The sequence below is a fragment of the Talpa occidentalis genome, unplaced genomic scaffold (assembly GCF_014898055.3).
Source record: "Talpa occidentalis isolate TD23 unplaced genomic scaffold, MPIMG_talOcc4v2.1 talOcc4.16, whole genome shotgun sequence".
Taxonomy (NCBI): domain Eukaryota; kingdom Metazoa; phylum Chordata; class Mammalia; order Eulipotyphla; family Talpidae; genus Talpa; species Talpa occidentalis.
In genome coordinates, this window is record NW_023601653.1 from 71,939,326 (window position 1) to 72,183,118 (window position 243,793).

The following is a 243,793-nucleotide window of genomic DNA, read 5'->3' on the forward strand; positions in this document are numbered from 1 at the left end:
TGACTCAGCAGAGACTTTACAAAGCACTTATTATGTGATTTATCTGATTTACATCTCACAGCAACCTTATCAGGTAGGTCCTGTCCTTAACTATATTTTACAGTTATCAAAACTAAAGATTGAGAAACTTCCTGGCTTGCCCATAACTGAATAGCTAGTGCCTACCTCTCCATCCCCTTCCACTCCACAATGCAAACACCATGACTATATTGGACACAGATTTGTGATCCTGTTCCTAAGAGCAGCGGTGAGAGGTGGAGGGGCAGGAAGCCCCTCGAGTGTGGGGTGCCATAAGGGGAGGTCTTCCTGCAGCAGCAGTGGGGGAGCGAGGTCTGGCCCTGACATTGGAAAGAGATGGCAGGGCGCACCCTTCAGGCAGAGAAAACAAAGCTAGAAGATGTCATTGCTGGAAAGATAACATGGGTTCTTTACAGCCTACTTGTGGGTAAGTAGCAAGAAGCAAGCTTGGAGGTTGTCGAGGGCTTTGGAAGCCAGACTAGAGTTTGCATTTTATTCAGAGGCAGAGGAGGGTGTTTGTGGAAGGGTGTTTATGCAGGAGACGAACATTTCAGGAGGTTTGCTTTACATATACTCTCATCGCTGGGCACGAGGTGTAGGCTGCATTGGGTGGAGGAGAGACTAAGGGTAGAAGGTCAAGGTAATAATCCAGAGAGAGGTGAAAACAACGTGGCTGAGATGATGAATGAGGAAAGGAGCTTAGGGGAGGCAGAAGGCATTACAGAGGAAAAGCCACAGAGCAGGAGGATTTATAATCTCTTGTACCCGTAGAAGCATTCTACTGTGATGGTGATATTTTATTTCTCTAGTTAGCTATTTTAGAGCCTCTGGATGATTTGTTCTAGAAATAATATTTAGTGGCTTTATTTTTTAATTTTGTTTCTTAATAGGTCAAGAGAGGGCTATCTATGTTTTAAATAGGTTGTTTAATTTTCTTATCTGCTCAAATCCCAAATTGTAAGCTGACATCGTTTTTGCAATCCAAAACCAGTTTAGAAAAACCAATGCTTCTTTCCTCTACCAAAACGAAGCACCTTCCAGAAGTGGCGATGTCCCTGAGAAACTTTTGAGGGTGGAAGGAGAAGTCGACTTGGAGCCTCCCCATGGCGAGGCTGGCAGCCCCCAGCTTTTCTCTTCACTTCTCTTTGAAGCCAGTTGGCTCTACTCAGCCCTGGGCCGGCGAGCCTAGGGCTCAGTTTACTTTCTACTTTTCTTCCTTTGTATTTATCCCATCAGTCTGGGGGCCAGGGACTAGGGTGGGGCCTTGTGTTGGGGTATATGAGTATGTGTGTGTGTGTGCACGCGTGCACATGCGAACACACATGTGTGTGCACATACATCCATGAGATCAAATTATGAGACAATAAGAACTGTCCCTTCTTACTCAAACCTCATGGATATAGTAAAATAGTAGATATAAAACATTAATTTCATCATGCCCAAAGGAGGTCATTCTACCTTTGCTTTCCTGCACTTTCTGGGTAACTCTTCTCTCATTGTAGATCTACTTTTTTTTTTTTTTTTTAAAGCAGTAATGATAAGGCTTCCACCATCCTTGAGGGAGAAACCTTGATGACAGGGTGCTTTTTCTTTCTCTGCTTAATAAACATGGGGATGGAACGAAATCCTGCCTCCAAGGTCTGGAGCGGTCACGTCACCATTCCCATAGGTTAAGTCACAATCACCTCGCCTGGGCACAGTCACCTCACCCGTGATTCGTGGGATTATTCTGACCGAGCTGGCTCTTCCAGCTCTAAAGCTCCGTCACGCCTCTGATCACAGGTCCATCCTGCTGCTGGAGCGAGCAGAGCATCACTGCTCACGTCCCAGTTGCCCTGCTTCTGAAGGACTCCAGGCTTGTGAGTCCCATAGAGGAAGGTCCTGGTTTTCACAAATATCAACAAGGAGGGCTTCCCCAGTGTAGGGTCAGGAATGGGCACAGTGCAGGTTTTCTAATATCCAGCAGACCGGGTAAGGGAGGAGTCAGGGTCCTCAGTGGTTTTTTGCAAGTCTTTTATTGGGGTTCACCAGGCATATGGTAGGCAGGAGTGCTGGGGGGCCGGGAGGCTGGTAGACCTCCCAGCCCCCAGCAGGTCTTCACTCTGGGCTCTCTGGCCTTCTCTCAGCTTCTGCTTCTCTTGCTTCTCTCTCAGCTTCTGCTGCTTCTTTCTTGGCTTCTCTTTCATCTTCTGCTGGCATCCCCGTGACGCCACCCTTAAAAGTCCAGTGTCAGCCCAGGTGAATCCCATCTACCTATGCCCACACCCTATTGCAGGTGCCGCCATCAGGCATGCATTCAGGACCGTAAGGATCTATCATCTCTCCTGATGGCAGGAAGGAAGAAAAGCCTGGTACCTTTTACCTTATCCTACACCCAGGAACCCCCCCCCCACCTCCTAGTCTTATCTTCTCATTTCTCCATAACAGGAGGTGCATGCAGTCTGGCTTGGCCTCTGCCATCTTGCAGAAAACACCTCCTTCCTCCCCAAGTCCAACATGTTCAAGGAGGAGAGCGAGGGAAGACACAGCTGCAGGGCAAGCTCCCTCTGGAGTTTGCTCCTGTAGAACTCACCAGCCCTCCCTCTGTGGCCTGGCGGCTGCTGGATTCAACCTTTGCTGGGAGGCTCTGGGAGGTGGGGCAGATGCTGGCACTCTGCGTGGGGCCTCGAGTCAATATTGACACGTCTGTTTGTTTGTTTTGGCCTCCACCTGTTGGAAACTGTGTAATCACAGGCACTCACAATGAGGAAGAGGGGACAGTGGGGGAATTCCTGTGCTGGAACCGTGAGTGTTCCATGCTCCCCTGGGGAGGGGGGCCAGCCAGAGGAACTGGCCTTCGGTGATAGAGCAGCACATGAGCAAGAAAACAGTCATGGATGCCAGGAAGGATGTCATGAAGATTAAAGCTGAATCCTCAGCTTTAAACAGTGGAAGAGGGAGCACATTCAAACAAGCATCAGGCCCTTCTACGTCTGCAGCTGCATGAACTTGGCCCTGCTTAATCATCACCATTAGGTGCTCAACACATTCTCTTTAAACAGGTTTGAGTTTCTCCAGCAACAGTGGATTCCCCAGGGAACCCCTGGGGGAAGAGGAAGTAGAGACGTTATCCTTCCTGCACTGTAGCCTGCCTCCACAGTCTGGGCCAATCTGTGGGGCCTGCCATGCCTCAGTTTCCCATATCCATCCATGAGAACACTCCCCCCTGCCTGCCTCTTGGGTGCTGCGGGCTGAGAGCACCACTCTTGCCTGTGATTCTGAAGGAGCCTCCAGGTATGTTCTGTGAAGGGACATTCCAGGCAAACAGAGACATCCTCAGGTAGCACCCCAAAGCTTCGGCTAGTGTTTGTGTCACGAGATGACTTGGTTCTGAGATGGGCTACAGGACAGTTGTTTCACTGCCCTGCGAACCAGGGACCCAGAGAACAGGGGGTAGGGCAGCTTCCAGCTTCATGCTGGGGTTTGACAGGAAACTGAATGGTGCCCGAGATAAAGAGCGGATGGAATTTGGTGAGAAAAGCCACACCTAACAGCGGCAATTTCTTGAATGAGTCTTGGTCTTTGCAGCCCTGACTTACTTCACTTGTGAGTAACAATAACGAAAATAGCAATAAGAGCCAACGCATCTGCCACTTTCTTCTGCACCAGCTGCTGTTCTAGACCCTGCTCATATAGACCCACGGGGCGGCCCGACAATGCAGGGATTGTCACCATCCAATTTCGGGATGGAGGCAAGTCCAGGGACGTGGCAAGGCGAGCTCTGGTAGGTCGGAGCACCGAGGTTCAGACCGAAGTCTTGGGGCTCCTGACATGTGCTTACGACTAAAATCCTGGGACTGAGAGAGGCAAACGAGGCCAACATGTGGAACTGCTTTAAATGTGAAAACCAATCTAAATGAGCAAGGCACAGTGGTAGGAAGAGGTAACAATACCCACGGCAATGGAAGCTCCGTCTGAGGCCTTGTGTTCTTGCTGGCCTCAGTTCTGGAGAGGGGTGGGTAGATTTTGCATTGGGTAATCTCTTAAGATCCTTCTGGCTTCTCACATTCTAATGATGATAGGTCCTCACGACTCACATGGGGCAGGGAGAAGGGCAGGCTCTGCTGTGTCGCCTGCCTTGCTGCCTGGAGGGCCAGCCCTCAACCTCGGGAGTATAAGCAGCACCAAGCATCAGAGGCGGTGGGGTGGGGTAGGGTGGGGGACACTGACCTCAGGGCTGCCACAAGCAAGCATCCTTCAGAACAGAAATGGGAAAGACCAGTGCACAGGGCTGGGCACACCACAAGGAGGACTGGAGAGGGGGTCTGGCATAGACCTTCTGCTCAGGTGGTTGGAGGGAGGTCATAGGCTGGTGGGTGGCTACCTGGGCTCACCAAGAAGGTGCTGGGGTGTTCCCGTGGGAGTGTGTGGGGGGAAGGAGTCGCTGGGAAGGGGCCATCTCACTGCGACCCAGATGACGAGCAGCAGACACCAAAGGAGGTGCCAGCAGCCGCGAGAACAGATGGTGTTGAGCAGCAGGGGTGCATGTTTGTGTTTGGGGGGAATGACGTGGCCCTTGCAGGCCAGGCTGGGCGGCAGGCTTTAGCCTGACCTTGGGAAGCTATTGAAGATTTATTCAACCCCTATTAATAGCTATACATTCAATGCTTTTAATTATACAAACACTTGTGCCTGCAGAGAACATATAGAAATGACAGAAAAATATGCAGAACAAAATTCCCTAGTTTTGGTCCCCGGAGATAACAGCTGGAATGACCCTGGATATTGCAGTTAGGAGTCCCGCCTTTGGAGAAATGCCATCAGGTGCTGGAAGCCAGAAGCATTCTGGAACCAGGGCGAGGGGCCCAGGGGGACTAAGGAGCACAGGCACCCAGGAAGCCCGACCAGTCAGGCAGGCTGTCAACAACAGCCCCGCCCTCGCCAGCCAGGCTCCCTGAGTTTGAGGTCGCCTCCCACCGGCTGGTACCCCGCCGGCGCGCGCAGATCTGGGAGGGCGCCCAGGGGGTGGCGGCGCCGGCAGCGCGGGCTCCGAGGGCGCTGCTGCGCTGCTTTCATTTCTGTCACTTCTGTCCCAGCCCCGCGGGTTGGGACTGAGAGGGTCCCGCGGAGAAGTTGGCGGGGCAGGCAGCTGCCTGACAGCTGTTTGCCCAGCGCTGGCGTGGGCTGGTAGTCAGGAAGCCGGAGCCGCTCCAGGTAAGTGCCTTGTGTGCGTGAGGGCAATAGATTGTGGGTGCGCGCTCCCCTTGCAGGCTCTGCCCGCTGCGGCCCTGGGGCCCAGCTTCCTGTCTGCGTTCCCGGCAGCAGAAAAGGGTGAGCAGGAGCGTGCCCACACGCCTGGAGTACCAGTTGGGGGCTGTGCGCCCCCCGAGGGGAACAGCCAGGTGCTCCCCTGGCGGCCAGGAGCCTGGCCTGGCCCACGCTCCCTTGCCCCAGTTAACCTTGGCGCTCTGGGAATACGGAGGGGACCTGGAGGAGCTGGAGAGGCACTGAGGTTTGGATCAGAAAGAGCCAGACCGATCCTGTGGGACTCTTCAGGCACATCCTGCCTCTTAGTTTTACACACAAAAGACGGCTTCTGGCTGGCAGGCACTTATCCAGGGTCACAGATCTGACACCCAAACTCCTCACTTGCCAGTTATTGCTGCTAGGAGCCCTTGCCACATGGACCAGGCCAGCGGGAAGGGTGGTCACCTTGTGTAGAAGCAGAGGAATGAGAGGAACGGAGAGTCAGAAAGACAGAGACAGAATGAGAACCTCGCAGAACAAAAGAAGAAAGTCAGGAAATGGGCTGATGCTGGGGCTACACTTCCTCCCTGGCCACGCTCGTGTGTGGTCTGGCGGTGACTCAGCCTGCCTTGTTGACTGCTCCAGGTGTGTGTGTGTGTGTGTGCATGTATATGTGTGTATGGATGTGTGTGTGTGCGCATATGCATGCCCTGGGATTGGTGAATCTGCCCTGGCACGAGGAAAGCCCACTGAATCCATGCCTTTGTTCACCGCTGAGCAGCATGCCTGCTGGAACCTTCCTGGATGTGGCTGAGTTGGGTGCTCAGAGTTCAGGAATTAGAACCTAACTCACGAGGAGTGAGTTCCCTGTCTCTGGAGGAAACCAACATGTGCCATGTGGGCCCCAACATAGGAAACTCAGGCCTGCATTTAGAATCTGAATTTTAGTTTGAGGGTCCAGGGTTCATGACCCCTTTTCTGGGCAAATTGACATCCATAATCTCATGGGGTCATGTTTACCCATAAGAGCCTCTCTATGTGTACTTTTGAATGGCACACCAGAGGCTTCGTGGGTGACCTCTGAGGTCCCTTCGTGACTACCACGAGACTGGGGGAGTCTGGATTCTGAAAGAAATCCAGCCTGGATGCTGGAGGTGGCACGGTGGTTGGGCCTTTGGAAGAGGTTGGCCTGGATATTTCAGGGAGAGGGAAGCCTGAGGGACCCTGGAGGTGGGATGTGTCTGGGAATGAGGAGCCTGCACAGGGTGATGTGCAAGGAGAGCTGGGTGGGATTGGGTGGTGGAGGGCCTGGAGAGTTAGGCCAGAGAGCTGCACTTTATTATTAGGCCAGGACATTTGGTGGTTTCTGAGAAGGGGGATGGTGGCTTGGGCCTTGTCACCTGGCAGCACTATTTGGGCTGTGTTACCATCTAGGAAGCTATGGAAGGAGCCTTGGGAAGGAGATTATGGTGGTGATCACCTGGAGCACAAGGGGGCTGTGGGGAATGGAGAGGCAGGGGCACTACCTGAGACGGTGCTTGGAGGGAGGGGGTGGTGGGAAAGTCTGCTATAGGCCAGGCCTGTGGAAAGCATTATGTTACACTATCTCATTTAATCCTCCCCATAACCATAGAATGGGGTTATTACCACCTCCATTTTGTAGAAGAGGAAACTGAGAATCAGAGATGTTAAACAATTTGCCCAAGGTCACACAGCAAATTAGTGGTAGGGTGGGGATACTGGCCCCAGAGAAAGAGGGAGTACATCCAGTCTGATGGCTGAATAAATATCAGAGGCTGGGGCAGACCAGAGCAGGCAACCATGTGGGTAAAGATTGGGGTTCCTGTGCTGGGCAGGTTTGGTGGGGACTGGACATGTATGAGCCTGCAATGGCCCTAGCACAGGGACAGAGGCTGTGGTGGCCCTTGGTTTTACATCTCTGCCTGGAAAGTCCATGTGGTTTGATTGTGGAGGCTGTGGTGGGGCAGGAGCGCTGAGCGCAGGCTGCTGGGATGCTAAAAGACAGCAGGGAGACGTTGAGTTGAGGTGGGTGGTGGGTGGGACTTAGCAAGTCCATCACACGTTCTCAGCTCTCTCTTGCTTTCCCTCCACCCACAATGATCGTGTGTCCTGTCTGAATGCACAGGGGACGTGGGCATTTGCCATGAACCCTTGGGCCTTGAGCAAGAATTAGCTGAGGCTCTCCTACTCTTGCTTCCCTCCTATGGCTTCCCTCTGAAAGGGCCAGGCAGATCCTGAAGACATGGTTACAGAATATTGTGAAAGCACCTGTTCCTAAGAATAGGGCCGGGCCTCTGACTGTGTCATAGTATCACAGTTTGCCAGCGGTTTTAGAGGGGCGGACCCTGGGCTCCCAACGCAGGTATTGAGTGTCTCCTCCACTGTGATGGAGAGCAGCCTCCAGGTTTTCTTAGACAGCTTTTGGCATGTGCGAACCATTTCAATCAGTAAGTCTCTTTCTCTTTTTTTCTTCCTTAAGCAACACACACACACACACACACACACACACACACACACACACACACACACACAGACATTCTTTCTACTCACCCAGCTAGTGGCCAATTAATTTCTTTGACATCTTCAATTCTTTCCTTTCTTCCAAGAGAGCTTTGGTAAGGCACAGTTCAGACAACCAGAAAGTGATTTTAAGGGAGCCCCCCTTAAAACCAAAAGTTACCTGCCTGGCCCCCCAAGGCACAGGGAAGAAGCAGAAAAGAGGAGAGGTTGTCTGGAGTTCAGACAACCAGAAAGTGATTTTAAGGGAGCCCCCCTTAAAACCAAAAGTTACCTGCCTGGCCCCCCAAGGCACAGGGAAGAAGCAGAAAAGAGGAGATGGCTTTGAGAGCAGAGGAAGGAAAGGGAGAGATAAAGTGAAGGGAAAAAGAAGGCAAGTGAGAACTGAGCCTGGACAGAGTTGTCTTTGGGGATAACACCTTGGGAGCCTGGCTCCCCAAACTCAGAGAGGCCACACATAACCCAGTGGACATTAAAGAAGAAAGATAAGAGCCAGTCAGTCTTATAACTGGTTGTCCAACCCCTTCACTTCTTTTGTTTTTTTAAAGATTTATTTATTCATGCATACAAGAACTGGGGTACAGGCCAGAGGTGTGGGGGTGAGAGGAGTCACCAGAGACAGAGTGGGAAACAGAACAGGCAGATCGACCGAAACACACTGCTGAGGGGAGCAGCGGGCAAGTCAGGAGAGGTCTGCTGTACCATGTGGGTAGCTCCCTGGCCGGCCAGGGATTGAACTCGTGCTGCGGTGACTGCGGACAGCTTCATAGGTTGCGTCTTAACTCCTTGAGCCACCAGGGAGGCCCCCAATCCCTTCACTTCTGAGTGTGAAAGGGGAGGATTAGCAATGCTGCAGGGTATCCTGGGAATTGGCCCATCCTCATGGTGAGTGAGACATGGATTTGCTCTTTTAAACTTCACCACAACCCAGTCAAGCAGGCCATGCTGCCATTCCCACTTTATAGAAAAAAAGGAACTGAGGAACAGAGAGGCCAAGTCTCAGGCCCAAGGCCACACAGCTAGTGGATGGCGGAGGCAGGATTGGAACCCAGCAGTTTTGTCTTCCCTGGCCCTCCACTCAACTAGAACTCAACGTGGGGAGACGCCGCCGTCTTCCAGGACTGGTCTTTGGGTCTGTGCTTCCCCTTCAAGGCTGTCCTCTGTCCAGCTCAGCAGAACTTCATCGGGATGAAGACAGGAGTTTGTGGTGGAGGCTGAGGCAATGGGGAAGAAATTCTCAGGTTTTCTCCTCTGCAGACTCTGCCTTTGTCCAGCAAAATCTTGGCCCCGGTCTCGAGGTTCTGGTTCATTCTTGCCTTGGAACTGCTCTGCTCTTTCTGACCAGGTCACTGAGGACCTGTGCACTGGGGTAGACCTGGAAGGCCCCCCACGAAGGTCACTGTCAGATTTCTGAAGGACCTCAGCTACCCGGGGCAACTCCAGGGAATGGCTGTCTGGGCAGGACCACCTGCAGGGCCTCTCCCAGCTTGAGGAATACAGCATTCTCTTTTGTGACAGAATCTCTGGAGACTGCCTTCCCTCCATGGGCTTGCCTTGGCTCCTGGCCCTGGCTCTCTCACAATGTCAGCAGACTCTTTCTTCCTGGTCTATTTGTTGACACATCCTGGTCAGTCTGGCCTGGCTGAGGGAGGCATGAACAGGGGCTGCAGCTTGGTGGTGGGCAGAGCCTGACCCTGAGGGGTGCTCCAAACTTTTCCAGAAGATGTGGGGAGATGGAAACAGAAAGGCTTCCCTTATGGTTCCAATTCCAAGGGCCTCTGTCATGACCACACTTGTGCTAAGACCCCTGATCCACATAATGGAGATGTCCCTCCTGCTTGGGAAAGTGGCTGGGCCTGAGAAACTGGGAGGGTGGAAACTGCCTGATTCAAGGGCACTCCAGTGCGGGGAGGGGGCTGGTAGCTCAGCTACAGGCTGAGAAATGCACAGGCTCCTAAGTCTCCCCCGGCCTGCGCAGTTCCTTACCCTGCTGGGAGAAAGGAAAAAGGATGAGACTGGCACCCAATCTGTGGGGGTGCCTTCCACCCCCCCGGCCCTCCCAGAGGCTGCAGGTATGCTGCTGCTGGCCAGCCAGCCAGCTTAGCTCCCTTTCTAACTCACAGCAGCATCAGGAGAAGTGGGAGGCTGGCTACAAGGGCTCAATTACCAGTGCAGACAAGAGGAAAATCTCCTATTACCTGGGCGATTGGTTTATTTTCACTTTATTTACTTTCAAGATTGCCAGCATTGAACTGTGGGGCTTGCGGCTGGCCCGGGTTCTCCTGGTGACTGGATGGAGCTCTGCCACGTTGAATCCATGTAAGAACACACCCTCCCCCGCTGGGGTGGGCATTTGGATTGGTTCTAAAGTGGGAGGGAGATCAACTCCCTGTAGCCCCACCCTGATCAAACACAGGACTCCAGGGATCCTCTTCCCACTGCACGTCAAGCATGGGTGCACAGAAATGCACCAGGCATGGCTGAGAGCCAACACAAACGAACCCCTGCTGTGTCTCTCGGTTCTCACCATGTGGGGATCCCGTGCTTGCAGCCTGTGAGAGAGACTGCTAATATCTTCCCATGTGTTTATAAACAAGGAAGCCACGGCTCCTGCATTTTGAGTAACTCGCCTACAGTTGCACAGCTAATAAGGGGCCGATGTGGGATTTGGCCCCAGGGCCATGTCCTCAACTCTTCAGCTGCTCAGAATACAGATTTCAGGGCCCATTAACAGCTCCAGCCCGTCACATGACTTCAGGTTCCACCCTCTCAGTGTTTCTTCTCTCTTCAGTGATGTGGGAACAGTCACCTGCCATCCATCTGGGTGAGCTCATGGGCGTGAAAATGACCATAGCTAAGCCAGGGGGCATCCGTGTCTATGACTTTCCTTATTTGGACAGCTTGCTGTTGAGGTCCATTCTCTGGGGGGTCCTTCGGTCCTTGGTCCTTGGTGGCCCTTGGCAGGGTGCCAGTCTTGGCTGAAATTCCTTGGAGGGTAGACATAGATTCTCTTCCCTAATTAGCACCTATCCTTACTGGATGCTACTGTGGCCCTGGTGATACCCAGGGAATCCAGTTTCAGAGAAGGCATGGTTCCTCCAGCCAGCATTCATGGTGCCCTTGGAGGGGTGAGCCAGCAGGCAGGTACATTGTGCCCCCTTCTTGTGGTTTTGAAGAAGACCCAGAAGAATGGGCAGACTTCAGTGAGGCAGAGAGGAAAATGGGGGTGTCCAAGGTGGGCCTGGGCCAGCATACCAAGCACAGTGGCAAAGGCACATCACCAGTGGCAGGTGGGCCACCTGCTTAGAGGGTCACAGCCTCTGGTAGAACTTTCCATCAGAGAGGGAGGGGCTTTCCGTGTCTGCAAAGTGGGGAAATGAGCAGCCGGGAAATGCTGTTGTGCCCTGGGGCCAGGAGGCTTCCTCAGTCTGGTCAGGCCCAGGCTTTGGGGCATTTGCTATGGCTGTTCCCTGGGGCACAGAGCAGCCCATTCCACCCTTGGCACCGGCTCACCACTCTGGCATGCAGAGAGGTCGAAGGGAAGGGTTTTCAGTCCAGGCTCGCATTTCCGTGGGGAAGCAGCAGGTGGTTTGTCAAAGTCGCCCTTACCATAGCCAGAAGAGGACTGTGCCTAAGAGGTTTTCTTCCCAAGGGCAAGAGTTTCTGGAGCAAGATGGTGGCAACATCATCCTCAGAGGACAGCGCAGAAGGGAAGGGGATGAGGGGCTTGGAAGTTTCACTGTTTTATCTGAATTATAGTCAGAACTTTCTGGAGGATGATACTGTCAGGAAAGATGAATTGCCTGCATTAGAATCTCTAGATCTTTCTCTGGTGCTGTGACCTGTGGTGGCTTTTGGCCTTCAAGTTTCCCAGAGCTTAGGTTAGATAGATGTCCTCGATGTGCATCAGCAGCTCCTCGTGAGGCTGCAATGTCAGGCTGTGTAGACGCGGCTTCCCTGCAGGATCCTCCAGGAGGAGGCCTGGAAGTCTCAACTTCTGTTTTAGGGTCTTCATTGGGCTGAGAGGGGGATTGGAGGATTTTTTTTGGTTTTGAATTTTATTTTATTTATATCTTGGACCCTTTGGGATTGGATTATTATTGCATTACGATAACCATACCATGAAAGCATCCTGTGTTAACCATGATGACCTCTTCAAGCACCGGGGCAGTAGCATTAAGAACACTCAGTGTTATGTAAGCACCGTCCTCCTGAGCTGTTTGCATCTCTCTAACTGACAGGGTTTGCCATTAACCCCGACTCCAGACAGTCCCACTGTCTGGCTCTGTCTCAGCTTCCTTTTCCACTTGGGCAATCTTTCTGCTGCTGTTCCTTATTACTTTCTGGTGTTTTAATTCTCTGCTCAGCCTAACGAGCTTCCGTGAGTCTGCTCTACTTTGGGCTGGGTTCTGTGCTAAGCGCTTTATGCAGCATCTTGTATATTTCTCCCCAAGGTCCTATAAGGTGGTTATTCTCACCCACCCTTTCCAGATGAGGAAAAAGAGTCAGAAATGTAAGTAACAACCCAAGGCCATAGCGATTTCACAGACAAGATAGGTTTGTGAGCGCTCTGATCCTTCCTCCTTCATCTAGGTGGGGGTATCATAGGGAATCAAGGAGGCACCCCTCCTTGGCACACTGGAGTCTATTGTACAGGATTCTAGAATCTGCATGGATTTCATATGCACCATCATATGCACCCTCCTCCATTAGAACTCTTAACTGGAATCTTTAGCCAAAAAGTATTTGCTTGATAATAGCTTAATTACATACCATAGATAGACTGCTAATGGAATTTAGCAAGCTGCTAAATTAAGTTTTTCAACTAATTGCACACATACTAGAAAAGCAAGAGTTTGGCTTTGACCACGAGTCCTTCCCCAAGCAAGAGAAGGCTGGTCTCTGACCTCCAGGGGGCCTTACAGGTAGTGTTTGCACTTACTCTGAGCCAGCCAGTTAAATCCTAGGGTGTGGTTGTCCCGACTGCAAATATGGCTGAGTGTATTTCCTATTTCTGCAGCAGGCATTCTTGCTAGAACTTTCATCATGAGCATAGGTCTCTTGACTTGTTTCTTGCTTGTCGTTGTCTTCCTGCGACTAGCTAGACCTGCTGCATCTCTCAGTATTCATGATTTTGGAATTTTTCTTTGCTAGAGGCTTAAGGTTCTGGCTTTGGAGATGTGGTTTACTCTGGGAGTGAAATCTGCTAGAAAAGCAGCAAGGCTCCTGACAGACTTTGCTGTGAGTCCTGTGCAGAATAATAGGTAACGTGTTGAGTACTTGCTACCTGCCAAGTATTGTATCTGATCTGGGCTTTAGCGCCCCCATTATAGAGATGTGAAAACTGGGATGTAGGTACATTAAATAACTTGCCTGAGTTCATACATCTGCTTTGCACAGACACGTACATCTTGGGCTTGTCGCACTTACTGTCAGATCTGTCTACACCAGACCAGGTCCCTACGCAGGGCTGGCCCCTCAGGTTGTGGCGTTAGCTTGATGACAAGGCTCTGTTAACACACTCGAAATGGGGCAGAATCCCTTGACTCCACACCAGGTGGGCCGCCTAAGGCTCAGGCCCATGGGGAATGCAGGGGTGAGAAAGGCCAGTTAAAAAGCCTGCGGCAGAACTTCTTTGTAAGCAATGCAGTTTTAATACATTGAAGCACAGCTTGAATCAGAGACAGACACAAAAAGAACTGCTAAGTGAAATGAGTGTTAATGAAAATAAATTACAAGGACTCCATTATGTAGTCCCAATTTGCAAACTAGAAATATTTTTTTGAACACACAAGTCCTATTTATTGGAGTTAGAGATAGAATAAAAAGCTCTAATTTGTACTGAATAGCAATCTCATTATGCCATATCTGAATTTTCTGACATGTTAGGGGCCAGATCAATGTGGTTTTATTGAATGTTAATACCAACATCCAAAAAGACAAAAAACCTCCTGCAACCGCCCAAACAGAAATAAAGCAAATTAACAGATACTTATTAAGCACCTACTGTGTGCAGTGCTTATACTGAGAGAAGGAGCAAAGCCCCCAATAGTTCTTTTGACAGCATATGTGACTGTTGCTAAGGGAGAAGTTGTAACCATGTTGCTGAGAAATGAGCTGGGCCCTCAAGGATGGTAGAGTTCAGCAGACAGGTGGCAGCTGGAGTCTGGGGACATGATGGAGCCTAAGCTGTCTTACTCAACAGTGTCCTAGGACCAGTCTACTTGGAAATAAAACCAGTGAAGCTTTGTCCAGGCCACAGAGGTGCTTAACTCTACCATCTCTCTCTATTAGAATCTCTCTTTCTAAGGCCTTCACTGACTCTCAAACATGTGAGATTTCCCCCAGTGAAGAGTCAGGATGAGATTCTGGACTCTCTGCTCCTCCCTGCTCTAGAATCAAGCACAGCTGGCCCTGCCTGGCCACAGGAGGCTCTACTCTGGAAAGTTTCCAGAACCTACATGGACATGGGTGTGCTATATGGCACTCCATCAGGATGGAGGTGTTCTGAACCTGCAGAAGGTGCTGTGGGAAGGTGGTACAGAGGTAGGCGGGGCCACCCTCAGGCACTCACCCTCTTCGAGCTGGTTATCCATCAGGAGGGGCACGCTGGCAGCAGGAGCCCAGGGAATAACTCTTAACAACAGGCCCCCTATTGAATTCTTTCATACCTGCTGTCTCTTTTTTTTTTTTTTTTTTTTTTTTTTAGCCCTGGTTGTAGGGCCCAAGGCAGCTTTCAGTTTGCTAGGTCTGAGCCTGGTTGGAGTAGTTGGTCCAGTCTTCTCTGCCCCCCACCCCCAGCCTGGGTTCTACCCTGTTCACTCACCCTGCAGCCCGTGGCAGCTCCCAGCCTGGCCAGCTCGGAGGTACTGTAGGAGAAGCATTGTCAGCACTGAGGCTGACTGTCCTGCCTTTGTCCACAGGACACGTGTGTCCTCTCACTGCCATAAACCTGAGAACTCCAGCCTGGTTAGGCTCAGTTAGCGCTCGTGGGTGTGTGTTTTCTTTATCTAGACTAAGATGCAAGCTCGGTGACAGTCTCCCGTCCTTCTGCCCCATTCAGAATGCTAATGCCTGGTGGAAGTTCTGATCTAGTCTTTGCAGGACCCGGTCAGTACCCGGTAGCTGGAGCAGGCTCATGGATCAGCCAGAAAGCTCTGGTTGTCAGTTGTACTTGGCAGGGGTTCGTGGCAGGAAGAGCTTCACCGCTTGAGCTGCCTGCTTCTCTCTTGTGGATGTCCTCCTGGTGGCCTGAGACAATGCAGAACAAAGATAGAGCCTTTTAGACAGAGGCTGTGTATATGTTTTTTTGCCAGGTATTATCCATTATCAGGATACTATTATCAGGTTGAGTTAAATTAGCCATTAGCTTTGCAGCTCACTTCACTGGTAGACTTATGTATGGTCAGCTCAGTCCTCAGCGCCCTTTCCTACAAGGTGAGAATCACAAGCCAGTTCCAAGACTGAGATTCTGCCATTGTCCTGTGGCCAAGCACCCCCCAGCCTCCTGAAACAAGAATTGCAGGAACTGGGCCTCCCCGGTGGTGCAGCAGTTGAGTGCTGGGTTGCAAAGCTGCCCGTCAGCCTCTGCAGCACTGGTTCGATCCCAGGCTGCTCCCTGGCCACCGGAGGAGGGTCCCACATGGCCCGCAGACCTCCCCTGCTGCCGCTGCTCCCCTCAGCAGTGTACTTCGGTCCTTCTGCCTGCTCTGCTCCCCACTCTGGCTCTGGTGAATTCTCTCACCCTCCTGCGCTTCTGACTGTACCTAGTGCTTGTATAAATAAATAAATAAATCTTAAAAAAGAAAAAAAAAAAAAGAATCTCAGGAGGAAGTGAGATGGACCTTAGGGAACCCAGGCTCTGCTTCCACCCAGAACTGCATGGGGTGCAGCGTTGGTGGTCGCCGTGTGCAAAGCTGCCTTCCAAAGCAGCAGAGTGGACTCCAAAGCTTTGTTGTCTTCAAGAAACCCCACTCTCTTTGCTGTCTTCTATAACCCTTGGGATGTCCAGATATCCAGAACATCCGCCCTCCCTTTGTAAATATTTGCACAGAAGTGTGGATCATGGCGGTCACCACAGGGAAGAAGGGGCAGGGAGCACGGATGTGGGGAGGGTGGATGTCAGCATGGCTTGGCCTAGGTTCAGGCCAACTCCCATACCCCCCTCGCGCACCCTGTAATGTACACGGGGACTAGAATGACCTTAACTGAGAGGAGAAACTAGAAAGTAAATGACTTGCTCAAGGCCACGCCGCTTCTAAGTGTAGAATCCTAAGTGTAGGATTTAAATGCAGCCCTTGGACGACAGAGCTCCAGCCTTCACGGGATGAGTCACTCACCCCAGCAATGCCCATCCGTACTGAGAAGGCTGGTTGCACGTCACACAGCAGCCCCAGGCTCTGCTTTTCAATCCTTACAGCCGCGCCATGAGGTGAGCATGATGCTGGTGTCCCTGCTTGTGGAAAGTTCACATTACGCTACTTCATTTTGATGAAAGGCCTGCATTAGCACCCATTTTCACTGCAGGGGATAAAAAGAGGATTTTTTTCCTTCGATGACAGATCTCAAAAGAGAAGATAACATTCAGGGTTGGTTTTGCAGCAGGACCTTCTACAGGCAGCAGCAGCCCAGCAGTAAGAGCATCCCCGCCAAGCTCCTTCCCCCACCGACGTCAGACAGGCTGTAACTTATCAAATCCTTCCTGCTCGCCGTGTTCCTTTAGGTTTTTTCTGTTGTTTGGTATCACTTGGTAGGTTATTTCTGGGTCTGGGAATGCTCAAATTTCTTTCCATATAAATGAATGGTAATTGCTTTTTCATTTTATGCCATATCAGCTCACACAAGCTTGCATAGGGATACTGTTTTTTTTATATAGTGGGGGAAACCTGTATTCTGTATGTAATTTTATATATATAGTAAATGAATAAATGAAATAAAAATATATATAGTAAATGAAATTAAGGCTGTGCAAAGACAGTTAATTGTAAAATGCTCTACAAATATGATGTTATTGCCTCTTATGTACAGGCAAGGAAAATATAATCACAGAGATTCAGCAACTTGCCAAAGGGTAGGTAGGTAACAAATGATAGAGTAAGGGTGCGAACCCAGATCTTAGAAGTCAGGACCAATGCCTTTTGTTTCCTTGACACCGTCAAGGAGAGATTAGTTCTGGGTTTTTCCCTCTCCACCCAAGTCCTCCTCGGAGGCCACCCATTCTGCTCCTGTATTCCTCACTTCCCATTTAGTTTACTCCCAAGCCAGCCCTACTCCAAAACAAAACTCCCCCCAATTCCTCTATCACCAAATTATTGCCAAATGAAAGTTAGACAGAGAACTTAAAGACATTAAACTAATTTGCTTAGCTGCCTTTCCTCTTCTTCTTTTTTTTTTTTTTGGTCGTTAATGAGACAAAGTCAAGGATGAAGTTGGGGGGCAGTCTCTCAGCACAGAGATTGGGGTGGCAAAAGGTGCTGGGAACACGTGTGTGTTGCTGTCTCCTGGGTAGGGTGAGGTGCTGGTAGGTGTGCTGTTTTGCACTATGATGAACCAACATTTATTTTTATGACTTTGTAGAACTGAAGACAAATTACTTTAAAACTGAGAGCTAAACTGGAATCCCCGGGGTTGTGTGTACACATGCAGTGTCTTTTAAGTAAAGAAATCATAAATAGTTTGCTTGAAAGATCTTAGACTTGATACTAAAAAGGAAAACCATTACTAAGCATCAGATCTGCAAGTGCAGATTCACACGGCATGAAAAAGTGCCAGAATTTTATCTCACACCTGAAGCAGAGGAAGTAATTCTTTGTTGCTAACATCTGATTTACTTGCTTATTGATTCATTTTTGCAAAGGTAGGAAACTAACATTTAATTCACACCTTCTAGATGCAGAAGCTATGTTGGAAATAGGTCTGTATGTTCGCTCACAAGTATTTTGCACAAGTGACACTATTACATGAACTTTTAGGATGAGGTGGTGAAGATTCTGAGAGATCAACTAAGTTGATTCAAGTGTCCCATGTGGTAGGAGCAAGAAATGAATATAAATGTCTGACCCCAAACCTGTGTTATTTTCTCAACAACAGGCTGAAAAAGTCCATGTTCATTTTCGTTCCTCATTCCTTGTTTATCCTCAGATCTGCCATCTAGAATCTATTCACCAGTCTAAAAGATACTTTTAGAGAGGTGTCCTTCAATGCAGATCTTCTTGTGACAGAAAGTTACAGTTTAGTTTGTGGGATAATGTCTTCATTGCTTATCCTTGTAAAGTTTTTAAGTATAGAACACTGAAATGATCATTTCTCTTAGCATATTGCAGGAATTCTACCACTGTGTTCTGGCTTGTAATCATTGAAAGGAATTTCGCTTTTCTCTTTGACAACTTTTAAGACGGTCGCTTTGTCTTTGGTGTCCTACACTTCACTGAGATCTGGCTGGTCGTAGATTTATTTTTAGTTATTATTCTTGGGATTCATTGGCATTTTTGAATGAGTGTTGATATCTTTCCTCAATTTTGGGAAACTTTAGCCATTCTCTGCTCAAATATTCTCTCTCTTCTCATTCTAAAACTCTAAATAGACATATGTTGGCCTCTATTTTTCCTGTCTCTTCATCTTTTTTAAATATTTTTTCTGCGCTTACCTTTCCATGCTGCATTTTGGTTAATTTTTTTTGATTGAGTCTCCAGTTCACCACTTTCTTCTCTGACTGTATCTTATATGCTATTAAGTCTATGATGGTATGTACTTTCAGTCATTTCTTTTTTTTTTGTATAGAAGAATGGGGTGTAGGCCTGAGGTATGGGGGGTGAGAGAATTCACCAGAGACAGAGTGGGGAGCGGAACAGGCAAATCTACTGAAATACACTGCTGAGGGGAGCAGCAGGCAGGAGATGTCTGCTGCACCATGTGCGTTGCTCCCTGGCCCGGATCAAACTCAGGCTAAAGTGGTGATGGGCTGAGACTTAACTCTAGGCTACCCGGGAGGCCCTCTGTCATTTCCAAACCTTCTTGATTATCCCTCATGGTATTTTTTATACCCTACATATATTTGCAAGTTTGTCTTTGATTTGTTTAATTTCATTATTTCAGTACCTGATAGTCCATCATCTGAAGCAATTTAGTTTGTGGGATAATGGCCAGTGAATTCCTCTTATTCTTGCCAGCTCATCAATATTTTTAGATATGTTGTTTTTCATATCTTATATGTGATTTTCAGTTGCTTTCAGTGGGAGGGTCAATTACTTAACCTGGCATAATGTCAGAAATAGAAGTCTAGTACATTTATTTGAAATTGACAAATTATAAGGGAAAAATAATCAAATAGAAGTTGGCCTTCATGACCTAGACTTGTCCACACTGTACTGAATGCATTTCCTAAACACCCTAAGGAGAAGCTACTCACAGCATGGCTTGCCTGGCCGAGTAGCAGAGCAACGAGATTTGTTCTGCCTGGCACCCTATCCCAAAGGACGTGGCACCAGGAGTAGCACAGCCAAAAAGGCATTAGAGGCCCCTCAACAGAGGAGGACTTGGTGAGGCTCGTCTTACACTTGCTGGAGTGAGCCTGCCAGAGCTGCCAGCCCTTGGCCTTGTCTCTGCTTGGAATTCAGGGGTACACATTCTTCATTCCCAGTGGTCTTCTGGGAGGGTCTGAAATGACTATAGAGGGAATCTTCTCCCCATTCACACATCTAAATAATTGATCCAGTCCCTTGGTCCCACTTTCTAAATAGCTCTAGAGTCCGTCCACCCATCATCACCCTGGCCCAGGACAACACCGGCTCTTGCCTGGACTGGTTTCAGTGTATCCACTCCCCCTCCTCCTGCCCAAATTTATTCACCATGAGTAGCCACGGTCATCTTTGAAAAAGACTGAAGCAGAACCACCGTTGTAGACTGGGGTAGAAACACCAGTGCATAAGCTGTAGAATTTATTACTATATTGAACAAATGGTAACATGTATTCAGTCAGGAGAAAGGAATGAATACCAGGAAAAGCTGGGGAGAAAATAATGATGTGAACACTTGGGGATGGTGTGTCCGCACAGAGGGGTTGCAACCAGGAGGATGTCCTATGGTCTTCGGGACATCTGAATGCATAGCACTTAGAGACTGTTTGCTGAGAGTCACAAAAAAACAAATAATAATAAAAACACTCAACTCAATGGACAGAAACAATAAAGAAATTTATTATTATTTGTATAAGTAGAAGCCTAGGAGAAGGATGGTACCAGGGCTGTTTAAGCCAGTGACCCTATGATGTCAAGGACCCTGGTGCTTTCTGCTTTCTCTGCTCTTCCCTTGTACTTCTCATGGACAAAGTGGCTGCAGAAAGTCATGGTAGAGCTGGACAAGACAGCATTCATCCGAGGAAACAGTTCCTATGATTCCTTCTTTAAGAGCCAGGAAAACATTTCCAGGATCACCCTCCAAGAGGCCTCTGTCATGTGTCTTTGACAGAAGTGGGTCAGAAGCCCACCCTAAACCTCCCTCTGGACAGAGGTATGACTGGATGAGGCCTTCCTGGGCATAAGGTTGCTCACTCTCAGTGGGGACAAAATTGGAGTTCTGTTAGAAAGGTGGAAGGGAGAAACGGATATTGCTGAACATGTCTGCTTAAGATTCTGGACCAGACCTCAGCTGGAAGTATATTTGAAAAGTCACAGGATGAAAATTAAGTAACTCCAAAGGTCTTTTCTGCCCTGAGAATCTACAATGAATGGCTTAAAGCTGAAGTGAGGAGACTTTCCTGTCTTCAACCCGCGGCTTATGCCTGACCACAACTGCCCTCAAGGGACTGGCCCCCAACGCGAGATCAGGCTGCTTGTTAAGGGGAGCAGCAGTGACTTCCCACTCCTCTTAGTGAGCTCTACCTAGCTGTCTACGCAGCCACGTTACCTCCTAAGGAAAGAAGTGCAGGCGAATCCCTGGGGCAGCCAGACCCTAAAGATCTGGCATTCCAGGGAAGACAGGAGAGTTCCATCAAGGTGTGCTTCTTCCCACCCCCAGGTGTGAACTGGACATGAGGTTTGCTTATGGTAAGAACAGGGGGTTCCAGGTGTGGTGGGGAGAGCTGGCTGGGACAAGGCTGGGCCCCTCGACAAATGTTCTAAATGATGATACAGAAAATAACATCTCTGCTAGGGACTTCTGGTTTTCTGGATCCCCTCCTAAAAACTGGTAGTCCGCTTTCCAAAGCAGACTCCCTCACCACCTTATTTTCTGCATGACAGGTTTGTGGGGAGCTCAGAATAGGTTTATTAGGCTATGGTGATATGTATGATATTTTATGTGTATCTTCAGCCTTCAATCAGATTGCCAACTCCTTATAAGGACAGTAGAGCGCACTTCATTTCTCCTATATTCTTCACAACATCAGCATGCAGTAATTATTTCTTGGTAGATTTTTCACTATGTCCCTGAAACCTGATCACTCAAGCTCCTGCAATTTTCTTCCATTTAGGAAGAGATAGAACAGCATCCTGTAACTTTGCCATTCAAGTCTGAGGTTGGCAAGTGTGTTCTTTTCCTAGGGCTGTGGTGCTAATGTGTACCACACACTGGGTGATTGAGAAACACAAAATGTATCCATTCACAGTTCTGGAGGATAGAAGTGTGAAGGCCCAGTGTCAGCAGGGCCATATTCCCTCGATGAGCTGTTAGGGACGCCTTCCCTGCCTCTTCCCAGCTCCTCTGGCTTTGCTGGCATGCCTCAGCATCTCTTGGCTTACAGCCTCTTAATCCAAACTCTGCTTTCATTCTCACAGTCTCCTCGTGTGTCTCTATCTTCACATGACTCCCGTCTTATCAGAGTAGGGGCCGACCCTCCTCCAGTATGATGTCATCTTAACTAATGATATTTGTGATGTCATATTTCTAAATAAGGTCACATTTTGGACTGCTGGGGTCTAGAATTACTGTCTTTATTTGGAGATCACAATTCCACCCAGAACAAGAGTGAGCCCACCTGCAGCGACAAGGCGAGGGTCAGCAAAGGGCCAGTGAATGCGAGCAGTCCCCTGGCAGGGCAGAGAGGGGTGCGCAGGAGCATGTGGCCTCCGTGCCCTCTGCACTCTCCAGGGAAGTTTGCTTGAGCTGGGTCCAGCTGGACACATCAGGACCGTGTGCTCCAGTGGACTCCACACTCTTACCCCGCCCCGTCTTTGTAGGATAGTGGGGGAGAGCCCTGACTAGGGGGGAGCAAACAGACCACTTGGGTCCCAGCCAGTTTTAACTTTGCAGGAGTCCAGGCTCATCCTGTTGGAAGGTGCACCCACTCCCCCCAGGGCGGGAGGAGCTCCAAGCCCAACCAAATTGCCAGGCAATTTAGAGAGTTCCAGACCCCAGGTACTGAACAGCCTCCTTGTCTTCTCCAAACCCGTGGAACTGTGGACCTGATGCTGCCTCCGTTTCTGCTTCCCCAGTTCAGGATGCAAAGATTAGAAGCCAGATCCCTGCAGGCCACTTGTAGCTTGTGGATGTGTTTTGCTCCTAGTGGCTGGTGTTCGCCATGGGGTGGTATTATGTTTTGAGTAAGCAATATATTCAAATAGTTCAAAAACCAAATCATCATAGGAAGGATCACAGCTTCCATTTGCCTGTCTGCCTCTCCCCGGTAACCACTTTTATTAATTTCTTATACTTCCTTCTAGAGTTTCTCTTTGTAGACACAAGTCAGAACAAATACACATGCTGCCTTTATCACATTCCTTCTTAAATAATTATAGTATGTCATACACTCATTTTTAACCTTGCTTTTCTAATTTAATGCATCTTGGCAACCTTTCTCTATCAGTATATTGAGTGAGTTCTCGTTTTTTAATTTATTTTTATTTTTTAAAGGTTTATTTATTTATGCATAAAAGAACTGGGGTGTAAGCCAGAGGCACGGGGTGGGGGCAGGGAGAGGATTCACCAGACAGTGGCGAGCAGAACAGGCAGATCCACTGAAATGCACTGCTGAGAGGAGCAGCAGGTGAGACAGAGAGGTCTGCTGAGCCATGTGGGTAGATCCCTGGCCAGGGATCGAACTCGTGCTGCAGTGGCTGGCGATAGCTTGATAGCACTGTCTTTAACCCCTGCACCACCAGGGAGGCTCTTTTCTCGCTTTTTTAATAGGACCATAGAGCTCCCTTGTGTGGACACTCTGTGATTTACGTAGCCAGTCCCCTGCGGGTGGACGCAGGCTGTTTTGAGTCATTTGGTGTTTGCTACAGTCTATGCTGCGATCGCGAAGCCTGCATTTCACTCTGTGCCCGAGAATCCCTAACATTGAAAATTTCTGAAATATCAAAAAGACTGGAGTCTCTGGAGTCTAGTCACTGCCTGTTGACAATGGGCTGGGTTGAGCAGCATCTGGCCATTAAGGTCCCTAAAATTCGGGTGTTCCCCCCACACTGCTGCCTGTGTCTCTCTGTTGAGACCGAGCCGTGACTGCCTCTGAGCATGACAATGGGTGTTTTTTCTCATCGTAGATTAAGAAGGAGGGAAAATTGCTCTTGTGCTCATTTTCCAAGGGAAAAATGAAAGCCAAGGAGACTGTCTTTTTCGAGAAAAAAGGGAGAGGCAGCTTTCGATGTGCAGGTGATTCTGCTTTATTTGTTTGTTTGCACTCGAGGAGCTGGCTGGTCTGTGTTACTTGTGGGCACATGGTTGCAGCCTGCCTGGCCCCATCAGTGCCTTTCTGGAAGGGAAGGCACCAGGCTCGCAGGTTGGCTGGCACTGCCTGGGTGGCTGCTTTAGAGACTGAAGTCGTTTCAATAGAACTGAAACTGCAGAAGACAGTCAGAGGTCTCCTGCCACTACACACACTGTCTCACCAGAGGTGCCTCTCTCCTGGGATGAGGCAGCCTGTTGCCATTTTCAAGACAAGGTGAGAGCGACAGAGTGGAGTCTCTTGACTGAGACCCATAACTCAGACTTGGTAGAGTGTGTCTCTAAACCCAGGACCCATATGTCCTAGCCAGTATATTGTGCTGCCTCCAGAGTCTTTTTTCCCTCCTATTTTCAATTTATTTATTTTCTTACATCATTGTTTATTTTTGTACAGTATTTGATTTCTCCCCTCAGGTGTGGTCTCCTTAGTTCTCCCACCACCATAGCCCTCGTGACCCATCACCACAGTGCCTGGAGCTCTTCCCTTCCCTGTTTCCACCCTTCTCCCTCCGCTGCTGTAGGCCTCAGATCTATGCTCAGCTTGCAAGTTTTGTCGTTTTCTGGCCCTTTGTTGGGTTTCCTTATATTCCTCCTGTAAGGGAAACCATTCCATATTTTTCTTTTTCCTTCTGACTTATTTCACGGAGCAGAATTCTTTCCACCTGCATCCATGTTGCAGCAAATGGCACGAGTTTATCTGTTGGATAAATAAGTATGGTAAAGAAGTAAACTGAGTAATGTACCACTGTGTATATGTACCACCTCTTCTTGATCCACTGCTCTGTTTGGGGGCACTTAGGTTGTTTCCATATGTTGGCTATTGTAAACAGTGCTGTAATAACCATGGCGATGTCAGTGCTTTTTATTTTTAGAGTTACCCCTCTCAGCAGTCCATTCTCTTGGCAGCAGTGATGTGATGCTGGTGGCCACCAACATGGAGAGATGGGGGAAGGCCCCGAGAGAGCAGGTGATGCGAGAGCACTTTTGTCCTCCTAACAACTCCCCAAACATTCATTGAGCAACTTCTGAATGCAGGGCCCTGTGCCAGGTGCGAGAGATAAGCTGAGGGAGCCACATCTGGTCCTGCTTAGGCCGTGGCAACAGACCCCTGCAGTGCCACCTGTAATGAGGCACTGGAGTGACACTGGTGTGTCAGGCTGGGTCCAGAACATGACAGATAACCGAAGCCACTACAAAGGACTGACGCAGGAGTCTTCCAGTGGTCCCGGGTCTTCACCATTGCTCGGTGAAGGAAGGAAGTGAGGCCCGGAAGTGGAGACTGCATGTGACGGTGTTGCTCCATCCTCTGCCCACAGCCCCGGGTGAAGGCCTGGAGGCTGAGGGCTGGTTGGACATGTGCTCAGTCAGGGTTGAAAGGGGCGCTGAAGGGAGCCTCCTTTCTCCTTTGAGGCCCCTCATTTCAGCTTTTCTCTTTCCTGGCCATTTGTTTAGCAGCTTAGCTGGGCTGTCTCCCCACGGGGCACTTGCCCAAGACTTTACCCACTAGGGGGGCAAACCCCTCTTCCCCAGACTGCTAAGACTCTGGGAGGGTGGGGCCTGGAGTTGGGGGAGATGAGGCCGGGAGGGCAAAATTCACAGTTACCCTATTGCACCTTGAAATCACACTCCAGTTAGAGTCTGCAGGCTGGGCCTGCTTGTCCCAGGGAGTCTCCTTTTCAGCTTTTGTAACTGCTGTTCACCTTGCTGCTCCCTCAGCTTTGCATGCAGCAGCATCTATCATGTCTGTGGTTATCTCAGAACTGGGGTTTTGCTTTTTATTTATTCTTTCTCTGAATGTGATGCTAACCACAGCAGCATGCAGACTGAGGGGGTGGGGAGGGAGCAAGCTGCTCTTTGTTCAGATACCGTGGTTTTGGCTGCAGCTGGTGGTATGGGGAAATTCATAAAAAAACAAAAACAAAAAAAACTGTTGGCAGGGGAGTTGTTAAAACTCAATCCTAAGGACAGCTGGGACTCTGCTGCTGGTGCGTCTATGGAAGTAATGGAAACTGGTTGTTCTCTGGTTACAAAGGAGGTCTCAGAGAACTGATGGATTGTGCACAAGCATTTCCTGGGTCCCAGCTCCTTGTGCCTCTCTGTGCTGGCAGCTGTGAGGCTACAAAAGACTCCCACACCCTTCTTGTCCTTAGTGACATGAGAGGAGGAAAATAGTCAAACCAGTCTCTTGGGGCCAGTTCTTCAAATGGAGAAATGAAGAGGTTGGATTTGGTCAACATTCCTAATGGACTCGGTACTGCCCCCTAGAGGAGCGCTTCACAAAGCACAGGTTTCAGTGTCATGCCTCACCCTGGGGGCTTGAAATGCACATTCTAGTAGGTTAGTCCAAGGCTTAAGATGCTACATTTCCTTTTTTTTTTTTTTAAATAATAAATTTTATTTTTATATTCCCCCATACAATTGCAAACGCCCCATTCTGACCCCAATCCTTCCCCTCCCGCCCCCCACCCCCCAAAACGTGTCTCTGGTTCATAGTTTTTTGTTGATTTTGATTTTCACTTTCTTATATTCATTTTCCTGGTCCCTTATTTAAGTTTTCTAGATTCCTGCTATGAGTGAGACCATCCGGTATTTTTCTTTTTCTTTTTGGCTTATTTCGCTGAGCATGATCCCTTCCAGCGCCATCCATGTTGCTGCAAATTGCATGTGTTTATCTTTTTTGAAAAAAAAAAAAAAAAGATGCTACATTTCCTACAGACTTCCAGCTGGTGCTGCTGGCCCTCCAGGGCATGTTGGAATCTGCTGGGTGACTTTGGGTTGCCACAATGACTGAGCGATGCCCATGGCATTTACTGAGTAGGGGCTGGAAATGCTTCTTGATTCCATGTGCGAGTCAGCCCTATCAGTGGGGAGAACCCACTACAAATATAAATTGGCGATACTTTGTCTTTTTTTATTTAAATTTTATTTTTACATTCCCCATACAATTACAACCCCCTTATTTTGACCCCAAACCCTCCTTTCCCTGCCCCCCAACCCCTATAGAGTGTTTCTGGTTTACAGTTGTTTGTTGATTTTGATATTTTCTTTCTTATAGTTATTCTTTTTCCTGGTCCCTTATTTAAGTTTTCTAGATTCCTGCTATGAGTGAGACCATCCGGTATTTCTCTTTTTCTTTCTGGCTTATTTCGCTGAGCATGATCCCTTCCAGCGCCATCTATGTTGCTGCAAATTGCATGTGTTTATCTTTTTTGAATGCTGAGTAATATTCCATGGTGTATATGTACCACATCTTCTTGATCCAGTCATCTATTTTTGGGCATTTGGGTTGTTTCCAAAGCTTAGCTATTGTAAATAGTGCTGCTATAAACATAGGGGTGCAGGTGCTCTTTGGAATTGATGTTTCTGTGTCCTTTGGGTAAATACCTAGGAGTGGAATTGCTGGATCATATGGAAGCTCTATGTTTAGTAGGTCAAGAGATCTCCACACATCTCTCCATAGTGATTGGACCAGTTTGCACTCCCACCAACAGTGCAGGAGAGTTCCTTTTTCTCCACAACCTAATTGGCAATACTTTCTTACATGGTGATACTGAAAAGTTTTCAAAGTAGTAATGCCAAAAGCCCTGTAATTTAGGAGATAGATGCTGGGGAAGAGAAACCTAAGTAGAAAAAAAGATTGGATCGTTTCCCCACGACATGCTTTCTGTCTAGATTAGAGAATTTCCAAACACACATTTAACTGAGAAACATTTCAGTGCCATATGCAGTTACCGAAAAAGCAAGAAAAGCACTTGCAAATTTATAACAGGAAATTTGAGACTTCATTTAACAGACATAGGACCAAATATTATTAAATTAGCAGAGGCATATGAAATGTTAACAGCTCAATGAACTTATTTATAGAAGCTGTTTTTAAGATAGCTTATATTCTAACATCATACACACCCACACACATGCACGCGTGCACACACATACACACATTTGTAGTACAATGATAAGAACTTGCGCAAAAATTAGCTCTTATAATAATTTACTTTGGGCTTGCCTTCATCTTTCACTCTGACTCTGATATTCTCCTCTGCCAACAACTTTTTCCAATACGTCTGCCTTTTCTTATTGCTTAAGCAAAAAGAAAATCACTTCCAAAGCTTTTTTCAATGTTTTAAGATGAATGTGCACCTCCACTCTGTGCTGGAGATTTCCAGATTAGAGATATGCTTGCCATGATACTTTGTCACCACCCTGCTCCATGTCACTGCATAGAAAATTATGACTTTACGTATATATGGGACTTAGCTTCTTTGCAGGAATAATATACTTTTTGTTTTCCCTGCTTCCACATTAGTCATTTGATCTGCCATGTTTCCCTCCATTAAGGTCTTTTTCCTCCTTCCTATTACGAGATACAGGAAGTCGGTTTGCAATTTCTCATCCAAACCTTTTTTGTTCTGTTGTCTTCTGCTTGTTATATTTCCTTGTGCTCCTTATTTGAGGGTGTAAGGCTAAACTTCTCCACGAAGTAGGTGCAAGCACTGACGACTTTGCTCAGTGTTCTGCTGTGGCCATGCGTGGGCTCACACATTGACATATTTATTATTTATTACACAATGCTTTTCTTTCTTCTCCGTTATATTACAATTGCAGTTCAATTATGCATACGGGTGAACTAACTTATCTAGGAACTTCATTTTAGCTGGTCATGAGGACACTTGCAAATATTTGCTATAAAAATGAGGCATTGATTGGAGACAGTGGCACACCACTAGATTAAGTAATCTCTCTGGTCTCGGACACTCTTTGTGTGATATTTTAAAAAGCGGTAGATGACAGTCTGGGTTGTGACTATATTGAAAATGATCCCGGAGGGGAAAGTGATCAGTGAAAGCTGATTTCACCCTTCATGGCTGCATGCTTGAGATACCCTGAGTCTGAGACTTGAAATGGGGATTCTCCTTGGGCTGTCATTTAGAAGCTAGAAAATTTAAAATGGCAACATAATAGCACACACACCTCACACCTCAGTTCCACCCAGGATCGTTTGAAACTGAATCTCTGGGGTAAGACCTGGACATCTGGAGTCTTTTTTATTTTTTTAAAGATTTATTATTTATTTATATAAGCACTGGGTACAGTCAGAAGCGCGGGAGGGTGAGAGAATTCACCAGAGCCAGAGCAGGGAACAGAGCAGGCAGAAGACCAAAGTACACTGCTGAGGGGAGCAGCGGGCGGCAGAAGAGGTCTGTCGCGCCATGAGGGACCCTCGCTGGCCGGGGATCGAACCGGTGCTGCAGAGGCTGCGGGCAGCTTTGCAGCCCAGCACTCAACTGCTGCGCCACCAGGGGAGGCCTGACATCTGGGGTCTTAATAGCTGTAAGGGAGCAGGTGAAAAGACAGGACCATGGACTGACTGCCAGAGCCTATGTCCAGGGCCCTGTTACCAAAAGGTCTTTGCAGGTGTAATTCAGTTATAGATTTTGACATGAGATCATCCTGGAATACCCAGGTCGCAACTAATTTCAGTGACAAGTGTCCTTAGAAGGGCACACGGAGGTGACACAGACAGGGGAAGGCAGATGAGGAAAGGTCAGAGACTGGCACCATGAAGCTGAAGCCAGGGAATGCCTGAGACACCACAAGTCGGAAGAAGTAAGGAATGATGTCTCGCCTCAACCCCGTGGACACCTTGATTTAAGACTGCTGCCATATAGAAATGCAAGAGAATAAATTTCTGTTTGAAGAAACCTAGTTTTTAATAATTTGCTAAGGTAGTCCCAGAAGATGAATGCACCACCTAAAGGGTAGATAAAATATGGTGAGATGGGAGGCATATAGGAGAATTTTTCAGATATGGACGCAAAATGAATAAAGGCAGGAAAGATGGCTGGAGAGGGAGGGAGGCAGGATAGCTGGGATAGAGAGCAGCTGTCTAAGAAGAGTGCGAGCCAGTTCTGTAGAGTCCTTTTGAGAACCCCAGTGTGGACAATTCCTTCCTCTGTTCTGTCCGGCTCTATTTCAGGAACCAGCATTTGCCCCCACCTCCTCAGGCCACACAAGACCCCAGAGGCCTGGGAAGTGGGTTTGCATTTCAATCTACTAACGCAGGAGCCTCTGAAAGGTGCTGAGAGAGGGCCACGTGGTGATGTGTAGGGGGCCTGCCTGGGGTTGCTCATCTGAACAGCTGGCATCTGTTGCTGAATTATACGATTGGTCACTCTATCCATTCTGCTTCCCACCTCTCCCCCCGCACCAGAGGTCCCCCAACAGTGGTAGCTTCGTCAGTGCCAGCAAAGCCACTTGTTTCCTAGCCCCTGAAGTCAGGTGGCATTGCTGCTGTCCCTGGCTGGGTCTGCCCACGTCTCAGAAGCCATCCCTTCTGCAAAGTCACATCACTTCCGATGAACTCGAGGGACTGTCCTCTGCTCCACATTGGAGTGGGAGCAGCCAGCTCTATGCATGCATGGTGCCGAGTGCACCTCCTTACTGACAGCTCGCTGTTCTCACAGGCACTGCACAGTGAAGCTCAGAGCGACCCACGCTCTACTTTTTGCAGACTAAGCAGTGATGCCCGTGAAATCAGAGTCCTCCCTGACTTTTCTGCTGGCACAGCAGGAGCTGCGAGGGGGTGAGAGTGCTGTACCTGGATGCAGGATTCTGCTCCCACATAACTGGGACCCATGTGTACATTTCTCAGGCGTTGTTTGGAACTCTAGCTCAGAAAGGACTGGTGGTGTGGGGGCAGAGGTCACCCTGAGTGTGATTGCCTTCAGGGCGGAGGAGCAGTGCATGCCACCTGGCGTGGGCTGGCAATGCACCCAGCTGGGCGTGGAGTGGGGCCCAAGTTGGCTGCCCCCAGGAGAGGAGACACAGGGAGCAATTGAGCCACGACTATTCTTTTTTTTTTAATAATAAATTTTATTTTTATATTCCCCCATACAACTGCACATGCCCCATTCTGACCCCAATCCCTCCCCTCCCGGCCCCCACCCCCCAAAAAGTGTCTCTGGTTCATAGTTTTTTGTTGATTTTGATTTTCACTTTCTTATAGTTATTCATTTTCCTGATCCCTTATTTAAGTTTTCTAGATTCCTGCTATGAGTGAGACCATCCGAGCCACAACTCTTCTTAATTTTCAATTGTCAGCTGCGGTGGGGATTTAACATTACTCCTTGTCCTTGAAACCAACAGAGGCCATAGGAACGCCTAAGAAGACCGAACGTCCTTTCAGCTTCTGGAAATAAACATCTTTAAAGGAAGGAGGTCGCTTCCTTCCATAGACATTATCCGGTGACCCTGTTAGGTCAGTAGCTAATGTTTGACGACAGACACACTGGGTACAGGTCAGAAGGGAGCTGTTGGCTCCAAGGAGAAATTTTGGGATTCCCTGGATAGGAATCCTGGCATCCTCGTGCCTCTAAGAATCCCGGTACCCATCCCTGTCCTTTATGGATTATGAGGGGGACAGGCATCTTCAAATAAGAGGTGGGGGCGAGGTTAGGGTGCAGGGCTGGAGAAGCACTTAAGCCTCCCACCCAGACTTCACCTCAGTATGACTCAGGGAGCTAACTGTCCAGCAGGAGAAAGAGATGTGAGCTGATGACACAGATCGTTGTTCTCTAATGGAGAAATGTTAGGGAGGCCTTCACGTCCTGGAGAGCACTCAGCAGTACGCCTAGTTGAGAGGGTTTTAAAGGTCTTCTTGCTTGCCCGCTCAATTTTCACATGAGGAAACTGAGGCCCACAGAGGGGAAGGAAGTCGACAAAGATGACCTGGCCAGTCAGTGGTCAGGAGGGGACGGGACACGCTTCTGACTTGCGAAAGCGTTTTCATCTAGGCTGGGGAAACTGATTTATGTGGTTGGAGCCAGTTTCATGAATATTTTCGTCAAAACGTCCAGGTCTGCACACCTTTAGAGAGATGTCGTAGAGAGGAGGGTGGGGACTCTAATAGGAGGGCACTTTCCACACAGCAGGCGGTTTTCTGATGTGTTGCCAGCAGATGATAAGCAGGCCTGGGAAGCTCCTAAGACATGACCCAGGGAACTGGGCAGGTCTCACTTCCCAGAACTGCCCCCCACGGTCTCCCTCACTGCCACCCTCTGGGTGCTGGCTCCTCCACCCTGCACAGCTTCTCACTACTTAATCCTATTATCTGTTTGTTCCATCCTCCATGTCTTCCGATTGTCCTGGCTGCTCTGACCTTGGGCTGGTTGCTTAACCTTTCTGAGTCTCCTCTGCATACGAGGAAGGGCAGCATCACCAGGGAGCACAGGCTGGATCAGGAAGCAGGGCAGTTTCACAGCGAGCCAGTGCCGGGCACTTACTAACTGCCTAGAACACCTTAGGTTCTGGAACCCATGATGACTCCTATTACCCACAACATAAAGAATAAGCCCCCTAGAATTCAGTTCATCCAGGAAGCACTCGCGCTCTCTGTTGGGTGTGAGTGGTTGTGCTCAGGGCTGCGACTACAGAATGACAGCACCCTGGCCCCGACCTGCTCCTGGAGGAGGGGGAGCCATGCATGCAGCCAAGCACAGTGCAGCAGCGGGTGAGATGTCAGCAACAAACACAAACCCACAGGGTCACAGCACACTCCCTGAGTGGGCTGGCCTGGTGTTCAAGGCCTCAGGAGTGAGTGCCCAGGCTTCCCTCTTACCTGTTCAGTCCTGGAGGCCATTTCATGCTCCTTTCTCCTGGAATTGCCTTCCCTCATCTCCTCACTGCCCAACTCCACCTGTCCTGCAGGCCAGTGTACATAATAGCCAGCCTCCACCAAGTCTTGATTTATCACTCATATCATTGTCCTTTATACAATTATAGAAATCTTGAAAAATCTATTTCATTATATAAGTGATATTTGTATACTGTAAAAAAAAAATCAGAGAACATGGCCCTAAAGAAATTAAAAATCACCCATAAGAGAGAACCATTATCAATATTGAGATATATCTCCACACATTTTTTTTCCAGGACACTCACGTGCACACCTGCACACACATGCGCACACATAGGCACACACACAGTCATGCACCCCCTTCTTATTGCCTTCCTCACTCTGCCCTACATTTCAGTTTGGCATCTGCTCTGTCCCCGTTAGCTGTCATCTATTTGAGGGCACAGATTGTGCGCCGCCCACTCTGTCCCTGTTCCCTCACAGGCGTCTTGCCCGAGGAGAGCTCTGTCTTAGCCAGTGGAACCACTAGGTGAACTTGTGTGGCTTTCGAGAGCAGCACGTAACTATTCTCTGGAGCAGACTTGCCGGCTGTGGTGGGCAATGCATGTACACGCGCTGAGTGGTCTCTGCACACGGGTGGCGCCTCTGCAGGGAGGTTGGGCGGGGGACGTGGCTCCATCACGTTCCACAGGTGGCCGAGACACTGGCTATTCATCTGGATCGTGCTATTTATCCTGCCTCAGGTGGTGTTAAAAAGCACTTCTGCCCCCGTTATCTTGGTGTTAGCACAACACAGTTGATACTTGTAGATTTTTTTAATCCTTGCTGATCAAAAATAGTGTTGGCGTTTTCCCCCGAGGGGAAGAGGGTGAGATTTTCTTTGCTGGGAAGTCAGTTTGAACTCCAGGATACTCCTTGCATGGACTAATGTGCAAGAGGCTCTTGAATTGGGCTTGGAAGTGGAAATGACACAAATTCTTTTCCAAAAAGCTGTGTGTAGGGAAGGTGGGGCCAGGATGGGGGGTTCACTGAGCACATGGCAGGAGGAGGGAGAGCAGCGCCCCAGGGGAACATTTATCAGGCGAGTAAAAGTAGCAGAGTGTTCACAGACCATCCGGATCCCTCCAAGGCATGTGTGGGAACATCAGAGGCTGTTGGTAGAGTAAGTACGTTCCTTTTTTTTTGGAACAAAGTGTAGGAAATTCACTGGTGTAAATGGCAGCAGAACACTAAAAGCAGGTGTAAGGGAGGTGAGCCCATTTCGCCTTCTGAGATTTTTTTTTTTTTAAAAAAATATGGAGGATGTTTGTTATTGCGATGTCTTTTTTCTTTAAAGGGTATGTGGCAGAGCAGAATCTATTTCTAGAATTAAATATCTCTGAGGGAATTTCATTACAAGATCAAGGAAAAAAGTCTGCAAGGTTTTGGTTTCTGATGAAAAAGCACAAAACCAAATAAAATCAAAGAGAAGCCTTAAACAAATTATTGATTGGGTGATATGAAGAAATCTCAGTTGGAAAGCTTTTTTGGGAAACAAGAGTGGAGAGAAGAGTGAGGAAATATTATTTAGGGCTCAGTTTTCAGACTGCCTTCTGGGGTGGGATTTCTTCTCTTTATGCACCGTGAAAAGTGAAATGGATGGAATCCGGTGGTGGATGCACTGCAGAGGAGATGAGGGGCTGGAGGCCCAAAGGGCCCAGGTGACCTGTCCGAGGCTAGGGCCTCAGTAGTAATGCGCAGGAATGTGCTTTTTGAAAAATCTCAAGTCTAGTGTTCTTTCTCTTATTCTATATTGTCATGGGCGATTAAGGGATTTAGTCAAAGGAACAGGTTTGGGTGTGCTTGGTTTGAACCCTAGCTATTTGGGGACAAGTTTTGGTATTTTTTCCAGCCTCAGTTTTACAGAACCCAAATCCCCCAGGACTCTGTGCACTTCCGGGGGCGTGCTAGCCAGCTGTGGGAAACTCCTCTAGCCCTCACTGGCTCACTCCTTCACTCAGGGGCTGTTACAGGTGCCAGGAATACAGAGTGAAGCAGAACCTGGGTCTTTGCAGATCCACGGTCCAGATCAGTGCTGTGCAGTAAAACTGATGTGAGCCACGCAGGTAATTTTCAGTTTTCTAATAGTCACATCAATAAGTAAAGGGTGGAATTCATTTTATTAATGTTTTATTTAGCCTGATATATCCCAAATATGATTATCTCAAAATGTAGTCAATAAAAAAAATTTGATTAAGATACCTTACCTCTCTTTTTTGAAATTTGTTATTCTTACAACACATCTTGATTTGGATGAGCCACATTGCAGGTGTCAAGAGTCTCATGTGACTCATAGGTGCTGCTTTGGATGGATAAGGCCCTCATGAGGAAAGTGGAAGGCAGCCTGTCTCCGCAGCCTGAGTAGCTGGCCACCTCCCCAGTCCAAGGTCCCTCCCTCAGTTCCACCCCAGAGACATAGCATCCACTCAGCAAGAGGGAGAACATCCACACCAGGGAGTTCTGGCCTAGCATGTGGATTTAGGCAAGAGAGTGACACTTTGGGGGCCTCCCTGATGACACAAGGTTTAAGTCTCAGCACAATGAAGCTAATGGCAGCCACTGCGGCATGAGTTCAATCCCTGGCCAGGGAGCTACCCACATGGCACAGCAGACCTCTCCTGTCTCGCCCGCTGCTCCCCTCAGCAGTGTATTTCAGTCAATCTGCCTGTTTTGCTCCCCACTCTGTCTCTGGTGAATCCTCTCATCCTCGCCCCAGGCACACCTCTGGCGTACACCCCAGTTCTTGGAAGCAGGCAGTCCTCTCTGTGGTGATGATGATGATGATGATAAAGAGAAGGAGACTTAATGAGCACTAAGTCTGGGCCAGGCCCTGTGCTGAGTCCTTCCTGTGCTTTTTCTTGTTACCTTTACTCTAGCTGTACAAGAAAGGGCCTAACACTATCCATGTTTAACAGAGGAGGAAGGAGCTTCACAAAAGTTGGTGACTTGCTGAAGGTCACAGCAAGTGACAGTCCTGAATGTGAACCCAGGGCTGTCTAAAGCTGAAGGGTGTGTTCTGAAAACAGATATCTGGGGTGATCACGTGCCCCCGGGCTCCATCAAAGGCTCACTTCCTCTCATCTCCGTCCACACAGCTGAGTGGGATGACTCAGTTTCACCTGGCGGGATGCAGCCCTTCACCAGCTGTTGTTCTGGGTTCATTACATCCTGGGCCCGCGTGTTCTTATCATGAACAAGATAGCACAATCTTTGAAAGCCGCATAGTCACCTGCGGGTGTGACTAAGAACATAGTAGCTTACAGGCATCAAGCACAGCACCTTTGTTGATTGAGAGCATCATGTGAAAGTTTGCTCACGTGACTGCAGTGATGACTGCAGCTACTGCTCAGCTGACGGTGTGTCCGGGTGCCCTCCTCGGCCCAGATGGCTGCAGTGGAGGCTGGAATAGCAAATGGCCACAGGGGCGTAACCTGACTTGAATTTCCTGTCACCAGTTCCCCCTGCACCGGGAAGCTTTCCAGCTTTGTGTATGGGTATATTCCGTGAAACCCAACATGCAGACGGGGTCATTAGCCAGATATTTTCATCCCTTGCCAGCTTGCCTGGTGGTGAAATCAGTCCTTTCTGTGCCGCCTGGGTGGCCACAGAACCCTGGGTCTTCAGAGCATAGTTTAAAAGGTGCTTAGAAGCCCTCAGGCATAGTAGAGATCCCGGGTGTCCCCTCACAGGGACCCGGGCAGGTGTGAGGCCACGAAGCAGCCGCCAGCGTCCAGAAGAAGGGTCCACGCACTGTGCTGCAGCTCTTCTGGGCACCCCTGTGCTCTGCTAAATGGGGTCACCTTGCAGAGCATCCTAATCCACTTGAGGTCCACCCTCTACACAAAGGCTTTTCTGACCTGTCGGCCACTCCAGTCTCCCCACCTCTGCATGCCTGGTGCTCCCTGGACTCTGAAGTCTCTGTCTTGAGTTGTTCGTACACACTCTGTCTGGCTGCGCCCCTTTGTTGCCATTCTCAGACCTCCATGAGTCTCCTGGTGACAGTCGTGCATTGACTTGTGTGTCTGATATTCTGGGTGGTAAATGCCACCTGCTCCAGAGAGGGGATTGAAGGGCTTTGTCAGTTTTGTAAGTGCCATGGTGTCCTTGCTGAGCCTTTCCTTTGCTTGGCTTCTTGCCTCTCCGTGCAGAATATACCTCCCCTTGGGAATTGAGATCTTGTGACCTTGGCCTTCAACTGAAGGATCTGCCTGACTCATCGTGGGGGCTCAGTGGCAATGTACTGCTCACCTTTGAGTCAAGGGTGAGTCCCCCAATCCAAATCAGCCTCCTCTGATGCTATTGCATTAATACCCTTTTTTTGTTTGTTTTAGATACCACACGTTATATCATATACCCGTTCATTTGTTAAAACCTCTCCCCTGCACTCAGGAGTTCTTGGACATCCAGGCTATGCTTGCAAAATGGCAGTAAAAACTAGTTCCCTAAGGGTGTGTACCTACAAATCAGCTGAAGGAAAGGGCAAAGGTAGAGAGGGACAGAGGTAGGACCTGGGGTGCTCAGTCACTCTGCATAGGCCTCAGCTGTGAAGAGAAGTAAAGTCTGCCTATGAAATAATGGAGAACCCTTTGGCTTAGAAGTCAGGGTCTGGGCCTCCCCTGGTGGCGCAGGCGGTTGAGCGCCACCCTGTGAAGCTGTCCGCAGCCTCTGCAGTGCTGGTTCAATCCTGGCCGGCCGGCGAGGGTCCCATATGGCGCGGCAGACCTCTCCTGTCTCGCCCACTGCTCCCCTCAGCAGTGTATTTCGTCAGTCTGCCTGTTCTGTTCCCCGCTCTGTCTCTGGTGAATCCTCTCACCCTCCATGCATCTGGCCTGTACCCTGGTTCTTGTATAAATAAATAAATCTTTAAAAAAAAAAAAAAGAAGTCAGGGGCTGAGAGTCAGGCCTTTCCTATGTAACCATGAGAGGCTCTTGTGAGGGCTGAGGAGATATTTTTGTGAAAGTGCCTTGTTAACCATATAGAGGCATGGTTAGGTGTTACTCATACCCTGAGACCTAGCCCCTGCCTCCCTGCCCAAATGGATTTCTTATTCATTTGATTTAGCCAGGCCAATTTTTTCATTAAAAAAGTGATTTTCCCTTATTGCAAAAATAATGCTTTGTTGGTGATGCTGATCTAGCTGTGCTTGAAGCTGTGACATTAACAGACACCTCCAAACCCCTTTGTTTGCAATCACCGCTGCTTCCAGCAGTTCAGGCATGCTCTCAGGCCTGCACTTAGCATGTGGCCACAGCATTCTGCAAAGGCTTCTCTAGGCCAGTCTTCCCATCCCCAAACTGCCCCAGGCAGAGGGGCCCATCCCCTCTCAGCCTCCAAAGCCTGTTCCTCCTCCAGCCCCCTTCAGTGCACTCTCCTTTGAGTGCGCATGTGCTGTCTTATAAATCCAGCTGCATTCCTTTCTCAGGAAGGGCAGCGATTCTGACCACAACTCAGCATCTCTGTCTTCAAGGCTGAGCTTCAGGGGTGCAGATGGCATTTGTGGACTGGAAGCAAGAACTTCAAGAACACTGGTGAGCTGGGACTTCTGGGTGGGGGGGAACCCAGTTAGCTCTGAGACCACTTCTCATGCACAAGGGTCTACACCCACTCAGCAGGCCACAGACTCCAGATTTGGGCCACCAAGCACTTGCCAGTGCTGTCACTTTGCCTCTTCTCTTAAAAACCTGGAAGAGGATGGAGGTCTGTTTTCTCCTGGGACATTGCAGTGCCACTAGAAGGGACATTTCCCCCCAATTTTCCCCATTTTGCCATAAAACCCCTTCCAAGGTCAGGCCTCCCTGGTGGCACAAAGGGTTAAGTCTCAGCACTATGAAGCTATCCACAGCTTCTTCAGCACGAATTCCATCTCCAGCCAGGGAGCTACCCACATGGCACAGCAGACCTCTCTTGACTCACCCGCTGCTTCCCTCAGCAGTGTACTTCAGTCAGTCTACCTGTTATGTTCTCCACTCTGTCTCTGGTGAATTCTCACCCCCTGCACCTCTAGCCTATGCCCCAGCTCTGGTAAGCATATATAAATAAAATAAATCTTAAAAAACCAAAACCCTTTCAAGGTGACCCTCAGTGGCAAACAAGGATTTTTCCTCTCATGTGTTGCAGGTTGGAATCAAATCACCGGAGCCAAAGTACCCTCCAGGCCAGTAGGTGAGGAGCCAGAACCTGCAAGCTAAGCGAGAGGGTGGAAGGTGAGCAGGCTGGCGCACGACACAGGGTCCGTCTCACGTGCATGTCACAGAGCAACCCCATCCCTCATCTAGTGGGATCTGTCACCTTGCACAGTGACAAGTATTTTTCCTTTGCAGAGAACTTTTAAGATCTACTCTCTTAGCAACTACCATGGTTGGGACTTACTGATCAGATAGCCGGATAGCTACAGCTGTTGACACCTTCAACTCACCTCCCCCCTCCACTGTCTCATGCAGCTTCACTGTCCACTTCTTCATTGGTCTCCTCTGATCCTCCTCCAAGGGGACGGGTAGGGGACAGTTATTCCTCCTTTGCCGAGAAATGGACCGGCTTCCAAGGTCACGTGGAAGTTAGCCTTTGAGCCTGACTTTTTGATGCCTGGTCAAAACCTTTCCAGAGTCACTTTGATTAGCATAATCCCTTCCAGTCCCATCCATGTTGCCACAAATGGCACGAGTTTATCTTTTTTGATCGCTGAATAGTATTCCATGGTGTGTATGTATCATATCTTCTTGATCCACTCATCTGTCCTGGGACATTTAGGCTGTTTCCATATCTTGGCTATTGTAAATCATGCTGCTATAAACACAGGTGTTTTCCTTTTGAATTAGTGTTTTTGTGCTCTTTGGATAGATACCTAGGAGTAGAATTGCTGGGTCATATGGCAAACCTATTTTGAGTCTTGAGAAAACCATGGTGCAAAGGAATCCTATAATGTAAATAAATAAATACATAAATGACATGAAAACAACCTCTTATTTGGAACAGAAATAAAAATAAAAGCCTTTCCAGGGTTCTGCTGGTTTTTCTGGGAAAGCAGTTTGGTCATATTTATTAAGAACCTTGGAAATGTACGTGTCACATCCCCTTTGGGTCAATAACATTACCTCTGGGAACAATACTGCTAGTCCCCTGCACCGCAGTGCTGACTGTCATAGATATTTTGACACATCGTATGTATTATATTAATTTTTCATCCTTAGAAAAATTCTGCAGAGTGGGAATCATAAGTCCCATTTTGTAGGTAGAAGAGGTATGTACACAAGAATAAACCTCAGAAACTGAGGCTTTTTTCAAGAGTCAGGTGTGACTCTTGAAACAATGAATTCATATTGTTACTAATTAGCTTATTTCCTAAGACAAATTACTTAACCTCTCTGAAGCTCTTTCTGGAGGTACTGCTATTAAAAGTGGTAATAATGCAAAGCAAAATTAAATACAAGCTGCTCTGTATTGGATTATCCTCTTGTTTATATTGCCACTGCCAGAACTGATCTCCATTTTCTCAAACATTTCAGATGAAGTAAATGAGCTGGAATCAAATGGCACAGAGCGTGCAGACAGGCGCTCTGTTTGGGGTGTAATCTGGAGAGTTGTTTGCTCCTGCAGTTTTTCTTGTGCACATGCCTCTTCTACCTGCACTCTTTGTATTTTGTCTCCTTGCCAGGTTGTAAGTTCCCAAGGAGAGGGGAGTCCTTGTGTCCCCCACAGCCCCTGCTTGCTTCAGAGTCTTCCGTGTGCTAGGAGAGCACAAAGATTAGTTTTTCCAGAAGTTGTTGGAACATCATGATTCGAGGGGAAAAAAGGACTTTGAAAGTAAAGAGCCAAGAGTTGGGGCATGGAGTGGACCCAGCAAAGATAGATATTTAGGATGCAAGACTTGCAGGGGCGGGTTTGAAACTGAGGACTCCTGGGAGAGCACATTTAACAGAAAATGTAAGACATGCACTTAGTATTGTATTGACATCACGATCTAATGCTCCCTGGAAGCAGGTGCTGAGAGAACATCCACAGGCAAGTGATTTAGGAGGAAATGTCCTCAGGGCACCAAGTGAAGGTGTGGGAGCAGGATAGGAGGGGCGGGAGACAAAGCGTGAGGGCAGAACCCGGGCAGAGTTCCAGCCTCAGTCCTTTCCCACCAAAGTGTAAACCACAACAGAGTGTGTCCCCTGGAGGTAAGGGACCGGGTTTTCACACTTCTGCACCAGTCGGTTATTGGCTCAGGGCCATTTTAGGTGACCCAGAAGCTTCCAGACACTCCTAACTCTGCACATATGGACAAAGGGCTCCAGAAGTCCAAGAACTGGCCTTACAAGAGGCACGGGTGCAGGAGTGGAAGCAAAGGCGTGAGAAGCCTGGTGGGGGGTGGTGTGCAAATATCCACGGGGGTATACAAGTGGGGTGCCTGCCCTGCCCCCTTGACAGCTGCAGCTTCCACTGTGTCCTGCTGCACCATACTAGTTCATGTCTTTGCCTCTCAACCCACTTTCAGCTTCATCATCTGCAAAGCAGGGAGCATGCTACTCACACATATCAGGGGATGAGAGTGAGAACAAAAGAAAACGAGGCAGGTACAAAGGATTGTGGAGACAACAATAAGATGTTGCACAAAGCAGCTGCTCTGACTGCATCTCTCTCCTCCAGGCCCAGAGGGCATATTCATTGGGTGGGGGGGCCCTCTCTCAGGTACTTGTCTGTGGTATCAGCACCGACAGCCTTTCAGAAAAGCTTCCTCTGGTTGGGAAGAAAGAGGCCACTTTTCTAATGTTGATAAATTTTGCAGCAGTTTCTTTAATATATACCAACCGCCTGGAACTGTATCTAATTAACACCAGATACCACGCTGGGGCTGTTTGGCTTTGATGTGTTCATCAGTATCAGCAAGGAAATATTGGAAAGCTAATCATAATAGGCCTCGGTGCTTATCAAATACTTTTTATCTTCAAAGTGCTTTACAACCTCTAATTATTAGAGGAATTAGGGTGAAGAACAACATTCTCGAGGAGACCTCAAACCATTATCAAGGACCTTTAATGTATCTTATAATAGAGCAAGAGAAGTGTGAAGGGGGGTGTTAAACAGGTGTCCAAACCTGGGAGAGTTATGTTACAGAGGTAGGAGACAGCTGTTCCCTGTCTCCCTTGCGGCAGAAACAAGGAAATTGGGCCTCGTTTGAGGAAGAAGGAGGAAGGATGATGTGGCGGTGAAGCGACAGCAGGCCTCAGAGGAGGTTGTGCTGTCAGGTGCCCCCTATGCCAGCTCTGTGTGGTCAGGGGGTTTCTGGCCTCTGGGGTCTGGGGTGGGTGATGTAACACCGGAAGACCCATCAGTGGTAGATTTCCAGGCCTCTTGATTGTATCTCTTCATGTAGTTTTTTTGCTTGTTTGTTTTTATTGTCTTTTGGTTGATTATTGCCTTTAGGTTTGGTTCAGTTTGTTTTGTTTGAATTGTATCTGGGGTGGAGGAAGCCAGTTTGAATTCTGCAATAATACTAACAATAGCTAACACTCATAACCAGCCTTTCATTTCACAGATGAGGAAAGTGGGGCTCAGAGAGCTAAAGAATTCTGTCTGTGCCTAAGCCAGTGCTTTGGACAACCTTGGGATTGTGTTCTTCTCTGTCATTGTCAGGGGCCTGTCAGAGTAGGGGTGGGGTTTGTCCCCCACCCTGTACTGTGTGTCAAAGACAGAAACGGTGGCAGCTGGAACAAGGAGAGTCTCATGTCCAAGCTGGTGATGTTCTGTGCTGAATACATTAATCTGGAGCAGTGGGGTGGACAAACTAGGCAGCCCAACACCCGCCTCTCTGTCCACGTCCCATCAATTGTTCTGCTCAGGGTGTGAGACAATTAGGGTGGACCCTTAATCCAATAAGATTGGTGTTCTTACAAGAGGGAAGGTGATGTGCACAAAGACACAGGAGTGGAGAAGCCATGGTACTGGAGGCGGAGATCAGCAGAGCTGTGCTGCAGATCAGAGCTGCCAGGACTGTCAGCCCCCGGGAGAGGCTATGATGAGGCAAGGGAAGATTCTACCCAGAGTGTCAGAGGGGAAAGACCCTGCTGACCTGGATTTTGGACTTCCAGCCTCCAGAACCTTGAGAGAATAAATTTCTGTTCTGTTGTTTTAAACTACCCAGCCCTTGGCTCTTTGTTAGGGCACCCCTGGGAAATGAATACAACCTCTCATCTGGGGCCCCAATTGCTCCTTCCCAGGGGGTACACCCCATACCACTCCCTGAGAGCATCTCAGACCTACTCCTGTGCAGCTGCCTTTGAGACCCTGAGTCCAGCAACCCTCTTACATCCTCTGCACTGTGGCAAGACTGGCTGATCTCAGTCTTCTTTCGACACTGTCAAGTCAGAGCTCTTGGTTGAGACTTCAGGGGGGCCCCCAAGAGCCCTGGGTAATTAAAGAGATTTAAACATTTCCTGAAGATGCTTTCTAACTTTTGATTTCCTAACTGTCTGCTGCAGGAGAGATTCAGGGAAGATCAGGGTGACTTAGTGGCTGCTTTCAAGTTGGCAACAGGTGCGGTGAGGGTGTTGGGAAGGCCCAGGCGTCCTCCATCTCCACTGCACCCAAAGGAAGGGGGATATTAGCAGGTACCCTTTGGGAGGACTTTAGGTTAATCTATCAACTCTCTGACTGCAGCAGCTACTAAGCTTCTAGAATTACTTTGGAGGCCTGGGCCATGACCCTGGAAATGTTTGAGGACTAGATAATTTCACCTGTCCATGAGGCAGGTACAAGACCATTCTGGAGGATGAAGAGAGGCCTGTAAGTTCCAGCAGATAAACAGGGGCTTCTCTTTCCCCTTTCTGAGGGTGCCAGCCACAGTGAAGCCTGCGACAGGTTTCCTTTTTACTTTGAAATGAAAGTAGAAACACTTCTGTTGTTTTGTCTTCAAACCCACCTCCCTACCAACCCCCACCGGTGCTGTGCAGATTGCCCCTCAGCCACGTTCAGCCAAAGGAGGCGGAACTCACAATAGGCCTTCAGGATATCTGTCCTGCCTCTTGTCCTCCAGAGTTCCTTTAACTCCCTGAACTAAGGGACAGGGATGTTCCTTAATTTTCAGCCTTTTCCTGTTTGCCAGAGTTGAATGTCAAAGAAAAAATCATCCTCTGGGGATAAATACAGTCAGGACCAGATTTGCATGTTCTGGGGGTATGAGAAGGCCTGGTCTAGACCTAGTCTCTGTTTTGTTTTCTTTTAAATACGTCTGTTGAGCTATTGGCATATATAAGCAGGCATAGATGAAGTAAGTGAACAATTTGAAATGTTTTGATATATATTTGTACATACATGTCTGTGTATGTGTGAATGCTATGTATGCTTATATGCCCATGGAACTATCACCACAATTAAGACTGTGAACATAACCACCAAAGTTTCCTCTTGCCCATTTGTAAATCCCTCTATTTCCACCCTTTCTTCTCTCTTTTCTGTCACTGTAGATTGGTCCTCATTTTTTAAAATAATTTTTTAAAGATTTATTTATGCATACAAGAACTGGGGTATAGGCCAGATGTGCGGGGGTGGGGGGGCAGGGTGAGAAGATTCACCAGAGACAGAGTGGGGAGCAGAACAGGCAGATCGACTGAAATACACTGCTGAGGGGAGCAACGTGAGACAGGAGAGGTCTGCTGCACCATGTGGGTAGCTCCTTGGCCAGGGATCAACTTGTGCTGCAGAGGCTGTGGATAGCTTTGCAGTGCTGTGCTTAACCCCGTGTGCCACCAGGGGTGCCCCTTAAAATATTTTAAACAATTTTATACAAATGGAATCAAATACTAAATGCTCTTTTGGAGGTGGGGGTCTGGCTCCTTTTATTCTCATGACAACTTTGAGATCCATCCATCTTTTGGCTTGGAGCCATAGTTCATTCCTTTTAATGTAGAGTCACCTTCCACTGGGTGCATAGGCCACTTGCCTGCTCGTGGGAAGCTCTGTGAACATCCATGTGCATGTCTTTATGTGAACATGTGCTTTGATTCTCTTGGCGAAATGTGTACGAGTGGGATGGCTGTATATATGGTGGAAGTTTGTTAACATTTTTTAAAAGAAACCTCCAAATATTGTCCAAAGGGTCTTACTGTTTTACTTCCTCACCAGCCCACATGAGAATGCCATCCAGTCACTCCACATCTTTGGCAAGATTTGGTATGGCAAGCCTTTGAGTTGTAGCCATGCTGCTAAGTGGGAAGGGGTATTTCATTATGGTTTTGATTGTGTTTCTCTTCTGACTACTGATGTTGAACATTTTCAAGTAGTTATTTGATATCTATTTTTATTTGATGAGGTGCCTGCTCAGATGTTTTGCCCATTTAAAAAGTTGAGTTGTCCTCTAATTAATGAGTTTTAAGAGTTCATATAATTCTGGATCTAAATCATCTAGCAGATATGTACTTTGCAAATATTTTTCCTGGTCTGTGACTTAAATGGTGTTTTCAAAGAGTAGAAATTTTCAATTTGGATGATTTTTAAATGGATTGTGTCATTGCTATTTTGCCCAAGACATCTTTGTCTCAATAAAAGTCACAAAGGTGTTTTCTTCTTGAAGTTTTATATTTTCAGATTTCACATTTAGGTCTATGCTATATTTTTTAGTTACTCTTTGTGTGTGGTATATGCACAGATTGAAATTTCTTCTGCAAATACACATCCAATTATTTCAGTACTATTTACTGAAAAGATTATCCCTCCTCTGCTAGGTTGTTTTTGCATCTATAAAAATATCATTTCTGAATATGAGTCTATTTCTGGATCCTATATTCTGTCCCATGTGTGTATTTTTTTCTGTCTTTATGTGAATACCATGCTCTCTTGATTGTAGATTTATAACTCTTGAAATTAGAGTGTTTTTTCCCAGTGCTGTTCTTTTTCAAAGTTGGTTTGCTTTTCTTGGTCCTTTGTGAACTTTATGAAGTTCTCATATGAACTTTAGATCATGTCAGTTTCTACAAGAAGCATGCTGGGACTTTGGTTGGGATTGAGATGAACCTATAGATGAGTTTAGGGAGAAATGACATAATAATATTGAGCCTTCCCCTCATCAATTTCTGTAGACTTTTGTGTATAGTTATAATACAGTTTTTTGTCAGCTATATCCTAAGTATTTCATCATAATTTTCATACTACTGTAAATGGTATTTTTAATTCAACTTCAAATTTTTATTGTGGTACACAGAAATACAGCTGATTTTTATAGAGAGAGTTTGTGTCCTTGTCAAAGTCACTTACTACTTTTGACAAATACATCCATGTTGTCTGGGAATAAAAACAATTCTACTTCTTCCTTTCCTTCTGGATGACCTTTGTTTCTTTTCCTTACCTGTTGAATTGACCGGGGTCGACAGCACAGTGATGGACAGAAGTGATAAGAGCAGATTGTCTTTCTCTTGATTATAGCAGGAAAGTATTTGGCATTTTACCATTAGGGATGATGTTAACTGTTGATTTTTTGTGGATATCCTTTTCCAAGTGGTGCAAATATCTGCCTAGGATGGTGCGTTTTGTTAAGTGTGGCTTTTTTGGGGGGTCATCTTTTGAGATAAAGCCCTGATTAGTGAGGTTGTATTGTTCTTTTCATATATGGTGTTGGATTCAATGTGCTAAAATTTCCTAAAGAATTTTTGCATCTATGTTCATGAGAAATATTGGCCTATATCTTTCTTTTTTGTAGTGTCTTCATTTACTTTTGGTATCAGGGTAATCCTAGCCTCATAGAATACATTAGCAAGCATTTCATAGTTTTCAATTTCTGGAAGAGTTTATGTAGAATTGATATTAGTTTTCTCTAAATATTCGGTAGACTTTATCAATGGAGTCAGCTAGACCTAGGGTTCTCTAGGGAAGGTTTTAAACTGTCACTTCAATGTATTTATTTATTTATTTATTTATTTAAAGATTTATTTATTTATTTATTTATTTATTTATTTATTTATTTATGCAAGAACCAGGGTACAGGTCAGATTCACAGGAGGGTGAGAGGATTCACCAGAGACAGAGTGGGGGAACAGAACAGGCAGACTGATGAAATACACTGCTGAGGGGAGCAGCAGGGGAGACATGAGAGGTCTGCCACACCATGTAGGATCCTGGCCGGCTGGCCGGCATCAAACCAGCACTGCAGAGGCTGCGGACAGCTTCACAGTGCTGCGCTCAACCGCCTGCACCACCAGGGGAGGCCCTATTTATTTATTTTAAGATTTATTTATGCATATAAGAGCTGGGGAGTAGGCCAGAGATGCTGAGGGTGAGAGGATTCACCAGAGACAGAGTGGGGAACAGAACAGGCAGACTGACCGAAGTACACTGCTGAGGGGAGCAGCGGGTGAGACAAGAGAGGTCTGCTGCTGCGCCATGTGGGTCAGCTCCCTTGCTGGGGATCAAACTCTTGCAGTGGCTGTGGATAGCTTCGTGGTGCTGCATCTCAACCCCTTGCGCCACCAGGGAGACCCCACTTCAATGTATTTAATAGTTTATTGTTTGTGTTTTCTACTTTTTGAGTGAGCTGTTCAGTGTTTTTCAAGGAGTTGTCTGTCTCTAAATTATCAGATTTCTTGGCATAATGTTGCTCATAACATTCCTTTACTAAAATACCTTTTAAAGTTTTTGAATTTGTGAGTGTGTCACCTCTCACACTGATGCAATTTGTGTCTTCTCTATTGCTCTTCAAAGACCATCTTTTAGTTTTGTTAATTATCCCTATTGTTTTCCTCTATCACTGTGTATCTCATTGATTTCTGCTCTGATCTTTATTATTTCATCTTCTTACGTATATTTAAAATTTGCTCTTATTTTTCTAGTTTCTTAAGGTAGGAACTGAAGTCGTTGATTTCTAACATGTATTTAATGCTATAAAAAATTTTCCCTGAGCTCCACATTAGCAATATGCTACACAATTTGATAGACTTTGCTTTTGTTTTCATTCAGTTCAAAACACTTTTTAATTTCCCTTTTCACGTCTTCCTTAATCATGGGTGATTCAGAAGTTTGTTGCATAGATTCCACAGATTTGGGGCTTTTCCAGAGATCTTTCAGGTATTGGTTCTAACATAACTTCAGTGTGATCAGAGTTCATATTTTGCAAGGTTTGAATCCTTTTACATTTATTGGAACTTGTTTTATGGACCAGGATGTGGAGTGTCTTGGTAAATATTCCACGTGCACTTGAAAAGAAGGGGTGTTCATCTTTTGTTGGGTGGAGTGGCCTATAAATGTTAGCTAAGTCAATCAAGACAGCTGGCAGTGTGTTCCAGTCTTCTGTAATTCTTACTGATTTCTGTCTGCTGGTTTTATTAATTATTAATAGAAGGATATGGAAATTTTTTAATATCAATGTATATTTCTCCTTGCAGTTTTATTGGCTTGCTTCACACATTGTAAAGCACTGTTCTTAAGCATTTAGAATTATTATATTCTATTGATGACATCTTTATCATTATGAAATGATTTTCTTTATCCCCATTATATTCTTTGTTCTAGAATCTACTCTGACTGACATTAAAGTTCAGTTTTCTCTTGTGTTAATGTGACTCATGTTAATGTGATATATTTATTCCAGTTTTTTACTTTCCATGTATTCATGTCTTTATGTTTAAAGTACATTTCTTGTGGGCTTCCTTAACTTGGGGAGTCTGCCAGGCTCCACTTTGATTTCTCCTGTTTGTGCCATGACTTAAAAATTCTTCAGGCAACAATGGGGCTCATTTTTCTTGTTTCCCATCTCTCAGACTTAGAGTAAGGTGAATGTAGGTGGCCCTGAAGGTGCAAAATTTAAGAAGGTAATCATTCTCAGATGCACAGTTTTGAGAGTGGATTCCTCTCCACATTTTGTACCCTTGCACAGGCTCTTAGGAAGACCCTTGCTCTCACAGCTGTGCAGGTGTGGGGTCAGGCCCTGAGCATGTGTCCCTCAATTTTGCTCGTTAGGGGCTTCGCTCATTTCACCTTAGGCTTAGCCCTGGTGAAGGATCACTGTCCTTCATTGCCCAATGTCCAATGTCTTGGAAACCAGTTTTAAAATATATTTTGTCTGGATTTTGTTATTTCAACTGGGTCGTTAACACAGTCCTGTCATGCCATCTTTTTTAGAAATAGAAATCTGGACTTAATCTTTGTGAGATAAAAAGCCCAAATACAGGATTGCCTGAGTTTCAACTCCCCATAAAGAACACAGCCAAGGATTGTCTTTCTTCATTCAACAACCAGCCAGGTAGATCCTGTACCATATGCCATACTCTGGGCTAGGAGCTGGGGTTAAAACCAAGCACGACTGGCACCTGGCTAGCAGTCGCTCATTGCTGGCTTCTTTAGAACTATCAGATTGGCTCTTGACGCCAAGCATCACCTGTGATGTGGGCCAGAGAAGGCAGAGAGCCAGATCAAGTCAGAGCTGCACTGAGAGTACATCGTTGCTAATTCCTGCTCCCAGGGTAGCTCAGGTACTCACTTAAGCTCACACAACTAGTCAGTAGTAGTTGATTATTATGTAGTCTATTTTAAGGGTAAGGAGGAGGCCACCTCCCCAAAATACTTTCCACTACTGCTAGTCAGCATGACTGAAATGCAGTAAGGGCAAGCATAATCTGCCTTTATTTTTATAAAGATTTATTTATTTATACACACAAGTGCTGGGGTGCAGGCCAGAAATGCAGGGGGTGGGGGAGGATGAGAGGATTCACCAGAGACAGAGTGGGGAGCAGAACATGAGGATTCACTGAAATACACTGCTGAGGGGAGCAGCGGGTGAGACAGGAGAGGTCTGCTATGCCATGTGGATCAGCTCCCTGGCTGGGGATCGAACTCTGGCTGTGGTGGCTGCTGATAGCTTCACAGTGCTGAGGCCTAACCCCTTGTGCCACCAGGGAGGCCCAGGCATTACTCTGGCTTATTCATGCTTCCATTTCTCAGTGTTAGATCAGAAACTGCTACCTGGTAACAGGCGACAACGAATGGATAACAAAATGAAGGGTGTGACTTAAATTATCAGCTAGGGGTGAGTAGACAACTGTTAAGAGCGAGCCCCCAGGTGGTCCCATGATGGGGAGGCCATCTAGGGTAGTACACACCATCCCTAACTCACCACACTTTGATCTGAGTTACTTAACCTCTCCAAGCTCAGTTTCCCTGTATGATGGGGATGCTGGGGTTCAATAAGATGAAGGATGTTAGCAAGACACCTGGCAAGAGAAAACCCTTAAGGAATGGCAGGTATTATCTATCTAGTGTCCTGGAGACACCAAGTAGGAATGAAGGAGGACCTGGCAGGTGGCAGCGACCTTGCAGACATCCTGGCCAGGTAACAGGAAGACCACAGGCGTTTTGCTCATGTGTGCATTTATGGGACCTCAGATATGGCCTCAACTTTATCCTAAACCCTTCACAAGCTCAGCATCACACATGGCTGTGCCTGGCCATGAACATGAACACGTGGAGTCCTCTCTTCTCGGGATTTACGGCCAAGGCCACTCCCTCTGGGGAAGACAGAATAAAAATATTAAATATGACTATGATTTAGGGGAAGCCAGTTTACACCATGTAGGGATGAACAGAAAGTCCATTTCCCATTGAGGGGCTGGTTGAAGGAGTCAGGGTGGAGCTCCTTGTCCAGCCCAAGAGGAATGATAAGGTGCAGCCGCTGAGCCTTGCCCAGGCTGAATTACACAGACTTAGTCCTGAGGGCAGAGGCAGCCTCTAGCTCTGGGCTCACAGCTCTTGACCAATATGTTGGGTGGAGGATGTTAGTTACAGGTATGGATTGCTTTGGAATAATGGTGTAGCTGAGCCAGAGGCCCAAGCTGTGATAATCAGAGAACCCCCCTGTGATACAGTGATTTCTTCCCTTTTTTCTGACTATGCACACAGGCGATTTGATTTAGGACTTTGCTGTCTCCAGTTCCCCATGAAATGCATTGCGGTGCCTATCTGTATTTTAAAATCCAAATATTATCATGTCTTAAAATTTGGATGTGGGATAAGCATTCTAAAAATCTTCAGATGGAAAAAATACCCGAGGCCATCAATAAGTTATTTTATCACAATTAACCTGATTTTTCATTATTACTATTTTACTATGTTGAAATCTTACAGACTTGCAGATTGTCAGAGCTAGAAGGGATTGCAAAGTAGCTAGGTCCCAGTTTTCATTATACAGAGGAGACAGAGGCCCAGTCAGCTGTTGACTTGTTTGTGGTCACTTAAGTGGCAGTGGAGCCTGGCAGGTGTCTGTCTTCTTCCATCACCTTCCATCCTGAGAAAACTCCTCAGGGGGCTTGAAGAATCTGATTGGGGTGTATGATCTGTGATACTGTGTTGGCTGAAGACAGCCTGGGTGCACCCAACCAGGCCTGGCAAGTCTAGCACCCAGTTGTGAGCTGCAGAGCCCACAGTCCCGCAGAGTAGAGCAGGGGGCCAGAGCTCACCCGGAATGTGCTGACTGTGATTGCTGCAGGGGAGAGTGCACCTCCATGAGCAGAGTGCTCTGCCCTTGGCCATGCCGAGCAAGGAGAAAGCAAACATTGTACAAAAATGAACAGCAGTATAAATATATATATATATATATATATATATATAAAACAAATCTCCACTTGATCCTGTACTGTCAAAAATTAACAAGAATGCAAAACAAATAAAATAAAATAAAATTTAGTTATTAAAATAAAATAAAATAAAAAAATCTCAACTTGATCGTGCATTTAAATCTCAACTTTTTTTTTTTTAAATCTCAACTTTTGCATTCACCACTCTGTGGCCTTTGTCAAGTCATTCAACCTCCCTGAGTTTCAATAAAATGGAGATTGAGCATAACTGTTTCAGAGCATATGAAGACCATGACTTGGTGCCTGCCTCCAAGTAAACACTCAGTTAATGGAAGTTGGTCTACCAGGATCTGTCCTGTTGTTGTTTATTTCAGTCAGGAGGGATTGTTTTCAGTCTGGAAATATCTGTTTTCTTTTCCCCTCTCTTCTCTCTTTGACGGGTTGACAGATCTATCAGCGATCGTGGCACATTTCCCCTTGTCCAGAGCTTCTGCTCATTAAGAGGTGGTATATTACTGGATCAAGAAGATGTGGTACATATACACAATGGAATATTGCTCGGCAATCAAAAAAGATAACCTCTTGCCATTTGCAGCAATATGGATGGAGCTGGAAGGGATCATGCTTAGCAAAATAAGCCAGAAAGAAAAAGAAAAATCCGGAATGGTCTCACTCATAGCAGGAATTCAGAAAACCTAAAAAAGGGACCAGGAAAAAGACTAATGAATACAAAGTAAAAATCAAAATCAACAAACAACTATAAACCAGAAACTCACTAGTGGGGAGGGGAGGAGAGATTAGGGTCAAAATAAGGGGGGTGCAATTGTATGGGGACTATAACCAAGATGAAAATGCATACATTGTGCAAAAATGAAAAATGATGTAAAAATGTATAAAAAATAAAATTTTAAAAAAGTAAAAAAAAAAGGGGTGGTTGCTAAGAGATGTGGGTGCACTGGTGGGGCTCTGTGCTTCCCTCTCACCCCTCTCACTCTCTTCCAGCCTCACTCCATCCCCACCACACCCACCTCTCTCTTTTTCCACTTTCAGGTTGTAAGAAGACTTGAAGAAATCGACAAATCTGCATGGCGACTCTTCCCAGGAGAGGGGTCGCCAGACCCCGGGGGCAGAAGGGGAGCGGAAGCTGCAGCATGGAGAGAATGGAGACCCAGGAGCTGGCACCTGAAGAGCTGGCTGTGCTCAGGAAGGCACAGGAGTTCTTCCGCACCTGTGACACCGAGGGCAAAGGCTTCATGGCCAGGAGCGACATGCAGGTAAGAGGAGCCCCCCAGGGGCCTGCCTGCCTGGAGTGCCCAAAGGCATGGGCCCCAACTTGCCTGAGGGCTTGTCCATCTGGAGGTAGAATCTTGAATAGAAAAGATGCCGTCACCAGCCCTGGACAGCGGTATCAGCCCAAACACAGATCTCCTTATTCATTCCTTTTCTGGTCTTTACCCGTGGGCAGACTTGGTGGGGCGGTATTTCCTCTCTCTGACTCAGTCACTCCCCAGGAGTGTGGAAGCTGGTGATAGCAGCATAAGGGACTCAAGGAAGATGTGCAGAACCTTCAATGCCAAAGACAATTCTGCGGGCTATGTGCCTTGGGGACAGGCAGTGTCAGCTGCAGCGACCAGGGAGGATGGCATTTCTGGAACTTGCCTCACCTGTAAGCTCCTCTCTGAATCCAGCCACACTGACGCCCTCCTTGGTGTGTCCAGGACAGATACTGCCAACTCAGTGCCCACCACTTTTTCTGTAAAGGGCCAGAGAATACATTTTAGGCTTTGGGGCCACGCATCCCTATTATGACTATTTAACTCTGTTATTAGACAAAATCAGCCTTACATAATAGGCAAACAGATAAGACTGTTTCACTAAGACTATTTATTGACACTGACATTTGAAGTTTGTATCATTTTCATAGATCATCATATATTTTCTTTTGATTTTTTCCCAATCATTCTTCGCTCACTGGCCATATAGAAACAGGGGATGAGCCTGATTTTTGGTGTGTGTGGGGGGGTCTTACCCTGTTCGTGTCCGGAAGTTCTTCGCAGTGTCTTATTTAAGTCTCACATGTTGTGGTCAGGATTCCCCCAGATGTGAGTAAATAAAATGCTGATCCATGCCAGCATTGTCAAAGCACCTCTTTCCCCAGACCCTTTCACCACTCACTGTCAATAGCTGTGCTATTAGGAGCTCACCTCACCTCCAATGGTGAGGTTTTCTTTTTTAGATCTAGTTTTTCCAAGTATCCTAAAGTTAGACAATGAAATGAAGGCCTCATGTGTCAGCCCCAGCCTTGCTCTCAGCATGTAGCTGGAGAGCTAGGACTTGTACCTGGATGGAAGGTGACGCCTGTTTCTCTCCCCAGCCCTGATCGGGGGACAGTTCAGGCTTTCCCCACAGTAATTCTGTGTCTGGTAGTTGCACAAGTTGAGGAAAAAGGCCTGGGTGAGCTCAGGTCTCCTCTGTTTTCAGTAATTGACCCCCAAGATTTTTCTGTCACTGGAACTCACTCCCAAGTCCCTCTCAGCGTGGAAGCCAGGCTGAGCGTGTCCTGAGGAAAGCTTTGAAGAAGCCCTGTCTGTGAACTCGGTCATTGTCGCTCCTGGGTCGCAGTGGTGGCTTCAAGGGCATGCTGAACTCCTGATTATCCTGTTGAGAAAGAAAGAAAAGGGAATTTGCACTTATGGTGGGTCAACACTGGGCTACACTCCTATGGTCACTCATAGCTTTGCTGCGTGTGTCCCAACCACCCTCATGGCCCCACTCTCCAGTGACGGGGAGAAGGGGCATGTTGAGCTGAAACTGTAAGGTGTACATTGTGCCAACAATCACTTGCATAGGACTTGGCATGAAGCCGAGATATCAAGTCCCGACATGCCAGCTCCACTACATCCCTCCTCAGTCTCCTTGGACCTCACGCCCGGGATGCTGCTAAGTATCCTATAATGCACCAGGCGGCTCTCCCCCATAAAGAACTGACCATTCTAGATGTCAATGCAGCAATTGAGAAACTTGAGTCTACACCAAACAATCAGCCTGAAACAAGCAATCAAGGCCAAGTAAAGGTAGATCCCACCTCCCCGATCTCATGTTCTCATCCTGAAGACACTGGGCATGACTGGGCCTCCCGCAGGGAAGAGAGTTGGTACTGGGACAGAGGTTTGAACGGGACCCCGAGGCAGTTCTAATGGGAGGAGACTTAAATCTGGGCCTCAGGATGGTTCTCTTTCTGATTCCTGTTTAATTAATTTCACGTAGATGTGTTTGAAGCTGTGCACCTTGCTGCAGCTTTAAGCTGCAGGAAACATGTCACCGAGTTGGTGACCAGGAAGGAAGGGGTCTGCCCTCAGAGCAGCAAGCAGCAGAGGTATCGTTTTTCTATGTTTCTGGTGCCCGAGTCCTCAGCACTGCTGCTGCAGGATGTCTTCCTGATCCAGGTTCTGGCAAATGCCCAGCTCATAGGACCTTGCTGAGCATAAGCAGCAGCAAAGCTGGTCTGTATCTGCAGGGTGTGGGGTCCAGACCAGGGCTCCCCTGATGGGGTACAGGCTCCCTGTGATGATTCATGTGCACTCATTTCTTCACTCATTCATTCAGCATTAATCTAAACACTGCATGTGTCTCTACATTGGGCTAGATCCTGGGGACACAATAAGAATGAATAGGGTCCCTGCTCTCAGAGCTCCGGTTCCAGTGAAGAGGCAGACAGTCACCCAGTCACATGTATCAATTGTATGTAAATTGCAAACTGAGATAGGACTTATGACTGAGATAAATGTATTTCAGGGCGCCTGTGTAGCCTGGCCTAACCTGGGGAGATGCAGAGGCTTGCTGAGGAAGGGGTTCTGGAGCAGAAAGTAAAGCTGGGGGAAGAGGCTGGTGTGTAAAGGAAACTCATTGTCCTAAAGAGCTGGCTAGTGGGGAGAAGGAACAGGCGAGCTGACTTCTGCTCAGTTCTCTCTTTCCTTGCCTGCCCTTCCAGATGGGCAAGGAAGTGAAACTGCACCTCTGGAAGCCTAACACTTGGGGGGCTGGCAAGAGAGACCTTGGGGGTTCGGTGGGGGCATCCCAGAATGAACACGTCTGAGAGTCCTCAGATGCCAGCTGAAGCCCTGAATGGAAAAGTGCTTCCTTCTCCGGCTCTGATCTCCACTGTGACCTGAACAAGTTTCAGTGCCATCTGTGGCATGGAATGAATAATCTTGTCCCCTTCCACCTGCTCACCTCAATTAGTTAAAAATGTAGGCATTACCAGGTGCCCAGGGGACAAAAGCAGAATCAGTTGGTTTTGCATGCTCTGCAGGCTGAGAAGAAACATAAAAAAGAGGTCGTTATGGTTCAGAATAAAAGATTTTTCAAGTAGGGTCAGTAGGAAGTTTTTAGAATCTGGCATGGGGCAGTTTGCAGAGAAGGCTTAAGATGCATTTGCCAAGACGTGAAGAATAAAAATTACTTGAAGGATATACTATTGTTTTCCTATCATCACTGACAACAGAAAGTGGGAACTGACTCTAGCTGCAGACAAGAAGGGCTGGGATAACAGATAATAAAAGGATTTAGAGTCGGGGTGTAGATTCAGGGACGTAGCCTAAGTTGGGGTATGCAGTAGCTTTCCTGGATCCCACTGGCAAGGTAAACATCAAATTGAGGGTCCCGCTGCCCTCTGTAGTTTCCTTCTACCTTACTTGTAGCTCTAACGGGAAAGGTGGCTGAGAAGTTACCTTTCAGATGAGATCCAGCAATCCTAGGGTGAGGGTGGGGAGGGAGGAAATATTATCCCAAGGACTGGTAGGATGGGAACTCAGATTTCTCCAACCTCCAATGGAATGTCTTTTGTTTCAGATAGTTACAAAATTGACTCGGTCCCCAACCCACATTGTCATATTGTGATTTTTGAGACAGCTGGTTTATGGATTGTCCCTAAGCCAGAGATTCTGCTGTATGCTAAGCAGATGCACTTCTAGAATCTTTGCACACACTCACTCCCCATCCTTAAAAAAAAGCCCTCATTCATGTTTAATTCAGTTCTTTTAAATGGCTTCCACATCATCCTATCTTCCCACTTTGTAATGCATCACAGTTCCCTTAATGCACGTACCTGCCAAATTAAACTTTATGTCTTATCAGCTAGGAGATTAGCTTTAGGATCCAGCCAAGTATTCCTGCAAGTTATGTTATGGGCTTTCACACCTGCCAGTTCTTCTTTATTGCTCACATGGGTTTATATGTTTTTCCCTTCCGCCCCCTGTTCACTGACTTTAGCTGTCTGTCACTTCCACCCTGGCAAATGTCTGCAGCTGTCCTTTGGGAGACTGGGAGAAGTGGGGAGGGTCAGCTGGGATGTAATGAACTCCCTTGAGGAATCCTCATTTGGAGACTCAGATTATTAGGGTATAAGAGGACACTTGCTTCATCTATGCAAATTGGCTTCGGCCTGGGGCTGCCGCACGTCAGGCACAAGGCAGGAGGGAAGCACTGACAACTCAGCCGCTTGTCCTCATCCCCGCGGTGTGTCCTGCCCCTCCACCCTTATGTGGCCCTGGTCAGCCAGGACTCACATCCACCATTGATTTATGACCTCTTCACGACGTCTTGTCCAGTCCACTCTAAACACAAATACTTTTTTTTTTTTAAGATTTATTTATTTATGCATACAAGAACTGGGATACAGACCAGAGGTGTGTTGGGGGGTGTGTGAGAGGATTCACCAGTCAACAGGCAGATTCACTGAAACCCACTGCTAAGGGGAGCAGTGGGCGAGTCAGGAGAGGTCTGCTGCGCCATGTGGGTATCTCCCTGGACAGGGATCGAACTCGTGCTGCAGTGTCTGCGGACAGCTTCATCGGTTGCATCTTCACTCCTTGCAACACCAGTCTGGCCCTAAACACAAATGCTGTTGAGGAATCAATACCTTAATCCAATGGCCGCTGGCATCCTCTCAGAAATTAGTGGAGAGCCAGCAAGGAGCAAGAGTAGTATGAGACTGGAGTGCCAGGGGGTGGGTCACTCAGAGGGAAAAAGGGGCTTATACAACAGCCTCTCAGATGAAAGGACCAAAATACATGTTCATAGAAATTTGTAAATGTGATGCTGGGGCCCAGAGACCTGACGGTCCTCCATCTGGGTAGGCTTTGAGGGCGCGACCCACGCCGGCAGCTCCTGGCAGGCGGAAAGGGGCTTGGGCAGAGCAGGAGAGACGGGTGGGTCATTGCATGCATGCGTGTGTGTGTGTGTGTGTGTGTGTGTGTGTGTGTGTCCCTCTCTTCCCACTGCTTTCTACTGAATGCTTGCTGTATGCCAGACGCTGTGACACAAGTGCTCATTTAACATTACAACCCCATGACGTGTGGGCACTAGGATTCAGTCCTACAGTTTCCATCTTTTGTAGTTATGATGAGCACCCACAGGGGTGGGACTGCTGGCAATGTCATTCATTGGCTGGTTGACCTTGGGTCAGGCCCTTGAACCTCATGCTTCATCTGTAAAATGGGGATAATAAGGCACACCTCAAAGGAGTGTCTTGAGAATGAAATTCAAATGTTCATGTTTGTCAATAGAAATGATATTAATAAATAGATCCACATTTATATACTTATTTCGAAATCATTTAACAAATTGCCTACCCTAGCAGGCACCCTGCAAGTGTAGACATTCCAGAAAACACAGTAGGAGAAAGATGACAAAGTGATCTTCATAAGTTTGCTTATGGCTTTTGTTCAATGGGACAAACTCTAGACATTTTTTGGTACAAGGCTCTGTGTCCCCAGGGCAGCCCCACCCCCAGTTGTCAAGCCCAGGGTAACCCCCAGTCATCAAAGTGTTAACTGGCACCCTCTTGTTGTTTTCAGAGGCTGCACCAGGAGCTGCCACTCAGCCTGGAGGATCTGGAGGATGTGTTTGATGCCCTGGATGCTGATGGCAATGGTTTTCTGACCCCAGAAGAGTTCACCACCGGGTTTAGTAAGTTCTGACGGGTGCTGGGACCCCAGGTATCGCTCTGCTGACTGCTGCACTGCCTGAGCTGGGGGTTCACAAGCTTTTCTGAGCTCCTGAAGTTCCCAGACTCTGGGTCACTGGGACCTCTTTTTACCTGTCTGCATGCTGCCCTCTGCACCACTGTCTCAGTGCCCACCACACCCTCACTGCCAAGCTCCTCTTGCCTGAGAACGGCCAGGGGGGTGAAGGGAAGGTCTGGTGGAGGCCCTGGTGTGAACGAGGTGCTGTGGTGAGATTTCAGCCTCTCATTTCCTCCTTGACACCGAAGTAGGGTGACTGCACTGCTCCCTCCAGCCTGAGACTGGTGGAGTCTCCAATTGAGGGTATTGGCTATCAGGCGTTTCTAGAAGGGTTTGAATAGACCAGTCTTTCCCAGGTAACCAGAAGGAAGGAGGACTGAAATTCACAAACAAGCTAAAGAAATCAGATGCACCCTCAGATCAGACAGTGGTCGGAGCAGGCACTGGTCAGAAAACTCAGCAGGCACATTTTATCATCTATCTGCCTCATACAAGTGCCATGCAGTTTACTCAGACGTGTCTGATGCCTTATCTGGCCTTCAGGGACCTTTCATTGATTTGAAAGGATAAGACAGGTTACTGTTAAGACAGGCAATATGAGGACAGAGAAGGTGCACTGGAAAGTGGTAAGTAACTTGCCAAGGTGAAGCACAGCGGTGCTGGAGGCAGGATTGCTGCATGAGAGCAGGGGGTCGGGCAGCCAGGCTGGAATGTCTTGTTCGGAGAAGACATCCACAAGGAGATCGTTGGTTCTAAGCCAACTTTAAGCAATTGAGAACCATAGAGGGGCCATGAGTGCTGCAACGCATTCTGCTTCATCCAGGTTTTAGCGTCTAGGGCAGAAGTTCATGGAAGCAGGGAAGACAAAACCCAGAGCATGGTGTCCGAGGATCTTTACTACATGGGGTTTCCTTTCTATTTCACTCAAATGAATCTCAAACAATTCCTGAAACTGAGCAAGTGCTCCTCCTGGGTGGGCATCGCCTAACTCACACCTGTGCTATGCACCCCCAGGTCACTTCTTCTTCAGCCAGAAGCAGCCAAGTCAGGGAGAGGTGGGTGAACAGGAGGCCCAGGTGCAGGAAGAGAAGGTGTACCAGTCCCGAGGGGGAGCGGATGCCATGGACGGCGATGAGGAAGCTCAGTTCCAGATGCTGATGGATAAACTTGGCGCCCAGAAGGTTTTGGAAGAGTAAGTGGTGACAGTGGGGGGGATGAGGGATCTGGGGGATGAGCCCCAGTTAAAGAGTCCCGCCATCCCCTGCCCCATTCACCATGAACACTGGGCAGCCCTCAGTGCAAGGCCCAGGCTCTGTGCTGTCAGCCAGGGACGCGCTCTGTTCAGCCTGTCCTTTGTGGAGACTGTGGGTCGTGGCCTTGGGAGTCTGCATCTGCTTTCCAGCCCTTTTCTCCTGAGAAACATGAAGCGCTCTTCCTTCATTCTCCCCTGTCCTGTCAGTGTGTTAGCACAGTGCAGTGCCCAGCTGGCCCTGGGGGGCTCACTCACCAGAGGGTTTTGCCTGAGGCTTCCTGTTCCATCTGCTAACCAGCATTTCTACCTCTTTAGAGCCAACCCTGGGTCTCTAGGGCTGCCAGGCACACCTGCTGCCCTCTGCCATGGTGTGCCCCAGTTCACCACGTCGTGCTCCCCACAAAGGAGCACGTTGTATCCTTGGTCCAAACCGAGGCTGTTCAGGAAGCTTCTTCCGGTCTGCCATTTGTCTGCTTGGTAACTCAGCTGACGAGTCTATGCAGCTGCAAAGTCAAACAAAGCGTAAAAACTCCATTGCTCTCTCTTTTTTGGAGAAAAGTGCTTGGGAATAAAGAGGTGTGGATATAAGTTCTGACATTTAAAATGATTTGAAATGTTAAAGTAAATCAAACTAGTAAAATAAAATAAAAGTGATACTGGAGCTGGTGGGAAACAGACTGTAACCTAAAAAACATGCAGTACCATCCAGCCCTCCTGCTCCCCATTGCTTTCCCCTTTCATTTTGGGGCCTCCAGATCTTGGGTTTGGTGGGAGTGGCCTAACCATGGGAGCGGATGTGTCCTCAGACCGGGAGAGAGGGACATGGTGGAAAATGCCAAAGAGGAAGCAAGAGGGGGCGGGGCCTGCCCACAGCCTGCAGGCCAGGGGAAGTGTCTGTAGTTTGGGAGGGTTTTTAGCCAACGACTTGGTGGACTGTGCCAGAGTTGAGAAAGCCTGGCAAGAGTCTGTGCCAGGCAAGGAAGGGCAGGCAGAGGCCTAGAGAGGCCCTGGGCAGCTCTGGACAGGAAGTGGGAGGACACCAGCACCTGGGGGCGGCCTCTCTGCAGCAGGCCTTGCTGGGGTTAGGGGGTGTGTGAGCGTGGGTCTGCTGAGCATGGCGTGGGGGTGGGGTGTGTGCAGGTGGAAGATCCTCAGGCAAACATCTGCCTCAGTTTCTCCAAGGACAGAGGCCAGAGCACAGTGACTGCTCAGTGACCAGAGCTGGGGAGGAGAGGCCGTGTGGTGAGCCAGGTGTGGTGATGGAGGATGGCGCCTCTCACCACCGGTGCTTCCAGGATGGCCTCCTTCCTGGCAGCCTAGCAGGTTCACCAGACGTCTCACGGAGAACCAGCATCAATGGCCTATGAAAACTGAGTGTTCTGGGGGAGAGATTACTCTGAGGGAGGGGGTGGAAGGGCTAAGGGTGGTCACTGATGTGCAGAAGATGGTGAACAGCAACTTCTGTCCCCACTGAAGTTAAAAGAGAAGGGAGTGGCCCAAAGTGGGAGATCCCTGCAAGGAAAGAAAGGATGCTGGGAAGTGTTCAGAGGTTTTTTAAAGACTTTACCTACCAAAGGGGTTTGTGGGCTGTTCTGGAAGCAGGATGTGCCTGATTGACCTCCCAGAAACCCTTTTGTCCCTGAACTCCTATATCCTTCCAGAAGGAGTAGCATCCATGGGGCCCAGAAGTTGTGGGCTGACATCTGGCTCTCAGCTCTCTGGGTGGTCTGATTGACCAAGTTATTTGGCAGCGATGGCCCCTTGCTTATTTCCATCCATGGTGGGAAGACTTGTCCCTACTCCAGAAATCTGGGGTGCAGTGATGTGGCCATGACTAAGTGGTTCAAGGAGCTAGGACAAAGGGCAGGTGGGTCTGCAAGTCTCACTGGGGCGCTGGCCCACTGGCTGTCCGCAGGCTCTAAGAGGAACCTGGCAGATGTGAGCAGCAGACTAGTCTGGCAGAGTGGACCTTGATTTTATATGCATTTGTATTCATGGGGGGAATAACCTGCCATGCTGATGGGAGGTCATCGTCTCCCTGAGGCCATTTATTCTCTGTATTCTCTGTGCCCTCCTCGTTGTACCCAGCAGACAGCCACTGCATGTTCTGTGTGGGGGAAATGGAGCTCACTTGGGAGACAGGGAGCTCTTTTTCCCCTTCTTTTGTTTCCCATATTCCCTCACATTATCCAGCTCAGTGCTAGGTTTTCAACAGATATATGTACTTGTTGCCTAGATGGTTGGATGAGTAGATGGATGGATGGATGGATGGATGGATGGATGGATGGATGGATGGATGGATAAGTGGGTGCGTGGGTAGACAGATGGACAGACAGTCAGATGGATGGACAGATGGATGGATGAGTGGGTGAGTGGATGGATGGATGGATGGTCTAGATGAGTTGGTAGATGTTTGGATGGGATGAGGGAGGAAGAGGGAGGGAGGGATAATTAGATAGATGATCAGATAACCAACCAGAGGTAGGTTCATTTCTCAGAGGGCCTCTGCTGAGTGCAGAGAGCAATGTCCCAGGCATAATGTTAACATGGAGTGGGCCTCCCTGGTGGCGCAAGGGGTTAAGATGCAACCTATGAAGCTATCCATAGCCACCGCAGCATGAGTTCGATCCCCAGCCAGGGAGAAACCCACATGGTGCAGCAGACCTCTCCTGTCTCCCCTGCTGCTCCCCTCAGCAGTGTATTTTATCAGTTTGCCTGTTCTATTCCCCACTCTGTCTCTGGTGAATCCTCTCACCCTGCATACCTGTGGCCTGTACCCCAGTTCTTGTATGCATAAATAAATAAATCTTTAAAAAAATAAAGTTGACATGGGGCTATCAAGCATCCCTTCTGAGGAAGGTTTCTCAAATATGGTACTTGTTATACAATCTCAAAGAAATTTTTCTTTATTCTGAGGGTTCCTGGTCATAGCTACCCTCAAATCATAGATTTGTAGCATTTAACGGGGTAAAAATCAGATTGCTCTGTGGTTCAGTTTGCTCATTGGCTGTAATTGCTGAGTTTCTCTGGAAAGGGAGAACAGAGTCCTCGGCATGGGCCTCCCTATTCCTCCCCTTGCTGATCAGCATGCCCCTGTGTGTCTCTGGGCTGTGCCACACACGAGCTCGGTGTGCCTGTTTTAGGGCAGGTGGGTGGGGGGTACTGGGCATGTCACTGTGTCTTTGTCTCTCTGCCGCCTCTGTTCCTCCTGACTATTTGTCTTCCCTTGTGTACACACATCTTTTAGACCGTTCTTTCCTTTCCATTGGCCTGTCAGTGATTCCAGTGCCCCCAGGCCACAGCAGGACGCTGCATATTCTCCTCCATTCCCCGCAGTGATGGGTGCTTTCTGCCATCCATCAGATGGCAAGTCTTTACCTCTCAGCTGTGAGGAGCATCCTTCCTGGGGCGACCAGCCCTCTCCTTTGTCCTCACATGCATCAAGCTCCCATCCTCCCGACTTCTTCCTGGCATCCTCAGCTGCACCCAGCACATGGCTGTGCAAGCTCAGGGCCAGCTCAGCCAGGACTGCCGAGCCGTCCCGTGTGGTGGTGACAGAGGCCAGTGCAGGAGCTAGACAGCCATGAGTCTAACTCACGTCTTCATCATTTTCCAGTTGAGTGACACGAGACAGCTTATTTCACCTTTCTCCCTCTGTTTCCTCATCTGTAACTGGGTCGAAGACCCTGCCTCCTAGGTTACCCCAAGGAGAAAGTGAGCTAACAGGTACGGTGTATCTAGCAAATAGCAGGTGCTCAATAAATGTTATCCCCTGTCTTCATTGTTGCAGTGGTGCCCTCAGTTCCACATCTGGGTATCTCTGCATTCCCCAGAAACCTCATTTCCACACTCACATCAATGTCTTTCTTTCTCTTGCAGTGAAAGTGATGTCAAGCAACTCTGGCTGCAGCTGAAGAAGGACGAGCCTCACTTGCTGTCCAACTTCGAGGATTTCCTGTCCAGAATCTTCTCCCAGCTCCAAGAAGCTCACGAGGAAAAGAACGAACTGGAGTGCGCCCTGAGAAAGTGGGTACCCATCTCCCATGCTCCCTGTACATACATGTGAAAAGCAGATCCAGAGCAAGCTTTCCTGTCTGTCTTATGTCCTGCAATGCCTCCAAGCCAACCAGAGGGGGCTAGGCCCTGTGGTTGTCATCAAAGATAAGTTGTTCATGATTGTGACTCAATGGAAGAAATGCTTCACTTACACACTTAAATGTGTAAGTGAAGAAAGATTCACGAAAAGGTGCTCTCCTCTCTTATAAGTGAACAGCTCTGGCATTTTCTATTAGGGTCTCTTTTATTCTCTTCTATCAAAGAAAAAAAAAAAACATTTGGTCACATCTGTTTCTGAGTAATATGTGGCCAGACCAGATGGCCTGGAAGAGGCCTCGCAGCTCAGAAGTCAAATAAGTAGGTGGAAACCCCGCAGGATGTGGACTGTTTAAATGAGACTCGACACAGATGACTCGGTGGGGTTCGGTGATTCTGGGACGTCTTCTAGGAGATGAGTTTGCTGGCTTGGGTTGTTGGAGGGAGGGGGCTGGAGGTCGTGTGGGGCCTCCTGAAACTACCCGTCCCCCAGGCTCCCCCATAAGCTGAGTTTTCTGTACAAAGTCTACACTTCAGCTCCACCTGGGAAAGCAGACCTGCTCCAGAGTGCCACGAGAGCTTGGTTTGCTGCCACATGTCCCGCCAGGGCTGGCACCGGGCTGCGAGCCGCAGTCACCGGGAGCACATTTAATGAGCACTTCCTCGGCGCCAGGCTCTCAGCTAGGCTAATAGAACACCAAGCACCCGTCTGTGAGGGGTTTATGATCACACTGAGGAGGCAGAGCTTATACCCATAAAAATACCACCAAAAAGTCTTCCGGAAAATTCCCGTGTTGAAACACTTGCCAGCATCGCCGCTGGCAGCAGTGGCCTCTGCTGCTTCCGCCTCCTGTACCAAGCCACACACCTCGATTCCTTCTCTCACAGGGAGAGCCGGGGAGAGGGGTCGTGATCTCAGGGCAGTCCGACCTCGCCTGGTCAGGCAGGAGGGAATGTCCTGCCCCAGCGCCCCAGGTCTGGTGGTGCCCCTCAGGGTTACAGTTTTGCTGAGTGAGCAAGCCCCCCGCCCCCCACCCCCCAGTTTCCTCTTCCATTCACCTCCAGGTTCTGGGAGGGAGGCGGGTACGACAAGGTTGAGTGTTTGAGGGGCCTCTTGGTAGGCTTGAGAAACACTGTCAGGAATAATGGAACTTGCCTTATGTCACTGCTGTAGATTTCCCTTCTTTAATCTCACATTGAGGCTAAGGGCAGGAGGCAAGTCTGGGGCACTCACTGCCCCCCACCCCTTGTCCCTTAGGCAGAGGCTGAGGAAGCCCGAGGTGTGAGCTGGGATCCCGGGTTCAGTGGTTGTTGTATGTCCAGGGATGGTAGCCACAGCTGTGGGGTGAGGGGGAGGACACGGTCAAACATAGGAGTCCCCGTGTCCACTGGACTTCCAGAGTGAGGTCCCCTATGCCGCCGCTCCTCTCCAAGGAAGTGGGGATCAGAGCTCTGGCTGTCAGAATCAGGAATCTCTTTGCTACAGAAAGCATCCTCCCCAAGTACCTTTTCTGGAAAAAAAAGCTTGAGCTCTCCAGGAGCGGCACAAGGGGCTACCTGGAGGCAGCAGAGGTTTTGGTCCTTTAGCCAGCATCACTGGGGGAGGCCAGGGCCCCACCCAAGAGGACCCACTTCACTCTCTCTGGGGCAGAAGCTCGAAGCTGCATTTATAAATCATCCTGAGTTGGAACCTGATCAATCAGTGGACCTGAGTGGGTTCTTTACGGGATCTAACCCGAGGCTGGGGTAAGGAGAGAGTGGGCAGCGTGTGGGGAGCGCTTTGAGCTCTTTGAAGAAACGTGCCTTCTAGAGCAAAGGCCACCAGGGGCTGAGCTCTGCCAGTGCCTGATGGATCCTCCGTAGCTCTGCCCCCCACGGGAGCACCCCAGGCTGCCTGTCCCGTGTCATGGGTGACCCACACGCAGACTGAGCGCTCAGGAACACTCCCGTTGGAATCCACTCCTCATCTGCACAGTTGTCCCTTGTCTAACTGAGTCAGGCCTCGGGCAGTTTCTTGGGAGCTTGGGGGGAGTCTTAAATGGCCGCCCCTGCCCAAGCACTATCCAGACTCCTCTATCTACAGTCATTTTCCTGTGCTCTGGGGTGGTGTCCAGACAGGGAAGGAAAGTGCCCCAGCCTAATGGGCAGCCCCACCTATGCCACCCAGAATCCTGAGCCCAGGAATCGCTGCTCTGGGTTGCAGAGCTACAGCGACATGGGGATCTTTGGGGAGAGGGGTCTCCATTTCCTTGGCGTTCCCTCCAGGTGGGAGCAAATAAAGTGTCATATAAAATATGGTATATATGGCAGGTGGCTCTGTCAAGGCGCCTGTAAAAGAACTAAGCTGTGTTGTTCTCAAATGCCAGCTTACTTCAGAATTACCAAAACATCATGATTAAAAGGGAAAATTCCTAGGTCCCCCCACCAACCATCCACTCAGAGAATCGAAATCTGAATGTCTCAGGGAGGAGGCCCAGGAATGTGCCTCTTAGCAGGTCTGGGGGTGCAGATCCAGGTGGCCACAGACCACACTTTGGAAATATTGTCTGGGGTTTTCTTCCAGAATATCTCAGTCTGCCAAAGGTACACCCCAGGGTGCCCTTCCAGTCTGTAATTTCAGTCCTGTTTCTAGGGTGAAAGTAAGATGTTCTCGGTGAAGGCTCAGATGATGTGGCTTAACCCAACACATGTTTTCTATTGGGGTGTTATTATCTGGGAGGAAACATGCTGTTAACATTGCCCTGAGAGCAGCGCGAAAGGTGAGGACAGTCTGCTCTGAGGTCACGGTGTGCATGATTTGTAAACCTGACTAACGAAAAATGGCTCGCTTTCTAGGATGGGATGAAGCTGCAAGGTTGGTTTATACAAGGGGCAGAATCTTATTAGAGGGAACCCATCCATCTTGAAAATCCAATTGGCAATTTCACAACCTTCGCAGAATTTTCTACAAACTCTTAGGTTTTCCTTTATTTTAGCCATGTGTGAGTGTGCTGCTGTGAGTGATGTACATGCGTGTGTGCAGCTCTGAGAGAGACACAGAGACAATAAAAGAGACAGAGATAGACAGGCAATTAGAGAAACTGCCCTGATTGCAGGGCAACAAGAAAACCCTAAACAGGATTTTTCTAGTCAAAGCATCTCCTTGCTGTTGGGAGATTGCAGTTGCTTGAAGAAGGTGGCAGGGGGCGGTGCTGAGTCTGAGTTCCTCTGTACCTTCTCCCAACCACAAAGCCAGCAGAGACTGAAATTGCTTCCATTTTCTTTTCTGGCAAATAGCAGACTGGCTGAGACTTTTCTGGTCCAGGGTCTGATCATGTGTGTGGGGAGATGTGAGTAAGGGAGCCATGCCCCTCCCATGACCTTGGCCTCTCCAGCCCACGTAGTTCAGGCAGTACAATCCCATTTCTTGCTATGATGGTGTCCCCCCACTAGAACTGGCAGACTGCAGATGGATTTGGATCATTACCGATCCTGAATACAAACGTGTGGACTTGTCTGTTTTAAACCTCAGGGTGCTTGGGCTGTGCAGTGTAGTGGGTGGAATATGGGCTGGGAATTGAGGTGCAGGTTCCCCTCTGTTCTCAGAACCTGAGGGGCCATAGACAGTCACTACACTTTGACCTCTTGCTTTCTTCACATGCAAAACAAAGGGGTTGGGAGCACTTTCTACATGCTCCATCTTCCCCAGGTAGAGGAGAGTCTTCTCTTTGCACTTTGGCCTTTCACCAGGCTTTTCAAACCAGGAGACATGTGGATCAGAGCTCCCCGCCTGCCCAGAAACACCTGGAATTGCAATGATCGCTCTCCAAGGTCACTGACTGATTTTGAAGCAGTACCTTGAGTTTTAGCTCCTGCAATTCATCTAAAGTGTAAAGAAATACCATTCGTCCTGTCCAAGGTCAAGACTGCACCTTTATTTAGGAAAGAAAGAAGCTACTTTTTTCCTGGAATGTGTTTAACACAAAGCTAGAGGGTTGACCAGATGACTTTCTGAGACCCTTTGAAATCCTAACAGATTTTGTTCCTAAAAGGAGGCCAAGGAGAGAGAGAAGAAGAAAAAATATTTTGACCAAGCAATATTTTATAGCAGAAAGGTCTTGGCCTGTGTGTTATTAGCTGGAACCCCAGTGGAATTGAGTATTCAAGTTTTACTCTAGTGTGGTACCTTAATTCTCAGTGTGCAAAACACTTTGTGAAGGTTAATTAATTTTCACAGTCCCTGTGGGAGGATGCCAGAGTAAGTTATTGCTAACTACATCTCACCTCCCAGCTCCCTGCAGATTATCTGTAAAGGTCTCTCAGATCCTAAGCCTTGTATTTACATTAGAATTACTATTTCTTCACCCTCTACCTTCCCACGTATTCAAACCTCAGATCTTCAATAGCTGATACCACGTGCGCACACACATGCAGACACACTTAGCTGCCACAGTCACACACACCACAGGTGACATTCTGTCCTCTAAGTTGGGCCTGCACTTTTCGTCCTGGCTTTCGGAGGACTCATTCATTCAGATCCACCCCTCCTCTTACAGTATCCTCAGGATATATTTGCTGCCTCTTCCCCTAACTTGCTGAGTCCCTTTTTTGGACTCAGTCTTTCATGATTTTCCTCCCAAGGACTCTACATTGTCCCCACCACTGAAGCAGGCAACTTCCTCCACTCTCCTGTGGTCAGGGCTCGGCAGCCACAGAGCTGCTGCCCTCCAGAGCCCAGGAAAGCACTGGAGGGGTCTCCTTCATGGTGCCAGACTTCTGCCTGCCTGCTTTTCTCCATGCCACTCGAGTGCCAGAATTGGTGTTTTTAAATGCTAGAATGGTGCAAAGACCATCCCATAAGCCTCAAGTTATTTTAGCCAGAGTGTTGCATTATGACGCGCTTAATCAATGGTTTTTAGTGGTGGTGGTGATGTTGTGGCTCTCTCTTCCCACGTTTAGTATTCTCTACTAAGCTACCCCGGGCATGTCCTTCCCTAAGTCTCTATTCCCTAGTGCTTCCCCATTCCTGCACTCAGCTGCATACCACATTCACTGAGCCACTGTCTGATTTCCTTTCAGTTTCTACTTGCCTCTTAGCTGAAACCTGAAGGGGGAGCAAAAACCCTCCAAAGAGCGTCTGCAGACCCCTGGACAATCAGAGAACTCACTTAGTTAGAATTGATTAAATGCAGTCTATTGCGACCTATTGTACAAGATACTTCCACAAGCATTTTCTGATTTTATCCTCACAACTTCTTTCTAAAGTTGGTATCACCATCTGATTTTCCTGGTACAGAAAACCTCAGGCTCACTGAGGTAATGTGACTTGTCCAAGGCCAGAAAACTTATAAATGTCAGAGTCGGGACTTGAACTGAGGTCTTCTAACTCTGTGTACTGAACTCTGAATCAAACACTGCTCTCAGCATGGGGGTTATGATATAGATGACCCTGGGATATATGAGAGGAGCTATCTGGCCATCTCATCTCTTCCAGAGAAAGGAGAGGATGGATATTATGACTACTGCTTGCTCTGACCAACTCCTTCACGTATTTGTTCCTCTGTCCCACTAAGAATTTGTGTCTCTTTCTCCCATCTCTTTCATCTACCTCTTCTGCCTCCAGTTCTCCTGTACCTCAAATAATTAGGAAGAGAGCAGAGAATGAAAAACTCGGATAAATCCTGCCCTGGGGTGAGGGTGTTTGAGAACGGCTAATAGAAGACCTGTTGACTATGTATGCCCTCATGTTATTATGGCTTAGAGAGCTCTATTACAGATTATTGTCCTTGTCTTGTTCAAAAATTTACCAATGGCTTGAATAGAGGGAGATAAGGGAGGATATTTTGCAGTAATAAAAAAAAAAAGATCCATCCATTAAGTAGATACAACAGATGTGAAAATTTATGCACTAAACAACGTGGCAGCAAAACAAATAAGGCAGAAAGTTTGAGAAAAACAAGGAAAATTTGATAAAGATAAGACTTTAGAGTATTTTTATAAGCTTTAACAAATTTATCTCAGATTTGACACATTACATTCAAAGTACCCTAAACGCAAAAAAGCATCTGACACCATCAACCAGCAAACTTAAGAGATGAATGTTGAATTGTGTAACCTACAATGGAATACACATTCTTCTTATAGGAGTTATGCAAACAAGACAATGTGATTTGGCTATGAAGGAAAGGTTGATAGAGTCCAAAACAGTGAATACTTTATTGTATAATACAGTAAACTAGAAACTGATAGTTTGCATGTTTTTTTAAAAAAACACTCTTAAATAATCTTCAGATAAATTAAGTAACCAAAACCAACATTGTAGATTATCTAGCTTACAATATGATTAAAAATGTGAAGTTATCGATAAAATTTCGAAGGTCACTGAGTACACCAATGACCAGTTGGGATCCATAGTGACAGGCTGAAAAGATGAACTGGGCCTAATGAACACGAAATCTAACAGAGTTACATTTGAGATCTTACTCTTGTGTTCAGAAAGCCAATGACAGAAGTACAAGATAGAAGAGATATGATTCAGTAGCACCATCATTAAATGAAAATACAGTCACATAGACATATGATTTAGAGGTTTTAGTTGACATATGGGTCCAGCATTCACCAAAGTCAACTATGATGTGACTGCCAAGAAAAATTAATATCATCTAAGGCTGCATGAATAGATATGCAGCTTCTGGAACAAAGGGGCAATCATCCAACTCTAATCTGTACTAATCAGATTTCATACACTGGGCATTCAGTTTGGTGATCCATAACTTAAATAAGCTAAATCAGAGTCCATTCAGAAAGGAGTAAAAGGATGGTGAAGGAATTTACACACACACACACACACACACACACACACAAATCCATGTGCTACCTGGCTGTTTTTGGCAACTCCCAACTCAAAGCAACTTCTTGAAGTCTTAATGATGTTTTCAAATAAATGATGATTTTTTTTTATTCTTTCATTTTATTTTTTTCATGGATATATCTGGGTTTGTATGTGTTTGTGTGTATTTTAAATTTTTAAATATACGACTTTTTCTTACACCATTGTTAATTTTTGGGACAACATATAATTCCTCTCCTCAGGTGTGCCCACAGCATTTCTCCTACCACCCAAGCCCCCAAGGTCCTCCACCATATTCCCTTGTGCTCCCCCACCCTCTCTTTCTATTCCTCCCCCATATGATGAATTTTTATGCAGAGGAGGGGAAACTCATGATAGATGTTTCTCTAGGAGCCAGAATATTCCAAAGATGAAAGAGCTGCTAGAGATCCAGAACATTCTATATCACCAGAGGTATTCTAACCTGGTTGGATAAATATTTGGTGGAGATAGTGTGGATTTTAATAGGCTTTTGACACTGGAAAAAAATAGGTGGCAGTATCAGATACACCTTCCAACCCTGAAATTCTTCAGTTCTCTCAGATTCTGCTATCCCCATATATGGTCCATGGGCTTCTGAATTTGGTGTCCAAAGCCTCAAATTAATTTCTTACAGATTTGCAGCATTAATATTGTGAGCAAGGTCCCATGAGTGTCAGGAATGACTGAGTGTTCATGACCTAGTTGAGACATAAACCCAAATGAAACAGTGTTCAGGATTAAAATGAAATGTGCCGATAAAGACATACTGTGTCCAAAGAGTTCAGAGAAAGGGCTGGAGGAGGTGGGAGGACATGGAGAAATCCTCACAGCAAAGGCTTCTCACTCCATGTTTGTGTATACAAGGGACTCCAGTGGTTTTAGAAATTGTGACAACAAAGATGTATATGGAAGCAAACACAATCAGTTGCTTCTTCCTTTGATGGCAGAATCTGGTGTGGTCGCTGGAGCGCCACACACCATATGCATGAGTCCTTTTAGAGTGTCTCTCCCATTATCGCTCTCACAGCCACTGCAGAGCAACCCGCAGAGGCAGACTTTGGCTCTGCCCCTCTTGCTCACACACAGCCACGTCGGGAATGGATGGATCTGACAGGGGTTTTATTGACTAAGCTTTCTGTTCTTTATCTTCTGGATTGCCTCTGACCATTTCCAAATCCAGCAGCCTTTTATCCATGAAATGAAGACTCTCCTCCCCTTGGCTCTCTGCAGCCTATGATGATAATTATGAGAATAAATTACCCTTCACTTTTATTTAGGGCTTTACACTTCCAGACACTCTCCCCACTGGCTCTTTTGTTTATTCATTGTGACAACACTGGGGAACGTGAGGAAGGCTCTAGGATGGATTCTGAGGAGAGAAGGCTTGTCCCAGGTCACGCTAAAGAAATGAATGGGAACCCAGGTCTACTGACCCCTGAGCTGGTCTGCTGGTGTAGACGGTGTGAACAACACACACATGTTCCCATTCCTGGGGTTTGTGTGTCCTCACCCGGCTAGTCAAGAGCTGGTTAGCCCCTCTGGGGCTTGTCCTCAAAAGCATTCAGGTCTGGGTAGTCTCACAGGAAGCCAGCTTCATTCAGAAAGCGTCTCCAAAGGTTTACTTCCATGCCTGAGTGGCTGGATCCTGGCCCAGGATCATTGGTGTGCCCCAGAACCCCAGAGCTTCTCGGCAGCCGACCCAGGGTTGACGAGTGGGGGTGGAGAGGAAGAACCTCAGAGGCAACATCTGTCTCCCCTGCATTTGTTTTATAACCGTTTGCAAAATTATTGACTTCAGAACTAGCACACTGACACGTGAGCTGGAAAAACATAAGTTTATTAATTTAATCAAATGAAAGTTAGAACAAAGTTAATACAACACATTTAATGATAGTATGGGGTGGATGTTCTGCATGGTTATTAGGCAGAAATGGTAAACAGCGCATATGAATGACTGTAATTAGTACTGCTTTTACCAGAGCCAAATCAACAGTTAAATTTCTCTCATCTCATTTTATTAGTTCTCCAGTGTTTCTAGAGCTGGAATAGCAGTCTCAAATTTTCCATGGTATTGTTATAGGACAGCCCCGATATTGAACCACATCCTTTCCCCCTAACAATATCATTTGCCACCTAGCCTCTGAATTTCTTTGAACACAGGAAGATAATTCCAGGGGTTAAGAGGAGACCATCTTTCTTTCTAAAATTTCTTGCTGACTGTATTCCTTTCCGTCCCTGAGGTGTCCCCTAACCAACAGCATGTGCCTTTGCTCCTTATTTCTCTCCAAGGTTTTCTTGTATTTGTCACGGGCTAGCTGAGAATGAAAGTAACAGCCTAAAACATCTGTCATTTACCAAGAAGTCTTTGCTCTTAGCGAAGAGATGGTTAACAAACCAGGATGCCAAACTCGTAGGAAAACACAGTGCCCAGCAAAGTCTGGGGAGCTGTGGCCTTATTTCCTGCACCTCCTGGGGTCATGGCTGCAAGCAAGTTTCAGGTCCTGAGGGTATAGCCAAGGAAGGGAGCTCAGAAGCTGGTGCTCTGATAAGAATGATGCTAACCAGGGACTCAACCCAGTCCTTCGCCTGCTCAGTTTTGTGGTTTTGCAACAGGGTGGTCCCCAGGAAAGGGGGAGGTTCCCTGCCCCACCCAAGGGAGGGTGGAGCTGAGCAGCAAAAGAGGAAGCTGAAGAAGAGACTGAGGAAGGAAGGAAGCAGGATGGAGCCAGGAGACCTGGAGGAGGCGCATGGAGCCTAGAGACACGTGAAGAAACTGCGCTTGTCTTTTGGTTGTGGACTGGGTGACACAGATGTGGGTGAGACCCGTGGGGAGGTGACCATGGCAGCTTTTATCTTGATGTTGATTTTGCTCTTTTCCTTCCGGGCTTGTCTGGTTGTTTGTGACCCTTTTCTGTGGGTCCCCACTGGAAGATGTTTTAGACTTGTGGTAGACTTTGGGGCCTTGTTCTGGGCCGATCCCATATGGATGGACTTTTACCCACGAGGGGATGGGTAACTTTGGGTGCTTCATTTAGAAACTAGATTCTTTGCCTTACCTGTATTGTTTCCTAGTTTTATTAAAGTTCCTTTTCATTAAAGTCTCATATGTTTTGTGTTGATGCGGCGGATGGCAGAACCCATTTAGAATAGGCAGGTTTGCGGGGTTTGGGCTGCCCCTCTCCCTGTCCTATAACAGATTCTGCAGGTCTGGAGAGTAGCCAACCAAATGGCTCGTTAGTCATTGCATGTGGCAGAGGTCTTGGTGCATGTGATATAAATGGTGCGCAGCAGATAGCAGGTGAGGAAGGGCCAACCGTGGTCTTCAGGGCTGCAGGGTAGGCCTGGCACTGGATTAGGTTAAAATGGTGGAAGGCTCAGGGGAATAAATACATTCCCACCTTTGGTGTTGTTTTCAGCGATCTCCAGAGTACACTTGAGAACTGACAACCAGAACTGTTTCTTCAATTGTTAAAACCTGCTTATCTGACTCAAAGGCAAAGGGGGCTTCTCAGCTTTTGAGTTTAAAATGACAAGAGCCAAAATTTAAGAGTGTTAGATGTTCAAACCAGAGCTTGAGAGTCACAACATCAACTTATTCCCTGGAGTCAGAAGTTCTCTTAACAGCGGAGAAAGCAGACAGCAAGTGAGGAGCAGAGAAAAGATATAAAAATGCAATTCCCTAGCAGTGTTAATGTTTTGGGGTGATAACTTCCAGGCTCAGTTCAAATGCTAATACCTGATCTTTCATGTTTGAATGTGGAGGAGCATTCCAAGGAGGATCTATTCCTGGGAGAGAGGAGAGAAAGCCCCAGGGATGACCTTCAAACATTGTCCCCATCACCATGTTTTTCTGTATGTGATGTAGGAGCAGAGCACTCAGGTGCCTACTTTCTTTTTTTTTTTTTTTAAAGATTTATTTATTTTTGCATACAAGAGCTGGGATACAGGCCAGAGGTGTGGGGGATGAGAGGATTCACTAGAGACAGAGTGGGGAGCAGAACAGGCAGATTCACTGAAATACACTGCTGAGGGGAGCAGCGGGCGAGACAGGAGAGGTCTGCTGCGCCATGTGGGTCGCTCCCTGGCTGGCTGGGGATCAAACTCGTGCTGCAGTGGCTGTGGGTAGCTTTATAGTGCTGTGTTTTAACCCCTTGTGCCACCAGGGAGGCCCTACTTTTTGTCTTCTTTAGAGCAAGGGGAGGATGCTGAGCTTGGGGATGAGGACACCTCATTAGCATCACCAGACTTTAACCAGCTGGCCCTTCTCACACTGTCTGCCTGAGGCCCAGTGTCTACAATGGTGTGGGCACTTGGAAGGAGTGACCCCTTTCTTTTTGGGGGATGTGGTGCTGGTGGGTTGTTATTATCATCATGGAGTCTTTTGAGATCTAATGAGAAATGTATCACACAAACAGCTTCAGGAGACTCTCTGATAATGCAGCATTAGACAGTAGCCAGGTAGCCAGGTAGAGAGAAAGCACCCAGAGTGGGAAGGAGAGAAACAAGAAACTAAGCAGGAAAGAAGTCTACACAGTGTAACTTGATATTGCCTAAGGCATAGGGATCATCCGGCAAAGGGTGGTGAGTATAACAGAGGCCAGGAAAATGGTGTTAAAACCAAACAGAGTAGAGAGAAAGAGATGGAGACAAAATAGCGTTGCCAAGAGGCATGTGACCCTCTGGGATTGATGGGCAAGAGATAAAGCAGAGAGGCCACCCAGCACTTCACAGCAGCCAGAGCAGGTGCTACTGAGTCTCAGTGGCCAGTTAATCCTGAGAAACCCATCCTGTGGCTTTGCTTGAACTGACCCATGCAGACACCCCCGCCACCTGCAGCTTCAGATGAGGTTCTGGTGCCTGAGCTCCAGCATTTTGTCACTGTGAGTGAAAGCATCTCGGTTTAGACCTCATCAATCTTTCCTCTTGCCACCTTGCAGGAAAATTGCCACTTATGATGAAGAAATCCAGCATCTCTATGAAGAGATGGAGCAACAAATCAAGAGTGAGAAGGAGCAGTTTCTCCTGAAAGTAAGAGTCCACTCCGGGGTTTTGAGGGCCAGGTTGAAATACCAGCTACTCTGACTACCTCCCCCCAAAATAAGGGTGCAATGCCTCCACCTATGGTTCAAACCCCTGCCCACAGGTCACCCTGAGCCTGGCCTGTTGCTGCAACCCCCTCCCTCTTCACAAGACATGTTGGTTTGATCCAATTTTTAATGTGACACTGTTTTGGATTATCCACACCACGACTTCATTTATTATCCCAGATGTCATTCAGACTGAGAGGGAGTCTAAATGCTTTCCAGAAAAAGCCTGTCATGTCTTCCAGCTCCAGCCCTCAGGAGACTTGTCAGTGTTTCCAGACCTCCCTAGTTCTTTTTTGGAGCTGTGAAACATTCTGGCTATCCCTGGCCCTTGACCTGGCTGATGTCTACTGTGCACAGAGCTCATCACTCCCTACTTAACAGACCCTACAATTGCTTTCTGAAAACGGTGGCCTTTCCCCGTGCTGCCTTCACCCCAAATGACATTCCATTGCGAGGGCTGGTACCCTGGGTACTTTTGCTTCCTCTGCTAGGACCATGACTCGAGGTCAGAAGTCCTAGCTAGGGAAAGAAGCAAATTCCAGAAGCAATAGGGACACTAAGGCATGGGGATGAGGACTTGGAAGAGATCAGAGGAAAAACGTCAAGGACAAATTCGTATTGTGTAAGATGACCCGGCAGTGCAGCCTCACCCCTCACCCGCTTTTCCCTTCTCAGTACCAAATGCCTTCCAGGCTCGGTGCTTAAATTTATGCCTCTTGCAACAACATGGAAGATAGATAAACACATAAGGTGTGTTTGGTCACGCTATTAAGCCCTTGGATGCACGAGTTTTGCCTGGCCATAGCTTTTATAAGGATAGTGGAGTTAGTGTATGGCAGCCTGGAAAAGGTCAGACCCTCTGGCCAGGGTTTGGAAACTGCCTCTGCATTTGACAACTGGTTTGACCACACGGGAAATAACAGATCATTTGTATGCACTGGCCCCGGGACAGCAGGCCCTGCGGAGCTCTGTGCGGGCAGGGCAGGCAGGCGCTCGCGTCAGCACGGACGTTCTGCAGCTGCGCCCATCCCTGGCACGGTCCGCGGATGCCAGCGACGTGAGCAGCAGCCAAGCCCAGTGAGGCGAGTTCCCTGGTAATAATGTCAGGAGCAGAAACTCCCAGTCAATCCTGCTTCTGCCATCAAATGTGGTTGGGATAAGGGCCATCACAGACTCTTCCACAGCTCAACTTACCTGACCCAAACAGGCAGAGAACCAGGTGAAGTCTGCAGGTGGGGAGGCCAGGTGATGTCCTGAGCCCTTGTCGGGGGTGGCCAAAGCTCTCTGCCCCCAGAGCTGCTGCCCTCCTTCCTCTGAGGCTGCCCTGGCACACCCATCCTAGCACCGGGACACAGCTGCTCCCCTGGCACGGCCCCACAGCTTCCTCTCTGGGAAAGAGAGACCTGGGGAGGCCGTGGCGAGTTGCATGCAGGTTATAATGTCTTTTCTCTTTCTGGGGCTGGTACTCCCCTGTACATCAGCAAGCAGAGTGTTATGGATGGTAAGGGTTTTTTTCTCTACTGTGAACAAAGAAACAATGATCTAGAAGAAGGAAGCGGGTTAGCTGGGCAAGGCCAGGGCGAGAACTTGTGTCTCCTGACACCCACATGGAGCCCTGACACCAGGCCAAGCTCTGTGGAGACATCAGGCATCCTGACACCCCCATACTTAGTCCTACTGCCAGCGCCCTTCACCCCTGTGCTGCCAGAGCCTCAGCAACCCTGAGTAGGGAAGGCCAGTTCTGGGAGGAGCAGGCCCAGGAGACTCAACCACAGTGGGAGCACAGTGCCCCCAAGCCCTGGGCGGAGGGAAAGGTGCCCTTCAGTTTCCAGAATGAGGGAAGTTGAAAGGGTTGAATGACTGTGCCCACAATGGAGACAAACATCCACACATCCACACAGCCCCAGTCCAGTGTGCCCTCAACTCACATTGCCTCCATTTGAGGGACCACACCTGCTCCTCCCTCGACCATGGTCACACTTGGTTGTGGGCTCAGCCTTCAAACAAGTTCCAGGTGGGGAAAAACATGTCCTTCCCAGGTGCACCAGAGCTCATGTGTCCCTCTGTCCGGCTTGGCAGGACACGGAGAGGTTCCAGGCCCGCAGTCAGGAGCTGGAGCAGAAGCTGTCCGCCAAGGAGCAGGAGCTGGAGCAGCTGGTGCAGAAGCAGAAGCGGGTAGGCCTGTGCCGGCCGCAGAGGGCCTGGCTTGCCCCTCCATCCTCTCTGGCTTCTGCCCACTTTCCCTGCCTTTCACTAAAGCACATTTTTTTTTTTTTAAACTCGAGAGGAACCATTTAGCAAGACAGAAAAATAGCAAAAAATAGTGAAGTCACAGGCAATGGCAAGATCAAGCCTTCACTGCTCAGGGCCCGCAGTTTAGGGGTTCTCCCTGGAGGTAATGCGAACACAGCAGAACAATGCCCAGGAGCTTCCAGGACCCTGAGACTTCCTTTGTTTCCTACATCCTGTCTAAAAGAAGAGGGGTGCTGGGCCTCCCTGGTGGCGCAGCGGTTGAGCACTGGGTTGCGAAGCTTCCTGCAACCTCTGCAGCGCCGGTTCGATCCCCGGCCGCCAGGCGAGGGTCCCACATGGCGCGCAGACCTCTCCTGCCGCCCGCTGCTCCCCTCAGCAGTGTACCTCGGTCCTTCTGCCTGTTCTGCTCCCCGCTCTGGCTCTGATGAATTCTCTCACCCTCCCACGCTTCTGACTGTACCCAGTGCTTGCATCAATAAATAAATAAATCTTAAAAAAAGAGAGAGAATAGGGGTGCTGAGGACATTGATAGCTTGGAACGGGACTGCAGACAGTGATGATGTCTTCTGCCAGGGTGGCCATGGACACCTCCAGTTGGAAGGAGGTCTTCAAAAGTCAGTTTTTCCAAACCTGTCTCCCCATGTGCCTGGATGAGATTCCTCAGCCTCACTGGTGGTTGTTCCAGACCCTCATCCCCTACCCCAGAGGGGTGCAAACGCCAGGAGGTGGGCTGGGCAGAGTAGGGCACAGGGCCATGTCCTTCCACGATGGCTGAGGACCCTGGCTAGTTGCCCAGGTGGAATGATTGCCTAGGTGAACCTCAGGTTTGCAGCCACCTCTACAGAGCAAGGGCTCATGGCGGGGAGAGACCAGGATGCCTTGATCACTCGTTTGGTTTGTCTGGGGCTGGAAGGAACCCAGCCCTTGAGAGACTCAGGCACATTGCTTCCATGCCAATAGAGGGGGCTGTTATAGCAACACATTAAACCATGCTTGAGAGCACCCCATTCTAAAGCTGGAGACCTCCACTCCAAGGCTACCCAACCTATGGATTTTAGTGTCTTTCCTTTCTGCAGCAAGATGATTTCAACACCAGCAATGTCCTGCTGTCCTCCCATTCACCCCACAGCCCCACCTTGCTCTCCAAATTTTTCTCCTCATCACTATTATGCATTGGTTTTTACCAATTCGATTTACCCCTCAAATGAATAATTGTCACTCGATTTAATTACTGAATGCTTGCCTGATTACACAGGAGCCTCTTGAGAATCACACAAAATTCCCTGTTGTCACTTCTTCCTCCCCTTACTGGCCACATTCATTAAACTAAATTTATTATGATATATTTGCCTTGGTTTGATTTTTCCTCTGGTGAGAGTTTGGAAGCTCTGCAAAGCATAATCGGCAGCCAAGAAAAGCTAAGTTAGAAAAATGCAGGGTTTTTTGTTGCTTTAGGAATGTAAGAAAAGGTATATGTTTGGTATGACCTATATTAGCTATCTCCTAAGAATTTCCAGGGTTTCCATCTAGCATTCAAACTCCTCTAGATAAAGGGAATTGGACTTATTTAACTGAGAGATGACATAGGGAATAAATAGGTTTACTCTCCATATTCAAAATTGGGAAGGATGGGTTATGAAGAATTCTACTCAGCTGGTCTCCAAATGAATCAAGGGCCAAGGAAAAGAAATGAACTTTAAAGACCACAGAAAGGGACCTCCCTGGTGGCACAAGGGGTTAAGCACCACAGTATGAGGCAGTCCGCAGCCTCTGCAGCACAGGTTCGATCCCCAGCTGCCAGGGAGTGGCCCACATGATACAGCAGACCTCTCCTGTCTCGTCTGCTGCTCCCCTCAGCAGTGTGTTTTGGTCAGTCTGCCTGTTCTGTTCCCTGCTCTGTCTCTGGTAAATCCTCTCACCCCCCGTATCTCTGGCCTGTACCCCAGCTCTTGTGTACATAAATAAATAAATCTTAAAAAAATAAAAAGACCATGGAGAGATTTAGCCTAGAGCTCATGTCCACTGATGAGATGATTGCAAGACCATTGAGAAGATGACAGTCATCATTATTTATTTTGGAATAAGAGACACAAATGCATTGTAGAATTTCCTTTCTTGGATTGTTTAGCACTCTGGACTATTTAGTTGCCATTTGAGAAGGAGAGGCACAATGTGAGCAGGAGGATGAAGCTTATTGAGACTCAGGGGCAAGGAGGGGTGGCAGGGATATTCCTGGCCCACCAAGGGAGGGCTGGGCCAGCAGGCTGAAGGTGGTGTGTGCTCATCACTCCCCACTGTCCTCTTCCCCATTCCTTTGCAGCTGGAAGGCCAGTGCACAGCCCTCCATAATGACAAGGATGAGACCAAGGCTGAGAACACCAAGCTGAAACTCACAAACCAGGAGCTGGCCCGGGAGCTGGAGAGGACCACCCAGGAGCTGCAGGCTGCCCAACAGCAGCTGGAAAACCTCCAACAAGAGGCCTGCAAACTTCACGAGGAGAAGGAGATGTGAGTGTGGCCTCTGTGCACCCCAGCCCTAGCAGCTGCTCTCCTGCCCCACCCCTGTGCGCCTGCAGCCTTCTCCTAGACCCTGGATTTGGGATCCTTGCTGCCTGTCACTTCCCATAGGGTTCTGAGCCTATTAAGCAGGCCAGTGCTGTGGCACATTCCCTAGGATGGACAAGAATATACAGGCCAGTTCTGGAAAATTGATTGTGTGATTAGGAAGACATGCTATTCAACCAACAAACCTTAGGCTGGTTTGTGAGAAAATGCTGAGTGAGCCGCAGACCATGCGTGCCCGGCATAGTTGAGAGACCAGGAGACCAAGGTGGCGGGAATCACGGCAGGGAAACAGGACTAGTGCGCTCCAAGCCTAGGAAGACAAATCTTACTTATTTGGGTGAGAAACTTGTCCATGTTTCCTTTACTTTTTCACTTGGCAAACCATTCTCGAAAATGACTCCATGGTCGGTGCCGTGTTAGGCATCGACATATCTCGCAGATGCCCATGCCTGGTGATCGCTCAGGGTGCCTTTGCAGCAGCTGACCTGCTAGCGCTATTCCTATCAGCTCCAGTGGTTCCGAGGTTTTAAGTAGCTGTCCCAAGATGCTAAGTGCTGGGCACACCTAGTGCTAGAAACCCTCCCCCGCTGCATAAATGAGCAACCGGGAAATATTAACGAGGGAGCAGGACTGGCCATCATGCATTCATTCATTCATGGACTCATTCATTCATGCATCTCCAAAATGTAATTGAGGGCCTGGTCCTGACCTAGGTAGTAGGAACACCTGATTTCAGAGTAAAGGGCAGGCCTACTTACCAATGCCTAATGCTTTACCTGTGATAGCTCCCCTGATTCAAAAATGGAAGCCCATTCTCTGTCTGCTGCCAAATTTAGGTCCTTCTCCCTCAAGCAAGTTGTTCTGCTGTCTGGCTCATTTGTAGTGCCTGTATTATTTAGGATTGATGGGCTGGAGTGAGGGGGAAGAGATGTGTTTGGATTTGGGGTTTTACCTTAGTAAGATATCTCCAGATATTCCCAAGTAGCTGATTTAAAACAATACGCCTCCATCCCAGACCTAGGATGGCCTGTGGAAGGACAGTGTATTTCATTGTAAATGAGCAAAATCAGTTCCTCCTCATTGCGAGCAGGTCAACAAGGCATAAGCGCTTAACTTTACAAACAGAATTAAGGATTCAAGCTCTTTAAATTAAGTCAAGTTCTAAAAGCAACAAACATCTGAAAGCACAAGCATTAGAACAGCAAATGGAAATAAGCAGCCAGGGCTGGAGCATCAGATCACAGCATGAGGATTCAAATCTTTCTGAAGTCTTATCTTAATTAACCAAGCCAGAGACATGGTCTCTGGAGGGTGGGAATTGAAAAAGAGAGAAGGTGAGATATGAATATAAACAATTAGTAAAATTAAAATGAAGAAGAAGGAAGAAAGAAAAAGAGGGAAGGAGGGAGGGGTAGGGGGAATAAAGAAATGATTCCAGAACCTTCTTGAGTTGTTTTCAAGAAGCTTGGAATGTCTTGTACATCTGGAAAGCATGCTGGAGCCCAAGTGAGCATGTCTTATCCAGGGAGGTCAGAGAGAAGGACTAGAGAGGCTTAGCTTGTTCTCTCTAGAATAGAATCCCAGAGGAGGGACTGATAGTACCTCAATGCTCTAATCCACCTCTTCCTTTTATAAATGTAGAAATGAGGTTCAGAGAGGTGCATTGACCAACCCAGAGTCACACAGCTAGTGAGCACCAGAAGACAGAAACAGAACCACCACCTCCTGAGGGCCTGCACCTCCTTCCCCTGCTGATGTGTGGCTGCCTGACACTGCACCGGTGCAGCCCAGAGGAGAGAGAACAGGGTTCAGAGACAAGCACACTCAGTTCTTTATCAGGTAGAATTTTAAATGGGTAAAGCATTCCTGTTCTCTGAAGTTGCTCAAGGAAGAACTAGATTTGGACAGAAGATAAAAGAACAATCAGGCTGGGGTAATGTAAAGATGAAGGGGAGCTGACCCTCGCACCTCTCTATTATGTTAATGAATTTTATCTGGTGTAGGTAGTTCATTCAAAAGATCATACCCTTCAAAAGAGGTTTTCCTCCCTGCCTTAGGTGGCTATGACCCAAGGGGGCCATCCATCATGGCTTCTTCTGGATTCTTCCAGATATTCTATGTGTGTATGCACACACACACACACACACACACATTTTTCCTTTATAAAATAGCAGCCCACCATTTTCTGCATTTGTCTGTACTTTTCACTGCAACAGGATATTTTGGAGAGAATGCCATAGCTCATCCCTCTCCTGGATACAAAGTGCAGGTTTTCTGATCCCATGCATAACCGGGTAAATCAGGAGTCAGAGTCCTCAGTAGTTTTTCCTTTTATTTGGGTTGCCTAGGCATAAACTTTTAGGGGTGCTGGCTGGGGGCTGGGAGGCTGGCAGGCCTCCCAGCCCCAGCAAGTCTTTACTCTATCTGGGCTCTCTGGCGTTCTCTGCTTCTGCTTCGGCTTCTCCTTCAGGTTCTGCTGCTGCTGGCTGGGGCTGCTAGCGTCCCCCCGTGACGCCGCCCTTAAAAGCACAGTCTTAGCTCAGCTGAATCCCATCTACCTATGCCCACACCCTATTCCAGGTGCCCGCCATCAGGCATGCATTCAGGACAAGGATCCATCATCTATCCTGATGGCGGAAGGGCAGAAAAGCCTGACATTTTCTTTACCCTACAGTCCACCCCCTCAGGGTTTTCTGACATATAGTCTATACATATATACACAATTTTCTAAGCAAACAAACAATGCAGCCATGGCCCACAAAAGCAAATACATCAAATAACAAAATACAACATAACAAAATACAACAGAACACAAATAAGTCCAGGCAGGGCACCCAACCAAGTGCAAAAGACAATTATTGGTACCAGCAGATGAGCCACCAAATCTGCTGCCGAAGGCACTGCTCATACGAGGGAGGGGAAATCACACACGGCATCTGCTATAACACACCAGGAGCCGTCAGGCTTCCTGGCCTTCTCTGGCTGTAGTCTCGGCTACAAGGCACACACAGCATCCACCCCCAGGATGCACTAGCTCTGGGATTGGCAATTTTATTCTGTTGGGGTAATCGCCAACCCTCAGGGTTTCTGTCTGCAGTCGCTCCAACACTCGGCCTTCATGGCCACCCATGCGACTCACAGACCCCTGCACTCAAGCCAACCCACTGCACAAGCACATGGGTCGGGGATCCAAACTCTGCATTCGGCTTGGGCTCCACCCAAGCCACATTCCCCACCCATCCCCCAAGGACAGGTTCCTCAGCTCCTCACCCTCGCTCAAGAATGAGCAGGGCATCACCCACAGGTGATTTTACGAGACTCACAGTTCTTCAGCATACCCAGGCTGCTTAACAGCCGCTCAGGGCTTCTCAACTTATCATCAGTACCAGCTTTGCTTTCTCAGTTGGCTTTTCTCCTCCACCTGGCCACTGGGCATACACAGGCTGCTTTTGGCCATCTAGGCCCACTGGCCACCCCCAGATTCTCAAAAAATAAACATAACCTGCTAAGGTCCTCCGCCTTCTGGCAGGATTGTCAGTCCAAAATCATCAGTTCATCAGTCTATCAGTCCATTGGCCTCTCCCTGCTTCAGCAATGGCCTGCTGCCTCAGGGGTCATTGGCTGGTCCTTTCCGGTGTCGTTGGCTGGTCCTATCCGGTGTCGTTGGCTGGTCCTTTCCGGTGTCGTTGGCTGGTCCCTTTCGGGCGTCTCCTTCACGCCAGGTCTCATCCTGTAGCTCGTGGACGTATCCATCTTTTATACCGCCATGGTGCCTCCAGCGTCGTCACAGGCAAAGTCTGTTCTCCTTAGTCCCTCCAGGTCTTCGGAGGGCTCCAATACCCTTCTGCATGGATCTTGCCGACTTACGCCAATTGTAAGGGCAGGAACGGGGCACAGAGCAGGTTTTCTGATCCCATGCAGACCGGGTAAAGGAGGAGTCAGAGTCCTCAGTAGTTTTGCAGGTTTTTATTTGGGGTTCACCAGGCATATGGCAGGCAGGGGTGCTGGCTGGGGGGCTGGGAGGCTGGCAGGCCTCCCAGCCCCCAGCAAGTCTTTACTCTATCTGGGCTCTCTGGCGTTCTCTGCTTCTGCTTCGGCTTCTCCTTCAGGTTCTGCTGCTGCTGGGCTGGGGCTGCTAGCGTCCCCCCGTGACGCCGCCCTTAAAAGCACAGTCTTAGCTCAGCTGAATCCCATCTACCTATGCCCACACCCTATTCCAGGTGCCCGCCATCAGGCATGCATTCAGGACAAGGATCCATCATCTATCCTGATGGCGGAAGGGCAGAAAAGCCTGACATTTTCTTTACCTACAGAGAGAATGCCATAGCTCATCCCTCTCCTGAAAACAAAGTCAACAGCCTTTCCCTAAAGGCAGCCATAACCCCCTCACCAATCAGCACTACAAAAAACAGCAAGTTCTTTCCTTTTCAGTGGACGCATTGCCTAGAGATAAACTTTTAGAATGTCTAGGTTAGAAGGACTTTAGTCAAATATTCAAATACCACTTTTTTCCAGAAGTGCCTTTCTTTTGTAATACACGAAAAATATAAATATGTATGTATATATCCAAATACATGCATGTTACTAGACAAATGGATATAAATTTGCAATATATAATAAATGTGTGGATGTTTACACGTGGGTATGTAACTCTCACATCAATGGGTGTGTGTAACTGGGGGACCTGAAATGCCTTGTTGGTTAGGAACTGGCACCTGGGCCACACAGTCTGAGGACCTGGACCTCAGCTCTCCAGTGAGTGACTGTCCTTAGCAGGAGAAGCCTCCTGCTGGCCCCTGTCCCTGCCTGTGCCAGCGAGGAGTGGGCCCCGGCCTGGCCAAGAGGCAGTCTTGGCTCCAGGCAGCTCCAGTGAGCTCTAGCCCACGTAGTGCCAATCAGCAGAATCCTAGACTGGGGTTTAGGGACCCGGTTTGGATAATGGGAAATACACTGTTTTCCCTCAAGTTGAAATTAAATATAATTGCTAATAAAATGTTAGGAATCCACAGCTCTGCAGGAGCCAGGGAAGTTTTGTTGCTTAATTAGGATTATCTGAGGTAAACTTCAAATTTGATTCAGTGTTACTATCGTAAATTGGCTTTATAATTACCCAAGAAAGCGGGGAGAAGCCACAGATACCTCTTAAGGAATTGGGTTATTGTGAGCTTGGCAAGGGAGCCCTGGACCAGCAGGCTGGTACCATTTCTGCCAGCTCCGTAATGACACAGATGGGCCGCAGATGGCTGCCCTCACCCTGCCCAGGCCGCCCATCCAGGTAGCCCGTGGCAACGGACCCTCTAGGAGGCTGTGTCTTATGGTTTGGAAAGGCAGCTCTTTGGATCCTTTGCAGTGAGCTTGGGAGGCGGTTTAAAATGTTCTAAGCCATGGTGCAGGGCAGAGAGGGAAGGCTGGAGGCAGAGCTGTGCAGCTAAGCGAGGGCTATTTGCCAGGTCACAGAATTCTGCCCTTTCTTCCTGAGTGTGCTGATGCCCTTCAGCTGACTTCCTCCCTCCCGCCTCCCTTCCTCTTTGCTGCCTTCTTCTCGCCCCCTTTTCTCACCCTCTCTCCTTTCCTCCTTCCTGCCAATGTTTGTTGACCCTCCTCCCTGTGGGGGTCAACAGATGCAGACAACCCACTGCCTGAGCAGCCCGCGGTCACCTCAGTCACCCTGCTCTCAGCTCCTCTCCCCTTCCTCAAGACTCCAGTATGACTGACGCCTCACGCTGTGAAACAGCTGATTAGAATTCATTAAATCTCTGCTTTATCATTCGAGATAAGAAATCTTAAGTCAAAGAAATGAATAACAAATGGCGGAAATTCCAGAGATCTGGGGACTACCGACGGGAGATCTTCAGGAGAAAGTGCAGAAGGAGAAATGATTCTTCAAGAGCTCCTGGAAACAAACTAAATGAGCATCTGGAGTCATCCACATAAAAGTTCTGTTCTCACCCTCTGAGGCTGAGCTAGAGAAGAATATAGACGCTAATTCCCTGAACGCTGGGCTGGAGGGGGTGGCATTTGCAGCTGTATTGCAGGGACATGTGCGGTGCCTCCTGACCCAGGCATCGATTGCGATTGCATGTGACCTGGGGAGAAGTCAAATTCCTTGATGGCCCATGGCTGTAAAATGGGGGTCATTTCCCCTTCCAGAGAGGGTGTCTGTGCTGCTGAATGTAGATCAGGCCTGCAAGTGCCTGCACACAGCAGACACTCTCTGTGGCATGTGAGCTCAGCCTGCTAGACTCCAGTGTGCGGCACCCACCCAGGTGGCTCTCTCCCACAACAGTCACTTACCACTGCTATTGCCTGCTCCGCAGGGAAGTGTACCGTGTGACGGAGAGTATGCAGCGGGAGAAGTTGGGGCTCCTGAAACAGCTGGACTTCCTCAGGTATGCGGGCTCTGGATGGGTTCTGAGGGCATGTCCCAGGCACCTCGGTTGGAAGGGCCAGTCTGTGAGTCCTCTGGCCTACGTGCAGAGGAAACATGGCTGTCAGGTTGAGCACCTTCATCCGCCTGGTCCCCAAAGTATTGTTTGGACAGAGCCAAGTACCATCTGGACTCTCCAGTGTATAGCTCTGTTTCATGCTGCTTGGTCTCTACCTGGTGCTTTGTAAAGTACTTGCTTACAGGAGAACTGAATTTATTGAGCATCTACTCAATGCCAGATATTGGATCTCTTTCCTCTTCCACAAGACTTAGGAATGTAGGACATTACTAATGCAGAGTTGATGGATGAGGAAGCTGATATTAGAGAAATGAAGGAACTTAGCAAAAGTGATATAGCTTCTCATTGGTGGAGCCAGAATGGAGACCCATCTCTGGCTGATTTTTGTCCTTCCGCCAATATTCTGCTAATGTTTGTTGAGTGAGTAAAGGAGTCATAAATTAGGAACCAAAAATGGAGCCAAGGAGTTTCCTCAACCTGCTGAAACTCAGTGATAAATTCAAAGCTTGGTCCAGAATGTGCTAAAAACAAGAAACAAACCTGTGGGGAAAGATGGAATTTTCAGTTGTGTCTGTGGAGTGGCTCAGGCCCTGCCACCTGCCTGCCACACACCTCCTGGGTAATGGTGGTAACACAGAAGAACTTGGGGATCTGATTTTTTAAGCACAAGTGGTTTTGAATCAGCTCCATTATGAAAGTTTTTTTTTTTCCTTTTCTAATTTGAAGTTTTGAAAGCCAGGGGAAGTCACTGCATCTGGTCCCTGTGACACTACCCAATTGAAAAGTGCTTTCTTTAAACTGAACGCCCTTCAGGTTGACTTCCTTCAATACATGGTTCCACAGGGTCTCTAGAACCGGGGAGACAGAGGAGGTTCTTTGGGGACCAAGTTCTAATCCATTGACAGAAGAGTGAGATTCTCATGAAGGTTTTGGTGGAAAGATGAGAACAAGATGTATAAGGACAAATTTGGGTTGGTTTGCTTGTGTCTCCTTTTTTTCTTTTGTCCTTAGAAAACATGCAAGGGCAGATTCAGTGAGAATGAGCAGGGGAGAATGACAGAATGATGGGCAGCACTTGACACACGCCTGCGGGTCTTTAATGGAGACTAGCATCAGCGCAGAATCACCCACCTGGAGCCCTTCTGGGCTGTCAAGTGGCTCCTGGACGGAACTCTGCCGGTGGGGAAGGCTGGAGGGGAAGGCGCCACAGCAGACTCTCCTCCACGGTGAAACCACCAGGTGGCAGGAACCGTGGGCAAACAAGAATTAAGGACAGAAGCAGAGGGAGGGGTGTGGTGTGGTGTGGTGGGGTGAGGTGAGGTGTGGTGTGATGGGGTGGTGTGAGGTGGGGTGGGGTGTGGTGGGATGGGGTGTGGTGTGGTGGGGTGTGGTGGGTGGGCAGTGGGAAGGTGGAGGTGGAGGGAACACAGGTGGTAGACTCAGGACAGGGTGATGACTTCACCCTAAGGCAAATGTGGGCAAATGGAAGCAATTGCAGGGCCATGGCGGTGGGGAAGCGGAAGGAGGAAGGCTGGTAACATCTACTTTGGAGCTGGATCTGGCTTCAGGCCTAGCACTGCCAGTCATGACCTTGCGTGACCTTGGGCAACTGATTTCAGGAACTGGAGTCTTAATTTTTTCACACCCACCTCACAGGCTTCTTTTGAGAATTAGGTGATACGAGTGAGTGCCAATCACCAGGCAGCGATGGGGAGGTTCTGCTGCCACCACCTTGGAAGCATTTCCTTAAACACTAAGCATCTCCGGCAAGGAGGTGGAGATAGAAGGCAGGGAACAGTGCAGGTTGCTCCCTGATCAAAATGTGTCTTCCCAGGGCCCCCCAAAGTCCTCACCCAGCTACAAGGGTTGCTAACATTTCCGTCCCCACAGTGGGTCCTTCTGCCATGAGAACCCTACTTTGCTGTTTTCGGTGTTTATAAAATACACTTCTTGTGCCCCTGAACTTGCTCTGAAGTCCTGCTGTGAGCCCACCTGCCACCAGATGTGTGTAGCTGGGATATCATAGCCTGCACTCCTCCTGTTTCCTGCAATGCCTGGCAGGCCCGGGGTGGGGGGTGGGGGGCAGAGGTGCACAGGTGTAGCTGGAGCTCTTGGTGACCCTCTGGGAAGGCGCCCTCTAGCTGTAGGCTGGACCAGTGTTTGATACTGCTGGGCACCACAAAGCCTTGTGTATCCCCCACCCCTGAGCAGATTAACATGCCAACTACCTTACACCACCATCCCTGAGGAGAGAGATTCAGACATTCTAGGTCTTCCTCACCAAGCCGCCCTGGGCACTCATCTGACCTGCAAGCTGATTTCAAGATCTGCTACTGAATAGATTTCCCTTTTCTGTCTACAGGGAAAGGAACAAGCACCTTCGAGATGAACGAGACATGTGCTTCCAGGTAACTGACCAGTGCAGTCTTCTCCTGAGGGAAGACCAGGGCTGTGTCAAGTGGCAGCCGGATCCTATGGGGTGGGCCCAAGAATGTCCCAAGTCTTGGGATCTGCTTTATCCTTTCCATGAGGCCAGGATGGTGGCAGATTATTTGAAAATGATAAAAATGCAGGGTGGCCTGCTGGGTAACAGTGCATTAATTTTCCACAGAGTAGCACGCTTTCCTCTTGGCATGAAGAGACTCAAATATTTGAGAGAGTCACACATGTCCTGGGTGCAGAAAGGACAGTTCTGTCCATGAGACAGTACAGTTGAAGTGCCATGCTCACTTTTAAATCAAAATGCTCAGTTTTTCCTTCATTAAAATGCTTCTCTCTTGATGAAAAATTTGCATTTATAGACCATTCTAGAGCAAATTAAAATGTATATTTCACAATCTACATAGTTGATTTTATGAACATTTTTTACTCTCTGGAGATCCCTACTCCCCGATATCTGAGCACCAGACTTACATAGTTTCCCAAATAACACGGCATCCTATATTTATTTAAAACTAGTCACTGGGTCACGTGAAAGAAAATCTAGGCTTCCACAGGCCTTTACCATCTTCTCCTTCAGACAATCGTCGATGGATGCTCTGAAGGGAAGAAAAACTGGGGCAGGATGGATTGATGTGATTTTTCTAAATTATCAAGATTACATGCCATGAATTTCATGCATGTCCTTGGGCAAATTATTTGCCTCTTAGCTCAGGATCCCAGCTATCACCTGAGGCAACGAATCCCTATCTCCCTTCCCATGTTGTAGGGGTTTTTGAGAAAAACTCCTCGAAAGAGGAGGGTGATATGCGCTGGGCCCTTACCTAGAGAATGGTGGGCCTCCCCAGTGGCGCAAGGGGTTAAGCACAGCACTGTAAAGCTATCTGCAGCCTCTGCAGCATGAGTTTGATCCCCAGCTGGCCAGGGAGCAACGCACATGACACAGCAGACCTCTCCTGGCTCACCCGCTGCTCCCCTCAGCAGTGTAATTCAGTAGATCTGCCTGTTCTGCTCCCCACTCTGTCTCTGGTGAATCCTCTCACCCCTCACACCTCTGGCCTGCACCCCAGCTCTTGTATGCATTAATAAATAAATCTTAAAAAAAGAAAAAAGAATGGCTTGGATACGGTTGGCCTAAGGCAGTTGCATTAGGGCCACCTAGGCAGTCTCCAGGGCCCTCCTCCACACGGCCATTTCTGTCTCATATCTGAGTGGCAGCAAACATCACTGCCATCCACCTACAGGCACTTTTGGAGTAAGGCTGCAGCCTAGACTTGTTTTGATGATGATAGTGATTATAATTGTTTTAGAAGTAACAGTGAATTTATTTTAAAACTTCCAACTAAATGTCAGCCTAATCTCTTGGCCTCACTTCCCTTTACCTGCCAAACTCACTTTGCTTTGAAAACAGAACAGAATTAAGAAGCCTAATGGAGAATAGAAGGAGGGAAACTATTGTGTTCAAGCAGAATAATAATTAAAGATTAATTTGGCAACATTCTAGCTACACCTTTGGGGCCCTGGGAGCAGGGCTGGCCCACCTTCTCTCATTAGGGCTGCAGGGGAATAGTGGGGTGGCTGATTAATGAGCAGTTCTTCCTGTGATCTCACGCCCCTCTGCTCCCAGAAGACATCTGTCAGGGAGTCTTGGCAAAGGGGGCTGTGAGCCTCCTCTTCACCCAGGTTCTCCATCACAGATCTGTGAGCAATTTGTCTCCGCTCAGCCCACTCTCACGAAGCTCTGAAATACGGAATCGTGTGTAGCAGCTGTAGACAGGGGATGCTTCATTGACCCTGGCCTGGCTCCCTTTCTCATAGGTGGGTCTTTGGAAACAAATAGGCCTTACAGCCACACAAGAGCCTGATGTAAAACTGTCACCCTAATCGCTGACCTCACATTCCTTGCCTGATTGTAAATACTTTACCTATGCATTCCACATGATCTCTTGCAAGTATCAGTATTTCCATGAAAGATAATGTGGTGGACCTCAGATTCTAAACTGTGTGGGGGTGCGTTTGCTTAGATTATCAGATTGATGGAATTATGGTGAGAGGTGAGGGCCAAGGCAAAGAGTAGGCGAATGTTCCCAGGAGGCCAGATCATCACATGTGTGCTTCAGAGTTTGGTTTACAGCCTGACCTAGCAGTGGGAAAGTTGAGCCCTTTTCAGCTCAAACAGTGGAACAAGTCAGCTGCTTGCATCTGAGGGTATTTTGTGTTTCTGCAGAAAGATAAGGCAGCCAAGGCAAACATAGCTGCTTTCAAGTCAAGCTGGAAACAGAGATCCGGCTCCGTGATTGGCAAGTACATGGACAGCAGGGGGATTCTTAGAAGGTAAGTCATCGTCCATCTGCTCACTCTTTCTGTCTGTCTCTCTGGGAGCAGTTTCTGAGCCCATGCGGAGTGTAGACTGACCCTTGAGGTGTGGCTTTGGTGGAGAAGCCTGGGATCACTCCCCTTGAATCTTGAGAACATGTTCCGTAGCCTGTTCAGACACCCAAGTGGCATGTGCAGAGCAAACCCCTAGGGCAAGTCATTGCCTTTTGGGCCAGTCCCACCCTGGTGTGAGCCTGCAGGGGGACTGAAGAGTGCTGTCAAACAGCAGAGGAGAGAGAGGATGAGAGGATGGGGCCTGGAGATGGGGGAGTAGCTGGATGATACTCTGCTGTCTGTTGAGCTGGATGGAGGCACTTGGCTTCTCAGATGACTGTGAAGGGCTCTGATGTGTAATTAAAATGTCATACGGAATCACCAATAGTTGCACTCCTGTTGCAGATGAGAAGGGGGCCCATGCAGGGTAGACTGCTCTCAATGATCCCTGTTTAATTAACTCAAAAATAATATTTTGTTGCTGTTGGGCATCACATGATGAAGTTGGGTCCCAAAAGGAGTGGCTCATTGCTCATCCAAAGAGACCAGTTAGCTCCCTGCCCTCTCTTCTGGCACATACACCCCCACACGGAGGCTGCAGAGAGGCAGAGGCAGCCAGACCTCCAAGTAGCAGACCAGAGAGACAGTGTGTGAACTGGCTTATCTTAAAGACTCTGAGGACTGCAAGCCTCAGAGACACAGACATCGAAGGGGAGGTGATTCCAGGAGGGGATCACGGATGTCAGCGAGCTGAGCAGGCAGGTCTTTGGACCCAATCAATGATCATGAATTCCTTTTCTAAGTAGCTGAACTTGGAGGCACAGTTGGGAGCCAGACTTCTTCAATACAAGTTGTCCTGTTGGTCCATGGATGGAATGCTTTCATCACTCATTCATCCAGCAGGCATTTGCTGAGTACCACTCTGTACTGTGGGCTTGCTAGGCTCAAAGGGATGCTTAAGCCGCCATTCTGGCTATGCAGCTTTGACCTTTTCAGTACCATGTCCATCTGGCCCAGTCAATCAATTACCTAAACTAAAAGAATGCAAACTGTGGACCCTGTAAAGTTTCCTCACAAGTTAAACAAGAACAGGATGCTTAATTCCCTGGGACAATGAGTATACATCACGAGGCATGACCAGGAAAATCTGGGGAGCCTTTGACTGATATGTGACTTTGCGTCTCAGAGACTGATCAGCGGAATGCCTTGTTAATAAGATGGGGACCAGGAGTGGGGGTTGGAGGCTTGATTTCAATCTTCAAACATGGGCCATAAAACTGCTCCATAAAACTAATCTGGATCCACAGAATAATCTCCCCAAAGGCCTAGATCACCTAAGCATCCATTTGCTTCCTTCTAACTTTTTTTCTCCTGGTCCTACTGCCCTGAGACCTGAGTCTGTAAAATCACTCACTCAATAAAAAGGCCAGGTTCTGCCTTCTCAGCAGCATCCTGCTGTAGCAGTTTGCTCCACGACTCCAGATTCTTTGGCAGTGTGGTGTTGCCTGATGCAACACTATACCAGCTATTCTTTTGAGCTTTGTGAAGATTCCAAAGAGAAATTAGACATGCATCCTGCCATTAATATTCATTATTGCATGCCTACTAAGTGTGAGGTTCTGTGCTTGGTGCAGGGTATGCAGTGGCAGGCAAAATAGACCTGATCTCTGTTCTCAGGAACTTGTGCTTGAGTAGAGGAAACTGACAGTAAACAAGGAAGCAACAAATTGGGAGCCCTGATTCCAGATGTTGACAGAGGTGACGCTCTCCATGCTGACACATAGCATTTGGTGACAAAACCAAAAATGAAGTTAGTCATGCTAACTTGAAGGTATTACAGGAATGTCATCGTGCTTGAGAATTTCCCAAATAAAAAGCATATTCAAGAAATGCTTCACTTAGGGTCATTTCAGTCACTCTCTCTTTTATGGTGGCTACTCACGTGTGTGCACTTAGATGCACTCTTGGTTGGCTATGTAAAGAGAGTGAAAGCAGATGGGAATGCTAATTGTATTCTGAAGCGGATAAGCAGTTAATAAGCTTGTTAGATATGGAGAGCTTTTTTTTTTTTTTAAAGATGTCAGCTTCTATTAAAGACAGTGAATTTATAAATGAGTGCAAGGGTCCTTGTATCGCTACAAAATATTTTATTTCAAGGAACCCAAACAAAGTCACCATTTTTGTGAGCAAGCACTGCATCTGAATTTATCTTTCAGAATTGCTCTTAACCCCAGAAGGCAATATATGTGCATTTTTTTTCCTTTCCCATCCTATTGTCGGTCCCTCAGAAATAATACTGTAAGAGAATTATTATAAGAGTTTGCATGGCCTGTGCCCTCTATCTGCTGTTTCTCCTTTTCCCTTTGTTGCCTCGGCCCTCATCCTCTTCCTCTCTCTTTCCCTGTCCTTGTGTGTATTTGTGCATGTGTGTACGTGTTTGTGAGTGTGCATGCACATGCATGCAGGCTGTGTACTTTTCAATTTCCTACATAAGACCCTCCCTGTCAAACTTCTGTTCCCTCTAAAACCTTCTCAGCTCTAGAAGGTTTTTTCTAGATGGTCGCCACGGCTGAGAGGAACTCCTGTGCCAGGGGCTGAGGGCTCTGCCTGCAAACCTAAAAAGACAGCCTGATTTCAGGCCTGTTTGCTCATCATGAAATGTGGTCCCTGGGGGTTTGTAGACAGCACGCTCTGCCTATCTCTTGCATTTGATGCCCATGATGAGTCACATTTCTTTAAAAAGATTTATTTAATTTATTTATGCACATACAGGAACTGGGGTGTAGGCCAGAGGTGTGGGGGTGAGAGGATTCACCAGAGACAGAGCGGGGAATAGAAAAGGCAAATCTAGTGAAATACACTGCTGAGAGGATCAGTGGGTGAGTTAGGGGAGGTCTGCTGTGCCATGTGGGTAGCTCCCTGAGCGGGGATCAAACTGGTGCTGCAGTGGCTGTGGATAGCTTCATAGGTTGCATCTTAACCCCTTGTGCCACCAGGTAGGCCCCAATGGGTCACATTTATGAAGAAACTGAGGCCTGAAGTGCCTCAGCTAGGGAAACACAGTAAGTAAGGACTGGCCTTGGGCCCAGAGCTATCCACAGCCACTGCAGCACCAGTTTGATCCCCGCTTAGGGAGCTACCCACATGGCACAGCAGACCTCTTCTGACTTGCCCACTGATCCCCTCAGCAGTGTATTTCGTCAGTCTGCCTTTTCTGTTCCCCACTCTGTCTCTGATGAATCCTCTCATCCCCCACACAGCTGCCTGATTGTTAGCCAGCATCTTTCTTCATGGATCTGTTATGCTCCGTTCATCACAGCCTTTACTTCTCCTTCATAGCACTTCTCACAACTTGTAAAAGTGTATTTATTTGTGTGGTTATGACTCTAACCTCCCAATGAACCAAACATTCCTGGAGGACAGGGATTATCTGTCTATTCTCGAATGTATTTTTAACTTAATATCCAATAGTAATCATCATTCTCATCACCGTCATCACTTTCATCATTACTTTCATCACCTTCACCTCATTTTTATTATCATTATCACCTTCATCTTCACCATCCCCTTCATCACCTTTACGTTCACCTTCCCCAGGATACACTTAGTACAGGTGTCTCCAACTAAAGAATGCAGGGTCTGGGCCTCCCCTGTGGCGCAGCGGTTGAGCGCTGGGTTGTGAAGCTGCCCGCAGCCTCTGCAGCGCCGGTTCAATCCCCGGCTGCTCGCCAGCCACCAGAGGAGGGTCCCACATGGCGCGCAGACCTCTCCTGCCGCCCGCTGCTCCCCTCAGCAGTGTATTTCGGTCTTTCTGCCTGTTCTGTTCCCAGCTCTGGCTCTGGTGAATTCTGTCACCCTCCCGTGCTTCTGACTGTACCCAGTGCTTGTATAAATAAATAAATAAATAGATAGATAAATAGATAGATAAATAAATAAATAAATCTAAATCTAAAAAAAAAAAAAGAATGCAGGGTCTGGCTTGCCCCCACTTTTGGAGCTCTCTGCCCCCAGGCATGGTGATTTGCCACAAAGGCGCGGACAGCACTCCAACTTCCAAATTGATATATTTTATGACATTCTCTGCTCTTTTCTTTCTTCCCCTCCCCAAAATAGCCAGTCAGAAGAGGAAGAAGATGTGTTTGGCATCCCAAGGAGGAAAAGTTCTCTGGGCCTGAGTGGGTATCCGGTTACAGAAGAGGAGCCAGGAGCCAAGGAGTCAGGAACTGGGGGTTCCCTCACCCCGACACTGCGCAGAATCATTTCCATTGAGGAAGACCCTCTGCCCCAGCTCCTGGAGGGCAAGCCACTGAGCAAATGTACAGAAGAGGAGGAGGTGTCTCCCCAGGCTGTGGAAGGACGAACCCAGCAGGCCCCAGCCTTCGAGCTCCTGCCCACCTCCCCTCGGGAGCAGCCTGTTGGAAAAGAGGCCTGGTCTAAGGTGAGGGCACCTCCCACCCTAGGTTGTTTGTCAGTCCTGAGCCTTGTCCCTTGCTGTTGAGCTCTGGTGTCCTGAAGGCAGCTCAGGAGGTCAGAGGCAGTTTGCCTGTGATTCACAGGATGGATGCCTTCAAACACCATCTTCCTTTCTCTAACTGAATGTCACTAGGCCAAAAGGCTATGAATGGCTTTTCTCTGAAACTCAAGCACTGCTACTATCCACTGCCACACCTTTATAGTATTTGTTCTATGAGATGAGCTAATTCCCCCAAATCCACTTTTAAATAGCTTCTAAAGAGCCTCCTCATTTGCCCAGGCAGTGCTGGGCGGGTCTGAGGGCAGGATCTGGGTGAACAAGCAGCTCTCTAGAAAGGGGACTGCGCAGTGGAAAGGCCCCTGTCTCTCACTGGCTCCAGATCCCGGGGTGAGGGCTTTGCCTCTGGGCTTGAACCTCCCTTCCCTCTGCTGCTGGGTGGAAGAGAAGAAGCAGCAGTGTCTGGTTGACTGAAAAACTCTGCCCAAGACCCGTCATGACAGGACTTCCCAACCCACTGATGACATAGTTCCAGCACCCCTGGGATCCTGGGCCGAAGCTGACAAGATAGAACAGACAGCCAAGTGCAAGGAGGCCAGGGTGCCCTTCATTCAGTCCAGGCTTTCAGGCCAGGGCATAAGAGGCCCCTCCCCTGACCTCAGATGTCCCTGAGCACTGGGATAAGTAGAGCCCCCTTCCCTGCACACACCCTCCCTGCCCCATAGGGACCCCCTCCTTTGGGGACCGTGACACCTGCCCATGCTCCCAGAGCACCTACACATCGTGCTGTGATTACTTCCCAGTCTCCTTCACCCTAAGCCAGGCCTACCTCCCAGGCCTGCTCCTCGGGTCCTGCACGCATGTTGATTGAATGAATGTTTCTTCCCCCTATGGAGGCTGGAGGAGCATCCATTCCCTGCTCCCATCTCCCTGCATTCTGAGGCTGGAGCAGCCTCCTGGTGCTACTTGGGGGCCAGGTCCCAACCCTCCCCTGACACCGCGAGGACCAGAAAGGGCAGGTGGTGGCACAGGCCTCCTGGGCTTGGCTGGACTCTCTGCCGTCCACAGGAGGAAAGGTCTCCACCCACCCCTGACCGGCTCTTCAAGATCGTGTTTGTGGGCAACTCGTCTGTGGGGAAGACGTGCTTCCTGAGGAGGTTCTGTGAGGACCGGTTCTCCCCGGGCACAGCAGCCACTGTGGGTGAGTCTCCTTTTTTTTTTTTTTAAAGGTTTATTTATTCATGCATACAAGAAGTGGGGCAGAGGCCAGAGACGTGAAGGGTGAGAGGACCCACCAGAGACAGAGTGGGGAACAGAACAGGAAGACTGACTGAAACACAGTGCTGAGGAGAGCAGAGGGAAAGACAGGAGAGGTCTGCTGCACCATGTTGTCAGCTCCCTGGCCAGGGATCGAACTCCTGCTGCAGTGGCTGCGAACAGCCCCAAAGATTATGTACCAACCCCTTGCGCCACCAGGGAGGCCCGAGTCTCCTTCTTAAGGCAGGGCCTGGCCCACCTTCGTAGGGGGAAGATGTGAAAAGGGGGCTGAGGAGGGATTTGGTGCCTAGAGGGCTGGCCCACAGGGAAGTGGCGAGAGGAAGTTCACCCACACACGTGGCATGGGCACTCCGGAAGTCCAGCTCTGGCTGATACTGAAATGGCAAAGAAGGAGTCCGGTCCTGTATCGCTTTGTCAAGCCCATCTCTCTTGTTATCATTCCTTCCTCCCTTTCCAGTAGGGCCCTGAATCTTCATGCTTCTTCAGGGTCAGGCAGGACAACGTGAGGCCTACACACCCCTGCTCCCTTCAAAAGTGGGCTGCAACCCCCTTGCCAACCCCTCCCTGTGTGGGTGCAGGCGCAGGTGGAATGGAGGACAGACCTCTCCTGCCGCCCGCTGCTCCCCTCAGCAGTGTACTTCGGTCCTTCTGCCTGCTCTGCTCCCCGCTCTGGCTCTGGTGAATTCTCTCACCCTCCCGTGCTTCTGACTGTGCCCAGTGCTTGTATAAATAAATCTTTAAAAAAATACAAATAAAAATAAAAATGAAGGGATTTGAGACCTACTATGCTCTGGGTGATTTCTTTCACCTGTCAAATTTCACCCATCCTTCTTTCCAGGCCTGGTGGGGTGCTGTTGGGAGGCATGGGGGCAGCATTTCAAGCTCAGCTACTAATGGATAAGCCTGGCTGAATATTCCCTCTCTTGGGTAATGTTTTATTCACACAGAGGCTTTTACTCCTCTCACCCAGAGTGGCTCATTGCATTGGAAAGTATGGCAAGACCCAAAGCCTATTGACCTTTTAGCTTCAACCAAGTTGAGTAGCTCAAGCAAAAAATTAATCCTTTGCGTGCCTACTATGTACTATTTAACCAGGCTCATACATTAACTATGCTTGAAAATATATTGACATGACTTTTGTATCTCTCTTCACAACAACCCTGGGGGTAAGTGTTATCACCCAATAGATAGATCAGGTCACTGAGGCCTAGAGAGATTAACAGGTGTGTCCATATGCCTATCAGCTGTTTGGTGGGTGCTGATGCCTCCATCCTGCCACCCACACCCCTTCTATTCCACTTCACGGTCTCCCTAACAACAATGAACTGTGTGTGCTCAGCTCCTGGTGAGTAACAAGGACACTTTCCTGCCAGGGAGAAGGGCAGAGGGTGGTGCAGGCAGGCTGAGGGTTGCAGGCATCAGAAGTCCCGGATCTTCATCTCAGCTCTGCAGTCATCAGAGTGTGTGGCCCCAGGAAGACCTGTTCCCAATTTGGGGCTTTAGTTTTTCTTTGAGTAGTTACTCAAGAATACCTTCAAGCCCAAGTTTCTGTCCTGACTATCTTTGATCCTTGGCCACCTGATGTTTGACTCTCCCTGCCCTGGCCAGAGCCTGTCCAGGGAGACTCCATTTTCTTCCCTTTTTTTTTTTTTTTTTAAAGGATTTTATTCATTCTTTTATACAAGAACCAGGGTACAGGCCAGATTCACGGGACGGTGAGAGGATTTACCAGAGACAGAGCAGAGAGCAAAACAGGCAGACTGACGAAATACACTGCTGAGGGGAGCAGCAGGGAAGGCAGGAGAGGTCTGCTTCGCCATGTGGGACCCTCGCTGGCTGGCGGGGATCGAACCAGCGCTGCAGAGGCTGCGGACAGCTTCACAGCGCTGCGCTCAACCACTTGCGCCTCCAGGGGAGGCCACATTTTCTTCTTTTTTATCCAGAATGGGCCCTTCCAAGTTTCTGCCTACAGAAATAGGTTTCCTCCACAGATTTCAGGTGTCCCAATCTTACGACTGAGCCTTGCCCCATGCCATGGTCACATCTAGATCCTCTCCCATTCCCTCCCTCCTGCCCCTTCCATCCAATGCCTGGGAACATCCCAAGGTGAAGAATGAGGCCCCAGAGGGAAGAAGGGCCAAGCCTGGGAGCCAATCCAGAGCAGTCTGGCCTTGTCTGCCCTGAGGGGAATGCCTGGGTGAGCCTGTGCCTCTGAACCTTCTCTGTGAAGCAAGTGACTCTGGCGTCCCTGCTGGTCCCAACATTCTGGGGGGTCATGACCTCCCCCTTTGCTCTAATCCTGGGCCCTCATTCACTGGCCTTTGCCTGGAGGTATTGCTAGGATGGCCTCTTCCATTACTGCCTCTTTGTTGTCTGTTTTGTCTCTTCTGTTTCTATCTGTCCCTGCTGCTGTTGCTACCCCTCCCTGGACCCTCCAGATCAAGGACCTCAGCGGCCTCTTTGAAAGAGGTAGGGGATCCTCAATTAAAAATAAATAAAAGACAAAAAAAAAATCAATGAAAAAAAGTGGGAGGGGATTTCTTCTGGTTCCAAGATCTGCTATCTTAAGGGGAAAAGGCCTTTTGTATCTCGCTCAGCACTGGGGAACAGTCAGATAGGATGTAGGAGGGAAGAGCGTCTGTTATCAAAGGATCTGCATTAAGGTCCTGGTTGCTGCCATGAGGGACAGAACGCTGGCCCTGACCTCGCGTCCCCTCTTGGCGGCTGGTGACTGCAGCGAGTGTTGCAGCTCAGAGAGATGCTGGTGGAAGGCCCGGTGGCTGGGACCAGGAGTGCTAGGCCCATCTCCAGGGTGAGCCTTGTCTTTGATTTCTTCTCCCACCCATTCACTCCTCTCTTGTCCCTCCCTCCGCTGCCAGACCCTCCCCGGCTCCTCCTGTGCTCCTCTTCCTCTTGACTCCTCCTCCTGCCCTTCCACAAGCCTTTGTACTGGCTGATGGAAGTCTTAAAGTATGGTCCACACACACCCCCATCCACAGCACCCCCGCCCCGGGATATTTGATTTTTCTTGAAGGAACTTGGGAAAGGATTTTAGGGAGAAAGAAAAGAGAGAGAGAGAGACTAGAGGACAGTCTTTCCTCCTGATATTCACAATGAGAGAGTAAATCCATGAATAAGAGCAGTTGGCTTTGCACTGGTAAATCGCTTTTGTACAGGTGACCTCTTTTGACCCCTGAAGAGGGTGTGCTGACAACTGTGGGGAGGGGCCTTTCAGAGACATTAAGTGATACATCAGGTCCCACAGTTAATAAATGGCAGAGACAGGACCAGAGCTCAGGGCTTCTGCCTCACCGTTTTCTGGTGCTCTGACCACTTCCTCTCATGGCTGCCCAGAAACTGCACGGGGAGAGCTGTCACCTTGGAAGTGACAGGCCTGTTCCATCTTGCAGGCATCGATTACCAAGTCAAGACAGTGTGTGTGGACAACTCCCAGGTGGCTCTGCAGCTGTGGGACACGGCTGGGCAGGAGAGGTGAGGAGCTGGTCCCCACGCCCCTGCTCCCCTATTGCAGCCACGGGACTGGGCTGGGAGGGGAGGGGGCACCGCTGACCAGCTGCCTGTGGGCGCAGGTACCGCTGCATCACCCAGCAGTTCTTCAGGAAGGCCGACGGCGTCATCGTCATGTACGACCTCACGGCCAAGCAGTCCTTCCTGTCGGTGCGGCAGTGGCTGAGCAGCGTGGAGGTGAGCTGGTACCTTCCAGGATGCTTATGCTGGACCCTGGCCTCCACTTTCTCTGCCTGTCTCCCACCTGGCCCTCTGTGCTTTCAAAATCTTGCTCCGAAGCCACCTTCTCCAGAACACCTGATTCAGGCATCTGGAGAGCGTCCCTCCCACTGCCCACTACCAGGCTTGTTATTGGGGACCCAAGAGTGAACAAGACAGGCCCAGTCCTGCCTCAGATGAATGCAGATTGTGTCAATTATCACCCTGTTCCATTGGGTTTAGTTCCACGAATGAATGGGATAGGATTGGTGAAGGGCGTGCAGAGAGGAGTGTTAAGGAAGATTTCCCCAGAAAATCTGTATTTCAGTGGAGTCGCAAATGCCTTCTTCCAGAACTGTTCCCACTCCGCCTCTCCCTGCCCATGTCGCTCAGTCATGCCTGGCCTCTGAGCCCCACTACATGGCTTCTCGGGGCCTCTGCCACAACCCTCACATGAGGGAAGGTTGATCTGATCTACAATGTGGGGGCCCAGGCTCACCCAGGCAGGACCACAGAACAGCCTTGCCCTGGAATTCTGGGTTGTCTGTAAAACTTGACTCTCTTGAACCACATTTGTAATCAGTTGCTTTGTCAGAGCTTTGCACTTCCTGCCGGTCTGCGTGTTCTTCTTCTACCACTTGAACCAAGATTTCCAAGGCCAAGAGCAGTGTGGACAAGCCAGTCTTTTCTTTTTACGGGGCCTCAGCTTGTTCTCTAACGAGCAGTCAAGTAGGTTGTCCCAACCCCTTCCACTGGGAGGATCAATTTGTTCACTTCATTGTTCAAAATCCTGCTAGGCGCTGTTTTGAGTCTGGGAATTGCAGCCACAGATAAAAGACAACGTAGCCGTGCTCGCGGAGTTTCTGTGCAACCCTCATGAGACCCCGCGCAGGCTCTTCCCCTCTTACCCCACCACCTTGTGGCTTTGTGAAGGACACATTCGCCACCCGGCAGCTGCCCGTACTCTGTGCACCCCCAATACACCCCCCCCAAGAAGTGAAAGGGCATTCTGGCCTGGGCCCCACAGCTATGCACCTCATGGGCCGGATGCATGCGTGGTCACTGTGTGGTGGTACCAGGGGCACACCACGGGTGGGGACTTCCTTCCTCCATCCCTCTGCTCAGCTCTGATTCCTGCTTCCCAGTCTGCTGTTCTTGCAGTCCGGACTGGCTGGGCCCTCCTCCTCCATCATCCATCCACATCTCTCTCTCACCAAGAAAAACAGGAATGGGAATGGAAGCCAGATTCCAGGGTTTCCCAGAACTTTGCTTAATACAAATTACTTCTCCAAAGTATCATGCCTAAAACATTTATAGTTGAGAAAATGTATGTTTTGAAATGTAGTAAATGGCTTTCCCCTGAGCTAAGCAAACAGTGTGGGAAATCTGGAAGGGATTCCTCAGTAACTTTGGAATTTATGACATGATTTTTTTGACAGCTCCAGCAGATCTCTCTTCCTCACATAAGTTAGGCACTAGGAGAGATTTTAGAGAGAACCTGACCCAGCGGGTCTCAAACTTTCTTCCCTGGATCCCTGGATTCAGACTGCTGGGGATCCGTCAGGGCCAGGCAAGGTCTAGCAGTCACAGTTGGGGGACCCTCTTCCCCGATCTCTGTCAGGGATACTTCTTTCAGCTGTGTATATTGGAGACTCAGGTCCAATTCCATGAAACAAGAGGGTTTCCCTTTAATAGTCACTGATCTAATGCAGTGACTATTAAATCATTCTCATTCTCAAAGAATAAATGACTTCTTCAAGGTCATGCATTTTTCCCCCAGCTGTAGATATTTAACTGTCCCCCAATATCTGAATTTTGATCTACTCTAAAGCCAGGCAGTGGCAGATCAAATAGTGTGAGATTCATGGGGACGGATGGGGACAAGTCGGTGGGGCTGTGCTCTCTGCCATCCTTAGGGCTGCGGTTTCTCAGGCTCCTGTTCTGTACAGAGCCTGCCATTGAGCCGGAGAGGCGGGGCATCAGGCTGAACCTGGTGTTCCAAGGCTGGAGGAAAAGAAATGTCAGAGAGGGGTCATTGCAGTTCAAGGCATGACGTCAGTTCTTTTCCGGGAACTTTCTGTGAATTCCCAGGTGCCCAGCCCTGGCTGAGGGGCAGGGTCCTGCATGGGGGGTGGGTGTGAAAAATCATGGTCAGCACGAGTCCAGCAAGAGGCCCAGAAGCCATGGTGCACCTCTTGGCTCAGGACGCCCAGCTGAGGTGTCAGATCCATGTGTGGTCCCCACAGAGCTTCCCATGCCAGGTGGACCTTTTCAGTATAGAGTTTGAGATTTTCTTCTTTAAAATATTAGCTGAAGATCTCATTAAACCTTTTTTTTAATTCTTTTTCAACACAAATGCAATTTTTTTTTTTTATTTATACAAGCACTGGGTAGTCAGAAGCGCGGGAGGGTGAGAGAATTCACCAGAGAGGAGAGCAGAAGGGGCAGACTGACAAAGCACACTGCTGAGGGGAGCAGCGGGCAGCAGGAGAGGTCTGCGCGCCATGTGGGACCCTCGCCCAGCGGCCAGGGATCAAACTGGTGCTGCAGAGGCTGCAGGCAGCTTTGCAACCCAGCTCTCAACCATTGCGCCACCAGGGAGGCCCTCATTAAACTTTAAATGATGCTTCTAAACCTGGATGAACATCAGGATGACCTATCAAGTTTTCAAACAAAACAAGTGCCAGGGCCTTCTCTCCCCACAGAATGATGCAGGTCCTAGAAATTTTAAAAAGGGAGGGAGGGAAAGAAGAAGAGAGCAAAATCCCAGGAGATTTTGCTCAGCCGCCATGGATCCCAGCCTTAACAAGCACCTCCCAAACTCTAATGTACAAAGGGCTGTCCAGGGGGTCTTGTTAAAATGCAGCATGTCTGGTGGCCTGACCCTCTTTGTTTCTAACCAGTTCTCAGGTGAGACCGATGCTGCTGGTCCAGGGACCACACTTTGAGAAGCAAAGGCTCTGAGTCATCTTCAAAGATGTCTGTGCTCCTTCAACAAAAAATTGCTGAGCCTGTCCCCCAGGCCCCACAGCCACTAGGCATGCTGGAGGGCTTGGGATGAGGACCCAGGAGTCATGTTCAGTTCGGTGGCCCCGGCTTCTGGGGCAAGTGCGGGAGGCTGTGTCAGATGGCGTGTGTGCGTGGAGGGTGTGGAGCGATGGCATCATAAATGCAATTATTCCCGAGATTCTTGAAAAGCTAAGTCATTCTGCCTTGGCAACCAGCAATCAGAGGTGTCAGGTGATAGATTTAAACCTGACACCTAATTTGATCAGAGGGGAACTGAAAATAATAAGTACTTTGTATATGTGGAGCACCTTATTTTTCCAGAGAGCTCCAAGCACTTTGCCAACTCCCTCGCCTGGAGCAGGAGGGTGGAGGGGGAGCTTTAATAACAGGCTTCAAGGTTTGAAGCCTTATTATTAAGTGAATACTGGCCAGCTGTTCTCAGTGCCCCTTCCTCCCTCAACCTGAAAGGCAATTCAAGAAGAGAGGGCTTAAATTGCTGCCGATTATACAAAGCAAAGACTTACCCTTATAAGAGGTTGTGTGGGGTGGGAACAGATGCCCGGGGGAGGTATAGAGTTCCCCCAAAAGGAAGTTCTTACCATTCCCAGCTCAGCCACTTCCTGGCAATGAAACTTCAGCCAATCGCTCAAGAGGGCATAGATATAGGCCCTGCCAGGTTCCTCGTGCCCCCCCACCCCACATTCCACAAGGCATGATCCTGGGGGTGGGGTACAGGCACAGGCTGGAGCAGGTGTGTATGTAGATAAGAGGACCCTGGAGGAGACTTCCAGCCCAGGGGAAACCAAAACTCTTTGGAGCAGGCCAACCAGCTCTTCCCTTGCTTGATGAAGTGAGAGAAGCTTGCCCATGACTGTCCTACCCAGCCTCCTGGTCCACTTCACACCCAGGTGACTTTACCTGGCCTGCTGCTCCTGCAGAAGAGGCCCACCTGGGCCCAGACATTCTGTGCTGATTCTCTTGCCGTTCTACATTTCCTGTGCCTTTACTAGAAATCAAAGTTGTTCGTCTTTGCTGTCAACTCAGGGCCTTCCCAACCCACCTGCACCCCTTCTCAGCTCAGCAGGCTAGGGCTGGTTCAACCAGTGCAATCAAGAGGAGAAAACAGTCAGGCCCTAGGGGCCCCACAGTAGGGCCCGGGACAAACTGGACATCTGAAGACTGTGAGGTCTGTCTGATCAGACAGGGAGAATAGGATTTGGTACAGGCCTGAATGGACTGGTATCTCCCCCAAATCTACATTGTTGGTCCCCTATGGCAACAGCTCTGGCACTCAGCTTTCCATCTGTTTGTTATGTGATAGCTCTGTACTGCTAGGTCTCTAAGTCCAGGACATGGACTATGCCTGGCATTATTGAGCCAATCACCACAACTTGGAGTTTCATCAAATGCAGACTCTTGTTTTATGGATGAGCAAGGATTAGAGCCAGAGAGAGGAAGTGACTTGTCCAGAAGCACCCCCAGTGTGTCAGATGGCACAGCCAGAGCTCGATGCTGCTGTGAGCCTCTCTCGTCACGTGGTCTCTGGTTGACATCTGCTTCAGAAAAAGAGGTGTGCATTTCTTTTTCAGGCCTTTCTGCTTCAGTCTCAAAGCAAAACAGCTCTTTGGCTCAAAGGGGTCAGGACCACTTTCCCTTCCTGGACTGCTTGCTAGTTCTCCTTCTGCGATCTTTGTCATCGCTGACAATGTACAGCACAGAGCAAAAAATAGCAGTTTGATTTTTTTTCCCACATTCCAAGTTGAGCTTGAAGTGCTGGCAGTTTAAAACGAACTACACAAATAAATCTTGTTTTGACTCATAGTCCAGGGGGTGGATAAATATGGAAACCCCCAAGATATAATTTTGCAGTCATTTTTTTCTTAGCATAACTGCATGCTTTAATGTGCTGAGAAATTTTTTGTTCTGGCTCCAGAGAAACAGCAGCACTATCCCTGTTAAGTGCTTTTTCTTGCCTCCCAGCAAATAGATATTAAAGTACACACACACACACACACACTACAACCACCCCAGCCCAACAGCTGCACATCTGAGCTGAATGCCAATCCTCAGCTCCAAGTTGACAGCTCTTGTTATTTAAAGTCAGAGATGGATAATCTTCTGATTTTCAACAAGTCTGTCATCCAACAAGCTCAAGTTCAGGGAGAGGCAACTAAAATGATAGAAGGTGTAAGGGGCTCATGTGTCATAGGAAAGAAATCCACTTTAGAGGCCTATTTCATAGTTCAGAGGATAGAGACCCAGGGAAGTGGAGCCATGCAGAGCCAGGACTGGGGGGCAGGTCGGCCCCAGAGAGATTGTGCCCCAGCTAAGGAGCTTCAAATCCTTCCCTCTGGCCTGGCATCCCCATGGGATTTCACCAGCACCTATAAAAGGGTCAATGACAGAGATTGGGTGGACCTGTTCACCAGGGGAGGTGCGCTTTAGACTTTTAAAAGGAAGTGTCATTTCATTGTTGGATTATCGTGATCCATCACCCTCAGCCTTCTGATTCTTTCATGTGTTTGGAGACAGGCCTAATTCCCCTTTATCAACAGCAGGCAGGGCCCATGGCTGCGGGGTAGGGGGGATGTTTAGGAAGGGGTGTTTGTCCAGAGTAATTGTATAAGTGACCAATGTAGAGAGCAGACCACAGCTCCAGCAGGGAGATGGGCCTTTTTGCTGCTCCTTCTAAACTTTTATTTACATCCAGTCATGGCTCTGAGAAACAAGACTGCCCCTTCTTTTCCCAAGAAGCAGCACTGCTACTCAACATGCAGGGGACTCCACGTAGGGGATACCCGACCTCCTCTGTGTGGTCATTCAAAACCAGGCATCCTCTTTGCAAGTGAGGAAACTCAGACGGCCCATTCCAAGGGATATCAGAACCTGGTTAGCATTGGGCCCTGAAATTTCAAGTCTGATGCTCATATTTCCAGAGAGTTTCCTTGTCAAGAAATCCCACAAGCCTTAGTCATTCCTCACACATAAATCTACAAATATCTCTCTCATGTGCTCCAAACACAAGCCTTTTGGCCCATATCCCTGCTTCCTCATCTTTTCTTCCCTTTCTGTGAAAACTCTTCCCATAAGTTTCTGTGGCGCTCCCAATAACCAGCCCTCTGGTTAATAGGGATCCCCAGCTTTCTAAATAGGTCCTAAGGGGGCATCTCACCTGCCAATATTTGGACTCTGGTGCCACCTACTAAACACCCCAAAACTGCACAATTTCATCTATTTTGATGGGTCAGAAGACACTGAGACTTTGTGATTTCAAACATTAATTACCATCTTCCCAGGGATATGTGGAAATTCCGCTTTTAGAGAGTTGTAGTTAATGGGACACTAAATAACAGTTGATTGGAAAAAAGAATATAGAGAAAATGTTTAGGGCATCGTGGCCTCATAAAAGGTCTTCCTAACTCAGCGACTTTGATCTTCACTGTCCTTGTGGGTTCTGCCTTAATCTCATTTAATAAACCTGAGGTTTCTTTTCACTATGGAGTTGGCAATAAAAAAGAATATGTAGATGAAGGAGGCAGTGAGGCTTAATTTCAAATGTGATCGCATTTAAACTTAAAATAGGTGTGCTACCAGATGGGCTGTGGACATTTATTTGAAATGGTGAGGCAAGCAGCCCAACTATTGGCAAAACTATAACTGCTTGTTAGCTTCCGTTCTCCCACTGTCCTCTCCATTTAGTAAAACATTTAGCTACAGTGAATAACTATTGGTTACCAAATTATGATTAAAAGCCCCTAATTAAATATCTCACAAAGTAAAAATAACAACCTGCCTAAATGTGAATATTACCATATTTACTCACTTAATAGCTCTGCATCCCCAGCTCTTTGTTCACCCCAGGAGAGGCATGTGTGGTATAGCATCTCACCAGGGAGGCCATCTTGGGGTGTAGAGACCCCAGCATGTACACACCCCAGAGTGCAGGCCCCTGGCTGGTATGCCATCATGTTGGAGGAGGAAATAAGTTTGATCCTTGAATCAACCTGTCACTTTTGGCTTCAGAAGTGCAGTTGCTGTGGCCACACAGGACTGCCTTCAGAGCCAGAGCACCCCACCACAGGCATCCCTAGTGCCCCTCCCTGTGAGGTCACCTCTTATGAACAGAGCCATCTGGAGGGCACTGTGGGCCCAATTCAATGAATCAGATTCAGATCCAGGCCTTAGGGAGCGTAGGTGCCGAATCAGAAACCCCTGGAGATGTTACTTCCCATCAAAATGGCCCTGAGAACAGCTCCAAACCACACTGCATTAACCCCATAGGTTCATTTAGATCAAGGCAGGTCATTGAGGAATGCATGAGGGGTGCTGTCAGCCCTGGAAACAGACATAATTCATCGGGGCCAACTGTGGCCTCAGCTTGCGGCCACTCCCAGTACACCTGGGGAGCCTGCATGATCCATCCAGGATCTGAGAGTGTGTGTGTGTGGGGGTTGGGAGGCTGCTACCCAGATGGGGCCTAGGAGGCACCTGGACACAGGCCTCTGCCTCCTGCCTCTTTGCAGAAGTCCGGGGTTTCCCACTCAGCCTCCAGGATGCCTGTCTGCCTGGCCGGTGGTGGCAGCAGAGGGTTCTCAGCAGGACTGTATCTTTTCAGCCAGCACTTTCAGCCTGCCCTTCTGGATTCTCCTTATAGATGTTTCTCTCACTTACCCACTTATCTATTCTATAGGAAGCTGTAGGAGATCACCTTCCTGTTCTTCTGCTGGGCAATAAAATTGACAACGAGAATGAGCGGGAAGTCCCCCGGGGCCTCGGAGAGCAGCTTGCCAAGGTAAAGAGCAAGCCCCTCTGTCTCTCTGGTCAGGGTGGGGCCCTAGGGCAACTGGGCCTGTGCCCAAGGGCCTTGGCAGGAACCTTGTCTGGAAGCCCCCTGGGAAGGAAGAAACCAGCTTCAAGGGGTGTCCTGGCATCATGGGAATGACCCAGCTCCAGTGCGTGTGGAACTTTCCATAGGAAGTCACAGATTGCAAGATGGATGGGCTAGGATAACTAGGGCATGGGGAATTTTCCCAAGCTCTCTTCCTTGGAGGGCAGAATTACCAATTCTTAGTAAGAGGTGCCTTCTCTCAGTCTCCCGTCTGATACTTGAATCCCATCATCTGTTCACACTCATCCTCTGCAAAGCAGCAGGCTCATGCTTGGAGAAAGCACTTTTGCCTTTCATCTGGCAGAAGAGTCTGACCAGATTGGACATGAGGCTCTTTATGATCTTTGTTTACCTCACTTTGAACAAATATTCAAATGGTTCACTGATGATGACGGGGCACTGTCCCAGACCACTGAGGGCACCAGGCAGTATACACATGTAACATCTTCCTAGAACACAGAAATTCTGCACTAAAATAGCTCTGGATCCAATGATTTTGATAAAAGAACTGCAGACCTTTATTTTTATCATCCCATTTTATTTTCTTTTGCCTTTTTTGGTCAGTGGAAAAAAAAAAAAACAACAAGGCTCAGAGAACTTAAGTGATTTATTTAAATGATCACCCAGCTACTCAGTGGTGAGCTCAAGACGAAGCAGGAAGGCAACTCTGGGTCCTATGCATGTCCCTGCCCCTCACCATGGGGGCTCAGCTCTTCCACAGACTGACCCTGCGTCGGGGTCTGCAGAAGTGTGGATGGGTGGAGAGAGCAGAGGTTGGAGCTGGGTCTGCAGGGGTGGGTCAGGAAGGCTGGATGGGAGCTGATGCTTGCAGAACTTCCTAATCTGAGGTCATAGAGGTGTCCTCAGTCGACTGCCCCCACCCCCACAGGGCATCAGCCTCCAGGGTTCAGTGGCACCAGCACTACTCATGGAATACGATGAGCTTTGGCCATGGTCCCCCCTCCGGCCCTGCACACAGCACAGCTCTCCTCCCCAGTGAAGTGATGGGCAAGTGCTGGAGTATTATCTGGTGTGGAGGGAAATTCCATTGGGATGACTCAGTGACATCTGCCCCCAAGACCCCTGGAACATCAGTGTCCCAGGAAAGGCATGCTGCTCTTCCATTAGCTAAAGGCGGCACCTGCATGGGCCAGTCATACATGCCCTCTCTAGCCTCAGTTTCCTGCCCGTGAAGAGGGGAGACTGTTGTCCACCTTGGCCTCTGTCTTTGCCTGATCCAGGCTGGTGTGAAAGGAAATGAACATATCCATACCCGAGAGCAATTTGAGAAAGTATAAAGCAAAAGCAACGGATGGTTTTGTTGTTTTACAATTGTTATAGCTCGCCTGGGAGACAGTTCTGGAGCTTGCATTAAGTCAGGGAGCCCAAGGAGACAGAGATTAGCCATACACAGGATAGGGAGGACATGGAGGCATTAAATGGGACTGCAAGAGGAAGTGAGGGAGGTAGTTGGAGGCAAGCATGGTGTCCCCCCCCTCCCCAGGATACCCTCTGACTCCCCCAGTACTCACTTGCCTTTTATTTCTTCTGCTTTATGATTCTAGGAGAACAATCTGATCTTCTATGAATGCAGTGCCTATTCTGGTCACAACACCAAAGAGTCCTTGCTCCATCTAGCCAGGTAAAGGGTCACAACCCAGCAGGTGACCTGTGCATGCTGCCCTGGTATGGGGGGGGTGTGTGGCCTCACCTCCACCACCAGGCCTTTGAGGCCCTTCCTTCTGTCTGCTTGAGCTGTCTGAGTAAAGGGAATGATGGTCTGGGTCTTTGTGTGGGATTTCAGGGGTCAGTGACAGCCCTCTAAAATACAATAATGATGAAAAAGAAAGCCCCCTGCCTATCACCCCCTCCACTGCAGCCTTCAGAGTCTTAAAGGCTGCCTTTCCCCCAGGGATCCTCTTTTTAAATGCAAATGCTCCTGGGAAAGGTCATACCAAAGGCCCCTCAATACTGCTTACATCAGGGATTAGTGGCCAGCCAACTGAGAAGAGTTATTATACGGGTTCTGGGGGGAGGAGAAAGAGGAGACCAGGAGAAGAGACTGGTGGAGGATGCAAGGACCCAGCTGAATAACACTCAGAAGACTGGCTCAGTGGGAAGGCTGGTTCTCTTCCTACACTTCATTTAAGAAAACAAAACCACACGGGGGTTCACTTTCAATACTTGGGCATTCACTCATTTGTCCATCCAATCATTCATGTAATTCCATCCATCCATCTATCCACCCATCCATGCACACACACACACACACACACACACACACCCATCCACTCATCCATCCACCCACCCATCCATCTATCCACCTATCCACTCATCCATTCATCTACTCATTCACCCACCCATCTGTCTACCCAGCCACTCACCGTTCATTCATCCACCTGGAAAGTATAAAGCAGGGATAAGATGCTAACTCTATTTTTCATCTTTCATCTCCTACATTTAAGTGTAGCGCTAAGGACACATAGGACAGCCCCTCCATAGAATGAATAGCCAATAAAAGTATTTTCTGAGTCGCTACTGTGTGCAGATATACGTACAGGGTTTAGAGACAAAAGATACCGTCTCTGCGCCCAAATAGTTCATTCTCAGCTGAAGGAGCTAGTGAAGGAAGCTGTGCATTATGGTGCCAGGTGATGGAGGATAACAGAGGAGCAGTGTTATTGGGAGCTCCTAAACCAAAGTATCAGGGGAGGCTTCCCGGAGGAGGTGTTGGCTTTACAACTAAACTTTGCCTTTACAAATTATTGACATGCACCTCTACTTCACAGAGGAAGGCTTGGAATATCCTCTCTGAGGCTCTGGTGAAGCTGGGTTCTCTCCCTATTACCCAGATGCCTGTAGCCCCAGGGTGCTTGGGCCAGCTTCTAGTCCTAGCCACTTCCCCACAAGTGACACTGCACATGCCCCTCTTACAGGATCCTCAAGGAGCAAGAGGACACAGTGAAGGAGGACACCATTCAGGTCGGCCGCCCTGCCAAGAAGAAATCCTGCTGTGGCTGACAGGAGGCCTCCCAGGACAGCTCCACCCTGAGGTCATTGGGCCCATCCAGACCTTTGCCCTTGTCGGTGACTTGCCTACCCCAAAGGCAGGGAAGCACATCTAGTCGGAAAAGCTGCTCTTGGGACATCTTGGAGTCCTTTCTCTCCCTTCTCTCTCTAGACCCCAGATGCCCAGTCTTTTTTTCCCCCAGCTTCATTTCCTGGGGGAAGGAAACAGATGGGCTTTTCCAGAAAAACCAGCACATGCCTTCTCCCCCTCTTGTCTCCTCCCCTTGCCCTTAGGAGTCTCAGCACTGCAGTTGCCATGGCAACAGTGGGGGTTGACTGGCTGCTTCCTGTAGGCCAAAGACGCAGCACTTGGGCCATGCCAGGGTGTTGGGTTTGCTTTGACTCCCTGCAGGCTGATGGAGAGAGAGAAGCAGTGCTTGCCGCATGCTTCACAGAGCTTCAGTGGCCCGTGTGGTATGGCCAGAAGCACAGCCAGGGTCCTTCCAGGGTCCTTCCAGGGTCCACCTTCCAGGATCCTTCCCTGACTCACAGCCCAGCCTCTCTCAATGCCCATGCCCATCCCACTGCCCCCCAGCCCCGTCCAGGTCCTCTGGAGCAGCACCTCACACAGACCCACAGCCTTTCTTCTGTACCACCCCCCACAGCCCTGACGCCAAGATGGACTGGGGGTGATACACTTATGCCCGGGGTAAGGGAGGAGGCTTAGTTCCACCTAGACAAAGAGATGAAAAGAAAACCAGGGGGAAACCCACCTGCTGCTAAATAGAACGACCATTTCTGGAGGGTATAAATAAGGTATATATAGCCATGCAAAAGCATTTTCTGAATGTTTCTCAAAATAGCTCTTCGAAAAATCGTACATGATGATTAACTGGGTAGATTGACACACAGGGAGTGAGCCCCAACACCAGGTCCATAGTTACTGACTTCTTATTTTATTTTATTTTCCTTTGTCCCAGAAGACTGTATTTTTTTTAAAGTGTGGCTGTGATATTGACATTTTGCTGGTGTTTGAGAAGCTGCAGACTGCAGCACCCTTACGACTACAGAGCACAAGGTGCTTGGATGCAGGGATGTTCTGGGCCCATGTCTGGTTCCTGTAACTGGCTGGTGCTGAGTTTCTGTCCCTGACACTGACCACCACATCCCTGGCTGGCTGTGACCATGGCTGGGGAGGGCACTGTTGCCCTGGGCTGGAACTTGGGTGAAAAGATGATAAAGATCACTGCCAATTACCATTTCAGGATTGCAGACCCAGCCCCCATGGGAAAGTGGATGTGACCACTCCCTGGTGGGGCACACAAGAAGGGGGAGGAAGGAAAGTGTCCACAGGCCTCCATGAGGATGATGCCAGACATCTGCAATCAGCAGTGTAAGGAAGAAGTGCTGGCGGGAGCTCCCAAGGGTGTTCCCTGCAGCCTCCTCCCAGACCTCAAAAGCATCAGAGCCCCAAAGGTCACCAGGAAGTGCCTACCTCTATTTTGCTGACTTCACTCAGCAAGGCACCAGGGAGCCCCCAAGGTTGACTCCAGCACTGAGCACCAGGGAGCGCTCAGTCATCCCGTTCTGGCCCCCATCTCATCGGTAAAATGAGATGGTAAAATGAGAGGGTCTAGATTCTTCTCACCCTTCTTGCTCAGAGTTCTTGTCATGACATCTTCATGTTCCAACTTGGGCTAACCCTGGTCTTCAGTTCAAGTTTGAAGGGATACGCAGGAAACCCCCTGAGAGGTGCTGGCAATGGCCCCTTGAGGGATGTAAGGGCGAGGGGCACCTCGGAAGTGACCTTCCAGTATCTCTGTGTGTGTTGCTGTGTGGACGTGTGTTGTGTGTGCATGAAGGCCATTTAGGAAAATGTAAACCAGCTGTTCTGCTTCTGACAAAGAAAAAAAACAGAGATAACAGTTGGGACGTATGTGGAATCAGGTTAGATCTGGGGTTCCCTAAGCCTACACCCACCAAGACCTAGTCCCTGGCTTGGGCTGCATGTTTCCATTTAGGAAAATTGCATTCAAGGTTTAGAGTAGAATCGGATGATCCTAGAACCCTGTCTTCCCTCATGTGGGCTAAATCCCCACAGATCTTCAATGTTCCAGGTAGAAAGAGGGAGCAGGAGGGCCTTCAGGCTTTGCTGCTCCCTCCTGTAACCCCACTTGAAAAACTGTATGGAGGACAGGGGCTCAGCTGTGTCCCAGGTCTCAGCCTCTTCTCTCCCCTCAGCAATCAAAGCCACCCAATGGCCGCCAGCCTGAACCAGAGCCTGGCAGAGAAACTTCTGGCTCCACCCCATTTATACTGCTGTATTGGTCTTGAGCAAGTCACTTAACCAGGTTTCGTACTCATCTGTACACTCATAGGTTTTAATGTCTACCTCACAGGGGCATTCTAAGTATTAACGAAGGTGACAGTTGTGAAGTACTTAGCACGGTGCCCAGCACGTAATAGGTGCTTGCAAGCAGGGGCTATTATTATCGTCAAGTCTGGGGTTGCCCAGACCACTTGCCTTGCACAGGTTCAGATTTAGAACCAGCCAACACTTCCTAAGTGCCTCCCCAGAACGGGGTACGCTCACTGAGGCCTGCATGCCCAGCCCACAGGCCTGGCTCATGAGCTTGTACCTGCCTTTGCCTCTCAGCCTTGCTTTCCTTTTTTCTGTGCGATTTTTGGTTTTCCAGTCAGAGCCTACATTGTGCCAGTGCCCACTGTCTGGTTTCCAGCTACAGTCTACTCTTCCCTCTGACAGGGCTCCCCCACCAGTCAGTGCTTTGAATACATCAACGTGTTGTTCTGGTCTCCACGGTTTCTCAGGCAAAATCAGCTTATTGAGGAGCCTCTTTATGTTGATGAGTTGCTGTTGGTGTTCGATCATTTGATTTTGATATATCTAGGAATGGATCTCTTGAGTTTACCCTGCTTGGAGTTTGTTGAACTTCTCGAATGTGTAGATTAATGGCTTTCATTAAATTCAGGAAGTTTTTGCTCTTTATTTCTTTAAATATTCTTCTGCCCCTTTCTCTTCTTTCTAGAATGCCTATTATGCATATGTTAGCAAACTTGCTGATGTCCCATAGGTTTTTGAGGCCCAGTTCATTTTCTGTTATTCTTTTTACTTTGTGTTGCTCAGAAGGGATCATCTATATGACCCTGGCATCAATTTCACTGATTCTTTTTCCTGAAACTTAAGTAGGCAGTTGGGACCCTCAAGTGAATTTTTCATTTCCATTTTTATGCTTTTCAACTCCAGAATTTCTTCTTGGTTCCTTTTCATCATTCTCTATTTATTAGTGAAACATTGTTCTCACACTTTCCTTTAGGCCTTTAGATGTGGTCCACTTTAGGTCTTTGAACATATTTAAAATAGCTGATTTAAAGTTTCAAAGACCTCACATCAGTAGCCTTCCTCCCCGTGCACAAATCAAGCTGCCCTCGCATCACTGCTTCCTTCCTCACACTGCATGCAGCATCGTCATTCTTAGCCTTATTAATCTCGTCCCTTAGTCCCACCTCTAACCTCTTCCCTAGGTTTTCCTCTCTTCTGGAGTGGGGACAGGACATGATAATCAAAAATCCTCCCCTCCCCCTTGAGCTTCTGGATGCCCTACTTGAGTGAGCTGCCCAAGGAGGTGCTGAGGACACCCTCAGCAGCATTCCCGGTCGCATTCCAAGTTGTGCCAGGAATGCAGACACCCACAAACCTTTATTCAAAATGGACAGATGAGGGATAAACCAGAAGTTTTCTTAAAAACAATTTTATTACTTCAAAATAATGATATTATAGTATAAAAATATACAAAAACCAGCCTGTTGCTCACCAAGGGTAGAACAATCACCTCTCTTCCCATTCTCTTGGAGAAATTGACCATACAAACTCCAATCAACTTTAGTTAAAATTCATAGGATTTTACTTTATTGATTATTCTCTTCTTTTTATGCTCATAGTGTGGTGGTGGGGTGTGTGTATGTGTGTCTGTGTGTGTGTGTATGTGTGTGTGTGTCAGGGCAGGGAATAGGGATGATGAATGTTGACTGTTTGATGGGATATAGAAGCTTTCTGAGCCTCCCCCACCTCCTAACTCTATTAATGTTTCTATTAATAGCATGTTAATTATTAGCAGTAGCAGTAACAAAGCACATCATAACTCCACCTTTCACACCATTCAGTGGAACCAATTTAATCGAAGTGCCCTACTTAGGAAGAGCTTTGTTGGAAGTGATGGGGGCTGGGAAACCATATGGTGTTTGGCAGAGGACCTGAAGTCGATGTGGAGACTGAGGAGCACGGTGAGGTTTTGTCATTTATCATCCTGGGACAGGACTGAGTCTGGTCCAGCCCTGCCCTTTCTCAGGACTGAAGCTTTATAGGGGTTTCGGCACTGGTCTAGAAGTGCTCCTTGCAGGCTCTTGTTAAAGCACTGGGAGATTCCTCTCCCAATAAATGAGGACTCTTAGTTCCAGTGAGACCTGTACCATGATAATGAATTATGACTGGGTCCATCTGACCTATCATCATAAATACCACACTCAAAAACATGGCTCTACTAAGCAAAAATGCCCAAAGTACAGGAACAAAGAAAATAAGATTTTTTTTTTTTAACTTGAAAAGGAAAATTGAAACATGGAACTCAAGGGGCCTCTTTCTGAATTGAGTACTGTGACAGCGGAGCTGAGATTCACTGAGCATGTGCAGCACTAGGTCAAGGGCACAGTGTTGGGGTATGAGCCAACATCTGGTCCATGGGCGCTCCGGGCCATTCTGTAATGATAGTGTGCTGTGCTTATTTATACACACCACCTCCCAGGGCTCTGCTGAGCGAAATGCACTGGACCATGCTCCCCGGGGGCAAGAGCATTCATCTCGGTTGCCTCATGCTTGGCACGGTGTCTGGAAACAATGTTGGCATTATAGGAGCAGTAGGGAACAGAGCATCACTTCTCCAGAACAAGGCCACCGCTTGGTGAGTCACTCCATTGCAGCCCCAGGACCCAGCAGTAGAACAACTGGGCCCCTTGGCCTGGCAGACTCATGGGGTTTGCCTCACTGGTTCACATGAGATGCTGCTTCTGGCTTTTAAAGCAAAACACTAGGAGGGTTCCCACAGCTACTCTCCAGCGCCTTTTAAGATAGCATGAGGCCCCCCAAACTCCCCATCCCAGCCTGCAGCCCCAAGCTGCCCAGTCACATCCACATTACCCATGGGCAGCTCAACTATTCAATTTAACCTGAGTCCCAGGCCTCTGTGCTTCCTGCTGGGGAGTCAGCCATGTTTCCCAGGCTGGGCCTCTCCCAAGAGCTTCCTTCAGCCCCTAAAGACCTGCTTAGAGTAAGAACCCACAGACAAGGTGTATGGTCTGGGGCAAAACATGCTAAATGTTCTGAGCCCCAACTTCCCCATACAGGAAACAGTGCTGTGTGCCCTACTGAACCACAGGGTAGCATGAGGGCAAATGCCAACACGGGGGACAAGAAGGTCGACTAAAAGGCTCCAGGCAAAGTGTTAGTTACTGCACCTGTCTCTGTGAAAGAAACCAAAACAATACAAAATCAGAAAGGGAGAGAAAAACCCCACTCTTTTAGGTAACCAGGAGAAGCTGGGGTCTCAGGTGAAAGCATTTCCCCTTCCCCTGGGCTAGTAGAACAAAGCAAACTTGCATTCCTTCAAGTAGAGGCTTTCGTCTAAGCTCACCTTGTATCTTCCCACTGTGTGGGGAGTTGGGGGGCAGCATCACCGATGACAAGGGTCTCTTTGGCAGGATTCTGGTCTTAATCAGTTTTGCACTTACTAGGGTCTGGTACGTGACACAGCTTTCCTCCACTACATGGAAGTAGGAGGCCATTTTGGGTATCTAGGAATGCTATTACCATTAATTTATATTTAAAAAGTTGAGCATTACCAGACCCCACCCCACTCCTGAAAAAAAAAAAGTAACCTAGTAAATCATACCTAATAGGAACTTTATACTTCCGAGTAGTGGGAAGAGCTTAACACTCAGTGCGTGGCTGGTGGGCTTGGTGCCCAGCCAAGGCATGAGACCCTGCATTCCTAATCGGACTACATGTACTTGATTGGTTTATAAAACACTTTCACTTGAAAAAGTTCTGGAATTGGAGGGTAGTGATGATTGTACAGAATCACGTCACTGAATTGTACATTTTTAAAAGGTTAAAATTTAAATGGTAAATTTTATGTCATGTATATTTTATCACAATAAATTTTTTTGAAAACCACTTTCACAAACATTTATGTTCTATGAATGAAGAAATGATTCTCTTCAACGCCCACCAGCTGAGGCCCTCAGCTACTAGATGTTTAGCTCAGTTGCATCAGTGAAAGGATTGGCGCAGTAAAGAGAAGGAGAGGCAGGCCAAGTTTCTCACAGGCAGGAAAACTTTATTCGAGCTCCCGGGCGAGGTTCAAGGACCCAGAGTGGGGGTCAGTAAAGTCACGTCCATTGTCAGGGGAAGGCAGGTTTTTATAGGGAACTGGTTTGATGAGGAACAGAGTTGCTTTTCTCAGTTCAACAGTTCAATGGTTCTTGAGTCAGCTGTGGTTCTGATGGCATCAGCAGGCCCTCATTCTTGCCCCTAGGCGGGCTTCCTCGTTCTCGCCCCCCAGGTGGGCTTCCTGGTGGGCTTTTGCCTTCCTGTCCCCTGCATTGACCTTTCAATCAGGAGGCAAGGGAGCAGGAAGGAAGACAAATAGTTTGTGGCCTTTGGGGCTTCAACGGACTTGAGGTGAGGGAACAGCTAGGAACCCGCAAGTAACACCCCCGGTTCCCCTTTGAAGGACTGCAAGCCATCCCACCCTGGCTCTGCTTGGGGAAGGCCCTCGGCGCTCCCAGCATTTCTGCCCCGGCCCATGCACACATTTCTCCTTAGGAATTTTCTCCTGTAGATTAATTCCCAGGGTCAAGTCTCCACACCATGTGCCAACAGAGGGGTTTGGGACAGTGTGTTGAATAATGACCAAAAATGAATGACAGAAGTCTACTGTTCCTGAAATTTTCTCATTGACTATGGCAGGAAGCACAGGACATTAACACCCCGAAATATTTTAATTTTGCAGAGATTTACAGTGTAGTAATTTATGGTAAAGAGATTAGAAACCAGCCTAGAAGAATAGCAAGTAGAAAAGAACCTGGACATCGTGTTTGAGCATCAAGGGCTGACACTGGTATTCAACACCTCTGAGTGGCACAAGAGGACCTGTTAGGGACACTGTGCACGGAACACATGGATTGCGGTTCATCCCAAGGAAGCTGATCCCCGTGAGCCCTGTCCAGTGGTGGATCAGCCTGCCTCACTGGGTACCACTGGACGAGAGTACCTCTCTGGCACTAGAGGGATTCAAGCAGGTCTTGCATGTCCTGCTCTTAGGAATGCCGGGGTGACTTGGATACACCAAATTGCAAGGTGCCCATTCCACCCCACCTTCTTCCCTGGTCTAGGATTCTTTCGAACTGAGATTGATGTGGCTTGACGGGGGTCAGGATGGCTGAGCAGGAATCTGTCCTGGCCTGGGAGAATGTGGGGGCTGCTCATGTCCTTACTTCCGTCTCTCACAAGCCCTCTCCACCTGCTCTGCTCTTCTTCTTCAAACACATTTCTCTCCCTTTCTTTCTTTCTTTCTCTTTCTTGCCACCATTCTCCACCCCCTTGCTCCCACAGTGAGGGAGAGCTGAGCACCTGGCCTGCAAGTCTAGGGGAGACATCCCAGCTCAACAGCTTCCCTGGCTGGTGAGAGGTGCTGAATCCTTGCCAGCGTCCTGCCAGCTCCTCTATTGTGGCAAGTGAAATTACCAGCTTCACAGTGCGGGTCTATTTAAATCAGCCTTTCAGGTCTGATGGATTTAAAAATATGCTGGAAGTCAGCATCTTCAATTCAAGAAACACAAACAAGCAGATGAGGCTGCATTTCCCTTCCTCAGGGCCCTCCCCACCCTCTCTCCTTCCCTCCTTCCTGCTCCCTCTTTCTCTTAACCCCTCCCAAAGCCGGTTTCATTCATGAGACCATCTCCTCTCCTCTCCCCTTCCCTCCCCTTCTCTCAATGGCACAGAAATCTGCAGCCCGAGCAGCCGCTGGGAGCCCGTGGGGTCTAGGTTGTCTCCTCACATTATATTTCTCCCAGCTCTCCCTGCCAGGATTTCTGTGGGAGTCTCAGAGGTGCCCACCTTGCGCTCTCCTGGCACAGACCAAGGTGGGACCATGGTCAGTGAGCTGCCCCGCGGGCCCCTGGCCCACTCCCTGGCTGAGCAGAGCGGGCCTCCCAAATCTATGCCATTCACTGCCCCCAGAGCACCCCAAGTCCCCGCAGGCTCCCATCAGGCAGGGTTCCCGGTCTGGCTCACCTGCCTTGATCCAACCCAATTTTTTCTTGCTATTATTTACATTGTATTTCCTCTACTCCCTGAGTGTCATCCCTTTGAGACTGGATAAGGAGGCCCCCAGCATGTTCCTACAGCATCTGAGGGCAGGTGACCAGCTGCTGGACAGCAGGGCCGGGTCAGGGGAGCAGCTCCCCTGCACCCCCTGGGAGGCAGCAGTGGAGATGTGGGTTCTACCCGCCCCCCCATGCTCTTCTCAACCTTAGATGCCCATTCAAATTTCCTGGGGAGATTTTCTTTATTCCTATTAATTGATTTCTTTTTATTTATCCTATTTTAAATGTATTACTAAAGTCATTTTTTTAAATAATACTCATCTTGTCCTCTCCACTGGAAATTCTGATATAACTGGAAGTCAATAGAGCTTTCTGTTTAATATTTAACATAGCTATTATTAGCAACAACTATAATGGAATGGAATAATAGAAAGAGACAAATCTCACAAGCAGGTGAGCATTTTCCTGCTCTTCCCTCTGTCTCCACTCATTAAGAGAATTTTGATGACTTGCCTCAGCCATGCAGAGGGCACTAGTAAGCGGGTGGCCTAATGGGGGTTCTCTTCCTCAATTACCTGGCCTTCCATGGACACCAGCTTCTGATCTTCAGCACTCAGGGGTGGGGGTAAGGAAGCTGGAACTCAGGTGCTACCTGAATCATCGTGTGTCCGTGGGTGTGCAATGCACAGATACGCACCACTAAAACCACATATAGCACCCATTCCAATTTCATCCCTGACTCCCTCCCCTAGAGCCTACCGTGGGTGGCCTGAGATATAGCAGCACCCCTTCATCTAGGGCTTCATTTTCCAAGATTTCATTACCTGCAATCAACTACAGTCCAAAAATCTTACAATAATGTATTCTGAGAGAGACACCACATTTACATAAAGAGACCATATTCACACAATTCATTACAGCCTACTGTTCTGTTTGTTCTATTTTATTATTAGTTATTGATCTCTTGCCATGCTAAGTTGTTAATCTCTTACTGTAGCTAATTTATAAATGAATCTTTATCATAGTCATGCATATATAGGAAAAGCATAGTATAAATAAGGTCCGGTAGTACCCATGAATTCAGGCATCCCTGGGGTCTTGCAACATGTTCCCTGAGGGTAAGGAGGACTAGTAGGCTTTTTGACTAGTTTCAATATGTGTCATTGTGGCAAGCAATGCTCTGTGCCCTCAGAACATAACAAAGGAATGAGAAGAAAAATCAAGGAGCTCAAAATCTGTGAAGAGCTGTATTAGCAAACAGGTAGAAAACAGCAGTATAGAATGCTCAGGAAGGTGGAACATCAGCGGGATGAAGTCGCCCCTGGGTTGGCGGGGAGAGCAGGTGGAGGCAGCCATGTTTAAGCAAGGAATTAAATGCTGGCTTGAGACCTGAAAGGCCAGGGGCAGCCCTCAGCAAAGATTCCCAAGTCGTTGTGAAGACTGAGGAGAAAGAAGACAGGCTGGAAAAGGAAAGTTGGTTGGGGTGGGGCCCCAGTGTCAGAGGCAAGCTTGTATGACCACAGCAGAGATGGAGGACTCTTTGGGGGCGATGGAGCAAAGTCTGGGGAGTGGCAGAGGTCAGAACAGGAGAGCCTCTCCCGGACCAGAAGAAGTTTCAATGTCATTCCACAGGTGACAAGGAGACATTGCAGGGATGCTACCAGGCCAGTGACAGGGTCAGGTTTGCAACTGTGCTTGAAGAGGGTGGGGAGGGAGTGGGGGAGCAGGACTGAAATGGGGAGAGAAGTTGGAATCTGCCTCTTGTCCCAGAATGCAACAGTGAGTGTGTGGCCAGGGGGTGAGGAGGAGGGTGAGAGGAAGAAAGAATCTCACAGGCAACCAACCTCAGGTCTCACTGTGTCTGTGTTTATCACGAGCCAGGCCATGTTTTAAATCTGGGCCTTCCCTCTCTGCCTGCCCACAGTGCAATATGTTTGCATGCTACCCAGGCCTTCCCCGCCCTGTAATTTCAGTCATTAAGTCTCAAACACTGATCTTTTTTTTTACAATTAAATCCAGAAAGCCTCGAGAAAGGGGATTTCTCAGAAAGGAGTAAGAGTTTACAGCTTATACACTGCGAACTTCAAGTCAAATAAAATTAAATTCTGTATCATCCTCCTGGTGCCGTTTTTTGGGGTTACTGGATTCAGAGAGCGGGGTCCTTGGGTTCACTCTGGGAAAGGTTTTGTTACAGAGCAGCCCCGATATAAAACGGGTTGCCTGGCTGTGGGTCCTCACCCGCGCGCTTAACAGGGACTTATTAATACTCCACTACAGGCACACACAAAAGGTTAATACAAGGTTTATTTACAAGGGAAAAGGAAATAAGGAAAATGTACAACTCAGGGAGAAAATAGGGAAATAAAGTCTTTAATGCATCCTACCCGATCTGCCGGCCGGATGCTGCGAGCTGGCGGGGAGCCAAAATGGGGGATCCCCTCCAAAGCCCACATGTCTGGCTTTATACCACACCTGGCTGCTTCTTCCACCCTCAGGTCCCAGCCACCTTCCCTTTGGTGGTGATGGGATTTGGAGTTCCCAGTGTCTTTGGCTTTGGCCTGGGGTGGGGGTGGAGTCCACAAAGCCTGTATGGAATTAGCTTTGGGACATCCTTTTCCCCTAACAGTTTCACCAGAGCTCCCCTTTCACCAGCACCGGCAAGTTCCCAGGTGAGTTTCTCCGTGACACGGAGATGCTAGTTAAATCCAAAGAGGCAGGTTTATTATAAAAGGGAGAGAAGATTATCTACCCGAAAGGGACAGGTTTGCTAAGAGAAAGGCCTGCATGGTCGCAGGCCGGCGGCCTTGAGGAGAGCTGCCTCAGCTGCGGGAAATCAGTGAAGAGAAGCCCCGGCCTGGCACAGGTCATGGCAGGCAGAAAGGCTGCTGCCCTGCGGAAGAGAGAGTTGGTGAAAAGGAAGAACCTGCACAGGCACAGTAGGCAGAGGACTGCTGCCCGGGACACTGCAGAGCCTGCACTGATGTAGCCTCCTTCTCTTTGGGAGGGGCTCACTCCTTCCTGGAGTGGTTTGTTTGTTGTTGACTTGGAGTAAACATGTAGAATTTGAAAGGGGCCAGATTTCTACACTGGCCTCCATCTGCAGATCTTCACCTTCAGGTCTGCACTCCCGACACCCCATCCAGCAGTCTGATGCCTGCTTGGGTCTTGCGCTTTGTGTCTAGGCATTGGCTAAGGATCTGAGTTCCCTTAGCTGGGTTAAGAGCCTCCAGCTCTTGGCATTGTGTGAGCCAGGTTTCTGGTCTTGTGGAGCCTCTTTTCCAGTTTTTAATCCTTATCCTCCATCACTCCCAGTCATAGTTCCTTACACAAATGCGAAGAATCAAATTTAGCTGTAGTGGATTGTGGGGGAACAATAGAAACCCATAAGTATATAGTTTATAACCCTGAGAGCTTATGTTGCTATGGTGACTCCTCTCTCTATGGGCCTGGGGACTAAGAGGGCCAGGCCAGGGGGCCCGTACCAGCCCCAGGACTTACCGCTGCGGACAGAGTCACTCTGCTAGATATGCGGGTTCCCATCTACTGGCCATCCTGTACAGACCCCGACCCTGCTAGGAAAAGCATTCATCAGCGAGCACTAGCTGCATTTGAACCGGGCAAGGCTTTATTAGAGAGACTCCTGCATGAGGACGCAGTGCTGGGAAGGAGAACTTAGCCAGGCTCCTTGAAGGAATTAGGAGGAGATATTTAAAGGATAGTTCTGTGAGGTGGGGGAGAGAGAGCAGTGTCATAGCTTTCCCTGGATGGGGTTATGCCCGGGCAAGCGCAGAGCAGTTTCATTCCAACAGCTCGGTGGGCTCTCAGCTTTCTTACTCCAGGAAATTGAGAGACAGTCATTCATCAGGAACCAATGCTTTTTATCTATCATGGCGCCTCATGATCAGCGTGGTGGGCCAAGGTGTTTGGACAAGACTGTTGGGGTAACTCGTCTCCCTGGCTGGCAATTCCTTTCCCCTGGGCTGTCTCAGCCTCTCCCAGGACCCCTCCGTCCTGGATACCTACCCCCTACTTCTCTCCCCTCCCCATCCTCAGAAGTCCCATCTCCAAGGGCCCACTCATCAGAAACCCGTGAAAAGGAATCTATTCAGAGATAATCAATAGGTAATATTAACAGAGCCGAATTAACTCCCCGCCTGGATGAGTATCACCTCGCCTTGGCCAGCCAGTATCCTTAATTCCATTTCCTCTCAGTTATTAAAATGATTTTCCAGCAGATAGCCCATCTCGGTAGAGCCGCAGACTAATAAACTGCAGTCAAGCATCTGGGGAAGGCCGCACCCCAGCCCGCCCTCCCTCTTCTCGGTTGAGGCTCTGGCAAAGCCTGGGTGATGAGTTTTCTGCAGTGCAGGCAGGAACTGCATTTCCTCCCCACACTTGTATTTCTCACCTTGACCCCTGATCCCTCCTTCCAATAAAATGTCAGGGCAGGGTCTTAAGGAAAACTCTCTAGAGCTATGGAAGTGCCCAATCAGAACAGCTCAGATTCTTCCAGCTGGGAGGGGACCCGGAGATCGTGGTGGACTTGGTCATTTCATAAGTGAAAACAACTGAGCTTACCAACCGTGGCCAGCCAACAATTGCCATAATATCAGAAGCCCATTACAACCCACGGAGCCTCTGAAAGACGCTTCCAGAATACGGTCTGTGAGTTGAAAAGTGGTGCTGAGCATTATGCTCCCTTGGAAACAGCTGCCTGGGGCTTGAAGACAGCAGAACAGTCCTGAAAAGCAGATCTGGCTTCACACAGCCCCCCACCAGCCACCTTCCACCTCCCAGACAATTACCTCTCTGCGCCGTCCTGTGGGAAGAACAGCGTGACACAGCACCAGAAAGGACAATGCAAATGATCTCAGAGTTGCATAAATTGCCCCTTTGCAGAATCCTTATGGATGAACAAGCCAACCTACAATGAAGCGATCTGTATCCCAGCCATTTTCCATAACAGCCAGCCAAAGAAATTTCCATCTCCCTCCTCTGGTTCCCAGAAGCTCTGCTGGTTTTCACTTGTCCCTTCACTGTGGCCAGTGTTCCGAAGTAGGAAATGGGTTAGGCCTATCCCGCTTTCCAGGGGAAGGGACTGGCAAATGGAGCCAGCCAGATCACGAGCCTGGGTGGCATGCAGATCTCACCTGTCACTCCTTGACTAGGTTCAGGGGCCTTTTGACCTTGGACCTTGGAAGCATTGCAGGCCTCTCCCTCGCTGCTCTCCTTGCCCCTGCCTTTTCTTTTACTCTGTTCCTCTTTCTCAAATGTGCCTCCTGCTCAGATTGCTTTAGGCTGGGCTTCTCCCCACCCCAGAGCTGCTAGAAGGTCCCCCTTTATCCCCCTCCACCTTGCCTCTCCTGCTTTTCTCAAGCTTCTGTTTAAAGCCGTATCTTCAGAGAGCCTCTCTCCATCTCTGGCTCTCTCACTCCCTCAGCCCACACTTCCATTTTCATAATATTTATCATCCTTGTGAGGGTCCGTCCTCCGGCAGCCTGTGAGTTTCAAGAGAGCCGACTGGCGTCTGTTTGTTCACTCTCATCCCCAGTGTCTGCTTCCCAGGAGGACTCGAGAAATACTTATGAAATGGAGGGAGTTGGGAGAGACGACTCACTTCGCTTTCCCAGCTCCCTCTGGGGTGGGAACAGGAGCCATCACTCTGAAGGTGAAGCAGCGCCCCAAGCAGGATCTGAAAGCCAGGCCCCGCCTCCAGAAACCAGGTGGTGAGGTAGCTCCCTCCTGCTCTGGGTCACGGTCGCACACTACTCCCAGGCTGCCAGCTCTGTGCATACACGGTGTGGCCCCGTTTCCAGCATTTGCTCCTTCCTCCCTTTAGATGTCTTCCTGGGTGGCTCCACTGGTCCCATAATGCCTCAGACTCCCAATGGCAGAGCGCCTTGGCCTTGTCATACTAATGACAGTTCATGGCAGTGAGGAGTAGTTGGTTTCTTTTTATTAAGGATACAAGACAACCCTCAAGCATTTACGTGGCTGAGATTTCAGTCAAGAGGAGGTTTCTCAGCCTGGTCCCCATCCTATCTTTCTTGCCCGTCCCCCAGGATATGCTTCTGAGTCACTAACTCTGGCCATCAAAGAGAATGGATGTTCTGAGTATCCAAACTCAATATAGTATTAACCCAAAGCAAATATGACTAGAGGGACAAGTCTCCTGGGAAAAGCAGCTTGTGTTGGATTCCTGAGTCAAGTGAACACTGTGGATGACTGCTGCTCTTCTCCACGGGATGCAAACCAGACACTCCACATCGGTATGAGGCTCAGGTTCAAGGTCACCAGGAAGTTCTTGTGATTAGAAACACAGGTGGAGAGAGCCAGAAGGTGAGACCCTGCCCAGGCGCCCCCAGTGGAGCTGTGCATCTTGATAATGGAGGACCTTTCAGTCCTAATGAAGGACACGGTGCTTTGTCAGCAGCCCGTCCTGATTGCGGAGGGTTGGAGACAGACTTTCAGACCTCAGCAAGCCACTGAGAAGGCTTTAAAGAGCTAACAACCCGGATTTACAGAGCAGGGCACTCTGCCCAGGGCTTTGGCAAAAACGTGAGATGAGTTCACCTAGGTTGCGGCCCTGACCTCTGGGCCCGGGTCTCAGCCCTGGGCTTGGCCAGCAGCTGGTGGCGGCTGAGATGGAGTGACTGCCACCCTTCAGGGCCATCAGAGACCTAGAGGCCTCTGGCACTGGCACCCAGGGGTGCTTCTCAGAACTGGGATACAGGCATATGGAAGTAGCGATTATAACTGATTCTCCACTGTATTTTAGTTTCTCAGCATGTTTTATATTTGTTGAATGTCATGGGTGTGGAGAGACTGCTGGGGCTTTGCTGGACATGGGCAGAGCTGTCCAGTGGCTGACACTGCCTCTGGATGTGGGAATGACAGGAATGTGGGAATGACAGTGACCCAGCATCCGGGGGGGTTTCCGCTGGCTCCTAGGGGCCGAGTTGCCAACTGCAGCTGAGCAGTTTAACCACCTTCTTCAGGTCCATCTTCTGTGCACGGTGGCCCGCTGGCCAAGCCTCCCTGAGTGCTGTCATCCTCCGAGAATGACAGTCTGGGCTCTCCTGTGGCGTCCACAGGCAGTAAAACAATCAGGTGATTCTCTTTCTGTTTCACAGACTTCAGACTGGGAGTAGCTAAGGAAGCCTTGCATTTCACCTTCTTGTGACATGGTTTATGGAGAGCTGGGCCAAGACTGAGCGACTCGCCGGCTGGGAGTGGGTAGAGCAAGGGATGGCTGAGGATCACGTTTCTCAGTGTTTGGGCAAGACCAGGCCCTGCCTACCCAGAGACTGACACCAGACAGTGATTGCCATGGGCAGTGCAGTTTTGGGTGCCCAGAACCCAGACCCAACAAATGTTTGAGTACCCAATAAACATTTGTTGACAGAATTTCTGATGAATGAATATGTTGTGTCTGAGTCTTAGCTGAATATAAGCTTCCAACGGATAGGGGCAGAGCAACCTGGAAGATTCTGGATGTGGAGCTGGCACATCCTTTGTGATGGGACATGTGTGAGGACATGACCTGTCTCTGGGCTATCAGGCTTCTTGCCCTGATGACCCCATGATCTTAGGCCCAGGGCTCAGGCACAGCACACAACAGCCCAAGGGTCCAGGTCAACCTGGGTGCCTGAGTGGGGGGCTGCCCTGACAACTAGTTATATAGAAAAGTGCCATTTAAAACGCAAGACAGGCAGCCGGGATCCAAAACCAAACATCTGTTTTTAGGAAGAGAGCTCTGGAAATGAAGCTGGGGAACCTCCCTGTTTCTGAAGAGGAGGATTTGCAAGATAAGAACAAGAGAGCATCCCCTTGCCCTGTCAGACCTGGGACTTCAGGACCAAGGCAGGGCAGACAGAAGATGATCAGAACTGGCCACAAGGCCCGGGCCAGACTCTGGGCCAGGTGACAGATAGGGATGGGCTTGATTCCTGGCTTCATGTCATTCCGCTGTGGCCTGGAGCCAGGCTGGGCCTGTGGGTAGGGTGCCAGAGTTGGTTCCAAGAGGAAAGGAGAGATGGAGGACCAGGCAGGACCTGGCAAAGGGGAGGCGGTGGGTAACTTCCATGAGAGTAAAGAAATGCTGGCATTTCCCAAGGGGTAGGGACAGAAGGGACAGGAGCTGGTGCTTCTGGTAGCTCCTGGACACATTCCACAGGGTTGCATTGGCTACCTGCCTCTCCGAGGGGACACACAGGCACAGGTTCCTGCTCTTGGAGCTTGTGGTCTAGTGGAGAGGTAGCCACGCCGCTGAGTAGCCAAGAGTGAACACAGAGTGACCCAATACAAACAAATCCATGGAGATCACTAGCGAGGGGCTGGGCTGTGGGCCTGCGGGCGGGTGGGGGACGCAGTGGGGGAAGGAGTTCAGAAGGGGCAGGAGAAGTTCCCAACGGAGGGAGAAGAATGAATGACAGCAGAGAATGCCATAATGGGTTTTATAGACTCAAAAACAACAACAACAACAATAAAAAAAAAAAAAACACAGCAGAATTGAGGAAAACACAGGTTTCATTAGGAAATTCATTTTTCTAGCAACTCTATTGTCAAGCTCAGACCTCATCTTCCACACTGACTTGTATCCAGAACATTCTCAAAGCAGTTTTGCTCATTTTTCACTGAACCAGACGAAAGTACAATTCCCAAGTGTGCATTCCCATGGCTGGTGGAAGGAGGCTGCTGTGGAATTCTCCTTCCTGCCTCCCCAGTTCCTCTGTGCAAGTCCAGGAGCAAAGAGAGGACATGGGTCAGCAGGAGCTGACACCTGGCTCTGGGAGCGAGCCTCTTCTAGAAGGCTGGAGACTGCAGGGCCTTTGCTGAGCCCGGCTTCCCTACTCCCAGATAGGTCAGGGTTGCCTGCAGGCCCAAATGCCCAGAGCTCCTGGAAGACTGTCATCCTCAGTGGTGCCTGGCAATGTAAGGTTTTGTCCATTGGCCATAGATGGGATCCCCCACAAAGCTGGATGGAAAAAATCCAGGGGCCCCCAAACTGCACTGCAGTTTCACTGCATGAAACTCTCTAACTCACTCTGAGGGAGCCCCCACACCCAGGTTCTCCCTCAGCCTCCTTCCCTCTTATAACATACCCCTGGTGTTCGCTTTTAAATTTCCCTTTCTCATCTAATACAGGTGCGTAATTAACATCTCATGATTTTCACTATATTTGTCTTGATATTTAAAGAGAAACCCCCCCAGACCTGAAGGTTGGAGGAAACAGCCCTGGCGGTCAAGGGCACATTGAACAGGACTGGAGATCGAGACCCAGCCTCACCACAGCCACCTCATTCCAGGGCCCAGCTACAAAATAGGTGCAGAATGGCTCTGCGTCCAGCTCCCAGGGCTTGCTGTAGAGGCCACAGGGTTATGAAAGAGTCACAGTCATGACCGCGGGAGCTGTTATCACTTTCAAGAGCGCTGGATCCTCTAGACTGTCCACTCACAGCCCAGCAAGGCCTCCCCCGCACATTCCCATCCTGGGCCCCGTCAGCTCCACCTACTACCTTTCAACAGCCCCGCTTCCTTCCCTGCACCCAGAGTGTCTCTCCCAGGGGGAGGCGATGACACAGATAAGACTGTCTCAGAAGCTAAAGAACAGCTCCAAACCAAACCCAATCAAAACACTTCACCGGGCCTGGTAAAGCACATTGTACTTTCATCCTGCAGAGATTCTTCGACCAAGGAGAGAAATTTTCTCAATAGATCTCTTTTTTTTTTTTTTTTTTTAATAGAGGCATGTTTTTTTTTTTATTTATTTATTTATTACATTTGTTTGTTTTGTTTATACATGCACTGGGTACAGTCAGAAGCGCGGGAGGGTGAGAGAATTCACCAGAGCCAGAGCGGGGAGCAGAGCAGGCAGAAGGACCGAAGTACACTGCTGAGGGGAGCAGCGGGCGGCAGGAGAGGTCTGCGCACCATGTGGGATCCTCCTCCGGTGGCCGGGGAGCAGCCGGGGATCGAACCGGCGCCGCAGAGGCCGCGGGCAGCTTCGCAACCCAGCGCTCAACCGCTGCGCCACCGGGGAGGCCCCTCAATAGATCTCTAATGGAGCACATGGTAGGCTCAGAACTAAAAGCAGGGTGACCTCACTGTAGCTAGAAGGAAACAAACAAGGGACCCAGGGTGGCCAGCACAGCTACTGGCAGGGGCTCTGAGTACTGTTGTGCGGTTAGTGCACTGCACAAAAGCACCAGCCCAGGTGCTTTTCCCCTGTGGGGACTGAAATCCACTCTGCCTGGAAAGCAGGTCATCCATAGAGTAGTGTGGGCCTCCAGGAGACCCCTTTTGAAATTCAGACAAAGGTCCCATGTCCTCCCACAGGGCTTGCTCCCCTATCTGAGTGGTAATAGTACTGGAGAGAATATTCAGAGCTGATAGGGACATACAAGAAAGACTCAGGCAAGAGAAAATGAGGTTCTGAGCCAGGTGGTGGGCACCCAAACAAGCCCCAGAGACTGCTTTTAGGCTGCAGAAAGGTGGTGGTAAAAGCCACCTGGCAGATGGGGGACATGGGTAGGGAGGGGCCAAGTCATCACAAACCTCCAAGTGTTCGGGTCGAGAAGGCTTGCGTCACCTATGTAAGTCATTTTCAAATTGCAATGATCTTGATTTCTTTTCACTCCTTTATCTTATTTTTATTTTTAGTAAAACCCTTGCCCCCAAGGAAAGAAAAACAGACAAGGGAAGGTTTGTTCTTGTTGAATCTGGGGAGGGAGTACCCAGAGCTTTGCCCACCCTGCCCCCTGGCACCCCACACCAGCACTAGGGCCCTGCGGGACAGTGTGGAAATCACTCATTGAGTCTGGCTCCCCTTATTCCAGTGGCAAACAGGTGAGGCTCAGCATGTTAGTGTGATTTGTCTGAGGTGCACCAAGAAGACAGAGTTGGCCTAACTCCCCTCACCCCACTCCAGGCCCTGCTTCTCCCCCCACACCACAGAGGCAGGCCCTCATGCTACTTGGCAATGAAATTTTCAAGACATTTAGGCCTGGGTCCCTATCCTCAGGGGAGTCCCATCTTTTCCTCAAGGGATCATTCCCAGCCACAAAGTCTCATTCCTCCCACGAAGCAGCAAATCAGGTAAAGGACTTTGCGAACCCTACCCCATGAAGGGACACACCGGCCTCATGGATCCCATGGCAGATGTAATCTGGGCAGACAGCTGCAAGCAACAGAGCGAGGCTCTTCTGCTCTCTCCAGCCCAAGGGCACCAAAGGACACTGGGCACTTCCTGAGGCTCCTGTGTAGCTCATACCCTCGGCTCTCCAGGGAGGGTACACTCTGGACCTCCAAGGTAGCCTGGGCCTCTGTGTCAGCATAGGCTGCCATCAGGTTCTGCCCACTCCATGACATGATAGGACCAGAGCCTTAAATTGTTGGAAGTAAAAGGGTTGAAGTAGTGGGGGGCTGGGAAGGGGTGTTTGGAAATTTCCAAACCACACTGGGGACTGGGACCGTGGGGATAACCCAGGGAGGCACCTCTAGCACCTAAGGGTCTTCACCTGGGCTCTTGGGAAGGCCCCTTTCAACATGGGCAGGCTTCTGGAATGGTCCCAGATACTGGCCCAGCAGCCGGAACTGGGGTGAGGGAGCAGCACTCACCACCCACCTCGGTATGTTGCAGATCCCTTCTCTGCCTCCCACAGACCCCACCTCAGCCTCTTCCCAGCAACCCAGGCCCCTCTCCTGCCTTCTGGGGGCCTGCCCACCAGGATGCCACCCCAGTTTCTCCTGCTCCTGACCTTGCTCCCTCCAGGCTTGGCCCCTATCAGAGCACTGTCAGTGAGCTCATGTCCCCCACCACCTACTTACAGGAGGACACTCTTCCCAGCCTCTGAGAGTCTGCAGGGGAGAGGCCCTGCCAGGAGCTTACTTTCGGGGAGACGCTGAACAGAGCAGTGCTCTTCTGTTCCACTGTCGCTCTGCCCCGCTCCCCAGTTCTCCCACTCCAGAGCATCAGGAACACAGACCTCCCATTACTTTGCTCTCATGTGCATTTATTGAGCACCCACAGAGTGCGGGCACGATGCTCAGGGTTCAGAGCCCTGGTCTAGTCCAAAGGAGACCAGGGCTGGCACAGAGTACATTTCATAGCCGCTTAACATCTGGCCAGGGACAGGGAAGTGGAGAACTAATCACAAAACAAGTTCCTATTCGAAAGCAACAGAATCTCCTCTGAGAGTAATATATAGTCTATGCACACGCACGCACACACGCGCACACACACACACACCCTGATGAACACAGAGGGCACCCACTTGGTTGTATATGCATGCATATACAGGCGTGGTGGGTAAAGGGACTAATGTATATGCTGTCCGCGCGCAGCACCCACACCACCGCACAGACAGACAATCTGGCTTATGCTATCAAAGACACTATGTCTCCAGGTTCTATGAAGCAATCTGTCCTAGATGCCTGCAGCATGCAAAACTTGGAAGATCCAGAGATTCACAGTTAAGGAGGACAATGGGTATACACGTGTACTTTTCCATCCTTGGAGGCCCAGCCACAGCACACGGGTCACTCTTGGTCTGCGACCGCAAAGCCTTGGTGAAGCGCTCTCAGGGCAGAGCTGAGGGGCTGGGGCTCTCTGTCCAGTGGCAGGGCCCACGGGAGCCCTGGAGAGTCCACCAATCTTCAAGGCGGAGTTTTAAACTCGGTTTCGAGCGTGTAGTCCTGCAAACAGTATTCCTTGTGACAGAGCCGCAGATGGAGGTCAGAGGTTCTTTTGCTCGCTCTCTGCAGCTTCCCACGTGTGCTAACGCATTTTGTAGTCATTAGATACAGATGTTTCACACAGCTGTCCCTTAAAATCCAAGTCTACTGTGAAATCGAGGTCTCGCTGCAAAGGAGGAGCAGGGTCAGCGTGAGCGGGTGGGAGTCCGGGCGCCCCTCCCTTCGCTAAGGCGTTCCCACGAGCAGCCCTCGGGAATCTATTCTGGTACCTCATTAACCTCCTAGGAAGCGCTTTGATTTCTAACCTATATTCTTCCTGTTATAATATAAAAATGTTCCCTCTGATTTCATCCTGGGAGAAAACAGAGCGGGGTGGTTGCGTGAAGCAGCCAAACCCCAGAGCATCGAGAGACTCGTTCAGTGTACACAGCTCACCCAGGACAGCTCAGAAACCATCAGAAGCTCTCACCCCTCCAGGCCAAGGGAAGACACGTCAGCTAGACGTCTTCCAGGCCACCAGAAACTGCCATTTCCTGGCTCAGCTCATCCTGAATGAGATGAAACTGATGGCTGCAGCCTCCGAGGTCCTCCAAGCCCCTCCCAGAGAGTCCAGGGAAAGTCCCTAGTTCCTAAGTTTTAAAAGTTCCCAAGGTCCTGCAGTTGTGCCCAGTCACAGCCAAGTCCACTCCCCACCGCCTCCCTCCATCACTTTTCCTTTTGGTGCCTGAGCAAATGGGTGCCCGGAGCCCTCTGTGGTCCCTTCTCTCTGACCCAGGCCACACAGGGGCTGCCTCAGCACTCACCACATTTTTGGCATTTGGCTTCATGGATATCGTCCCGTAGATCTCCTCCCCCCTCCGAACAGTGAGGTAATCTTCCAAGTAGAAGACGGTCTGCTTCCAGTGGGTGTAGGGGGCGTCAGGGGCTGAGGGCCAAAGACGGGGAAGGGAGAAGGAAGCATCAGGGAAGACGTCTCCAGAAGAGCCAGGACCTGCCTGGAGATTGCTGGGTTTTGTCTGGGACTCGGTGAAGCCCCAGGCGCTCAGGCCTCGCAGCCTGCCTCCATGTCCCTGCCGCAGCTCCCCAGCCAGCCCTGGGGGCTCCTTCCCGGAAAGTCTCCTCAGGACTGCTGAGCATCAGCAGGAACCCCAAGAGAAACAAGCCGATATTCCAGGTTCAAGCCAAGAAGTGGAGGATGAACCCCCTCTTACAGACCAAACTCATCAGCACAAATCACTCTCAAAAACGCTACTGTTTGTATCATGTGGTAGAGTGAAGGCTTTCTGACAGGGTGGGGTTGAGATCATAGAGCAGGCCACCCTGTCTCCCCTTAAGGGACATCATTTATGCAAAAGCCACAGTTAACCCTCGTTCCCCTGACACTCAAATAGCTTTCCCTGCCCGGGAAGTGAATGAGCACCCTGGGCCAGGCCTGCTGCAGGGCTTCAGCTGTGCCTTCCTAACTCGATCAAAAAGAACAAAGAGACCATTCTCACCGCACAGCCCGTCCACTGGTCCACGTGCCTCCTGCGAGACCCAAAGCCACGTTGATGTTCGCATGCCCTGCATGTGCCCTTAAGCCCACCCATCCTCTATGGCACACTGTAAGTCCTGCAGCCAAATAAGGGGCTGTGTTGTGGGCCCCACTCCTCAGCTGTCTTTGGAACATTCCCTCCTTATTCAGGAGGCTGTCTCCTACCCATCCTTTAAGGTCACCTCTTCCAGGAAGCCTTGCCTTACTACGCTCTGGGACTAAGGACCGGGTTTATGTCCCTGTGGTATCATCATGTCATCGCATAAATGCCTTTGTCTTGTGCCCTCACAAGACTACATTCTCCATGAAGGCTGGAGTCATGCCAAGCTTGTTTTCTATTATGTCCTTGGTACCAACCACCACACTTGGTATCTCTACCAGTACTGAATAAAGGATGGATAATAGTAAATAATGAATAAATGATGGTAATAACCCTGAATGGAAAGTTTGTGATTCTTCAATGTTCAGTTAATTGGGGGCTTTGGAACTACAAGTTGTAGAAGGACCCATCATATGGTAAGTTCCTCTGGCTCCACCAGGATGCAGGCCTCATTAGCACTGACTTCCTTTTTGCCTACGATCAGAGCTAAAGATGAGAAACAGAGCTAAAGATGAGGACAAAGGGAACTTTTGGTGCTAGAAGCATTTGCTTCGAAAGCTGTCATCAGGAAACACTTCTATGTGGCTTTCTATAAAGTTCTGGAGATAGAATAAAGCCTTGTCATGGGGAATATTTGGGAGGCAAGTTTTTAATTCATCAGGAAGAGGACCCCAGTTGCACCTGAGGTCCGCCATGCTGATGTTCACACAACGACCTCTAATGGAGTTTACGATACATGGTAAAGAGCTTTCAAACCCCAAAATCTATGTTAATGAAGGAAGAGTCTGTCTTCCTTTGCCCTTTGCATTGAGTTGGCTTGATCAAATGTCAGTGGTTTGGATAGACTCAATTAGCCTTCAATGCGTGCATGCAAAAATCAATATAAACTCAAGGTCATGGGAAGGAAGAGCAGCATCTTGAATTGCTTGAAGGAGGCTCATGAGCATGCAATCTGTGCCTTTCAGATCCTGGATCCCAGACACAGGCAGCACCCGGCCTTCCTGGCCTTGAACGCACATTGCTGTTTACAGGAAAGGTCCACCTGCTCCAGTACGTTCCTTGCCAACTACATCTAAATAAATTGTCAGGAGTCTCTGGTGTGTGTAGAGAATGGCAGTGTTTGATTGACAGCCCCCTCGCCCCCACTTCCACCTACACCAGCTCAGACAGGTGTCTCTCCTGTTCTTAAAGAGCTTCAGGCAAAGGGATTCAAGAAGTTTCCTCCTGTCACCTAATGAGAGTCCTTATGAGAATCCCAGAGATTCACTGGCTCAGATTTCCTAGCCTTCGAGCTCAGAAGTCAGCCTCTGATGGTGGCCTCCCCAAACCTGCCAGCCTTCAGGTGGAGGAAAGTGATTTTTCCTACTTGCCATCAACATCAAAATGTTAAGAACTTTCCCCAAACATCACATTTCCATGATAGAACCATTGGCCATGCACCAGCGGTCTAAGCCAATGTTCTCAGTCCTAATTCTCCATCAAGTAGAGGTTTTGACTACTCCTAAAGATTGAATTCAGTAACCCTGGGGGGTGAGTGGGGTGAGACTTGCCAAGACTTAACAATTCCCCCTCCTAAGTTGATACACAGTCAGGGTTCAAATCACAGCACCAACCCAATCTTTCACATCTAATAACATCCCTTGGGTGGAAATTAGTGAAGAGGACATGTAATTAGCAACAGTGGGCCCAGTTCCCACTTTGCCAAAAATGTGTACTGTGACCCTGGGATTCATTTTCTAAAACTTCAGAATATGGGGGCGTGATCGGTCACTCCTGAGGACTGGATGGGAAGAAACAGGGGAAGGTATATACAGAACATGGCTGAGCCTCCTGTTGTGCCCAGCACAGTTCCAGTTTACACATATTTTCCTGGTGCAATTATAATAGTTCTCCTTTTCACCCTCAAAAATGTCCTTAACTGAAAGAAAAATTACATGCTCACCCTATCGATCATGTAGTGGGTCCACGTTAGGGTGCTACTGAGCTCTTGTGTTAGGTGTTCATGGGAAGTGGCATATCCCTCATTTATCCCTTAACTGTGGCTCTAGCTTGTGAAGATATGCGACCTCACTCAGGTTTTCGAGAATGCACCAGGGAAGTATCCAGAAATTTGTCATGGGCAACAGCGAATGTGTAACACAGGGATGTGGATGGCATCTAGAATTGTTCTCATTAGTGGATAAGTCTTTTTCTCCCTCCTCTGCCCCAGCTCTAACCTCTAAGATTGTGTAACTGACTTGCAGCTTTCCCTATCGGGAAGATGTTTTTGTGCCCTTAACACCTTGGTTCTACCTGCCAGCTTCCCCTTTTCTCGTTGGCTCCTCCTCTTTCCCCATCACAGCCTCTCTGGGCTCTGGGTTATGGATCGCTTTCGCTCTATCTTTTGAAATGCACATGAACAGTACGGTCCACACCATTATTCATGCATAATTAATTCATCCATTCGCAGCTTTCTATTCATGATGCCTATCATGGGCCAGACATGGTTCTAAATTTGGAAAATAGTGGCCGAATGAACACAGCCTTCCCCCTGCCCCACCACCACATACACAGACCCCACAGCCCAAGTTCAACCACACTCAGGTAGTTAGTGATAATGTCTGATGGGGCTTGTGATCAAGGAGGGGGTGAGGAGCACAGGGCATTCTGGGGGCAAATGGCAGGGGCCTCCTGTGAGATTTTTCCTGGAGGAGCGGGGTCCTGCCTGCTATTCACTTCCCAATCACTAAGGCACTGGCAAGTCTTTCTGGAATTTAATACTTCACCTGTAAATTCATAATTAGATTCCCTAGGCAGGTTAGTAGCTTTTTAGGGAATTAAAGACTATACACCAAGATGCTTTTTTGAGCTGAGAAAATGACTCAATGTCATAGGATAGCCAAGGGAAAAGGGGGCTTGCCAGGCAATCTGGGTCCAAGGAGTCATTTCACACTTCGTGACCCAGAAAGTGAGTCATTCAAGGTCATCTTGAATGTGTGACCTTCCCACTGTAGTGATTCCTGGAAAAACAAGGTGGATTCCTGGAAAAACAAACCCAGATGAACTTCTACCTCGGTGCTGTCCTTCCACCCACTGCACAGAAGCCCCAGGGTGCCAAAGCCCACTTCCTGCCCCACTTGCTGTGGATATTTCAGGGCTGGGGGCACTTGGGCTGGCAGACTGGCACAGCCTGGAATCCTGGGACTCTGCCCATTCACCATGGTTTCCGCCCAGAACTGCAGAGAGGAGATGCCAGCGCTATTAACAGGAATTGTTTTCAAGCTGTACTGTTCACAGTGTGCTTTTGAGTGGGTCCCCCAGAGCCAGCTGCTGTTGGGCTGAGATGGGAAAGCCAGCTGGGGGTCCACAAGGAGGGGCCACATATAGCAAACTGCACTTTGCATAATGTTTAAAAATAGCTGAGCCCAAACAATACCTTGCTTAGGTGCACACATACATGTGATGATATTTTTTAAAAATAGCAAGGGGTAAGAAACCCACAATTCTGCATAGTGCTTATCTAGATGAAATGAGAGTGGGATGGGGGTAGAGCATGGAGGTAGGTACAGAGGTAATCGCAGCATTTCAGTCATTTGGTTAGGTGGTGATTTCACAGGGATCTATTATGTGACTATCAACTTATTTACATGTATTCATTATAAATACAATCATGTACTTATAACGGTTAATATTTATATTCTAATCAATCATAATTTTTAATATTAACTAATGTGTTTATAGTCCAATAGTAGCAATACATTTACTTCTAGCTACTGCTTTCATTCTAGTTAGCAATACTTTATTTACATTCTAGTTACTAAGGAGCGAGCTCACAGGTGTTCATTATATTAAGAAATAATTAAGCAGAAAGTGAACGGTGCATGACCTAATGATGATAGTAGCTTATGACTCGAGAATTAGGATTAATCTACTTCTGTGGATCTAGGGATGTTAAGAATAAAAAGGGAATACTCTTGGGGTGAGAGTGTGGAGGTCCTGAGCAAAGCCTGCTGCCAAATCCACATTAGCCAGCAAAGATGTCTGCTACACGCTGGAAGCAACACTCCACACTGACCTCCCAGGGCAGCTGAGGAAGCAGTTGAAAAATTACTCCCCTCCCCATCTCTGTCTGTGCGGAATCCTGCAGCAAAAGGGACCCATGGCAGCCTAGGCAAATGGGCTTATTGGGACCAGGGCTTACGCCTGAGCGAGGAGAGGGAATTGCCTTCACAGAAGGACATCAACATTAGTTCAGTTCTCAGCCCTCTAGTTCAGGCCTTTCACGAGGGCAGTGGATATCAAAGCTGTCCTTGCAGCAGAGGCACCGGGAGGGCTCCTGAAGACATAGATTTCTGGGCCCCACCACAGAGTTTCTGATTCCACAGGTCTGGTGTCAGGCCTGGGAATTTGCATTTCTGACAAGTCCCCAAGTGCTGCTGCTGCTGGCCCAGGGGCCACACTTAGAGAAGCACTGCCACAGGCATGGGGAGACTGTCGGAGCTCTGGCTGTCCTCACAGAGCCTGCTTCAGGGGTTCTAGAAGGGGAGGGGGCACAATGTTGTGACTGCAAAAAAGACAGAGGAGCAGGCTCACACCTTGGTCTAGAGCCTGGTCTCTGACCTGATGACACCTTGTCCTCACATTCCTCCTCTGAGGGGCTCGGGTGGGGTTCCGGAAGGGGGTATCATCCCAGAACAGGAAGGAAACAACTCATGTGCTGGAGACTTCAGCAGTGAGGGCCAATCCTCACCCTCTTCAGACCAGGGATGACTTCTTGGGTTCTGAAGTTGAGCCTTCTTCTTGTGGGATTTCCGGAAGGTCACCGCTGCCACCAAAGAGGCAGAGTCCTCTCTGGGTGGGCTCCAGAAGGCTTAAACTGTCTGCTTAAACTCAAGGACTAGAAAGAGATCATCTCAAAGAAAGGAAAACTCCAGCTGAGAGCTAGGAACCGGACTCTAGAGAGCCAGACCTTCTTCCAGAGTACGCTTACCCACTGGCTTTCTCATCCCTGGCTGCAGGACAGGTGTTCACCTGGGGTGGGAGCCACCAAGCCAGCCACTGTGGCTCTACCCCTGGCCTCCAGGGACTAACCGGGTCCGAGGAGACACCTCTCAGCCCCTTCACTGCCCATGCTCCTCGTGGCGAGGCTGCCTTCCCCATCCTTCAAGGTCCAGGCAAAATTCCCTCCTCTCCTGGCTGCTCCTGCCCCCCAGGAAGGTGAGCTGCCCCTAAACAAGAGCAGGGGTCTCTGGTTTTCCCCAGAATAGGGGGGTACAGCACTGGTTTGGCTTATGGAGATCAAAGACTGTAGGTGGTGGTCAGTAGACACTCTTTCTGGAAAAATCCTCTATGAGGGATTGGATAAGTCCCTTGCCCTCCATGTCCATGGATACAAGAGGCTCATCGTCACCAGGTTTCAGGATAATCAAATCCTTGGACTCTGATATAGAGCTCACCCACCCCTGCCACGTGTGCACTCAGTCCCCTGGGACACGCTTCCAAATCCCAGGAAGATTCCACATGAATGGCCAACATGAGTGGATTCCCAAGGGTGGGGGTCATACCTTCATATACTCCTTTAACAGAGATTTGTTGAGAGCCTACAATGAGCCAGATGCTGCTTGCGAAGCCAGAAAGCAGCGATGAATGAGATGAGACCTGGGGAGACTGGGGGTTACAAAATAAGGTGGGAGTGTTGAATACATGTTGGCTCACCCTATACTGGAACCCCATGTGGATGTTTAAAAAGAAAAAGTAGGCATCTGTGTGAGGCTATGGAATTATCTCCAAAATATAGTGTTAAGTAAAGAAAAAGTAGCACGGGGCATCATATATGGTCTGAACCAACCTGTGTGGGGTTTTTTTCAAAGGTGTAGTTTTAATCTTATACTACACTTATGTAAGATGCCACGGGGTTGGGGAGGGCCAGGTAAATCTTCACAGATCTCCGTATTCTATTTTTGCAACTTCCTGCAAATCTATGATCATTTCAAAATAGAAAGCAAAAAAAAAAAAAAGTGTATATAGATATACACTGCAATTTTTTAGAAGGATGCCAGAGAATTCATTAATCAACACCTGCCTGAGGCATGGGTCTGGGGTGGATGGGCGTGTTGGTTATTGTGCGTGTCTATCCCTAGAAACACTGCCCTGAAGGACATACGCAGGGCACCGAGCCTGGCCCAAAAGGAAAGGAAAGGAAGGATCAATAATAATAATAATTGAGCTGACTGAGGCCTGTGCTGGAGTGGCCAGGTGAGGAGGTGGGCATGGGCTTGTGTCCCCCACAAAATCATGTGCTAAAGCCCTAGCCTGCAGTGCCTCAGAATGCATTTGGAGATGGGGCCTTTCAAGTAGCGAGGAAGTTAAAATGAGGTTCTTAGGATGGCCCGAATTTGATCTGTTGGTGTTCTTATAAGGAGAGGCGACTAGGACACACGCACAGACACAGGGGCGTGCACAGGGTAAGGGCCATGCGTGGGCGTGGTGAGAAGGTGGCCATCTGCAAGTGGAGGACAGAGCCCAAACCTGGCGACATCTTAATCTTCAACTTGAGGAAAAAAGTTTGCTGCTTAAGCCCCCAGTCTGTGGTGTTTCACTACGGCGGCCACGCAGAGTGGGACAGGAGGAGAGGAGCCGGCAGGGCCTCTGGTAAGAGATGCTCTCTCACCGGCCCCCCATGGCGCATCTGCACAGACAGACAAGGGTGGTGTGTGTAGAGACCTGAGCTTCTTCAAGTTTAGGGAACAGCAAGGCACTTAGTAGGACTTGGGGTTGGAAGGCTCAGTAAGGAAAAGTGGTGGCAGAAATAAGATGGGAGAGGGCCTTCCTGGTGGTGCAGGGGTTAAGGACAGCGCTGTCAAGATGTCCCCAGCGACTGCAGCATCAGTTTGGTCCCCAGTTGGCCAGGGAGCAGCCCACATGGCACAGCAGACCTCTCCTGTCTCGCCCGCCCGCTGCTCCCCTCAGCAGTGCATTTCAGTACATCTGCCTGTTCTGCTCCCCACTCTCTCTCACCCCCCACAACTCTGGCTTACACCGCAGGTCTTGTATGCATAAATCAATTTTTAAAAATTAAAAAAAAAACAAGAAAGAAGATGGGAGAAATGGGCTCCGGCCAGGTCATGGAACCCCAGTTATTTGCTCAGAAATTTGGACTGGTCTCCTGCAGACAAGGAGGCTCCTCTGAATGAGGGCCAAGAGGGAGAGCAGGGGTGACCTTTGGGGAGCACTATCAGAGACTTAGTGAAGGATGGAGCAGGTGAAAGTTGGGAAGAAAGGAAAGAGACAGAGAGCCACTACTGGCATCTGGTGAGAGGTCTGCGGGATCCTAGCCGAAAGCATGGCAGTGGAGAGAGGGGTATCTTATTCCACTCTGCAGCAGAATATGCTCAGCAAATGTTCCATGAACAAAGTCTCAGCTGAGCCCTCCCCCCATGCACCCTATGCCTGGCTGGCCTCTCCCTACCGGGCATAGCTCCCTCAGTGCTGCCCATGCTCGTCACAATTTATTTACCTTTCCCTCAGACAGCTCAAAGCGTGGGGATTTTCCATGCCTGGAAAAGGCCCACAAATGCCAAGTGACAAGTGACTAATGTCGCAGCTCCTTCCTCCCAAGTGGAGGCCAGTCCCAGTCACTTCCCACAAAGCCTCAGCACCAAGGGAGAAGTTCTGGAAGCTCACAAACGACTCACCTGTGGAAAACCCCATTTTCTTGTGGCACTTGGTAAATTCAATATTAAAATAGGTGACCAGGGCGTGGACGTAGTCGTTGCGCTGAATTTGCAGGCAGAAGGCGGACGTGAAGGACAGCTCCTCCGTCTTGACTGTGTAAATATCCACCTCCTGCAGCCCAGAGAAGAGAATGGACCGGACACTGAGCGCCCCCTGGCCCGGGTTCCCCCCAGCAGCTTCAGGCCCATGAGAGGCTCCTGGAGAGAGTCCCCAGGCCCTACCCGCCACCGCCCAGGACCTGCCTCTGTCCTCCCTAGGGTGGTACGCTGAGGAAGTGGTGCAAACAGATTTGAGTCAGAAGGCAAGAGGAACAGAATGAAGAGGTTATGTAACTGCAGGGAATGGGGGCTGTGGGGGGTGGGGAGAGAAGAGGATTCATTAGACAGAGTATCCCTAAGCCCCATCCCCATATCCTGGAGGCAGTGCACCCCAGCACGGCCGCAGTCATCTGGTCCTTGCCACAGTGTGGCCCCAGGATGATGAGTGTCACCTGGGAGCAAATTCTGAGAGGGTGGGGGTGGGAGAGTGAGGAGGGCCCCCGGAGTCTACCCGATCAAGCCCGCCCAGTGACCAAAACGCAAGTTTCCCAGCATTTCCACCCACCAGCTCCCATCAATAGGCGGGAGCAAATAACTCAGGAGTGGGGACACGAACCCCCACGCCATCACTGACTGAGCTGAGGGAGGGTCTGCTGAGCATTGGTAACAACCTGGACAGCTTAAAAAAAAAAAAAGATAAAGATAAAGAAATGGGGTAAATAAGAGGTGAGAAATTTTCAGTTTGGGCTGGGGAACAGAGAACTAATAATTCCAGCAATCTCGGTTGGGAAGTGTCCATGAATCAGTCTCTCACAGGGAGTGTGATGTGGGACACTTTGCAATGTGCTGCTCTTTTCCATGGAAGGAGGCTGTCTGCTGCCTGCGGCTCTGGGAAACAGGGCCACCTTCCAAGAGCCCGGAGGCATCAGCCTGTCTGCAGTGAGGTCTAAGAGAGAACTGTCTGCTGTCAGAGCTGGGGAGCAGGGACCTCTGTCCTCAAACCCCTGTGCCTGGAATGGTTCCCAAATGGCTCTCCTGAGACCCAGATGAGGAATATGTGGGGAATAATTAGGAGAGAGGCAGCTCAGGCTGAGGAAATGAGCACAGGGAAGTACTCAAAGAGGCAGATCAAAAAATCTCTACATATTTCCTGGCTAAGGAGAGGCAAGGCAGAAGCAAGGCTTCTGGGGCCAGGGCAGAGAAGCGCTGCCTCCCCGGGGGTGGACCAAGGAGGAGGAGTGGGCAAGAATGCCAGTCAAATCAGGGTCCTGCTGCTGCCCTGGAGGTGCAGCCATAACATCTTCTTGGGGGATGGAGCGACAGCTGGAGCCCTGACCTATGGGGTTAAGAAGGGGGTAGGAGATCAGGTTGGGGGGAATGTAGGAGCGCCTCAGGGATACCACTGCAATGCAAGTTATGCTGTGCTCACAGAGGCTGAGGATGGGGAGCCAGAACTAATGGAGTGGGGAGCCCTGGGTCAGCCCTGAGGCAGGCAGAACATGACGGGATCAGAACGCAAGTCCGCCCTTATCCCACGCAGAAGTGCCAGCACTCCTGGTAAGCACCATCTGCCGCTCACTTGAATGCCGTTGGGGATGCGGTGCACACTTCTGGCCTGACATCTCCATTCAAAAGGTCCTTCTTCAAAACTAAAGATAAGAGCCCATAGCAGAGTCTATAACTTCCACCAACAGAATAAGCCTGAAGCCTGTTCCAGCTCACCCCAGTTCCCTAAATTCCTCCTTCTTCAACGTCAACTGCCTCTGGTCAATGATTTCCTCATCATCCAGGCATTTTCCCTTAGGTGGGTTCTACCAGGTTCCAGAATGAGTGGCATACTGGCCAAATCAGCTCCTTCCTCTCCTCATTCAGGACATGCTCCTGCAGCCTCTCATCGCAAGGGTGCACAGCTGACTCATGCTACGTAGTAGTCAGCCAATCCCCCTTCTTTCATTGTACCCTATCTGCCACCCCTTGTCCTTTCATACGGGGACAGGAGTGTAGGCCTCCTCCATGACGTGGGGTCCATCCAGTTAGTTTGGACCATTGCTCCAGTCTGGAAAGTCTTTTTAGACTGTGAAGTCAGGCCAGGCTCCGGGGAGGGGGGGGCTCAGAAACACAGGGCATCCCTTCTCCTCTCGTATCCAAAGTCTCCAGAGTCAGGTCTAGTCATCCTGGCTCCCCAGAGCCAGACCCCTTTGCTGGGGGCAGGGGAGTGCCTGCCCTCTGCAATAGCTCAGCCTCAGGTGACCCCAGGAAGTGAAGGGCTCCTCCAGCATCAATTACTCAGAAGGGGCCCTGGCCGCTGCTATCGCTGCCACTAAACGCTGTTACAAATGGATGTCTCAGAGCAGAAGCTTGGTCAAAACAGAGTCTTAATTATAATAAAGTGTCACACTCTGCCATGTTAATAGCAATGAAAATAGCAATTAAGTGTGTGAAGAAGGGAAAGTGTTTTCCCAACAGGCTCGGCAGGACGCTGCTCAGCATGTCAGCTAGAACGCCAATGGCGGGGCTCTCCTGGCCGCAGGGCAAGCATGGACCAGCCTCATCCTTCTCAGAGAACAGAGAAGAAAGGTCATGGGCACGGGGAGGGGAGGACGTCACACAGTCACACCCCTGAGGACTGGGCTGGAGACTCGTGGGGGCCAGGGCAGGAGAAGAGTGTAGGAGCAGGCCAGTCCCTGAAGTCACCAGCAGTTGAAAGACAGACGTGCCCACACCTGCAGGTCTGGAGCAGAAATGAACTGGGCCCAAGAACATTGAAGGGAGGTTATCCCCACGCTGAAGTCATTCTGTGCAGGCACCTGAGCAATCACTGTCATTTTGGCAAATTCTGTTGCACAATTTTGACCTATTCTGCATATCTACAGACGTGGCTGCCGGCCGTCAGTCCTGCCTGCACGGGGGAGGGCCGAGGGAGGCAGAGAGAACTGGTGATTGGAGAGTCTAAGGCTGAGGCTCCAAGTTATACCTTAAGTTTAGGCAGGATGGGCAGAGGGAGGCAGCATTGGGAAGAACTGTGTGAAGTTCCTTGGCTTCATTTGCCTCTGAGGTACCCTCTAAATGCCAGGGATTATGGGGGTCTTCTCAGAAAGGCTATATCCAGGGACAAAGGGCATTTCTCATCTGGGCAGAGTGGTCTGCATCACCCCCAGTGGGGCTAGCGCTCCTTCCATTGTCCTCTAAACGCTCCAGGCCTTCACCCAGGGCTTCCAGAAATGAAGTGCTATGTGCAGGACAGAGTCAAGATGTTTTAGCCAGATAAGGGCTGGGTGAGCCACTAAACACTTACAGAATGAACACAGAGTTTTTTGAGTTCAAAAATTAGCTTGGACCATATGAAATTGATGTCTTTCTGAATTAAAAAAAATCAGGTATCAGCCGTTTTATATGATTTAACAAAATATGTTAGCATATATAAATGCAAATACTTAGAAAAGGACTGGAAGGATCAGATCCATTCCACCCACGAACAGCGGCTACCTCTAGGGGGGATGTAGGGGTTCACAGGGAGACAAGTCAAGGGAACTTTTACTATTACTCTCTCAGACTTGGCATGTTTGAATATTTAACAGGGAGAAAGCACTAAGGATTGGTGTGCTGAGGATGTGGACCAGCTGGTCTTCATCTGCATGGAAGAGGCCCTTAGAGGAGGTGGGAGAACAGGTGCAAAGGGGGCCGCTCAGGAGTCAGGGAAGCAGCGCATGGCAGCCTCATGCGAGTGTGGAGACACGTGTGCAGTGATGATGACACAGCAACTGAGCTATGGGATTGCTTTCCGAAGGGGACCGCCACCCCTGAATGGAGTAGCTTCCCCAAACCTGAGCAAACCCTCCTGCCTGCAGGGTGTGCTCTTCTCTGATGCCCCCCATGCACCCACAAACCACCCCCCTCCACTACCACCAGCAGCACTACCACCAGGGGACAAGCACTGACCCCCCCCCCACCACCACCACTCAACTGTGCCCCACTGCCTCAGCCCAGTGAGAGCTCCTGCTTTGGGTTAGTCACTGTGGGGGTGCCAGAGGCGCTGGCCAAGGTGGCCATGCCTCACTGGGCTGGACCGTGCAAGACTTGGCATTGCCTTTACTTTGTCCACAGTTTTCATGGAGGCACAGCTAGATCCCCAGGCTGCCCAGGTCCCAGCAGGGTAAGTCTGCAGACCTTTATTAAACAGGCATTGGTCACCACTTGCTTTGGATCCACAATGTCCACCAGGGGCTCCTTCATGGCAACATCCCGGATGCAGGTCATGTCAAAGCCATAGACGTTCTCCCACCCTGTGGAAACAGAGGAAGATATCAGGGCTGGCAGCAGACCCCTCCAATGCCCTACAAGCCCCTCCTGAGAACCAGAACAGAGCATGTCTAAGGGATGAGGGGCAGCCTCGGTTCCCTACTGGCAAAATAGAAGGATGGCTCCCATCTGCAGAGAGTTTGCAGCATGCCAGATGCTCCCTCACAAGGTCTCATGTGTATGGGTTCTACTTTATGGTGAGGAAACTGAAGCTCAGAGAGACTGAGAACGACTCCAAGGTCACACAGCAGGGCCAAGACTAGAACCCAAATGAACTGACTCTTTCTGGTACCTACTTTCCTGTCCCTCTCTCTGACCCAGCAGTCCCCTGCTCACTGTCTGACCTGTCACCCACACTTCTGTCTGGGTGTCTTTGCTCATGTCATTCTCCACCCCTAGGAGGCCCATCCCTCTCCCTCCTCCCATCTGCACCCACTGAAACTTCAATGACACAGAGAGAAAGATGGGCTTTTAAAGTGACTTGGCCAGCATCCCCACTTACTGGCCAGGCCCTTGTACAAGTCCCCAAAGCTCTCTGAACTTTAGTTTTCTACACTGCAAAATGAGGGGGGCCCTGGGAATCTGCCTTTCTCACATATTGTGACTCACTCATGGAGGACCCATCCCATAAGAAATATCCCAAGGAAGGGCCTCCCTGGTGGCACAAGGGGTTAAGACACAACCTATGAAGCTATCCGCAGCCACTGTAGCACGAGTTCGATCCCCGGCCAGGGAGCTACCCACATGGTGCAGCAGACCTCTCCTGTCTCACCCGCTGCTCCCCTTAGCAGTGTATTTCTGCTGACCTGCCTGTTCTGTTCCCTGCTGTCTCTGGTGAATCCTCTCACCCCCCCGCACCTCTGGCCTGTACCCCTGTTCTTGTATGCATAAATAAATAAATCTTTAAAAAAATATCCCAAGGAGGGACCACAAACCACCCAGCAGAGCTTGTTGGCCCCTGGGGGTTGTTCCTGAGAAGCTTGGAGAAGGAGAAAGCTCGAGGTTACAGGGCTGGTGAGTAAACGAATGCAATTCTGACAGTGGAAGGTCATCCTTAAATGGCGGTGATCATTGCAAGCGTTACTTGATCACCTAGCTCGTTCAATCTACCCAGCAGCCCCCCTCCCCATGAGGATACTTGTGTACAACAGATGAGAAAACTGGAACTAGGAGAAGTTGACACGTGCCTGGCCCAATATCTCACACCAGGGAGATGGTGGAGCTGGGCCAAACCAGCTTGTCCCCTAACACTTCAGCTGTGCTGACCCAGCTGTGACAGCCACCAGGACTCAGACGGGTGCCCGAGAGGCTTCGTGACCGCACAGCTGAATCTCATCCATCTGTTTGTTCAGATGGGTTTAGAGATGCATGGAGGTCGAGATGCTTTTCTTTTAAATCTTATGGGATTATTATTTTTTAAATGTTCATCAAACAAATGGTACCCTAGGGAATGTTTGTCCTGCATGTGTTTAGGAAGGGGGGTAAGAATTGAGGAGGGAGTGTGTATGGTCAGTGCAAGTTTTGTTTCTTTGGCTCAGATTCCTTTCTACAGCACACAAAGACCTTCCTCAGGGAAAAGGCAGAAAAAGATTACTCTATCTCCCAGAGTGTGAGCACTTGTGAATTCTGGCTTGAGGGTTAGATGCCAGTCATGGCCCATTAAATCACCCAATGCTGGTGCCAAATTCCCAATTGAAACCGACATTTGGAGAAAGAAGCTGCTCATTTGGCAGGTGGACAGGCTTCAGAGAAGACCCCCTTCTAGAATCTGGAAATAGCATCCATTCTTTCCCTAGAGTAACTACACATCCTCTCCCCAGATAAAACATCACGCTAAGACATGCTACCTTCAGCTTAAAATCCTTCCTCAAGAGACCTGCAGGCATGCCCGTGCCCTTGCCTCTCTGGACCTGAAGTTAAGAGTCAGTACAAGTGCAAATACCTGAGAGTCCATGTGTGCAATGGCTAAAGGCCTGGGCTTTGGAGTTCGAAGCTGGGCTCTGCCATTTATTGCTATGTAACCTCGGCAAGTATTCAATGTTTTAAGGAGGGGGTTTCTTCTTTTGAATGGAGACGATGGTGGTTTTGACTACTCTATAGAATTGTTCTGAAGATTACAAGTGATACTATATACATAAAGTGCACCAGACAGTGCCTGGCACATGGAAAGCATTTGCTAGATAGTGCCTGCTCTTATGTGGCTTGAGGTCTGACTGCACCACCACCTGTGGACATGGGCTGGTCAGTCCTCTTCTCTGGGCTTGTTTGTTAAGTGAGAAGTTTGATTCAGTGGCTCAATGGTTCTGGGATCATCTGGGACACTTTTAAAAATCCAGCCCTAGCCAGACGTACTGAATCAGAATCTATAGATTAAGGACCTAGGAAGGTGGTATTTTCAAATCTATATAGGCAATTCAAATAGGAGTTTGGAGAACTTAGGACTGGATTTTTAAAGGCCCTTCCAATCCTTGATGGTGATCATGACATTTGTGAAGCCGTCCCCAACCCCTCCCCTCCATGGGACCTCTCCTATATCCTTAGCACCTAGAGCATAGCATCTGGCACGAGGTGGGCCCCCATATGATGCTTTTTTAACTGAAATTCATCCCCAAATATTTATATTTTGTTCACTTTTACTTAGTTCTTGTCTTATCTCTCCAGCTACACTATCCAACCTTCAGTTGTTCAGGAGAGAGATCATCCAAGACATCCGATTTTTTTTTCCTCTTCTTTCTGCTGACCATTTATTTCCTACTCACTCCTTTACTATCAGTGGAGCATGATAGCATGGCTGAGGACAAAAATCAAGCACAGTAATTTTTGTTGCAATTCTGTTTTGTCTATTGAATGACTGAATGGGGCACAAGGCCATTGGTCACCAGAAATATTGTTATTAATTTTCTGGGGATTTAAAAAAATTTAAATAACATCAGAGGAACTTGTGAACATTTGTTTATGGTTAGAGGAAACTCTGGAAAAGGACTATACTATGGTATAATGTGTGTAACTAAATCAACAACAAATCCAGACCAACCACAATGACAGAATAGATGGACTCAAACTCCCTTTAACAGCCTGGCAGAAGAAAAGTTGTGCTTTTTCTGGGAATAATTATACTATTCTTTTATATGCATTACCCAGCATTTACAAAAAATTATAAGACACATGAAAAAGGAAAAATATACAACCCATCACCAAAAGAAAAAATAGTTAACAGAATCATACTTGGGGGTAGCTCAGCTGTTGGAATTATCCAACAGAGACTTTTTAAAATACCTGTACTAAACACATCAAGGAATCTACAGGGAAGGTGGACAGCATGTGAGAACAGATGGAGAATTTGAGATGGAAACTATAAAATAAAAGAGCCAATGGAAACACTGGAAATGAAAATCAAAACACCAGAGATGAAGAATTCCTTCAAAGAGGAAATAATCAAACACTTGAAAACAGGTCAATAGCAATTAGCCTAACTTAAACACAAAGAGGTTGGGGAAAAGAGCATCTAAGATCCATGGTACGATACCAAACAATGGTTAGCATGTGATTGGAGTCCCTAGAGGTACGAAGAGAGAATCAAAAAAAAAAAAAAATTGCAGAGATAATGGCTGAAAATTTTCTTTTACTAAATCAAACGATCAGCCCACAAATCCAGGAATCCCAGAAAATTCCCAGCAAGATAAATACAAAGAAAAACACACCTACACACGTCAGAGTCGAACAGTTGCTTCAGCATAAAGAAAAAAAAAATCTCAAGAGCAGCTAAAGAAAAAGAAATATTGTAATTTTCATCAGAGAGAACTAGCTACCTCCTCCCTTCCTACCCTGGCTCAGCTATTTGAGTTTCTCTGCTGGGACCCTTAGCACTGCCACTGGCGTTTTCTCCTCTAGCCAGAAGGGAATGTGTTTAGAATAGTTTCATGCATTTAGGCTCCCAGAAACAAAGCCAACTCCTATAAAATTGGTGCAAGAGCAGAGAACTTCAAGTTCTGGGAATGGAGGCCAACGAGAAACTGAGGGCAGCAACCCAGCTTCCATGAGGTCCTGCTTTGCAGCCTTGCAGATGCAGTCACCGCCAACTCTACAGGAGACCTTCCTCTTCATCTCATTGGCCTGGAAGTGGGGACTCACCCCCGGAACCTTAAGTTGTAGATTCATGGATCACGCAAGATTCATGGATTGAGCAAGAAATCAGATTATCTACCACGTTTCCTTCCAATTTTGGCTTCTAGAACCCTCCTTCACAGTAGCAATTTTTTTTAACGATCGGTCCTTTCTCAGGGTTAAACACTACCCCTTTGCACTTTCTTCTGTGGGTTTACACTAATGCGCTCATGCGTTTGCTCATTCATTTACTCGACAGAGCATACGTTATGAGCCTAGGCCTGCCAGTCTTCCGTCTCTCTTCATACGCATTCTCTAGAAGCTGCGAGCCAACTGAGATAGGGTCTACATTTCACTCATTTCTCTGTTGCGTGTGGCTGAAAAAAGGAGAGAGGCAAGCATGGGAGAGAGAGGCGGGAAGAAGGTTGAGAGAAGACGTGAAAAGAGGGGAGAAGAGGGTGACTGGTCTGAAAGGGGCTGACCTAGTCCCACTCTCCTGCCCCCACTTTAGACTTTTCGTTTTTTAGCCAATTTCTGAGCCAACTAAAATTTGCTTACAATTGTTCCCCTAGCAACCAGCAACCTTTACACTTCACTTGATTTAAAACTCAGAGTAACAGAATCTCCATTTATTTAAAACAGATTTCTAAATGAGCTTGCTTCCTTGACTGAAAACAAAAACAGATCGCTTTTTTAAACCATTAACATAGAAAATCGTGTCTTAAATCAATTTTAAATGTGTGTTTGATTTTTGTTTTTTGGTTTCGGGTGTAAATATATATATATATATATATATATTTTTTTTTTTTCAGAGAAAGCATTTCACATAAAAAAATAGGTTTTTAATTTATTTCCCAGAAATTATGAAAATTGCAATGGACTTTGCAAGAATAAATCATGTGATCTCCAGCCCTGGGTGAGCACCTGAGTGAGAAGCAGCAACTGCCCCACGAGTGTCTCTGGGGCCAGCCACTCCTCTTCTGGCCCCAGCTGGCTCTCGCAATGTGCTGAAGGCAGAGGCTCTGGAACAATCCAAGGGGACATTATATCACTGGAAGTTCTTTAAAGGGCTATGCCTAGGGTTGGAGCACAATAAATATTTAAATATGCATGAGAATGATCAGGACAGCTATGCATCCAGAACTCCAAAAGCAGCATTATAATGCCGCTCCAGGGCAAAATATGTCCTATTTATACATGCATTTGATCTATGTTCACTGCTGAGTTGTTTTGTAATCTACTGCGAGAGCACATCTGCCCTAGATTCTGAGCCACTGGAGGCCAACAAGCTTGGCAGTCCAGCTCACTTGCCAGAGACAGACACAAAAGGGACTTAGTGACACATTGGGAGAGTAGATCCAGTCTGGGGCCAGAGAGCACCATGAACTGCCTAATCTTATGATCTAGACTGAGCCCTCACTTCACATTGTCCATAGGTTCTATGTACGTGTAAGGGAAACCAATTTGACCATAAGCTAACTGATATAAGCAAGAGTTAAGTTCCTACGCATGTATGTGATCGCTAAAACATCACGAAGCTTCAAAAGAAGGACACACAACATTGATAATATTAAACTGTCAATTACATTCATTCATTCATTCATTCATTCATTCCCCAAAACACTTATCCCAGCTCAGGGTTAAGAGTAGCCACAATCCATCCCAAAGCAGTTCAGGGCAAAACATGGGCACCTACTGGACAAGATGCCCTTTCATCACAGGGGGCGAAAACACACACACACACACACACACACACACACACACACACACAGGCAAAATTTCATCTTCTCCATATTTTACTTAAGGTGGAAGAAAATCATTATTATCTTGATAAGCTTGAGTGATATGAAAGCAGATTCAAAATGGTTGGCCCGCCTAGAGACCTGCCATTCCTGACCCTGGGGTGGACTCTTGGGGTAACCAGCCTTGACAGGCTTCTAGCCACCTGGCCTGCTCGCTCTGCAGAAACTGGACTTGCTGCTCAGTTCATTTCTCATTCACGTTGCATTCACTCTCTCACCCCTGGTCATTTATCTTATATGAGCTGCATTGCTTAATTTCTTTCAATAGACCTCCCACCTTTGGGACTGGAGGAAAATATTTAGAGAGAAGAATCAAGAAAGGGCAACCAGGAGCATTTCTCCAGAGGCAGAGCGGCTGTGTTCATTGAACTGGCTGCTCCTCTCAGGCCTGTGAAGTCCCTCTCACCCCAGATGTGCAATCAAACCCCAAGAGGACCCAAGGGTGACTTACAGTGGATTTTGAAGTCCTTGTACTGTCTGTCTTCGATTGCTACCACGTACAAAGCTGCCCGGTCTGGAAACATAAGCCCTCCAGGTTTCTGTTGATGAATTGTGGGGAAATGGGTCTCGTAATCTATTCACCTGACAAAGACATCACATTTTGAACTGCACATAGAGTCTCCAGATAGGCACCCCCTTGCCTGCATTTCTCACTCAGCAGACTCTCCTTGGCCAGGGCTGGGGCTGGCATGGCGTGCTCCATTTTTATTTCAGAGCGAAGGGAATTTGAGGGCCCTAGGTGGAGTTCATAAAACAAATGAAAGGGGCAGAGGTGAGTTCCATAAGGAACAAGGGAAGAAGGGATGACCTTTGAGCTTAGACGAGCCAAGGTCAAGGTCGGTCACACTCTGTGCTCTCTGGCAGCCATGCAAATCCTGAGTACTTGCTACTCCTAAATTTTGTCTTGACAGCAGAATATGGGTGTCAGGGATAGTGGAAGAGGCTGAGGTGAGACCGACTGATAACTATTGGGACACTAGATATATCGGATCCTGGGAGGATCATTCTGTCCCCTGAAGCAGATCTGGTTTAAAAAGAAGGGACTTGAAGAGGTCACCTTCTAGCCCAAGTCCTCTCTGAGGTCCTCACAGTCCTCCTAGGCTGTAAGCAGAACAGCGGGACGGCCAGTAGACTAGCGAGGGGGCAGCATGCAGGGCACTTACCAGCCATTTGTCCCTGGCAAAGATCACCGTGTTGAGCATTGACTCATAGAATAGACAGTAGCCCATCCACTCGCTGATGATGATGTCCACCTTCTCCACAGGCAGCTCCACCTCTTCCACTTTACCCTTAAATATGGTGATGACTGGAAAATAAGAATCCCAAGGCCACACTTTGCAGGGATCCTAGCGGGGAGCCGTGAGCACTCCACATCAAGGTTGCTTCTACAGGCTTGGCCCTGTTCTGATTCTGCTTTTAGAAGGTGACACCCCAGCCTTCATCAAGCCAGTTTATACTAAGAGAATGAAAACTATTTGCATGGTTCCTCCCTCAAATGATGGAGCAGCTACTATCTGACACAAGTGTTGAGCCCATTACACACCCATATCTCATAATTCAACCACTCTGCGAAGCAAGCACATTGTTATTACACTCATTCAGGGCTAAGGAAACTGAGGCCTGGAGAGATTACCTGGTAGCCTTGGAAACAGAGCCCAGGCCTAAAACATGATGTCTCTCTCACGCTCTTTCCCAGTTCCCACCCATTCGAGGCTGCCATGATGATTCAAGCCCACAGAAGCAGGGTGCGCCTCTCCAGCTCTTGTGCCTGCTCACAGCCAGGGCCCACCCTTCAGGGGGTGTCTACTGGGCCACTTATGCCTTGCCAAGAGCTCAGGCTCTGCCACCAGTGAAACCTGGTTTTAAGTGCTGGATTTTCTCTCTTTTTTTTGGTATGACTTTCCATAAGTTATTTGACCTGACTGTCTTCGATTGCTCGGAGAACAACCAGAGAAAGTGAGATCTGCTTAGCAGGTAGTTGTGATGATGAGATGAAAGAACACATAGGAAGCCCTGTGGGGCTGGGACGCAACAGGAGGCAGACATCGCCTCTCAGTGTCCCTTGCCTGCAGCCGATGGAGAGGGGAAGGGGTCTGGGCCAGACAAAGCCCCTGCTTTAAGTGGCCTCTGCTCCTGACTTCCCCATTCTTCCAAGATCTCCCCGAACTTCATGGAGGATCATTCCGTCCTCCTTCATGGCAGGAGGAACTTCCTAGCTGTGTTTTTGATCATTTGACATAGACCTACACATAGATTTGAAGTTTCTTTTTGCAATCTTGCTGTAAAGAAGCTAGCTTACACACAGTTGTTAAATTAACAGGTGATATATTGGTTGGCTGTTTCCCTGGGAAATTTTCCTCCCAAAGGTTACACAGATTCAAGTTGTAAAACTGACACTGCACCATCCTCTGAAAATTCACACTACGACTGAGTTTTGCTAGAAAAATCAAACAATAACCTGTACTCAGGAGGAAGGGAAAAAAAAAAACAAAACAGAACTAAGGTCAAAAAAACCCAAGTCTTTCTGAGTTTCATGGAAATTAACTTAGACCGGAGACTGCTGGATAGCAAAGGACACACAGGTCACTGGCTTTATCTCGTGTGTTCACAGTGGATGATGTAGGCGAGGGAGTGTCTACTGCAGTCCCTCATGACGATTTGCTCTCCAGTGTCAGGTAATGAATCCAGGCTTAAGCAGACCAGCTTTCTCTAGGAGTCAGACACTATGCAGATACGCATTGGCCCTGATCTCTCTGGATGAGGCCTGGGCTTGTGTGGCCCTCCTGTTACCCCTAAGAAGAAAGAGGAGGAGACTTCTCCAGAAGGCTTGGAAGGGATGGGAAGGTGGGTAGAAGCTCTGCTTCTCTGGGGGCTCTGCACCCCAGGACAAGAATATACCAAGGGCCAGACCCAGAATATACCAAGAGAATTCACAAGAAGACAAAGAAAGATTTGTTGAAAATGCAAGCCAAGGGCCTAATTCATCTCTTAGTCTGAAAAAGAACTGACAAACACATGCCCAGCCCACCTGCCTGATCATTTGCGTGCAAAGCCTGGCTTGTTTTATTTTTGCAAACCTTTTTAAAGTGTTTCAGTGACCTTCTTTCTTCTCTTTTTGCACATTTTTGAAGGTTCTTCCCCGTTGTCTGCCTGTATCTATGGGGTGAAGGGAAGGGGAATCTTAGCCACTGATGCCCAAATTGTGGATAGCTAAGGGCTGCAGATCCCCGCTCCCAATCCAGACCCCACATCACTAGAACTGTGTCAACTCAAGGTTGCAGGGAGGTCCCTCACTGGAGCTGTGCTCCTATTCCATGAAGATGATGGAACGCTTGTCCAACTCTCTGTGGCAGGACCCTGGCTTGCAAATTCAGGAATGATTCATCATAACTAAGTGCACATCAGGGAGCAATACATTCTAAATGGGAGGGTTTTCCCCTGTAACTTCAACTGTGCAAATTAGAAATCCAGATTTTTGTTGTGGTTATTCTTAGTAGGATTTTTTTCCCCTTTTTGGCTAAAATGGTTACAGAAATCTAGCCACTCTTGGGCATTTTTTAGGTTCTTTCTTTTTTCTCACACATTGGTCCAGCCTAATCTCACTGCAGCCTCCAGTTTGTCCATTAGAGCTAGCTGCCCCTGAAGGATCTGAAGTTAGACCCTCACTGTTTCCTGCAGCAGATCCTGTCCCTCAGTAGTGTGGGTATGAGGTTCACGAGTGTGAGATGGGGAGCATGCTATGAACCCCAGGATGCCATCCCTGCTGCAGCAAAGCTACGGGTCCCTGCTCCCTTGCCACAGTGCCCACACACCTATTCTGGCAACACCTACACTGGCTGCTGTGCACCTTCTGAAGGTCTGACTCACCTCCAACCTATGATCCCCTCCACTTCATTGTCTATTGCAGCCTCTTATTTCTAAGATCAGGCAGAGCACTTGATTCCACAATCATTCAAAAATCATCACAGAATGAATGGGTGGATAAAGAAGCAATTTTGAAAGGAGGTTTTGGATTAAGAGACAAGATTTCCAAACTAGGCCTAATGATGATGGTGAAAAGTTACTAGCGTTTGAATAGCAGCCTGCAGAGTAATGTCAAGTACATGACCTCGAGACTCCCCATAGGAGCCTATGGGGTTGCTTTTACTGTTGCATTTGCCTAATGAGAGAACAGGTATCCAGAGAAGTCCAGAGGTGAAGCCAAACCCAAGGCTGCTGTATAACCTGGTACAAGTCACCAACCCCCTGAGACTCACTTTTCATCTGCAGGTAGGTGAGACATCGGCTTATCTACCTTAGGGCATTGTGGCAGGTGCCAAGCAACTGCTTGGGGTGACAGGAGAAAAGGAAGTAGAGCAGGCCAAGAATAGCCCTTCCTTCTCCTGAAGGCTGGTCAGGTTGGGTGGTAGGGCGAGGAGAAGTATAATCACCGGGAGTTGCCAGGTTCGGGGATGGGGTGCAAAGGTGCATAACCCATCAACCTCTTTAACGTCAGCCCCACCTTAGTAAGAGGTTAGGCAAGCATTTTGGGGGGGGGGGATTTCATCTCCAGAGCCCAGATGCATGAATAAACCTCTCTTACAAGGCCAGCCCCGGCCCCACTCTTGAGTCAGTGGTGATGGGAGGAAGGAGATATCAGCAACTTTATCCTCAATGTCTAGTGGAATTAGCAACATATCCTGCAGCAAATAGACCCCCTAACTGGAGAGACAGGGGTGAGCCCTGCATACTGTATACCCTTGGGACAGACAGTACATACCTCAAAATGGTATCCCCTGTCTTCCCAAATCCCCTATTCACATAAGAACATAGGGCCCAAACCCTGTCCCCTAATCCATCTGGCATCATGTCCTAGCTTGCCCAGCTCCCTCAGGGGTAGAACGCTCATGCTCCTTAATTGGAGCTTGAAATCTTCTTAGTTTGGGGCCAGACAGCCTGCTTGGCATGTCTCCTCCTCCTGACACTGGCTGGATAATGCTCAGGTCTCAGCCATACTAAGTCTCATCTCCACCCCAAATGATCGCCCACCACTTCAGCCTTTTCAACGGTGCAGCGTGGCCAGATACCAGCATATTGGCCACGGGCAGATGATCGTGTTGGCTAGGTCAGAGGGATAAACGAAGGTTGTGGTAAAAATCAAAGCTTCCTCTAGCCTCAGGGATTCCGAATATCGGCCCATGTATCATTCTCACTCACGGATAGAGCAGAAGCCTACTGTGGGACGGGCAGAAGATGTCACCACCTTGGGGAACTGTAGGGCAATCCTGAGGTCAACAAGCTCCCTGTCGCTCTCACACACTGCCTCTCCAGTGCTGTGCTGCTCCCTGATTATCAACCAGGAGGAAGAACAAGGCCTGAGAATGAATGCTGATTCGGGGCATCTGTCAATGTTTATGGTGTAAACATTCCACCATGCCAATTGCTACTCATGCTATGGTGTCATTCAAGGCAGGTGGGAGCAGGAGGTGCAGAAGGGACATCTCAAGGCACTGGCCACCACCCCATCGGAGCAAACCCGCCATGCCTCTTGGGAGCTAGTGCCATTTGTGACTCGATGGCCATGCCACTTGCTCACTTTAGTTCATGTCAGTCATCTCCATGAGTGACGAGAGCGAGGATGGTGCCTGTTCAGTTGGCATGGTTACGCCGGAAGGAACGAATGCATGAAACCCTGTGCCAAGATGATGGATGGGCTGCTTCACGAGCAGTTAAGAACAGAAGTGGCAATTACAGGAGCCACTGGTACAGCTTCATTAAAAACAATTATATCTGATTCATCTCATTTCTTTTTTTGATGGGGTTATTAGTCAAGTTAATAAACGAAATAATAATAACAACAGTTAACATTTACTGCCTCTTACTGCCCACCTGATGCAGTTGTGTTGACACAGCAGTGTGCTGGGAGAGACCGAAAAACCTGCTCTCCAGGAAAAGAAGCTGTGACTTACAATGTTTGCTGATTTCTGTGGTGTAAATACTGCCACTGCAGCCAACTTCACACCACCAAGGTGACTTGATCCAGTCCACAAATGTTCTGAAAACTCAACAATGGGCCCTCTGGAGCCTGCTCCAGCACACCACGGTTTACACGAGGTGTGTGCCACGATCACTCCTCACAGATGAGGAAACTGAGACACAAGAAAATACATTGGACAAGTCCTCGCCTCCATGGCACCCTCACGAAGATGACAGATTCCTGTGTGGGATCTCAACAGCTACCTATTGGCACAAAGTCTCTGAACAAGAGTTGAATGCAGACCAGCCTGTCAAGAGGCAGGTAGGACCAAGCAAAGCATGGTGACCCTGGGGAGTGATGTTCTGGGGAGTCTTAGTAGTTTGTAAAGATGGACCAAATCTGTCCAATATGAAAAAGAGCATGGTCCTCAGTTTGGATTCAAAACATCCGCTGAGCAGATACAGGTTAGGATTCCACGTGGCAGCCACTGTGCTAGACGACAGTATGGCTTGTTCCAGTTCAGCCCCTGTGTGACGTGGCACTCCCTGGGCTGCAAATGGAAACTGGAGACATGCTGAGCTGGCTCCATGGTCAACTGGAGTGCTATTTCTTTTTTTTTTTTTTAATTAAAATTTTTTAATTTTTATTTATACAATAGCTGGGGTACAGGCCAGAGGAGCGGGAGGGTGTGAGGATTTACCAGAGACAGAGTGGGGAAGCAGAACAGGCAGACAGACAAAAAGCACTGCTGAGGGGAGCAGCGGGCGAGACAGGAGAGGTCTGCCGTGCCATGTGGGAATCTCCCTGGCTGGCTGGGAATCGAACACGCACTGCAGAGGCTGCAGACACCTTCATAGCACTGCACTCAACCTGCTGTGCCACCGGGGAGGCCCCCTGGAGTGTTATTTCTTAGCAGGACTCTCCTAGGGTGAGAGATGCTAAGCATGACCGGAGGAGAAGGCTCAAACCAAAATGGACACAATTGGGGATGCGGCCTGGAGAAGTGGGAGGTTATCTCAGGAGGAGGGAGACCCCTCACTCCTCTTGGCCCCATTGGGAAGAAAGAGCACATTGGTCAGACAGCAGGGAGTCAGAATCCACCTCCCGGGAAGGAAGTGCTTTCTTATAAACTACAGCTCCCAGATGATTGATGGGGGGGGGGAGGGGGCCCATCAGGGACTCATCCCTGGGCTGGAGGATGGCGGAGCATGGAGGAAAGCTGCAGGAGCAGAGAATTCCAGCATGGTCTCTATAAGGCTTAGAGTGTGTGGCCAAGAGTGAGCACAGCGTGAAGGAACATTCAGACTGGAAGGACCCTCGGTTAAGCTCATACTAAGTGCAACACCCTGTAGCAGGGGCTCTGGCTACATTAGCACTAATCCCCATGGTCCATGCGTGGACTAGTCTCTCCAGGGACAAGCAAGCATTCAGAGACGTCAAGTGAGTTGCAAAGCCCTCCCGGCTGGTGCATCGCAGAAGCCCCTCTGGCCGTTGCCTTCTCTAACATCAGGTTATGCTCAGGTTCCTCGCATGACGTCGATGCTTTAGGACGGGTATGGGCAGAGAAAGACGGGTGCATTTTTTTGCCTGTAGTTTTCTGAGAAGTAAATGGATCATGATTATTTTGCTTGTGGAACTATAAAATTTGTGGCCATCCCTGAGCTCCTATGTTGACTTCCACCAACCAACCGACCTTTTAAGCACATCCGCAGCCCACTAACTTCCGCGGCAGGGAAAGAGAAGATATGATGGGTGTCGGTGCTGGCGTCAGAAAGGTTCTGTGTGCACGTGCGTGTGGGAGGAGCCCTGTGAAGTCACGTCCACTGTGGCGGCCTCGTGGAGGGGTGTGTGTACACGTGCATCACCCATTCCAAGGAGCCAGACGGAGGTGGAGAGGGAGCAAGATTGATTGATTCTGGGTGGCAGGTATTTTATGTCCTGGGTTGTTATTTATGTCTCTACACCTACACTCCTGAGACCCACACAATTGGCTGTTGCTGCAATTCAAAGGCATCTCCATGGAAGCACGTGTGCAGTCAAGCTGTCCTCTTTCTAGTACACATGCCAAGGCTGGGCGAGCTGGTGCGACAGACAGGGCGCTGGGGGCCTATTCGGCTCCACCCACCTGTTGCTACCCCACCACTCCCCTCAGGGAGGAGGTAGGAAAAGATAAAGACAATTTTGCCTTACAAAGGCCCTGGGCCTGCAGCCCCTCCTCCCCGGTGTGTGCAAGGAGTCGGAATAGGCACAAGGCATGCGGGTGGCTGTTCAGCTGGAGACACTGGCTTGTCCTTGGGCCTTTGCTTCTCTAGCAGAGAATTAAGCATGAGCCATCAAAATGTAACGCAGGGGGGCCTCCCCGGTGACGCAGCGGTTGAGCGCTGGGTTGCGAAGCTGCCCGCAGCCTCTGCAGCGCTGGTTCGATCCCCGGCTGCACCCCGGCCACCGGAGGAGGGTCCCACATGGCGCGCAGACCTCCCCTGCCACGCCTGCTGCTTCCCTCAGCAGTGTACTTCCTCAGTCTGCCTGTTCTGCCCCCTGCTCTGGCTCTGGTGAATTCTCTCACCCTCTCACACTTTTGACTATACCCAGTGCTTGTAAAATAAATAAATAAAATCTTAAAAAAAAAAAATGCAACACAGGGAATGTTCCATCCTGAAGTCATTAGATGAAGCCCAGCAGACTAGATGGCCCTGCTGTCCAGGGAGGGTGGTGGTGGAGGCCAACAGTCCAACATGGGGTTGGGAAGCCCCTGTGAGAGGTGGGGGGCAGCCCAGCACATGAGGCTGAAGGGTAGCCCCTGGCATGAGGGGTGAGGTCCAAGGACAAAGGGGGTCTCTACACCTGGGGCAGCCTAACTCAGCAAGTTGGAGGCCAAGCAGGGAGTGGGGGGCCTGGGGAACAATTAGGGTCTGCCCACCCAGCACAAAGAGTCAGCTCAGCACAAAGCTTCCATGAGGGGCAGGAGGGGAGGCAATAGGAGGTTGTTTACATGTACGAGATTGAGCCAATACGTGCAAGTATCAAGAATGACGGGAGCCAGGATACTCACTGTCCAAGAAAGGAGTGACTCAGAAAGAAAGGAAAAGACTAGAGTGCCCCCCAAGGTGGTGGGCCAGGAGTGCAAGTGTCACAAGAACTCACACTCGACAAGAGGTACAAAAATAAGGGGTATGTCATGTGCATGTACACACACATGCAACCACACACACACTTTCCACTGACAGCCTGGAGCACCAGCACCCTGAAATCAGCAAGCACCTGAAGCCCAGATCCCAGTTTCTCAAGGCCGTGGTTCACTCCAAGGAATAAGGCTCTTGGGAGAAATGACTGCACCTCGAACAGAGGCAAGATAAGCCCAGAACACTTGTACCAGAAAATAAGAACAGACACAAAAAAATGCCAGAAGCCTGCCCAAAGAACCCCGGAGACAGCATGAGTATTCTCCAGGGCCCACTCAGGGACAGTCTGCGTATCAAAGTAAGTACGACACTGGCAGGGATGACCTACGGAGTGAAACAGGAAATCCGTGCTGAGAAATGAAGTGAACACACGGCTTCAAAGTACGCCTCCCAGCACCTCTACCCAGTGACGAAGGGGAGAAGAGACACTGCCATGGAGGGGCTGGCAGACGTGACCCAGCCCAGCGAATGGGTTGCTGTGGTCGGTGACGGGACAGGACAAACCGCAGGCCCGAGCACCATCAGGCCTGCGGTGCAGCCAGGACCCGAGACCTGCATCCAGTCTCAAGAAAGCATCACGCAGCCCGAACGGAGGGACATCCCAGGACCGCTGGCCTGGAATCCTCGAGCGTAGGGAGAGTTGGGACTGTTTGGCTTGGAGATGAGAGACAAGACCATGAAATGCAGCCTGTGGCTGGGAACTGAGCCTTCGGCCGCGCGGGACACTGTTGGGACCCTTAGCTCAGGGAGAAGGTGGCTGCGTGCTTGGCCATCACAGCACCTTCACGTTCCCCCTCCCCCGGTGTGCGTGCGTGTGCTCTGTGGAGAATGTTCTCGTCCGTGGGAAACATGCATGAGGGATGCCAGGCAACATGTCCACGGCTCAGCCCCGAATGGCTCCAGGAAAAAGGAAAGCAGCTGTACTCCCACCTCTTGGGTAACTGGGGTATTTGGAAGTTTAAAAGAAAGAAGAGACGGGAGAAAAGGGGAGTTTAAAAATGACTGCGATCTGAACAGGACGGGGAAAGGCGGGGGTTGGAGGTGGGAGCCGGGGAGAGCCCGTTTTCCCTGCTCTTGCAAAGCCACACAGCCCTCCTCCCCACGCAGGTGTTGGTCCCCTCCTGCCGCACCCCCACATACTCGCTCTACAGAGGGGGGAGGGGAGCCAGGGAGGCTGGTGGGGAGGGGGTAGGCGGATCCAGAGGTTGGGAAGCCTGTCCCAGCCAGGGACGTGATCTAAATGTTCCCCGGGGAGTCCCTTAGGGCCCAGGGATGCGATGCAGTGAGGCTGAGAGGAAATTGCTTCTACATCTCCTTGCACCCTCTCTCCCTCCTAAGCAGTGTTAATTTTCACTTTCAGGACTGGCTGGCTCTCACCGTGCTTCCACATTGGCATAAACACTTCAGGAAAGAGTACAGGCCCAGAGCCGAGACCGAAGGTTCTGGCCCCACAGCTCAGTGGAGTTCCCACCACTGTTAGTGGGGATTCCACTAGGGGTGCAGATGAAAACACAGGAGGCCAGGCCGGGCCACCCTTGTTGAAAAAGAGCTCTCTGGTTTTCTTTCTCCATCTTCAATAGGCAAGTGAGAGTGTCTCTCTCTCTCCCTCCTGCCCAGAAGAGCCCTGGTTCCCCAAGGGAACGAGAGAGGCTCAACCAGGCCAGAGGCTGGGGTCTCTGAGCAGCATTTCTGCCACTTGGGCTGGAAAGAGGCCTCTGGCACCTCCAAGCAGGGGTCACCACCACACCCTCAAACCTCCTCTTTCTTATTCTGCCTTACCCAATTTGGATTCCTGCTGTTATCACCTCCTGCTCCTCCATCCCTACCCAGGGGGTCTCCTGCCCACTCACCCCAGAAACCACGGGCAGACAAAAGGCACACAACAGAGAGAACCAGCCCCCACCCAGTCTCTGTCCACGCACTCCCTGCAAGCCCCGAGCCCTCCCAGGGACCCCAGCCCTCCAGTCCCTCCTCCTAAAAGACCATTTCGTGGCCTCAGAGCCCTTACACCCTTCCCTACCCCTCTCTGCAAGAAAGAACTTCATCCCTCCTGGAGAGCACAGAAGCAGCAAACCTGGGGCTCCTGGTCACCAGCCCACCTTCTTCTGGACCCCCAACCCCTTCCCCTCTGCTATGGCCTTTACAGGAAAAAGGCCAGCCCTCACCTGGGCTCTGGACCTCACCCCTTCATCTCCTCAAGCTTCTTGTTCCTAAATTTGCTTTTTCCCATATCTGCAATTTCTGGACTGGTAAATCATTAAAAAACTGACTCACTTCCTTGATAATCATGTGTCCAATAATGACAGTTTCATTTTTCTGTTTTCTGTTACAGGAAGGAGAGTTTTTCATAGCCCTCACTTCATGGACTAACCGGGCTTCGAGAGCTGCCCCTACATGGAGACTCTGCCTGTTGAGAACCCCAAGCAGCTCCCTATGGCCAAAGCCAATGGGCACAGCCCTGTTCTCTTTCATCCTCTCATCTTTCCTACAGCCGCCTCGTCCCTCCCCTTGGCTCCATCGAGCTGCTCTTTCCTGCACGCCCATTAGCCTCAAAGAACATGTTCTCTTTGCTTCTTTGCAAGCCCCTTCTCTGCTTGACCTTCAAATGTTGGAATGTTCTAGAGCCCAGGCCCTGGTCCATGTCTCTCTTCTGGATACACCTTAACTCTAAGTGCCTCATCCTGTGGCTTTAAACAACATCTCTGTGTTGAAGACGCCCATCTCGTGTTCTGCCTCCCCCTGGGGCCCGGACTCAGACCTCCAGTGTCACTCTGCTTGCCTGCCAGGGTGTCCACCTCAAACCCACTGTGTGCAAAAGAGAACTTTATTTCTCCCTCCCTCCCGTTAGCCCCATGAGTGTGCTACCTCCAGTCTCAGACATTCCACCCAGCTACTCAAGGAAAAATAAATAAATGAATAAAAGTTATCCCTGGCTTCTCTTTCTTCTCATTCCCAAATGCAGGTCCTCGGCTTGTTCATGTACAGCCTATAGCAGCCGCTTCTCCACCACGTTCACTACACCACTCCCCGGGGCACTGAAAAAGCCTCCTCTTTCTTTTCTTAACTCCAAAATAAAAGGTTATTTAAAAATAAAACCTTCTGGGAAACCACATGCAAAAATAATGAAAAGATAACATACAGTGGAAAATACTCGCAGCATATATTTTAAAGGGTTAATATTTTTACAGTGTAGACCGTACCTATAAAACTACGGGAAAATAAGTTGTAGAAAAGGACAGTTAGAAAAATAGGCAGGTCATTTGTAACTGTGTGGTGATGGGTCTTTTTTTGAGCGATGATGGACATTTGGCATTACCTTAGTTTCTGGCGTACAGTATAACGATCGGATATCGTACACAGTGTGGAATGATCGCCGTCGTAAGCCTCGTGACATTCGTCACCACACAGTTACAAAATTTGAAATAGCCTCTTCATGTGTCTCTGCCTACACTCGCGCCTACAACCTATTCCAATCCATTCTCCACAGAGAATACACTTCCCTTGCTTAAAATCCTCCTAAAGAGCTCTGTCATCCTTTTTACAAATTCCAACCTTGTTTTCCTGGTTTACAAACCCTCCGCGATCTGGCCTAGTTCAGACAGGGCTGGAGGACAAAACCTTGCTGATAAATGGTGATAAAAGGTACAAGGATCCCTTCTGATCAGGGGCACGCGTGGGTGTGCTTATGTTCAAGATGAATCCCAGAGGGAGGGCCCAGGGAACTTTTCAATGCAGGGTGAAGGGGTGGGACTTATAATCAAACTCCTCTTGGAAGAAGGTCCTCCTCCCCAGAGTGACCTCATTGCCACACATGCCCAGCAGCAGAAGGGGCTCAGGGCCACTGGAAGACCACCTTTCTCCAAAGGCAGAGTCTGGAGCCTGCCACTGGGTAAGTTGTGGGGAGCGGCAGGGCGGGCAGTGGAGAGAAAAAAAGAGGAGGAATAGCAGCCATTTTGCAGAACCCAAGGGATGACTGCCAGCTGGGGCCAAACAGAGGGCATGTCACTCAGAATTTAGCCACCCTGGAAACTGAGCTGGGATAAATATGCCCTTGGCAGACACGAAAGGGACTGGGAGCCTCAGAACCCCATGGGCACAGTTCTGCTCACAGCCCCAGCTGGGGTCCACCTCCCCAAGGCCACGCACCCTGTACTCTCCCCTCTGGTGCCAGTCTATGCCACCCCAATGAGAAAGGGCTAGTCCCTCACCCCCTCCATCCTTGGGTAAACAAGTGGAGCTGTCTTACTGTTGTCCAAGTGGTTGGCCTTAATGATCTTCTCTGAGTAGTCAGAAATACTGGAGCATTCAATCTAGAAGGGAGTAAGGAGCAAGGCATCAAACATCACAGCACGTTCGGCAGAAACAAGATAAAGATGCTGAGGTCCACGCGCCCCTGCTCGTCACAGCTAGTCTGTGGCCAACTGGAAGTAAAAGCCCAGCCCCGCTGGCTGGCAGGTCAGGTGCTCTCCCACTACAGGCTGCCTCTGCTGGGAGGCCGAAACCCAGCTGCTGTGTGGCGTGGAGGCCTGGTCTCTGAGTTGGGAGATTCAGGAGAAGCGTGCAGGCCTCACTCTCCTGGCCAGAGGGGGGTGGGGTGAGGTGCCATGATTCTGTCCTCCCAGGAGAAGATGCTGTGAGGCTTTATTCCCATTATCCTCTTCCCAAACCCAAGGACTCCCTGGTGAAGCTGGACATATTCTAGGATGGGGACCTGCTGGAAATGCCAGGCCTCACGTGGATGGGAAGCTCCCCGGGCACACACACAAACACACACACACTCAAGTTAACGCTCACCCCTTCTGCTGTCTGTCTCCACCTGTGAAAGAACGGATTCCTTTCCATCTTGCCTCCCCAGTCTCCCAAAATATCATCAGCAAAGGTTATTGAGAAATGAGTTGACCATCAGCTGAGAGCCGGGTCTTGTGGGACTAAGTGGAGATCAAGTCCGTTCTCGGGGGCGGAGGCCCAGGGCCCCGCGGGCTGCAGCCAAAGAATATTCTCACCTCTTAACTGGCCCCCTTCACAGCAGCTGGCCTGTGCTAAGGTCCTGGCACCGCACCTCAGACCGTGCCCTGGCCTGGAGAGGCTGTTGGCACAGGGACATGAATGTGCTGTTGTCCTGCCTTGGGGAGAGGGAGCAGGCCCACGGGTGGGGAAGGGGCCAGGACCCAGATTTCAGGAGGGCCAGTCCTTTCCCGGGCTACCAGGTCCTGGGGGTTTCCAGCCCATCACCCTGGGGCCATGTTCTCCTCAGTTTCTTTCCCTCCCCTCCGTGCCACATCACCACCCCGTCTACAAGAGGCAGTTTAGCCATGAAGAGCAAGGGATCTGGAGCCAGGCAGCCCGATTCATGGCAGCCTCTGCCCCCTCCCAAGGGAGCCTATTTGAGGAAAGCCACGTCCCTCTTTCATAGGACGGTGTGAGGATTCAAGGAGCCGGTGCTCGCTGAACACCCAGAGCAGACGCCCCAGGGCCACACGGACGCGGGGGACTGTCTCAGCCTCCTCACACTTTCTCCTTCCATCTCCTGCTTTTCTGGGTTTTTCCTTTTTACTCTCTTCATGTTCCCTCTTCTTTTCTTTTGTACTTTCTACTTTGTTTTCTTTCATCCTTTTAAAATTTCTCACCCAATTTCCCCTCTCTCTCCTGCCACCCCATCTTCCCCACGGGAGCAGAACAGCGGGTGGAGAAACTGAAATAAGCCATCCGGAGAGCAGCGCAGAGAAAGGTGGTGAGGCTGTGACGTAAGAGCCCATTGAGATGTGCCAGTCCCACAGCTGGAGGGCAGGGGCAGGAGCCTCCTGGCAGCTCCTTGGCTGGAGCCCCCCCACCCCCACCCCTGTCTTGCAAGGTGGTGACCGGCCGCCCTGCCTCTCCCTGCTCAGCCCTCACTCCCTGTGCCCCCTCCCAGAGCTGAAGGGGCCTCGCAGACAGCACGGGGAGAGAAGGCAGGGACCACGGGCATCACCAGACGCAGTGAGCTCATTTAAAGTAGAGTCTGTCCCTTCCCTGAAGGAGGATGCTATCCCCGGCCCCTGTGGGCAGCTAAGGGCATCTGCAGGCTCTAGCCAACCTGGGCGCCCAGCTGAATGCGCTGAGACCCCCCTGAAAGCTGCTCAGCTCCCCTGGCCTGCTCCCTCTGTCAATGGCCTGTCTTGTGCATGTGCTAGGGTTTGATTATCATTTCCCTTTAATTTTGATCAAAATAATTCTCATTTTCCAGTCATATTGCCACTGTATTTTCAAATGTCAGCCATGGCTCAGAGTGCTTCTCTTTCAGTTTCTCCCCAGCTCCAGACACTCCCACACCGCCACCCCATCAGGCTGTATACAGAGACTCTTGGGGGCTGGAGGAAGGCTGGGGGGTGTCCCCAGGGTCAGCTTTCACCAGGAGAGGTTGCAGCAGCCAGAGCAGCAAAATCTACACCTACCAACTGGTCCTTTAGCAAATAAAGGAAGAGGCTCTTGTTATTGACTTGGGCCCGTCCCAACTATACTAATAAACTCTGAGCACTTGACATATACCAGGCGCCGTTCTAAGTAGTTTACGTGTGTGTGAAGCTCATCTACTCCTCACAGTCACCAAAGTAGTTATCACTCCCATTTTGTAGATGGGGAAACTGAGGTGCAGTGAGTGAACAGTTCGTGGTCACCTCTGGTGAGTGGAAGAGCAGGGAGTCAGAGCAGAACTCACATGTGTGACCCCCCCCCCCAAGGTGACAACAGATATGAGCCCTCTGAGGTAATTGCACAGGGATGGTTCCTAAAAAAATCCAAAATCATTCACAAATGTCCATCAGTGGTTGCCAGGGCGAGGAGCCAGGAGCAAGCCCAGGGGCAGGGAGCCACAGGAGCTTGCCCCACCTCCTAAGAATCACACCTGATTTTCTCTACTCCTCCCCCAGGCTCTGCGGGCAGGGGTGGCGTGTGGAGGTCAGCGCGAAGAAGGGAGTACATGCTCACCCCAAACACCTTCTTGGCCCCTGCTTTGGCAGCAAACATGGAAAGGATGCCGGTGCCACTCCCAACATCCAGCACCACTTTGTCCTTGAACACGTGCTTGTTGTGGTACATGGAGTTCCGGTAAGTGAGGGTCCGCACCTCGTCCTTCAGCATTTCCTGTACAGAAGGAAAAGAGAGGCAATGTCGAGGTATGCAGGGTGCCTGGGACTGCACCAGGTCACAGGCCCCATGGTGTTCCCGCAAAACCTTCCAGGATCTCAATGATGTCATTAGGAGGTGTACCGGCACAGTCACATTCTCCTCCCTTAAAACTCTGCCCAAGGACATGAAGAAGAACTCATGTGCAGACCTGGAAAAGTCCCAATTTACCAAAAAAAAAAAAAAAAAAGGATAATTTAAAAAAAAGGAAGGCTCAGGACAACATGAGAGATTTAAGTTAGACCTAAAGCAGGACTTTCTGCCATAAGGAGAGAATTATAGTTGAATAGGTTATTAAAGAAGGGGTTTTTGTATGTGTTTTATTATTGCTTGCTTGTTTTTAAAGAATAGAAAACATTAACCACCTTTATTCAATGTTATTTAACTGTTTTGTGGGTAAGAAAAAATTAGATCAGTTGTTATAACTGTCTCCAGCCCAGGGAGAACTTGGTTCATCTATGTATGGTGATGAGGCAGGGATCTTCATCTAGTCAAAGTATCCACCAACACTTATGACTAACTCATCACCAATAGTAGTGGATTTTCTTTTTGGTATGATTTTAAGAAAATGACTTGCACTCAATACCAAGCACGATTTTAAATGTAAGACTTTTGGCAAATGTACATCTGTGTAACCACTACCATGGTCAAGATGCAGAATATTTCCATTACCTCAGTAAGTCTTTCCTGCCCATTGGCAAGTAGGTCTCACCTCCTCTCCCATCACCAAAGCTTCCTTCTGCCTGTTTTAGAATGTCTGACAAATTGCATCACACTGTATGCACACTTTGACGTCTGGTTTCTTTCCTCAACAGAAGGTCTTTGAGATTCATTCATTTTATTGCATGTATACAAGGTTTGTTCCTTTATTCCTGTTCTTGTTGAATCATATTGCATTGTATTTTCTTTTCTTTTTTGTGTGTGTGTGTGTGTTATTTTACAGGTTTTCTAGCATAAAGGCTATTCTTTTTTAAATATTTTATTATTTTATTTTCTTACATTGTTGTTCATATTGTATGAACATACCACAATCCATTCACTTGTTGACGGATATTTGAATTGTTATAAATAAATAAAACTGTGGCAGACATTCTTGTAGAAGTATTTTTGAGGATATAGGTTTTCATTTCACCTGGGTGAGTAATTTGGTTTGCTAGTTTTAGGGTAGGTGTTTAATTTCATTTGAAATTACCAAACAGTTTTCTAAAAATAGTCATATAATTATTTTATGATCCCACCAGCAATGTTCAATGGCTTCACATGACAGCAACTCAGTACTATCACTCTTTCTCATTTCAGTCATTCCATTTGTGTTCTTGAATATTTGTCTTTTCCTTATTGAATCTGAAATATTTTATAAAATCCGGAAACAAATCCTTTGTCAAATATGCAAATATGCATATGCATATTCTGATTCTGAGTATCTTCTTCCAATCTGTGATTTGCCTTTTTCTTTTCTTTTTTTTTTTTTTTTAAAAGTTTTATTTTATGGATACAGTCAGAAGCGCGGGAGGGTGAGAGAATTCACCAGCGCCAGAGTGGGGAGCAGAGCAGGCAGAAGGACCGAAGTACACTGCTGAGGGGAGCAGCGGGCGGCAGGAGAGGTCTGCGCGCCATGTGGGCCCCTCCTCCGGTGGCCGGGGAGCAGCCGGGGATCGAACCGGCGCTGCAGAGGCTGTGGGCAGCTTCGCAATCCAGCGCTCAACCGCTGCGTCACCGGGGAGGCCCCGCCTTTTTATTTTCTTAATATTGCCTTTTGAAATACTGCCTTTTTATTTTGATATAGACTGTTTTCTTTTTCTTTATGATTAGAATTGTGTCCTACCTAATCTTTTTGCACCCTAACATTACAAATATAGTCTCTTGTTTTCTTCCAGAAGTTTTATAGTTATGGCTTTTATTTTTAGGCCTATGATTCATGTCAAATTGATTTTTTGCATATGGTACAATTTAGGGGTAGGAAGTAATTTTTTTTTTACAAATAGGTGGATCAAGCATTATTTGCTGAACAGACTATCATTTCCCCAATTGAATGATATTTCTACTTTCATCAAAAATCTATTGATTGTATAAGGGTGACCGCCTTGATCTAACAATATGCAAAACCAACAATAACTTGATTACTGTAGCTTTACATTAACTTGGACATAAAGTAGAGTGATTCCTCCAACTTAATTCTTGTTTTACAAGCTTATTTTTATGTTCCTAGATTTTGGATTTCCATGTCCATCCTAGAATAAGCTTATTAATTCATGTAGAATATCATCCCAGAATTGATTGAAGTTATACTGAATCGAGAGATCATTTTGAGGAAGAATTGACATTTTAGCAATACTGAGCCTCAAAACAAAAAAGCATGATACAGCTTTCCTTTAATTTCTCTCTGCAATGATTTATTTTCAGCATAGAGGTCTGACACTTTGTTCAAAACATTTATTCTTAACTATCTTACTTTATGTTATTGTATATGTTGCTGCATATAAGGTTGAGCTATATTTATTGAATTTGTATTTTGTACTCTTGTTTCCATTAATTCTAATAGGATTTTTTTATAGTTTCTGGTAGATTCCTTTTCTTTCTATGTGAAAAGTCTTTCACTTGTGAATGAAGGCAACCTTACTTCTTTTTTCTTATCTGTATATCTTTTACTTTTTGTTCTTTTCACTTGCTTTATTGCACTGGCAAGGACTGCCATGCAGTAAAATGTTGAATAGAATTGGAGATGATAGACATCCTTCCTGTGTTCCAATGACATATGGATGTCACTACTGAGTATAATTTCATCTGTAGGTTTCCCATAATGTCTCTTATCAGATTGGATGAAGAAGTTCTCATTTCTAATTTGCTGAGAGTTTTCATCATAAATGAAATGACATGTGACTTTTCTCTTTTATTCTATTTATGGGTTGAAATCCCTAACTTGGTTTCAATTGTTGATCCAACATTTTGTCATGATTTATTGTCCTTTCTAAATATTGCTAGGTTTTATTTACTAATATTTTGTTGAAGATTTTTTTAATCTATATTTATAGGGGATATTGATCGTAAAATGTGTTATCGTCTCATATATTTTCTGAAAAAAAAAATTGTGGGAAATTGGTATTTTTCTTCCTTAAATGTTTAACACAGTTCACTAGTAAAACTATCTGGACCTGGTGTCATTTTTGTGGGAAGATATTTTAAATTGTGAATTCAATTTATTTAATACAGGTTTATTTTGGATTCCTCTGTGTACTTGCATCAGTTCTAACAAAAATTTTTTCCAAGGATTTATCCATTTCAGCTAAAATATCAAGTTTATGGGCATACCACTGCCATCATATTTTCTAATTTCTTGTTGAATATATGTTCTGTAATAATGTTCTTGCCTTAATTTGTCACATTATAACTTGTGTTTTCTCTAATTTCCCCCCCCCCATTCAGTTTAACGAGGTGCTATCAATTCAATTAGTGTTTTCAAACACCAACTTTTAGCTTTGTTGATTATCTCTAATGCTTGATTTTGACCTCATTGTTTTATGCTTTCATTTTTATTATTCCTTCTTTCAACTTACTTGGTTTATTTGTTCTTTCCCTAACTTCATAGGGTGGAAATTTTGATCACTGATTTTATACCTTTCTTTTTATCTAATATAAGCATTTGCAAACTAAAAATGCCAAGGATGTCTCTTTTTAAGAGCTCTACCCTCAAGACTGCATTACCTTCCTGAGATCCCACCCCCTCCAACACCATCACAATAGGGGTTAGGAATTAAACATGTTAATTTGGGTGGGAGGGAACATAAATACTCAGTCTATAGCACTGGATTTTCACTAATATCCAGTTTGGGATATTTTCTACTTTCTCTTACAATTTTTTCTCTGACCCTGTTCTCAGTGCTGTTTAATCTCTAAACACTTGAAGATTTTCTAGATAATTTATTGGCTTTGGTTTCTAATTAATTCTGTTACCCAAAAGGAAACATAGTGTTTGTTTCAATCTTTTGAAATTTATTGTGATTTGTTCATGACCCAGCATATGGCCTCAGTGAATGTTTCAATGTATGTTTTCCTTTAAAAGGGTGTGTATTTTGCGATTTGGGCATGCAATGTTTTATAAATGCTAACTAGTTCAAGTTGTTTGACTGTGTTGTTCAAATTTTTTACATTCTTATTGATATTTTTGTATATTTGTTCCATTAACTACCAACAGAAAAGTGTTAAAAATATTTACCTATGGCTGGGGATATGTTGGGTTTTTTTTTCTCTCTCTCTATAATACTGCAGAGTTTGCTTCATGTTTTTGAAGCTCTGTGCACACATGTGTTTTGGCTTTGTAGCATGTCACCTTGGCCAGTCTGAACTACAGTTCTAAGAATTCTCTTTTTATGTTTCCAGTGAAGTTGAGTCACAAGGAAGACGCTTGCAAAATCTGGAAGGTACCAAGGAACCAAGAAACATTTTGTAGTGCATTGCTGGCATGTTGATTCTCCTTACTGGAACGAAGCAGCAACTAAGCCTATAATTGCTCTACCTTTTCTTTCGGTTTCTCTGGCTCCTAGCACAGGTGTGTGTATTTAGCTCCATGGAGAAACACCTCCATCTAGATAGCTTAAAATATAGAATGGACATAGAATGAACAATAGAATGGACATGCATTTCAGTCTGTCCTAAAAGGTTTCAAGCTTATGCCTATGGATTCTAGCTACTTCTGGATTTTTCCCTTATTTTACATTCATGTTTCTATGCTGAGGACCTGCTCTGTGGGCTTCAAACTCTAGCATAAGACACGGAGACACAGCTTTACATAATTACAAAGCAAATTTCCTGCATGCCAGTCATAAATTCACATTCTCTCTCTCTCTCTCTCTCTCTCTCTCTCTCTCTCTCTCTCTCTCACACACACACACACACACACACACACACACACACACACACAAGTTGGAATTGCTTTATACTGGATCTACTTCCTTGGTTAAACCATGGCTGATACAGAATTTGTTAATAAGAATATCTCCTAAAGAAAACATGATCTAAGAATGTGTTCTTTGAATTGGTTCTGAATTTTCTGAAATTGAATCTCTAATCTTATTAAAGTCACTAGTGACAACATTGCCATTGGTAAAAGAAGGCACTGGGGGTCAACAGCATGAAATGGCAGAGGACTTAATCAAAATATCAGCATTAGGTGCCAGTAACAAAGTACCTGGCAGAGAAGACACTGATGACCAAGCATTTGCTACCTCAGAATATTTTAGTTGAAATTCCAAAGTATAAGGAGATAGATTGAATGGTTGGCTGCTCCAAAATATACTTGAGAACTTGGAGAAAGAAAATGATGAGCTCAGAGATTTAAATTCCCAGCTCAAGGTCCACATTCATCACCTGAAAGATTCTCTAAAGAAAAAAAAAAAGCACCTATTTACTGTAGATGCAGTGCCAAGATTTCTGAAACCAAATCCAAAGTCTAATCCTGCAAGTGCCTGAATTACAAAACAAATTAACTCCCATCTTTGCAGGGTCTTTATGTTAAGGTTGAGGCATCAATTAGGAAGAAACAGGATCCTGAAAATTGGAATGAGAACACATGGGCAAATGCTGATGAAGCTGGTACCACAAGCCCCTAAACTACAATCTTTTTCCCCAGTAAAAGCACCTTCTATTTCTCCCAGGGATAGGGGTTGCGGAGAGAGTTGGGACTTAGTGTTCCTTTTCCTGAAGAATTTTATTGGTGTGTCTCCTTTGAGGTATTGCCTGCAAGACAACTGTTGATTCTTCTCAGGAGCTACTTCCACCAACCTTCTGTGTTATAAAAGGCCTTAAAGGATGAGGTACAAAGTGTGACTTATGTGGACACATGAAGAGGTATGATGCACACCATGAAATTTCTATTTTATACAGATTAAAACCTGGGGAATAGGTATGGAAGTATATGATTAGGGCCTGGGATCAATGCAGAAGGAATAGAAGGATTAAGTCAAGTTTATTGATAGAGGCTCACTAAGCAGAGATTCTGGATTTGTTATTTTAACTCCAGGGACTTGAAATATCTCTACCTATTGGCTTGGTTGGATGACTGAAGCATGGTCCTAACGTGAACCTATACTGAATGAGGATGAAATGCCAGAATTTCTTTGGCATGCTGAAGAGGAAGGTATGCAAAGACTTAGGGAGAATGGTATGTTTAAGTACATTTATCACATGACACCTATTCACCAAGGCCAGAGGAGACCCCTTTCACTACAGATGTGAGAGCTAAACTTGGGGGTGAGGGTCTGGCGTCCCCAAAGAGCTCCTGTAGTTGTTCTTCTCTATAGGTCAGAAATTACAATGAGAAATATTGAGATTCAACCAAGATCCCGAAAACAATGAGAATAATATCAAACTGGGATTCTGGGGCAGCAGAGGTCAAACTGCAGCACTTATCACCAAAGATGAAGTAGGTGTGGCTAGCATAAAAGTCATAGGAGCCAAAGTAGAATTCAGAATAGTCTACCTTACAAGAACCCGTGGTGGTAGTTAATGGATTAGTTCATCAGTGTCACTAGAAAAGAAATAGATGGGAAGCACACTACATCCTTACTTGATCTGTATAAGCAGGAAAGTCATAGGTCTGGTGATTCTGGCATGAATAACCAAAACAAAATGTGGGTCCCTCAATCAATTCCCAGAGTGGAGCCAGTACACAGACCAAGAACTCCTTGAATGAAGGAAAGCCCTATTACATTGCCAAATATGTATACTGTTAATCTTTCTTCTAATCTTCCCCCAAGAGGATCTGCAGCCATTTGCCAGGGTGGTTGCATTGGAGAAAAGAAAATAAACACTATTTCAAAGGTTATTGGACAATGACTGACTGACACGCATTCCATGAGTCCCATTACTCTAGGAGACTAGTTCCATGAGACCCACACCTCCATTCAAGCTGCCTGTTTGGCTCATGCAGAGACAGACGTGGATCTTGGGAGTGAGCATGTATTGTCATAAACATAATCAGGCGATGATCCCAGTTGCAGTCACTGTTTCTGATATGGCTTCATTGCTTGAGCAAATCAAAACAGAAGGGTTGTAGTGTTTTTATCAGTTTTTGAAATTTATCCACCTATATTTCATCAAATATTTTCCTGTCCCACTCGTTTCATTCTCCTCTGAAATGTGATCACTCACATGCTTTACCACTTGATTCTGTCCCACAAGTTGTTGAGGCTCTGTTCACTTCTTGGCAATTTTTTTTTCTCTCCATGCTCCAGTTTGGATGATTTCTATTCACCTGTGCTACACACATAGCTCTTTTCTTCTATATATCCTAGCTATTATTAACCCCATCCCATGAATATTTGGTTTCGATTCTGTATTTTTCAGTTATAGGATTTCACCTAAAATATCTATCTTCTTTTGATATTTAAAAAAAAATCATATTTGTTATCAAAACTACCATGAGATACCATCTTACACCAGTGAGAATGGCACATATTAAAAAAACTAGCAACAACAAATGCTGGCAAGGGTGTGGAGAAAAAGGAACTCTTCTGCACTGTTGGTGGGAGTGCAAACTGGTCCAACCACTGTGGAAAGCTGTGTGGAGATTTCTGGACCTACTAAACATAGAACTTCCATATGATCCAGCAATTCCACTCCTAGGTATTTACCCAAAGGACACAGAAACATCAATTCCAAAGAACACCTGCACCCCTATGTTTATAGCAGCACTGTTTACAATAGCTAAGCTTTGGAAACAGCCCAAATGCCCAAAAATAGATGACTGGATCAAGAAGATGTGGTACATATATACCATGGAATATTACTCAGCATTCAAAAAAGATAAACACATGCAGTTTGCAGCAACATGGATGGAGCTGGAAGGGATCATGCTCAACGAAATAATCCAGAAAGAAAAAGAGAAATACCGGATGGTCTTGCAACAGGGTGGTCCCCAGGAAAGGGGGAGGTTCCCTGCCCCACCCAAGGGAGGGTGGAGCTGAGCAGGAAGAGGAGAAGCTGCAGAAGAGACTGAGGAAGGAAGAAGCAGGATGGCGCAAGGAGACCTGGAGGAGGCGCATGGAGCCTAGAGACACGTGAAGAAACTGCGCTTGTCTTTTGGTCGTGGACTGGGTGACACAGATGTGGGTGAGACCCGTGGGGAGGTGACAATGGCAGCTTTTATCTTGATGTTGATTTTGCTCTTTTCCTTCTGGGCTTGTCCAGTTCTTTGTGACCCTTTTCTGTGGGTCCCCACTGGAAGATGCTTTAGACTTGTGGCAGGCTTTGGGGCCTTGTTCTGGGCCAATCCCATATGGATGGACTTTTACCCACGAGGGGACGGGTAACTTTGGGTGCTTCATTTAGAAACTAGACTCTTTGCCTTACCTGTATTGTTTCCTAGTTTTATTAAAGTTCCTTCCCATTAAAGTCTCATATGTTTTGTGTTGATGCGGCGGATGGCAGAACCCATTTAGAATAGGCAGGTTTGCGGGGCTTGGGCTACCCCTCTCCCTGTCCTATAACAGTCTCACTCATAGCAGGAATCTAGAAAACTTAAATAAGGGACCAGGAAAAAGAATAACTATAAGAAAGAAAATATCAAAATCAACAAACAACTATGAACCAGAGACACTCTGTGGGGGTTGGGGGGCAGGGAAAGGAGGGCTTGGGGTCAAAATAAGGGGGTTGTAATTGTATGGGGAATAGAAAAATAAAATTTAAATAATTCAAAAAAATCATATTTGTTAGAGTCTTTTATAAGTCTGACCTCTGAGCTATCTATGGATCTGTTTCTATTCACTGATTTTTCTCTTGAGTATGGGGCAAATGCTCCTATTTCTTCACTTGTCTTATCATTTTTATTTCATACCATAGGGGGTGGTGTCTAAGGAACAATAGTAGACCAAGTTAGTTTTTTGTTGTTATTGTTGGTTTTCCCAAAGGAGATGTCATTTTCTTGCTCAGGCTAGAGTGAAGGGCTGGTCATTGGAGCCAATCTGGAGTTGTTCAGGTTTCAGATCGGGCTGTGACTTTAATCCCTTTATCAAGGCCTTGGAATTCAACCTTAAAGGGCTGAAAGATCTTGTTTTCGCTTTTCAACTCAATCAATACTTCCTGTGCTGCCTCAGGGGTTCCTACATTTAATCATATTAGAAGTTGAATAAGGTGAGAGTTTGGGTAGATTCCATTCCCTTCTGACTCTAAATACTTTGAAAGTATTTCTCTTTCCAGAATATCTCTGGGGCTGAATGCTATAAGACTGCTAGTCCTCAAAATGGCAAGACCTCAAAACTGTCAGAGAGCAAGACGATATCCCCATGCCCAGGCTCCGGGCATGGTGCGTTGCCAATGTGCTATAAAGAGGAATACGGCAGAGCATTGGGATTGAAGGATTGAATACAACCATGCTGGAGTCTTTTCACATCTTAGCTCTGGTGCCTTTTGATTTCTCTGACCCAGAACATCATTTAGCTTTCTATGTCTCAATGTCCTCATCTGGAAAATAAGCAGTAATAGCTCCTATTTGGTAAGGTTGCTGTGATGATTGAATAAATACAGTAAGTGTTACCAAAGTGTTAGCTCTGACTCTTTGTGACAATCATGTCCCTTTCATCCACATGAGGAAATAGTTGAGGGTGAGCCAGGTATGGAGGCAAATAACAGCAAAGTTTTCAAAAACCTCTCCATCATAGCCATAGCTAAAAGTCCTAAGTTCCTTTCTGATGCAATTAAATTGGGCCAGTACCTATTGTTGCTAAAGGGGAGCTCTACAGAATCCCTCCTCCCATCCATTCATTTCCTCCTGTTTCATCTTTTGCTCTTTCTTTCATTCCTTAAGGCTCCAGACTGCAGGAGTCTTGTGTCTAAACGTTCAAGTTCTGGCACAAGAGTTCTGACTTAACAAGACTCCCTCTACTTGGCCTGCCAAAAGAAAAGGCACTCTACCCTTCCTCCAATTTACTTCAATCATCGCTAGGAGAAGAGCATGAAGTCTCCAGACTCTTCAAACAGGATCATGTCACTATTGAAAACGGTTCCTGGCCAGAGCAGCAGAGAACTTTGTCTCTCAGCTGCCTGGCCTGTAAACATGTGGTAGCACATTGACAAATTGCTGGGAAATGAAGACCTGAAGACTCTCAAAAGGATCTGCAGCAAGATTGTCAAAAGAGGAGAGCTGGCAGGGAGTAGGATTGGTGCCCAGGAATTCTTCTGGTGACTGAGGCACTGCACCCAGGGCCAGTGGGTTATCAAAGATGCTGCAAATTCAGAGCTGGGATCAGGGTGCTTGTGGGGCTGGCCCCTCCCCTCTGAATAGAGGTCTCCATGAGCTCACAGCTGTCACTTCAGCTGCTGTCCAAGATACCACTCTTCTCAGAGAAGCTCTGTGATGGGTACAAGGTCACTATCCTCTTCCCCAGCCCATGTCCTCTGGAGGCTGAGTACCGATGGTTTCTGGACACAGTCACAGGGTGAAGGAACAGAATTGTCCAGAATCACCTCCTGATGTGCTTCCTCAGGCCCCCCACAGTGCCCTCCCCTGTGGTCTGTATTTACAGATGAATCAAACCCAATCCGTCCACACCATGTTTCCTAAACACTCATTGATCACTATTAATCAGAAGCTGGCCACACTGCTGCCCACATGAGCATCTTGTTAATGATAGAAGGAGACTGCCAAATGGCCAGCTTGGCTCGGATGGCAAGTATGGGTCTTGCCCAGACTGAGGAGGCAAAGGCATTGTCACAAGCCGTCTGGCATAAAAGGGAGATCCCCTGTGCTTGATAACGAGAAGTGAGCATGCCCTCTCCCTGCAAGGAACAATGTTGAGAGTTCCTCCACGTGCCCTGGCTGCCTCTTGTACCAGATAATCTGGGAGGCCAAATACAACTAGAGGGAAGCCTCAGAGGTGAAGGTAGCTTAACCGGGTGGATCTCCTTTACAGGACCTGTGCATTTCCCAGAAGCCAGCAGCAAGAGATGCCCCAGCAGCAGCAGCAGCAGCAGCAGCAGGAGAAATTTAAGTTAGATGTCCAGAAGCACTTTCTGATGCAAAAGGTTGCTAAAAACTATTGTAGAACAGCCTACAAAGCAAAGAAATGTTATCTATGACCCACAGATCCTTGGCTCCACATGTATAGCTCAGGCTACACTATGCTCATGTGCAAGTTCAATTTTTCTACTAACACACCAAATTGAGGGACTCTGACAGTATTTATTTGGTGACACTGGGTGTCATCTTGCAGTGGAAGTCACAGCCTCCTGGATGCCTGGTTCTGGTGCTGGCCAGACATTCCCTGTGTGCGGATACTAGCAGGCATGTCAGTAAATCTTTGGGTTAAAGGCTGGCGAACCAAGTCCTAGCCCAGCAAGGACTTAGCAGCGTCCGAGAATCTATCAGACTCCTCTAAGGTCAGGGGAGCCTGAAGAGGGAGGGTGGGGAGCATAAGATTCCTTGCTGTTGGTGACTTTCTAACAGGTGGATTTCAGGCCCAAGGGGAGGCATTTTAGGACCCCTAGAACTGCTCTCTCCTACCAGAAATCTGTCTTGAAATAGGTGCCCATAACCACAGGCCTGTCAGAATTTGCCACGGGGAGATGCTTTCATTAAAGGCAAGGTCTTGAAGAGGGAGAGCACTTGAAGGAGTACTTCCTGACTCCCAGAGCCTCTTCCAAGCCCAGGACAGGGCTCCAGGCTCCAGTCTAACTTCCACCCCAATAGGGAACAGGGGCACTAGCCAGCAGACTCATCAGACCTGAGAGGGCTTTTGATCTACCAGAGTATCAGGCTTGGCTGCCCGGGTCCTGCAGGGCCAGGACCCCCAGAACTGAATGCAGGGCCCTATCCTCCTTGCAGTCCCCAGGCCCAACCATTCTATCTGGAGAGAAATTCTCAGGGGCTAAACCTCAAGTGTCCCTGGTGTAAATGGGCCCCCAAGTCTAGAAATAATGGGAAACCCCTTCTCCATATGGAATTGCAAAGAAACCTGCAGAAGCAAAGAGCTTCCAGAAAGAAAGACCTGTTTTAAAACCTACATGTCTTAGTAGTTGGGGACAAAGCCCCCCCCCGCCCCCCCCTCCCGGACCTGAAATGTCAAGGTTCAGTTTCTAACTCTGCCAGTTATTAGCTGGGATTTTGCATACAAAGGAACCAGCAAGGATGTACGAGGAGGGACTTGGTTCTTAACATCTCACTTGCTCATCTGCAAAATGAGGACAAGCAATAATACCAACCTCATAGAGTTGGCCTGAGGAATAAGTAAATGAACAATATAAAATGCTTGGAACAACACCCAGCATGTGCTAATCACTCAAAAACCACACACACACAAAAAAAAATTTGCTGGTTCTCATTATCAAAGGCACTTCTGGCAACAGCAGTATCGCCATTTCGATACAGAAGGGCTTACAGAAGCATCTATTGGAAGGGAGCTTGAAGATTTATTTTGAAAATGCTTTGCATAACAAGCAAACCTTTGTTCCCTTCTCAATATTTCTTCATACCATTAGGAGATAATAGAAATATTTTCTTCGTAGGGTTCTTAGGAGGAATAAATGAAATGATACAGATAATGTGCTTAGTGCAGTGCCTGGCACCGAGTAAGCATTCTGGGAATGTCATTTGTTTATTTGGGGTGACTTGAGAGTGCTGCAGATTACACCGGGGAGGTGGAGGTAAAAGTACCAGGTCTCTACCCCCACCAGCCATCCACTCCAGTCAGGAAGTCCCTGGGTTAGGCGGCTCTGCTCTGTTCCACAACTAGCATAATCTTCCCTGCTGTGGTAGAAAACAAGCGCTTAGACATCAGAGTTTACTGAGAATCTATCTGGGTATCAGACCTGGACCAGGTTCCCAAGAAGCTTGCTGCATTTCTTTCCCGGGAGGTACTCTTGGATCTCGGGTGAGTCTAAGGGTTCAAGGGTCTAAAGACAGGACACCTTGACCTCCAGAAAGTTCTAGCATCTGCACTTCTAGAGCAAGGACCAAGCACACCCAACCCTCCCCGGATCAGCAAGGCTCAGGATCAGGAGGAGAAATAGAAATCCTAGGCACCTCCTGGCTCTCTTGCACCTAGAGACACTGTTACCTATGCCCCTGCTCCAGGCCTGACGGCGATCTCCTCCCAAGGGGCCCACGGATACAGAGAGGGTCAGGGACAGGGGCCACGGGGAGAACTCACTTTATGACAGCAGAGAGCTGAGTGCATGCTGCCTCAACAAACAATGATGAGACAGCAGGGCCAAGCCGGCCCCGGGCAGCCATCAGCTCGAGAGGGTTTACCTCGTGGATCCCAAAGTGGGCGTAGGAGTCGAAGTAATAATCTCGCGAGGTCATCTCCTCTGGATTCAGCAACTTGGACAACTTGCCCCGTCCTGGGCAGCTGGGTTGGGTGGACACATGATGGACATACTGTGCAGGCTTGGCTGGGACCACAGGCTGAGGGGGCTGCACGGGGGGGCTGCTCACCTGCGGGAAGAGAGGGGAACCTGTATTAACAGCAGCACCTCCTCCTCTGAGATTCACCCCTCCCTCCTCCCTCCAACCAGCCACAGTAGCCACTCCAAAGGGGTTGGTGGTGCCCTGGAGCCTGCTGGCAGATGGGCTGTGATTTGGGGAGAGGTGGTAAGATACTGAAAAGCCAAAAAGACCTGAATTTCATCCAATTCCATTTCTCACTAGCTGGGTGACCTGAGCTATTCAAGGCCTCAGTTTCCAAATCTTTCGCAAAGATGCATCACGTAGCAAGGTGGCAAAGGTGCAGATTTCAGAGCCAGTCTACTGAGCCTTGAAGTGGCTCTGGCACTTGCTAGCTGTGTATAACCATAGGAAAGGTTATTAACCTCTCTGCCTCAGTTTCCCCATCTCCACATTGGGAGTAGTTCCTAGGGTTAGACAAGTTAGCATTGTAAAGTGCTGACAAAGGGATCAAGCACATAGTAGGTGTTTGTTAAACTGAAACGAATCCCACCTGCACCCTTAGGACACCCTTCTCTCCCCTCAAGAGGCAGCCCACAGCCCTTCAAATGCAGGTCTCTTCAGTGCCGGCATCTTACACCTGATGTCTTCCCATCCAGTTTCTGATTCACGCTGTGAGTAACTTCAGCTGAAGCTGATTCTGAACTGTGATCACCGCCACTGACAGTGACCACCTGCCTCTGCCTGCCAATTACTGCCCTTTCTGGGTTCCCCAATCCAAGCATCCAGTCCAGTTCTGCACCCCACTGCTGCTGACCATCACAGGCTAAGGAGAGAAGGGGACCCAGAGGTTCAGACTTCCTTGTGGAAGCCTAGTTCTGCCAGAAGGAAGGAATGCTGCCCACTGAGCTGAGACATCCAAGCACACACTGCATAGCACAAGCCAGAGAGCGGTAGAATTTGAAAATCTAGAGGCGGTAGTACCCGGGAGTGCATGCTCTGGGGCTGGGATCCTGGGTCCTCTCCTTGTTCTAGTGAAAGTAAAAATAGATGCTGAGAGGCAGATGGCAAATCTTGGGATTGTACTTCCTGGCTCTGAAACCCAGCCCTGCACCTAAGGCTGACAAATGTACTTGGGAAGTCACTTGTCACCACCGACAGCATTTAGATACCACTCCCTGCCATATGTAAGTGCTCCATGAGACGATGACGATGACTGTGGTTGCTGTTATTATACGGATGAGACAAACATGTCCCTGTTCTATGCCTCAGTTTTCTCATCTGTAAGCTGGGTCAGCTCAGACTCCAGGAAAGGGAATGGGGATTTCTAGGACAGAGCAAGATCATGAAATCCAAGTGATTCCATCCCTCCATCGTGCAGGAGGCACGGCCCAACACTGCTCTGTGTCCCAGGCTGGAACAGAGTGAGCAGGGAGTATGATGGTCCCATTTTCCTGGTGTATCTAGGCTACAGCCTCTGGGAAATAAACAGGCTTCCCAGTTTAGCAACATCAGATTTCAGGTCGGTGAGATCCGAAGCTGGCTGGCAGAGGCAACCAGGGCTGCCTCATTAGAATGCAGCAGGTGTGCCCACCCTCAGCTTGGGATGTTGGTCACGGTCTCCGGGAGGCTAAAAATAGACTGTGTCAATTGCTCACTCCCGTGCTGGCTGCAGAGTCACCTCTAACATTGAAGAAGGCTCTGTGCATCGAGCTGACCCCAAACTTGACTCTATTTAATACGTTAAAAAGTGACAAAGGCCTAGCTGATCCAGGCATCCTGCACGGTCAAGGTCACGGGGCTCTCCTGTATCCCCTAGCTGCCATTCTGCTCTCACTCCAAGCTCCCATTTTCCATGGGGCTCCCTGAGTCTCTTTCCCCAGCAGACAACTCACACCATGTCTACACGGGCCACACTCTGCATTCATGAGACAGACGGAGTTGCGGATTTGCAGGCACCCAGCTCAGTAACCACAGGTCATGGGGACACAGAGGTGATGATGGCCCAGCCCCTGGTCCCAAAGGCTGTCCGCCCGGTCAGCCTCCTGCAGAAGGGACTTGTGCTCTGCCCATCAGCTGCTAGGTGTGGCCTGTCCCGGAGGGTGGGGTGGGGTGGGAAGAGCAGCGACCCGTGATGCCTGGACACTCAGCTACCTGGGTGTGACTTTTCTTTCCACAGATGCCTGCTGACCCTGTGTGCAGCAAGCTCCCATGGGGGGCCTGTGAAAAAGCAGGTGCTGTAGGGTCAGACCCTCAAAGGACTCTGCTTTCAAGAAGGACTCTAAGACTAGATGATGGAGTGAAGTGTGTTTTACAAGGCAAAACCAAGAAAACTGTACTGAAGTTCAGTTGGATGGTGAAGGATGGAAACCAGAATTGTGGTGATGAGCACATGTGGCATATACAGATGTTGACAGACAGATCTGAACACCTGAAGTCTATAAAATGGTACAAACCAACATGACTTCAAAACCACTAAATGAAAAATAAGAAGAAAGTCAGAAAAGCCTGGGTAGGTGCTGGACTAAGGTGGGGAACTAGGGGATGGATCTGAGAAGGTAAAGGTGGTAGGAGGGAATTCTAGAAGGAGGAGATACCTTGAGCAAAAAGGGAAAGGGAAGCAATGAGCTTATTTGAGAGCAAACTGGCCCAGATCATGGGAGATTTGGTTGGAAGGAAATTATGGCCAGGCTAGGAGGTTGTCACTAAATACATGACAATGAGGGAGCTGCCGGCAGGTGTGACCAGGGAAGTCTACGTTGGCTCAGCTTTAGGAAGATCAGTGTGGTGACAGTGTGAGGGGAACACGAAGGCTGGAAGGACTGGGGTTGGGGAAGCAACCGGTGAACATATGAGGCCATTTTCACAGTCTGGTCAAGAAATAATAAGCACCTAAGCTACCATTGTGTGGAGGGGCTGCCGGTAGAGGAGCTGCAGAAATAGGAGTTGGCAACCGGCGGCACAAAGAGGAGAAGAGAGAAGATGGAATCAAAGATGACTTCAACATTTCAAGCCTGAGTGACTAGGAAAATGGGGGTGACATTAACAGAAATAAGCAAGTCAGCAGGAAGAGCAGGTTAGGGTGGGGGAAATAATGAATTTCAATTTGGATATGTGAAGTTTGAAATGTCATTGAGTCATATAAGAAAAGATGTCTAGCAAGTAGGCAGTAATGCAATCCAGTCAATAAATATCATAAACAAATCTGCAAGGCAAATGAGAACCCGAGAAATCTATTTCTAATCTATAGAGTAGGCGAAGGTTAATATCCTTAACATGGAGAGAGCGCTTATAAAGCAATAAGAAAAGGATGAACATCCCCAATTTAACACTGGTCACAAGATTTAAGAGTTACTTCACATGAGAATAAAACACAAAGGGCAAATTAACATGCAGCAAATGTATTTAATCTCTCTAGGAATAGGGTAACTTTAAATGAAAACCAAAAAAAGGGTGATAATCTTAAACATCCAAATCAGCTTGTCTCCTCCTCAAACTACTAAAACTCTGCATTTCTAAGGATTGCAAGAAAAATAGGTACTTTCATACACTTCCAGTGAGAATGTAAATAAGTGCAGATATTTTTGGAAAATGGCTTGATGAAATGGTGAGTGTTAGAAAAAAAAAAAAAAAGGACAAACTCATTAACCCAGTCATTCCATTTTATGAAATTTATCCTTAAGGAAAGAGTTGAGGATAACTAAGAATGTATAGCTCAGGATTTCATGACATCACTGTCCATCATGGCAAAAAATTAGGAGCCAACCTACACTAACAAAGCTGATCATATAACCCCTGACACAGTCACACAGCAGATCACTATGAGGCCATTTAAAATATCATGGACGATATCTACCCAACGGACACAAAAACACTAATTCAAAAGGGCACCTGCACCCCTATGTTTATTGCACCACTATTTACAACAGGTAAGCTATGGAAGCAACCAAAACACCCAAAAATAGACTAGATCAAGAAGATGTGGTACACATACACCATGGAATATTACTCAGCAATCAAAAAAGATAATCTCATGCCATTTGCAGCAACATGGATGGAGCTGGAAGGGATCATGCTCGGCAAAATAAGCCAGAAAGAAAAAGAAAAATACCGGATGGCCTCACTCATAGCAGGAATTTAGAAATCCTAAATAAGGGATGAGGAAAAAGACTAAATATAATAAAGTCAAAATCAAAATCAACAAGCAACTATAAACCAGAGACACACTACAGGGGGGGAGAAGGGAGTAGGATCAAAACAAGGGTGGTGGGAATTTTATAACCAAGATGAAAATGCATACATTGTGCAAAAATGAAAAATGAATAAATAAAATGTCATGGAAGAGTGTTCAGTAACACAGAAATATGACCTCCATAAACTGTGGGCTGAGGAGGGATGTGGGAGAAGCATGGACAGTGTGATCACATTTTCGAAAGTTTAATGTGCTCCTGCCTATGTGAAGAGAGGGGGCTGGGGGAGGCCCCAGACGGGTGGGGGGATTGTCACGGGGCGTTAGGTCATCTAAACTTCATTCTTTTCTCTCTTGTGCTTGCTTGTATTTTCTAAAATTGAGGCCATTAGTACCTACTACTTTTGTAGATAGCTAAAAATGTAGGAATATTGGAAAAGAAAAGAAAATGTGATCCCAGGCCCTAGAGAGAAGCTGAGGCTGGACTCGGATTTAGAAACCATCAGTACAAAGGGGCGACAAGACATTCACTTAGGAGGGACCCTGGGGAAGGCGCACAGAAGAGGGTGAGGAGGGGCCAGGGAGGAGCCAGGGCGTCCCCCTTGGAGATCTTGAAGACACCAGGGAAACCAGGAAGAGGGGCGTAGGGAGGACATGTCCTCACCCCCCACTTCAGTGACTGCCCTCCTCTGAGGACATGGGACCAAGCATTTAATTCCCATGGCCAGGCAAGGACAACCAAACCAAGACCACCTCAGTCTGGTGTTGCGTACCCAGAGAGATGTATGCTCTGGAAGCTGAGCTGTCAGTCACCTCTAACCTGAAGGGAAGCTCTGTGCATAGAGCTGACCCCAAACTTGACTCTATTTAATATGTTAAAAAGTGACAAAGCCCTAGCTGATCCAGGCATCCTGCATGGTCAAGGTCACGGGGCTCTCCTGTATCCCCTAGCTGCCATTCTGCTCTCACTCCAAGCTCCCATTTTCCATGGGGCTCCCTGAGTCTCTTTCCCCAGCAGACAACTCACACCATGTCTACACGGGCCACACTTTGCATTCATGAGACAGACGGAGTTGCGGATTTGCAGGCACCCAGCTCAGTAACCACAGGTCATGGGGACACAGAGGTGATGATGGCCCAGCCCCTGGTCCCAAAGGCTGTCTGCCCGGTCAGCCTCCTGCAGAAGGGACTTGTGCTCTGCCCATCAGCTGCTAGGTGTGGCCTGTCCCGGGGGGTAGAGTGGGGTGGGAACAGCAGTGACCCTTGATGCCTGGACACCCAGCTACCTGGGTGTTGCTTTTCTTTCCACAGATGCCTGCTGACCCTGTGTGCAGCAAGCTCCTGTGAAGAAGCAGACATATAGGAGTCCTCCAGGTCCCTGAGCAGGTGAGCAGGATGCTATGGAATGCAGCCATGTCTCTGGAAGCTATTAAAGATGATCCATCACAATGGATGGCCCTTGGGAGGGTTCTGGAAACTTGGCCTTTAGCTCAGCTACCTGGCCCTGGAAAGGTGGGAGGGAATGGGTCTTGGGGGAGGACAGTGAGTTCATCTGTCAAGTCAGAAGCTCCAACTCCATTTTAGGTCACAGAGACACTTCATTCAACCAGGCTGTGCACCTTGGCTGATACTGTGGTTAGCCCAACTCCATCCTGCCAGCCTTACCTCAGCCACTGCTCAGAGCCAAGCCCTCTGCCCAGAAATGGGTGGCAAAGCCTGCTCAGGAAAGCCGGCCCAGAAAGGAGCCCAGGCCAGGGGGCAGGGAGAGGGGCAACAGAAAACTCTTCAGTCAAGTAGGCACAGGTAGGCACCGCCCCGAGGAGTTGGAAAGGGAGCCAACTAATTGGCTCCAGTTTGTAGAAGGAAAAACCGAGGCCCACGTAAGGAAAGGCATTTGTTCAGGGTCACACAGGCAAATCTAGAACAGAACGTCCCAGGAAATCGGAAAGCGCTGGCGGGGGAGAGGAGAGAGGCCGTGAGAAGGGAAGCAGGGTGAAGGAGACAGGAAGGGGACAGGCAGGCGGGAGGGACAGAGAGAAGCCAGTGCTTTCCGCACCAGGCAGCTGAAGCTAACCCAAGCCCATTGGGCTATAAATGGCTTTCACTGGCACCAGCCCAAGCTGTAAAAACGATTTTCCTGAGAACAAGAGGCTCTACTGGAGGAGCCAAATCCTGTCTGTTCTCCAAATGTCAAGAGAGCTTTTTCTAACCTGAGTTGTCTGTCCTCCGCTGCAGCCTGCTGGCCGGAGAACCCGCGGAGGGAAAGAAAGGGGGCCGAGGGGGTGTGGGCACCGCGGGGGGAATGGAGGAGAGCTGGGGGAGAGCCCGGGAACAGGGGTGCTTCAGCCCAGGTTTCCCACATTTTCGCCCCCAGCTGCCTTTGCCCTCTTCCTATCCCCCTACTTTCACACTAACCCCCCTACACCCCAAGCATAAACACACCCTCCTCTCACCCTTTTGTCAGCCCCATGTTTACTCACAGGACTGTGATGTAACCTGTGCCCCAGGCAGTTAACTGGTAATCCCTCAGGTTAGCTCCTCCACCCCCGTCTGCCTTTGGGCAGAGACCAGAGCTTTACTGGAAAGGACCATCTAACGGTGGAGCATCAGACAGCAGCAATGCCTGCTCTGCCAGCAGCAATGCCTGCTCTGCCGGGCACTCTGACCCCTCCTTCCACCCAACATCTCACCACAAACACACCTTCCCTGTCTGCCTGTGCCAAAGGTGACTCCGGCTCTGGGGTCTTATCTACTCTCTTGCACCTACATGTCCTGTCATCTGGGCTGAAGGATGCACGCCAGAAAGGCATAGGAAGTCAGCCTCCTGGAAGGAAGCACTGCATTAAAGCAGTCCCCGCTCACTACTTCTTGCTTTGGGGGTCAGAGCCTGCGAGTCTGCAGCCTGCGAGAAAGGTCTAGAAGCTGCTGCTCCAACAAGACTGTGTTGTCTGCTTGTTCCTGGCCCTCCAGGGCCTCTTGGCTAGTTCATTTGTCAATAATCACCCCTATGCCCTCACAAAAGTTGGCTTTTTAAAGGCACAGACACTCTAGATCTCCCTGGGGCAAGACCAGACACTGGTGCACATCCCAGAGTGTCAGTTACTATTATCCACTGTCACCTTCTGTTTCGTGTCCCTGTCTAGGCCCCATGGCTGAGCCAAGGTGTGTAGAGGGGTCTAGGGTAAGACTTCTCAAAGTGTGGTCCCCAGACCACCAATGTCAGCATCACGGAAGAACTTGGAAGAAATGCAAATCCTTACGCCTTACTGCAAAACCACTGAATCAGGATCTCAGGGGTGGGGCCAGCCATCTGTCTTATAAGCCCCCCCACCTGATCTGATGCATCACAAAGTAGGAGAACCACTGGGCTCCGGGTGCATTTTCCACACTGTGCTCTACAGAATAGGTGCTCCTAGGGGCTGGGGTTCCATGGCCAGGGGAGCCTGGGCAGAGAAGCTACAGAGGCCTTTCTTTTTTTTTCTCGCTTTGGTGAGACGTGATTGACACATAGCATCTTGTAAGCTTCCGGTGTGCTGTGTTAATGATGTGACCCATGTATATACAGCAGGTCCATGACTAAAGGCTATATGGTTGGTCCATGAATAAAGTTATTTTATTCTCCCACATTTCATTATAACAGTAAGAGAAAAATGAGATCTTGGCTGACATTGAACGAAAAAGACATTATTTATACATCTGTTTTGCTTCAAGTCCCACTTTCTAAGAATCCATGGCAATGTTAAGTGAGGATATGCAAAGTATAAAGAGATTTTTAATCACAGTGCAAGTCCCCTCTTACCCTCAGGGGAGACATTCCAAGACCCAGTGGAGGTCTGGACAGCTGATGGACTGAGCCCTGGACATACTGTGTTTTCTCTGTCCGCTTGTGCCTGTGATCAAGTTTAATTTATAAGTTAGGCACAGTAAGAGATCAACAGCAATAACTAATAATAAAATAAGACAATTTTAACAATAAACCAAAAACAACATGTGAATGTTCACTTTCTCAAAATGTCTTATTAGATGCAATATTTTTCGATTTCAGTGAACAGCAGGTCACTGCAACCTCCGAGGGACAGATGGCAGCTAAGGGCGACCACTGTACTTTTAAGACTTTACTGTGCTAGTGTTAGGGGGAAATGATGCCCTGAGCTAATCCCACACAGGCTTTGTGGACCCCACCCCCACTCCAGACTAAAGCCATCAGGACATTGGGAAAGACAAATCCCGTCACCACCAAAGGGAGGGTGGCTGGGACATGAGGGTAGAGTTGGGCAGCCAGGTTGGGTATAAAAACCAAACACGTGGGCCTTGTGGGGCTCGCTTTCGCTCGCCTCCTGGCTTCACGGCTCCTGGCTCGCGGCCAGCTCTCAGAGTGCCATTTTGGGATCCTGATCGGCGGATCGGGTAGGACTCATTTAAAACTTTGTCTCCCACTTTTCTCCCTGAGCTGTACATTTCCTCATTTCCCCTTCCCTTGTAAATAAACCTTTTATTAACCTTTCGCGTGTGCCTGCAGTAGAGCATGGATAAGTCCTTTTAAGCGCGCGGGTGAGGACCCACAGTCAGGCACCCTGTTTTGTATCGGGATTGTTCTACAACACTAGGACAAATTGAATCTCCAAGGAGGAATTAGGGTGTCCAGTGCTACCAAAGTTATGGTCACAGCCACCCTTTTTTCCTGAGAGGTGGATAAACATCTCTAGAAATTAATGTTCTCAGGGGAAACATCTCTGGGAGGCTGATTTAGGACGGTGAGTGTTTTTCTGCTACAATGTACCTCATTCTCCTTGGGGTATCATTCCCCACCCCAGCCCAGTGGGCTGAGACCCCAGCAGCTGCATGTTTAACAAGCGCCCTGTTGAGGCCTGTGACATCCTGGTGCAACAGCACTGAATTCAGTAAAAGGACAGGGACTGGGTGTGAGCACCGCCACCTTCAGGCTGGGTGACCTTGGGCCAGTCCCTCAAGTGCTGCCATGACCAGGATCCTGGTTGGCTCAACTTACAAGGCCGTCCCCTGCAGCGGGACACCACATGCGGATGCTTCCCACCAGGCCCTGGCTGTGTGGTGCAACGGCCATGCCTGCTTCAAATCAAAATGGCAGAGCACCCACACACACCCCCTCCGTCTTGGGATCAGGAACTGCTGGGAAGGAATCTATTGGATTTGTTGGGCCTGACCTATTTTTTAAATAAACTGGGGCTGTTTTCCAGCCATTAGTCGCTTTTCTCCCAAGCCTCCACATATTAAATTCTCTTCTTATATCCTCAGATATTTTGGCTGTAAGAGATGTCAGGTTAATTGGATGCTTGGCTCCTGGCTCTTCCTCCTTAATGGGCTTTAAAAGCAGACTTCCCCATGCATTCCCTCCTCTTCCTCTCTCTTCCCTCCCCGAGGCGACAGGAGCCTCCTTCTCTGCTTTGACTTGAAGGAGGTCACGATGCATCGGCTTCTCTCTCCACTCTCCTGAATGGGCAGCTGTGCAGAGATACAGCAATCTCCTCTCACACCCAGACCTCTCCCAGAGTTGAACTCAGCACTAATCCCAGGTCTCAGCCAACCACCCCACAGAAGCTGGTCAGGGTTTGGGGTGGTCAGCGATGGATAGGGTATCAGACAGAGGTCACACAGACAGAGCACCTCTGGGCTCTCCCCCTTCCCAGGTCATCAAGCAAAATTTATTTTTCACTTTTTCTACCTCAGCTTCCTCTCCTGTCAAATGCCAACAATGGTGTATCCGCCTCTTTCACAGGTTTGCTGGCATGACTGGACCATGCTGAGCGTGCATACTCGGAGGACAGCTGAAGTGTGGCACAGGCCTACGAGACTTCCATCCATAACCATCTGACTCTGTGCCCAGATGCTATTTTGGGATGCTCACTGGGCTCTTGTCTGGCACTGGACACAGTGGCTTTGGCTGCCCTTAGCAGTCTGTTCTGCTGTCTGCCTGACCCTGATCCTCACCCTCAGCACTGTCCACTCTCCAGACTGCCCCTCCTTGTCTGATGTTTCCGAGTACTATGCAATCGCTCTCTTCAGGAACTTGGCCATCATGGAAAGCCAGTCCTTTTTTCTAGGCTCTGACACCTGTTTCTCCTACTCCTGTTCTGAACTCCCTTTGCATCTGCTGTTCAAAGTTACTGGTTATGTTGAGTCTTGTTTTGTTGGCAAATGGTCTCATGCAAATTGTCTCACAATTGTAGATGTTCCTTTTATAACCAAGAAGGAAATCCCTTCAGACCACTAACCAGGTATTATGTTTCGTTTTCCCTCAATGCTTGGCACAGAGCTGGCACTCAAAAAGATGTGTTGGGTACAGTATCCTTACACACCCACTGAGCCAATGCTGCCCCCCATAAATGTATTGTGAAAGCGGTGTGAAGGAAAAGCCTTCCCACCATGCAATCAGTGGAGAGGTGGCAGGAAAAAAGACAAAACTGAGGAGAATAATCATCAGACTCCTAAAAATACTCAACATTCTCTGGAGGGTTCAATGGCACTCCAAATGTCTTTACCAAGAAGTGTCTCATCTCCTAGGATTTCTAGGAGATGAAAATATAGAATGTATTTACTAAGCACCTATTATTCTATCCATACAGACTGCAAGTAGCTTCAAGTACAGATTAAAGTGTATTTTTTAGACATTTTTTCCAGTGTCTCTTCATACCCAAGTAGCACAATGCCAGAACAGCAGGTAATGACGTACTGGCTCAGAGAAGCTCACTGACTGGGCTTCAGAGCAGAGCTGTCAGGACACAGGAGAGCTGACCTCTCACACAGCGTCAGGCCCAGCAGTTGCCATCAAGCTAAGGGTTGTGAGTTACAAAGTCAGAAGTCAGAGAGAAATTCACAAGAGCCGGCCAAGATCACAGCCACACCAGCTCATTCCAGATTGTCATCTGGCTTCTATGAGCTCCTCTGGATTCTTTCCATCTATCAATAATTCTACCAAACTCATTTACTCCAAATAATGATATTTCCACCCCCAATCTTAACAGAAGCAAGTCACTCCTTTAATTGCAGATTTTGATGAGAAAATACTAGCCTTCCAAAGGGAATGGGGATGATGTCAACGGCCAGTAGTCCAGATCTACTCCAAAAGTGGCCTCAAATTAGCCAATGACATATTCTTGGAATCTGGAGATTTTCAAAGGACTCCCAGACAATTTTGATAATCAGTTTAAATGCTGGGCAAAATATAAGAAATAAGTTCTTGAGACATTGAACATCAGACAATGAAGAACAGTATCCCTGAGACTTGGCCAACAAACAAGGGGCAGCCTCTGATGGGTCAGCTTGCTGGCTGGCATGGGTATTCAGGCTGCAGTAGGAGCCAGTACCAGGCACAATCAGGAATCTCTGTTGGTGGAAGAGACAGAGGCAGGAATCAGGAGAGCAAGGAAATTAGGGTTGGCAAGGCAGAGTATTATGGGTAGAAGAGGGGACTTTGGAGATCTGGAGAGAGCCCACTGAGTCTTCAGCTGAGCCCCATCAAACCATGCATGTGAATAAACTACCCAAGGCCAGGGGTGAAACCACTGACAAGATCTGTGATATTCACACATGGCCAGGAATGGTTCTGGTGTCCTCAAGTCAGAACGGAAAACCTCATACTTCATGAATATTCAAAAGAGGCTAGATTTGCTTCAATGGTAGAAAATTAGCACTAGATTAAAGATTGATGTGATCTGACCAAAGAAATTTTAAATGTATGACATGAAAGGGACAAATTGTCCATGTAATTTAACTGTATCCCAGAACAAAACTTAGAAATACAAAAAATCCAGTTCCTAAAAAGGTCTGGGACACACAATGAATGAAATTCAGCCCAAAGTGACTAGCTTGCCTAGGCTGTGGAGAAATACTACTTACAATAAAGAAAAAAGCCCAGTCACTTGAAATCAACCCAGAAAGGACATAAATCATGTAATTAGTAGGCAAGGTCATTTAAATGTTATTGTAACTGTATTTCTTATATCAAAAAACTGGAGGAAAGATTAACTGTGTCAAAGAGAGATAAAGAGGATATAAAAGTGACCCAAATCCACCTTTTAGAGATAAATACAGTGGACGAGGTTAACAGCAGATGAGACATTACAGAAAAAAAAGATTAGTGAACTTGATAAAAAAAAAAAAAACTAAAAATATAACAAAGAGAAAAAAAGATTTTTAAAAATTTAAAGAAATATTGGAATGATAGAGATGTTGGATTTATTTTTAAAAAAATAATAAAAGTCACAAACATACAGATCCAGAGGGACTAACAAATTCCAAGGAAAGATGTATGACCAAAAAAATAAAAGGACACCAAGGTATATCGTAATCAAATTGCTTCAAAACACTGATAAACAGAAAATCTAAAAAATCTAAAAAGCAAGTGGGGGAGGGGGCGAGTAGGGGAGACGTGTTATACACAGAGAAACTGAAAGAGAATGACAGTCAACTTCTTATAACAAACAACACGTGGATAGGGAAGCAACATTTTTAAAGTTCAGAAAGGAAAAAATGAAAGACTGTTCATTTAGAATTCTATATCCAGCGAAAATATCTTTCAAAAACAAAGACATTTTGAGACATGCAAAAGTTGAAAGATTTCATCATCCCCAGGCCTACCCACATCAGGCACAAGGAAAATGATTCTGGATAGAAATCTCCATATGTCAAAATACAGTGCTCTGGAATGGTAGCCATATGGGTAAATATAAAAGACCTTTCCTTAATATTCAAATATCTTTCAAAGATCATTACCTGTTTAAATTTTAAAAATCATAGCAATATCTTATGGGATTTATAACATATGTGAGAATGAAATGTCTGAGAGCAATAGCACAAATACCGGAAGGTAAGGATGCCTACTGTAAGGTTCTTATAATATATGTGAGATACTCTAATATTATTGAAGTTAGCCTGTTTATATACATAAGCAATAAATGTATAAATATATAACATTATTATATATAAATGTATATTATATATAAATATATAATATATATATACTATATATAAACATATTTATATATAAATATATATATAAATTAAATTATATATATAAATATATATTTATATATATGTAAAACAAATGCTCCAGCAGTCACTTTATACAAACACAAAACATATATGATAAGCCAGCAAAGGAAATAAAATGGATTCCTGAAAATACTCAAATATTGCTCCCTCCCCCAGAAAGACTGAAAAAGATAACAGTAACAAAGAACAGATAAGTGACATAGAAACAAATAGCAAAAGGGTAGATTTTAACCCAAAAGTACCAGTAATTTTATTAAATATAAATGGTCTAAACACTGTCATTAAAAAGCAAAAATCATATTAGATTTCAAAAACAGCCATCTGCCACCCTTTTTGAAATCTACCTTTAACACAAAAAAGTAAGTTAAAGGAAAATGAGAAAAGATATATTATGTTAACTGTAATGAAAAGAAAGTTAAAGTAGCTCAATTCATATCAACCCAATAAGATTTCAGCATATCATATCAGGAAAAAGAAGATATTTTCACAATGGTATAAGGGTCACTTCATCAAGAAGACAGGAATTTCAAATGTGTATTCATGTAATAAAAAGAGTTGCAAAATATAGGAAGCAAAACTGATAGAACCAATGATCACAGAAATGCTAATCAAAACCCACTGAAATACCACTTCACACTCCACTAGGACGGCTAACAAATTATATACATATATATATATATAAATGTTGGCAATGATACAGAGAGATTTGAACTCCTGTGCACTCTTGGTGAGAATGTTAAATGGTGCAGCTGCTGAGGAAAACAGAATGGAGTCTCCTCAAAAAATTAAAAATAGAACTGCCATATGATCCAGCAATTCCAGTTCTAAGTATACCCTCAGAGGAGTGAAAGCAGCGCCTCAAAGAGGTTTTGTACATCCCTGTTCACCACCAGCCGAAAGCACGCTAGGTGTTTTATCAGTGGATGAGCAGATAATCAACATGTGTCATATATACCTACAATTGAATATTGTTCAGCTTTAAAGAAGAATGAAATTTTTTTAAGTTGTCAAATGTTTTTCTTTTATTAATTTCTAATTTTTTTTTACATTGCAGTGCATTTTTGTAGTATTTGATTCCTCCCCTTAGGTGTAGTCCCTGTAAATCTCCCACCACCACATCACTTGTGAACCATCACTATGGTCCCTTGCGCTCGCCACACCCTTGTTTTGATCCTTTTTTTTTCCCCCTCCCCTGCTTTCAGCCTCAGATCTATAATTGCCTACAAGATTTGTCTTTTTTTTTTTTTTTGACCCTTTGTTCGGTTTCCCTGTAACCCTAAAGAGGAATGAAATTGTGATACATGCAAGACATGAATGTACCTGAGGACATCATGCAAGTGAAATAAGCAAGTCACAAAAAGACAAATACTGTGCGATTCTGGAGTAGTCAAAATCACAGACACAGAAAATAGAATGGTGGTCACCAGCAACTGGGGGAGGGGCGGGTGGTGAAGAGGGGATTATTGCTTCATGGGTACAGAATTTCAGTTTTACAAAATGAAAAGAGTTCTCAGATGGATAGTGGTGATGGTTGCACAATATTATGAATGTATTTAATACCACTGAACTGTACACTTACAAATGATTTATAAAGCAAATGTTATATTATGTGTATTTGACATCAAGGAAAAAATATGGAGAAAATAACTGCAAGGTGAAATAGACAACAAGATTATTCTGGTGGTTTGAATACCCACTCAAGCGATCCTTGAACTTAAAAGTGATGAAATCTAAATGCAACATTTCCCTTTTTGTCTTTCCTGTCACTTCTAAAATCCCTGACTTGGGGCGCAGGGGAAGAAGCGCAGGCACACAGTAAACATTTACTTGTCAAATTAACACCTTAGTGTGAACTCAGTCAGCACGTCCCTTCACTCCTGAAAGGAAGAAGAAAGTACATTTTAATAATGATGGGAAAGAGGGAGAAGATACACCCAAGAAAGAGACCAGTTTACCGCGGAGTGTCTATGGGTCCTGGAGCCTGGAACATTGTGTCTGGAAGTGAAGGAAGACCAGGTGCCCAGAGGTCAGGAATCCAGCCCCTATTCCCCTGGTAATCTGTGGTTCTAAACTGTTATCCCCAAACTCCTTTATCCTGCATTTACCTATAAGACCTGGTAACTTCTTTGTTTTTTTTGAAAGATTTTTTTTTTAGATTTATTTATTTATTTATACAAGCACTGGGTACAGTCAGAAGCTCGGGAGGGTGAGAGAATCCAACAGAGCCAGAGCGGGGAGCAGAGCAGGCAGAAGGACCGAAGTACACTGCTGAGGGGAGCAGCCAGGCGGCAGGAGAGGTCTGCGCGCCATGTGGGACCCTCCTCGGGTGGCCGGGGATCAGCCGGGGATCGAACCAGCACTAGAGAGGCCGCAGGCAGCTTCGCAACCCAGCGCTCAACCGTTGGGCCACCGGGGAGGCCCCAAGACCTTGTAACTTTTAAGTGCATCCTGCTATTTGACCCCGTCCTGCCTTAGAGACCCCAAAACTTGTCCCCACCCAGGGGCTTTGCATGGGTCGTCCCCCTTGTGCTTGAACGTTCACTCACTCCATTCAGGCCTTTGTTCAAATGTCACCTTTGCACAGCGGCCTTTCTAGACTATCTACAAACTCCTCCACCTCCGTCACTTTCTAGTCCCTTAGCTGCTTTCACGTTCTTTAGGATTCTTATCTGACACGCGTACACATATTTGTTGATGTGTATCTTTGCCATAAAATGAAAGTTCCCTACATGCAGGAAGCACCAGACTCTTCACCCTATCATCTCAGCTTATAAAGTGTGTCTGACACCAAATGGGTGCTCAATATTTATTGAAAGCATGAATGAATGAACAAATAAACAAATGAATGATACCCTTAAAGGGAGGCAGGGGAGAATGTGCAGAGAAAAGAGCTGAAAAGCTCAGTAAGGAAGCAACTGGGGGTCATCCTCTGTCCCACACAAGCAGCTCCACCCCTGAGGGCCCTCAGGGCACACGGGTGCCGGAAGGGTAATCGCCACCCCTTCACCTTGACTCCTGCCCCACTCTGTGCTGGTCCTGAGATGCTCCCCAATGTGAATGGCCAGTTCTGCCCTGATTTCTTTCAGAAAGAGGCTGACCCCCTCCTGAGCCCAGGCAAGCTGAGGTAGCTTTATCCAGGATGCCAAAGTATGAGCTGGAGCGGCCACAGTCCTTACAGATAAAGTCTAAATTCACCAGCAAGACTTCCCAGAACCCCACACCCCACCAGAATCTGACCGCGGCCTATTCCCCAGTTTCCCTCACTGATCTAGCCCTGTGCCCTTCTCCTGGTCTCGGCACCTGCTGTTGCTCTACCTAAATTTGACAGCTCCTCCCTCCCTATTGCCGCCCACCTGCCCAAATGCACACCTGGACAACTCCAATAAGCCTCCAAGGAGGTGTCATTGCTAAGAGCAAGTTCACATTGATCGCCTTCCCCCACCAAATTTAACTCCCTCCTGATGAAATCAGTTGCAGAACATGCAACCTGCCTCTTAGAGAAAGAGACGTTTCAGCAAATGAAGGATCCTGGCTAGGATCCCTCCTCTAAGGGTGGCCTTCTCGGCTTGCTCACAGAGGGTCCCAAGACCTCTCGTGAAGCATGCTGGGACTTCCCTTCTGTGGGCCTCACAGGCCCCTCCCACCCGAGGGTCAGGAAATTCCCTCTCCCGTGAGACTACAGGAGACCCTCCAACAACAGCTTAGATTTCATTTCCAAATAAAAGCAAGTACGTGTGGTTTGACGTGCTCAGCAGTGTCAAGGGATGGCGGGGACCGGAGCATGCCACCTTCAGGGATGTGCCTTTTCCTCTTTTCTTCCTGCAGTGCAGTTCTTAGGAAATACTGAGGTTTTACCGTAAATTGGAAGTCTCTTTTCCCCCAACACCCCCTGCCTGCAGGTGTTCTCTCGGCTCCGCTCTAAGTGCTGCGTCCTGTCTGACTCCCCGCCTGAAGGGGAAGCACTTCAAAAGCAAGGACTGTTTCTTACTATTGGCTTCATCCCCAGGGCTCATCATAACGCGTGGCCAGGGGCTGGCACACGGCACAATCTCACTAAACACCTGTGGGAGGAAGAGCTGATGCAATGGCTAGATGGATGGATGGACAGACAGCCCTGAACAGGAGACCGAGACTCGAGGAAGCCAGCCCACCCCAGGCCTCTGATATCAGCAAATGGCACCTTGCAGGGCTTCCTCTGGCCTGGGCAGGATTGCCAGGCCCCCAGATGCCTCTCCAGAACTCGGTTTTCCCTTCCATTCCCCTGCCGTGTTACCAGTGCCGGGGCTCACAGGTGATCTCAACTCCATTTGGTCTGACTTTGACGGGCAAGCCAGGTCTGCATTTCCGAATCCACCTAGCACAGGCGAGCGCCCCGCAACCAGCACCCAGCAGTGCAAAGTCCACCGCAGCCGCCAGGAGCGACCAGGTCCTAGGGTCTCAGTGCATTTCTACTATTCTTTCCTTTGATCCTCACACCCGTTTTTGGAAGAAAAGAGAGACAAGTGTCACTTTATAAATACGGTAAATAAGGTCCAGTGAAAATAAATAACTGGTTGAAGGTCATGGAGTTAGAAACGGGAAGAACACGGAGCTACGTCCAGAAGCAGCTACCGCCCATATTTTAACACAGACTCAGGAGATCTTGCCACTCCGAGGCCCTCACGGGCAGCTGGCAAATCACCACAGCCCCTGCCAAAGCAGTTCCCTGTTAAAGTCATTCCTTTCAGGCCCCCTGGTGTTGTGCTCTGGACTCCCTGATGGACTGTGCCATTTTCCCAACTGGACGCAAATACTTGGACTGCTCTTGATTGTCCCACCCTGAAGCCCATCTCCAAAGAGCTGATTTGCAAAATTATCTTGAAGAGGACGTTTCAAATTGGGCTTTGATGAAGGGCACAGGGAGATCCTCAGGCCAGAGCAAGGTGGTGAGGAAAGGCCCATGCTCTTCTTCCTAGTCCCACCTCACCATGTGTTCCCCCGAGTCAACCTTTGCCCTTCCTGGCCTTGGGTTTCCATCTGCAGAAAGAGAAAGGGACTGGATTCAATACTATGGAGCCCAGGGGCCAAGCAGGTGACGTGAAGGAGGGGAATGAGTGGGTGTAGGTGATGACACCCACTTTGGGTAAGCAGGGGCACTAATGGCGGAGGCAGATGGACAGCTCCTCTAAGAGCTAGCCCGTGTCCTTTGTCCAACCAGAAACCTCTCAGTTTTAAAATGCTGGCCTCTATGGGGTCAAATGAAGCTTCTCTGGTGGGTTTGGCCCACTTCCTTCCATTTTCACTGCTGTGTTCATGCCTGGGGAACTGAGACACAAGAAAAGGATATCACTAAAAGACAAACCCAGGGCAAATAGGGACATGGCCTGAGCATACAGCCATGAGGAAAACCTGGGCTTCTGGTGATCACAATCACCAAACCAAAGAATAGAACACAGAAAGTCCAAAGCCAAGGGCAGTGCGTGCCGGCTGAAGGCAGCTGTCTCCCAGAGCAGACCAGACAATGGCATCCAGCATGCAGGCTCAGCCACACCAGGCTCAGCGGGCACAGAGGGGGTCAATCGCACTCAAGGAAAGTGATATGTGTGTAGATATTTGTTCCAAGTGTAGGAGTTCCGTGTGGAGCAGTGGTTCTTAACCTTGGAAAGGTGCTTGGAGATCATCAGTGCTCAATGAGTATCAGCCCACCAGTCGTTTTTGTTTGTAAAAGTAGCTCAGAGCATGTTACATTGGCAGCAGGTAAGACTGGTCACAAGGGAACTTCACAATGCCTCTGGGTGTAGGGGGAACGAAGGGTGAAGTTACTAGAACCCAGAGATAGTGAGGGCTCTGTGGAGAGGAGTGTGCGAGAGTTCAGTGCAGGGAAAGAGCCAGTTGACAATGACGCCACAGGAAAGGAACTAAGGGAAAAACTACTCAGACTTCACTGCCCTTCTTTCTTTGACTTGCTGATGCTCCTATTGATATGCCCTTCTTGGAACTCAATCAGTCAGAAGCTTGGGAGGCTGTTGCTAAAGTTCATACAGTTTGGCTTTCCAGGGCAGAGAGCAGGGTGGAAACGGGAAGTGGAGAGAGAACCGAATGAGAGGGACAAATGCAAGATACCAGCACACTTAGAAATGGGCCCCCTGACATCATCTAGTCTACACCCTTGCCTTGAGGGAAATGACCCCTAATCCAGCTGTTATTGGTGATGACCAGTGAAAGAGCTGATGGGCTTAGAAGGTTCCAAGGGCTTGGATAAGCAACTGCTCTTCGGTTTTCACATCTTGCAGCCTAAAGCACCAACCACATCCCAACATCACTCTGGTCCCTGGCATTCTTGCTGAGAACGAAGAGCCCAAGGGACCTGATTCCAGAAGCAGCCAGGGCACTGACATTGAGCCAACCAGGCACCAGCCTCTGAGGAAACTGAACTCTTTGGCTTTCTGTAGGGGACAAGAGACACCTTGCAGGGGACAGAAGCGGCAGGATGAATTTATTTAGACTAGAAAATAAGCATGGCAAACAACCACCATGGCACAATTAGAGCCTAGCTTTGGCTCTTACACCAGTTTTCTGACCTTGACAAAGTGCCTCTTCTCAGAGCTTCCCTCTCCAAAAGACAGTCACAGGCCCTTCTGCCCATTTGCTCACCCGGCTCCTCCTCCTCCTTCAGGATTTGGGGCCTAGAAAAGGATCCTAAGTCACAGCAGGCTCCTTGGAGGAAATCACTGGCACAGTACCTAATATAATTGTGATTATTCATTATCTAAAATTGGACAGGACGAAGTACTGCAAAATAATATGCTTCAGGGAATGAATCTGCCGAGGCAATGAACTGAATTAAAATCATTGCTATTAAACATTTGCCCAAGACTGATAGATCTGTGGATCTGATGCTCTGTTTACTCATCTACTGGTTCTCATCACCAGACCCTTATAGGAACTGCCACAGCAGCCTTCCCAAACGGTTATGGAAAGTGACATGAAAGGGGCAAGTGGCCAACTTTTCAAAAAGATCCAGGTACAAGGAAGTCTAGAGGATATGCCAGGGAGTTAACATGGAAAGAGAAGCTAGTATGCATGCTGAAATACAGTGTATTCTCTAAAAACTACCAGTGGAAGAGCAGAATTGATCCAGAAAGGACCTCACCATGTCACATGGGCCCATCTTGTCTTCAGGTAAGATTTTTTTTTTAATTTATTTATTTATACATACAAGAACTGAGGTACAGGTCTGAAGTGCGGGGAGTGAGAGGATTCACCAGAGACAGAGTGGGGAACAGAACAGGCAGACTGACTGAAATAAAGTCACTGCTGAGGGGAGCAGCAGGTGAGGCAGGAGAGGTCTGCCACGCCATGTGGGTAGCTCCCTGGCTGGCCGGGGATCGAATTCATGCTGCAGAGGCTGCAGATAGCTTCACAGTGCTGTGCTTAACCCCTTGAGCCACCAGGGAGGCTCTTAGGGTAAGATATTACTAACCACACCCAAAGAGTCGAAGGGACTTACTGGGGTCACCAGCCAGACACTCAGCCTAAATATAAAATCCTTGCTCCCCCTAAAATAAAAGAAAAACTGCACTAGGAGTTACGTGTTAGACAGGCGCATACTATATTTGGCTTAGGAGTCAGAGATCTACAAGAAAGCTACCAGAACTCCCAAAACCAAGCCCATTTTGTCACCAGGGAAAGTGGAAGAAGAGGGCATGAAAGCCCACACTAGAGCTTCTTGGGAGAGCTGGGAGGTGTGGAGGCGAGGACAGGTCACATAAGGAGTGACCAAGATGCCTCCTATGGCTTCAGCCACTTCTCAGCTACTCCCTAGTATGATCCTTTTCCTTCTTTCTCTCACGGGATTCTGCTGAATGGAAAATGCAGAGCAATGGAGAACCTCAAACTGACTCTTAGATTTGCAGGGCTCTCAAGCCAAAGACAGGCTCACAAAAGACCTCTCAGTAGTAAACACACTGCAGAGCCTGCATTTTCACCCAGGACTCCTGAACGCCATGAATCTCATCCTGAAATCATTGAATACCCAAGGTCAAATGAGAGAGAGAAGGGTGATCCTTGGTGTTAACTCACAAAGCCAACCAGCTGCAGAATAATCACCCCACACAGCTCCTCTGAGTAAGCAGCCTCTACCCATGATTCATTCAGGCACTCATCCACTCATTCACCCAACATCTACTGAGGTGCTCTGGAGCCCAGCCATTGTGCTGCAGCCAGAGGAAGGCACTGGCAGCAGCAAGGAGCCAGCTGCAGGGGTCCAGCCAGGAGATGAGGCCGGTCTGACCTCAGGCGGGGTGGGCAAAGAGGAGGCGGAAGCAGGTGACATTAAGAAAGCAGAATTATCTAGGGTTCGGGAATGGAGTGAGCAAGGAGGACCTCTAGTATGATTCTTGATTTCTGGCTGGAGTGAAGGCGAGTGTGGAGTGTCCTCCCTGGAGACAGGCATTTCAGAGAAGGAGCAGGAGCATAAGTTTGGAGGAAAGATGCGGGCCTCGGCTTAGGTCGTGTTGAATGGAAAGTGTTTGCTGAACACTGAGGAAGAGCATCCCAGCCCCAAGGGCAGTTCTGGATGTCACACGATGTGGAAGAAGTAGCGATGACACAGGGACAGGAAGCCAGGACAGCATCATTAAAAGGTGGGCAAGGAAGAAGTATACCCAGGAGGGCTTGAGAGAGGACAGAGATGTAGGAGAGGCAGGAACAAGTAGGGATTAGATGCCCAAAGAGGAGAGGTTCTCTAGAGAAATGCCATTGCTTGCTCAGATGAGATGAGCCCAAGGAAGGCAGGTGGGCTGGGCAAGAGGGTGGCAGAGGATAACTGCAGCACTGGCCATAGCATACCGTCCTCCAAGACCCCCAGTGTGGGGCTCGGCTGCTGGCACCAGCCACAGTACCCAAAGGAATACTACATTCCGGGTGAGGCCTGCATCCTGGGACATGAGCCAGCTCTTTAGAAATAATGGTCCTGCCCTGCACCCAGGCGAAGACAAAGAAGGACGACTAACAGATTTGAAGTTTAAATCTCCCCTTGTTTTTTCACTCTACCCTTGTGTACCCCCAGAATAGAGCAGATGTCGGAAGAGGGCCATGCACCAGTTGCCTTGCGGAGCGGGTATTAAAGGAGAGGCTGCCGACACTGGCTTCTCGTCAACATCTAGCCTGTGGAGGCCAGAGCCAAGGAGCTGGGGCTGCCTCCCCTGCCAGATGAATAGGAAGCCCTGCATGGTCTCTCCTGCCTGTCCACGACACAACCATTGCTCTTAGTAGCCTAGAAGCCCAGGCCTGAGAAACAGAACAGAGGAGACCGAGTCACAGAGGAAGAGCACAGGTGAAGCACAGGCTCCTGGGGGAAGGTCCGGTCATCCTGCAAGCTGCCTGGCCTGTGTCCTTTGTTCAAATCAGGACCTCAAAAGAGGTCGGCTCCCCACCAAGCTGAAGCACAGACTGACCATCCCGTCTTGCTTTCCCCCAAACCTCTACTTTCTGTGCCATTTGCCATCCAGGGAGGAAAACATCTCCAGCTTTCAACAGCATGAAGTTAGCAGACATGTATGAGTGTGTCTGGAAGGGGAAGCATGTAGAGGGTGGGGATGAGCTTCTCTCCAGCTCCACCAGCAACTCCAGCAGCAGGGTAGATGGGCACAGAGGGGCATGGTAGGCACTAGACACAGCAAGCGTGTCACTCAAAGTGTAAGACTGGCCCTCCCTTTTCTAAATGTTTTTATGCCGATTATCTCCATTTATTTAAGGGGCACCCCATCAAGTGGGATAGATTAGGATCATCTTACCCTTTGTCCACATGGATGCCTGAGTTATGGAGGGCAGGCAGCAGCCCACTCAGGGGCATAGATTCTGCCTCTGGGTTCTCGACTCTTCCTATGCTACCTGGTGTCAGCTGAGGGCCTGAGTAACTAAAGTGAATAATCAATGGAGTCTGGGGCTCAGGACAGAGCACAATAGTCCTTGTAGAGCATGTGGAATCCATTCCAGAAGCAGGGGATGGGCCAAAGGAACTGGAAGTCTCTGGATCCCTATTGCTGAGCCAGGGCTGCAAGAAGAGAGAGAGAAGCATACGCTTGGCAGAGCTCAAGTCTCCAAGAAAAGCCACCAGGACATGACCTGTGGACCAAGCCTGGGGCTCTGCAGTGCTGACACCCCAAGACCTTGTTGGGGTTTCTGGCACTTCCTGGAATATGGAACATCTTACTTTCAACCTTGTAAGTAGAGAAGTGAATGGCAGTGCGAGACCAAGACAATGGAGAATAAAGGGGCCCTGAGGGCCTGCGCTCAGGAACCAGAGTCTCAGAGCAGCTCAGATCCCGTGTCTGGGGTCTTACCGACACCTCTCTTTCTGCTCAGATGAGCCAATGAGGATGCATTCATACTGCGGAAAAATATATCCCTTTGGTACTGGAGAAAAACATATTTGTAGATCCAAACTCCAAATTCCCTTGCTTCAAAGTGAGGTTTTCAAGGAAGCCTCCACGGTGTCCCTACCTCCTTGCTGCTGCCAAGTGCAGGGAATTCCCACTGCCCCAGGCAAAGCTCTGACTCCCAGCCTTTTTAGATTGACTTAATTTGTTCAGGAGGGTATTACACTTAGACTCTCATTTAGCCAATGATCTCTTACTTAGCTTAGAGTCAGGTGGATGGCAGTTATGACCTTGGAGAGTTGCTGTGATGGTGGGGTCCCCTGTGTGACTGACAGTCTCAATCCATATACTAGGAAGGGAGTGATAGATACTCATGGAAACACTTGCATCCAGAGAACATTCTCCAGTCAGTAAAGATACCCACAGCAACAATCGTTCAGTAAAAAATGTTTTTAAACCTCTGATAGGTATCAGGTACTAAGGTTAGTATTGGGATTTGATGGTGAACAGTACAGACAAAGCCCCTATTCTCACAAAGTTTATGGTGGACTTATAGACAAGAAAATTGGCCAACACTCTCCCATGACAGAGGATATACAGGATCACATATGAGGGAAAACTAACCGAGACATGGGTAAGGGGATATAGTGTCCAGGAAGCCTTCCTGGAAGAGGGGGCAATTAAGCTGATACGAGAAGGAAGAGCAGGAGGTACCCAAATGCTGACAAGAGTGAAGCAGTTGAACATACAGTTGGGGCATTTAAGAAATGAAGGTAGAAAAGTGTGCAGGGAGTTGATCATGCAAAACTTTACAAATCATGATAAGGAGGGCAGTCATTTCCCTAATGATAATGGAAAAGTCACTGAATGGGTTTAAGGAGGCAAGATGGATCATCAGATTTCCACATTACAGTGTATGTTCATGATAGGAGAATAGATCAGAACAAGGAAAGGGGAAGGGTGCAGCGAGCTTACTACAACGATCCGGGCAAGAGGTGGGGCCTGTGAACTAGGACAACAAATGCAGAACCAGAAATAGGACAAATTCAAGACAAAGAAGACAAATCCTTGATGTTAGAGTCTGGATTTTGGTGACATCAGACTAGAAAGATGAGGATCATGGGAAGCAGGTGGATTGGTGGGAGGAAATGATAGGCCAGAGGGTATCTGATGAATCTGATGTACCATGATTTCTCTGAATGGAGATGCCCTTTATGCAGCCAGATATCTGGGTCCAAGTTCAGAAGAGAAGTTTGGGCTGTAGCTCAGTCTGAGAATCATCAGCACATAAACTAGTAATGGAGTCAAGAGAGGGAATGGGCTGACCTGGAAAAGTTGTGGAGAATAAGAAGAGGGAGACCCAGGACTCAGCCTGAAGGAACCACAGCCCCCAAGCCCTGAAATACATGTTGCACATTAGCCACAGAGTTAGGGGTGCATCACCTCCCTGCCCCTGAACCTCAGATCTATCTGTACAAGACCGTCCCTCAACCTTCCCCCACTTGGCCTCATCCCAAATGTGTGCCACATATGACACACTCCCCAGGTTGCGTCATCAGACCCTGTGTCTAGCACACAAGCTCCAGGCTAGTAATTGGTTTATACCTTAGGTATCAAACGTAGCCCTTACTTTTCAATTATTCACATTAAGCCACTTGGCTTTGACAAAAGACTTATATGAGCACCTACTTTCACTAACCAAAATATACCCAAAGAGGACCTTTGTTTAACTACAAAAGGTGAGAAGTGAAAACGGAGTTCAGCATTTGTTTTGCAGCAGCCTTTCTGGAAACCGTGAGAATGCTGAGTGACCAGGGTAGTCCGCCAAGCCTTCCCCCAGAACTGCCTTATGCAGGCTGCATGTTTATTACAGCCTTTCTGCTTTTATGATATGCTGGAGTGAGTTTAGGTTGTATATGTTATTTGGAAGGTTATTTGGGAAGATGCTCAAAAACTTACCCATTTACCATAAATAAATGGTAGTTGTTTCTTCACTTTATGCCATTCTGATTTAGGAAAGTTTGCAAAGGAACATTCTACTTTCAGGTGGCAGGGGAAACCTTTTTACCTATTAGGAGCTGCAAACTACATATGATAAATATGGAAGTGTATGAGCATGATGGACCCATAGTCTCAGATGTTCACACACACCCCCTCGCAGAAACACACCCTCATGTCCCACAGTCAGCACTGGGTCATTTAGAGTTACTCACGCTGAACACAAGAAGTGACTGTCCCCACTTTGAACTATACATTTCTCCCTAAAACCAAAACAAACCTGGGCCAATAAGCCTGAATTTTAGCAGAAGGAAAAAGAAGAAAACATTTGTCCAAATTTTTTCACTTCTTATCCTTTGATCAAATTTAATCCTCCTGGTTACCCTACAAAAATGGGTTTTATAATTCCACAAGCACAAAATGAGACTCAGATCCAGGCCTGACTCCAAACCTGTCCCCTACAAGGTCCTGGAACAACAACTCTTCCTCTGGAGAAGGAAGGGCAGGGAGAGGTTCTGACGTAGGGAGCGGCATGGTATACATGTGCTAGACAGGTCTGGTTCCTTCCTCCATTCAATAAGTATTCGTCAGTTCCCTACGATGGACCTCAAGGATAGAGTTGAGCCAACGCACATTAATGAGAATGCTCCTTAATTAGGATCCGTCTACACTCCTCATGGGCTGTAATCATTTTGTGGGGCTCTGATTGAGCCGCCTTGAGAGCAGCTGTCATAACTGCTTGTCAGGGAGAGATGAAGTCCTTGAATTTAACGCATCTGTGGGAATTGCAGTCTTTCATTTTCCGGCAGGCCCAGCCTTCAAAGGCCACCACTTTACTTTACTTCCGCTAACAAGAGATTATCTTTCACAATAGAGCTACAAATGGGGCCCTAATTGATGAATTTGCTAATAGCCATTCCCTTTATAGTGGCATTAGTCCAATTTGGTCTTAAGCTGCCTCACCTCGGGTCAGCCCCCCATGCAGTGGATATGTTCTACTGGAATTGTGGCCATCAGGATGGGGAGTTGAAGTCAGTAATTAAACAACCAATTTGCCTGTAAGCCTCGGCAATAGGCTTCTCTCTCTCCCCTCCCCTCGTGCCTCAGCTTCTCCCAGTAGTAAGACCGGGGACATTCACCAATCAAGCCAGTAATCAGCAAAGTGGGAGTTGTGGCTAGGATGGTGACATTGGTGTATATCACCAGTAAAGGCCCTTTAGTTGTCTGTTTCCCTTCGGGACACCCTTAGATAAGCCCAGATTACAGACACAGAGAAGTCTGGGGGCTCGGCTCTTCCCTCAGGAGGGAACCTAACCCGTTTCTGTCACATAGTTAGGGATTTGGTGACATTTGTGTTTCATGGGGTGGGCCATGGGTTGGGCTAGGCAGTGGGTCACAAGAACCCACCCCTCCCAGAACTGGGGCACTTCACACGTGGGCAAGTGACAAGGGGGCACTGGCTTCAGCTGGCTTCCAGGCTCTGGCTGACTGGCCGGAGAATGACTAGCTCCAATGACCCAAGTGAAGAGGCCTCCTGGGCTCTAGCTAGGCAGGTATTGACTCCATCCAGCAAGTTACCAATAATGGCCCTTAGTCATCTTCTCCCCCTTTGGGACACCCCTGGATAAGCCCTGATTACAAACAATAACTCATCTTTCTTGAGCATTTACCATGTGCCTCACGTGAAATAACTTGTTTAATCCCCATAACAACTCAATGGGGAAGTTCTATTACCATTTCATAGATGATGAAGCCGAGGGTGGCTGGTTCAGTGACTTGTGCAAGCTCATGAGCAGCAGAGCTGAGAGCTGAGTCCAGAGGGGCCTGTCCCAGGCCCCCTCACACAGAACTACCTCAGACCAAGGCGGTGGCCACCTAGTTTCATTGCACCAAGAAACGCCTTATCCCTCCTGCCCACAGAAAGAGCCCTCCAGACAAGCTGGACACGCGCTCTCAAGTCTATCACTGAACTGATTGACAAAGCCAATCCCCTAGGAGGACAAGGTTGGGACACAATCTCCAAGCGGCTCGAGGCCCTCCCCCACGGGTGGCTGTGTGTCCTTCCCGATCTGGGAGGCTTCCAGTGAGTGGGAGCTGGGGGAGTGTGAAGATGAACACACACTTGTGTCAAGGATGGGGATACAAGCGCGGCCCAAGTCGGCAGAAGAGCACGCTCCTACTCAGAGCCTTGCAACCCTGAGGCTCACGGTGTTGTTGGTCAAGGTAATCAAGTAGGGCAAGCTTCTCCTTCTTCAACTGCAAAATGAGAATAAGAAGAGTTGTTTGTAATGGGTTGTGTAATTAGATAAGGCAATGCTTACGAAGCACGTGCCTCACGCATAATGAGGACAATAAAGTGGTAGCTCTGGTTATAATTGTTGCTGCTGCTCAAGGGAAGAAGGCCTGGCAAAGACTCTGAAAATCCAGGGTGCATGGTAGGCAGCTGAGGCAGCAGCAGGGAGAGACTTGAAGGAGAGGCAGACGACGTTCATCGACCTTGCAACTGTTCTGAGGTCTGCTTAGATAGCCATTTGCAACTCAGACCTGTTATGTGTGGGCTGATGTTGTGGCTAGAATCAAGCCCCCCAAAATGTGTGTTGAAGTCCTAACACTTGCTACTTATGAGTATGATCTCATTTGGAAATAAGATCTTTAAGGATGTTGAGATGAGGTCATAGTGGACTGGGGGTGGGACCAATGTCCTTATTATAAGAAGGAAAGATACAGAAACACACAAAAGGAGACCTATGGGGGCAACATGCAGTGATGTATCCACAGTCACCTACCACTGAGCCATGTTCTTGTCCACCACAAGCTGCACCTACGACTGACCTTGGTCCCAACAGCCCTGGTCTGGAGTGGGCACCACCATGTGGGTGTGTGTGATGACACTCTACTGTGTTCACCCAGCAACAAAACAGCCTCACGATGCATTTCTTTGAACTTATCCAGTCTTGGCAACTTAAGATTGCCCAAGCCAAAGGAACAAATACCCTAAGACCCTCCAGAAGAAACCAGCCCTGCCCACACTGCAGACTCTGAATTATTTTCTGTTATCTTATCTCCCAGTTTGTGGTAGCTTGTCACAGAAGCCCTAGAAAATGAATACAGGTGATAAAACTACAAAGATAAATTTTAAAACAAAGTATCTGCCCTGAAGTCTTTACTCGTGGGTGTAGCTTACAAGGCTCCTTTCAAGTTAGACAAGAGCAGGACTCCTGACGGCCCTGGGCAACAGGCATACATCCCGAGGCATGACCAGGAATGCCCAGGGGCTGGTGACTGCCCCGCTTTGTGCCCCAGGGACTGATCAGTGGAAGGTCTTGTTAAAAAGATTGGAGCCACGGGTAGGAGCCGGGTATACATGTTTTGGACTCACCCGCCCTAAAGCCCAAAATCCAGTGTTTAGTTTGACCCTCGCTTCTCTGTCAATAAAAATGTTAGGATCTTGCTCTTGGGGGGATCCTGCATCGAGCAGCTTGCTTGCTACAGCCTGCTCCATAGCCCCCGTTTCTTTTCTTTATCACTGCGGTGTTGCTGATGCAACTTTGACTATACACTTCATCCCAAGAAAGAAGCTGGATGAGAGTCCAGCTGGATGAGAGTCCAGGCTTAAGAGGGATGGCCTTGGGCCTCCCGTGATGGTGCAGGCAGTTGAGCATCGCACTGTGAAGCTGTCTGCAGCCTCTGCAGTGGCTGGCAAGCGTCCCACATGGCGCAGCAGACCTCTCCTGTCGTGCCCACTGCTCCCCTCAGCAGTGTATTTCGTCAGTCTGCCTGTTCTGATTCCCGCTCTGTCTCTGGTGAATCCTCTCACCCTCCTGCATATCTGGCCTTTACCCCAGTTCTTGAATAAACAAACAAACAAACAAACAAATATTTTTTTTTTTTTTTTAAAGAGGGGTGGCCTTGCTCCAGTTCCCACAGAGGTGCCTTCACTGGATGAGTATCTAGGAGCGCAGGCACAGGGACATCGCAAACATGTGGGAACGTGCGACGGGTTATTCCAGGCCCCTCCCATGCATGGGTCACAGCATGAGGACTATGACAGTGAGGCTGGCAAGACGCTGATGGAAGCAGGAGAAGACTGTCTGGGGATGAGGGGGAGAGGGAAGTTGGAGCTGATGTTCTTTCCTAGGTTTACACCAAAACACTGTTCCTCTTTTACGTCTGCATTCTTCTTCTTCATTCCTCAGATTTTATCCTGACCCCACTCTTCACAGCCTGGTGGATTGGAACTATCATGGGTCCTGGGGACTGGGAAGCCAGAGTTTGAGTTCCAGCTTCACCATTTGCAAGTCATGGGATCTTGGGCAAGAAACACTAACTTTCTATGCCTCAGTTTCTTCATCTGTATAATGGGGTGAATGTGTCGCTCAAAGTGTATGTTGCCTATAAGTAAATATGTGTGTATGTATACATGTAAATATGAGGCATACATTAGGAGATGTACGTGTGTGTATAACATGTGATGGCATGCATTAAATAAGGTGATATAGAACAACATATTTTGAGTGTTGTGTGAGAAGGAAAGAGATGTCACCATGCACAGTTCTTAGAGATCATGCCGAGAAATACCGGTTTCAGAAACTACACGTCAGTATAGACTAGAACATCAGCACACGCACAAAGAAAAACAATAAACCAGAGGCTACGTCTAAAGGAGGTATAAACGGCACTGACCTAGGAGTAAGCGCTGCCTCGGCACCAACGCTGACGAGCTCTGTGATATTGGCAGGTTTTGCCATCTCCTGGTTTAAATGATTTGAGTTTCCATCCTGCTCTCAGACTGTGACTTTATGGAAATGTGCACGTTGAGCTGTTTGCTCTTAGAAAATTACACTTTAAAAAGCAATCTTAACTTATGGGTCACTCATTACAAATCTGGGGGAGGCTGTGATGCTTGAGGGAAATCTAATAAGAAGTGAAGTAAAAAAGCCATTTGGTGTGTAAAATTACCAATGGTCTGGATAACATTGGCGAGGCAAATCTCAAGCACTCCTAGCTGGCTATTCCCATTTGAAGCCTAGCACCAGAATATTGGAGAAAGGAATTGGAATGACTTGGGACAAAAATCAAAGAGAGACTGAGCCAGCCCTCAGATAACCCAAAAGACAAAGGCAATGAGGCAGGTGTCCTCTCTTTTTAGAGTAACATAAGCAAGAGCGATGTGGGTTGCTACAGAAGAGATGGAGTGCACACTCCAGACTTTCCTGACTGCTGAGATGCACAAGCAATTTGAGGAAATCACCTTCTCTGAAGCTTTATAACAAGAAACCAGTCAGCCAGCTGCAGTCCTGGGTTAAGTCCGTGTACTCAGAGGCAAAGGCAAGGGTTATACGACCCTTTGAAGGTATCTTCTTGCCTGCGCTCTCTCTCTATCCTTCGACTAAGTCGGTTCACAAAGGTTCAACACGCCTGCTGCTCACACAACACAGTCCTGCTCCCGAAACTACCTTGGCAGTTCACATGCTGTCACGCTGCCCATTCTCCCCCTGCTGGCACAGGCGAAGCCAAGGTGTAAGTGCTGTTTTTACAGATTGTTGCATGTTCCGCCCTAGTATGTGATAATCACTTCACATTGCAGTTAGCAAAGAGGAGGAAATGAACCCCACTCCTGCACCAGAGACGCGAGTGTTGTGTTTCACCCTCTTTGACAGCCAAAAGCCAATTCAGGACTCTGACAAGCCAAATTTCCCGTGGGGGGATGTGGGGGAAGCTTTGGTATCTTCTCAATTCTCCCGAGCTCACTTAAGACCTGGAATCAATGGTTGCTGAGGGAGGAGATATTGACATGGACTATGGTTTATGGATCATGTCAGCTGGAGAAACAGTAGGAGCCCCTGAGTGGGAGGGCTCGCCCCAGCTGCACCTCTTAGGTAGCGTTCATAAAAGCACACTTGGCCATTGAACACTCAGTGTGTTCTAAACCCTGAACATGATCTAATTCATTACGTCACAGCACCCTTAGAAGGCGCAGAGACATTAAGGCTAAGCAATTTGTTCAACATGACAACACTTCTGTTAAGCTCAGAGCTGGATTTAAAAGGAGGCAGTCTGGCTGCAGAGCGCCCATGTTCTTCAGGAGACACAGATGCAGACCGGCCTCAGAGAAGCGGGCCTGGGTCCTGCTTCGCGTTTGTTTGCCCTCTTCCTCCTCAATTCCCTGACCTTTGTAGAGTAGTGCCCCCTCCGTCAGCAGGGGACATGACCCCAAGATCCCCACAACAGATGTTTGAAACCAGATTGTGTTGAGCCTTACCTAGGCTGTTTTGCCCTACACATCCATGTCTAGCTTATATTCTAGCCACATTGATTTATAAGTTAGGCAGAGGAAGAGATGAACAACAATAACTTAGAATAAACTAGAACAACTGTAATAGACTAATAATACTGTACTAGTAATTTTAAAAATAGAGTGATTTGTATTGTGATAAAATAATATACTGTTACGTAAATATGATCTCTATTTTCCTCAAAATATTTTATGGAATATTTCAAGTCACAGGTAACTAAAACCGCAGATAGAGGGAGACCTGTACTGTACCATACACTTTAGGTGAAACGTCTTTCCTGTGGGGAAGGGTCCACTAGCCAAAACCAACAACACATACCTTGTCAAAAGCCAGGTCAGCTCGCCCCTTAACTCCCAGACCAGCACTCATTGGTACCTCTAACCCCATTGCCTTATTGCAGGATTTTTTTGCATCCCATAATTATTCTCTCCCCCTAGGCCACCAAGTCCATAGAATGTGCAAAAAAAAAAAAAAAAAAAAAAAAAAAAAACAGTCTCCAAAGTGACTCCTTGCTAAAATTGTTTTCTCACTCCTGGGGGCTCTCCTTTGAGGTGCTAAAACCCCAATCAGGGAGCCATCAGCATAAATGATGCAGGAGTCTTTCACTGAGATCCAGTAAAGCAGGCAGTAGCTCAGAAGGGTCCATTATCCCCCATGGTTAATAATTGGGCATTGTGATTAATCCATTTATCTGCTATTCAGAGGAACACCCCACAGGAGAGTCTGTAATCACTGAATATTGAATAGGCACAGGAATAACCAGAATGTTCCTATGCATTAAGTTGCTACAACACCTTGCTTCCCAGAATCTTTACTCAATTTGAGTCGTAAAGGTCCACAATAACGTAAGTGTGGCAGAGAGGGTGGGAGACAGAAAGTGCAATTTTCAGAAAGCCACGAGTGACAACAAGCAGAAGACTCACACGCTTTCCACAATTACAAGAATCAATTCAGTCAACATTTATTATTACCTTTGTTATTTATGGTGTGTCAGGCACACCATATACCTGTTCTTAACAAAAGTTCATTACCTAACTGCAGACCAGACATATAACCACTGAATTTTATAGTAGGAAATGTGAAAGACAGGGGTTTGGAACACACGAGAAGTAGCTCTCTTCCTGGTAGAAGAGGGGGTAGTGGGTTTGGGATAAATAGCAGATCTAGGTGGACTGCCCAGAGGAAGTGACCTTTGAGTTGGGTCTTGCAGGTTGAGGCATTTTTTCCCCCAAGGAGAAGGGGGACGAGTAACCCAGTATGCACAGAAGCATCATCAGCCTAACATCTGTGGTCTGTGCAGAGAACTGCATGGGGCAGGTATTAAAGGAGCTGTACTAGGTTAAGGAAATCGGCCTCCACCCTGTGTCCTGTAGGTAACAGGGCAACATGGTAAATCTCTGCAGCTTCTAATCATGAGCACCTTTGTGCTGCTGAAAACCCATCAAGTAGTGATAACCAGGCTAATTTCAAGAGGAGGATCAACAGTTGAGAGACTACTTACTACCTCAGAAAGGGCAGAGATGAGGATGCCCTGAGCGGAGAAGCAGGAGGAAGGTGGAGGACTTGTCTAAGGGGAACTAACACTGCTGTGTGCTTGCCATGGCCCGGGGCACCAGCGTTTCCTTATAGCATATGCCTACCTGGTGCCACAAGGAGAATCAGTCCCAGTTAGCACACAGGGATCTGAGGTCCGAAGGGTTAAAGCGCGTAGTCAGGGTCACCCAGTGCCAGCCACACCCAGCAAGCCCGGGCCCTGGATGGTCTAGACTTTGCTTGTTGAAGGTGGCTTTGCTCACAGTACAAATAGTCTACGTCTCACTTTCTCCTGCCTGACGAATCACTAGCATATCTTTCCTTATCTTTCCCTTGTGGAAGAACACCTCCTTCCACCATCCTTACCTCCCCCTGATATTGCATCTCTCCCTTCCCTCCTCAGGCCTCTCTCGCTCCCATTGTCACATGGCTTTTGTCAGAAAGAGCAAATACAGGTAAAGGGCAATGAATCAGAAGCGGGGCCAGTCTGTGTCCCAAGGCTGACTCGCGCAATCAGGCGACTTTCAGAAAGTGCTTAACTTCTCAGCCTCAATGTGCTCACCTATAAAGTGGGTCTAGGAAGCGAGAATTAACTTTGCTTTATCTCACTGCATTGTGAAGATGGAATGAGGCGACGTGCTTGCAAACATCACCAACAAGATGCAGGCTTCTAGGGATGATACTGCCCTACTGCCCACCTCGCTGGGGGTTCCCAACTTGTCTTCATCTTTGGATATTAGTTTCTCCTGTTTTAAAGTCAGCGTTTGATGATATGTTGAATGATGAACAAAGACCACGACCACCACCAACACACACGTATGTTGTGCACGCACGTGCCGGCGTGCTCACACACACACACACTCAACCCACAGAGACAGCCGTGCCTCTCTCTCCTGCCATAAACGCAGGCAAGCCCACAATATCCACTTTTGGAAGTACTGCTCTAGTCCTGGCTTATTCCAAAAACAGTCAGTTCCTGGAGGAAAACCAAGTGATTGTCAATCTGCTTGGATGCCTCCACTGGGCACTTTCAACCGAGTCTGAATCGCTCCCCTTCTCATGCGAAGCAGCTAAGAACTAAGCCTCAGACTCATTCCCCTCCAAGGAGCCCCAACTGGATCTGCCCCTCCCCCACCGCATTTGTGGGCGTCCAACGTGGATTTTTTTTTTTTTTTTTTTTTTTTTTGCTCACAGGAGCTGGGCGGCCTCTACTGCTGTTTTCATTGATGCCTTGAGCAGAGCTGGCATGTGCGACTGCTGAGAAGGTGGAGCATTGAGTGGCGGGGGAAGCAAGTAAAAATAGCCTGGCGCGCGTCGCTCTGCCTGCCCCCGACGCCTTTAACCCCGGCCGAGGAGCTCAGCAGCCGCCGCTGTGCACTGCGGAACCTGGCAGGGGTCTGCACCCGAGGAGCTGCACGTACAACAGCCCGGGGTGGGGGGGCTGGAGACCCGCGGAAACTTTTTTTTTTTTTTTTTTTTTTTTTAGCAACTGGGGGAGTAGGGTGGAGGGGAGACAGTAGAAAGCATTTCCTTGCTCCCACCGCTCCAGCCACCTGGCTGCAGAGACTGCTACGTGCCCGCTAGCCCAAGACTTTGCAGAAGTGCAGCCTTGACTCCGAGCTATTTTTAGAAACCTCTTCCACGGGTGGGCGATCAGAGGGAGGAGGGCGACGAGACTGGTAAGGCTAGTTAGTTCTCTGCTGTGAGGCTGGGCGCCTGGCACTCCACATCATTCTGGATGTCTGCTCTCGGATGGGGGTGGGAGAGAGGAAGTGGCTTGGTGACCGCACGCACCGGCTATGCCCTAACTCAAGGAGATGGCATTAGCTACTAAATGCCCTGCTGTTGTCAAGCCCCAGAGCGTGTTTGTTTCAAAAGCGACAGCTGCCAGATGCACGCTGCTTCAGCCCAGAGAATGGGGATTTTAAGCGCTTTGCTGCCTACGCTACGGGGTAGGGGTGAGCTGCAGTTCAGACCTCGAGGGGAAAAGATCGAGGAGGGTCTCTGCACCTTTATTTTTTGCGTTCCAGCAAGACAGAGGGACAATCCCCGCGCCACACCTCCATCTCCGCCCCACGCTGCATATGGGGAACCATATGTGAAATGTACGGCAGCCCCACCAGACACCCGGCTATTAATAGAGCCCGGGAGTTTGCTCTCTGTGTCTTTTTCCTGCCACCGAGTAAGGGATGATCTTCACACACATACCCCACTCCGCCCCCACCTCGACGCACCGTGTCTCCAGGAAGGTAAGGGGCGGGGGGCTGCCCACGCTGATCCCCTTCGTGACTACAGGTGCCCAAAGCCTACGGGCTGGTCCAGTTGTAATGACCGCAGGTCAGCGAGAGAGGAGGGAGCACAGGCTCCAGTCTTGGGACGCTACACCCAACGGGGCGCTCTGCGGCTCAGGGCAGCTATTGGGTTGCCGAAGGCAGGGGACGGGGTGGGCGCGGGTGCGCAGGAGCGCAATGCGCGAAGCTCCAGCGACCTCCCCAAAAGCTGCTGCGGGACGCGAGGCTGCAGACCCGCTTCTCGCTGCAGCCGGCCGCGCGCAGCCCCCCACCGCCCGCGCGCCCGGCTGCGGCAGGGGCGGGCGCTGTCCCTGGTGCTGAAGGCGGCGGGGCCCGGCGCACTTGCCCGGGTCCGCGTCCCGGAAGGGGCTCGGATATTCGAGGGCTGCAGACCTCAGCCTGCCCGGATCTGGGCCGGAAGGTCGGTGGATGGTGCCCAAGTCCCACCACGGGGTCGGCCAGTCCCCTCCACACACACACACACACACACACACACACACCCCCCGCAACCCGGCGGCGGGGAGCTCTCCGCGGTGCTGCGGGGACCGAGAGCTCCAGGCTGACTCGAGCCTGAAGGCAGCAGCCGGAGAGGGTCAGGGCGCCGCGGGAAGCAGACCCGGGCCCCGGATCACCCGCGCCCCAGCAGGCACAGAGCGGGGACTCCAGCCCCGAGGACAGAGCAGGGAGCCCGGCTGCCCAGGGTTTGGGACTTGGGGAAAAGAGGAGCGAGGAGCGAGCGGGTGGCAGGAGAGGGAGCTGGGGTGAGAGGGACTCTTTTGCATTTTCAAGAGGGAGGGGACCCGAGACGTGCACTGTCTTCCCCCCACCCAACACACACACACACACACACACGCACACTCACACACACACACGCGCGCGCGCGGCCGGCGGAAGCAAGCGGGATGGAGCTGGGGAAAGTTTGGCACCGGGTGCTGAGCGGCGGCTCCGGGGTCGGGGGTCGGGGGGGGGCCGGGGGGGCGCTGCCGGGGTCGCCGCAAGCCCCGGCCCTCCGGTCTCCTTACCTCGGTGTTTTCGGCAGCGTTCTCCGCCATTTTCCTCCTCAGGAGCAGGCAGCGGGAGGAGTGTTTCATGCCCATAAGCGCCAGCAAGGGTTCGGTGATACAGAGATAGTAGAAAAGGGAGCGCTGGTGTCGCTTTAAAAGAGAGCGAGAAAGAAGACAGAACGGGAGGGAAAAAAAAAAAGCCCGACCCAGCCCCTCCGCGGGAGCGTCAGCCGGCACAGTCACCGCGGCCGAGCCTCTCCCGCAGGCTCCACTTTGTTTTCTTTTCCCCCTTTCTCATGGGCGCCGGGTTCCTCCACACAGTTCCAAGTTCTTCTCGCGCGCCCGACCCCCTCCCCGCCCCCCTCCACCCGCGCCGCGGGCTGGGCAGGAGCGAGCGGCCCCGGGGGCTGCGCGGCGGCGGCGCGTCCTGGGCCCGCGGCGCGCCCCCCCGGCGGCCGGGGCCGGCCTCCAACTCCGCTCAACTTCGGCGGCCCCGCGGGGCGAAGCCACCCGCTCCCTGCGCGCCTCTCCCGGGGGCTGAGCCGGGTGAGTGGGGGCGGGGTAGGAGGTTCGGCGGAGCCGGCGGCTGCCGGGCGCAGCCCGAGGGCCCCCCGCGGCCCCGGGCCCGCCCCCGCCCCCAGACGCCCGGGGTCTCGCGGCCGCCCCCGCTCCCCGGCGCGCCCGACGGCGCCCAGGGCCGCGCGGACGCCGCGGGGCCACGCGGGAGGCGCGGAGGGGCCCGGCGCCCGCCGCCCCTTGCGGGTCCCGAGACCCCGGCGCGCGTCCTGCCACCGCGGGACCAGCGCCAGGAAAGATGGGGCCACCGCTACCTCGCCGCCACCCCGCCCCGCCCCGCCCCAACTCTCCACTCCTCTGCCAGTTCCTGGAGCCTTTCTTGGCGAATTAGGGTTTGGGGAGCGGCGGGATGGGTGTCGGTGAGGGAGGGTCCTGAACTCCCTCAACGCGAGGGCTCAGCGGGGTGTCCGTGTTTCTCCCCTGGCCCCCACCCTCCCCGGCCAGGGCGCTGGGGCTCCAGGCCTCTCCGGCTGAGCGGGTGGGAAGGAGGTTCAGCCAGAGGTGACTTGGGAAAGAGGGTGGGAGAAGCCAAGTGGATGAGCCTGCATTCTTGCACACACACACACACACACACACACACACCCCAGTCTTCGCTGGCAGCCCCCAGCCCACACATTTCTTGTCTTTCTCCTCGCCCCTCCCCCACCATCACCAGATTTTGAAGTCCCTTTTATGGGAGAGAAGGAGGCTGTCACGTACCCATGAGGATTCTCTTGATCCTTTTTTAAGGGAGTTTGGGCGGCGGCAGGGGGTGTGCATTTTTATACAATGCATTCCTGTCTCCACTTCGAGAGCTTTTCCTCTCTCTGCCTTACTGGCCATCTGTCAGACTGGTGGGAGATAGAACAAGGGGAGGGGGGCCCCCACTCGGTTTCTCCCCTTGCAACAGGCCGCTCCGGCTGACTCCTTAAAAGCCAGCTGCCCTTCCACACTTTCGGCCCACGAGTCAAGGACAGGGACCTGAACGCGGCTCTGCGAACACCCTGGCCCTCTTGGCTGCATCCCTGCTCTTCCACAGAGAGATCAGTCCGGCCTGCGCGCCTGTTTGCTTTGTATCATCACCTTTGACAGCCAAGAAGTGTGAGCCTGATTGTCCTCAACTAACCCCAGGATCCATTGAAGAAATGGGCCAGGATCTGGAGAGGCCTCCTGTTCCTGGTCCTCAGGAAAAGAGAAGATGCGCTGCAATAAGTGGAAATGGGAAGTGAGGGGCAGGGAGAGGAGGAGGAAGAGAGTTAGAAGAGCTGTAAGAGGCGTGAGTAATGGGAGGGTGTGTGTTTCCAAGGAGTAAATTGAAACAATGACCTTAACCTCCTTAACCTTTTCCTTTCTTAGATCACAGAATTTGATTAGTGTTGGGGGTAAGAGAACAGTGTCTTTGGAAACGTGTTAGTCATTCTCTTTCACATCCTGTCAACAAAGTACAGAAAGAGGTAGAGAGATGAGGTGACTCTCAAGAATATCTTTTACCCTCTTGAACCCTATTTTCTGTAAATATCATTCTCGGAGATAAAAGATTCTGAAACCTCTCATCCTCTGCCAATAGGGCCTCAGTACTTGCACAATCGAAGCCAGCCAGGAAAGGACCCTCCCAGCTCTTTGGGCCAATCCGCTCATTTTACTAATAAGGACCCTGTGAGTAGAGAGAGGACATTTGTCCCTGATCCTTCAGCCAACTGAGGGAACATCTGAGAGCAGCTCCCTGGCCTCCTGACTTTCAGTACGACACTCTCCCCCCACCCCACCCCACCCCACCCCACCCTGCTTCTGCCTGTGCATCCATTCTGTGACTAACCAGGGAGGAGGGGAGCTGAGACAAGCTCCCACCGAAATAGGCTGCTGCCTGTGCGTGATTATGTTGCTATGAGAACCTCAGTGGGTGTGTTTCCTCTGTTCTCTGTTGAAATCTTTTGCTTGGCTTGGCTTCTCCCCAAGCACAGACACAGCTCTCCTTGGAATGGGGAGTGGAGAGGCTGAGATGGAGAAATGTCTTCTTATGGCAAGAGTTTTCTATTCCAACCCATTTAATCCAGAGCCAGCCTGGGCTGCAAGCGAGGCTCTTCGGCCACCAGGGAGGCTCCATAACATCTGCAGGCCAGGAATGAACCCTCTCGAAAGTGGGTATTCCATCCTCAGTTGAGGCATCGTGGAGCTGAGAGGAACTGCTGAGCCTGTTATGCTCCCTCCTAATTACAAATTCACAAGCAAAGTAGTTGCCACGTGAAAAGACCAGGCTTTTTTTTTTGGGGGGGGGGGCGGGAGGTGGAGGGTTGGTTACCCAGTAAAAGATTGTCTAACACCCGTCTCCTAGGGTTGCAAAAAGTCATAATGCATGAAAAGTGCTTAGCACATAATAGGCATTTATAGTAATAGCTTCTTACCATTCACAGGAACTAGGTGATTCTCCATCTCTTTTGCATGGAGATATATATGTGTGTGTATATGTCATTTATATATATAGTTATTTTATACATATATATATATATACACATATATAGTCATTTACAAGGTTAATTATTTTAGTCATTCCACAAAGTATTTGGTGGGCATCTCATATATGCCTAGCTCACTAATAGGCATTGGACTTAATAACAACAAACAGCATTGCAAAGACCTTTGAAGACCTCTTAATTTAGTTACCTGGAATGCCCTTCAGTGTACAGGACTTTAGAAGTCGAAGGGGTTTTGATGGGAAGAAGGCATATGTGATGACAAGGCAAACAGGAAGTTCCTTAGGACATAAATTGAAGGGTAATCTGGGATGATGGGCTCTACCAGGTGGAGAGGGTCTCAAGACACATTTTGCATTTGTCACTTTTCTTACCACAGATCTTCATTGTGACAAAATGCATTGAAGAATGCACGTGAAATGCTTAAAACCTGCCTGGCATCCTGAGCGCAAACATCGAGTCAACATTTTCTGGACCCCGTCCTAGGCTCTGAGTCAAACTTATCATGTGTCAGAGACTCTTCTAGATTTAACGTGTTCTCTTGGAGCTATTTCACTGATTCTTTGAGGCAGATTGTTATTATCCCCTGCAACAGATGAAGATGCAGAGACACAAAGAACTGTTAAGTGGTTGAGTCAGGATTCAAATATAGGAGGCCTTATTCCATAGCATGACCTTGAAGAGGTTAACCGAGTTCTGGCATGGCGGGGGATCACAACACTGGCTGCACAGCGGAGCCATCTAGAGAGCTTTAAATATACCAATACTTTGGTTCCTCTGCAGAGATTATGATTTAGTGAGGCCTGGGCACCAGGGTTTTTTAAAGTTCCCTAGGTGATTCTAATGAGCCAGATGGGCGCCAAGCCAAGGCAGTCAGTGCCAGTACCTGGCTGAGCCTGTAGGCAACCCCCACACCTGGGCAGTTCTGCACAAAAGCTTCTGCAGAAACTATTTCTCCCTAACCCAAGGCCCAATTCCAACTGAGGACAATTGAATAAGGATATATGGAGAAGATTAAAAGACCCACCAAAAAAGATCTTTAAGATACAGAAAGAGTAACAAGCTACAAGAACCCTCCTATTATAGAAAGGCCTGTCTAACATAGAGGCTCTCGAGAACCACTGGTTGTGCTGATGGTAGAACTAACATGCAAAGATTGACATAAGACCCTTGGAGAGGGCTATAATTTAAGGTATTCAGCTTTATGAAATGCCATACAAAAAGTGAATTACTTGTCACTGAGAGGATTCAGTGAGAGTAATTATTTGTCATAGCTGTTGCAAACACCTGCAAACCCTAGAAGGTTGAGCGAGACCCCTGAGGTTCTACCTGCCCCATACTCTCTATCTCTGAGGCTTCCAGAAGGTGAGGCTATGTACAGTAGCTAAACCTCAAGAACCAACCAACATTTCCTTTGCTGCCTCCCCAAATCCAGTGGCCCTGGAATTGGAAGAGAGTGTCTCTAACCTGTAATCCATAAAGTATAGGAAAGTCTGAACAAATCTAGCTGCTGCAATAAAAGAAGATACATGTCATGTGATGTGGCTTCCCCCTCCTCCTCCTAGGGGAACCTCACATGTGATCAGGGCTCACATATGGCCAAGGCATGCTGCAGTGAATCCATGATTCCAAGAATCAGGTCATGGTGTTATCCATCACCACCTCACAGCAGTGAGCCCAGCAGGATTCTCAGTGTCATCTGGGCCAGCTGGGAGGCAAGCCAAGGCTGCAGCAGTCGGCTACCTGAGCCTCCAGTCTGTCCCACACCTGGGCAGTGACCCTTCTGCAATCCTATTTTTCCCTAACCCAAGGCCCAATTATTTCTTCAGCTGCATTCCAGGGAGCAACTTGCAAGAGTGCCACCACTGCCTGCACAGTAATTTGCATCCCTTTTTATTTTGGTCATTAACACCAGTATGTTATTTCTTCTTTGTGCTGATAATATCAATTTATTGTGGTTTTGTGCTGGATATGATACTCATTATTTTAATGTTTTGGAACATTTTCTTGGTAGTTACACACTAATGGCTTAATCCTTGATGTCTTAGGTCTTTAAACTGAGTACCAGTGTTACCTATCTCTCGGGGTAAGATGATCCAAAGCCCATCTATGTTGCTGATGATGGACCCCAAACTTCTTTGGAGAAGAGAAAATATCAGGGACCTAAGGACACTAAAATATTCTTGAAATCGTCTCACAATAGAAAACAGTTTTTTCTTCATAGAGGGTGTACACTCCACTCCTTTCAAATTTTTCATAAAGGCTGAGATTTTTCTGGAAAATGTCTCCTAAATTTCCCAAAACTAGATGAAAATCGACTCAGTTTATCCAGCGCAATAACTCAATATACATTTTCTCCCATTAGTCCTTCTATAGCAATACTGTGGATCGAGCACTATGGTAAACATTCTCAACTTAGATGAAAAGACACAGCCCTAGCCAGGCGACACATCTTCTAGAAAGACATAGTTATAGATTCAGATACTGTGAGGAGTTGTGTGGATTGGTGCTACATGTTAAATATAGCTATGATCAATGAGTTATAGTCAGGCAAGCCCTGAAGCTGTTTCTACTGATATGGGTAGGGGTTCCCTGAAGGCTTTAGGGCCTGGGCCAGAAGCATAGCAGCCTTCAATGAAGTGAGGCTGGGGACTGATTCTTTATCAAGATACCAAAGTTCTTACGAGTCTCCAAAACTTTTATAGATGAGGGATTTTTTTTTTTTTTTTTTGGCAGCCTTGGCCCCTCAAATGTATCATGTACTGCTGTTACATGAGGCGTAACACATCATGATTTGCCCTAGTACAGGACTGATTTCCCATGTTGCAGGGGTTGTTCCACTTGAACCATGAGAAGGGGTAGTAGCCAAACAAAGCTGTGCTTGATTCCATGTTTCCTTTCTGAACCATTTACCCACCCTGATCACATTTCTCTCATTAGAGAGTTGTTTTTTTTTTAATTAAAATTTATTAAACTTTTTTTTTAATTTAAAACTTTATCTCTCTAGGGTAATGTTAACATTTTGCTCTATGTCCTCCATTTTTTCCACATGCAAATATATATCATACCTTTAAATACATGCTATTGGTATATGTCATATGAAAGTGAAATCATATTATTTACATATTACTCAGCTGCTTGCTTTCTTCGTGAAACGTATTTAGTCTTCTTTTCAGGTTATTATGTGTAAATCTAAGTTATTTTTAAAAGCTGTATAATGTCTCACTGTAATGATAAATCATACTTTTTTTTTACCTACCACCCTACGGGCTGACATTCAAATTGTTCTTATTTCATGTCACTCCAAACAATATCACAATAAATGCTTTTCCATATGCCCTGATAAATAGGATTTTTTATTTCCACACGATAGTTTTCCAAAAGTGGCATCACTTTTATGTTGTCAGATCCTTGCCAAAATTTGATTTCTGTAGTTTGAATTCTTGGCAGGCACTTATTCAACCCTCCTGTCCCCTTTTCTATTTCAACATCAAGTACAAAAACACCTACTACATTCAAAGCCCTGAGTTAGGCACTTGAGGAGAAAGATCAGTGAAATAAAAGACACAGTACTGGTTTTAAAGTTGCTAGGAAAGGTTTATGAGACACACTGACTCGGGGTAGTTTCCCTGGAGGGAAACCATATTGCTTCCACACCCTGGGAAGCAGGGCATGAATTTGATGTCACCAAGACATTCTGCGTCCTGAAAAAATTGCCATCAATCACCTGTCACTCAGGTGGAATGGCCACAAAGGATACTGACGGCCACCCTCAGTTCCTTTTTCTTCCAGAAAACCATGGCTGCAGGCCAGCCTGGATTGATAGCAGTGTGCCCTCGCCGCCTACCCAGGGTGCCCATGGACACCACACTTCTCCTCCAGGGAGTCTTGTTTGGGCTCCTTTTCAAAATAATAGTGCTGCATTCAGACTTACACCTAAGATGGGACCCCTCCATTATTCTGGGACCAAGGAAACCCTACCGTTTAAAGCCTCTCATTAGAGTCTATCAGTGGGTGCTTCAAATGGAAGCAAGCCCAATGGAATAAGAGCGCAAGGAAAAGAGATATTTGGCAGAAACTGGGAGAAGAAGCACGGACTTTATGCTCTTAGACCAGTAAGTGAATCTCCCCATCTGTATGAAAATGGTATGATGGTGATCTCTCTCTCTGGCAGAGAGGTTGTGAGGTTAAAACAAACCACTGTAGCTGAAACATCTAGCTCAGCCTCTAGGAAATAACATTCTTTAAAAAGTGAGTTTCCTCCCCAGCATCTCAGAAGACCATGGGCACAAAGGGCAGAGGCCGAGTGTGACGTGGAGGGATCAGCAGTCCTGAGCCCCAGTCCCAGCTCTGCCATTACATAGCTGGTGACCTTGAAAAAGTCACTCTCTGAGCCTGTTTCCTCTTCTTTAACAGAAGGGGCTGGCATGACACAAGCCCGATGTCCCCTTTCTGCTTTGTCATTTTCTGCACGGTGTGGATGATGATTTTAAGCACCCAAGTCACAACAAAGGCTGGTCCTGTGTCTCTCAAGCCAAAATTCAACTCTGATGGCCAAGAATAAGACACCCTCTCCTTCCCACTTGTGATTACTGAAAAGTTACCTTCCTGTGGGTCAAAGGAAGCACGTAGGTCACATACATTACAATGTTCCCACCACCATTTATTGGGATATGAGCAGGTCTTTCCGGAGGTCAAAAGGATTCTTTAAAAAAAAAAAATGTCCTATTTGACTCTAGCAACCTCTGAGATAGTAAACAAGCAGTCATTATAGTCATCACTTGATTTCATCTGCACTGTGGGAACAGAGTTCTGTAGGGGAAACCAGTGCATTTCCTGACAGCCCAGGCTACCCAGGGGCAATAAGCATAACCCCATCAGCTTTTGATGATCCGCATCAATGCAGGCAGAATGCAAATCAGCGCAGTAGCCACAAATTGCTTCCCCTTGACTCATTTTATATACCCAGATATATGCAAATGGAATTTCCACCTGTCTAATGATTCTTGGCATCAAAACATATTCAAATGAATGCGTTGTCCCACAGCACACAACGATGGCCTTGAGAGACAGTCCGGAGAGCAGCCAATGGGGTTGCCGGAGGAGCCGCCTGGATTCCCCCCTCATCAGGAGGAGCCCACTCCGTGGCTCATCCACCTGTGGGAAAACAAGAATCCATCACCAGCTAACACACCTCTCAGGGCCAGGGATTATTTGAGAATTCCACAGGAAAAGCTCCATAGAGGTTAGGTGACATTTTCAAATCACACAGCAAGAAAAAAGAGGCTTCGATGTCTTGGAACTTCAGTGTTCATTCAAATCACATGCTATTGTGCTTCCAAAGGGTAATACTTTCTTCACCTGGGGTGGAGGAACTGCTGGCAAAGCTAAGGATATCTCCACAATGTTGTTTCTTCTCTCCCAGGGCCTCACAGATGGAAATGGAGTCAGGGGCCTCAGTATAGCGACTGCAGGTCAAGTACTGACTCCAGCCAGATTATCCCACTGAATTCTCCTCACATTGTCCCACTGAATTATCCTGCCAATCCCAGGGGATATTTGCTGTGCTATCCCCACTGTGTGGATTGGGGATGGGGGTGGAGGAATGGCTCAGAAAGGTTAAAGCACTTACTCGAGTCATACACCCAGTAAAAGGCTATAGCCCCCGGGCCCCCAAGGGGAAGGAGCACAGGCCTCAAAGCAGGACAGACTGGTTTTTTTTTTTTGTTTTTTTTTTAATAGAGGCATGTTTTATTTATTTATTTATTTGTTTGTTTGTTTGTTTGTTTATACATGCACTGGGTACAGTCAGAAGCGCGGGAGGGTGAGAGAATTCACCAGAGCCAGAGCGGGGAGCAGAGCAGGCAGAAGGACCGAAGGACACTGCTGAGGGGAGCAGCGGGCGGCAGGAGAGGTCTGCGCGCCATGTGGGACCCTCCTCCAGTGGCCGGGGAGCAGCCGGGGATCGAACCGGCGCCGCAGAGGCTGCGGGCAGCTTCGCAACCCAGCGCTCAACCGCTGCGCCACCGGGGAGGCCCAGGACAGACTGGTTTTAAATTCAGATTCTGGTGTTTCTAACTCTGCAACTTTGGATACTCCACGTCGCTTATCTACAAAGCCCTAAACTTACCAAAAGTGCAAAAAGAAGTGGACCTGGTCATATCCACAGCTCTGAGTTATTGTAAAGTGCCTAAGCCAAAACCAGGCTGACTGCAGACCTCAATAAATGGGGGCAATGCACACGGTAGAAGGCTGGATGTGACCCACTTAACTCAGCAGTGCCTCATCTGCTGTTATGTCAGATGCTCTGGCCCAAGGACAAGTGTAAAAGGTGCACCCCATTCCAGAGACCAGAGTATCTGTCAACCTGGCAATGGCTGTAGACAGGGTAACTCCATCTAAATGGCACCTGTCAACCTGGATTCTTGCTGCCATTCTCTCCATCACATCTGCTTAGCAACTGCTTCAAGCAGTGTCACTCAGGTTGCACACCATCTCTGCGGGGATGGAAGCCCTTGCTTTTTTTGTTTGTTTCATTTTGTTTTATCTACTGCAAAACTCAGCTTATGCAGAGGCCAAGTCTGCTGGATAACTGCATCAGGGCTTAGTGACTGTGTCCTGAGCAAATGTGGGATTAATCACAAAAATGAAGGAAAGATCCAGCAGTTTGGTGAGTGGCTGGTGGAGGAAGGAAGAAAAGGATATCAGAACAACTTTGCATGTATGTCCCGACTCTCCAGCCTGCAGAAGTTGACCTTTTCTTTTTTGAAACACATCTGTGTCTCTAGCTTTTCCTCCTGGTCAATAAGCCAGTTTCTGGGAGGATCAAGTCATGATTTCTAGCTGGCAAGCTCTGAGTAAATCTGATCCCCCTCCTTCTGCCTCATTTTATCTCAGGATAGTTATGATGGGGCTTCTCCATTCCATCTCCTGATCGGATAACGCAGTCCCTGCAAATTGTTCCTGCACTGCTCTTTCCCAGGTGGAGTCTGGAGCAACTTCTCAATCCTAGCAGATCATTAAGTTTGGGTGGGTCAGCAGGAGGGAGTTTGGACTAGTGAGCAACTGGGTGTTTTCTCTAAGCTGGACCAAGGGCTCCCTTCCCAGCCCTGAAAGTAGAATTCACTGTTGTCTGTGGGCAGCTTAGGCAACGTTAGAATGATCTAAGAGGAACTCAGGCAGAAGCAGATCTCTGCAGCCCAGGACACATTAAATTAGCATTGCCCCAAGTTCCTCTTATGATCCCTAGTGACGGGGAATCATTTCCACCCCTTCGGCCTGTAAAGTCCCCCTTCCATACCCCCACCCCCACCACACAGGGGCTTCTAGGAAATCCTGTAGAACCCCTACATATGGACTCACATTCAGTCTTCTTGGTCTTTGGCTCCCCTTCGTCAATGCCCAGTAACCTCAAGGCTGCTTTCAGTCTTGCTTTTGCCCACCTTGACCACGTCCCTTGTGAGGATGCTGCTGCCTCCCGGCATGCCCAGCTGCTTCAGGATGTTGTGCAGAAGCAGGGGCAGATCAGATGCACCTCCAAGCTCTACTCCTTGTGTTCAGTCTCATCTGGCATCTTGGAGAAAAAGTCCATTCTGTTTCTGACCACACCCCTCCATCTTCCTGGAAGGGTGCAGAGCCCCGTGTCAGGGTGGAATACTAATGACACACCACCCTCTCTGTAGCCTTGAGCTTTTCCATCTCTCACTCACTGGGAAATAATGCAAACTCCTCCTTTCTTTGACCAGAGGCACAAGTGCCCTGTGCAAGTCAATTCAAATGAAACCAGCAGGGGGTGAGTGGGGTGGGCTCTGAATAGACTGACAGATCCAACCCAGTGTGATTCCAGCTACAAGCTACCACTGAGCTGAGCATCCTCTGATGGCAATGGGTGTGGGCCAGGGCTTCCAAATATCTGCCCACGCCTGTGATAGGAATTTCTCACCAGGACACCTGGATTCCATCCTGTCATATGTTTAGTAGGGCGATGGCAGCATCGCCCTATGCAGTGTCTGTAACAGGATGTACCCATTCCACACGAGCCCCAACTTCATCCTCAGATTCCCATGAGTTCAAATATCTCCCTGCCCGGGTTTTCCCTCCAAACCCCACCACCACCACCCTTGGGTATCTCTTGGAGTTCATTAGTTTAAATCCTTACAGTTTATTAGTTGACTAGCTATCAGCCATTGGTGACCTTCCCGGAGGCATTTGCATTTCAAGAGAAGATTCTGAAAGCCTGCCTCACCCCCAATTTACAAAGGAATGAATCTCTAATGGTGGAAGGTCAAGCATCAGTTCTAGGCTGGTGGAAGCGCGATGTGGGGGAAGAATTCACCCGCCCTCTTTCAAATCACGCACAGTGCCCTGGTGGTATATTCTGCCCACCAGTATGTTGTGCCTATAATTGCAGAGAAAGTGTGGTGCTCAAGGAGTGGGGGAGGGGGGTGGTCAGGGAAACACCAAAATGAAATTGGGAAGCTCAGAGTCTAGTCCCAGCTTTGCCACGAGTTCCTGAATAGCCTGGGGTAAGGCGGGATCAAGACAGAGCCTGTGAGAAATGGGAGTGTGGTGTGTGGGTAAGGTCGGTCCCTGCCCTTAGAGTCCTTTGTAGTCCTGTTTTCGTCTCTATAATGTCAGGTGGTTGGGCGAGCTGAATTCAAGGGTCCCTTTCAACTCTTCTCTTATTGTGAGCCCCGTGGCTGGCTTGCAGGAGAGATTCTGTGCCCGGCTCTCTGAACAAACCAGGAGGATAAAGGACTGGGAACGGTGTGCTCTGACGGCTCAGGCACTTAAAACCTCAAGAACACCTAACTCTGCTGTCTTTGAAGTTGTTTGCCCTCAAGAGAGAAAGAGGCTTTAAATACCACCTTCTCTCCTTGAGGAACTCAAGTGCGCAGAATTTGAGTTCTGGTAAGAATGGTAGGTATGTTTTAAAATATTTCACTCAATCCAGGCTTGCAGAGATGGTTTCTCTAGCTGGGAATTTCTGGAGGATGACACCAGCTTGTGTTCTTTCCCGATCCATGCACATGGAAGGGGCGTGCTGGAGAAATGTGTCTGTGAACTGATGCTTCTGGGTGTCTATTTGCAAGATCGTCATCAATTTCCTCTAGTTCTGCTCAGATACTTTTCAATAAGTATATAGTACATAAAGCATGAGTGAAAAAAAGAATCCGAGGGCTGAACTTGACACTATCGAGTAATACATAGTCTCTCTACAGCAGATGCAAGCACCAGGAGACCGTCTTGTTCCTGGGCAGGAGGCCATGTGCCTCCAGTGCTCTCCAGGGGGTGGGCAGGACCCTCAGACTGTTCCTTCCTCTCAATCCAGAGCATCTGCAGAGGCCTGACTAAACCTTTCTTGGCCAACAGCAAAGGTAATGCAGAAAGCCTTCCTGAGAGATGCCACAGAAGCTGCTTCCTTGGGGGCGAAAGGTCAATGCAGGGAGCAGGAACGGGGAAGCCCACATAGAAAAAAATCAGACAATAAACCTTTCCCCGCCCTGCAAACCTTTTCCCACCCTGCAAACCCAGTTTCCCGCCTAATCTTCCCTCACCATATAAAAAAGACATCTCTCCCCAACAACGGGCGAGGTTCGCAATACAATTCTGGCCTGTCAGAAACGTGGCCTGGCTCTCCTTCTCTTTACTGCGCCAATTCTTTCAGGGGGTATTGAACAAAAAGAATGAAAAGAACGAAAAGACATGGAAAAGATAGTTATGTGAGGTCTATTTAAATTCAGGTTTAAATTCAGTCCAGCCTAGAGGCAGGGGCAGGGCTGGTGGCTTCAAGGGCCCCGACTGGAGTCACAGTCTATGATTATAATGAAAGGACTAAATATTAACCCCATTCCTGGGACTCGTCTGAAGACAATCAATTGGGCAGGATTAGTGCACCCTGGAGCATGGTGAGGAAAACCAGCAGAGGCAGGCCCATGCAGGCGACACCAGGATCCATGCAGGCGCTGCTCCACAGAGGCCAGGCAGAGCTTCAACATGAAAGGTTACCAGAAAAGCACAAATTCAAGCTCAGCCCATGAGCCCCTTTTTGTCTTCTCAAACACTACTATGCAGAGAACGGAAATTTGAAGGGGGAATTACTTTAGTAACATGTATATTTTAAGAGCTTCTTAACCTCTATGGAGAAGCGTGCAGGGGCATCCAGACCACTTCCCAGTCAGAACCTGTTGTACCCAGTTCTGGTGGCCGAGGGGACAGCACTTTTGGTTCCTCTCATTCCCACCAAAAGGCTTCCTAAAGCATAGCTTGTGGATTCGCCTGATGCCTCGCTTCCTGCAGTTAATTTCCCTTCTTTCCTTCCCAAAGCTGTCAGGGCCTCTTCCTGACCAGGCGCCACTTCTAGCCAATGACCTGGCAGTGTTCCAAAAGGCCAGGCCACTGGACAGAGTTCCCAGATGCCCAGGCCATGCTCCCCTCTGCTCAACTGAGCACATGTCTGGTATTTGGAGTTCTTGGTGCGCGCTGTTGCCCTGCTTCCAATCAAAAGAAGTCATGGAGGTGGGTTCACTGCAATCCAGAGCACCAGTCTGGGTAGAGAGCTGATTTCCCTAGTCCAGTCTCCTCTGAGTACTCTGGGATGGATTGGAGAATTTAAGAGACAGCTAATATTGAATGGGATGGAAGGGTGGACAGCAAGGTGTCCCATGAGCTGGGGGCTGCGACCCTGGGCTGCTGGCAGCACAGGTGTGGCCAAGAGCAGGCTCTTGAGAAGTAGTTGTGAGAAAACTTCAAGAACTGGCTGCTACCTTGCAAAAACACTCAACATCAGAGGATTCATTTGAGTTTTTACCACAGGTGTCAAGAAGCAGAGGATCGACATGCAGAGGCTGTAAAATGTGCTAAGATGCAAGATACAAGATCAGGCAAAAGAACTGCTGCTGAATTTGAATCTGGATCATAGTGAGCTTCTAGAGGAATTTACAGATGCATCCAATGAAATCAAGATGCACTTTTGGAGCATCCCAAGAATATGCAGAGATTTTGAAGAAAAAATACATGACCTGAATGATAAAATAGCAAAACTTGACTTCCTGGGCTATTTACATAACATTTTAATTGTTTCCTACAGGTGTGTAATTTTTTATTAGAGAACAATATTTTTGTATCATTCTGATTTAAGTTTAGATAGTACTTTCAATTTTGTTTCTTGGCATCTAACTAACCTTTAAGTAGATTTAGTGAATGAAAACCAGCACTATCGAGTTTTACATATACAGATTGCCCAAATACCAACTGTGCCAACAGCACCCAAACAACCAAGTTGTGATTCATCTCTTAGTAGTGTTTTTGTATTTTTAATGTTCATAATATAATTTTGACACCCAGCTGCTATGACTATTGTCAGGATTTGGATGTTTTACAATTGTTATAGTGCCATAAAATTTATTATATATAATTTTAGTGTAAACATGGATTCCTAGATCTTCCCTCATGGAAAACTCGGATTTGCTTTTCTCCTGTTCTTGTTATTTTTTACTTTAGCTTTAATTTTTGGAAACAGTCTTAAAATTAGAGTAAAATTGCAAGTTGTAGTAGAAAAATATTTTTTTGACCTGGAACCATTTGAGAGTAAATTGCTGATATGTCATCTTCCTGATTATTTAGTGTACATTTCCTACAACTCAGTTCATTCTCTATAACTACATGTAGGCTTTACTACAAGAAAATGAACACTAGTAGTTCTGTTATTTAATCCTCATATTCTTTTCAAGTTTTGTTCATCCATAGTGTCTTACATAGCAAAAAAAAAAAAAAATCCTTTTTATATCCATAAATTGCCTTTAGTTGTCATGTCTCTTAGTCTCCTTCAACTGGGAACAGTTCTTCAGTCTTCCCTTGACTTTCTTGACCTTAAATCTTTAAAGAGTAAATTCCAATAATGTAGACTGTCCCTCAGTATAGATTCTTATGTGTCCTTGTGGCAAGATTCAGATCATACTTTTTTAGCAAGAGTATTAAAGAAGCTTGCATCCCATCATAGGACCTACAATATTTGTATGTCACCCAAAGGTGATGTCAACATTGGTCAATGAAGGTAGTATCTGCCGAGATTCTCCTCTGTAATGCCACTTCATAATTAAATAGTATTTCATGGGGAAGTACTATGAGACAATGCAAATATCTCTGTCCTTCATCACACATTTTGGTTTTTTGAATTTAAAAATATTTTATTATGATTTTTTAAAAAGTACATCAGCAAGAGTACAAAAGTTAGATTGCCATTTACTCATAAAAATAACCTATAATTTCCTCAAGTAAGATGAATATGTTTTTCCACCACAGACATGGGAGAGATTCTAAAATTAGTATTATTTTCAAAGGTCTGATTTCACTAAGCTGTGGTCTCAAATAATACTTCTAGAAAGTAAGGTGTAATTCAAGGGTTAATGCATATCTACAGTGATAGCATTTATATATTACTTTGTTTGCAATAGGAAGATGTGGTGATATGTTGAACCAATGCATTTTATTTTGTTAATGTAATAAATAGCTATGATTACTAGTGTGCACTTATATTTTTGCCAATTCTTATAATTTTATTAAAAATTTTTATTGAGGTTTCAAAAAAAAAAATTTAATGGGATGATGGAAACCCCAGCAAGGAAGCGATACTTGCTTTACTTCCTTAGGTTCAAGAAAGAAAAACATGGGCTTGGATCAGGGTTGAGAGAAAAAAATGCCAACACTGAGTGCCCATTCTACACTTTAACACAGTGAGCCCATGAGGGCAGCTTCTTCTATGTGGACTGTCGCTTCTGTCTTGGGGAGATGGCAGATGAGTTCACTCTTTCCCAATCAAGAGCAAACTAACTGAGACTGCCTTGTTCTTTCAAGACTTAAGTGCAATAAGCAAAAAGAAAAAAATAGTAGATTCTTAATTCCCACTTGTCTTGCTTTTTTATGGCCTGTAGTAATTTTTTTAGAGGGAGCAAATAGATGGTAAAGACTTTGAGTCCAAAATGTGCAAAATGACTCTTACCTTATACATTTAAATGACAGTTTTACTGGGTATAGAATCCCAGGTACAGTGTCTTTCCCAACCCCATGGTTTTGTGCACACAGTTCTGTTGTCTTTTTGCATCTGATATTGTAAGAAGTCTGTTGTCACGTTCATTCTTCTTATTTTTTACATCATTTTCTCTCTCCAGAAGTTTTTTTAAGTAGTTTTTCTCTAACTTTAGTATTATAACATACCAAGTTAGAGGTCTCTTTTCTTCATCATTCTTGAAACTTGGTTATTCTATCAAATCTTGAGATTTTGTCTTGCACTCTTTCTATCTTCTGGTAAAATTTTTATACCATTTCTTTTGTATTTTCTTCTCTCTCATTCCATCCATTCTATCCTCCTGAAACTTCTTGAGGATAAATCCAGAGTATCTGGAAATATTCTCCACATCTCAACTTTTCTCTTTATATTTCCATCTTATGATCTGTTTCAAGTGATAGTTAAGAGAATTCCTCAGCTTCATCTTCCAGTTCACTCATATACCCTTCAGTTATCACTCTGTTAGTAATACCCACTTCTTTTTTTGTTGTGGTGGTGCTAGTGTTGATGGTGAATATTTGTAGTTTCCAAGGTCTCTGATTTGTTCACACATCCAAAGTCCTACTCTGCTTACACTGCTAACATTTCCTTGGGTGTGAACTTTTGCTTACTGAAATCAGTACCTCTTTTTTTATAGTATTGATTCTCCACACATTTTTAAGTCTTGGACACATGCTCATTTTTGTATTAGAGAGTTCCATGTTACCCTGGTCGGCAGAGGAAAAGACTGGAATGTACTATGGGAAGACTTTATTTCAGCTTGTCCAACATAAGAGGAGTTAGGTGCTTGCTATTGGTACAGTGGAAATATTTCTCCTGGGTTGCGTCAGCCATGTGAGGCTCTACTCTCACTCTCTGACCTGAGAATCCAAGCAGTACCTGTTGCCCACTTCCTACCCTGAGGACAAAAAATGCAGAGGTTTGAAGGATGCACCTGCCTGTCTGATCTCATCGGTATCCCCCAAAGACTTGCTTGCCATGTATTTTGTATGGGGCTTCCTTCTGCCCCACATCTGCCCCATGTCTAGGCCTGGAGATGTTTCTTAGCAATCCTTCTATAGTGACATTGGAGCTGTGGTTTCCTTCATCAATCTGATCTTGACTATTTTCTATTCTTCTAGAGATTTTTTCATTGTCTGATCTACTAAGGCCATCATTTTTCTTGTTTTCTAGTACCACATATATCTTCAAAGTATATATTCTGTGTGTCACTTCTGGGAATTTTGGATGAGAGGGTAAGATGGGCAATTTGGCTCACCCCCTCATCTTGACCCAAAAGACACGACATATTCTCAAGAAGTAGTTGTTGGATGAATGAATAGATTTTATTCCTCACTGTAACCATTAAATTTCCTCTGTTTGAAAATTATCAATTTGTTAACTTAGTGACTGATCTTCAACATTTTGAATAGATGAGGAACTTGGCATCCGACATAGGATCTGAGGCTCCAGTTGCAAACTGGAGCAAACTCTCTTGATTTTTCTAGACTTAGAGAGAATTGGTTAGTTGGGAAAAAAAGAACCTAGTGTTTTCCATTAATAATAGAGACCCACATGAGCTCATGCTCATTACTAACGGTTCCTGATTTTAAGTTCAACTCTGCAGCTCTTCTGAAGAATCAGAAAAATCTGGATTGTAGACAAGGGGGTGAACCTCTCACAGCAATAATTAGGACATGAAATCAGTCTTCTTCCTCCCCTGCCTTTGAAGTACACACAGAAACTCTGTGATACTGTCTCATGTCCTCTGAATGAAAGTCAGAGTACAAATTTCTCTTCTGCAGTTCATGTTCACAATCCAGGAAGCAGTCACAGTCAGCAAAAGTACCAGGCCTTCCTGCAGAACGTGAAAGGCCTCAGTTCAGTTCTATAGAATAAACCCCCTCATGGGCTGTAGGGGATGACAATAGTATCACTTGTAACTTCACGAAGAATTACATACCTACACACAACATGCAGATTCTCTGATTCTGCCTGGAGTGTTCACCCTACACCTTTCTCAATAATGGGGCTGCTTCCCTCAGCTCACCAAATCCCAGTCCTGGCCTCAAGGTCTAACTGAGGTTCATTTTCATGAAATCTTTCCTGGGGCCTCCCAGGTCTTCGGGAATCGTTTTTTTACTTTAAACCCTCACAGCATTATAGGCGCTGCCACTCACTTTGACATCTCATTGTATGGAGTATTGTCCTACTTTTGCCAAAAAGATACATCCAGCAACTGCAATTCTGCAGAACACAGCTTAGGAGAAGGGAAGAAAACAACAGAGAAGAATGATCACATTGCCTGTGTCGTACTGTAGCCACCAAGCCAAAGCTTATTGACCTGAAGTTGAACATAAAGCTAAGCTTTCTCATCAAACAAAAACAGCCCTTCAATTTGTAATGACTCGAGTCCACTAGGGCACAGCAGCAGAAAGAACGGCTAGAAAGTGACATGACAAGCAATGACTGCCAGTGGTTTAGAAAAAAGAAGCACTAACAACTAGAGAAGGTTGGGGGATATTCAAGGAAAGGATGACTTAGGACCAAGTCATGTAAGAGACATCAAATTGTGTTCCCTGAGTTCTGTTTTCCAAGGCAGGGCAGGGTATCCTTTTCAAGATCTCCATCAAAAGTGTGTTCAAAAAATATTTTCAGAACATAGGAATATTTGTTGGAGGAAAATCCAGGTACATGAGGCACCCCATGTCCAAATCAAGACAAAGAAAACTCAAGTGACCTCCCCTTTGGTCTGCCCAGGAGCATTTTATGGCTGGGCTTCTTGGTTTCTCAACTATGAGTTCCAAGAAGGCAGGTGCGGGCTTTATCTGGTTTCCTTCCCAACTCCTAGCCCAGTGCCGAACACAGAGAATGTGCTTCTCTCTCCTGGTTGAATGAATGAATGGATGAACACAGTTCTGGTCTGGTCCCTTCCTCTGATTTTTGAGGCCCACTGCCTTTTTTCATCCAAGATTAGAAAGCAAAATTTTTAAATAAATCACTGCAATTCTGCAGTATTTGCTACCACCACATGACCCCCTTTCCTGAACCCCAACACTACTTCTCACCTGGAGTCAGTCACACCCCAGGCTGGTCCTAGGCACACAAGTTCCTTGGGAAAATAAACCCAGGATGCTGAGTCTCTTAAAAAAGCTGCCTGGTTTCTCCAAACCCAGGCCTTGACAACCCAGCTCCCCAGGCCACCTCCCTCCACGCCATCAAACAGGCAGACTCAAGCCCAGGGCCTATTGAGCTCACAGTCCTGCTGCATTCTTGGGTGATCACATCCAGAACCCCTCAAACATTGCCACAGACCCCTTGTCAGGCAGAAAGGAGAATGAGAGCAAAAAGGGCTGCCAAGAACTTCAGGCCTCAACTAACGGTTCTGATTAGCCCAGAACTGGAGGACTCTGCTTGAGAAGATATTTTTGCAGGGACTCATCTCTTGACCTCCTTGCACAGTGCTGAGCAGAACTCCTGCCCCATGAGCCAGACGGGAAAGGAAAGAGAACCCCTGTGTACAAGTGAGACAGGGATGAGGCTCCAGTCTCAAAGCCTGCAAATATAAACCCACTCGCAGGCTCTTCCCTGGTTCACTGTTTATCTACCTGCCAATAGCAAAACCTAACTCAAGCAGGGAATCCGACTTGAAAGAAGTGGCCAAGCACTCAGCACCCAGCAGGCCCACATTTCGGTCACTCCACATTGATGAGAGCGCATCCGTTTTAGAAACCTCAGAAAGAGCAGTTGCCTCCCTCCCTCCCAAACACCGTGGCTCCAAACACCACGTGCTCAGGTGTGTCTAACCCCCCCTCTGCCAAACAGCTGGCGTACCCTGCAAGTTGCGTGGCTCCCGGTAGGGCCAAGTAATGCTTGGTTGGCTGCTCTGGAAACTCACAGTTTGGGAAGGGAAGATAAAGGAGTTTTTATGAAAGCTGGTCTTAGGACTAGGTACCCAAACGAGGTCTTCCCTCTATAAAGATGCTTAGATTTGATAGACAAAGTGCCTGGCTACTGAAGCTCTACTGAGCACCCAGCTCCATTCCTTAGCAAATGATAAGAGAGCCGACTTTAAAAGCTCCGACATAGAAAATACTGTCTACAGAATTTGCAACCCCAAATCCAACAGCCTTTACCAGTTCTTTGGCCTCCCTTGTGCCTCACGCACACACAGGATGCGGAAGAGAGTGAGTATAACAAACAAGAGTGTTCTGGGGTGCCAGACTCCAGTGGGAAGTGAGCACAGTAGCTGCCTCTACCTTCTAACCCCCAAAATCAGCAACTCAAAATCCCAGCTGCTGGGCCCTGGGAGGGAGGAAAGCTTAGCAGTAGGGCTAGAGGAATATTCATGGCAGGGCAACCAGTGCGGGAATGGAGAATTCTGCTGATGGCCTGCAGTCCATGTCTACTTCTGTTAGAGACCTAAAAGCCCAGGATAGTCTAACAATCAGGAGATGGGAGCACTCTCTAAATGCAAGGATGCAATAGGGCACAGAGCTGGTAAGTAGGCTCAACCCAGGTGATCAGGCAGAAGAAACCCTCAGAGACCCCTCTAACTAAACCCACAGGTTGGCTCGTGAGCTGGTGGGAAGTACCATACAGAAACACACTCCTACCTGAAAACTGATTCTACAACAAAAGCTAAAACCAGTTTGGTGATTTAGTGAAAGTCAGTCCTTGCCTGAGAGTTCCCAGGACAAATGTCCACAGCTCTCCCTGTCAAGCCGAATAAGAAACTATGTATTTCCTCCAGGACTTTGCTCTGTACCTCCCCTTTCAAATCTCCTCTGGTTCTACTCTGCCTGACCACCTCCACCTCAGCGTTAGTCCAGGACCCTCCCCAGCCATGAGAGTTGATTTGTACCAGTTAAGATGAGGACACAGTCTCCTCCATTAGATTTTGCTTTGCTCAGAGGCCACGCAGTCAGCAATACATGACAAGAGCCACCATAGGCTAATTCTAGAGTGCAGCCCCCCGCACCAGGGACCCTTGTCCTCAGGGAGCTTATAATCCGATGGGTTGACAAGTCTATACTCCCCAGGGAACAGAAAAATAAAAAAGAGAGTATTAAATGCAAATAGCTAGTGAGAGAAAGACTCTGAATACCACCTATACAGAACTCCATGATGACCCCCACCCTCAAGGAGATGATTTGCCCGGGGAAGAGCACTCGAGAGAAGGTCATTGCAAGAAGATGCAGTGAGGATCTTAGCCACTATGGAAGCATTTGGAGAGGCCTCTGCATCCTGGTACTGACGAGAAACTTCCAGCAGGTAACTCCTGAGAAGAACCCTAAACTATCATGAGGAGTTCCTCAGGCAGAGAGAAAGAGATAGCTCGACGGGAACGGGGCTGCAGACAGTGAGAACCGGGTGGAGACTCAGGAAGGAGGGGAGCCTCTGCTGGGTCAGCAGCTCAGGAGCGCTGGGGCAGGGGCATCTGGTGAAAAGCTACAGGCTTGAGAGAGAGCAGGGAGGGCCTGGGAAAGGGAACAGTGGTCCCCTCACAGCGCCTGCACTGAGCAAGGCACTTTGCTGGAGACCGAAAGACAAAGACAGATATGCTGGACTCCATTTTAGTGTCAGCACCTGGGGAGGAGGCGTATTTTCCCTCCTTCTAGCCTGAAGAACATGGAGGTTCATAGAGGTTAAGTAACTTACTCGGAGTCACACAGCAAACACGCTGCCAGGAACTGAACAGGAGTCTAGCTGGGTCCTGCTCGTGGCGCTCACAATGACCGTGGGCTGTGAAGGATCTTGGGACACCTCGCTAAGGAGTTTGGACTTTATCCTGAAGGCATCGGGGAAGCCCTGGAGAATTTTGAGCAGGAAGATGATGGAAGCAGATTTGCGCTGTTGGTTCACTCTGGCAGCCAGCCCTGGCCCTGAACGGGTGCCGGGGCTCCCAGTAAGGCCCCGGGGAGCAGGCAGGAGCCACCTGAATCCCAGCAGGAGAGGAGAGGGGTTTAAAGGACCGCCCTGGCAGGGGAGGTGAAGGACAAACTCCAAAGCAGTAAGAAAGCAGAGCCACTGGACTGGGTGATGGATTCGGGGTGGGCCTGAAGAATGAGCCACAGAGACGAGGAGGAGCCGCAGAGACGGCAGCCCGGTGGGGGTGGACTGAGTCAGAGCCGGGCCTCCTGGGTCGGTCCGTTTGCCCCAGGGGGTAGCTGGAGAGAGTGTTTCCCAAGGAAGGGCATGAAGGGGAAGGAGCACGCAGAGGGGCGAGGCAGGGAACTCAGCTTGGGGGGCGCCGAGAGGAGACTCCCACTTGGCAGCTGGCGTCCAGGCAGGCCCGCAGGAGAGGCCGCCGGCCGGGCGTCTGCTCCGTGCGCAGCCAGCAGCACCCCGGCCTTCCCCCCCTGGCAGGGCGTCAGCTCGCCCACGGAGAAGGCAAGTTGCAGAGAACAGATGCGGACCTCTGGGCAAACTGTCTCTAAGGAGGATCAGCGGAGGAGGAGGACCCGGGAAGGAGACTGAAGAAGACCGTAAAGAAGTCAGAGAGGCGGGAGGAGAAGCCGGCAAGGGCGCTGTCCAGGGAGCCGGGGGCGCTGGGGGCCGGTCCGTGGCCTCCCGAGCCTCCAGGGCGTGTGGGCCAAGGAGCGGCGTCCCCGGGGCTCCACGATCTTCGGCTTCCCGTGCCGGGAGGCTGCGAGACGCGATCGCGGAGGAGCCGTCGTGGAAGCAGGCGGGAGGGCGCTGCCCCCCCCCCGAGGGGGGAATGCCGAGCCCGGTGGACGCAGACGGCGCTGGCGAAGACGGTGACTCCAGAAAAGCCACGACGGCGCCAGAGCTTCCCGGGCCCGGCTGGCTGGCCAGGGGGCTTCCTTGTCGTCTGTGATGGAAGCACCAGAGCAGGTGGAAATGCTCTCGGGCGGGAGCTGCGGGGCTAGCGGGCAGCGAGGAGATTCAGGCTAAGAGAGAAGGACCAAAGATGACATGAACTCCGCCGGGGAGGGCTGGGAGGCGACCGGGCTTCGGGGGAGTGTGGGCTTCGCGCAGACACCAGAGCCCGCGGCCGTCCTGGCTGAGCCGCGGTGGGGGCGCGGGCAGGAGGGGCCGGGGGGGCAAGACGGCGCCTCCACACCGTGGACGTGGACGTGATCTTACTGGGGAGCAGCCAGCGAGGCTGCTGCGAGGAGGGCCTGGGAAGGGGCGGGCTAGCAGCAAAGAACGCTCTCGGAGACAGCGGGGTGTGCACCAGCGAGTGTCGGGGCAGGACGGAAAGCCAGGGCAGACTCTGGGGCAACGCAAAGCACTAACTAAGCTCAGGGACCGCCTGGCAGCTCCCAGCTGCCCCGCGGAGGAACAGAGAAGGCCTCCAGCTGGGCTGAGTCAGGGCTGGTTCCTCTGTGCTGGCTGAAATGGGCGGACAGGGGGGCAGAGCAGGCGAAGTCTTGCCGGTGCCATGGGTGCCCAAGAAGCAAGTGATGGCGCGAGGAGAGGAAAGGCCAAGCCCTTGATGCTAGATGAGGCCTTGAGGTCACAAGGCAGGAAACTGCAGGGACAGGGAGTTGGGATGGAAGGGACACTGGCACATCCGCTGTCGACGGGAGGAGGAAGAGGGTAATTCTTCTGACGTCCGGGATGGAGATTCTTCATCGTAGTCATTTTGCCTCCATTGGCACGTCCCATTGGTTGGTCCCAGTCACCCCTGGAGCATCCCTGGAAACCTAGTGCCCTTCCCTGCTGCACAACCCCTCCCTCCATGTCCAAGCTGCATTGCAGGCTCAGACTATAAGGGTTCACTTGGCAACAGGCTGCCACATGTTGGACTCCAGAGCTGCATCTTTAAGTCACCAAGGGAAGCTCCTGGCCTTCCACCGAGGTCCCCAGATGCACAGCATGCTGCCCCGCACCCCGGGCTTCCTGCTCTTAGGCTTGTGGTCTCTCTGCATACAGCTTTTGCCCCCAAGGCCAAACTGACCCTTAGATTTGGTCTCTGACTCCAAGGCTTCGCTTAGATTTTGGCATCGCTGGTGCTGTTAGTCTTGTATTGGATCTTGGGCTTCCCCACCTCTTTCCAGGACACAGCCCAGGCCTGCCAGACCTGTAGCCTAGCCCTGTTTGGAACTGGTTGGAACTGGTACTTATTCGTCCAGGAACTGTAGCCTTGCTGACTCCTTGGGAAATGAAGACAAGCCAGCCCAGGGCGTGACCAAATCACAGGCAATTTCCCAGGGGGTCTGCATCCTCCTGTCTGTGTCTAGCAAGGGAGCTCGTCCTGCCTGCCCAGCCCCTAGATCTCACCGAGCAATTACAGCCCTCAACACCCAAGCACTCTGTGCCAGACCTTGTTCTGGAAAAAACAGTCACTTGGGCTTCTCAAAGAATTTTCAAGTGTCTTCATCGTAATCTTACAGTTGAGGAAAGGGAGGCTCAGAGAAGTTAAGTAACTTGTCCCAACGTCACACAGCTTGCAAGTGGCAGAACCGAGATCCAAAGCTAAGCCTTCCTGCCACTCAAGCCAGGCAACTTGCCCCAGTCTCCAAGACACCGTTCCTTGTTTCATGTTTTCATTCATTCATTCATCCATTCATTCATATCAAACATTTGAGCATTTGCTAGGCTCCAAAATACCACTTTGAAACTCAGAAATGTTAAGTACAAAAAGAAAAACGAGTGGTTCAGCTGGGGTATCAAGTAAGAGGGCAGAGTGGAAGTCATTTCTGGTGGCAATAGGGCAGTCATATCCTGTAGCTAGAAGGGGCTCTGCAAACCTTTCCAGGCACCTTTTCCAGTGCCTTCCAGACCTACCACTCTGTAACCCAGTGGGGAGATCTGGCTTCAGAAATGGAGTGCAGGCGTGGTGTCTCTCCCATGCTAACTGCAGAGGCCTTCGGGATCTTTGTGAAGCACCCCTAGTGCTTCAAAATTGTTTATTGCTGGGACAAAAAAGTTTGGACAGGCCAAGTGTTGGGATCACTGCTATTCCCTAATTCAAAACCTGCATCCCCCTCCCCACTCCCCCCACGCAAGTACCCTTTCATCACCACCACGATCTCCTACTCCACACATGAAGGGTGGTTGTCCTTTGTGATCCCGTTGTCCCAGCTATGGCTGGTTGGACCAGGGATGGGCACCAGACTTACAGTAGCCAGGGGCCCAAGAGGTGGTGCAGTGTGAAAGTGGCTCCTGGCATGGGCTACGGTAGAGACAATGGGCCTCAGAGCATCTCGAGAAGTTTGACTTTGAGAGAAAGACAGCTGGTAATGTGACTAGAAGCTAAAAGACACAGAGAGAGAAGCCA

General features: G+C 48.4%; 2 protein-coding genes across 6 annotated transcripts; one reads left to right on the forward strand and one right to left on the reverse strand.

The window, feature by feature from the left end:
• The first annotated feature begins 51,704 nt into the window (after nt 1-51,704).
• CRACR2A (calcium release activated channel regulator 2A) lies at nt 51,705-114,395 on the forward strand. Its single transcript, XM_037515345.2, has 17 exons — nt 51,705-51,924; nt 57,508-57,619; nt 58,690-58,867; nt 62,807-62,953; nt 74,807-74,897; nt 77,036-77,131; nt 79,530-79,717; nt 86,092-86,163; nt 88,583-88,628; nt 90,887-90,993; nt 95,143-95,467; nt 96,569-96,701; nt 100,189-100,270; nt 100,369-100,483; nt 108,204-108,305; nt 109,967-110,043; nt 111,338-114,395. Exons 1-17 carry the CDS (start codon nt 51,736-51,738, stop codon nt 111,420-111,422), a joined length of 2,145 nt encoding a protein of 714 aa, XP_037371242.1. The 5' UTR covers nt 51,705-51,735; the 3' UTR covers nt 111,423-114,395.
• A 17,417-nt stretch (nt 114,396-131,812) lies between these two features.
• Nucleotides 131,813-218,979, reverse strand: PRMT8 (protein arginine methyltransferase 8). Of its 5 annotated transcripts, none has more exons than XM_054696516.1 (10): nt 218,491-218,979; nt 181,636-181,821; nt 168,198-168,353; nt 165,481-165,544; nt 153,260-153,402; nt 152,548-152,635; nt 146,059-146,174; nt 141,814-141,964; nt 133,310-133,431; nt 131,813-132,672 (listed from the first exon to the last, which is right to left on the reverse strand). In XM_054696516.1, the coding sequence occupies exons 1-10, from the start codon at nt 218,563-218,565 to the stop codon at nt 132,589-132,591; spliced, it is 1,185 nt and encodes a 394-aa protein (XP_054552491.1). In that variant the 5' UTR covers nt 218,566-218,979; the 3' UTR covers nt 131,813-132,588. The 5 variants fall into 5 exon arrangements, with proteins under 5 accessions (XP_054552491.1, XP_037370429.1, XP_037370430.1 ...); XM_037514532.1 differs by lacking the exon at nt 218,491-218,979 and adding an exon at nt 189,759-189,823; XM_037514533.2 differs by lacking the exon at nt 218,491-218,979 and adding an exon at nt 188,727-188,895.
• Between the last annotated feature and the right edge of the window lie 24,814 nt (nt 218,980-243,793).

Excerpts from the sequence above, each read along its gene's own strand:
- PRMT8 (XM_054696516.1), bottom strand. The coding sequence starts at position 218,565 with ATGGGCATGAAACACTCCTCCCGCTGCCTGCTCCTGAGGAGGAAAATG. Across the intron at positions 181,822-218,490 it reads ACGCTGCCGAAAACACCGAG|GTGAGCAGCCCCCCCGTGCA; the intron begins GTAAGGAGACCG and ends CTCTTCCCGCAG. Across the intron at positions 141,965-146,058 it reads CCAATGCCTGTTTAATAAAG|GAGGTGGATATTTACACAGT; the intron begins GTCTGCAGACTT and ends TCTGGGCTGCAG.
- CRACR2A (XM_037515345.2), top strand. The coding sequence starts at position 51,736 with ATGGCGACTCTTCCCAGGAGAGGGGTCGCCAGACCCCGGGGGCAGAAG. Across the intron at positions 57,620-58,689 it reads AGAGTTCACCACCGGGTTTA|GTCACTTCTTCTTCAGCCAG; the intron begins GTAAGTTCTGAC and ends ATGCACCCCCAG. Across the intron at positions 88,629-90,886 it reads AACGAGACATGTGCTTCCAG|AAAGATAAGGCAGCCAAGGC; the intron begins GTAACTGACCAG and ends GTGTTTCTGCAG.